The 288,358-nt window shown below is 38.0% G+C and overlaps 2 protein-coding genes and 1 pseudogene across 2 annotated transcripts; all 3 read right to left on the bottom strand.

Moving 5' to 3' along the window:
- Window positions 1-66,362: 66,362 nt before the first annotated feature.
- CRPPA (CDP-L-ribitol pyrophosphorylase A) lies at window positions 66,363-229,097 on the bottom strand. Its single transcript, XM_008148501.3, has 10 exons — window positions 228,877-229,097; window positions 216,190-216,466; window positions 208,939-209,088; window positions 192,156-192,260; window positions 185,354-185,399; window positions 170,508-170,605; window positions 155,889-155,981; window positions 155,316-155,408; window positions 140,512-140,643; window positions 66,363-66,467 (listed from the first exon to the last, which is right to left on the bottom strand). Exons 1-10 carry the CDS (start codon window positions 229,095-229,097, stop codon window positions 66,363-66,365), a joined length of 1,320 nt encoding a protein of 439 aa, XP_008146723.2.
- On the bottom strand, window positions 137,718-138,365 carry LOC103294027 (60S ribosomal protein L10a-like; annotated as a pseudogene).
- Window positions 229,098-270,585: 41,488 nt separating the features above from the next.
- SOSTDC1 (sclerostin domain containing 1) lies at window positions 270,586-274,730 on the bottom strand. The gene is made up of 2 exons (XM_008148489.3): window positions 274,479-274,730; window positions 270,586-272,008 (listed from the first exon to the last, which is right to left on the bottom strand). Exons 1-2 carry the CDS (start codon window positions 274,681-274,683, stop codon window positions 271,593-271,595), a joined length of 621 nt encoding a protein of 206 aa, XP_008146711.1. The 5' UTR covers window positions 274,684-274,730; the 3' UTR covers window positions 270,586-271,592.
- Window positions 274,731-288,358: the final 13,628 nt, after the last annotated feature.

Here is a 288,358-nt window from a genome sequence, read left to right as displayed (position 1 = left end):
CAACTGATTAAATAACACAGCGATTTCATTTAGATTCAATATTCTCAGTTTCCAAAATAAGGCCAAAAAAAAAAAAAAGAAAGAAAACAATTCAAAAATTTGAAATGGGCAAAAATACTGAACAGTTTACAAAGGAAGATAATCAAATGGTTGGTAATCATATTTAAAATTTATTCAATATCATGAATCATCAGAAAAATGCAAATTCAAACCACAATGAGATATAAACCAGAAAACCTAACATTTAAAAGATGGAAAACACCAAATGTTGGCAAGCTTGTGCAGCCACCAAAATATTCATTGATTGTTCATGAGGATGCAAAATGGTGCCAACACTTTGAAAAAAGATCTGGTGACCTGGCAGTTCCTTTGTAAAATTAAAGAAGCACCTATGCTGTAATCCAGCAGTCTACTCTTAGGTATTTACCCAAGGAAAATGAAAACCTGTATACACCAAAAATATTTGTACAAGAATATTCAGACCTGCTTTCTTGCTAAAAGCCTAAACTGAAAATCATCCCCTGTTTTCATCAATAGAAGAATGGATAAACTATGGCATGTTCATACACTGGGATATTACCCAGAAATGAAGAGTAACACATCATTACAACAACATGAGATAAATCACAGCATTATTATACTAAGTGAATGAAGCCTTACCCAAATCAGTAGATACTATGTGATTCATTTGAATGATTATGATGTCTAAAAAGGGTAAAATTAATCTGTGTAAAAAGTCGGACAAAGATTGTCTCTGTGGGCAATGGAATAGGTAAGGATTATGTTGAATTTGACATAGTAATATCTTATACTGTGAAAGTGGTTTTAGTTACACAGATGTATATACTCATCAGATATCATCAAATTATACACAAGATTTGTGCATTCGCCTTACATAAAATTTAACTTAACAAAAAAACTCAATATTGAACTTGGTTTGATGGTACGTATACTAAAGGTATGGAAGTGAAGAATACTGATCTCTGCAATTAACTTTAAAATGCATCAGAAAAATAGATTGGTGGATTGAGAGGTTGATGGATACATAGGTAAAGCCAGCAAAATTATAAAATCTAGGTGCGAAGTATATGGGTATTCACTGTGTAAAACTTTTAAACTTTCTGCATGTTTGGAAATTGCAATCATAGGATATTGGGAAATAAAATCAGGCAGATGATTTCTCCTTTCCTTTTTCCCTTTAATTATTCCTGAAAACTAAAAGTGAAAAATGAAAATGCAAGAGAAATAGTGAATTTAAATAAGGTTTTGGTGTTTTGCTTGCTATTCTGTTTAACCAGCATCTTTGTGGTTATTTAATGTGGAAGTAAATGAGCTCCTCACTCAGAAGGACTCTCTTCTTACAATGAAGAGAATAGAAACCAATGAAGAATGTGTGTTGGCCAGGAATGGGGGATGAGCCTGCTATGTGGGATGAGCATGATATGAGCTTACACTGTACCAATAGGCAAATGGCAGAAATTCTTCTTCTATGCAACGGGTCAGAGAGACACAGTTATTAATCTCAAGGCTTTGAAGTCAGGAGCATCTAAGTTTAAATTTGGGCTCTTTGCCCCCCACTAGCTTTGTTTCCCTGTAAACATTATTGAATCTTCTGACTCTTGGTTTCATCATTTTCCAAAATGGGCAAAATACTGGCATGTACCCTTGAGGGTCATTCTGAGGAATAATGGAGTACTGTGGGTATTCACAATTATTATCACACACCCAAACACATACACACACACACACACACAACTGGAGCGGTGAAACAGAAAATAAGAAATTAAGTTTGAGGAAATTAAAGGAAAGGTTTTTGAACATAGGAAATAATGATAAAACAAGGAGCTAGAGAGAAGTGAAAGTAAAAACTCGGATTTTCTTTATTGTGTTTTTCTTCTTTCTTTGCACCATGTGGGTCGCAGAAGTAACCCCCACCCCCCACCCGGACATTGAAGCAGTGACAGCAATGATTATTCCTAAGCACAGGTCTGAATGAAAAGCCACACAATGGAATATTTTACTTTCCCTGCAAATCTTCTCACAACCTTCCCATAAATAAATGGGGCTATAGTAAAGGAAACTGGGCTAAATCCCTCCCTTATTGCTTGGACGGTTCCCAAATCATTCATCACCGACACAGGAGGATGGGAGCATCTCTTTGGCATATATCTTAGGGAGGTCTGGCAAGGTTAAGGGGAAGAGACAAAGGAGTCTTAAACATCCAGGGTATTTTTTGCCAATCTACAGGTTTAAAATAAAATAAATGCCCAGCATGCTTTTGTCAATAAACCCTCTATATGCTTACACTGAGGTGTTGAAAATTGCATGGTAATTCAAAATTGTATCTGAAGCTTGTTGCAGAACAGTGTCTGATAGAAACCATGATAATTTCTATCTGTGGATCCTAAAATCAATGATGTCTAAGAATTGCCAATGGTTTTTGTTGGGTTAGAATAGACTCTTCTGATTTGAGTGCTATCTATCTCAGCTATACCACTATTTCTGGGTAAGGAGCACAGTGCAGGGGCAGTGGGCTAGTTTGAGGGCAGAACTATCCTAGTCTTAGGGAAATTATGCACGGTGTGTAAGAGAGTCTCAAAATCTATGATAGATGGCTCTGCGCGATTGCTCTTAAGTCTGCCTAGGATTCCATATCCTATTTTAAATCTTTGAAATGAAATTTCATGTCATAGGGTTTTCAATGAGAGGAAAGGGTAAAGGGGAAAAAAATAAAGAATAAAGCTGAATCAAGACAGAAACCTTTTATGGTATAAATGGCTCTTAAATTATTTTTTCCTTTCACTGAAAAAAAAGTCTTATTGTTAACTGTTTCATTTGGGGGATATAAAATTATTTATGGGGCTTAGAGTAGAAAGCCACCATGCCTTATCTTTTCCTGACTCCTATACTTGAAAAAAAAAATGCTTAATTGTGGTTGTGGAAGATGACTTTAAGTGAAAGTGCATTTTATAATTTCTTTAATTAAACATGATCAAAGGTGGCCTTAGAACATTTAAACAAGCATTTTCCTAGTTATATGGCACTAACTCTTTTAACTTGGTCATTGGCTCAATGTCCTTGTTGTTGGTTGAATAGTCCCTTCTACTATAGAAGACCAAAATTTTCCATTCTTTGAAACCTAGTGTTTTACTATACACAGATGAAATACACCTGTTTCTGATAAACAACCACTTTCAATTCTTGTTAACTGTGAAAAATCCATGCAATGGAAAAAATATGTGTTTCCTATTCTTGTGTAAATGTAATCTGGAGCTTCAAATGGTTGCTTAAAAAGCATTAGTGAGCACCTACTATGTGCAAGGAAGGCACCAAGGAATTAAGTAAATCTGAAAATGTTTATTGAGCACCCAGTCTGAGCCAGGCTATCTTGCACATTCAAAAAGTAGGCTATGGGGGGAAAAACAAACAAACAAACAAACAAAACAAACAGAAGCATACCAGTATCAGGTAGGGAAGGAAGGAGGGATTCACTTTTACATAAAATGATCAGGGACATTTGTATATTTGGGGAAACAATGGGGAAATCTGAAGAAAGATGGAAGGAAGTGAAGGTGCAAGCAATGTAGGCCTTTGGGTGAAGATCTTTCCCATCAGCGGTAGCAATGGAGGCCTGAGTTGAGAAGTAGTAGGAGAGGAGTTCACAGAGGTAATGGGGCCATATTATGTAGGGCCTTGTAAGCCAATACAAGGACTTTGGATTTTACTATGAGTGAGATAGGAGCTTTTAGAGGGGTGACAGTATCTGATTGGACAAGGGTGACAGTATCTGATTTAGGTTTTAATATAATACCTAAGTCAGTCTGGTTGCTCTATTGAATACATATACACTGTAGGATGTGAGTATAGGAACAGAAAAACCAGTGGGCAGGCCATTGAGTACTCCAGATGAGAGATAAGTATGGCTTGGATCCGGGTCATAGATACAGAATGTTAAAAAGTGGTCCAATTCTGAATACATTTTGAAGATAGTAGCAGCAGGATTTGTTGATAGATTGGATGAACATATTAAAAGAAAGACATGAATCAATGATGACCCTAAGATATTAATTACCATTTACTAAATAAAAGGAAAATAGGAGATAATGTGGAAGGAAATTGGTTTTTCTGTTTTGGATACATTTCATTTGAGATGCCCAGTGAAGATGCAAGTGAATTTGACTCAGCAAGTGGAGATAACCATCTGGAGTTGTAGGTAGAGATGCAGGCTGGACATATATTTTTGAAAGAGAAATCAACAGCATGTAGATGAGATTGAAAGCCATAAAATACTGTGAGATTACTTAGGAATGAGAGGATATCAATCAAGCACAAATATTTAACTTTACTACATAGTAAAGAGTCCAGACTGATGAGACAATAAAGGAGGAGAAGGAGGAGGAGGAGGAGGAGGAGGAGGAGGAGGAGGAGGAGGAGGAGGGGGAGGGAAGGGAAGGGAGGGGAAGGGGAGACCAAATAGAAATGGCCAATGAAGGAAGAGAAAAGTTGAGACAGCATTATGTCCTGGATGCCAAGGGAAAAAAAGTTAAATAAATAAAATAAAGTTTATACTTTATGGTCTATAGAAACAAATATTTACTTTATAAAGAAGATAAGATGATATAAAAATATTCCTAATTGTGTACAGTGAGTGGTAAGTGCTACAAAAGATCTGTTATGCAACTGCTGCAGTCACACACAGAAGGGACTTCCTGATACTCGGTCATAAGAGGGCTGAATGAAGTAGGTAGTATTTAAACCCAGTGTTGAGCGATGGGCAGACACTTGTCTATTAGAAGGGAAGGAAGGGAGATCAATTAACTCAGAGGGAACATCTTACAAAGTTCAGAGAAGGGAGAGCACAAGGTATATTTGAAGAACAGCGAATAGTTCAAGTTAGCCTGGTGTATAGAATGCCTCACCCTCTTTCTGCAAACCTCTAAGGCAGGTGTCTGGGGCTTAAAGATGTCCAGATTTAGCTTCTGTTTGTTTGTTTGCTTGTTTTACCAAATCTCCAGAAGCAATGTGTATGATAAGTCTTAACACAATATTTCCTTTTAATCCTTTTCCATTAATCTAACTCTCACCTTCCAAATATTGTATTTTCATCTGTAAAAATAGTAATAGCTACGTAAAACACCTATCTTTATTTGCTTAGCATCTACAGAGTTCTTGTTCTATGCAAACTCTGGTAAAATGAAAAAAAGGACTGACATAAATATGCAAAAATATTCATTGTAATGCAAGCCCCTAATGTATGACAGTTCTGGAGTTGGGAAGAAGCAAAAAGGGAAATATGAATAAGATACGGTTTTAGGACAGTAAGCCTTAATCATTGAAATATAGACAATCCATGCGGTAGATTTGGAGTTTGGCCCAGCATAATCTGACCTATGCTTCAGTTCCATGGAGATAGGAAAAGCTATTTTGCTTACAACCATACACAAAATCCCTTCTGAGTAACAGTCATCATCTCTGGGGTCTGAGCAACTCATGGCATTGAAGAGAGAAAGAGATAGGACCACAAGGAAGCACAGGAAATTTGTTTTTCAGGAATAGACAGGAAATATCTACATAGGTTCCTGCCCTCAAAAAATAAACATAGTAAATTTCTTAGACATTTTTAACATGAATTTTAACTTTAGGGCCAATTTCACAGGTTTTTCTCCCCATCTTTGTATTCCTAATGGCATGGTAAAATGAACTGAGTCAAGTGAGGGAATCTATTATCCACTTCAAATTCAGACACCACTTTAGCCCCTGAGCCTCTTTGCACCTCATGGGTCTCATTTGCAAAATTAAGAGCAAGGACATGGGTGGGAAAATAAGTGGGAATGGCTCCATGCTTGGGCGTCATATACACTTAGTAGCTATATGATATTGGACAAGCTACTGAGTGTCTGAATTTGAGTTGTTAAACTGTGAATTAGAGAAAATAACAGGTCTCACACAGTGTTATGAGTATTAAAAGAAATCACATAGAGAAAATTTCTGGCACATATTAGACATTCAATAAATGTTCATTTCCTTCCTTCTTCTCACTTGAAAATTTCAGTTCCAATATAACATCAAGCCTTAATTTAGAGGGGGAAAGTTAGGAAAGAAATTATAGAGTCTTAACACTACTGGCTCTTTTGAGATATATGTATTTTAAATTGGCATCCAGTCAGGTTAGAGCATAAGACAGCCTCTATCTTTAAGGGTAAAAATAAAACTTGCAGGGAGCATGGACCACAGGAACAGTGAGTCGTCCTCTTGAGAGAAATGTTAAGATTATTTGGGTGCAGCGGGAGGAAAGAAGGAAGGAGGTCAGTTGATAAATAGTTTCAAAGCCTATACATTTAAAATTAGCAAGAAGGAGAGAGGTATTTACTCATTGTTCTCTCCATTAAGATGGGTTAGCCATTATGACTGGCATGACACAATCAACTGCTTTTTCCTAAATTGGAAAACAAATACCTATACTAATAAAAGCATAATATGCTAATTAGACCAGATGTTCCTATGGACGTCCTTCCCTACAGCCTTCCTGATGAAGCCAAGGCTGGGAGGGAAGCCCAGGTCCCAATGCCAGAGGCGAGCCAATGCTGGCAGCCAGGGGAAGGAAGGCCTACACTTGCACGAATTTCGTGCATTGGGCCTCTAGTTTGTTCATAAAAGTTGAGTGAGTTTATGGCAGGAATGTCAGATCAGTGAATGCATCCATGTTCTACATGAAAGGAAATGCAGACTTTAATACTTTGACTTTTCTATATTTTTTATATTTCGCCTGGCTACCTATTGTAACCATTTCTTTCAGTTACCAAAATCTAATTTGCAGCTGCCTGTATAAAACCAAAACTTCACTCCTAGAAATAAAAATGTTCAAGTCCTCTTGTTTAATCTCTACTATCATTCAGTTCAGTAGTTGAGACATCTAAAATGCCCCAACTATGAAGAAAACATGATAGTCACCATCCCTAAGCACCATCCATTACTCAGTGTTTCGGTTTGTCATACAGTATAAAATATAATTTTTTAAAAAAAGAGGAAGGGAGAGGTAGCAGTAATTTATGTCTGTCTAGAAAGTTTGGCATTGCAGCTCCAAGTATAGGGAGCCATTTACAGGAGAAAAAATATAACCAGAGACTATATAAGTATGGAAGATGAGATCATCCACCAGCAGCAATCTTTCAAATTCATAGACACTTGTGGATTCAGGAAGTGAGAGGGAACAGTGCAGAGGACTGTAAAATTCATTCAATGTTTTAATTTGTTAACACGCATTCTCAAAACTGTCTTCCTTATAAGATAGTACTCACATTGTAAGTGAAAAGAATCAGTATGTAAAATGTCCCTATTAATTGGAACCATAATAGTCTTAAAGTTAGAAAGTTAGGATAAGGCAAAGGATAATATGTAACTCAAGTGTTATTTAAAAGAGAAAAATAGGTAAGTTTAAGGGAAACTTTCAATCACCTTTTTTTTTTTGGAAATTTTTACCTAACTATTCTTTTAAATGATTAATTTAAATTAATTAATTCCAGTTTATTTAAATGCATTTGTCTTCTACTAAGCATGGTCAAAATTTGCCTTGTGTTGTATTTGTGTGCACATGTGTGGGGTTTTTTGTACTAAACTTTTTTTACTGCAGAATTAAATTTGTCAATGATTTCATAGAGACAAAAGAAAAATAATTTACAGAATTGTGCATTGACCCATGACTCTTTTCTTACATTTCTCTCATAAAACCCAATATAGATATTATTTCAGCTTCAAGATCAGAAAGGGAAAATGTGAAATCTGTTTTGGTTGTTTCTCTAGAAACAGGAAAATCAAAATCTAGGAATCAAATGAGAATAGAAAAATGTTTCAAAGTGAGAGAGGGAAGAAGAGATGGTATCAATATTGGCTTCTTTAGTCCTAATATATGTTAGATAACATTAAAATAATATGCATCAGTAAAGAATCTCTTATTCTGAAGGGCTTGTATATAGCAATCCAGAAATTAAAAAGCCAGTATTTGGGCTAACAAAAATGAATTGGTATGATAAACAATATTAAAGGAGAGGGTAAGATCAGGGAAACCTGAAAACGATGTAAGGGCCTTGGCTGTATAGACCAGGGATCTATACAACCACCTGGGATCTCATTAAAATATAGAGTATATTTGGGGTGGGACCCTTGATTCTGCATGTCTCACAGGCCTATGCTGCTGGTCTGCCAACCACATTTTGAGTAGCAAAACCCCAGATCACGACAAAGATAAAAAGGTTTATCCTCAACCTTTCATTTAGGGAAGCCTGCATGTCAAATGATCATTCTCACAACCCCTCCCCCCCACTCTTACTTTCAATGAGTCCACTCTAGGAAACATAAATGAAAGTGACTAATCTTTTCAGATATTCACAGTGGGGCATTTTTCTAAAGTAAATAAATGAATTATTTAACTTAGCCCTCAAAAGTGTCTGTGAAGTAAATACTTTTATCTTCACTTTACAGCAACAGAACAGGCTTGGGGGATTAAATTAGCTAGGTCAACGCCACACGTGCAGGATTTAGAAACAGAATTCTGAACCTGAGCACATCTAACCTCAGAACTTAGACATTCCAGTCAGTGTTATTACAGTTACCAAGATTGCATTGTTAGTTCTATTGCAAACCAAGAATAAGACACAAGATTCAGTAGTATGAACTTTGGGGCATACTTCCATTCATTGTTAGCTCCTGGAACAGGAGTCACTCAAGAGTAACTACTCCTGATATTAGAGATCTTAAATGCCTGGAGAAAAGCAGCCTTGGTGCACTCAGTAATCACTTTCAAGAGCCAGAATGAATAAAAGATGAGAATGAAATACTGGATTCAGCACCTTAGACTACAGAAAGGACAAATAGACTCTGGATAAGGACATACTGGATGCTCCACAGCCATGAACATGTGAGATAACCCTGGAAGTGCCACGTCTGACAAAATAGTCCTTCGAGTTTAGAATCCCCGAAGGACTTTTGCTATTGAAGGGTACACTATTAAAGATTGTACTTATTCTATTAATTTTAAAGGGTGTAAGCCCTCTTAAAGTGTGTTGGCCCCTGGGTCTTTGAACCAGTCTAGACCAGAATTAACTAGGAGCCATCATTTTCTCTGTAAGCATGTTATAGTTATGTTTGCTTATTTCACACTGTTTAATATACTCCCTCCTGTTAAACTACATCGCAGGGCCTTCAGTACCTGTTGCTTATTTCTGTCAGACTGAAAACATTTCTTTCTCTTTATTATTTGTGTTCAAGGATAAGATGAACTTGCCAAGAGTTGTCATTCTTAAATGCACCTGCCAAGTGTCAGATATTTTAATAGTTGAAATGCTTATAGCATATGCTGTGGTTGCTGCTGCAGCTACCAACTTACAGTGCCCAGTATTTCACAAGAGATTGGATATATTCAGGATGACAGATTCATCCCTTGTTATATGCATATGTGACCATATGCCCATGGGTATGAACCATGCATATGTAAGACATCCCCAGGTTAGCTTTGATTGAGAATATATCTTACATGCTACCTTACATTATCACTTTTTAAATCAAGAATAAATCTCTTGGACTATACTTTCTGATTTGTTGGCAGTTGTTTACATGAAAGATGGCATCAGGCCATGTACTAAAATAAAATAATAATAATTGCTTTATGGCTATAAGATAGAACACTTTTTCCTGTTTTGATAGGTTCTTCACTTCCCTTTCTAAGGATGCCTTATAAATTTTCCACTCTTCTGTTAGGTCTTCAATCCAGATTAAAGGGAGAACTGCTAAACCACAGTAATCATAGTTGAGCTAAACTCAGATTAAATAGCCAGGGTGAAACTACCTAGCTGCTGGGGCCTGGCCAATGGGTTCTAAGACTCTAAGACACTGGCCCATTTCTTATAAAGAACAGCAGTCAACATCTAGAGATAGGCTTTCCCTTAGATGTAAGTGAAAAATAGGGCCTAGAATAGAGGTATCCTTCAATCCTAGCACGGTACCCACCAGGGCAAAAATAGAAAGGACCAGGGGTCCTTTTCCCATGATTTATTCAACTTTATCCTGCCAATCTTGTCAGATCTCATCAGAGGTGTGGAATGGGGCTGAAGAGGTTAGAGAAGGTTTTCTAGAATGCTGACGATGACTAAAGCCAAGAAAGGCGGAGCAGTAGAGATGTTTCATGCTTTTCCATGTTCCCAAGAACAAGTGGAGCCTTCCCAGTTTTGCTCAGTTCCCTGGATCCCATGTGTTTCAGCATGTTTACCTTGCCTGCCTGTGAGAATGTAGAGTTGGCAGAACATTAATCCCACATTCTTGACAGAGTTCATGCAAAACTTTCCTGCACTCCCCAGTGAAGTCGACCTCTGCTGCAGTCCCCTTTCAAGAGCGCCATGCTTCAGGTGACCTCAGGAGATAGGACAATGAATTTTCCCTTTTGAAACAGTACAGCAGAATATTCCTAGATCTCTCTCCTTCTCTCTAATTCTCTTTAGCTTGCTCTTTCTCTCTTCTTCTCCCTCTCATGTGTGCAAAACCACACTACTTGAACATTAAAGAATACATTACATATCTTAAGACCTTTACTATTAGAAGATACATGAGTTTAGTTAATTAATACCAAGCTTTCATGAACCAAGTGGTCAAGAACCTTTTTAGTGTAGTTCTGGAATGGCTTTTCCCAGAAAAAGAATTTCCAATTGTGTTAATTTTAATAAGTCTACTAACCTCTATGCTGATAGTCATTATACCTCCTGAAATGGGAAGTCTTGCTCTAGCACTACAGTCAAACTCGGTTTCCCTTATCCTGAGCTCTGGTGCCTCAGTAACTGAATCTGTTTGGATGTACTTCAGTTGCAGGGAAGATTTCCTGAGAAGTTCTTGGCATACCTAATTTCTAACCAATGCTACCGATGACATAAAACCAGAATTGGGATATACATGAAGATACAAAGCATCTTCAGGTACATACCCCAAATTAGCTCCTTTTACCCACAAGGGAACCGAGCATCTGCAGGTAAGTGCACTTTGCTCTTATGGCCTACAAGTCTACTCCTTGCTGGCAGCATTTATAGGATAGCTGCTTAGCAAAACGACACTAGAAAAAAGTCAGATCTGGTGGTTTTCAACAGACTCAGAAAAACACACAGAGGGGACAGAGCTGGAACTCTTTCTTTTAGAGTCTAGGCCACTAATCAAAGAATTCCAAAGAGAATTCTGCACACAGCCACCATTAAAATTTAAAAGGAGATTAGAGACCTATTTCCAGCCAGAATAATTTGAAAGCCCTGACATGCACCATTATATTGTTTGATGAACATTTCCAGAAGAATGGGATGTCTGTTTTGACCTCTGCAGTGTGAGTAACACATGTCGAAAAGGAGGACAGAAGGCTTATTTTTATACAGATAGCGGAAAGCGGCTCTCCTTGTTAGGAAAGTATGGCAGGCTGATTTTTGCCTTTCTTTTTCCTTTGTAATTTGAAAGTCCTCCCAGATAAACCTTGTGGTACACAACTTGGTTTTGACATCCTGGCTTTATGCCTGTAACTGTTTATAAGTCATGTGAGGAAGTCATCTATCTTGACCAATATGGCTCAGACATATTTTCCATGTTAATTACACATGTTTGGACTGACATTGCAGTGATACAATTTCATTTGTTTGAAACAACAGAATGGATGGCTCTTTTACTCAACAAATGTAGGTAAAAATTCTTCTCAGGGTAAATGTAACAAGTCTGGAAAGTATAAGGCACAAACACTAGTGGCTGAAGCCCCAGAGACTAAGAAGCTGATATTCTGCAAGGATCTCTCATTTAGATGAAAAGCAAGTTGGAAAAGTACAACATAATTATCAAAAAATAATATGTGTTAGACCCTGTGACAAGGTTGATGTCCTAAAATGAATCGCCAGTCTTACAAAGAAGCAGAGGCACATATTACTTTGACCCAATGGAAATGTTCAAGTTTTTGTCTGGGTTTTTGAGCAGGACCTCAACATTTTTTAACACTTACCAGAACACCAGCAGTTAACCCCGTAATGGCCAACTGCTAGTTATTATCCTACATTTGGTCCCCAGCTGCAAGGTTCTGCTCACTTTATTGTCGTCTAGGCCTCAACCTATTAGCTGCCTGGTGACCGCTTGCATGCAGAAGGGCCTTTGGTTGACTAAATCCCCATCAGGATCGCAGCTGTTGTAAATATGCAGTGACAAAAATATCCATGTGCAATGAATTGTAGATAAATCTGTAAGCCAATTTAAGGAAAACTTGACAAACAAATGAGAGGACTAGTTGAATTCTCTGGCTTCTGAACATTACAAACTACATTCCCTTTATTTTTTAGAATATCCTTTGTAAAATTCAAGTATTCCTCTTTTTGTTCATTGCAAGATTAGGGCTAAATTTCAAAATGATAGGCTCAGTTCAGCAAAAAAAAATATTCTTTTATGCCTTCCTCCACTCAGCAGTAATGCCATGTTCAATAATTCAAACAGATCCCTGCGTTGGCACAATACTAATATCAGCATGGTATTTATTCACAACGTGCTGCAATTCAAACATCAACCCTTATCTGTTTCTTCCAGCCAGCAGGCTTAACTCAGTGGTTATATACATGCAAATATATCACATCACAACCATTTATAACAGCCAAAGCTGCCAGGTCTGGTTCATTTCATAGACTGCCCTGGAAGCGCACTTGATGAGTAACTGTGGTTGGTGTTTTGGTGGTTAAGCCTATGTCCAGTCATTACCTTGAGAGACCTTGCTGACTGCATTGCTTCTTGCTACCTGGAAACATTCAAAAACAAGGACAAAGACAAGGAAATAAATGATCTATACCAAAAAGATAAAAGGGAGGGATCCTTCCCTCGATTGTATCACTGAATACCACTCCAAGATCCAACATCAATTAACAGATGTGATCTGAAACTCCCTTAGATCTAACTAAATTTAAACCCACAAGGGGGTGTTGTTTCTGGTTCTAACTAATCGAAAACTGGGCCTGTTCCTGCCTGTGTTGACTGATTTGAATTCCTACTCCAGAGTCTGTTCTTTTAATTAAATTGTTGAGATTTTCCTGAACAGTCAGTGACCTAGATTTTTCTCCTTAATTCATTCATTCAAATATGTGTGAAGCACCTACTATGTGCCAGACACTGTGGATAAAACATTAATGAGTCACAGTCCTTGCATTAAGGGACTTAGGGTTTAGAGGCATATAATCTCCGAAATGTAGGAGAGGAAATATTTTTTCCTTCCATTCATCTTCCAGGTCCATGGTAGCAGAAGTTATGCAATGATAGAGAAATTGCTATTAGCTCTTTATAGTGTTTCTCTGCCCTAGCCAGTTTGGCTCAGGATAGAGCTTCGGCCTGAGGACTGAAGGGCGCCGGGTTCAATTCCGGTCAAGGGCACGTATCTCGGTTGCAGGCTCCTCCCCAGCCAGAGCCCTGGTTGGGGCTCGTGCAGGAGGCAACCAATCAATGTGTCTCTCTTACATCGATGTTTCTCTCTGTCTTTCCCTCTCTCTTCCATTCTCCCTAAAAATTAATGGAAAAATATCCTCGGGTGAGGATTAACCAAAAAAAAAATCTATATATCTATCTATATCTATATCTATATCTATATCTATATCTATATCTATATCTATATCTATATCTATATCTATATCTATATCTATATAGTGTTCCCCCAACTTGGTGAGGTAAGAGAGAATTCTGAGATGTGTATGTTACTGATGGCTTATTGACTTCAATGATGTCCACTGAGAAAAAGTTTTAAATTATCAGGTAGATATTTGGAGCATAACCAATATATTACATGCATGGAATTTAAAATATATATATATGTTATACCCTTCACTTTAAAGGAAATTACAATTAAATCAGGAAAAACAAGATTATACAAATAATTAAAAAACAATACAATGAATTGCAATTTGTATATGTAATAATTTATGTGAAAAGTAGAATTATGCGTCTCATGTATAGATGTGCTCTTGGGTAGAATTGTTAGGGCAACCTTCATTACTTCAGATCCTCATCATCTCATATCATGTTGCTCTATTTTATACTTCATACTTTTAATGGAGGGTCCACTCCATTCACAACCTAAAGCACTGAAGGGCTGAGTGGAATAGAAGGGTGGAGTGCAGCTCCAATCTGAAACATGGAGCCTGCAAAATTATTGAATACTAGAGGCCTGGTGCACAAATTTCATGCATGGGGGGATGTCCCTCAGCCCGGCCCACACCCTCTTGCAATTTGGGACCCCCTCGGGTAGGGTCCCTAGACCTGGCCAGCAATTAGGGCCTATCTGGGCTTTCCTTCCCCTGACTGCTGGCAGATGGCCCCACCCCCATTGCTGCCACTGCTTGCCATTTGTGTGGCGCTGTCTCCCCTCCCCTGCCACTTGTCACCTCCCTCTGTAGGTGTCAGGCATGGGGTATGATCGCTTGGCTGACTTGGGCCTCCTCTGCGGGGCAATCACTGACTGGCCCTGCACACCCGCCACAGCATCGCTGGCCAGTGGCCTGGGCTTCCCTCTGTGGGCGATCGATCGCAGGGCCCCCAGATCGATTGCCCCACAGAGGAAGGCCATGCCACCAGCCGGGTGGCCCAGGCCTCCCTCTGCAGGGTGCCCACCTCACATGGCTCCATGATCTATCACCTAGCAGAGGGAGGCCCCACCCACCCACCTGGGGCTTTGTGATCAATTGCCATGTAGAGGGTGGGCTGGGCATCCCTCTTTGGGGTGATCGTGGAGCCCCCCCACCCCCCGCAATTGATTGCCCTGCTGGCCAGTGGCCTGGGCCTCCCTCTGCAGGGTGATCATGGGGCAATGGTGGGGCTCCCCGACCAATCGCATCGCACCCGCCTTGACTGGCCTGGCACCAGAGCGTGTCATAGCATGGTCATCTGGAAGGTCATCCGAATGGTCGTTCTGCTGTTCAGTCGTTTGGTCGATTTGCATATTACGCTTTTATTATTATAGACTAGTAGCCCGTTTGCACGAAAATTCGTGCAATAGACCTTCATTCACCTAGCTGCCTGCACCAGTTTTCTGCCGGCACCGGGGACCCAGGCATTGGCTGTGGCCACCGCCTTCTGCCTTCTTTCAGGGTCGGGGCTTGGCCCCGGGTGGTGGCCTTGGGCTCGGCCGCACCCAACATCCCTGCTAAGGATTGCAGGAGCCGACCCCCAGTGGTTTCCTTCGATCCGTGCAGGCTCCCCGCTGGTGCCCAAGGCCTGGAAAGCCTCGGGTGGCTTTCCTGGCATTGGGCTCGGCCGCACCCAGCATCCCTGCTAAGGATCACAGGAGCCGACCCCCAGTGGTTTCCTGCAATCCGTGCAGGCTCCCCACTGGTGGCTGGTGCCCAAGGCCGGGAAAGCCTCCGCCCAAGGTTTTCCCGGCCTTGGGCTCCGCTACACCCCAAAGTCCCTGCAACGGTTTCCTGGTGGGCGTGGTTGGTGGGCGTGGCTTGGTTGGTGGGCATGGCTTGGGCGTAGCGAAGGTGCGGTCAATTTGCATATTTGTCTATTATAAGGTAAGATTTGACCACAAATAGTGAATTTCAAAGCCTACTTTCATCTGTCTGTGTCTGTTTTGGTTTCCCATTTTTTTCCCCATGTTTTAGCTTTTCCTCCTTTCTCCTCCTCAGAATTGGTTAATGCTGTGCTGCTATTTGAAGACAGGCCATGATTGATAAAATAGAGGTTTCCTATAAAGTTAACAAAGATTCAAGCCAAAATAAAAGAAATTTCTTTCTTGAATATGAATTTGTATCTGACCCAGGAAGCCTATACGATACAGGTCTTTACATCTAATATATAAACCTGGAGCTAACTAAGGATTTCCCTCTCCTCTACTGTAATAGGGAAGTAGAATAGTAAAAGTTTCTTAAAATTTTTAATTAAAATTTAAAAATACAGCAGTAGGTTCAATTGATGAGAAAAATAGATATACCTGACATTCAATGCAGTTCAAAAATCATTTATTGAGCACCAAAAAAAAAAAATGTATTGTGATCACAGAGATAAGACAGCCTCATATATCAAGTTGGAGAAGTATAAAAGGAACCAAGAGCTTAATCATGGTATAAATCAATTATTAAAAAAGGAAAAATATCATAAAACATACAGATAATGAAGATCAAGGGGGTGGGGCAGGGTGGATGGGGTCAATGGGGAGGAAAGGGGGACATCTCTAATACTTTCAACAATAAAGATAATTTTTTTTTAAAATAAAGAGAATGAGCACCTAGCTCATATCAGACAATCCCTCAAAAGGAGGGTAAACTAACTCTTAAGAGAAAAGCAAAATTAAGGACACCAGTCCTATTGGATTGGGGACCTTTATGACCTCATTTCTGTTACTTATTTCTGTAAAGACCCTATCTCTAAATATGTTCATATTGGGGGTTAGGATTTCAACATATAAATTTTTGTGGGGACACAATTCAGTCCTTAACACCAACTAAAATAAACTTGATTAACTAAAATTAAATTAAACAAATTCCCATACATTGGATATCAAAATAATGATACATACAGATGGTATAGCAGTACTAATGTATTATTTATAATATAATATTTATATATATATATATTATAACTGTATTAACTAAGGAGCATAATTAATTCTAATTGCTTTTGTTCAAAAATGGAAAATGGAAAGGATCTGAATATTTTTTATTTTTAATGTAACTGTGCCATTATGAGGTATCACATATACAACTGTGATAACAGATACAATCATCTAGACTATGTAGCAGTAAAGGAAATGGTATACTCCAATGACTGCCTTAAAAATAAGGAGGCCTACATCATTAGTTTTTCTTTGTTTCCTACTTTGGATTACATCAAACTGACCAAAACTTATATTATAATTAATCCATTAAAACAAAAGCAAAGTTTAGACAGAGAACATTAATCAATTCAGATTTCAATAAGTACATAGGCCAATAAATCATGCAACCAGCTGTGTCTTTTTTAAGGCATTGGTAAATAATCAGTTGGACTAAAATTAATTACATCTTTTATTTCCCCCAATCCCTCACACACATAGCAGTGTGAAAGTATCTGGAGATGAAGAATAAGCTGAGATTCAGTCATAAATAAGATTACCAATTTAGCATACACACCAAGTAGTACAGGGCAGGATCATAGAGTTCTTAAGTACAGGGTCAAAGCAAACCAAAGTGCTAAAAAATTAGATCATAGATTTTTTTCCCAGGGACATAAATATATATTTTTTAATGTGTGAGATTTCATCCACAGATAAGGACATTTAAAAATTCCATTTGTGGCATGTCCATCAATAATACTTTAATTTACCAATTATGTTTTTAAACTTTCGAATAATTTGATTCATTTATTACTGATTTTAACACTTTATAATACCTCATATCCAGGGGCTTCAACTTTATTCAGTTTACAGATCAACATAGCAAAAATCCATGACCTGAAACTTCCTAAAAAATAAGTATTTCCTCTTTAGAGTGTAAGTGAGAGATGATTGGGAATACTTACATTAAGTATCAAAAACAATTCCTTACTGCTGATTCTTCTTCTTCCTCTAGGGACCAAATGAGGACTAATTCTATCCAGCCTCACACTCATGTTGGCTTTGCTCAACACTAAGTCTTGTCTCCCAAAGCATTATCTCTAGGATTACTGAGTGGCATCCTAGCTGGGCAAAAAGGAACACAGATATAGAAACAAACAGTCTACCACTTCCTAGGACCTTGGGAAAAGCCCTTAATTTTCCAGTGCTCAGGTTTCTCATCTGTAAAACTGGGGAAATAATGCCTACCTAACATGTCAGGAGGATTAAATGATAATATTGGGTAAGGTATAGAACAATGGCTGTCACGTAGTAGATCCAAACAAAAAATTAGTACAGTATATTCCCTAATCTGACCAAATGCTGCCCTCCCTCCCACATCTTTTTCCTATGCCTGTGAAACACCAGAATAGATAGTGCTGGCTTCATGGGCATGTGACCCATGCACTCACAAGGGATCCAGGACTTGGACCCACACTTGATGAAATCTTTATCTGCTGCCATTTTGAAATTCTTAATAATTTTTAACATAATGTCCTTCATTTCCATTTTGCTCTGGGCACTGCAAATTATATACTTAATCCTAACAATATGTCATTATGAGATTCCCTTGTCACTTCAAACTCTTCTCTAAATATTCTCAATATCTTGTCTTAAGTCCATTTTCCTTGCAACAGTCTGAAATGGAAGATTTTTATCAGAAGGTAACGAGTCGGGTGTGTCTCACTCCCTCCCATTTGAAGACTGCACCATCAGTCTATTTATCCACTACATCTCTCACTCTCATATACTGATCCAGTCACTCATGAAGTTTATTCTTGACTCCTTCTCTTCCTCTTCTTCATCTCTATTTGTGCATTAATTCTTGGTGATTTCAGAATTTATACGATGAACCCTTTGAAGCCCATCTGTCAGATCCTTCCTCTCACTTCCAATCACCTGTTCCTCCATCCCTTCCCAGCCAGTGATGCTGACATTGCATCTCCACTACCTCACCAAACCTGAAATCATAAAGTCCAATCACCCCTTCTCTGGTTGCCATCTGCTGTTCTTCCAGCTTGCATTCTCAAGTACTCATTTTGTAAGAATTCTTCAACCTCAATGAAACATCAAAACCACTGACTTCACTTTTCACTCTCCTTCTACCTACTTCCTTTTCCTATTTCCCCTTTAACTTGGCTTTTAGTCCATGTTTCCTAATTGAAATAATTCTCTTTTAATTATTTTAACTTGCTTCTACTTTGCTTTAGCACCCCTCCTCTCCCCAAAAAACCCAAACAGTCGTTGAAACAATTTTAAAACTTTTTCATCCAACACCTGAGAGGCTTAATGTAATTATAGAAAATTACCAACTAATCGTAAAACCACTGAAAGGTATGCTAAAATGTTCATATGGATTCTCAACACTTCCTTGTGAGCCTACTGCACTTCCAAAGTAGTTTCACTCCCCAAAATAGAGTCGTACACAACCCTTTTACTAGTATACTTCCTCCAGTCTCTTCAAACTATCCATTTCTTGGCTCCCCCTCATTGCAAAGCTTCTGGATGACTTTTTAGTACTTGCTAATCCTATTTCCTTCTCTTCACTCTTCAATTTACATTATAGTCCCCCCCACCCGTGCCATCACTCCAAATATCTTTTCTTGCTCATGTCACTTGTGGCCAACATCTTGCCAAATCTGCTTTTCTATTCTTACTGTCTCTTCCCTTGGTTTCCAAATATTTGACACTTTTCTGTCTTCCTCACTGGTTATCCCTTCTAAGATTATCTTTCATCTTAGTATTTGCCTGACTTACTCTTATCCAATCCCATGGTGTAAACACCATCTACATAGGGTGAACAAGTTCCTCATTTTGTCAAAGACTAAAAGGGTTCCCAGAACTTGGGAGCTTCCCTGCTAAAACCAGGACTGTCCTGGGTAAACAGGACAGTCAGTTACCCTACATGTATGTATTAATGACTCCCAAAACCATGTCCCTAGTCCAGACCTCTCTGATGAGCTTTAATTACACTTTGGTTTGTAATATATAGACCAAACTTAAATTTGTCCAAGCCAGAACTCTTGATTTTTGCCTGCATACTCTTCTTTCATTAGCCCTTATCTTCATAGATGTCATCATAATGTACTAGTTCCTGTGGCGAAGAAAACTAGAAATCATTTATGGTTTCTCAAACATCTTTTCCATCCCCCAGTACAGCTGCCACCACCTGGTCCAAGCCACCATCATGGTCTACCTACATCACCATAGTAGCCTCCTAGCTACTCTCCTTCTTTTAACCCTTGAGTTTTTTCCAATCAGTTTGGCTCAATGAAATCTGGGATAACTCTAGTTGTAAAAGAGAGAATTCTTTTGTAAAATATATTAAGTCATTTCTTTGTAAACCATTTCAGTGGTTTCCCACTGCTCTAAGAAAAGCAACAGTGCTTCTCTACCAACCTGTGGAGAGGATGAGTTTGTTTTAGTTTTCATTTTTTTGGTTTGTGTGTTTTTTTCCGAATCCACCATGTACTGAAGCAATTTGCAACATAAGATACAGCACTCAATATGTATCCGCTGAACTGAGATGAGTCCAGTGACCAAGTGCTGGAGTCTGAGGAATGTGAAGTTGCTATAAAGTTTTTACATTTATGTACTTATCTTGTTTGTTCACCATCAGTGGTAACAACTCAAAAATTTTATAGCAGTGACCTTCAAGGCCCTGCCTCTCTAACTTACCTGACACAACCTGTCATGTGCTCCTGACATAGCAGGCACCCTGACTTCCTTTCCGCCTTTCAAACAAGCTCTCAGTCCTATGGTCTCAGCTTAGAATGTTCTGTCCAGCTCTCCACAATATTGTTACCTTTCAAGTCTCAGCTCAGCTACTCTCCTCAGAGAGGCTATCTCTAACCATCCCTCTCTCAATTGAGAGACTCTAATGATTCTCTGAATTATAATATAGCTAACCCCATTTAAAATGCCTTCTAGGATGCGCATATATTTTTGTTTTTAATGTTTTAAATTTCAAAATTAATTAGGATTAGTAGAATAATAACACCTTTTGCTTTCTAATACTACCCTTTCTAAGAAAACTAGTATTAGACTAGTGTGCAGCATGTCATTCTTGCTGGTACAAATACAAACACACACACGTGATGTTTTTTAAATATGTTTTTATTTGATTATAGAGAAGAAGGGAGAGGGAGAGAGCGATAGAAACCTCAGTGATGAGAGAGAATCATTGAACAGCTGCTTCCTGCACACCCCACACTGGGGATTGAGCCCGCAACTTGGGCATGTACCCTGACCAGGAATCAAACCATGACCTCCTGGTTCATAGGTTGACTCTCAACGACTGAACCATGGAGGCTGGGCACACTTGTGTGTGCTTTTTTAAATGAGGTCATTCTTTACATATTATTATGTAAAATAATTGTTCACCTAATAAAATATTTTAGACATTCATTTTTTTTTTTAATTTAGAGACTTAGATTTAACTCCTTTATAGTTTCTCTTGAAGCAGGTATACATAATGCATGTAAGTAGTTTTACATAAAGGAAATATTTAAATATGGTTTGAATTTGCAACTCTTGTTTTCTGTCTGTTTCACCAATTCTCTGTTCTTCTCTGCCTGCACCAATTCACCCTCTCTCACACCCACAACGCATGTGATTTTTATTAAAAACTTAATGTCTTCAGTTTCTTATACTGTGTTTTGTGCATTGTTCTATTTGTTTCTCTGCATCTTTTTTCTCATTCAGCAACTGTCAAAAATCACTGTAAAACAAATGACATAGATCTTACTCATTGTTTGTAATTGTCTTTTAATAGCCTATACTGTGAATGTATCATTTTTTTTCAGCAGAAGACCATTCACTCTTTAAGCCTTTTGCCTCTACAAAGAAAGTACAATAAGCATCCTTGTTTGTATATTTTTATATAGTGATGGTTTTACTTATAAGGTTCTCGTTATTTTTTATTTTATTGACATTTTAAATTTCATTCTAAAAAGGTGGGAAATTTTTATAAATCTCATAGCAAAGAATATGCCATTTCCTTCACAGTCCACCAGCAGGTTTATTGAAATTTTTAAATTTTGTCAATCTGCTTTGGTAAAGTGATATCTGTTTATATTAAGTATAGGAAATTTGAGTTTACTTTTCTGTGAATTTCCTATTCATATCATTGATGTATTTTTCCATAGGTAGTTTCTCTTTTCTTTACAAATTGTAGGGACTCTTTCTGTGTTATAGACATTAAACATTCGTCTTCATCTGGGTTACAATTCTTTTAATATTTCCCTCTATTTCTATTATTTGTCAGCTGACTTTATTTAAGACAAGTGTAGTGGACATTTGTCATGCTTATTGCTATTTCAGGAATTATTGAACACCTTTTCTATATGTTTAAAATTTCACACTTATGAGTCCTGTAGAAACTTGCTTTTCCAGGCTCTCTTGCAGCTAGGACACAAGAGCCTCTTCCTATCAGATTCACCTGCCCAATGGAAATGATCAAGGCAAGACAGGGTCCTACAGAGGCAGTAGTGGCATCTTCTCAAAAATAGTCCCCCATACAAGTCCTTTGGGTGATCTCTGCCCCATACCTCCACCCTCCCCTACCTTCCCTCTGAGGTTTGATGGTCTGAGGTCTGATCGATGCTTCTCTGTCTCTGGATCTGTTTTTGTTCATCCGTAAGCATAACCAATGGACACAGACACCAGGGGGATGAGGGCATGAGTGGGGGGTGGGGGGGCGCTAAGGGAGGGATAAGGACACATCTGTAATACCTTAATCAATAAAGAAAAAAAAAATAGTCCCCCAGTGTAGTTTAGTTATTCTCCCTTCCAAATTGCTTTTCTGCAACATACCCCATGGGCACACAGCAGGAGGCTGCAAGATCACCACTGCCCCTAAGGGAAGCACATAGCTGGATCCCTCACCCCCTTTGTCAATAACTTCCAAACAAAAGCTGTTTAACCTGAATGTCAGTCATTTTAAAACAAAAACTGGTTAATAGTTGTGTCCCATTGGAGAGGGACAAACTGCAGTATGTGGGCAGGTGAGTGAGAATGTCTATATAGTTTTTTAAACTTTAGTATGATGCCATAGAGTCTGCTTATTTGCATATCTGTGTTTGTTTGTTTTTTAAGAGAACTGATATTTTCATTACTTACATATAAATGTAGTTGTAATATGATCTAACAGCCATTTACTAGTGCTTTTCAAGTGTAATCTCTTCTGCTTACAGTGCATGCAGACAAAAAAAAAAAAAAGACAAAAAAACCTCACTTAAATGGACGCTTTTGTTTTCAAGAATCCTAACTGATGCTGGTATCTATACAAATATAAAAGTTATAATTTTTATATCAGCTATATCTATTTTTGTTTGTTTTGTGTTTCTGATAATGTTATGAAGTTCCCCCCTCTACTCTTATATATGTAACCTTGATAATTTTCTTCTAAATGTTTTACATTTAAATTTTAAATCAATTGGGAACAATTAAATGTACATATACATATATGTATATATACTTATATATTATTAGGTTATATTTCTAAAAACACTTCTAAATAATATGTGTAAATATTATATATATATTAGAGAGAGAGAGAGAGAGAGATCTTGTTGCTAAAAGAACATTTGTTAAAGTTGGAAATCTTCTATAATCTTCACTAATAAACACTAGCCACACCTTAAAACATGGCTATTGCAGCTAAAGAACATAATTTTAAATTTTATTTTTAATTAATTTAAAATTTAAGTTTAATAGCACTTGTGGCTAGTGGCTACACTATTGAACAGCACATATACTGAGGATGGACCCAACTTAGTTTTCTTTGGATAACTTGCTAATTGTCAGCTGCACTTATAAAATGTCATTCTTTCCCCACTGGATAGAGATACTAACATTGCCATATATGAAATTTTCATATATAGATACTTGTTTACTAGATTCTCTGTTTTTCATGAATCCATATGGCTAATACCATATTGACTTGATTATAGTGACTTTATAGTCTGATGAATAATGTGTGAAGCAAATTTCGCAGTTACTTCTTCTTCCAAACCAAACTTTTCTTGGCTTTTCTCAGACATATATTTTTCTAAGTAAACTTTTATGTCATTGTATCCAATTCTAAAATCAACCTTAATTAAGTTCTATTTAGAAATGCCACAATATATCGAACAATTTTGAGGAATTGGCATTTTTACCTTATTAATTTTTCCTGTCCAAGATCAGAGTGTTATTCCATAGTTCAAATATTATTATATGCCCTTTCAATAAGATTCACAGATATTTTCACATAGATTCTGTTTTTTTAAATTACCATAAAAATATAGATATCTTTCCATTTTTATTGCTATTTGTTTACAGATAACAAACAAAAGTTGGTGATCAATACGTATTTGTTTTTATATTTATCCATTCTCTTATTTAAGGATTTTTATTGATTTTGATTTTAATTGGAATCTTGGGATTTCTAGATATACAATATTGTCATGAGAAGAAAACTCCTTATTTTCCAATGTTTATACTGACTTCCATTTTTTTAATTGACTATTCCAAAGCAATGTTAGCTGAAGTCCTTATCTCATTTTCATTTTAATTGCAATGAAAGTTTTGTAATTTAGAATAATAATTAGTTTTAATTCGCAATAAGTTATTTTGTCATATTGTGTAGCTTACTTTTTTTTCTTTATTAAGGTATTACATATGTGTCCCTACCCCCCCCCATAGCCCCCCCACCCATCCCCCATTTGTGCCCTCACTTGCTTAGTGTCTTGTCCATTGGTTATGCTTATATGCATGCATACAAGTCCTTTGGTTGGTCTGTCCCACTTACCCCCACCTCCTCTGCCTTCAAACCTCAGAGGTTTGACGGTCTGACTGATGCTTCTCTGTCTCTGGATCTGTTTTTGTTCATCAGTTTATGTTGTTCATTATATTCCACAAATGAGTGAGATCATCTGATATTTATCTTTCTCTGACTGACTTATTTTGCTTGGCATAATGCTCTCAAGGTCCATCCATGCTGTTGCAAATGGTAGGAGTTCCTTCCTTTTTACAGCAGCGTAGTATTCCATTGTGTAGATGTACCACAGTTTTCTAACCCACTCATCTGCTGATGGGCACTTAGGCTGTTTCCAAATCTTAGCTATTGTAAATTGTGCTGCTATGAACATAGGGGTGCATATATCCTTTCTGATTGGTGTTTCTGATATCTTGGGCTATATTCCTAGAAGTGGGATCACTGGGTCAAATGGGAGTTCCATTTTTAGTTTTTTGAGGAAACTGTTCTCCACAGTGGCTGCACCAGTCTGCATTCCCACCAGCAGTGCACAAGGTTATTCCTATTAAAAACTTCAGAATGTATTGATATTTCCATATGATTTTATTTTTTAAATAGATCGGTGCAAATAATTATATTGGTAGGTTCCTGGATATTAAAAATCTCTCTTTTTTTTTACAAAGATCTTTGCATCTGCATTTACATATGAGGTTGGGCTATACTTTTTTTTCAATGCTGACTTCATAAGTTTTTATGTTAAGAATTTTTTTCCAGTGACTATAGGAGCTTAAATAACATGGCAATTATCTGTTTTTTAAACGGTTTGATAGAAGCTGTGAAAATCTGTGGTTTACATGGGTTTTATTAATGGCAGATTTTTAAACTTCTCAATCACTTTTATGATTTTTGGCTTCAGTTTTTTTACCTTCCCTTGGGGTAATTTTAGAAGTTTAAATTATGTTAGAGAAGCACTTATGTCAATATGTCTAATGTTTTCACATCTGTTGCCATAGGATTATCTGTAGAAATATTTTTTTTATTTAGTACTAAAGGACCAGTGCATGAATTTTGTGCACTGGTGGTGGGGGGCAGTCCCTCAGCCCTGCCTGTGCCTTCTTGCAGTCCAGGACCCCTCGCTCCTTATCTTCCGCCTGTTCACTGCTCCTTACCTCTTGGCTCACTGCTCCTTAGCACTGTCGTGGAGGCAGGAGAGGCTCCCACCACCGCTGCTACGCTTGCCAGCCATGAGCCCAGCTTCTGGCTGAGCAGCACTCCCCCTGTGGGAGCATGCTGACCACCAGGGGGAAGCTCCTGTGTTGAGCATCTGCCCCCTGGTGGTCAGTGTGCATCATAGGGTCATTCCGCCATTTGGTCAATTTGCATATTAGGACTAGAGGCCCAGTGCACAAAATTCATGCACAGGAGGGGGGTACCCTTTGCCCAGCCTGCACCCTCTCCAATCTGGGACCCCTCGGGGGATGTCCAACTGCCCGTTTAGACCTGATCCCACAGGGACCACTGGCTCATAATTGCTCACCTGCCTGGCTGCCTGATCACTCCTAACTGCCTCCCCTGATTGCCTGGTCACTCCCAACTGCCCCTCCTGCTGACCTGGTCATCCCTTACTGCCCCCCTGCCGGCCTGTTTGCCCCACGCAGTCTGCTGCTCAGTCGTTTGGTCAGTCCTCACTAACCCCCCTGCTGTCATGGTCGCCCCACACAGCCTGTTCAGTCGTCCTTTGGTTGTTTTGGTTGCAACAGTTGCTTAGGCTTTTATATATAGATATAGATATATATATATATATATATATATATATATATATATATAGATATATATATATAGATATATATATATATATTATTTGAATCACATCTCTACTTATGTCTCATATCTCATTCCCATTCTTGCATATCTTCCTCTTTTTTATTCTCTTAATCAGGCTTCTTTTTCTTTTCAAATCTCACTTGACTTTCAATATGGTTAGTTATTGAACAATTGATCTCTAAGACCTGAAGTTATAATTTTATGGCAAGCTTTTTATATAATATTTGTAATTCAATTTTTATTATACATTTGTCATTTATAAATGACACAATTTTTATTGTTACCTTGAGTCTCCAAATATATTTCAATCAGAAGGTGTATTCTCACTCAGTAATCAAAACTGTCCCCCCAGTTAGGGCCTACTATGGGGAATCAGGGAGATACAGGGCAGAAACTGTATCTGGTAAAGAAGGTGATGCCAACTCTTTGTTGTGGGTGGTCAGGTGTGAAAGGATGTGAAGAGAACAAGAAAATTCTTGTTTGACTGACATTGTTATGAGCTGGAGTGGTAATCTTTGAGTTCTGCATATGTAAGCTGACTCTTTCAGAATATTTCTTAGATTCCTCACAAACCCTCCAGCTATAGAGAAGTGACTCCTTTTTGGCTGGTTGATTATTCCTTCCATGTTCTTTAAGAATCCTTCAGGGACTCTTCCTTAGCTCTCCCCTGAGATCCCATTGCCCTTCAGAGAGTCCTGAAATTGACAGAAACTGAGATGCTTCCGTGCAGGCCTTCTCTCATGCATGGGCCAGGCATGGTGTGTTCAGAATCACACAGGTATCCTTTGCTTGTGCTCGTCTCAGCTTAATTTCATTCTCAGTATTCTCTTTAAAGCCCTTTCCTTTAGATTTGAAGTAAAGGACGAAGCAATCCCCATCTTCTGCCTTTATAGTGTGGACTCACAGCACAGTTATTTCCAAACAACTCCTTTCTCTACTTTATACAATAGTTCAGCCTCGGAAAAATTATCTTAAGCAATTTTAAGCCGAAAAGCGTTTAATTTAATTAATGTGGGCCGAATGGCTCCAAGTGAGCCTGCTGGACAGACTCCCAAAACCACTGCCTGATGGAACATGGCCACAATCAGGAAACTTCAACCAACACTCTATACCAGTAGTTCCTGAGGTTGCGAAAGGGAAGAACTCAGACAATGAATTCGACAGTGATGCAGTTTTACATTTTGGCCTATGGTAGGGATGGGAGACAGAGAGTAAACAGGGTTAACATATAAAATATATATTATGCTAGAGGCTAATTATTGCTATGGAGACACACAGAGAAAAAGAGTGTTGGTTCTTGCACTGAAGCATCAAAGGTTAGATTCCTGTCAAGGGCACGTACTTGGGTGGCAGGTTCAATCCAGGCCCTGGTGGGGGCACATGGGGGAGGCAACCATTGGATGTGTCTCTCTCACAAAGATGTCTCTCTTTCTCTCTTTTCCTCCCTCCCACTCTCTCTAAAAATCAATGGAAAAAAATATCCTCCAGTGAGGATTAAACCAAAGAAAAAACAAAAGGAGGGAAGGGAGTCTGGCATATTACTATTGGGGGGAAGAAAATTCCAGAAAGAAGAAGAAGAATACCTACTATGTTTAAGAAACAAGGAGGCCAATGGGGTTAAAGCAGAGTGAGAAAGGGTTGAGTCATAATAAAGTAAGGTCACAAAGTTATTGGCAGTGGGAGAGGGTGAAGATACAAAGTATGGGCAGATCATGTAGGCCTTAGGAGTCATTGTCAGGAATGTGATTCTTACTGTGAGATGGAGAGCTATTGAAGGGTTTATTCAGTGGAGTGACAGGAACTAACTTTTTTTAACAGGATTCCTCTGGTTTTTGAGAATAGGGAAAGAGATTTATTGGTCTGCTACTGAAATCATATGAGTGAGATATGATGGTGATTTTGATGAGGACGCCGGCAGTGGATGTGTTAGATATGATCAAATTCAGCATAACTTTAGCTTAAAAATGTGTTAATGAATCAGATATGGAGTGTGAAAGAAAAGTCAAAGACAATTCAAGATTTTTTTATTTGAGCAGCTTGAAGGATAGTTTCCATTAACTAAGATATGGAAGGCTATGACAGGAAGTTTGGGTGAGGAAAGAAGTTCAGTTTTAGATATATTAAATTTGAAATGATTGTTAGACACTCAAGCTGAGAAAAGAATGTGACATGTGCGTCTGGACATCCATGGACATTTCCTACTGAGATGTGAAAACAAGGTGCCACCTAGTTTCCCTCGGAAGACCCTTTCCTTTGTTTCCATCACTTACTTTTTTGTTCCTCTCATATTTTCATTTATTTATATTTTTGCTCTGTGCTTTAAGATAGTTCTTCCCCTTGATGTTTCATATCTTAGCAAGGATTTTCCTCTCTTCATTTGCTGATATCAAATTTAAAATAATATTCGTAATTCAAGGGAAAAAATGCTATATATACACAGACACTGCCCGTGAAGGTCCTGAAATGGTCTTGTTCTTATTGTGTTAAATCAAGCAGCCCCCGCCCCTCCAGAAGCTCTGTATCAGAGGGGCCTGTTCTGTGTCCTCTATGTAGAGCGCTCTTTGTGTACTGGCCCCCTGAGAAGGGGTTTTATCCTGTGTGCCGCTAACTGGAGCTCAGGAGCAAATTTCTATGGTATCAATATCCTAAATGATGAAAAGCTTGATGGTTTGTCCTCTTGGACCTGAAGAAAGGCAGCTGGAAGGTAGTCAAATTGTTATCAAGGTACCAGCAAAAGACAGTGGGTTCCCAGGTTTCTGCTGAGGACTCAGTCCCTGGGGGTTGTAAAAATCAAGAACCCTCACTGGGGCCTATATGGGCTATGGCGCAAGATATGCACAGAAGTTCAGATCTTCTGTTTCCTATCCTTGCCCTGGACTTCTATATTCTGGACTCCATGCCAATGACAGAAAGCCTCCATTTGTTCTTTCTTGGTGTGAAAGAAAAAAAAAAAAAACACAAAAGAATTACAGAATATCCAAACCTGAGCTTCATCCATTCAATATTTTATTGCCAACAGAGGACCCAAATAGCTATGGGAAGCCATAATGTGGGGAATCAAAGGAATATGAGATGGCATTGATTTATCATGTAGGTACTTTATATCTTATCTAGTCCTTAGAACTATTCCACAAGGTAGATATTATTGACTTCATTTGTATATGAAGAACCCTGCTTTAGAGAGAGGTAAGAAAATGCCCACAGTCACTCAGTGTCACCCCAAATCTTTCTGGCCCCTAACCCCATGGCTTAGCCACTGAACTGTTTTACTCTTGAAATATTGTTACTTTTGTTAAAAGATTGATACATATAAATATGTCTGAACACTTTTTCAATATTTTTTGATAGTTCTGCATGTACTACCTCTTGGGATAATACCCTAAGTGTCTCAGCCAGTCTCTCTGCCAGTAAATGGTGGAGTGGCTATTTGAACCCAGGAATGGCTGTCTCCAAAGCACATGCTCTTTCCACTACACATTTTTTTTTAATAGTAAAATACACATGATTTCTATATTAGCCTCAGTTCCCTTTTATTAATTTATACTAATAAAAGGGTAATATGCAAATTGGTCATGATGCCCTCACAGTAACAACCAAACAGCAGGCTGCATGGGGCGACAAGGCCAGCAGGGGGGTTAGCGAGGGGCGACCAAACGACTGACCAGCAGGCTGCATGGGGCGACCAGGCTGGCAGGGAGGTTAGCGAGGGATGACCAAACGACTGACCTACAGGCTGCATGGGGTGACTAGGCCAGCAGGGGGGGCAGTGAGGGGCAACCAGGCCTGCAGAGGAGGACAGTGAGGGGCAACCAGGCCAGCAGGGAGGGGCAGTTTGGGGTGACCAGGCTGGTGGGGGGGCAGTTGGGGGCATCCAGGTTGTCAGGTGGGGCAGTTAGGGGTGACCAGACTGGCAGGTGGGGCAGTTAGGGGTGTCCAGGCCGGCAGGGGGGGGCAGTTGGAGTGACCAGGCCAGCAGGTGGGGCAGTTGGGGTGACCAGGCCAGCAGGGGGAGCAGTTGGGGGTGACCAGGCTGGTGGGGGGCAGTTGGGGTGACCAGGCTGGCAGGGGGGCACTAAGAGGTGACCAGGCTGGCATGGGGGGCAGTTAGGGGCGACCAGGCCAGCAGGGGGGGAGTTAGGGGTGATCAGGCTGGCAGGCAGAGGCAGTTAGGGGTGATCAGACTGGGAGGGGGGCAGTTAGGGGTGATCAGGCAGGCAAGCAGATGAACAGTTAGGAGCCAGCAGTCCCAGATTGTGAGAGGGATGTTCAACTGCCTAGGATCGGGCCCAAACTGGCAACTGGACATCCCCCGAGGGGTCCCAGATTGGAGAGGGTCCAGTCTGGGCTGAGGAGACCCCCCCCATGCACGAATTTCATGCACCGGGCCTCTAGTATATATAAAAAAGAAAAAAAAGAAATATATAAATATATATATATATGTGTGTGTGTGTGTGTGTGTGTGTGTGTGTGTGTGTGTGTGTGTATACTTTTTTTTCTTTTGTTTCATGGTTAATACTATTTCGAGAAATCACAAGCCTTAAGTAGATAAAAGCAAATTTCTCTGTGTTTTCTTAGCCATAAAGAAATTCCTAGAAAGTTCTGATTACCTGGCTTGATACATCTCAAGTATTGCTCAATCTGAACACATCATGCCTCAGTTGGGCCTGGGAATATGCTAAACCAACTTGGCAGCAGAGCTGGTGAGGTGTGTTTGGCATAATCTGTACATCCTCCTAGAACTACCTTAGTCCTTCTAATTTATCATATTGATAGTGTCTGGAGGAATCATCATTATTAATAGACTGGATCTTGTCCAGGCCCATATTTTTGGACTTCTCTCAATCTCTTCTCGTGGCCCCAGATCATGCTCTATTAACTAAGGACCACCCAGGAAAAGCATTTAAATTGGATGTAGCCATATCAAATTTCCCAGAGCTCCTTGGTCACCCAGGACCACACAGAGAGAGCACAGAAGATCTAGCGAAGTTTTGGTTCAGACTCAACTTCCAAAGAGTGTGATATCTTCTCCCGCATTGAGAAAGCAATTGGCTTGGATGCAGTATATCATCCCACCACTTGGCTTCAGTGATGTGTATGAGCATCAGCTGTCTTCATTTGAGGATCACAGCCTGTGAATACTAAACTGCATCTTCCAAGAATGTTGCAAAAGCCATCTCTCCAATATAGCCTACCCAATAGATTGAAGAAAGCTTTACCTTTTTTCCTTTGATTGTCTTTGATTCTTGGTAAGTTCACAACATTTTACTATCTATAGTGCATTGTGATTGTTTAGGTATATTGTATCAGATTCATGAAGGATATTGACATTTTCATTCAGCTTATTTCTTCCCATGAGTTTGGGGAACAACACAATATGAAATATATAATGTAAAGATAATATCAGGGTGAATCCTGTGAATTGTCAGGAGTAGGTAGGTGCTTTTTTGTAAGTCTGATTGTGCGGTATAGTAGTGCAATGTATTTGTATGTCTTTGTTTTACAAGAGCAGAAGTGGGATATAATGAATGAGCATATTGAATCATTCTCTAGCTAAAAATTTGACCTTCTGAGTATATATTAGCACTGGCATATTCCAAACCTTTCTATTAAATCCCTTGAGCAACCCCAAATTTATATTATTTAAAAGAAATTTTTCTTGTGTAAAGAGATACTAGTATAGTTACACTGCAAGTCACCATATAATCTGACCTAAACATAGGCATGCCTTTTAAAAACCCAGGATGCTGCTTTTCCTGCAACCATCCATCAACCTAATGACCGGGAATGTAAGAAAATTCTATTTATGATATTCCACTTTCCCCCAAAACCAAAGACAGAAGGTTTCATCAGTTTGTAAAATATTTAAAATTTCATCTAAGATAGATAAATTGAAGCCCAAGTGATAGATCTAGTGGAAAAAGGTAAAATTCTGCTAGATTTATTTGTCTATTTCTTGAATAAGAGGAGGGGTTAACCCAAGAGTCATTTGTCAACCACCATGTGGAATCACTTATGCTACACTGAGCCATCAATTAAATTGGAAAGCATTTCCCTTTACTTTCTAGATTATAGAAAAAAAAACAATGCTTATACAAATGAGAAAGAGGGAGCAGCAAGACTATGCCTGGTTGATCCAATCCCCTGAGTTCCTCCAATTCTATTACCATAGATTGTCTTTCATCACCTCCTGGATTTTCACCTACAACTGCACTGCAATACTAGCATCCAGTTACACATCCACACCACTGGTTAGCAGACAGACTAAGAAATCTCTCCAATTTAGTCATTTATGTGTCAGCAAGCAAGGAGACCAGCTTCCCTCATTGCCAGAAAGCTTACTTCTGCAGCACTGAAGTGATGGCCAGACATTTACAAGCCATTTTCTTTGGCTGACAATTTTGTTTTTAAACCCTTAATGGAGCATCTGCAACTACTGTTTTATTGAACTAATTTCAAATGCAGTCGTGTTTTAGTAATCTATGACAGTTTTAAAAGTTTGAAGAGACCACTAGTTGGAGACAAGAGTAGAGTAGATGTATTTTATTGGGATTTGTTAACATCTTACTAAACTATGCTATACAGATTTTGACTTTAGGTCAAGCAACAAGATCCCTCTTTAAACCTAAAAAATTCCATGTCAAGTGATAAAATTGAGAACACACAAGCCAACAAATTCCTATTCCAATATACAACTATCACAGACATATATAAAAATATAAGGTGAATAATTTAAAAGTCCCGGAAAATGTCACAACAGATTAATTTTAAAGAATATATACTCATTTATTAAAAAAAAGAAACGTTTAGCACCTATTATATTGTATGCTGGACACTGTCTTAGATTTATGGGACTCATCAGTGACTACGGTGTCTGCATTCAAGTGCTGAGTTCTGGGGGTTGTGAAAGCTGACCAAAAAAAAAAAAAAAAAGGTAATATGTGAATTACAGATCTTGCTAGAATGTGATAAGTGCAATGAAAAGGAGTGGGGTAAGGGAGCTCCTAAGTACAGGAATTGGGAAGGGGTGTCAGGTCATAGAATTTAGGTATATGATTTTAGTCAGGATCCAATAACGGATACAATGGAAAGTCTATGGCTTGAGTGAATAGATGGGTACACAAAGTGTAGTGTTCTGTTATACTTAGAGAGAAGTCTATCAGTCATTTTAACAAATTAAACTACACTCTTCATACAGTATTTACACAGGCTGTGTACTTGTCATATCATTCCTGCTTTTATATATGTTAATATTATTTTAGGTTTTATAAGTTATTTGGTAAGATTTGGTAGGTTCTTATTTGGGTCTGGGAATGCTCAAATTTTTCCCATATATGTTAATCATAATTGCTTCTTCACTTATGTCATTTCAGCTTACGAAAGCTTGCATAGGAGTACCCTACTTTCAGACAGCATGCAAAACCTGTATGATCAGTAAAAGTTTAAGAAGGTACGAAGGTATAGAAAATCTCCCATTGGAAATAAGAAATGTGTATTACATTACACTCAACAATGAGGTCACATCCCAAAACTATAATAATCAATAATCAATTATTGCAATTAATACAAAGCCATTCTCGGAAGCTGAACAACTGGCAGAAATTTTGAGTGACCTCCTTTGCCTGAATCATATGTTTACCGTTGAGAATTGTATGAAGCAAGGTACAGGATGTCATTGCAATGTCTATTTGAATCAGAGGGGTTATGCTTCTAGATTTACAGGACATTTGGCTTGTAGTCTTTGTTTCTCTATCCCATTAAATATTTCTCAGGAGACCTATATTGCCCATTCTTATAAAATGGTCCATGTAGTTAGCAAAGGATAAAGGTTGGTGGAAAATATCCAGTTCTTCCAGTTCCTACTTAATTTTAGCTCCATCTGTAGCCATGAGAGTCAGCCTAGCACAACTACAAAAATAAGCACACCCAGAGCCTGAAGAAATAAAAAGAAACGTTGAATGTGAGAGTGTAAGTAGTTGCAAGCTTAAAAATCAGGTATACGTATGTTTTCTCTTGACTATTTTTGTTTTACTTAGCGATTTTATGGGAGAGGAGTATTCTAAGTTTATACATAAGAGTAAAAATGTTAAACCTTCTCTGAAATTCTGAGAGACTGTGCGATAAGTTTGAGGGATATGATGTGAACGAGGCAAGTATGGTCTTGCATTCTTAAAGCTTACAGTATGATGAAAGTGAACAAACGTAAAGATACAAATTATGTTAAACACCATAACTGCAACAATAGTGAGGATATAGGATTCTGTGAGAGAATTTAGAATAGACATTCCCATGGGCATATTTAAGATTAAATACAATCCATTGTTATATAAATTTTAACTCAACTCAAACTTTCTCCTGCTCTTAAGAACGTATGTGGAGATAAAAATTAAAGACAATAGCTCTTTTATAATAATAATACTCAAAATATATATTATTTTATGCTAAGATATGTTCCATATCTTAAATTGGGTGCATATAGAGTATAATTCTATGGGAAAATAAAGCAAACCAAAATCTATTAGTATGGTTGGAGATGAACAGCTATAGCTAATGTCCATTTACATTAAAAGTAATAAAGAAATATTATTCTATAAGGTGGTCACTGCTTTAGTGTGGTCATCAAATAGACATTACATTTTCAAATTGCTCACCTAAATTCATTGTTAAAAAGTTAGACATAATAATGGCCTGATACTGATTTTAATACTCAAAAATAATAATGAAATGGAGCACATTACAAATTACTTTCACAAGTCACCAAATATAAATACCTTTTTAAAAATACATATATATATATTTTTTTTATTTCAGAGAGGAAGGAAAAGGGAGAGAGAGATTAAAACATCAATGATGAGAATCATTGGTCGGCTGCCTCTTGCACGCCCCGCACTGGGAACCGAGCCCACAACCCAGGCATGTGCCTTTGACTAGAATCGAACCCGGGACCCTTCACTTCCCAGGCCTACACTCACTGAGCAAAACCAGCCAGGGCTAAATATCTTTTTTATGAGAAATAACCAAAAGATCTTTGGAAAGAGTTCATATTGATTTCAAAATGTCATTTTAAAAATATAACTTCTTGTAGTAGAATCCTTTAACTTCTACTGTAAAAATACTTATCATTGAGTTTATGTCTTAAAAAACAACAATCAAATTGAATGGTCAGAAATATTTCATTCTGTTTATGGATATGTACTGCTATCAGGTGTTTAAAAAATTTTTTCCACAGGAAATTTATTGTAGTCATTCAGATAGCCAACAACTGGGACAGATGATAAAAGGTGCTCAATGATTAGCCAGCTGGATTTTCAAGGTTTTTCATAATTTAAGATGCCTTTCAATTTCTACAGTACAAGTCAAGTCCACGGAATTTTAGTCTTGAGTCAGACCAGAGTTACTGTGGTATGAATTGAATAAAGGAACACTTTTTAAAAGACTTATTTCTTCCCTATCTTTCTAACAGAATAAATGCCCACTCAATCACTGATGCAAATTTTACTGTAGGAAAGTAACAGAGATCACAGTCCCCCAAATCATAGAATCTGAGCAAATGTTTGTTAAGCTCAGGTTTATATCAGTCCAAAATAAACATCCTCTAATTCCTCCATCTAGTCTTATCCCCTAAAAGATAACTTCTACAACTATAGCTGAGCTCATTCTAGAGCAGATAGTACCAGCAAAATAAAAGTTAGTACCAAAAAATAAAAATAAAATAAATACATTTTTTCACTGTTCATAATCCCCAAGATAGTAGTTGTCAACTGGCCAGGGAATGTGTCTATGTGGGCCAAACCACGGATAAATATTTTATCAAGTGTATATTTATTTTACTATTTGGCATATCATAAATATGATCCAAATTTCCCTTTCTTTGCGAAATGTTAATATATGTGTTCTGATCTAAGGCCAGAAATCTCTGCCATATCAGTGATTTTATAAGAATAGCAAAATAAAAATTTTCATATTATATCCAGATATTTGACTTCATGTATTTAAAAACCTAGATTTATATAACTAGCCTCAATAATATTTAAACTATGCATAATATTCAAAAATAGAATATTCTTATTCTTTAAATACATTTCTAAAGAAAATATTTGAATTCCTAAATTAAGTAATGTACTTTCTGTGAATATTTTTGTGTGGCATATGGTATTACAGTACATGCTCAAAAAAGACTGTAGGATTTATTGAAAGATCAACTTAAGTATATAATGTCATAAAAATATCTAATCACATTAGCATGTTAACTGCGATATTATAAACTTTCATGTATCAGGTCAATGTAAAACCCTTTTTCACTAATGCATTAAAAAATTCACTTTCTATATATAGGGGAAAAAGGATATCAAATTTCTTTTTAAAATGTTTTGCAGTATTCTATTTTAAAAATTAACTTTTTCAGAGTAATTAAAATGTGACTATAATTTGTAACTTAAGGAATTTGACTAAACACACATATTTGCTTTCCTTTCCTGTGGCAGCCCACTTAAATTGACAGTAACAACACAAAAATAAAGAATACATTCATAATAGGGAAAGGAAAGGAAGGATTAGTAGTATACTAGAGAATTCAAGAGCAACAAAATGTAGATGAGTATCCTTTTCCCGGCAGTCAGGCAGCCTAGATACCCTAACATACCCTGCCCTAAAAAGAACTAAGAAGGCTGGATACAATGTACATAGAGCATCAGTTCCATTTGTGGATATGCTATAAAAGGGTAAGGATTATTTGAGGCCAAAAAATAAAGTGAGAGAAACTAAGCAAAAATTTTGTTTTTACCTTGAAGATATTTGCCAAACTCAGGAAGTCTTGAGACATAGTTTTCAAGGTTTAAAAGATCACAGGAAACAGAAATAAATCCTAGAGCCAAACCAATGTGGAAAGTCTTATAGATGATTTTCCCACATAGACTTGAGAAGACCTGATGCCACATTCTCAATTCATATACAGCCAGTGTAGTTGGTATAATCTGGGAGTTCTAGCCAGTACAATAGGCATACATACATAAATTTGTATATATATACATAGAAAAAATGCATACACATTGAAAAGGAGGAAATAAATGTATCTTTATTTACAGATCATATGGTCATCTATGTAGAAAACCCTGCCCTAGCCGGCTTGGCTCAGTGGATAGAGTGTTAGCCTGCAGACTGAAGGGTCCCAGGTTCGATTCCTGCCAAGGGCACATGCCTGGGTTGCGGGCTCGATCCCCAGTGGGGGGCGTGCAGGAGGCAGCTAATCAATGAGTCCCTCTCATCATTGATGTTTCTATCTCTCCTTCTCCCTTCCTCTCTGAAATCAATAAAGAAATATATTTTAAAAAAAGAAAGAAAAAAAGAAAACCCCAAGGAATCTACCATATCAAAAAAAAAAAAAAAAAAATCCTACCAGAACTTACCCCTCTAAAAAAAACACAACCTATAAGCTAATAAAAATAGGAAACTTACAGTATATAAGTTCAATATACAAAAATCCACTGTGTTTATACATTAACAACAAATAATTGGATACTGAAATTTAAAAACCAGCAGCATTTACCACATCCTACCTAATAAAATAGTAATATGCAAATTGACCACACCTTCGCTACGCCCAAGCCATGCCCACCAGCCAAAGCCACGCCCACCAGCCAATCAGGGTGAGTATGCAAATTACCCAACAAAGATGGCAGTTAATTTGCATATGCTGAGGGAGGGAAGGCAACTTAGAAGGAAGAGGGAGGAAAAGCGGAAAGCAAGGTGGCTGCCAGAGGGAAAGCCCAAGCGGGGCAGGGCGGGGCAGAGCAGGGTGGGGCAGAGCAGGACAGAGCGGGGCGGGCAGCAGCGGAGCGGAGCGGGTGCAGGCACGGAGCGGGTGCAGGCATGGAGCGGGTGCAGGCGTGGAGGCCGCAACGGCAGTGGCAGCGCACACGGCCACTTGCAGGATTCTTCCTGCAAATGGGCAACTAGTTATTGAATAAAATGAAATACTTACAAATAAATTTACCAAAATATGTATAAGACCTGTGTATTGAAAACTATGAATTGTTGCATAAATAAATAAAGAGCTAAATATATGACAAGATATTCCATTAGAAAATTCAATATTGTTAATGCCAGTTCTTCCCAGTTTGATTTTTAAATCCAACCAAAAAATTAAATTCTAGTAGATCTTTTTAAAATAAAAAGAGTACTATGCTAAGTGAAATAAGCCCATCAGAGAAAGATAAATATCACATGATCTCACTCATTTGTGGAATATAATGAACAACATAAACTGATGAACAAAAATAGATCCAGAGACATGGAAGCGTCGAATGGTCTGTCAAACCTCAGAGGGACGGTAGGGCAGGGTGGGAGGTGGGAATAAGAGATCAACCAAAGGACTTGTATGCATGCATATAAGTATAACCAGTGGACACAGACATTAGGGGGGTGAGGGCATGTAGCTGGAGGGGTAGGAGCAGCTGGGGAGAGGTCAATGGGGGGAAAAGGAGACATATGTAATACTTAAAGAATTTAAATTTAAAAATAAAATAAAAATTAGCAAGATTCTAAAATGTATATGCAAATTCAAAGGATATAATAATCTACTGTATTGGTCCACTATTTTAAAATAAAAAACAAATTGAATGACTTACAGTACATGAGTTCAAGACTTGTTTTAATGCTACAATAATTACAGGATTTTTATAAGATCAATGGAAGAGAAGAGTCTAAAAATGGAATCATATATATAGTTAATTGACGTTTAACAAATATATCAAGGCAATTAAATAGAGAAAGGGTGGTCTAACAATACAACCATTTTTTAACCACTTGGAAAGAAAATTAACAGGCAAGTGAAACCCTCAATGTGAATCCATTAAAATGATAAAAATTAAGAAATCTTTAATACCAACCATTGGAGGATATGGTAATGAATACAATCTTTTGTACATTACTGTTGAAAACATCTTTTGGCTCACCACACTGCAAAACATGTTTGCATTCTTTTGAAACTGAATAATCACATACCATGTAGTCTCGCAATTTCACCATATGAGTATATTTAACTCTCATATGTATGAACCATGAAAGATGTACAAAAGTATTCATTTTAGCACTCTTTGTAATATGAAATAAGTAAAATACTAAACATATATATCACCAAGATGACAAATTATAGTATATTAACACAAGGAAGAATTATATGGTAGTAAAAATAAGTTAACCAAGTCCACATGTGCCAACATAGAATGAATCTTAGAAGCATAATGTTAAGAAAACTATCTAGTCTCAAAAGATTACATATAGTATGGTAGCCTGCTTATAAAATTCATAACCAAATAATACTTACTATTAGTCATTTAGTTCTTGGTTATTGTTGTGAGAGGGCAGTATAATGTAAATACATACATTAGCATGTGGACCAATGATAATGAAGTATAAACCAAGAATTATGACTTAGTTCTTAGAGGTCCATTTCAAATAAATATGTAAATATATAAATAGAAAGGAAAACAAATAAGCAGATGAAAGATATTAACAATATTCATTAAAATATGTTTGTCTCTCAACAGGAAAAAGAGAAATATTAGTAGACTCCTTAGGTAAAATAAAAAATAAAAAAAAACAATGCAGAAAAGCAAGGGACTAATGAAAGTGAAGCCATTGAGCTATTCATTGAGCACAATTCATGAAAGATAAGATGGACTTTATTAAAATTAAAAACGTATCTCTGCAAAAGACAATAGTAAGAGGTTAAGAAAGTAAACGACAGATTGAAAGAAAACATTTACAAATAACACGTCTAATAAAGGACTGTTATTAAAAATATACAATGAATTCTTCAAAGTCAATAAAGAAAAGCAACCTGATTTTAAAAATGGACCAAACACCTTAAGAGACACCTCACCAAAGAAGGTATATAGGTGGCAAATAATTATATGAAGAGATGCTCCACATCATATGCCAATGAGATACCATTACAAATTATTAGAATGGCAGGAAGGGCCCAAATGCTGGTAAGGATGTGAAGCAACAGAAATTCTCACTTATTGTTGGTGGGAATGCAAATTTTTACAGCCACTTTGGAGAGCAGTTTGGCAGTCTCTTAAAAAATTAAACATATTCTTACCATATAATACAGTAAACACCCTCCTTGGTATTTACCCAAAGAAAATGAAAACATATCCACACAAAAACCCACACAAATATATGTATAGCAGCTTATTCATAATTGCAAAAACTTGGAAGCAACCAAGATGTCCTTAAGTAAGTAAATGGATACATAAGTTGTGGCACATCCAGACAATGGAATATTATTCAGCAATAAAGATAAATGAGCTATCAAGCCATGAAAAGATTTGGAAGAATTTTCAATCTTAGTATATTACTAAGTCTAAGAAGCCAATCTGGAAAAAAAGCTACATATTATATGATTCTAACGATATTACATTGTGGAAAAGGCAAAAACTATGGAGACAGCAAAAATATCAGTGGTTGCCCCGGGCTGGGGGTGGGAAGAAATGAATAGAGCACAAAGGATTTTAGGGTACTAAAAATATTCTGTATGATAATATAATGATGGGTATGTTATATACATTTGTCTGAACTCATAGAATAGACAACATCAGGAGTGAACTCTAATGTAAACTATAGATTTTGGGTGATTATGATGGTCAGTATTGGTTTATCATTTGTAACAAGGGTACCACTCTGGTGGGATATGTTGATAAAGGGGAAGTTACGCATGTATGGAAGCAGGGGGTATATGGTAAATCTCTGTAACTTCCCCTCTATTTTGCTGTGAACCTAAAATTGCTCTAAAAATGTTTTTTAAGATAAGGCTTAGGGAAATACATGTTTTAGATTAAGAAAAAACAAACAGCAGAACACAAAATTAAAAATTACAAGTGGCTGCCTCTTTGAAACAGGAGTTAGGTAGAAAGATGTGTGAGTCAGAGAACTGCTGTTTTTCATTATAAGTCCTCCTGTACTAGGTGCACTTTTACCCGTTAAAAGAAGCACTTCTGTCTAAATCAATAAATGGATAAATAAATAACACAGAACAAAATGATTCTTGCTCAGAATTTTTATCATTCCGGTAAATAGTGGCTGCCACACGTTACCTTATATCCTCCACCCAATACTGTTTTTAATCCTGTGTGGAGATATGCTATTTCATATCATAAAGTAGAATCTTTATCTTTTTTTTTATGAGAAAACCTAAATAAACTGAGCTGAATTGTAGGAAATTTCTGCAATAACTTGTAAAATATTTTATCATCATCACTATAAGAGAGCTACTAGTAAGTGTCAGTGTCAATCATGGAGGAGGAAAATAAAAAAGCACGTGAGAGTCCCTTGGAATCATGCAAAGTAATTTATAGGCAGGGCACAGCTGGAACTTAGAGATGCCTCAGGGCTGCAGGGACAACGGCTCAGCCCTCCAAACAGCACTGCCCCCTAAATGGAACACACCCAAAGAGAGACAGAGATGCTCTAGGTCTGAGGTTCACTCAGTGACTTAGGGTCCTGGGACCAACCAGCAGAGAATCAGAGACACCGCTGAGTCAGCCCCGTGCTCTGTTCCTGGTTAACTTTACACAAAGTTCATGTGGTTTGTCTTCTTTGATTTTTTTTCAGGTTTACAACTGAATAACATCTTGAAGGCCAAACACTTTTTTTTCTGCCCTTTCTTCAGGTCGGAACAGGGATGACAAGTTGTGAACCTGCCCTCTAGTGAAGTGACTGATGCCTCACTGGGTGGTTGACTATCTCTGCTATCAAAAGGACACAACCTCTAGAGGTTGTCAAAGAGCATATCTAAATCCCATCAGGGAGCCAAATGCCTTCTCTTCCTTCTACATTTAAAAGAGATTAAAGGAGAGTTCCAGTCTTGTCTTCCTATTGCTAGTTGAAATTTAGTCTTCCTTCCAATTTCCTTTTCAAGAGATTAATCCCAATACATAGCAACCCAAGTTCATGGAAACCCAAAATCACACCTTTCTAAAATTATCCCATGTTGTTTAGCAAGTGTGTAGTGTAGTTGGGGGTTGTACCAAGTGGGTGATTAAGATTCAATTGGTTTTCCTGTATCTTGTTTACTAATTCACCACATACTTTGCTATCCTATCTTTACTACATATCCTCTAAAGCTTTACTTTTTCAGAACTGAATGTATCTTGTGTTTTTGTATCATCTTCAAATTTAAAAAGGAATGAGGAGATAATTTCACAGACTAGGTTTCCCAAAAAAGAAATGATTAGTAAGAAATCATTGCAAGTCTCCTGATGAAATATGTTTATAGTTCAGAGCACTTAATATACTATAAAACATTAGCATAATATATTTCCTCAGGTGATGAAATACAAACATATCAGTGTCATCTTTCACTTCACTTTACTGGCTGATCCTTTCTCTTCTCACACAGAGAAATTTTCAAAGAACACTTTACCTACAAGTGAATTGTGAATAGTACACCTTCGTGTTCAGTGAGAAAGCTGTTATTGAAAGGTGGATTCGTTCCAAATCTCTCAAGCAGCTTTTTATTTTTAATATATTTTTATTGATTTCAGTGAGGAGGGGAGAGGTAGAGAGAGACAGAAACATCAATGATGAGAGATATTGATCTGCTGCCTCCTGCACGCTCTATACTGGGGATCGGATCGAGCCCACAACCTGGGCATGTGCCCTGACCAGGAATCAAACCATAGACCTCCTTGTTCATGGATCGATGCTCACCCACTGAACCATACCAACTGGGCCAAATCTCTCAAGCATCTTAAAGTATCTGCATATATGAAGGGCGGGAGTAAATTTGCACACATGTGCAGATGAAATTGTGCCCACAAACATACACACCACACACACTGGCCATCATGCTGTTCCTCCAAGACACCACATGGCCCCTTGGCCTAAGGCTTCACATTTACTCTTGTTCCTATGCCTGAAGATAGCAATATGGTTCACTCCTTCCATAACTTTATGCTCTGTTCAAATGTCACTTCCTTGGGTGTCCCCGAATTACCAAATTTAAATGTACAACTCGCCCATCCTAGCACTCCATATCCTCCTTCCCTGTTTCATTCTTTTCCATAGCACCTCATGCCTTCTACTATATCTATACCTATTTATTTTGTTTTCTAACACCAATAGGCCTAGCACATCAAGATGCTCAGAAAACATTATTTGAATAAATCAACTTAAAGATGATGCAAATAATGTCAGCTTGGTATCCTGATAAACTTTTTAGTGTCAGTTCTTCACTATAAATATGCATTTGCTTTTATATTTCAGGAAAAGCACATGCTCTTCCCAATATTCAACTGTTGTTTTATATTTTTCTCTCAAGAGACTTTTTAGCTTCCCTCCTTTTCAATGGCTAACATCTCTCTGCCCTTCTAGGCTGTCTTTATCCAGTGTTTATTTGATATTTCCTAATTCACTGAGGGCTACCTCAACAAAGGGGTTTTCCAAGTGAAAAAATCCCACAAAGAAAAAAATAAATCAACCCTTCTGCAGGAGATCACATAGGCAAAGTAAAAAAAAAAAATGGAATTATAGGCAGTGGTCTACCCAGAGAGAGAATGAAATTGAACTTCCCAAGGAATCCCTTGCTTCCCTTCCTCAAATGAGATGTGTCTGGCAGGGGTCCCAGCTACCCCCACTCAAAGGGCAATCTGGACACGTGGCTACTTTCCAGTCACTAGAGATGTTCTCCAGCAACTGTGTCCGGAGAAGATGCCTACAGTGTAGGTATGATTTCAGAAGATGGATCTGCCTGCGTGACTTCTTGCCTGGACTTGGCTGGGACTTTTTCCATCTATTCTAATTTTTTTCAGTCTAGATTTTTATGAGTATTGAATAATAAGTGTATTTTAGATGTCTCTAGTAGCTGAGATAGAGTCTGAGACAAAAGACCTCTGAGACTGAAATATAAATAGAGAAGAGTTCAGGATGACATCATGTTGTATGCACACCAGAAGTGACCACAAATAACCTACAATAACCTTTAAAATTAGTTTTTTCCTGACTTCATAAAACAATATTTTATTTGGCAGGCATGTATTGGCAAGCTCTTTCAAAAATTCTATTTGTTTTCTGTATCCAGGAAGACACAACCAGTGTTTTCACATAGGTTTCCTTCTATGCTGTGGTTTTGCCATTTTCTGCTTCTTTATGAGTGGCTGCTGCAGAATATTTTTCTTTGCGACATTTATTAAGAGTAACAAGGATATGAATGATAAACCATCCTCATAACAATACAGGGTGGGTTTCTGCTTCCATATGTAATGCTGACAAATCTAAAGGACAGAAGTAGAATTTGTCAGCAGTGATATGGTTGCTTTATTCTGAGGTTATATAATAACATGCAGCTGGATAAAAAAATATATTACAGTACATTGAAGGAAATCAGTCCATGTGTCCTTAGATGCATTCATTAAACCTAAGCTTAGAAAAAGAATGCAAAATCACAACATAGCTTTGAAAAAGGTATAGGATCCTCCAAGCCAAATGAAGGTAAGAGCAGACAGTAGTAAAACATAATCTCAAAGTTACTGCATAGCATAGCCAATTGTTCTAGGGTGTTTTTTTAAGTTCCCACTATAAAATAAAAGTAATCTATTTATTTCTATATATTTTAACATATAATCCTTTCTAAATCTGGTTCATTTCATATCCCTCAGGTTTTTAAGCTTCTACTTTGTTCTAAAAGACAAAGATGAGTAATAAAATAATTTTTAAATATAATAAAAACAAAATAAATATTTCCCCAATAAGCAGCATTTCTAGAAGAAGGCACTCTGTTTCATTTTCCTTTGGTTACTGGTAATCTTTGACTCTCACACAGGCAAACGAAGAAGGTTCCAATAATTAACCTTGTGCTGTTGACCTAACCAAAATTAACTGGCTATGCAACAATTTCGTTGTCCATATAAAAACAGGAAGAGAGATTTCCCCAAGTAACCCTTATTCACCATGAGAAAAACAGCTGGCCCTTTCTCCATGTACGCCTGTGGGGCACGGATGAAAGGATGTATATTTCTGATATCCTCTCTTGTAAATGGGTGGGTGTGTTTTTTTTCCAGTGGAAATGTGCCAGCACTCAGTTCCTGAGAGGCGGGGACCCAAGAAAGTCTGGTCAAAATATTTAGAATTGTATCTTTATAAGATGAGGTCTGTGAAAATGAACAAAGTTTCCTTACCAGTGTCACAGGGATAATCACTGCAGAACCACAGTGGAAACCTATACCTTTTCTTCTGACGAGAGGAGGGAACGATTAATAAGAAACACTGCCCTTCCAACAACCAAAATCAAAGTTTTAGTACCAGACTTCTTTGTGTCCTGTTTTCCAGTAGTTCTGCTACATTTCCCACAGTACACTGCTGGGATTTTTTATTTTTTATTTTCGCTACGCATGCTCACACATCTGTTGCACATGTGTGATCAACCGACGAGATGTTTTGAGCCAAATGTCCTGTTAAATGGACAGAGTGGGCATAGCATTCCTTTGAGAGTTAGATTTGGCCTCTGGTGGATTGCCTCTAAATGCAATGGTGTAATAAAGAAAAGAAATCTGCTCATTTGAATTGCATTGAAATGAACTGTGTCCTCCCCTAAAATACCATATGGTAATGATCCCTGGAGGTATGGCCCATAACACCTAGGCCTGGCAGACTCCACTGGAAGGCTGTAAACGTCCCTGTGTAGTGAGACTGTGAAAGGCAAGATAGTTGACAAGAAGCATGCAGGGTAAAACAAGAATCCTATCTGCTGTCCTTCAATCAACCCGAAATGAAAGAAAGTAGATTGAACAAAGAAATCCTAGCAAGTGGGCTTGGAGAAATCCTCCTTCTCTCATTAAAAAGCCGTTCTTGGATCTCACCTCCAGTAAAGTGAAACCGTATGGAAACAGAGCTGTTTCACCTGAGCAGTAGCCAGAGTTTCTTTGCAGCAAATTATCTCAATAAGACTCAAGTGCATGTCTGCAAAGCAAAATGCAGCCTTCATAATCAAACCTCCACCAGAGCCGAGAGCAGATGGAACCAGTAACCGGAGACGCTGAGAGTCCTGCCTCTGCTTTGGCTAGCATTCAGCGAACCTGATCCTGCCGCAGGTAGTAGCTAGCGGCCTGCATGCCATTCTCTGAAGTCTCTCAAGAGACACAGGCGTGCACACACACACACAGACACACACACACGGACACACGCACGCACACATGCACACACGTGCACACACACGCCAGTCTCTTTGAGCGAAGAGAAATTATTCAGGTGAAATTGGTGGTGAGATACTGAGGTGCCTGTGTGCCAAATAATAGAAAAAAAAATAGGCTATTTTATCCCTTACAGCATTGAGGCACTGCTATAGAAATTAGAGTATTATATGTAACTGCAATAAAACCCCACTAGCCATTAGTAGTTGTAAAATTTTCACTTATATCAACAGTTCAATTCTGGTCTTTATTTTATCTTTCTTGTAAAGGTACAAATTTTCCACTGATTAGTCTATAATCAAATATATTTATAGAAATAATATGGGAAAATTACCCCAAGACATAAAGTTATTCCTACCTGATTTGTTTCTATTTTGATAAATTCAGCATAAATGGTATATGTCTGTTCATGGGTAAAAGAATTCCTAAAAATATAGTTTTCCTCAATCCTCACTTTTCCTATTCTAGAAGCTTTGACAAATAAATGAAAGCCTATCTACTTACCCAACTTTAAATACTGGATTTATGTACTTATTGTTCTTTATTTCCTGAAAATTTAAGTGTTCTTTTTCATGTCAAATGTGACTTTGCACTTTGATTTTTATAATTCCTTTGTGATTTTGAGATATTCAGTTATATATAAAACATAGACATTGTATAATGAAACTAGTAGCCCTACGCACGAATCCGTGCACCAGTAGCTCTCTGCAGGGCCTGGCCACTCCACGCCCGCTGCCCAGAGAATCTCCACGGCCCAGAGGCCCATCCGCGGCCAGGCGTGGAACACTTGCTTCATCACTATGGCATTCCACCAAGCCACTCATGCTGCCCGCTCTCAGCACACCCCACCCCCCCAGCCCCCCTAGGACTGGGGGACTCCGGTGGGGCTGAGAGGACTGGGCACCACCATCTTTGTGACAGATTGATGGTTAATTTGCATATTACCCTTTGATTAGATAGGATAATAGCAGCTAGCACATATTGGGCAGTTTTATCTTAAATTAGTTAAAAGTAACTCATTTAATCTTAACCATAATCTAGTAAAACTGGTATTATTATTGGCCCCATATTTTACAGGTGAGGAAATTGAGATTTACTGGGATTTTGTAAAATGCCTAAGGTTGTAAGTAGACGATGCAGCTGAGGTATAACCCATCTTGTTTCTGGAATCAGAGTTCTGAAAGGTCTGTTACAGCATCATGTCAGAAGGGTTTTGTGTTTTGTTTGGTTTGGTTTGGTTTGGTTTTTGAAATTCAGGCTCTAGAATGGTCATTTCAAACATGTCTTCCCTAAATTCTAAAACCATTGAAGGGGGAAATTCTCTTAACCTCAATCATTTCATAGTACTTTTCAAAACCAATCTGTAACAATATTTTTCCTCCTTCAATTCTTTTTTTTTAAATATATTTTATTGATTTTTTTACAGAGAGGAAGAGAGAGAGATAGAGAGTTAGAAACATCGATGAGAGAGAAACATCGATCAGCTGCCTCCTGCACACCCCCTACAGGGGATGTGCCCGCAACCGTGGTACATGCCCTTGACCGGAATCGAACCCGGGACCCTTGAGTCCGCAGGCCAACGCTCTATCCACTGAGCCAAACCGGTTTCAGCCCTCCTTCAATTCTGAAGATTTGCCCTGACTAAAGTATTCATCCCTTGTCTTTAAATTCTGCCTCTCATAATATTATGAAACTTAACTTTTTCTTCAACCTTTTATTTCATAGCGGGGAAAAACAACAACACACAAGTTTCTTTAATCTTACCACAAAAATCACCTTTTTCTCTTACTTTCTAAACCAAGCTATTTTGACAAAAGTAGACATCTCTGAGTAAAAATACATAAATATATTTTGTTTTGAAATATTTTGAAAGAAATATGCTTTAATTGAAGTATTCATATTGATAAGGTCTCTTCCTCTCCTTGTTTGTGTCACTTTTATTTGAGGACCTCTGTGAATTTGGGAATCAAAATATGTCTCTTGGAAATCATGTAGCAGGCAACTGACAAGTTCAGTGATATCTATATTTCAGAATAACCCTCATGGTATTAAGACAGGTGTTTCTTTTTTTATTTATGATAAGATCTTCAAATTTGATGCTGAAACACCAAATAAATGTCAGCCTCTCTTTGCCGCTGATAAAGAGGACACTGGAACCTGAAGCAGTCCTCAAATCTATACATTACAAACCTGTTTATCATTTGAACAGAGGAACCCAAGCGCAAACTGTGTGGGAAGAATATTTATCTTATTTTTACAGATCAGAAAGCTAAGGCATAGAGATTAAACTATATTTATGAGGTCAATAAAAGATCAGCAGGGCTGTGATGAGCCAAATCTGCATTCCACAATAAGTCTGAAAATAAATTGGATTTCCAAGTCATATATTACCAGCATTTTAAAATATCTTATAAAATTAATATATTCATATATTCATGCCTTTCACTTCAGCTCTAATCTAGGCTATCAACAATTTATCAGCTTCACAGGAAATTCCCAGCACAGTGTGCCAACTGATTTAAAAGCATAATGTCCAAAGGAGTCACATCCAGATATATATATATGCATTTTTTAAATTTGCAGGACATATATTTATAAAATGCTCAGTATTATCTGTGATAAGTAAACCTAAAAGTACTAAATTTGCTTTTAGATGGGGACAAGACTAGGGAAATACAAATTCTCACACTTCTTAGCTCATTTCTATAGCTGTTATCTGTTAATAATGCTACAAATTGCCCTGAATATAATTTGGGTGTAGTTGTATTTCTTTTTGGATCTTTGGTGTCTTCTAATCATTTTGAATCTTAATTATTCTAATAGAGGCTTGATTTATTCTTTTGGGCACCAATATCAATAATTCCTATCTCTTGCTGAATTTAGTAAAATTGTTAAATATGTTTTAATAAAAGCAAATAGCATTTTCTACTCATTAGGATCTCCAAGACTAGAAGTAAGCTCTAAGAATATTTTAAAAATATATTTTTTATTTATTTTAAAGAGGAGAGGAAGAGAGATAGAGAAACATAAATGACGAGAGAGAATCGTTGATTAGCTGCTTCCTGCACACCCCTTACAAGAGACTGAGCCCACAACCTGGGCACATGCTCTTGACTGGTAATCAAAGCATAATTTCCTGGTTCATAGGTTGATGCTCAATCACTGAGCCACGCTGGCCTGGTACTAAGAATGTTCTTAATAATTCTTCCAGATATTTCATTTTTGAATTAACATTAAGAAATTAACATTTATAGATTCTCTTTGTCTCTCACATGCAGAAATAAGCAAATAAACAAAAAATAAAGGTTTTGCACACCAGCCTCAGAGGGGTACCTCAGAGACTTTTTGTTCAGTTTGCTCCCAAGCAAGCAAGGATGTGCTGTGTGTTAAAACACTCCTGTCTGTATAGCCAGGACTCTGAGCCCAGCAACACCTCTGCTTGCTTTCCCTTCCTCCCCCCTCCCTTCCCAATGTCCTTTTACTTCCTAATCTGCTAAATCAAATACCAAATCAGGAGCAATAGCCTACAATTAGCCCTTTCAATTAAAATGCAGAGTTCAAAGTTGACTCCAGAATGAGTAATGGCTTTTGAAAACCACAGCCAGCAGGCAGCTGCCAGATTATTACAACAGTTTATTTAACCTCAAAACATCTGATCAATTTTATTATCTCAGCAGAAGGGAGCCATCCTGGAGAGCGGGTTTAAGATATACTGCTCATCCTAAATGCCTGAGAGAAAATAAAAGTTCTTCAATGCTATGCATGTCCTTCTGCCATCACTTTGCTGAGAAAACAAACTGGAATCACACTTTCTTCACTTGAAAGTCAACAGAATTAAAGACACTGAATGCAAAAGCATCATGACATCAGCTGGGGCAGGAGTGCAAGGAAGGGGGCCAGGAACAGACAATTTACAAAATTACAAGGTTTAGAAACATTCAAACATCCGGCTCATGATGTTTGGGGTTTTTATTCATCCAGAAAGGAGACACAGAGAGGGCCGCCAGCCTCACCAAAACAAAAAAATATCACGTTTCCAGAATCCTGACTTGGCCGTCTCCACAGCGCTGAATTTACTCTTCTCAGATCTGCTGTAAGGATTGAGGGATGCAGGGGGGTGAAATCTCGTTGTACAAGTGGGCTGAAGGACCCTCAGAGCCCTGTCTCCCCGTAGGCGGGCCAGGGCACACAACCCTCTGGCCTCCACAAAACGCCTGGGGATTTCTCCCAACTCCTACTTCCTGACCCTTCCCCCATCCTGTGGGCCTCCCCTGCAGATCTTGGGATTCAGTCTCCCCTAGGGCCTCTGGGAGCCCAGTGCAACCTACCCCATAAACAGGCTGTGCTTATTTCACCTTCCCTACCCTCTTCTACGAGGCGCCAGTGGGTAAGAACCCAGATCTTCAGCTGGAGTTCTTTTGTTGTTGTTGTTAAATATATTTTTATTGATTTCAGAGAGGAAAGGAGAGGGAGAGGGAGAGATAGAAACAATGGTAAGAAAGAATCGTGGATCAGCTGCCTCCTGCACACCCTACACTGGGGATTGAGTCCACAACTGGAGTATATGTCCTGACCAAGAACTGAACTGTAACCTCCTGGTTCACAATCACTGTGCCACACCTGCTGGGTGGCCTTGCTGGGTTTCAATCCCAGTTCCATTGTTCACTAACAGAAAATACTTGGGCGAGTTACTTTATTTCTCTGTGGCTCCGTTTTCTCACCTGTAACGTAATCTCTTTGCTGTGAAGATCGTGCGTCCAGTGCTGAGAACCGGGCCTGGTGCGTAGGAGGTGCCGTGGAAGTTTTAGCTGTTTGTGTTATCGTTCACTCGGGGAGGGGGTGCACTCTCTCGTTCCCTTTGGCTCTGGGCCTTGCCTGTTGGACTGTCCTGCCCACTCTCAGGCCCGGCTCCCAGCTCGTGGAACATCTCAAATAGTCTGGAAGGAGAGGTCAAACAGCTAGCTACCTGGACTATTCTTGTGTCCTGACGTTGGGGTCATGTTATAAGAAAGCTTTATGTACCTCTCATCTTTCCAGCAATTTAACCACCTTGAGTATGTCCCAGGTAGACCCAAAATACAGGTAATCCCCAATTATGGTGTCCAAAATCTACCATCAGCCACAGCCACACAAATACAGCTAGATACTAAATCCCATCACTGCATTTAGTATTGCATGAGCATTATATCTAGTATGCTCGTTTCAGCAACTGTCGACTTGAAAGAAAGAAGAAAAAAAACATTCAAAGAACAAATCAATTTAGAAAGTGTTCATGAGAAATAACCCATTTTTACAAAAGACATCAGTATCCCCCCCAAAATAAATAAAGATATAAAAATCATGGAAACAATGTTTAAAATATATTCTTTCTTTGTGTTTTATTTTCTGTCTTTTATGTCTATTCCTCAATCCCATTTCACTCTTCCTTCTAGAACTATGCTAACATATTTGATAGCCTTGAATTCCCAGGAATTTTATATAAAATACAATGTTCTATGTATATTTTAACGTAGAGTACATTGATTTATACCCTGGTAGTCAATAAAGGTTATTCATTTATAAAGATTTTGAATCCTGTGGTACTTCTAATCTTCCAAAAGTGTTCTTACAATATATATATGTTATTTTGTGTACATCTAGTTTGTTGCTTTTAATTACTACAGAACATCCTAGAGTGTGTGCCCATGACATTTTTACCTAATCTCTCAATGCATGCTATTTAATTAACAACAACATAAATATTAGCATCCGATAGTCAATCTCATATTTGACCAACCTGGTCTAAACTCACAGTGATTCTGGTAATTCACTGACGGGATTTTTTTCTTCCAATATTTTGCATAAGAGTTTACCACCTGAAATATCCAGACAAATGATTCTCTCTTTCACTTTCCAGTAAAGATACCACTCAGAAGCATTAGCATTTTTTTGTTTTGAAATCTGATTGTTGGCAACCAACAATGTTTTGTTGGTAAAAGTAAATATCTTGCAGAGACACAGACCAACATAAAACACAGACATCTTAAAAGCTTTGTGGAACTAGGCCATGAATAAAAAGTAAATAATAAGCCAGCCATGTTTCCAGCATCTACAGCATTTTAATTATAAAAATGTAGGATATGCATGAGATCCCAAAGATGTTTATTCTCCTGCCCTGCAGCACTATTTGACATAATGCAATACTGAAAACAATTTAAATGCCTTTCAATAAGAACCTGGAGTCAAAATAAAATATGGGATTTTATGCAACTCCAAAAAATGAAGTAATTCTGTAAGTACTAACACAGAAACATCATAAAAACACATTGTTAGTGGAAAAAGCAAGCCATAGAAGAGTATTATTCAGATGATCCCATTTTTGTAAAAAAAAAAAAAAAAGGAAAGGAAATATACATGTTTAATAATGTGAATATATAAAAGATCGTGCAGAAAATATCCGGGAAGATTCAAATTGCACAGAGGGATAGCAAAGCCTAAGAGAAGGGGGGGAAACATTTTACCTTTTAATTTTCGCCTGCTAGCACCGTTTATATATTTCAGGTTGTTTATAGCAAATATTAATTTTATACTAAACTTTTCCCAACATAAATAAAATAAAAATATAACAAATAGGCCTGGCTTTTGAGAAAGGTTAGAAATTGGTTTTATTTACAAATTGGGTAAAGGACGATCCGACCCACTGACAGCATCCTTCAGAGAAGCAGAGGCAGATGTAAGAAGGAACCAGACCAGATAGCTCCCTCACCCCAAATCTCTTACTAAAAGGCAATATAAAACCAAAATAGCATAGCTGTTTCCACATGGACATATCACTTGAAAAGATGTGTGTGTTTTTTATTGTAATGAACTGAGAGGTTAGGGAAAAAACTATTTTGTAGCCATTGATGCTGACAGTAGGGTAACTTAAAAAAAATTAAAAGTTTTTAAAATAGTTAAGATGCTAAGAAATTAACTGATTAAAATATATTTGAAATAGCACACCTGCACTGTTTTATGGATGAAAATTATGTAAATACAGTTTAAAATGTATTTTGCCAATAAAAAGGTAATATCTCAATTTTTCATAAATATTTTACTTTTGAACTTTAAAAATGATGTTTTAATGTTCAGTGTTTCAAACTAGGTTATAAATTACTCCAAGTTTTTTCTCCAAATATTCAAACATAAAAAGTTCTATCCAAAACAGAACTTGGAGACTTACATCAAAATTTGACTTATTTACAGAAACGGGGAAAACTTAAGAAGTTTTTAATGGAAATATGAAAATAAAAAAGAGGAAAATGCAGAACCATGAATCCTATAATGACTAAGGAGTGCATTTATCCCTGAGAAATACCCATTTTGAATTTTCCTAAAGACAAGTAACAAGTTGTTGCTTTTTTTAACTTAAGAATTAAAAATTGATTTTGTTATTTTATAATCAAACCAGTTCTCTAGCAACGTAGTTATCTTAAATGTATGGGAAAGCTATAACAGAAAGTGGTAAACTAACAGATAAGTATTGGAACGGCAAATAAAGCAATAACAACAACCGACCTAACTAAATTTGGTAAAAATTACTCAGTGTAAAACATCTTATTGACCTAGATCCATTTCCACACAATGATTTTAAATTCTGGCCTCTTCACATACATATTACTGTTACATAGTATGTACTACACGAGTTTCTTTGCAAAATTTTTATCAGCACATTTCATATTTTAAAGAGAAAAATGTTAGAATATGAAATAAACTAGGTACTTTGCAGTTGAATCTTGCTTTCTTGCTAGCTTACCAAAAGCAAGGCAATATTTATGATGTTATACTCCCTCTAGTGCCTGTTTTTAAAATAGAAAGTTAAGTAACCTCCCTACACACTTCAATGTATTTTGAGCCTCAAGACTAGCATGATCCTGAATGGCAAGGCTTGTCTAGTGCAGATTGTCTAGTCAATCATTCCTATGATGCAGGAACTTCAGAGGTAGTCGGCTTGTGCTCAATCCAAGTTTCATTCCTTCAAGGAAGCTACTGTTTCTACCTTGGGATAACTGTTGCTAGCAGGTCATGTTTTGCCCATCCTTACCGCATATTTAGAAAGATCTCATCATAAGAGTAGCCACTAAACAAATGAAAAAATTGCATTAAGTATGTATTTTAATTAAGTATTGTTTCAAGCAGGAGTAACAAAATAAGAATATACCATTAATAATCCATGCAATTACAAACATAAAAAATTGTCATTATCCGTTACCGAGCATATCCCAAACTGAGTGTTGTACCTAATAGCAAAAGTTTATGCAGACAAATATGCCCCCAAAATGTTTGTTAATTTGCATTTTTAAAATGTTCCATTCACTTTGCATAAAACTACACAATGCATTGCTATTGTAAGGAACACCTAGTGCAACTGATGATTTTTACTAGCCCACAGTGGCAGAGGCACTCTGCATGGAACTAAAAGACCTCGAGGGACCTACAGCCCAAAGGGTAAAACAAAAATATCTGTGCAAAGGGCCAGAAATTATTCATAGTAAAGAAACTCAAAGAGAACCTATCCTACATATGCTCCATTTCATCTCCCCAATTAAAGGAATTCATACTGACTCCACTATTGTGCTATACACCCCTTGAGCCACTAGACTTAGAGCAGGTCTCAGGGTGTGTCGTGGTGGGGAAAACCTTGGCAGTTAGGGCACCAGCGATGTAGGATGGAAGAGAGGTATTTAAAGGACAAGGTAGGAACACCAAAGACACATACTTGTCTAAAGCCGCCCAGATCCACTATCCCACTAAAAAGGAAGCTCAGCCTTTATCAAAAGCAAAGTGCCCCCTACCCCAGAGGACAATAACAGGACTTTTTCTATAAATAATAATTTTATCAACCCTAGGTCTCCTGAGAAGCACAATTACATGATTTCTGGGGTAAGGCAGGTATAAGGCAGAAGAGAGATACTGGGGTATGGGCAACTGGATAGATTTCTTTGTAGATTAGATTGCTTGGGCATGCATTGATGTTTGTACAACTAAATTACTTATATGGGGTGGGGGATGCAGAAGAGATGGGAGTGGGGGGAGGTAGGCTCTAAAACAGGGCTGGGGAACATCCAGCTTAAGAGCCGTATAAGGCCTGATAAATTATTTGGTCTGGCTCTGCCAGGGCATTATGGGTGAGTTAATTAAATGTTTGATCAAATATAGCAGGCTAATTTTTAAGGTGATAATTTTTATGGCCAAAAAATAATGTTATAAATATCCAAATGGCCCTCAGCAAAAAAAAAAAAAAAAAAAAAAAAAAAAGATTCCTTACCCCTGCTCTGAAATAACAACTACCATCCTCTATAATAAAAGGCTAATACACAAATCGACCAAACAGTGGAACAACCGGTCGCTATGACATGCACTGACCACCAGGGGGCAGACGCTCAACCCGGGAGCTGCCCCCTGGTGATCAGTGCACTCCCACAGGGGGGGCGCCGCTCAGCCAAAAGCCCTGAGCCAGGTTCACGGCTGATGAGCTCAGAGGCAGTGGTGGGAGCCTCTCTTGCCTCTGCGGCAGCGCTAAGAGTGTCCGACTGATGGCTTAGGGTTGCTCCCCCTAAGCCGTCAGTTGGACATCCCCCAAGGGCTCCCAGACTGCGGGAGGGCACAGGCCAGGCTGAGGGAACCCCCTGAGTGCACAAATTTCATGCACCAGGTCTCTAGTGGGGAAAATAATACATAAACTTGTAAAAATCTCTTTGAAACTGCCATTTAGAGACCAACATGCCCTCAATGAGATTTCCCTTCTCTGTGGGAAAGGAATTGGTTTTCTTTGAATAAGCACTAGATTATATACTTGTCCAGCATTTTGAGGCCATGTTGAAAAATATTTAACTTTAAATTCTAGAACTACCTTGAGCTTGGAGACTTACATTCTGAGAAGCCCTGGGTGAAACTGAGACCATCTGAAGAGGCAGAAGATTTAAATCCTTGTTTTGTCTAAAGCAGAGAAAGTGCTAATAAATTGAAGAGAAAGATATATTGATTTATTACTTCATCCATTCATATTTAATGATTTTAATATCAAGACAGTGAATGAAATTAATGTGATCCTGAGAGTTTGTTGTATGTCCAGAAATAGCATTATGAAAAATTATAAATATAATGTGAGAGACTTTCCCATTGATCTTTTACTTTTAGGTTGATACTATAAAATGTATGAAGGATTCTAGTTAAATGGAAGAAAACCATAAGGATAACTAGGTGGAGCTAAAGGGATGACTTTTAATTACTCACAGGTGATAACAGAAGGAAAGTAAACACGACATTTTTTTATAGGAATGGGATCTATTTCAATATTCACTTTAAAGTGTCATGGTTTATTGGCCCATTTAGTTGATGTGATTATTTAAATATATTATAGTTGATATCCTCAACCTCCTCCTTATAAACCTGGTATATGACTCTGCAAATTAGTGTACTGTGAGATCTTAAATGAATATTTAGTTCTGGGGCTTGACTTTCTCCTATGCCCCTTGAATATGTGCAACCATATATATCCGACAGCCAATACCATATAGAATACACAAGGTTCTTCTTCCTGTGCCATAATCTCGTGGAAAATTTTATAAAGCATCACTCTCTTAGTGGGTTGCAAAGTATCAGCAGTTTTCTGGTTCAAAAGCAATGGCGGGGGCCAGGGGGGGCCAGGGGGGAGGGAATCTTTCTAACACACATCACACATCTGGGAAGGAACATCAACAGTATGGCGAAGGTAATCATAATTAAAAACATACTCTGTGTCCAGGTCAACGGCGGGGGTACGAAAGGGCTATGTGAATTTATGCTTTTATTTTCTAAGCACTATTTCAATCATAAACCTAGAAGAGTATTGATGCAGAGTTCCTTTTGGCTAAAAGTGCATTTCCCAATTGGAAAGTATATTTACATAAAGTGTTTGATGTGTGCTCAAATCCATTCTATTGATAGATTCTCATTATTCTGATGGCTAAGCTGTAACATTTAACTCCCAATTCTCCAATACAGGTAGACTGTACTTCCTTCTCAATGCCTTCCATTTACTTCATTGTCAAAAATCCACAAGCTATGAACTTGAACAAGAGACCTTACGTCTGTAGTAACACTGGCTGTGGTCTTTCCACACATTAGATAAACTGTAGCAAAATCACCTTTGTTACCTTGAGATTTCTCCACATGTTATGTTCAAATCTAAATAATCTATTCAGAGACTATAGGAATCTTGGGACAAATTAAAGAAAGCCTATCTTTAGAATCATATGATTTTTATATGAATCATAAAAGCCTTTACATTCTTCCTTTACTATCAAGGCATAAGTCAAGTCCTTTCAGAAAGAAATTTTGACATAGATAGGGGTGAGAGGAAAGATGTGGTTTGTGATTATCATACTAAGATTATGCTGGTCATTGCTGAGAACCCCAATATAATGAAACATTTGGAATAATCAAATGCTGAATGTTGTGTTTTGAATGTCAACGTCAGTAAAATAAATAACAAGTACATTTCACAGTTTTGTGACAGAGCAAAGCTTGCAACACACACACACACACACACACACACACACACACACACACACGTAATATGTATGGGTGCGTAGATAGAGATGTACACAGATTTTGTTTCACTGCTAAATTGATCTCAGTGCATAAGCTGAAGTTCAAACAAGAGAAGAAAATTCTACCACCAGGTGGAGCTTAGCTTCCATTAATGCAGCAAAAGCATAAAAAAGATGATCAACCAAAGGACCTGTATGCATGCATATAAACATAACCAATGGACGCAGACAACAGGGGGTGAGGGCGAGGGCAGGATTGGGGGGAGTGGGGGAGGCAATGGGGGGATAAGCACACATTTGTAATACCTTAATCAATTAAGGGGGGGGAAATCAAGGGATTATTTTAATTCTTTGTATATCTTAGGAAAAGATTGAAGTAAAAGGTAAACAACAAAGGAGCATGAGTATTTTAAAGGTGGCCAGTTATAAAGAACTGTAAGCATCCTAACGAGAGAGTACTCAACGGATGCATGCTAGGTGGCCACTCCCAAGTGATTTGACAGCTGCCTTCCTTCCTGTTCTTTTCCATTTCCTTGTGTGAGGATATTGTTAAATTCCTATACATTTAGGCACTTGCTAGAAGAGGGCCTGCGAAGTAAAATGATCAAAAGAGGTAGCATACATTACGAAGAGATTGTACAATTTATGTTTCACATTAGATGAAATGAAATTCGATGCCTAACCCTCTAATGCAGGGCCTGCCGATAAAGGTGATAAGAAAAGTAACTTCTGCCCTGTTCACAGGGAGACAAACATTTCCTATGAATCATGATTCAGCCCCACCTAATCAATGTCTCAGGTGTCTACAAAATGCTCACTGTGAGTTCAGAGTGTTTCTAGGCCTTGAAGAACAGCCGGTGTAAACTGAGATTCTGTGTTTGTCCTTCAACCGAAGAGAAAAGATGATAGAGAAATTAGCATGTAAACTAGGTCTTAAGGTGTGAATTTATACCTCCTACTTCCTATCCAAATAAAGAGAGGTCAGGAAAGGTATCCCAGTCCAGCAGAAACAGGAATGGATATTATAGGAAGAATGGGGATTGAACCAACAGAAGACAGGTGACATATTCTGGGTGAGAGCAAGAAAATGAGTCCCAGTGCAGAGCAGGTGTGTGGTCTGCATTGCCAATGAAGATTATTATGTATAATTATTATGTATGAATATGTATTTATTACATGCAAATATGTACAATATATTTTCTTCAATTCCCTTATTTTAAAATACACTTTGATAAATCAGTGATACTTAATCTCTATAAGTTCTTGTAGTTGCATATAAAACAACAAGCTTGCAATGCAATCGTTTTAGAATAAGTATTTCAAGAAAATGTTGACATGAAAAATATATTTTTTTCTTTCTCTACATTTTCTTTCTACACACATGCACACACACACACATACACACACAACATCAAGAGGAATTAATAAAGATGTCATAATAGTGAAATTAAACTTATGGGTTGTCTTTCTCAAGAGGAAGTTTTACATTTAAATTTTAACTTTGGGTCAAAGGCAATAAAAAGACCCCAATTTTCAACTCATAAGCTGAAATAGTTGCAAGAACAGATTCCTATCAAAAAAGATCTAGAACAAAATCCTCAATGTATCAAAATGTCCCCCATCTTATTCACAGATTTATATAAATATGCAAAGAGAGTCACTAATTTGTCATTAATGATAAGAATGAGTAAATTATATATATATATATATTTAGTGTACTAAAAGGATATAAAACAGTGTTTTCAGAGTTTAAGGGTTGTTTGATATTAAGCATAAATTAAAAGTTAGTAAAATAAAAATAAAATTCCATTTAGGCAACATATAGAGGTTTGGGGAAAAGTAGTGTTATGTATAACCCCATAATTAACCCAAATCTTTTAATATCCATTAAGATTCCCAAACCAGAGCCAAGAATATTTGGTCTATAGTTCCTTCTCCTTGCTATCTTATTAAAGCATCTTGCACTTATCTGAAGTTCCTGATTTATGGTGGAACTTGTGGATATTCCCACTGGGATTCTCAAAACTCCTAATTTGTTTACATATTTTGGCTTCTTTCCAGATTTATGTGAACAGTAACTGATCCAAGACACAAACAGGCGGAAATGTCTTTGAATAGCATTCTTTTACTATCAGGTCATACATACCTCCATTCAGTAAAACAGGCAACTGAATTCCTGAACTGGGCAGTTCAATAATACATTTTAAAAACTCAGGGGGAGATTAAAGAGAATTATTTTCTATTCAAACAAGGAAAGAAAAAGGAACTATGAACTTAACAGGGTCTTAAAAACACACACAGGATGAGAAAGAAATTCCTCCAAACTATTGAAAAAAAATTAGTAACATACAGATTTTATCATCTATTTCCTCCTCCTCAAAGGGATGTTTTGTTATCCACTTAGACTGAAGAGCTTGCTTTCAACCAAATTAAGGGCTCAGATGTAACGAATGGGAAATAATAAAAGAAAAAACCTGAAATACCTACAAACCAACCAATTTCACTAGTCCATTTTATAATGAGGCAGAACAAAGAACAAAATGGCTAGCTCCAAAATGGCAACGTTCCAGAAACCTCATTCAGTTAATCTACTAGATGCTTTGCCAAACCTTATCCAAATAACCCAATTATTACAGTCTACAGACGAGGGGAAATTCTTAAAAAATTGGCCTCCATGTGGAATCTCAAATCATGTCTCCACTTGGGTCAAAAGGATCAGTAGGATTGCCTTGTGGAAGCTTTTGCCTCTGGGCTTCACTGCAATTTTGCAAAATGGAAAATGATGGAATGCATCCAGGTAAAATTCTGGATGTAGATTTAAATCAGATTAAAAAAAAAAAAACCTTAAGTAAAGAACAGTCCCTCCTCATTGGAATCTAATTCTCTGAAAAACTGTCCAAAATAGAGGCAGAAATTCTGGTCTGGGTGATCATGAGCCCTTACTCTCTGCATCTGCCATTTTTCAATCATCGTATCACAAGGTTGATAAAGACCTACCTCACAGAGACCATGCTAGGATTAATTAAGGTTAAACTGGAAGGGAAAAAAAATTGCACTAGACAAGCCAGGGTTTATCCATGCTGCTAAACAGCCCCAGATGTTTTAACAACTGTTCAGATTATGTGGTAGCATCCTCACTAAGTAGAGAATACATTTGCATAATGCATTTCAGCTGTGAAGACATTTTTAAAAATCAAAGATTCCAATATTTCAGATGGGAACAGAAAAACAATCTGGCTCCAGTCAGGTGGAACTCATACTGAGTACCATTCACCCCAAAGTTTTCCCACTGAGTAAGCATTGTGAACATATGTGCTGAGGGAAGTCTCGAGGCAAGGGAAGACTTCACACTTTATGCCTGAACATCTTCTAGACCTTCCTTTCTATCATAAAGACGGTGATGGAGTTGAACTTCTCTTTGCATGTCTTTCTGTGTTGCTGAGGCACAAATGGCTATATGCAACTGCAATGCAATCTTTTTCTTCTTACACTTTCATTATCCTAGCGTCTGATCACACATTGCCTGAGGACATCCCCACAACTATAGAGCTCACAGAGATGGTATTAATATTACTTGTATGTGGGCATCAGTCTTTGAAGATTTTCTTGGCACATGCAGATCCAACGATGTTCCAAAATGTTTGTGTGTTGCGGGTGGTGATGGGCAAGGAAAGGAAGAGAAACACTGAGGGTATAGAAACCATTTTCTTTCTCTTGCTATTCAAGGGTGGGGGAAAGAAACTTCTAGCACTTTGGGATCATTGCCCTGACCAACATTTCTCAGAAGTATTTTGCTTTACATCCTAGACTTGTGAGGGCAAACATACCAAACACTGCCACACTTGGTTACCAACTGGTGTACAACAAAAAGATTCAAAACTCATTATTATTTTTTTAAATATATTTTTATTGATTTCAGAGAGGAAAGGAGACAGAGAGAGATATATAAACATCAATGATGAGAGATAATCTGGTTGGCTGCCTCCTGCATGCCCCTTACAGGGAATTGAGGCTGCAACCCAGGCATGTGACCTTGACCGGAATTGAACCCAGGACCCTCAGTCCACTGGCCGATGTTCTATCCACTAAGCCAAACTGGCTAGGGCAAAACTCGTTATTATTTTTTAAAAATGAGCATTTATAGAACTCACCTGTCTGTTGGAAGTAGACTGAACAGCTGGGCTTGTTCATCCATTTGTCAGTTCATCTCCTGGTGGTGGCAGAAGTGGGAGAGAACAAGCAGCAACATAACAGTCTCTCACCTCTAGTCTAGATTTAATATCCAGACCTATCAAGGGTGCAGTGCCATTTTGACTCACTCTAGTGGTGAAAGCAGGTCGCATGATGAGCCCCAAAGTCAAGAGGTAGAAATATATTCCTCCCAGGGAAGCTAAATGGAGGGAAGGAATATTTCTGAACATAATTCAACCCAGCACACTCAAGTCGACATTGTTAAGTGATCACAGTATTCTTTTCCATTGTGTCTGAGTACAGGTTTTAAATCCTTACCAGCCACTATATTGCTAGGAAAGCTGCTAAATATGAGGGAAAAGAGAAAAAAATCTAGTTGAGACTTCTGGTTTTGCAAATATTTAATGTATTTTATAGGCTAATAGATCTGGATACAAAATTCTATCTTTATAACAAATAAAACATCACATTTTTATATTTTCAGAATAAATGTTATATTGTTATTAAATTGTGACTAAGTTAGTGTGAAAATGTGCAGATATACAATAAATATCAATGAAAATTGCCATTTGATTTTAAAATATAAGTGGTTTATTTAGTTATTAATTACCTATGTTGTTTGGTAAAGAGAATATATTGAGAATCTTTAATAGTAGTTTGATACTTTTCATTTAAAAAATACCCATACAGTTTTCTCAATTTTGAAACTAAAAACTAAAAATGTATAAGAACATATATAAATGTTATAATATCAAAACCACCAACACAACCACTTCTAGTCCACTTATTTTAGACCATTCTGATAAATACTAAAAGGATATGTATGTTTCATTTATTTATTTTTGAATTAATCTTTTAAAATATCTCCAATTTTTCTTCTTCCAAATGATTTTCTTTACATTTTAATGCTTCCTTGACATAATTCATTTAAACATTAAAAGGAAGTAAAATTTGCAGATTCAGTGTAAAAATATCCTACTGCAACTTGATTTTTATAACATAAGCATTGTGTTAATATATATAAAGTAAAATTTGCTTATAATAAACTAGCATGAGAAAGAAAGGTTTCCTGTTAAACAAATGCAAAATGACCACAGAAAGAATGGGTCTGGATAGAATATGCAGGTCTGGATTTTATCTGTAAATGAGTATATATGCAACAAATTATCTCTCAAATTGAGCACTTTAATAAAAAACAACAACTACTACTACTACCTCCTACCAATATGTCATTAATCTAAACAGTGATGACACTGTTAAATTCCTAAAAAGGCTTTCTTTAAATTGCATTTATTAATTAGCATACATTTAGGTGGGTGGGGGGAGAGTCTTTTTACAAAATTATCCATAGGTAGAAAGCAATTCGGCCACCTTGAGGCATAACTACTATCATTTCTAAGAAATTTGGGAAAATAAAGTGAAAACAGACAGTTCTCATGAAAGTAATTAGGTTTGCAGAAGCTGGGATGAAAATGTAACTGTCAAGTGGCCTCTGGATCTCCTAAGCCAGTGGTCGGCAAACTCATTAGTCAGCAGAGCCAAATATCAACAGTACAACGATTGGAATTTCTTTTGAGAGTCAAATTTTTTAAACTTAAACTTCTTCTAACGCCAGTTCTTCAAAATAGACTCGCCCAGGCCGTGGTATCTTGTGGAAGAGCCACACGCAAGGGGCCAAAGAGCCGCATGTGGCTCGCGAGCCGCAGTTTGCCGACCACGGTCCTAAACAATAGAAATAACTAATTAATCTTTCTCTCCTGGTCATTCATTGTCTCCACTCCCTTCATCCTTGGCTGTTTGTATGTTGGAAAGATGGCTGGAAAGTCAAGAGCTTCAGGAGTTCCCTCCGGTAATTGGGCAGAGTGACCCCCCTGGTCTGGCTCGTTTCCCAGGGCCTCTCTGTGAGGTGCCCTCTGCAGCGATCCTGGTTATACAGGGAGATGCGCTTAAAACATCTCCAGTGGTCCTGAGTCTAAGCCCTGCCGTTCGTTACTAGGCAGCCACAGGGCTCTGGGCAAGGTCATTGAGACCTCTGAGCATAACTTCCCACCTTAGCAGTGAAAGATGTGGGGGGCTTTCTTTAAGTGATTTCAATGTTGTGAACCACTTGTAAACTATAAAGAAAAAGGAAATCTGATGATGATGGTAGTGATTAGTTTAGAGACAATTTCATATTTTATTAACTAAAAACCTCATTATACTAATTGCTTCCAATTACCTTAGGGCAAAGTCATACCACTTACTCCCAGATAAAGTCTTGTCTGGTATAGCATTCCATTATCAGGCTAAACTTTAAAACGCTCACCCTCTCTTTTAAGCCTTGGTAACCTTTCCCCGTGGGCCTGTATAAGCAATTTCAAATTCTTAAAATCATTTTCACGTGAAGACTTCCACAGGCTTCCGAAGGGGAGAACCTTCCACAACACAACTAGTTCACCACCTTCACAACATAGACATTCTAACCAAAATTCACACATTTCCCATGGATGTTCAAGATTTTAATTAAATGATTTATTTTGTATTTCTTAACATCCAGAGAGAGAAAGTAGCAAGCCCAGGAACTCAGATCCAAACTACATTGAAACAGTGCACTTTATGTAGGGGAATGAACTGTAATATTTACTCCATGTCCATTATTTTCTACTGACTATCACTTAAATATGTAACATATACACTCTCCTACTAAGAGAGATACTTGAGAAATATAGGAAAACTCATCCAACACGTTAAGAAGAAATTCCACAAGGTAGATATGTTATAGAAAACATCTCATGCAACTTTTATAGTTTCCACGTGTAGCCTAAACCCTCGAATAATCTGATCTATTGTGTTTTTAGAAAGTCAATGTAGCCAGTCCCAGCCTTGTGGCCCAATGGTTGAGCATCGACCTATGAACCAGGAACTCACAGTTCCATTCCCGGTCAGGGCACATGCCTGGGTTGCAGACTCCATCCTCAGGAGGGGGCGTGCAGGAGGCAGCTGATCATGTTTCTCTCTCATCATTGATGTTTCTATCTCTCTCTCCTTCTCCCCTCCTCGCTAAAATCAATAAAAATATACTTAAAAAATAAAAGTAAGAAAGTCAGTGTAAATATGGAGTAAGAGGCATCTCTAATGACTGCATGCACATAATTATACAATGTAATTAATATAGGGGAAATCATCAATATTTAAGATGTACATACCAGCCGAAACCGGTTTGGCTCAGTGGATAGAGCATCAGCAAGCGGACTGAAAGGTCCCAGGTTCGATTCCGGTCAAGGGCATGTACCTTGGTTGCGGGCACATCCCCAGTAGGGGTTGTGCAAGAGGCAGCTGATCGATGTTTCTCTATCATCGATGTTTCTAACTCTCTATCCCTCTCTCTTCCTCTCTGTGAAAAATCAATAATATATATATATATATATATATATATATATATATATATATATATATAAAGACATTTTAAGATGTACATACCAGTGGAAATTTGAAAGAATAGAAACTTGATTTAAAAAACAGTGTATGTATCAAAAGAATAATTAAATTCTTGCAATGACTCCCTGTCTTTTTGAAGACTAACTTGGGCTTCACAAAAATAACTTCACTTTTATGAAGCTTTCCAGTCTTCTCTTAAATGCATTCAGAAAGATCAGAGACCTTTTAAAATGAGTAAAAATTACGTAATCCAAGGAGTATATTACATCTCATTTAGGGATCGTGAGTAATGTTGAGGGCCAATAGTGAATATATTTAAGGAATTCCTACAATCTCCTGTTGTTGTTTTCTGTTTGTTTTTATGTTTTGTTTTTTTAAGGCATGGAAAATTAGAACACAAGTCAATATATAATGCTGAGAGGACAATTTTGAAGTAAAGAAATATAATTCTGAACCTTATCTATTAGTTTCATTACAGTGTGATTTGCTAATTAACACAGAGAGAATAGTTCAAGATTTCTAAGTTCTCATTCCTTGGAGGATTAGCTCATACATGATTGTTTCTATTGATCTTTCATGCTTTTGTAAAAAGATTATATGAAGGCTATTATTTTCCACTTACCTATCCTTTTCTATTTGGGCAATTTATATATGACATGCATAAAAGTAAATTTTTATTTCACAAATATAAAACATTAATCCACTTTTATAACCCAAGCATCATATCCTACAAATTATGAGACATAAAAGACAACTTAAATATGCTACCACACACAACAAGGAGGGGAAGCAGGAAAGAGGGACTTAGATAAACGTTTCTATAAACTCAGAGGCAATTTTCTCTGTGTCCTTCAGGCTACCAGTAGCTGACCAATGAATGCAGAATTTCTCTCTTTGATGAGTGTGGCAATTATTGTGGCCCCTTGCCTTAAACTGTCCTGGAGCTTCTGCTCATCCTGAAAAGAAAGGGTAAAACAATATTTTGGAAAGATGTCACACACTAAATTTAGTAAAGAGTTACTTTAAAAATATATATTCATTTATTTAAATGTTTTTCCCAGCTTCATAGAGATATAACTGACACATACCATTGTATAAGTTTAAGAGACACAACTCAATTATAAACACACACACACCACACTAGGGGCCCAGTGCACGAATTTGTGCACCTTGAAAGGAACTGTGGGCCTCAAGGCTGCAGTGGACACAGGGGTGGGTCTTGGCCCATCCTCTGCACCCCGACCAGCCCTTCCCACCGCAGCCCCGCTCCCACCGTCACTGATCCCATGTGCTGACAGCGCCAGCCCTGCTCGCACCTGTGGATGGCGTGGAGCAATTGGGGTCACTGCCAGCAGCAGGTGCGAGAGGCGGCTGCCGGCTCCGATCACCCCTCAGGAGCAGGGGGAGGTGGAGAAGCCCTGAAGGATGAGCAGGGCCAGCACCAGCAGCAGGTGTGAGTGCCAGGCAGGACCGTGGTGCGCGGGAGCAAAGAATTTTCAGTAACCACCAAAGGCTCGCCCCAATTACAGCGACTGGTGCCCTGCCTTGGTCTGGTGCCCCCGCTCACCTGCTCTACCATCCTGCGATGGCCGATGCCTGCCATGTGCCACGCATGCCTCATGGTGGTCAGTGCACATCAGAGTAACCAGTAGTTCCACCGTTCAGTATATTTGCATATTAGGGTTTTATATATATAGATACTAGAGGCCCAGTGCACGAACTGGTGAATGGGTAGAGTCCCTCGGCCTGGCCAGTGATTGGGGCCCATCAGGGGCGGGGCCAGGCCAGCCAGGGAGGGAGGGAACGTGGGAGATTGGCCGGCGGGGGGGAGGGGCCAATTGGGTTGGCCAGCTGGTGGGGAGGGACCGCAGCTGGGGCCAGCCTGAGGGAGAGGCCGTGGGAGGTTAGCCAGCCAGCTCTGCCCCCGATCAGGGCCCACTGGGGCCAGGACAGCCGGGGCGGGGCGGGGGGAGCTGCGGGAGGTTGGCCAGCTGGGGGAAGGACCTCAGGAGGTTGGCCGGCTGCGGGGAGAGACCAGAGGATGTTGGTTGGCTGCAGGAGGTTGGCCGTGGGAGCGCACTGACCACCGGGGGGCAGCTCCTGCGTTGAGCGTCTGCCCCTTGATGGTCAGTATGCATCATAGCGACTGGTTGACTGGTCATTCATGTCATAAAGGTCGCTGAGGATTTTATAATAAAGACTAGAGGCCCGGTGCACGAAATTCGTGCACTCAGGGTGGGGGGAGGTCCCTCAGCCTGGCCTGTGCCCTATCACAGTGTGGGAACCCCACAATCGATCGCCCCAAAGACATAGGCCCCACCCACCCATCTGGAGCTCCTCGATGCATTGCCCCAAAGATATAAGCCGGAGCTAGGGGTCTCACCTCCACGCTGCATGGAGCCAGGAGGCGGGACCCCCAGGACCCCTAGGCAGGCCTCACCGTGCGGAGCCGGGGGACACCCAGGCAAGCCTCACTGTGCAGAGGTAGGAGAAGGCGGGACCCCAGGCAGGCCTCACCTCGCGGAGCCAGGACCCCCAGGCAGGCTCCATGCCGCGCATGCAGTGTCAAGCCCAGCCCTGCCCACCTGAATGCACTCACTGTGTGCACAGCCATCTTGTGATGGTGTGAGGGCATCCCGGCATGATGACTACGTAGGCCTTTATTAGTAAGGATATTATCAAATGATGAAGAGAACAGTTACCACATCTATCACTTCATAGTTACCATTTGATGGGGGGAGGGGTCTTAAACATTTCAGGACTATTCTCTTAGCAACTTTCAATTATACAATACAATTTTGTTAACTATAATCACCATGCTATACAATTCTCAGAATTTATTCACCTTGTAACTGGAACTTCGTACCCTTTGGCCACCATCTCCTCATTTCCTCCACCCCAGCTCCTGATAAAGAACATTCTACTCTGTTTCTATGAGTTCAAGGAGCCATTGTTTAGGTTGGCTACTCTCTGGCCTTGGAATTCTATGAAGCTCAGACCATAGCCACAGGCAGGGACTCGGTTCCCCAAATAAAGGAGAAATGCTTTTGCAAACATCTTTCATTAAAGACAAAAATTATCTGCTGAAGACCACTAGAAAAAAACTGATGCAATTTCAAATGCTAACACTATGAAACAAAAGATTATCCTATATAATAAAACCCTAATATGCAAATTGACCGAATAGCGCAATAACTGGTCACTATGACACGCACTAACCACCATGGGGCAGATGCTCAATGCAGGAGCTGCCCCCTGGTGGTCAGTGCCCTCCCACAGGGGGAGTGCCGCTCAGCCAGAAGCCGGGCTCACGGCTGGCAAGCGCAGCAGCAGTGGCGGGAGCCTCCACAGCAGCACTAAGGACCCCTCGAAGATGTCCGACTGGGAGAGGGCACAGGCCGGGCTGAGGGACCCCTCCCCAGTGCAAGAATGTCGCGCACTGGGCCTCTAGTTTTCTTTTAATCCAATATCTGACCAACTTTGGCTCTTCACTGAAATGTGAATATTTCATTGATGATACAAGCCTTTTCTTCATCTTGCTCCTGGATGTCCTCCAACAGACGTACAAGCTGTGATTACTAGTGTGGGAGAAGGGAGGGAAACTGGCTCTTTTGTAAAGTAATGAACGGAGTTTTAGGGATAAAATAAGCAGGTTTAGGGAATTTTAGGAATAAAGAGGGTCCATGGGGGAGGAATGCATTAGGTGAGGGCTTGGAGCCACCAGAAGGCATACATTCAGAGACTAAAAAGGTTCCACAGGATAACGGGAGAGGAAGACATACAATGACAGAAGATAATGAAAAGCCACAGAGTATGGGGAAAAGGAAACAAACTTTCACAGAGGATAGAGAAATGCCAACAAATGGCAGAAAGAGGAAAACAGATTTTCACAGGAGATAGAGAAATGTTATAAGATATGGGGTAGAAAGAGAGGGGGTACCACATGGGCTTTGGCCTTTGAAACTGATACTATGTAACAAAATAACCAATGAGGAGAGCATGGGGCCCCAAATTAATGAAAGGTCCAATTAGAAAGGGTCAGGTTCAAATAAAGAACTACAGTATGTATAAACCGGAGACAAAGGGACACAAGGCAGGATTTTTTATTTTATTTTGCCCATTAGATAGAGAGAGAGAGAGAGAGAGAGAGAGAGCGAGCGAGCAGGCATTTCCCATTTTGGGGTCTCTTCCCAGGAGATCCCCTTTGGGGACACCTCTGCCCAGATGGAATTTGTATATGCTTCCAATAAACATCTACATTTTTATTAAAGAAATATGTTAGTCCACAAATTTATTCTTTATCTTTGTGGGACAAGAACCCACGAGAAGAAGTCTGTACCCTGAACCCCATGTTTCAGTAAGATCAGGCAAATTTGTGAAATGAGTTAACTCACAAGTTGTTAAATGTTGTTTTGCCTTTGAAATCGTATTGCCTATTAACCCTTTGCACTCTCTTGCTTTTTTCTCGATTCCTTTATTCTAATGCTAACCGTGTCGAGTCACACTTGACATCCGAGTGCAAAAGGTTAAAATATATTTATTCTAATCATTTGGGCTTCTTGACACTATAAAGAAGTGATACTATGAGGGGAAATGAAAAGTGGAAACAGCTAACATCTTTAAGGAGTCTGGGTGAAGAATTGTGTTATGTTCCAAAAGTGGGATCTGGTAATCAGTCTCTGAACTTGGCATCAACCTTAGTGCCTTACAACGAAGTGTCACCAGCACCTATTGCTTCTGCTTCCTTCATGTTTCTTGAATTAATATTCTCCCCTCAAACTGTCCCTGCCAGCATAATGTCTTTGCCCTGAATTACTGGAACAATCCCATAAACAATCTCTCTAAAGTCTTATACTATTTTACCCTGTTTCTCACACAGCAGTCAAAATACTTATTTTAAAATATCAATCTGACCCCACCCCTATCCTGCCTAAAATCCTCTGAAGACTCCTTCAAACTTCAGGATCAAGTCTGAACCATTTACCTGGTAAAGACAAGAGTCGTTTATCCTTCCAGCCTCTCCGTAAAAAAACACTCAAATCTCCAGGCCACACACAACTGGTGAAGATTGCCCAAGCAAGCCTTTTCCCCAAGCTTCATCCCTTTGCACCATGCTCATCCCTTTGCCAGAAAAGCTTTCCCACTCCCTTCCCAGCTTAGCTGACCCGAGTTTCTCTTTGTGGTTCCACCCACAAATCAGTGACTCTTGAAATTGACCCTAACTCCTAGCCTCCGGCCAAATTTGGGTGAGACGAATCTGTTTCCACAGCTGTGAATTCCTCTAGCACACTGAATTCTAAATAGTCTTTTTAGTTGACCATTTATTTCACCACATGGATGTTTCTTGATGTAAAGAATTTTTCATTTTATCTTTGAATATGAAACACTTAGCTCAATGCCTAACACATGGTTACACTCCATAAATTATAAGGAATTCAAAGCAGAGGAGGCTCTATGATAGAGATATCATCACTCTTCCAGTTTAACTCATTTGTTAACAATCACCACTAGTTGGTTACTTTGTTTACTTCCATTTGCATGTTTAGCCAGAAGCCTTGGCCTTAGTACAAAGGAGAATATTCTCTAAGCTTTACCACTGCCACCATGCCTGGCCCTCAGTTTCCCATCTATGAGGATGGTGGTGAGAGACCACCTCTGTTAAGCTACTCTTTTCATCAACTTCCCAGATCCAGTTCTAAGGGGTGAAGCTGGGAAAGACACACACAAGGGGCTGAATGGTGGCTACTTGGCTTCCTGCATGTGGGTTTTAAGGACATTTCAATATTGGATTTCAAATGCTGGACTGGCTTCCAAATATCACAAGACCTAAATCACAGAAAAAAATAAATAATCCTAAAGCCAAATATGTTTGGGCTTAAAATGTGATTCACTTATCTGCCACATCACCCATGAACAAAGCAGTGAGTGGTCTCAAACTGAAAACGATACAAACCAACTATAGATATGTGTTTGTCACTCTTGGTTAATTACAACGTCACAGGGTTCACAATGCACATCTACTCCAAAATCTCATTTATTAAATTAAAACATAAAACAGATGATGCTAGTTAAAATTTCCCCTTCGAAAATAAACAGAAAAAGGCTGTCTGTGTAGCCTCCTTGAAACCAGCTTACACTTGTCAAAGTGAAAGCAGCACAGTAACGAAGGAGGAGGAAAAATCTATTTCAGATTGTAGGGCTAGAAAAATAACATTTCCATATCTTGAAAAAAATTTTCTATGCTCACTTTCATAGCCCCAAAACTTACATATCTTTAGCTAATTAAGAATTTAAGTAGGAATATTCCTTAAAATTCATTTACTTCTGCATATTTTATAGGCACCATTTGGAAAGATTAGAATTCAGTGAGAAGAACCTGTTATTCCACTGAATATTTGTTTTCCTTGTTTGCCTCATCTCTATTGATCATTTCATCCTTAAAAAATATGGAAATTTAAAAACTGATTAAATAAAATAATGTGATACACAAAATTCTAGTGGATACAAAGATCAGATAGTCAAGCAATCTATGGATTGCAAACTCATCTCACAAGTCCATATGTCTATAAAAGTACTGATGACACAGGTTGAAAAAAATGCACAAATAGGTCTTTTAAAAAAGCATTTCTTGATGCCTGTGGGTATCCAAAACTGTCATTAACCCTTAACCAGGATGCAGAGTGGAAAGGCATTACAGGTGGTCATTTTATTATCATTCACACATATGTATTAATAAGTATATATACGTGCATGTCTTTGTGTGTTCCAAATATCATGTAATATAAATGTTTCATGTTAGCATCAAGTAAGCAAGGTAAACCTGAACACTGAAAAATCATGTTGATGATGTGCACTCTTGATATGATGGGATGAAAATGGCATTCACCTTTGTGGTCTTCCTCCCCAAAACCCGTAACCCCAGTCTAACTCATGAGAAAACCATCAGATGAATTCCAATAGAGGGGCCTCCCACAATATCTCTGTCCAGTACTTCTCAAAGCTGTCCAGATCATCAAAAACAAGGGAATTCTGGGAAACTGTCACAGCCAAGAGGAACCTAAGAAGACCTGACAACGAAAGTCATATGGTATCCTGGAATTAAAAAAAAAAAAAAAGAAGAAGAAGAAAGAAAAAAAGAAACAACATTAGGTAAAACTAAGGAAATCTGAACAAACTCTGGACTGTAGCTGTTAATAGGGGAAATGGGTAAAGGCCAGATATGAACTCGGTATGATCGTCTCAATATTTCTGTAAATCTAAAGAACAAAGTGCATTATTTTTCAAAAAAGGTAAGTATGTGTTTAATTGCAGAGTCCAGAATAAACAAGAAATATTTTGGGAACAAGAAATTATGATTAATTTTTATTGTGGCATGGAAGCTAGACCTTCCAAAGGTATTGCAGGAAAAGTGGGCATCGTAACTCCCATAGTAAGAAATAAAGAAAAAATTACCTAAATTAAATTTATCATCACTTTATTTACAATCTGTAACTCTAGCAATTTCCAGTCTTCAGATTTACCTTGATTTCTACTCACCAGCCATAAAGAGCACAAGCTATAAACATGGCACAATAATGTTTACACACCCATACATAAAAATCCTACATATGTTGAATTTAAAGGAAAACAGAAATATCTTTAATGATATTTGTTAAAGTCTGCATTAGCCATTTAATTATTTATTTTATATTATCACTAGAGGCCTGGTGCACAAATTTGTGCACATTGAAAGGAAATTAGAAATATTTTAATATCGCTATTCGCCCTTCCTCTATAATAGAAGTGTCAATTCATGATGGACAATGACAGATAGAAACACATGTATGCGATTGGTGCCAGCGAGAGCTTTGTATATATAGATAAACCTGCTTAATTAGACCTGCTTTCTGATTTAGCTAAACTTTTTCCATCCCAGTGAAGCACCTCAACTTCTCTTTCAGGTAACTGTCAACAACACAGCAGTAAATATCAACACGAAACAGATTATTATTGTAGATCACACAGGGAGAACAAAGGGTGAAATGTTTAACTATAGCAGTGTTTGAGTATAGTCTGTGCAGTGAGAAAACCTGAAGTAATTTTCAAGTTCCACCATTTCTTACTTCTTTTCAGTCGGGTCAAGTTTCTAAGCTTTCTAAATCTCCGTTTTTCGGCTAATGAAAAGAAAATAGGATTCTACCGAGTCTCCTATCTACCTACTCCAGGACTTCTGTGACGATCAAATGAGATGAGGCACTTGAAAATGCTTCACAGACATTTGGTTAAAGTTTGTTTGAATTTTATAGTCTTCAATAAAAGGCCCAAGAAAGAATGATATGAACAATTCACAAGGTCTCAGCTTTCTGCTGACAGAGGATGGAGAATGACAGCAGCACCTCCACCATTCAGAGCAGCTCCTCCTTTCTCTCCTCCCCACCACCCACCTCACCATTTGGACAAGGAAAGTCTGCAGTTCCAGAAGCAAATGACTAAGAAGTTGTACCTTGCAAGTGTGTACAAATAGTCACTTTCCTATAATGCCCATATCTTCTTCAGAATTCTTACTGTCCCTTTCAATGCTCTCAAATGACACCTTTGGCAAAAAACTGTTACCAGTATACATAAACTCGAAAAACTCTTTAAAAGTATATTTTAAAACATTAAATGCTATCATTGTACCACACAGGTCTCAGTACTTGAATGAAAGAGGTGTAAACAAATGATGGTATTATTTTACGTATGAGTTTATACGATAACAAATCAAATTTAGTTCTCTGAGTACAAATGATGGTATGCTGTTAGAATCACATTTATGTGGATTTTTGTAGAACACTACCTCAAAGAATAGCAGGAAAAGCTATGACATCATTGTTGTCCAAATCTTTATAGACACCGGAAAGGAAATCTTAGAGATAATCATCCTCCATACATATCATACCTAAAGAACACAATGAACTTCAATTGTGACTCAGTTAAAAGGAAAACTATAAAGGAAAATATATGTATATATATTTAGGCTTTAGATGTCTCAAGGGATTACACAGCCCTTCTTGAAGAGTAAACTTTAGGATGTCTCAGCAAATTCCATGCCAAAAGCCTAATTAAAATCTTATGAGTTACAAAGCTGTCCTGAAATTCAGATGCTTATATTTTGATATAAATATTCTTCTTCCTTCCATTCTTGTTTTGGTGTACTCATGCAAAAATCACCTCAGTGCCACAAAATTTCAAACACTCCATATAAACAAATAAAAGTATATATAGAGAGATCTACAAATATCTATATCTATCTACTCATAATATACAATTACAAAAACCCTTAATTGTAGACTTTATAAGCATTTTAAAAGTTTTGTTACATTTATAAAATAATTAATTTCAAATTTTAAAAAATCTATACATTTTGCTGATTTGGAAGGGAAAAAAAAAATCTAATGGTAACACACTGTCCCCTAGTGGAGATGAAAATAAATGTTTGGTGTTTGCAAATTTCCCAAACTTCAGGAAAATGCAGTCAGTCTACCTGTTGATAGAATTTGCAGTTTTCTCCAAATGAAAGTATTTTCCTCTTGCTCATTTGAAATAACTATGACCTAAAATCTCAATAATAAAGTACTCAATAATAAAAATAACTATGACCTAAAATCTCAATAATAAATTGTACTCGTGAAAATGCACTTGGGTTTACCTATGAACACATGGGAGTTCTCATCTCCTTTATTCTCTGTGCTTAGCACAATGCCTTGCCCATACTGTAGGTGCTCAATCAGTATGTGTGGAATGAGGGAATTAAGAAAAAATCACTGGTCAATAAAACTCTGGGGGGCAGCACTGTGACTTTGCTAAATAGGAAAGACCTGAACTGATGCAGTGTTAAGAGCCAGAGTGCAGTGGGGTAAAACACGGGCAGCCAAAAGCACCAGACGTCCGGCCTGAGAAACAAGCAGTTCATTATTGTGTCAATTATTTCTAGATCTGGGACTTGTCACACTGTCATGCTTTATTTTCTTACAACATCATTCATAATATAAATTCCACAACTTAATGAAGTTGAAAGAGCGATCTCATACACAATGTCCCTTTTAATTAGCAAAACTGTTTTGATCTTACACAACTCACCCAACAGTTACCACGTCCTGTGAGTTTCCTACTGTGCCATCCTTCACCAGTCAGACCCTGCCCACTCTAAGTCGACAGCCACACCATCCTGGAACTGGATTCCCCCAGGATGTGCTCACTGACTACTTCTCTTTGCCTTTGGCTACTGCTCTAACCCCATTACAACAACCATTTTCATTATATCAAATCCACATTACTTTCAGCACAAACTTTATCTTAGCATTCAAGGCCATCCACAAACAACCTAATCAACTCCTCTAACCACAGATATCACTTTAGGATTATGCCATCCTGGTATAATCCCTGTTATTCCTTTTCCAGTCAAAATGTTTCTCAATAACTTGCTTTCTATTCACATTGATTTTCAAACACTTACCTGTGACAACTTCCTTGTACGAAATCATCTATTTTACTGAACATCAGATATTTTCACTGTCATGGTCTCACAATTCCTTAGTAATATTTTCCTTAGGTTCACATATTTTCTTGGCTAAATTGTAGATAGCAAAAGACAACTCTTTTGACTTCAATTGTAACTCAAATAAAGTACTATGCCCATAGTAGGTACTCAATAAATATTCACTAACTGGATTGATTTGCTAATCAATTCTATAAAGATCTGACTTTATATATAACTATTAAGACATCTTTGAAACATTAAAGTTTTTAGATAAAGGATATATCATTATAAAATAAAGAAAAAAAAGTATCTATACTTGGAAACCAGAACGATGTCAAAAGCTAGAATTTTGTGCTACATGATTCCCTCTTCTGTGAAAGAATGCCTGGTCTGCAAGATAGGTGTAAAAGACACCGGTAAATTTACACTAATATACCCAAGTATGGGAGATAAAGGCAGACGATGAGGTGGCGTTCTCTTAGATGAGGTGTCTGCACAAGAAGAAAAACTACATACTACGCATTGGTGGGTAACGGGTACTGTTTTTGTAATGCAGGAGAAATGATAATAAGGGCAGAAAGATTACTCAGAAAAGTTTCTTTTTGAGTGGATGGCCCAGATGTTAGTAGAGAAACTTGATAATTTCTCCTGAAGCAGAAAGACTGGTTAATATAGTTTCAATTTTTTAATTACAAACTTAATGCAAAGAATTAAATTGAGTGATTCAAACATATCTTCCTGGTAGCAACATGTGTGTGTGAGAGAAAGAGCAGAGGAAGGGAGGGAGAGAGGAAAGGAAGGAGGGAGGGAGGGAGGGATAGGGAGAGAGAGAGAGAGAGAGAGAGAGAGAGAGAGAGAGAGAGAGAGAGAGGAAGTTCCTGTTAGAATAATTTTAAGCAGTGAAAAAAAGAAAAAGATGACTGGTTAACTACCATTAAACTCTTATGTGTTGGTTAAATGGGTGAGTAGCTAGTATTCAAAGTCTTAATCTCAGAATCCCACTGAAAAGTGTTTACCATTAAATTAAAAGTTTACTTCCTGATAGTGCCCTTGGCGATCTGGATCTTATCTTTGCTTCAACAATGTTTGGAAGGAACAGACCTAGGGACACCTCCTCTTCCAGCCTCACACCGCTCTCCTGTGTCTTATCCAGTCACCACTTTCAGAACCATCTCCGAGACCAGCCAACACACCGTTTTTTTCCTACTTTAACTCCTTATTGCCGAACAGCCATGGGCTCCCAAATTCGTCAGCATTATTGCACCGAGGTGGAGGCTGCGGTCAACCGCCTGCCCGGCCTCCATCTGCGGGCCTCCCACACCTACCTCTCTCTGGGCTTCTATTTCGACCATGATGATGTGGCTCTCGAGGGCGTGGGCCACTGCTCCCAAGAGTTGGCCTAGGACCGTGGTCGGCAAACTGCGGCTCGCGAGCCACATGCGGCTCTTTGGCCCCTTGAGTATGGCTCTTCCACAAAATACCACGGCCTGGGCGAGTCTATTTTGAAGAAGTCGCGTTAGAAGAAGTTTAAGTTTAAAAAATGTGGCTCTCAAAAGAAATTTCCATCGTTGTACTGTTGACATTTGGCTCTGTTGACTAATGAGTTTGCCGACCACTGGCCTAGGAGAAAGCCCAGGAGAAGTGCAAGGGCGCTGAGCATCTCTTAAAGCTGCAAAACCAGCGCGGTGGCCGCATTCTCTTCCAGGACATGCTGAAGCCTCCCCACAGTGAGTGGGCAAAACTCAGGAGGCCAGGGAAGCCAACCTGGCCTTGGAGAGGAACCTGAACCAGGCCCTCTTGGAGCTGCAGGCCCTGGGTTCCACCCTCGCAGAGCTCAACTCCCTGACTTCCGAGAGATCCACTTCCTGGGTGAGGAGGTGAAACTCATCAGGAAGATGGGCAACACCTGACTCACCTCCTCAGGCAGCGGGCCCCCAGGCTGGGCTGGACAAGTATCTCTTAGAAAGGTTCACCCTTTGAGGGGCCGTCTACATTTCCCTGGTGTCTGGCTTTTACCTGAGCTTCTCCCCAAAATTACTAGCCATTCCTTTAACCAACCTTAAGCCCTCTTCCATGCATTGGACCAAATAAAACAAAATTTTTTTCAGAAAAAAAAAGTTCATTTCCTTCCAAAAAGGAGGCTTTTATTGCAACCTACAAAAAAATAAAATAAAATAAAAAGAGTTCTATTCTGACCAGACTGGTGCTGGTCAGTCTTAACTAGCAAAAGACTAGTCTGGCAATACTTCCTCCCAGAATTGAGGCAGAAACAGGTTCTTTTCATGAAGAAGGCCACAGATGGTAGATTACCTGTAGTGCTTTTTCCCAATAAGGAGTAAAAAAAATATCAGCAGATATGTGAAACAACTTTCTAAGTGGAAAGAACTTTCTAGAATCTTCAGAATTAAATATCTTCTCTGAAATGAGACTACAAAGTGAAGACAACATATTAGAGGTTTTCTGATTTTTAGTCTCAGAAAGATTCAAGAGAATGATTCAATCATAGAAGTATGCACAAAGTAGGAATAATTTTATGTCACAAAATATTTCATGTAGATATTAAATAAAAGTATTTGAATTAAAAACCTCATTTGAGGTGGTGTAAACCTGCTTTGTCTGCATAAAGATGAATTAGATAAATAGAAGATAGACTTGAAAATGTCTAGAACTCAGAAGAATAAAGAAGTGAAAGTAGTAGGAGAAAGTTCAAGGTGTTAATTAAAAAACTAAATTATACAAGGGAAACCTGGGGAGAAATTACAATAGATATTACAGAAGTCATTACAAATAAAATGCAGAAGGAAATTCCCTGATGAGAGTAAAGATGAGTCTGCAGATAAACAGGTGTCATTTAGTGCTTTACAAAATTACTAATAGAAACTCAAAAAGAAACCATATACAGATGATACATTCAAACTTAAAGATGAAAATTCAACAGCTTCTAGCAGACAATACAGATTACTTTGATTAAATAAGAATAGCTGATGTGTAACTTTTCTAGAATGCTAAATACCACCAAAAAATGAGATTTAAGAAAAAGATTATCTAAGAATCTAGGCTAACTGACAGAACAAAAGAGAAAATATTGTGGAATATGCAAGGGAGCATATGAGTGAAATATGCAATGAGTGCATACCCATTAGTGGAGCATTTCTTTAAAAAAAAGTATTTAAATGTTTACTTTATCTAGCAGTGAAATAAATGAGAGAAAAAGTGGGGACTACTTTCAATGATTTTATTTCAGGAACTCAGCTAATACCAGGCAATAAACTATATATTAAGATGTAAATAAACAGACATAAGAGTTTTATTCCCTTATGAAACATGTAGTCAGCCATTCAGATAAATGCATAACTGCATTCATAATTACAAGTTAATATGGTAACAGCAAACCAATTTAACATAAAAAATAAATCCAGCATTAGAATTTTCACGCACAAAATATTTTTAAAACTATCTAAAAGACATCTAATAAGTAAACATAAAATCACAAAAGTGATGAAGCTAGACTTTAAAAATAAATACGGTCATGCCGGCATGGCTCAGTGGTTGAGCATCGACCTATGAACCAGGAGGTCATGGTTCGATTCCTGGTTAGGGCATATGCCTGGTTTGTGGGCTCGATCCCCAGTGTGGGGTGTGCAAGAGGCAGCCAATCAATGATTCTCTTTCATCATTGATGTTTCTATCTCTCTCTCCCTCTCCCTTCCTCTCTGAAATCAATAAAAAATATATTTTAAAAATAAATAAATAAATACAGATTTTACAAAAAATTTTACAAATGAAAAACATTGCTGAATTTAAGCCAAAAAAAAAAATCCTCAAAATATGTGTCAAACAAAATTAGACAAAGCTGAAAAGAGAATTATTAAAACTGAAGACAGAATTGAAGAAATTACATAGAATTCATATTAGAGGAAACAAGGAATAGAAAACATAAATAAAAGTTATGGCAGATATGATAAGAATTTCTATACGTATTTAATTAAAATCCCAGAAATATAGAATGGACAAATAATAAAGAAGTTATTGCTAAAAAATATCCAGAATAAGTTATCAAATACATGAATTCATTCATAAAGGAAACCCAATGAATTCCATGATGGAAAAAACAACAACAACTCAACAAGTAGACAAACTAGGAAAACTGATACAAATAGACAATATTAATGCAGCTAGAGAGAAGAGACCAATAGAGGACTAACAATTAGACTTACAACAGTCTTTCTCATAGCAACAATGACAGTAAGAACACAATGACAATTTGCAAAGTGCTAAACACAGAAACTAACTCTCTGTTATATATATATATATATATATATATATATATATATATATATACACATATATATATATATACAGGGGTGGGCAGAAGTGGACTTACAGTTATCTTCTCTAATAATAGACAAATATGCAAATTGACCATACCTCCGACACACCCACAAGCCACACCCACAAGCCACGCCCACCATCCAATCAGATCGAGTATGCAAATTAACCCAAACCAAGATGGTTTCACAGAGAGCAAGGTTTCCTAGGTAACAGAGGAAGCCAAGCTTTCCGCCTGCCCTAGCCAGGCCTAAGCCTCCACTCAAGCTACAAAGTTTCAATTATAGAAGGTAAACAAATTCAAACAAATGGCGGCAGAATGGAGCTTGAGAGAGCAGGCCAGGGTTGCCGCCGGCAACAGGGGAAGCAAAGCTTTCCACACACCCTGGCTGGGCCCAACTGCTTAAGGCAACAAAGTTTCAATTATAACCCCAACACAAATGGCTGCCGGCCGGCCTCGGAGGGAGCCCCAGGCTTGGCTCTGCTCCAGGCTACAAAGTTTCAATTGTAGAAGGAAAATAAATTCCAGATACCAGGGCCTCTGCTTGGGTCGCTAGGAGGCGTGGCCAGCCTGCAAACCACCACAGGCCCCTCGCTCAGGCCGCCCCACACCCTAAGGGAAACCCCACCTGATCCGGGACGCCCTTCAGGGCAAACCAGCTGGCCCCAACCCCTGTACCAGGCCTCTATCCTATCTAATAAAAAAGTAATATGCAGATTGATCATCGCAACACACAATATAGCTGCCCTCATGTGGTCAAAGATCCTGCCCCCATTTGGACACAAGATGGCCACCACAAGATGGCCAGTAGGAGAGGGCAGTTGGGAGGCACCTGGCCTGCAAGGGAGGGCAGTTGAGAGGGACCAAGCCTGCAAGGGAGGGCAGTTGGAGGTGATCAACCCTGCAGGAGAGGGCAGTTAGGGGTGACCAGGCCGGCAGAGGAGGGAAGTTGGGGGCAAACAGGCTGGCAGCAGAGTGGTTTAGGGGGTAATCAGGCTGGCAGGCAGAAGCGGTTAGGGGCAATCAGGAAGGCAGGCAGGCAAGCAGTTGGAAGTCAGCAGTCCTGGATTGGGATCGGGCCTAAACGGGCAGTCGGACATCCCTCAAGGGGTCCCATATTGGAGAGGGTACAGGCTGGGCTGAGGGACAACCCCCCTTCGTGCACGAATTTCGTGCACTGGGCCTCTAGTAATATAAATAATACAATAATTAATTAATAAATAACAATACAAGAATAAACTGTTCCACATGCTCACAACTATAAACCTACTTTTGCCCCACCCTTTATGTATCAACCTCAAATGCTTACACCCTTCTACAAACACTATGAAGAATGAAGATAGAATATGGGCTTTCTCAGATAAACAAAACATGAAAGTATTCCTAAAAATACTCTCACACTAAAGGAGATACTCAAGTGCACAAGAAAAATAATTTTTAGATGGAAGGTCTAATAGGGTCAAATAAAGAAGTGCATTATAATAAATACATACATCTAAAAAAAGCAACATTTCCAAAAATAATCAAACTAATATTTAAATACAAGGATATTTAATATAACAATAGAAAAATATTTGATAAGAACAGCAGCATAAAATGTGAAAGGTGAATAATCAAACAAAATGTTCCAAAACCCATGAAATTGTTGAGAATGTAATTAAATGTTAATTTTAGATTTTTTGCATAAATATGCAGTCATATTTCAAAACACATATAAATATCTAACAATAGAAAAAAAATAGAGTAAAAAACACACACACACAATTGAGGCTTCTGGGAGGTTAAAGCCAATGGCAGTTCCCTCACTACTTTCTCCAAAAGTTGTATCAAACAAGAGGAGCAAGCAAAACTACATAGACACACACACAGAAAACCACCAAATTTCAATGAGCAATTTCTCATGCCTGTCACAAAAGGCAACATAAGGCAGGCTGAGAAGAACTTGGGAAGAAGGAAGAGGGGGACTACTGATGAGTGTAAAGTCAATCTAAAACCATCATCAAAAAGAGTAAGCCTGCCTTACGAGTGAAAACATCAGTGTGGATGTATAACTAGAATGACCATTGGAGAGTGACTTTAGGTGGCAGTCTACTCCTGGCAGAGAAAAACACAAAAAGGAAGAGAGATGCAATCTCTGGCAATTTAGTGGTAAAGGGGAAAAGAAGAAAAAGAAAAAAGAAAAAGCATAGAGTCCCAAAATGCAAAGGCAAACTATAAAGTTGGAGGACACACAAATCCTTCCATCACCATTGAAAAAGAAAAATTAACTAAAGAAGCTGGGTTTTGCTACATTGACAGAAGAGGGCGGCATTGAATTAGGTATCCTGTAAACTAGCCAAATACACACACAGAAAAATAGGTGAGAACTTAGTACAACTATACAGAGAATTACACAAATGAAAAAAAAAAAAATCAACCACCTCCATTAATGAACTACCCTCCATATCCCTCCCCCCAAAAAAGAAACAAACAAACAAAAAAAAAATAATCAATAAAATAAAGCAGACAAAAACTTCAAACTGAATAGAATTTTTGCATAGTTTTGACTTCCAGACCAATGTTAAAATTTCAGACATTCCAAAAAATGAAACAACCAAAATGGAGGGATAATCCAAAATTGATTACTTACAACATCAAATAAACACAAATACATTATAAATAACCAAACAGAAGTGGGTGGAAAAGGAAATAACCTAATTAACTTTGTAAAATAGTATTTTGATTCTATACTTTAGAACATAAATCTATATACAACTATCATAATCTAATAAGTAAATTTGTTATTCCAGAGATATGGATCAGCAATTCTGAAATTACATTTATGTGTATTCTAGGATTGAACAAGTAAATACACTGTTGATAATGAAAGCCAGATTCCACACTGTTGGAAAAAGGGGTTACATATAAGGAAAAGGAGAGCCTAGAAATGTTGAATTGGAAACAGAGATTCCAGTACAAACTTGTGGTTTATTTTAGATAAATGGTATGTTATACATAAACACAAACATATAGAAAGAGAAATAAATATATACAAATACATCTTTTCCCTAGCAATATCTGCTGAAAGGGCTAACAAACAAAGATACTCTGGGAGCAATGAGCACCCTTATTGCCCAGCTCTTGGTTTCTAAATACCATTATCTAATAAAAGAAATTTGGGTTCCTTGGAGAAATTGCTGATTACAAGGCTGGGAGATAAAAAAAGAACAAGATGAGCCTAAAACATCTTTAGGTGCCACAAAGTAAGGAGGTGCTCAAAATCTGTCGAGAACATTTTGAAATACAATAGAAGGTAACATGAAGGGGCTTCCAATGACCAAATCTGACACAATTTGAGCAACAAAAATAATGAAATTTTAAGCAGAACCTATGAAATAAAATTAATACCTATACGTCCATCCATATATATAAAAGCCTCAGCGACTGTTACGACTGGACAACCAGATGACCGGCTGGTAGCTATGACGCGCACTGACTACTGACTACCGGGGGCAGACGCTCAATGCAGGAGCTGCTCCCTGGTGGTCAGTGTGCTCCCACAGCCAACCTCCCACGACCAGCCAACCTCCTGCAGTCCCTCCCCCCCGCCCCCGCCGGCCAGCCCCGATTGGCCCTGATCGACGGGCCTGGCCGAAGGACCCCACCCATGCACAGATTTGTGCACTGGGCCTCTAGTAGATGGATAAAAGAGAAAGAAAGAGAGACTGAAAGTATGAGTGTTAGGAGGAAATAGCTCTCCTTATTGTAGAATTCCAGTTAATAAATTTTGAAAGAAGGGTGGAAACAGAAAATCACCATTTGACAAGCACTACCATATAATTATTTCTAGCAAGAACCATCAATACATACTAAAATTAACTTGTAAAATTAACTATGTTAATTACTGGTATATTTACATAGTCTTAAGGTAACCCCCACTAGATATTTATTATTTATAAAAGCAAAAATAATAAGTTTTCAGTGAGTACACCTGGCAGGCACCACCTTAACTAAGGTATCATAATTAACACCGACAGTCATGAGACACATGGGCATCATGTAAGCCCTGATATAATGCACTGAGAAGAATACATTACTTCTGTAGTGATCTTGCCAAGATGCATAGTCTGGATTTATTCATCAGAAAACATCAATCAAACTTAAATTGAGAGACATTATATAATATTACAGGCCAATATTTATCAAAAGTGCAAGGCCATCAAGACAAAGACGGATGATGTGTCCCTGATTAAAGAGATGACAACAAAATGCAACATGTGTTCCAGGATTGGATCCTGGACCAGAAAAAAGGTAACAGTGGGGAAAATTGACAAAATGTAGTAAGATTTGTAGACGAGATAATAGTGTCTCATCAATGTTAATTTCCAGATTTTGATACTGTAATGGCATAGGATTTAATATTGGGGATTCTGGATCAAGGCTATACAGGAATTCTTTGTAATATTTTTGAATTTCACATTTTATACAAAGTCAACATAATATACATTGATTAAATCATAATTGATTTGAGGTTAATAAGAAAGGAAAAAGTAAATATGCATGTGAAATTCAAGAAACAATCAGCAGTAGTATGAAAAAGAATTATACCTTACAAAATCACTAAGGGGGAAAAGTAAAGAAAATATAACATACACTATGAGGTAAATTCTATTACTTAGAAACTTAAACTAAGGGAGATTGAATAACTTGTCCAAAGCCATATAGACAGTGAATGAAAAAATCAGACTTGAAACCAAAATCAGAATCCAAAGAGTCCAAGCACTTAACAACATTAGGGACATTCTTATCCAAGAAAACATGCTTCTAAATGACTATATCCAGTAATTGTCTTGCTTAGTTTAATATCAAATTAAAAAATATAATTCTTGTTGGGATATTTAAGACTCAGCAGCAAAAAAAAAAAAAATTTACTAATTTATGTTTAATGACATAAGTACAAAGATGAGAGAACTCAATCTCTTGGGTCAAGAATAATAAAATCTCTATTTGTAAGTAATTGGGACATTGATTCCAGAATTAGTAACATTCAGATAAAAGGTAAAGACAAGCATTTTTCAGTGACTACATTTTTAAAAAGGAGTTCTGTGAAACAGATGTACGGAACATAAAGCAAAAAATGTATCGAGTAGAAATGTCATTTTCCTTTATAGTTTATACGGCCAGACATGCACATTGCAGAGGTGAGCAGGAAGCCTGTCAGTTTCAGGAACTGTCCCGCCCTAAAATAAGAAGTCACAGGGAACAACAAATACCAGAGTCAAGTTGCTGAAGCGAAGGCAAAAATACAAACTCAAACCAAAACATACATTGATTTGACTGTCATGGTTGGTTGGGTTTGGCATGATCCCTGGCAGGCTCTGCTTTACATTGAGAAAGGATGAACGCTGGCTTTCTCTGCCGACATGTTTGCAGTGAGGTGTAGAACATAGGAAAGGCTAAGCAACATTTTAATGATTGCTCCAGCATTATAATAAACTGGAAAAGATCTGGGAGAGCACAAACAAGCAGCCCATTAGAAATCTCCTGTGGCACCCTGGAAACCTTACAAAGGAAACGCTGACATGTTTTCCATTCACTCAGCCTAAAGCACAATTCTCCAGTTTCCTGGATATACTAATTTCATAAAGAATAATTGAAGTGTCATATAGAACACACACAATCAAAAAGAAAAGAAGGGCTACAAAAATCTTTCTTCCTGTTAATTGTTGATTCATTCTGATTGGGATTGGATGGCTTTTCCAAGACAAATGAATGCCTGATGGCTATTAAATAATTAAAATGCTTAGCAAAGAGGGGTAATAATTACCAAAAAAAATGTAAATGAAAAGAGAGATATTAGTGAATATTGAACACTGAGTCGTAAAAGCAAGAAAAAAAAATTGGTAATCTTTATAGGAATGCATTAAAGATAAGACATTTAGAAGTAAACCCAATTTCAGCAACAGAAAGGCCTTACAAGTAATTGCATACATCATTCTTGTGAAAAAAAAATAGACTCCTGTCATAGAATAAAATGTTTATTTCTATGAATTGAAATATGAAAAGAAAACATATAGCTGGCTTAGATTTGTTTTGCTTGGATTTAAGTACTTTACTTGGAAATAAGTTCTCATCATTTCAGCACAAAAACATATACTCACAGAGACTACCTATAAAGACTAGAGCTTACAGTGGCATTCTTCTAGATCCGTGGTCGGCAAACCGCGGCTCTCGAGCCACATGCAGCTCTTTGGCCCCTTGAGTGTGGCTCTTCCACAAAATACCACGGCCTGGGCAAGTCTATTTTGAAGAAGTGGCATTAGAAGAAGTTTAAGTTTTAAAAATTTGGCTCTCAAAAGAAATTTCAATCATTGTGCTGTTGATATTTGGCTCTGTTGACTAATGAGTTTGCCGACCACTGATCTAGATCATTTTTAGAACTAAGCCTTGTGAAGTTTAGGAAAAGAAAGGTAGGGCAGGTTTGCCTAATCATCATGGAAGAAGCCTCTGGGTTTGTTCATGTTCTTGATAATCAATAGTGGAGGAACATCCTGATTTACAATAATTATTTTCATTTTGAGTTAACAATGTCTTGACAATCCCTTTATAGCATGTTACCTTTCTGCCTTTAATTATGTGGTGGATAGAAGAAATAAAGTGGTTGTTTTACAAGGGAAGCAAAATAGGTTTGTTTAGTCAAACAGTAAAAGTTCCTTGTTCTTAACTAGACACATTTTAGGCATAGGATTTTTAGAGAACTCATGACATTGGAAAGAGTTTTTTATATCTCATAACATTAGTTTGGTTGCTTATAATAAGCTTATTAATCCAAAAAAGGAAGTTATGGGAAGGTTGTAAATATAATTGATAAATGCCATATTTAAATATGCTTAACATTTAAACACTCTAAAGAATGACACTAAGCTTTTAAGTATTTATTCTTCTTCCCTTAATAACAAAATAATTAGTTGTCATTTCCTGCAGTCTGATATGTTACTAATTTCTAAGGCACATAGTTTGCTATACAACAGCAAAAAATAAGCTTAAGTTATAGAGGATGAATATCGAATATAGATGAACCCTATGAAACTCAAATTTCAGATAAACCCAAAGGCAAACTATGTTAGATTCAGGAACAGTTATCTTGTTTGACAAAAAATGAGATTAAAAAAACCCAGTAACTTAGGGCTCTGTCTAGCAACACCCATTTTTACCTGGATCACAAGAGGCCAAGGATATTTTTTTTAAATAACTGTTTTATAAATTTTAGCAGAGAATCACCCAATATGTTAGGCCACCAATAAAGATCACGTGATGATGATGATGAACTCTAAAATATCAACTGAGTGCCAAATTGTGTGCTGGAGAGACACGGGAAGAAGTCATAATGAAGTCCTGAAAATGTCAGGTAAACCACTGACATTTTCAAATTAAAATAGGTAAAGAGAGTAATTATTTTTAAATATAAAGTGAGGGAGACCTTGACTAAAGTAATGAGGATAAGACCTATTGTCTCAAATACATAATAAAGAAAGCTTATACAGAATTCCCTTATTGATTCATTTCTAGTCTTAGTTATGGAAAAATACTACTCAAAAAAAGGGTGTTAGAGGAGAAAATATATGTTTTGATAAGGTGAGGGGAGGTGTGAAAAAGAGAGGTTGAGAGGATGATTTCTTCAAATGAAACCTATGTCTACAGAGAACAACAGTCAATAACTTCAAGTATATTTTCTTATGTCTTAACAGATAGGTAAAAATAAAAATAGAAGTGACACAGAAATGGTCTGAGAATGTGACCAATTCTGACATTCCTAAATTTGCTTTTGTAAATTATGAATGAACTAGAGCCCAATGCACAAAATTCGTGCAAGAGTAGGCCTTCCTTTCCCTGGGTGCCAGCATCCAGCTTTCCTCTGGCTGCCGGCAGGCACCTGGGACCCCAGCTTCCCTCGCAGCCCAGGCTTTGTCCGGGAGGTCGACTGGACTAATTAGCATATTACGCTTTTATTATTATAGACAAGACGCCCGATGCACAAAGATTCATGCAGAATGGGCCTTCCTTAGCCTGGCTGCCAGCACAGCCTTTGCTCAGGCCTGGAGCCGCCTTTCTGCCTTTGTTCCGCCTGGAGCCGCCTTTCCTCCTTCCCACGCTGCCCAGAGGCCGGAAGAAGCTGGGGCAGTGCAAAATGCCTGGTCATTGCCAAGGTGATGATGCAAACATCCTGCCCCTGGCCCCTGGGCGTCTGTGTATGCAAATTAACCCACCCTCTTTGTTGGATTATTTTGCATACTCACTCCTGATTGGCTGGTGGGCATTGCAAAGGTATGGCCAATTTGCATCTTTCTCTTTTATTAGTGTAGGTTGCAGCCAGACCAAACATAATTTACCAGTCAAAAGATTAGTGATGTCCCAAAAATGTTGTGCAAAATTAAATCTAATCATAAAGCAAAGGTATCGATGAGAGATTCCATATTTAAGTGAATACTACATCAAACTTTTCTGATAAGAAAAGGATAATTTTGTAATATGATTACTGACTAATATGACTGCTTTAGAGTCTGGATTTTTATATTGCATTTCCCTAAAATGGAACAGATGATTAAAATGATAAATAAGTACCAATAAGTGTCCCTGGTCAAACTCTCAAAACCATTTCATTCCAAGCAAAGAGGGAGAATTTTCTGCCTTTTGGTGATCATGTTTTTATCATTATGGTTGGGTGTTCTTGGAAATGTTCGCAACAAAACAGAAAATCTGTAAAAGGATGTTTTAAATAGGCATAATTTCAAATGCACGACCAGAAGGTTTTAATAAATTTAAACAAGTATAGTGTCAAGCAAAAGGTTAACATATACCTCTGTGAAGACCTCTGTTTGACGGGTCCTTGAATAGTTTGTGGTTAGGTAAGACTTTGTTACATAAACTATATATTGAGCTTTATGCCTTGTAATTATGTTAAGTGTTATTTGTGAAAGTGCCTTCAATGTATTTGAAATTGCGCTTCCTCAGCTGGCAGCAATTACAGATTCAGAGACCACCAGAAATAATTCTTCAGTCCCTTTTGGGATCCACAAGCTTGTTTGAACACTGGAGCAAGGGTACGGGAACATTCCACTCAGATAATAAATAAGGCCAGAGGGAAGGTTATTCTTTTCCATGAAGAAGAAAACACCGCTCATAAATGATTCAAAAGCCAAAAGAGAAATGATCATTCTACCAACGTATACAACTTTGTCTGAAATCAGAGCCATCCTATGCAGGATTTTGAACTTTGAAAGTAACAGCTCACACAAGTTACTGACTACTTCTTGCCCAGTCAGTACATTCATCTAACAAAGCAATTTCCATATGAGCAACCACAAACATTTCTGGCTTTGGTTGTTAATCTCCCATGAAAAACTATTTCCATACTATTTTTAACTTATATATGGTAGTGATTATCTGTTTATCTCTGAAGCATGAAAACTCTTACAGTGCCCTTTATAATGTATTTATACCATTTTCCCTCCCATGTCCTTGGCAGATGGAAGTATTCACATCTTCCTCCCAGGAACAAAAGTTGAGAAGCACATTGCTTTTCTTTCTTTTTTTTTTTTTTTTTTTTTTTAATATATTTTATTGATTCTCTACAGAGAGGAAGAGAGAGGGACAGAGAGTTAGAAACATCGATGAGAGAGAAACATCGATCAGCTGCCCCCCGCACACCCCCCACCGGGGATGTGCCCACAACCAAGGCACACGCCCCTGACCGGAATCGAACCCGGGACCCTTCAGTCCACAGGCCGACGCTCTATCCACTGAGCCAAACCGGTTTCGGCAACATTGCTTTTCTTTCAAAACTGGTTCCTCTTTGTCTCCCAGATTCTCACACTAATAGGTCCACTTCTCACTAGCTTTTCAATTTCACCCTCTGAGATAAACAATGAAATTGTGTAATACTTGAAGCCAATTAATATTGAAAAGTAGGTTAAATAGCAAATGTAATTCATAATTCACCTTGACCATATGTTTATAAAATTAAGTATTAAATATTTTACTAGAAATTAGGACTTGAATTTAAAAAGCATAGGAATCCTTTCAAGGTATTTAAATAGAGATATAAATTAGGATTTCTTACACACATTTTAACAAATGTTTTAAATTAACTCCTTGAGTACACTTAATATACATATAACATAAATATTCTTTTATCTTTACAGATGAGAAAAATACTTTAGAAAAATTACATATCTCATCCTAGTTTAGAGGCCAAATAAATGATGGTTGTGGGTATTGAATCTAGTTCCATCTAAATTTAAAAAATAACTTCTTCTATGACTCTGTGCTTTATCCTTTCTGAAGTTCAAGAAGGACTGAATTACCAGCTTGATAGACTTCAAATATGTGAAACCTAAAACAGAGTTACAAATTAATGCTATCAATTGCAAAACTATACATGGACTTTATTCTTAAAGAACTCATAGTTGAGTGCTGGAGACAAACATTTTAATTTCCATGTTGTCTTTTAGAGCTGTGTCCATTGCATCAAATACATGGAACATCAACATGACACAGAAAAGCTTTCATGGAAAAAAATGAATACCCATTGTCTATGTGTGTAGAGTGAGAGAAAAGTAGTGGGAAGATATATAACATATGTAATTATATTAATATTGTATATAATATAAAATAGAATTATATTATATTATAGGATTATAGTAATTATATTGTATTAAATATAAAATAATGTAATTATATTAATTAATATTAATCATATTCTTAATAATGTAAAGCAATATATTATACACACATATGTATATAGAAATAGATATAGATATAGATATAGATAGATATCTTCCCACTACCCTACTTTCACTTCATCTCAATAAACAATGTATACCTAATTTCTTCCATGAAAACTTCTCTGTGAAGTGCTAATAATCCATGTATTTTATAACACACATATATACATTTACACATATGTTTAAATGGTATATCTATATATTATATATGTGTGTACATACATTATTTTAATATTGATACATGTATGTACATACATTATTTTAATATTGATGTATGTATGTACATACATTATTTTAAAAATATATTTTATTGATTTTTTACAGAGAGGAAGGGAGAAGGATAGAGAGTTAGAAACATCGATGAGAGAGAAACATCAATCAGCTGCCTCCTGCACATACTGGGGATGTGCCTGCAACCAAGGTACATGCCCTCGACCAGAATCGAACCTGGGACCCTTCAGTCCATAGGCCAATGCTCTATCCACTGAGCCAAACCGGTTAGGGCTACATACATTATTTTAATATTTATGTCTAGATTAAAATCTCTAAATGTATTCCCTCTATCTGAGAGCTCTGAGTTCTATACTTTGGGTCAAGTTTGAATTCGCCAAGATTATCTCTTGAAACACTCTATTACAGAAAATAAGATTAAAATACACTTTATAAAGGAGAACTGAGATGCTCAACTATAATATAACCTTTTTGATATAGATAACCATGAATGGAAAATAGTTGGAATCAATGAATGAAAAGGGACTTTTGCTCTTTATTATATATACTTTTTTTTCTAAAAAAAAAAAAAATGGGTTCATGTATTGATTTTTGTAATGATGACAAATCCAAAGGCATATTGGCATTCAAAATTAAATACTAAAAGGAAATTTGACTTTAGACAAAACCATATAAAATCTCTTTTATTGGCATATGATTGAGAACACTATTTAATATTTAAATTTTATTTTCTATCATCTTAATCCAACAAGAGGTTAATTTCCCCTTCAACCTTGATTGACACTATACATGAGTTTTTCATTAGGATATCCACTGCTTTAGAGGATCTATTTTTTCCATAAGCTTTTCATAAGGAAAAAAAACTTCAGAGCAAACCTAATAAATATTTCAAAGCCAGATTATAAATATTTCAGAGCTTTTTCATTACCATATCACATACAGTATGCATGCTTGCAATTATTATATTGCAAAAATATGAATATTTTGTGCTAGTTAAACAATTAATGCTTAATTGAAACTTTACAAAAATATCCTGTAGGAAAAATATTTTACTATGTAAGCTTTATTTATTATTGAAGTGACAAAAAATAGATAACATAAATATTAAAACAACAATAAAACCAACATGCTTATAAATAAGCAAAGTTAATAGAACATAAAGTATGTCAATTATTTATATATATCTGACATATTACTCTAACTGAACCCTTTACAGCTGAAGATAGATATATGAAAACAAGATGATCACTTCTAGAGAATGTCTGCTGTTTACTTATCACCTACCATAATAATTCAAGTAGGACAAATCATTTACAGCCTAAATACTTGTAATTCCCCAAGAAAAGGATTTGGCTATTGAAAGGTATAACCGAATAAGGTACTATATCTTGAGGGGGGGTGGGGAAGGTTTAAACTATTCTTGAGTGTATCCTGAAAAATATAAAAGCCAATTTGAAGTATTTAAAAAAGTATTATTCAAGATTGTTTTCAAATCATTCAAGAACTTTTACAATGGTATCCAAATTATACTGCAAGTTCACATTCACCTGTATTTCAGGTTTTACCTTACATCAATGAGATGTATATGCTTATTACAATTACTATCCTACATACGCTCCAAAACATAAGTATGAGGAGGAGGATGAGCAGTAGAAGCTGAAGATCGACACTGTAAGAACATTGTTACCTTGGGTATCTCAGTAAGCTTCTAGAATTCTAATTTTCTTTTTCATCTGCAACACTAAGAGAAGAAAACCTGACATGTCCACCCCTGAACCTGCCCTATCACCAAAATATTTTTCTAAGGTTTAAATGTGAGTTCTGAAAAAGTCCTGATCAAATATAACATTTTATGAAGTCACCACAATTTTTATCACTGGTTCCCTATATGCTACTGGGGCGGGGGGGGGGGGGGGGAGGAAATGTTAAATTAAAATAGTTTAAATCATTAGTGGGGTTTTTTCTGAAAAGAAAAAAAAACAGTATTAATACTAAAATAATATAAAATAGAAATGTGATAACGGATATCAGATGCTTTTTGTAACTAGCCTACACCTGCCTTCAGATGTCCCTGGTGCCTGGCAGATAGTGGTAGTTCACAAAAATTGATAAATAAAAGAAAGAATGAAAAATTTATCTCTTGTGTTACCCAGACTGAAATCTGCTATATGGCTTAACCCTTTGCACTCGCTTGCTTTTTTCTCGATTCCTTTATTCTAATGCTAACCGTGTCGAGTCACACTCGATATCCGAGTGCAAAAGATTAAGAGTTAATGTAGCTTAAATAGTCCCAGCTCAGATACTCAGCATAATTTTCCACCTTGGAATTCCATCTATAGTTGTACTGCTCTTACAGAGCAGAAAATCTGTTTCAAAATACAGGGCAGTGCCATGGCTAACAAGCTCAGTTTGGTCGGCCACACTTCCCACAGACATAATTAAATCTAAGGTTATTATTATTTTGCCCTCATTAAAATTATTTGTAAATTAAAAATATCAAATAGAATTATTGCTCTTGAAAAAATACACCCGAAAGCATACTATACAGACTAAAAGAAAATATAAATACCATAGTTGTTATTCATCAGTTCATTATAGGACTGGTTTTTATGTAACTTTCCTTTACTCATATAAATTACTATGCAGAAACATAAACAATTAACTACAGAGTTGAATGGCCTCAGTTGAAGAACGAGGATTGGGGGAGCAGTAAAACCTTCCTTCTCTGGCCCCTCACTCTCCACCCACAGAAACCCCATGAGGGCTCTGACAAATATCTTTGTAGAGCACAGTTCAAAAACCACAGCCTTATATAATCCTTTCTACCTCCATCTTGTAAGAACACCCTTTCTAATTCACAGGGAAACTTTTATGAGATTAGATTATTTCCCAGCATCTCTTGTATATGTTTCAATAATCCAGGACACATCTATAATAATAAAAGCGTAATACGCTAATTAGGCCAGACAGCCAAACAACCTTCTGGACATCCTTCTGGAAGAAGCTGCGGCAGTGGGGGCCGAGACAGAGGTGGTGAGCAGGCAGAGTGGTTAGGTGTGATTAGGCAGGCAGGCGAGCAGTTAGGGGCGATCAGGCAGGCAGGCAGAAGCGGTTAGGGGTGATCAGACAAGCAGGCGAACAATTAGAGGTGATCAGGCAGGCAGGCAGGCAGGCAAATGGTTAGGGGTGATCAGGCAGGCAGGCTGGTGAGCAGTTAGGAGCCAGTGGTCCCGGATTGTGAGAGGGATGTCCAAATGCCGGTTTAGGCCCGAACTCAGATGGGGCCTAAACCGGCAGACAGACATCCCCCAAAGGGTCCCAGATTGTGAGAGGGTGCAGGCCGGGCTGAGAACCCCTCCCCCAATCCCGTGGAGAATTTTGTGCACCAGGCTTCTTGTCTATAATAATAAAAGCATAATATGCTAATTAGACCAGACAGCCGAATGAACTTCTGGATGAAGCCAGAGCTGCGAGGGCCAAGCCCCTTTCACAAATTTCGTGCATTGGGCCTCTAGTTTATTTATAAATTTTAGTCATTTTTAGCAAATAGAATGTATTGTTATTACATTTGGGGGTCATGGACTGCTGAGAACATTATTGTTTTTTAGAAACTATTTTTGAGCACCTAGCATGCCTCAGACACTAAAGGCAGGCATGAAACATTTTACTAGAAAGAGGAACCAATGCACATTTTGCATGTTAATACCCAACACTGGTGACAAACCCAATCACAAGAACTTTTCCTTAGTCGGTCCTCCCCATGTGCTTCTTTAATGCCCTATTCCCTGCATCTTCCACTGCTAGGTCATTGGGATCCCAGCAGAAATCAGAACAAATCAAGGCTACCTCCTGTTTTTGCAACAAATGTGCCACTGGAATAAAGTTATCCACCCATTTACTATTTGTCTGGGCTGCCTTTGCACTACAAGGGCAGAGTTTCTTCTTTCACCTTTTATAAGAAAAAGAAAACTATTTTATAACAACTGACAAAAAATAATTTGTACATGTAGGCTTAAATTATACAATTGCTTAAATATTTAATCAACGCTCGACACCTGAATTTTATGCAAAACACTGAGAAACCAATGTTACTATATTTTTCTTCTCTAATTTATGTAAATGATTTAAAAAATAGACCGTAAATGAGCTAACAGCTGCACAGAACTTTTGATTTAACTTTCTACAAAGACTAATAAATCTAAAATATTAAACAAGAGATTTACGTGAGCTATGTAAATATGAATATTAATACATTTCATTTTAAATGCATACTAAAAAGGTACCATATATATTCTAGCATTCACTATAACTCTTTTCCTTCCCAGACTAGTAATTATTATTACCAGAGGGTTAGGAAGATTATTTATTTAACTGCATTTAAAATTGCTTGATAAGAGTTTTCTTAAGTATGGCAAAGCAGTGGTATGAGTAATTTCAGGCAAGCCTGGATTTCACTGAGTACAAAATATGCACATGTTCATCTACCAAGTTCAGTTTCTATAGTAATTTCAATACAGGACCATACTTAAGGGAAAAAGGTTCTAATTTAAAGAATAAAGTTCCATATTATATTATAGAGATTGTATAAGGAAAGACTTTACACATTGAGATGCTTGGTAATTTAAACATAAATACTGATGAAACTGTTGAATTTTAAGTTAGTCATGGGCAAACAATGGTTCCAAAATAGTTCCCATTTCCTAAAGGAAAGTAAAATTCGTGACAAGTTTCCCTAGGTTTGTCTACACACACTAATATTTTCAATTTAGTTGGCTACGTTCCTAGCTTATTCAAAATGCAATGTCTACCTTATAAGATCTGTAATAAATCTACTCTTGAGAATAATGCATAATTCAAAAACCAATCCTGCGTTAAATTCTAATGTGGTTTTAAACACTTTTAGATTTTAGCACATTAATGCTTTATAAATCACTAGAGCAAACAGAGTTAACGAGTTTCAACTCTAGTTCTTAGATGCTTCCTGCTCAGACAGACTTGTAATAAGAGCTCATCAAGATGATTTAAAGATGAATTATAAATGCCTGAAATATATAAATAGAAAACTATAGTAAACATTTATACCTGGGTAGCTGGTAGTCTTATACTGTATTTGAAGCCCATGGTTAAAAAATGTGTGAAAAAATAAAAGCTATTCCTTACCTTGTAACTGGCTAAGTTTATGAGTGCAAAGCACTCATAAGCTGTATACAGAGTCCACATCAAGATCATTACCATTACAGCCAAAACCATCATCCCATCTTAGAAATAAAGCAACACAAACAAGCCAAAAACACACCCCCAAAACTCATCTACAGACAATTTTCCTCTCGGGGGGTGAAGTCCTTGAAAGTACACGTGATAGAAATTTATGCTTCTGGGTGTTCAGAAGGTGAAAATTTTCACTCTTAAGGAACGATTTTACCATATGACACACAGGGAATTCAACACTTCTCAATAATTTTGAGACTAAAGTTCATAGAAATACAAGGTCCCTAGTAGGGGGTGTGCAGGAGGCAGGATTTACCTAATAGTTTATTTCCCCTCAATTTAAACTTCTTCTATACTTTAGAAATTTTAAAATGCATTTTAACTATTAAAAACTTTCATCTTTTTAAGCAAAAAGTTGTTAAAATGAATAGAATGGCTATTCAGGGGCGATGCTGCAGTGATTCCATTCATCACAAAATCACCGCTGATACCCTGGTGGGGTGGCTCAGTTGGCTGGAGCATCATTCTGTACACCGAAATGTTGTTGCAGGTTTGGTCCCTGATTGGGGCACATATGGAAGGCAACCCATCTCTCTCTCTCTCTCTCTCTCTCTCTCTCTCTCTCTCTCTCTCTCTCTCTCTCTCTCTCTCTCTCTTCCCCCTTCCTTACTCTCTCCATCTCAAAAAATCAATAAACATATCCTTGGGTGAGGATTAAAAATAAATAAATAAATCACCACTGTTAAGGATGCAAAATGTTAGGGTTGAACCTGAACAAATCCTTTGACACACATTGCAAGTATGAACCAGGGCCTTTGAGTAACTTTGCATCTCACATTAAAAATCTGCTATAGAAAAGGAAGTGCATTCTATTTTGTTATTTTTAGAATTAAAATAAATAATTAAAAGATCAAGACCACCACAAAGGAAAAACCACAAAGGAAAAAAAGTTGAAAGTTAAGGCTGTCAGTCAGCAACATTTCCTCAGCAAGCACCATATGCTGTAAGAAAATACTAGGGGTGCTATTTTCTAATCACTAATAAAAAACAAATAGTTGTGTTCTTAGAATTTCGTCAGAGACCCAGCAGGACTTCAGAGTGGTAAAAAGGACAATGTCAGTGAGGTGGGTGTTGTGTCTCTTAATGCCTAAAAGAACCAAAGGTAGTAAATCAGATTATTTGTTAATTTGTTGCCTCTTCCAAGGCAGGGAATACTTGGGTTCCTAACAAATATGACAAAGGAGTTTCAAAAAACTAGAAAACATTGCCTGAAATCATCAGTGTACCAAAGCCCAAATTGGAGGAACTCAGTTTTCTTTTTCTTTGCTTAATACTCTACATAAGTTATATGTAGATTTTGAAGTAATATGTAAAAATTCATGTTTTAAATTACACATACATACACACACACACACACACATACACACACACACTCTGCAGTGGGGGGCATGGAAAAAATAACCACTATCTTGACCTCAAAGAGTTTGATTTTTATTTGTGCAGCAGCAATATTACTTACTCAATAAAAATACTGTTACATATAACAATATATATATATTTTTTTCTTTAAAATATCTGCAGAAATATGACTTGGGTTTACTTTCTATCTTAAAGGAGCTTTTAGTTTTAACTAATATATGCTTCCTAAGTTCAATGCATTTTTCAGAAATAAACAAAACCAATGTTGCACATTAATCAGCATATATTCTGGTGTGATTAATTGTGATCACCGTGATTATCAAAATTATTGACATTTTGAATTTTACATATTTAGAATTCCGGCTTCTAGGACAAATGAGAACTTGGTAGATTGTTTACCTGACTTTTATTTATGCTTAGCTTGAAGTAAAACTAACAATGCAAATTTGAGTTTATCCAATAGAATACAAGTTAAAGATCTAGTCACCTATCAGAAAGATTCATTGCCATTTTCTTATAATAATTTCCTCATATATAAATTACTTGTGAGGTATTTAAACTATATTTATAATCTATTTATATAAAAGTGTAAGCAACCAAACAACCAAATGACCAACCAACCAAAAAACTGGTCGCTATGATGCACACTGACCACCAAGGGGCAGACACTCAATGCAGGAGCTGCCCCCTGGTGGTCAGTGCACTCCCATAGCAGGAGCACTGCTCAACTGACTGATGGGTGCCAGATACCAGGCTCACGGCTGGCGAGCAGAGCTGTGGTGGTGGCACGCCTCTGCTTCAGCATGCTACCAAGCAGCAGTGGCAGGTGCAATGGGGCCAGGATGAACAGGAGGGGCGTGGTGCACGGCCCCACTACTACATCCCTCAGGGAATGTCAGACTTCCCGTTTTGGGGATCAGGGATCCCAGCCTGCGGGTATCGGGCCAAAACCAGCAGTCCAACATCCCCCAAGGGGTCCCAGATTGTGAGAGGGAGCAGGCCAGGCTGAGGGACCCCACCAGTGTACGAATTTGTGCACCAGGCTTCTAGTATTAATATAAGACAAGGGTCAGAAAATTGCAGTGATTTGAATCTTGCTCTCTGGCCTGTTTTTGTTGAATTCATAACCTAAGAATGTTTCTTATATTTTTAAAGGGTTGTAAATAATGAAAACTAAAAAAATATGGGACAGAGACTATATGTAGCCTGTGAAATCTAAACTTTTTGCAATATGATCCTTTACAGAAAAAAAGTTTGCTGACTCCTGCTATAAGTAATTTACCATCATTTATTTAATTCAAAAACTTGATTTAGCCATCTTTCAGAATATATTTAATATATGAAGTAAAGCAAAACTTCATAAATAGAATGCACAGACATATATATTATCAAGTCATATTTCTTAAACTTTTATCACACAGAGGAAGCTAATTTGTTCACTATAGCACAGATAGCCAGCAAGTATTATACAATAGGCTTTAAAACTTAGTTATATCTAAATTAGTCTCATGTCCTTGAAATTATAAGGTCCATTATAGAGGAAGAACCTAAACCTTTACAAGACTAAGTAATTTTTCTTTTAAAAAAAGAATTTTTGATAAATTCACTATGTAATAATATTTTTATTTTAAGTAACAGTATAACTCCCTCATTTTAGATTTTCCAACTTCCCTCATTGTGATTAAGAAAAACGATAAAAATGGAACAATTTCAAAATGGAGTCCAAGCCGCCATCCCACAAGAAAGGCCTCGCACATCTTGTCCCTTGAACCTTTGGACTATTTGAACTGGGCAAAAAGCCTTTGGACTGTGCCAAACCAACACTGTCTTCCAAATAACTATTTGTAAAGCTAATAGGAAAGCAGACATCCTGACTACAAGGACTGAAAACGAAGGACATTGTTTAAAATTGGCACCACCATGTATAGCTAAAGAATAACTTAGCTTATTAGCACCAATAGAAATTCCTTTCTTAGTTTATTAGCACCAATAGAAATTTTTTCCTTCTATTTTCATGTAATTATTTCCCTTCCGTTCCTCATAAAACCCTCTTGCCTTCACCCCATAACTGAACACTCTTTGATTTCTGCCTGAATCAGTGCTGCCTAATTGCCATTCTTGATCACAAGTAAATGCTTGTTGTGTCTCACTTTGACTGTTTGACTTTTAGGTTAACGTGCTAAACTGCTCGTCAGGCAGACCTGAGGAGCAACTACTAGAATTAAATATCAAGCATAAACAATATCTTCCAATATTATATTTTTAACTTTTATCAAAATAATGCCAATTCGATTTTTGTTGTATGTAGCGGAGCTAGACATTTAACCATGCAACTCAAAATTATAATTATAGATTAGCATTTGAAACAATTGCATCTAGAAAGCCTTTTATTGGGTAAATTGTTTGAAGTTTAATGGTAAGTGGCTCTCAGGTGCTAAAGGAATCCAACAAATAAGCAGTGGTAAATAACTTCTCAGTGGGTAGTGGGAGGGAGGCCCACTTGTAATGGGGTGAGCCCAAACCAAACAAAAACAGAACTCAAGATTTCTATTTCTATTTCCTGGAATTTAATATACACATTTACTGAGCACTGGTTAAGTTTACGGGCTTGATTCCCAACATAAATTATATGTTCAGTGGGAAAGGATGCTCATTAAGAGTATATCATATCGCCCTAACCAGTTTGGCTCAGTTGATAGAGTGTCGGCCTGCGGACTGAAAGGTCCCAGGTTCGATTCTGGTCAAGGGCATGTACCTTGGTTGCGGGCACATTCCCAGTAGGAGGTGTGCAGGAGGCAGCTGATTTATGTTTCTCTCTCATCAATGTTTCTAACTCTATCCTTCTCCCTTCCTCTCTGTAAAAAATCAACAAAATATATTTAAAAAAAGAGTATATCATGTCTAACTACTTATAGATAGTAACAAGATCAAACTTCCGTTACAAATGTAAGAGTGAAAATGCATGCCTGAATTTTAAATACATAAATAATCACTGATCAATTTATTTCTTCTTAGACTTAGTATCCAGATTCAAACTGGAGAACACATGTGAGATTTTATTGTTTTTAAGACTTTATTATAAACCATGAAAGTCTTTTTAATATAGTTTTCTTTGATTAATACTTTTGTATGTTACTAGAGGCCTGGTGCATGAAATTCGTGCACGGGGGGGGGGGGGGGAGGGTGTCCCTCAGCCCAGCCTGCACCCTCTGCAATCTGGGACCCCTTGAGGGATGTCTGACTGCCTGTTTCTGATCCCTACCGGGATTGGGCCTAAATGGGCAGTTGGACATCCTTCTCACAATCCAGGACTGCTGGCTCCCTACTGCTCACCTGCCTCTGCCTGATTGCCCCTAAACGCTTCTGCCTGTCAGCCTGATCACCCCCTAACCACTCCCCTGCCAGCCTGATCGATGCCTAATTGCTCCCCGGGCAGCCCGATTGCCCCTAACTGCCCTCCCCTGCTGTCCTGGTCACCCCCAACTGCCCTCCCCTGCTGGCCCGGTCACCCCTAACTGCCCTCCCCTGATGGCCTGGTCACTCCTAACTGCCCTCCCTTGCAGGCCTGCCCCCCCCAACTGCCCTCCTCTGAAGGCCTGGTCCCCCCCAACTGGCCTCCCTTGCTGGCCTAGTCTCCCCCAACTGCCCTCCCTTGTAGGTCTGGTCCCCCCCAACTGCCCTCCCTTGCTGGCTTGGTCACCTCTAACTGCCCACAACTGCCCTCCCCTGAAGGCCATCTTGTGGTGGCTATCTTGTGTCCACACGGGGCAGCCATCTTTGACCACATGGGGGCGGCCATCTTGTGACTTGGAGTGATGGTCAATTTGCATATTACTCTTTTATTAGATAGGATTATTTTACTAGTAATTCTTAAACTATTTTTTTAAATATATTTTATTGATTTTTTTACAGAGAGGAAGGGAGAGGGATAGAGAGTCAGAAACATTGATGAGAGAGAAACATCGATCAGCTGCCTCCTGCACACCTCCCACTGGGGATGTGCCCGCAACCAAGGTACATGCCCTTGACCGGAATCGAACCTGGGACCCTTCAGTCTGCAGGCCGATGCTCTATCCACTGAGCCAAACCAGTTTCGGCTAGTAATTCTTATTTCAAAAGTTTGAAAAATAACGTTATTGCACTTGAATTCTAACATACTGCTGTTTTGTGTGCATTGCTTTATTTATCATTACTATTAAACCATGGGCCAGCTATCACTGACATACATCAACATCCTCTTGTTTTAATAGTGCAAAAATTCCTACAAATCATATTTCTGCAATATCCAGGGAAAGTTATAAGTGGACTTACCTCACTGCACAAGCTACAGACCAATCAGATATTGCTGAATTTAATGTGGTGGGACATGCGACTAGACATATAGAGGAGGAACATAATGATAGACTAAAGAAAATGAAAATTTAATAAAACAAACAAAAATGAGTTCTTTAAAGTCAAATAGTTTGAGAATCAATGATTTCCAGGATATAAGGAGAAGTCAAGGTGAGGCAATAGCATAAATATGATTCAGGTCAATGTAGATACTATATAAATTTCTTAAAGACTAAACCATGTTTATAAATTAGCTAAGCAAACACCAGTGAAGCTAAACTCTGTATATTCTTACTGAGTTATTTAGCAGCAAGAAGTAATTTTGCTACCTGAAATTTAAGAGATTTGTTGGGGTTAGTTTATTGAAGCATTAGCTAAGGATCAGATTTAAAAATAGCTCGAGGGTCAACATTCATTCTCATTTTATCTCATTTGCTTTATCTCCGTAACTGTCACTCGTCTGTCTGAGTTAGAAAAGCTCTTGGCCAGTTTTGCCCACACTTGTACTTTGCAGCCAATTTCTGTGTCGAGGACAGACATTGGCAGTTGTTTCAAAAGGCTGTGCCAAGGTTTAACATTCTTTCTTGTGGTTTGCATGAGTGAAGGGAAGAAATTCTAAATATGCCCCTGGTCTGGAGAGTCAGGTGGCAGAAGTTTGACCACACACAGAATGCTCCCTTTGGTGACCTAACTTCACTTGATGTTTCCTACTCTTTTCTCTCCCTCAGTGACCAGATGCTGGGATTTTATGGATGGCACCTTAGAAGACCACAGAGGCACTAAAAGCCTTATGAATGAACTTATAATATGATAAGCCTACTCTAAAAAAATTCCATATCACATTATGTGGAATATTTTCACTGCCATCAAAAACTGGAGTTTTATGGCAAGAAATCCAGTCCTCAAGTCAAATGATCATAACTGTGTTGTTTTGTGTTTTTTTTTTAACTTTTTGGGGGCTCCCAGAACCTAAGAATCTGATGAAAGCTGTGGATCTTGTAGAAAAGTGCATCATACATCACCTGAAATGAGGCCAATAGCCCTAATTTAAGAAACCCTGATCTAATCCAACCCTTTCATTTTACAATTAGCAGAATGAAAAAATAGCTCCAAAGAGGTGACATCTGTTGCCTAACACAACACAGCAAAGTCAGCAGCAAAAACATACAAGTTTTTTTCACTCCAAGTCTAATGCCCTGAAGAGACTCTTAAATTAATTTGTCTGATAACAAAGACTTCAAAGCAAGTTATAGAAAGCTCCTGAGAAAAAGAAGAAGTACTTCTCGTGTTTTTGGAGATGTGGGGAAATCTTTCAGAGCTACTGTGTGTGGTGGTGGTGTTGTTTTTTTCCTAAAGAGACAAGAAATGAAATTCATAAGCTTATTCTTGTTGAAGAAGATAAGCAACTGGAGTTAAATAAAGTACCTGGAAGAACATCTAAGAGTTGGTCTACATCTAAGATGATTCTACAACAAGTCTGTAGTCATTAGGATAAAACCAAGTCATCTTGAACATTATCGTAATTCACTTAATAAAAGAATATTCATTAAATGTATAAAACAAAACATGTCTCTACCCTCCACCCCCTTGTTGCTGCCCTCTCTCTTCCAGTTTGGACTCCAGGGCTCACTACCACCATCTACTCTGACTGCAAACAAGAAACCCAAGCCATCGTAGGCCCCTCCTTCTCCTTTGTTCCTCTCACTCTCTAAACCTATTAATTCTACCCGAGTGGTAGCTCTCGAATCCACGTTCTGCTCCCCTCCCCATCACCCCTGCAAGTCTCAAACTCAAGCACCTCTCATCGGGCCTTGCTTGCTTTCTACTCCCATCTCTTTCTACCTTTCTTCCTTTCCCCTTCATCTGCCACACTGCTCTGAAAGGGTCTTTGTATAAAGCAAATCTAATCACATTCCTCTTTGGCTCAACCTCCTTCAGTGGCTACCCATTACCTACAAACTTCCTTTGAAACTTTATTGAATTTATGAAATATCTTCAAAATATTATATGATAATCACTTTATCACCTTGCATGTTTTAAAGTAGTTCTCATTTCAGATCACTGTATTAGCAAAGATTATGTAATAAGAGTTATCCCTTATCCTTTTTAAACTCACTTTATATGTAAAAAGGAAACTTTTGTTCCTCTCATTGAAAAAGGATAGATATTTTTATTGATGTATATTTATTATTATTTTTTTAAAATATATTTTATTGATTTTTTACAGAGAGGAAGGGAGAGGGATAGAGAGTTAGAAACATCGATGAGAGAGAAACATCGATCAGCTGCCTCCTGCACACTCCCTACTGGGTATGTGCCCGCAACCAAGTCACATGCCCGTGACCGGAATCGAACCTGGGACCCTTGAGTCCGCAGGCCGACGCTCTATCCACTGAGCCAAACCGGTTAGGGCGTATATTTATTATTTAGGAAAAAAAGATTTACTGCATATTGCATATTAAAATGTAGACTGAACTATTATTCTGTTACATAATGAAAAACAGATAAAAATACTATTATATCCTGAGATTTGAATTTCATTTTTTGAGCTTAATAAATCAGATTATTTATTTTTTATAATAATATGTCATACTTAAAAGCTAAGATAAAAGAGTAAATATTCTAGAGTATCATTCGCAAGGACTTCGTCACAGTGACATAAATCCCAGGAAAATATTCACCTACTCCACAGGATTCAGAATCACCAAAGAGCTCATGAAGACTTACCAGCATTTCACCCAAGGACCTTCTGAATACTCTGCCTCATCATGGGGCCCTTTACTCCACTTACATCAACTAAGATGGAGTTCCCTAGACCCATCCCCTGGAAAATGCCAATTTTTTCTTAGTGTTCCTTTGATTTCCCTTTTCTAAATATAGACATTTCTATTCACTCTTTACACCCAAAGTAGAAATCACCTATTCTCTGAGGCCTTCCTTCTCCAACACACTTCTTCCTCTTTGCCACTTTTTTATGTATTACAGATCATTTCTGGGTAGTAGCAAACCCAGTGCCAAACATAATATGAGGCAATACATATTTATGAATAAACTTATAAATGAAACCTATAGTTAACTTAGGAAAATAACTCTAACAGGTATAGGTGAAATCTTTCTAAAGACAACATGGCTTTTTATCTGATGTTATGCTGTTATTCTCTCATTTAAGAAACTTTTCTTTTCATATCTAGCATATTATATGAGCTTCATGCATTTTACTCAGTCTACAATGGCACAGAGTAATCTGGCATAATATTAATGACAACACAAATTTTTACCTGTCAAGACCACTTAATGAGTAAGATAATGCTCTTAAAACAGTAGTTTTCCTTACATATTCAATTGTATCTGTGTCAGATATTATTAGTTGTCCTCTAAAGACCTTCTCCTCTGTCCTCCAGATAGTAAAGCATGGCTAAGACATGGCTTCTGGCTGGGGATTGCATTTCCAAGCTCCCTTTGCTACATGTATGCTCATGTGATTAACTGCTCATTGGTAATGGAGTACACACTGGAATGATGGGAACAACTTCTATCTGACTTGCTTAACACGTTAAGCACCCAGCCTGTTTTGTCTTCCGGATAGAAAGTATAGTGTCAGTCACCAGTGACTGACTGGGCGCTTAACGTGGTAAGCCATTGCATTTTGGGATCACTTTGTTAGAGCAGTTTAGCCAGAAACATGGGTATCATCTTGGATTTCTCCTTTGGACAATTTCCAAATGCTGTTATTTTGATTGTAGTAGCCCTGTGAGACTGTGTTATCCTCATTTTATAAAGGAAGATATTTGTGCTCAAAGCAGGTAAGTGCTTTGCCCAAAGGCATAAAACTAATAATTACGATGGTGTTTTGTTTTGTTGTTGTTTTTGTGGTGCCTCACTTAGTTAATTCATTTATGCACATTATCTCATTTAATCATTAGAACATTCCTGTGACCAAACTCTTTTATTCTCAAACTAGAGGCCCAGTGCACGGATTTGTGCACAGATGGGGTCCCTCAGCCTGGCCTGTGCCCTCTCACAATACAGGATACCTCGGGGGATGTTGGATAGCTGGTTTCAGCTCAATCCCCGCAGGCCTTAACCAGACAGGAGGGAGCCCGATCCTGTGCGTTGAACATCTGAAACCTGGTGGTCAGTGCACGTCACAGCGACCGGTCGTTAGATCGCTCAGTTGTTCCGTCGCTTAAGCTTTTAGATAGATAGATAGATAGATAGATAGATAGATAGATAGATAGATAGATAGATAGATAAGGTAACTAAGCACATGCCAAGATTAATCCAGTCATTTGAGGATTTGAACTTGAGTTTGTCATGCTTAAAATCTCCTCTTAATTACTCCTGCCCTTAGTAAATTTCAGAGTAGAGATCTAAATCCAATTTATTTTCCTGGTAGGCAATCTTTCCATTGACCAGATATACCAGTGATGAGATATTTATGGCTTAATTTTGGGACTAAAAGCTCTATAAGAAACTTTTACTTTACACAGTTAAAAAAATAATTTTAAAGACATTCAATATGCTCTTAGTTTTGCAAAGTCTAATAAACCTAGCTGTTATTTAATGATTGAGGAATTTATAATGCTTTTTAAAGTTATCATTATTAAAAACAACTTCTATAATAGTGCTGGAGTTTTATTGATAGAAAACATGGCAGAACATATAGAAAACCTAACACAGAACAGACCCTGCTTAGAGTGATTTTTATAAGTCTATTTTCTTCCTGACTTAAAATTAAAATGCATAACTCTTCTCTATGCATCTTCCCTAACCCTCTCCAAGAAAAATCCAATCCTTCTGGATAGTTTTAACTAATAAAGACTGTAAGTTTTGTTTATAATTACATACGATAAAAGAGAAACACTGAGAGATTAACTTATCTAAGTCATATAAATAAACTAGCAATAGTACTAGGTATATAATCTATTTACATCTGTCTTATAAACTAAACCCAAGTACTTGATTTTTGACATCTGGGGAATAGAGTCCCATTTCTCAAATATGTTCAGCCTTCATCAGTTCCAGGAACTAGATCAATGCCATAAACATATTCTTGCCATTGAAGAGCAACATAAGACCATATATGCTATAGCTGCAATCTATGTATAGGACCACCCCACAGGAGGAAAACTCACCCATTAACTAGCTTCCTATGTGCCTTTTGTCAGATGGAACCCACATGTACATGTACAATCAAAAATAGTCTTTTCATTAGAAAATACTTTAGAGGTTTTGAAAATGCCATAATTGCTTTCTTCTATATCACTCTCTTCTTTCCCCCCTACCCCCAGTTTGACTGCTATGAAAATCATAAGCACCCCAAAATTATTGAAATATATAGCTCATATAGCAAACTTGGTCAGGTCCATTTCTATACAGGCCCTACCCTCTGTAGACTGAAGGATCAGACTCAGTTTATCGTCCTATTATAAAACCTTGGGGTTGAAAAAAGCCATTAGTTACTTTATCCTCACTCTTTTTTCATTTGAAAAGCTCCAAAAGCCCACATTAAATTTTTCTTAATTGAAAGAAAGTGCAAAATTCCCCTCATCACATTCTGTCTAAACATGAATGTTTTTATGGTCTCCCTTTCATTTACTGCCGCTTAAAGGTCATAATAACCTTGTTTGTACACAAAATTAAATTTCTGTTCAACAGGCTTTGTTAATTACAATAGTTTTGCCTGTTTACATTTGTCAAGTCTTAGAAGAAAGGAGATGTACTAATAAATAATTCTCTATTTAATTTTTTTTTTTAATAACACTGGAGTAGACAGTTACATGAATATCTCTAATACTGTTGTTATAGCCTAAAGGATTTTTAACTGACCATCGGAAAGAAGATTCTACAACTTCTGTTATCAATTGGTGAAAAACGCATGGGCCTAGCGAGAGCCTCCAGTGTCCATTACTATCAACTGTGCCAAATTTAACGTCTTGGGGCTATTTTTCAAGACTTACAGAATATGGCCTCACTGGGCCTCTCCTGGTCTTGGATACCAACCCAGAACCTCTCTGCTGTAAGTATCTTGCTCCTTTCCATCTTGCCACCTTTGCCAATGCCCTTCTATTTGCTTTTTCCAACATAACAAGACAATCCTAAGATTGTTCATAAACTCGAGGGAAAAAGCCGTCTCCTTTTTTCCAACTTACTTTCATCACCAACTTCTCCAATTTTTTTTTTTCTCAACATGGTGAAAACAATTCATGCCTTTTCTTTGCATATGACAATTTCCCTCTGAATCTTAGGCAGTATTTATTTTTTTTATTTTTTGCATTGACATCTTACTTACCTTTTAACTTTATTCTTCAATCACAGCTTGCATTCAACACTATTTTGTATTAGTTTCAAGTATATAGCATAGTGGCCAGATAATCAAATACTTTACACAGTGATCACCCAATATTTTAAGTACCCCCCGGCACCATACATAGTTATTACAATGCTAGAGGCCCAGTGCGCGTGCATGGGTAGGGTCCCTAGGCCTGGCTGGCGATCAGGGCCAATCAGGGCCTTCCTTCCCTGGGCTGCTGGCTGCCGGCCAGGGCCTTCCTTCATTCTGCACCGCCCCCTGGTGGTCAGTGCACGTCATAGTGGGTAGTTAAACTCCCTATTGGTCAAACTCCTCCCAGTCTGTTGATCTCCCAAGGGGACAATTTGCATATTAGCCTTTTATTGTACAGGATTATTGAACATACTCCCCATGCTGTACTCCACATCCCTGTGACTATCCCATAATTTCCAATTTGTAATTCCTAACCCCTTCACCTTTTTCACCCAGTCCCCCCCCCCCCCCCCCACATTCCCACCCCTCTGGCAACCATCAGTCTGTTCTCTGTATCTATGCGTCTGTTTCTATCTTGTTTCCAGCTTCTCTAAATTTGTAGAAAATTTGTTAGGCCATAACACAAACTGACATTTATTTATATGCTGCCTCCTAGCTGATTACACTGAATCAATGCAATCTTATCATCTGATTTCTAAACTCCATAAGTACAGGAAATATGTCTTATACTTTCTTTGGGCATTACCTACCAGATGCTTCCTATAAAGAGGAAGATCAATACTATATCCAAATGTACCAACAGATTAAAACATCGCCTGCTCCAGGTTTTCCAAGACAGGCAATCCAGTCTGGAATAAAGGTACAGAGACCAAGTTGCCAGTCTAGCATTCATCAATGTATCTCCTTCACCTTGCTTAGTGTGGTACTTTGGAAAGGGAATGGGCTTGTGGATACTTCAGCTTTCTCCTTCTTAGTTGTCTTATTTAGGCAAGCACTCTCATCTTTGAGCCACTGAAGCCTGTGTATAAAGTTAAAAATAAGAAAACTTACATTTCACAACTTCTTTGCTTTCCTTGAATACACTTGCATGTCCTGCCTCAGGGATCTTCCTTCTGCCCTTTTCTTCTGGGAAAATATTTCTTCCCTATCTATTTATCTATTTAAATCCTATCTACTCTTAAACATAATATTCATATAGAAGCTTTCCTTCTTACTCCTTTCTCACCTCTATTTATTCAATGACCATCTTCCCCGGGAAGCTGTACCTTGCTAGAAAGCATGGACACATGGTGTTATTCTGCACTGTGTATTCAGTGCTCTGAGTAAATATGTGAAGATTAGTTACTGAATATTTCTTTCCCTTAACTTTTTCCTCTTAGTTTATTTTTATGATTTATTTCTCATAAGTGACTTTTTCTTATTCTTCGATGTGTTGGCATTTGAGGATAGTCACCAACAACCATGCCATAATTTGAGTTGGAAAAATACAAACATTATTTTGTTTACATAAGGAAACTAACAAGATCAGGCAAAAATGGGCTACATCCCCTTTGCATGAACTGGCTAAAGAGAGGATTCATGGTAAATGCTAAACTAGCTGCTCATTTTGACACCTATAATTACTTCTTACAACCTGACTCACTGAAGACAATATGGTTCTTTTTTTTAACCAATTAATGTGAAACAATTTCATATTAATTGAACAGAAAGAAAGAACTACAAGATGGAACATGAAAAGCTAAATCTGGAAATACCTCTTTGAACACAAACCATTATTAATATGTACTTCACTGAAATATTCCTGTGACAGAGAATATGAAAATATTAAATTTACAAGCATTAATTTTTCATACCTGGCATCAGTGTGTTCGATCTCATTAAACCTGAAGAAGATTCCAGACTGACAGAAGTGAAGTAAAATACACACACACACACGATTGACATACACTGAAATAAAAATTGACATAGACATTCTCATTGAAATGAGAAGACACTTGTTATCAAAACAAGAGAGTTCTAACAGTATTTAATCACAAATGGTAGTGTGTTTATATAAAATTCTAAAAATACGCAGTCTATACAAATGAAGTATCTTGTTAATTTAGAGTGAACTTAAGGTTAATCAGTACACCCAAAAGGGGAAAAAAAGAAATATGTATTACTTGGTTTTATTTACACACTGTGAATGAAAATAAAGTTGCTCAACAAACAGGTAATGAGAACTACCCAAGCAATTACAACTAGATTTGGCTGACGGTACCTGGCAAAGGAATGGTCCCTAAGGGGGCTTCTCCTATATAATCACAACCACATACAGTTAAGGATTTGTAGGCAATGCCAACATCTATGGCAACTTTTGTTAGGGAAGTTTCAGGCCTGTAGGATGTAAGAAATTAAAATCAAACTCCCAGAAACATGACTTTCTATACTCCTTAGCAGAATTGCACAATTTATTACACAAATTTAAAAAAAAAATCTTATTTCCACATTAATATCTAATTTATATCTTCCTTAACTTATAAAAGAAAGACTTCATTCAAATGGATATAAATACTATCAGGAAACACTAAAAAGTACATGTACTGCATTAGTAAAAAATGAAATAAAGCAAGGACAGAAAATTATAAGGTAGAAAAATTCAATCCTTTCCTATTTTAAGAAATAGAAATTTTGTTGAAAGATAAAGCATGCTTCAGCGGTACATTTGCCTAACCCTATAATTTATCTAATGCATTTGTATGATTGAATATGGCTAATCATAATCTAAAACTGAGATCCAGGAAGGTGAATTATACAGAAATGGAATACTTCTCATAAAATGGTAAAATTATCGCCAGTAAACATTCACAGGGAAGCATGCCTACTCAGACAATAAGAATGTAGAGAGCTTTAGGATGAAATACTAAATCTTTAAAATTCAAGAAAACAAGAATTCAATGACATTTAATTCAATGTCCAGCTAACTCACAGTGTGACTCAGCCACCTCATAACTGGTCCTACACCAGAGATCATTATAGGATCAGCACTGCAGTAGTGGCACCCTCAAAGACTTTTCCGTAAAAGAAAACTATACTATTCCTATACTTCTTCTAAACAATTGGCAAAATGAGGTTATTTCCAACAATCGTCCTTTTGTCTGCTTAGATCATGGGAAAACAACTCTCCATGGATCCAGAAAAATGAGGAGCACTTAGGAAAAATAAAGACAAACACAAATACTAATATTAAATTATAAGCAAATGATTTTGACTTTCCTGGTAGACATGATAATATTCTGGTTTTAGGAAGCTCTAAATTTCTGACTAGCAGCTAGCATTTCAAATTAGCCCATTTATTAAAGGGAACCTTTAATCCCTAAATATATTAAAACAGGATATTATAAGCAAATAAAATATGTAAGTACACATCACAAGTATCCCATAAAGTAAGATGTCATTACTTCTGTTGTCTAATCTCTTTGAGAGCACTATTCACCCATATCCTCCTATTTCTTTTGCATGGGCAGAAAGCAATTAAAACAATTAATTAACAAATAAACAATAAATGAAAAGCCAGAAGAGAAATATTGGAACCCAAGAACTTTCAAAAATTTTTATAGAATATATTTTTTGCTGAAACACATTATTTTTAAATCTCTCACTCTTGCATATCAGGAGGCACCTGACCAGCATCAACAAACATTTTAAATGTTACTTCCACGCTTTATGTAACAGAACTGACTGCCCATTCCTTTATAATCAAAAAGTTCATTTAGATAGAAATTTAAATAATAAAATATAAAATTCTCATATATTTTTAAAAAATATATTTTATTGATTTTTTACAGAGAGGAAGGGAGAGGGATAGAAAGTTAGAAACATCGATGAGAGAGAAACCCCGATCAGCTGCCTCTTGCACACCCCCTACTGGGGATGTGCCTGCAACCAAGATACATGCCCTTGACCGGAATCAAACCTGGGACCTTTCAGTCCGCAGGCCGACACTCTATAAACTGAGCCAAACCGGTTTTGGCAAAATGCTCATATATTTTTATATTACTTGTTTCTTTTACATAACCTTTCTTTAAAGTCTATCATTAATTTTTAACCTCAAAGGTATTTTTTGCCCAGGCTGGGTGTCTCAGTTGGTTGGAGCGTTGTCCAGTACACCAAAAGGTTGCAGGTTCAATACCTGGTCAGAGCACACACCTAGGTTGGGAGTTCGGTCCTGTCTGTTGCATATGGGAGGCAACTGATGGATGTTCCTTTCTCACATCTATCTATGTTTCTCTCTCTCTCCCTTCCCCTGTCTCCAGAAATCAATAAAAACACATTGTCAGGTGAGGATTTGAAAAAAATATTTTTCAAGAAAACCTAACTAAAAAAAGGATAGATTTCCCCTTAGAAGTAAAGGTTTCTGCCAGTGGTTCTGCGTATTTTTCCCTTGCCAACATTTGCGATCTATTACACATTCTTAACAGGTACACTTGCTCATTGGCATCTCCTCGTACTAACTCTTTTGACAACCATGGTACAATTTTTTCAATAAGTTTATTTAAATAGATAAAGGTAAACTATGTTACAAACAGTACAGCTTTCTTCCTTTCCTATTAAATATGCCATTTCAGTACCATATATTTTCTTCGCCTCCTTCCCCAAACTGGCAGAGTATGGCTGATATTCTACCTCCTAAACAATCTTAATTTGATCATTAAGATCCCCTCCCCAGGTCCTCCCTGTACTATTGTTTGTCCCTGGGCTATACATATATGCATATACATTCTTTGGTTAATCTCTACTTGCCCCTCTTTTTCCTCTGAAATACCTCAGTCTGTTCCATGTTTCAATGTCTCTGGATCTGTTTTGTTTATCAGATTTAACATATGCGTGAGATCATGTGATACTTGTCTTTCGCTAACTGGTTTTTTTCGCTTAGCAGAATACTCTCCAAGTCCCTCCATCCTGTCTTTTTTATAACTGCATAGTATTCCATTGTGTAAATAAATGTACTTTTTTTTAAATCCATTCATCAATTGATGGGCACATGGGCTGTTTCCAGATCTTAGCTATTGTAAATAACGCTGCTATGAACATAGGGGTGCATATATTTTTCTGATTGGCGTTTCGGGCTTCTTAGGTTATATTCCTAGAAGTGGAATCTGGTTCAAATGGCAGTTCCATTTTCCTTTGAAGAAACTCCACAGTTTTCCATAGTGGTTGTACTACATTTCCACCAGCAGTGTAGTAGGGTTCCCTTTTCTCCACATCCTTGCCAGCACTTGTTTGTTGATTTAATGAGGGTAGCCATTCGGACCAGTGTGAGGTGATATCTCATTGTCGTTTTAATTTGCATTTCTCTGATGATTAGTGACATTGAACATTTTTCCATATGACTCTTGGCTATTTGTATGCCCTCTTTGGAAAAGTGTCTATTTAGGTCCTCTGCCTCATTTTTTAATTGGGTTGTTTGTCTTCCTTTTGTTGAGTTGTTTGAGTACTTTATATATTTTGGAAATTAACCTCTTATCAGATGTGTTGGGAAAATTAGACAGATACATGCCAAAAAAATGAAACTAGATCACCAACTTACATCATATACAAAAATAAACTCAAAATTAATAAAAGATTATGTGTAAGTCATGAAACCATAAAAAATCCTAGAAGGAAACATAGGCAGCAAAATATCAAACATCTCATGAAGCAGAATTTTCAGATACATCACCTAGGGCAAGAGAGACAAAGGAAAAAATAAACAAATGGGACCACATAAAAATAAAAAGCTTCTGCACAGAAAAAGAAACCAGCATCAAATTGAAAAGGGAACCCACTGCATGGAAGAGCACATTTGCCAATGATATATCTGATAAGGGGTTAATTTCCAATTATATAAAGTATTCATTCAACATTTCATGAAAGCAACTCTGAAATAAAAAATAACCTCAAGTTTCCCCACACACTTACAGTGATTTTCAATTTATTACCCATTTCCCCAATAAAATGTCATAGATAGCTTGCCAAAAGAATATACAATATACAATCTTTCAATTTAGCTATAAGCATAAAATCTACACTCATGCACTGTTTCATTCCATATTCATTTCATATTTGTTGTGTAGAACAATTCTGTTTTTCACTTAACATTTTCTTGATCTCCCACCTATGAGAGAGGTATCAAAAATGGTAAAAAGGTAAAAGACCTCATATGAACTCAAAATCTAATATATATCCAACAACCGTATTATTCTTAATCCATCAGAAGATATTGTCTGGGAAACAATTTTTTTACTGCTTCTCAATGGCAAAGACACCCTGGGATATACAATTAAAATACACATGCTAGTTTTTCATTGATTGTTTTTAAAGTAAAGCAAATACAGTTTTGAGGGAAAATACATTAAGTAAAGACAAAGTCCCCCAATCTAGTCACTATTAGTAACTGCATTTACTTTCTTTGTTTTTTTTTCCTAATGCTTACATGAGTTGAGGTGTTTTTGTTTTCATTTGTCCATTCCTTTATTGTAGATTATTTATAAACAGAATAATATCTTCTCATATAATTTTGATTATTAGGCATAACAAATAGTTCTCATAACTGTTAATAACAATTTTAATAAATTCATAAACTACAATTAATGTTATATATCAGTTTAATAACCATTCCTATGGAGTCTTTTAAGTAATTTCCAACGTTTGGGACATTTTTATGCTTATACTTTTCTACAGTTCTAATAAATGGAATAAAATGTCAAAAGTAAAATTCTGGGTAAGGTAATATAGACAATTTAAAACATATATATTTTGAAGGTTCATTTTACTCTACACTTTCTTATAGTTCTCTAGTCATGGGTGGTGGTAGTAGGAATAGAAAGAAATGCTCAGTGATTTTGTATGTGGCCCCTCTTTATACTAGTAGCCTTGCACACAAATCCGTGTGTCAGTAGCTCGCTGCTGCCCTCCTATAGCTCTCTGCCTGCTGTCCCACCCTCCTGTAGCTCCCCCCGCCCCCCCTTCATAGCTAGCTGCCCTGTCCCCTCCCCCATCCTGTAGCTCTCCACCTCACACTTGCTTGCTGCCCTGCCCCCTCCTGTAGCTCCCCCTGCCCCCCTACCCTCCCATAGCTTGCTGCCCTGCCCCCTCCTGTAGCTCTCTGCTGCCCACTTGTAGTTCGCTGCCCCACCCTCCTGCAGATCTGTGATCTGGTCATTACGAGGTTGGTCGTTATGCCTCACAGTGTAACAGATAATTAGCATATTCCTCTCTTATTATATAGGATATGCAAAACATACACGTTAGATGATCATTTATTTAGTTTTGTCTCAAGGCCAAATGATGATTAGGAGAGTAACAGTACCATATTTTCCGGCATATAAGACGACTGGGCATTTAGAAGATTTTCTTGGGTTAAAAAGTCGTCTTATACGCCAGAAAATACGGTAATTGCAAAATGAGAACCACTGGAAATATATGTTTTATGTTTCACAGGGGATTGAAAATCCTCCAGGTGTCAAGTTATATAGGAAATGCCATTTATGGCTAGTGGTATGGTCCCAAGGCATTGGCACAGTGAACAAGGGAAAGCAGTGGCAGTGACAATAATGAGCTACCTGTAGTACCAATGACTAACGAGGCCATTGTAAAAGGATGCACATGTTACTGAACCTAAGAATTCCACCTCCAAGATTCAACTATTGCTCTTTTACAGGAATAAACACACATGAGCATGATAGCACATACTTACACACCTTAGTCATCTCCACAGCATCAGTAGGTTATGAAAGACCTTACAGCAATTAAAACAAATGATAGACTTAAGTATATTAGCGTAGAAAGTCCTCCAGGATGTAAAAATCCTTATGTATACATATCTACATAAATATACTAGTAGACAGTTTTAATGATGCATAGAAGTATATCTAGGTTAGTACCACTAAAATGTAAGCAGTCGTTTTCTTTGGAGAAAGGGTGAGATTCACAGGAATTCATTGGTTGACGTATGATGCATTTATTATTTTTCAACAAATATATATGTTTGAAATGATAGTCTACTTAGTCAAACATAATAATGACTATCAAAGAAGTCATAGCTTCAGGATATGATCCCTCACAATTCATGATTATCAAACACCTTGACTCCTGGTTTTCCAATAATAACAAGGACAAGAACAAAATGTATGTCTGGGTTTCCCATATATACTCGGAGGACACTGTTGGACATGCAGAGCCAGTGACAGACTCAGCAGAGGTACATATCAAAGAGGGGACTCAGTCCCATCTTCAAAGGTTGCAATGAATTAAGTAATATCTGTTAACTTATATTGTAAATTTGCTGAAGCATCCATCAGAAGAGATCTAAGAAAGATTTTTAATTTTCTAAATTAAGCCTATAATTTTAATTTTTCTCATGTGCAAAAACATTGAAAATGAAGTGTTTAAGTGAAAGTAAAAGCTCCTTGTTCATACTGTCATAATTGCCACTTTTCAGAAAAGGTTTTAGAGTAATAATTTACAGGAGATGAGGTAAGCAGTCAATAAAATGAGACTCTTCCTTTTTGCAACTTCATGATATCAGAGTTAAAAACAAAATCTGAATTTTAATTTGTGTCATGAAATAATATGAAGTGATTTATAGACCAAATAGTAAAAACAAGGTTTTCTTTCCTCAGGTATTATTACCATCATGCTACCTAGCTTATAATTATAGGCCCCTTAAGCATATGGACTATGTGGTTTCCTTTCTATTCTATTTCTGCGTGTTTAATTAGTCACGGTATAGTGTAAACACACAGTCTTTAGGCAAACTTCTAGGGGATTTTCTGTTCCTAAAACTTGAACCTCATAATAATATTTCTGGATTATGGCCCAAAAAATGCATTTACCATTTTTATTTAGTTTAGACAGAAGTATTTTTATTAGCATTTTAATAACCCATGCTAGCATAAGCACTGTAACAGAGAAAAATATATGGAATGGCATTCCAAGCCTACCAATATTTAAAATATTCTAGCTATTTCATTTTTTTCTGTTAACCTTAAAAGATCCAAAGAAACTCATTCAACAAAGAGCAAGTATCTCCAGTATTCGGTAAAATTATAGATGCCATGAAGGAAGCAGATACATAAAACACGAGAAAACATGTAAGGCTTCATATAAACAGAAATATGGCCCCAATTTGATAGATGTATACACATTTCAGTAGTTGTGAGGGAATGTGGGATGGAAAGAAATTAAATAATTCCTTAAGAAGTGGGAGTTTCTGAAGAGGATACATGAACTTGATGGGAAGATAGAGAGGCAAAACTTCATAGAAGCAAAAATAGGCAAAGCCTGAAGGAGAATCTGAAGATTTCTCCGGCCGAGGCAGACAGATGCTTACAGTTGATAAGACATATGTAGAAGCTGGGGGAGTGCAAATACCCAGGATGAGTGTTTCATGCCACAATGTGGTCTAGTTTATGGCTTACAGATAAATGAGAAATTGCCTCGATGCCAGAAGATATATGGATTGGGGTTAAGTCATTATTTCCTTCTGTGTAAGTAATCTTTGTTTTGTTCTATTTTACAGTGAGGACAACAAGAACAAATGTGTGGTGGTGAGGCAAAGAGATGACAAGCCTCCTTACAAGTTTCAAGATTTAAAGGAACACCATTTCAGCTCTTCTAGCCATAATAATTGAAAAGAAAATTAAACAAAAAAGGCAAAGAAATGCAGACGGAATGACTGATTCCCATGCAAACATCTAAGTATGTTTATTATGTTGCAACCTCATTCAGTATCTCCTGGCCGCCGGTGGACAGACACACAGCAAGCTTACATAGACTTCAGTGTTGGCCTTTCATCTCTTTGGCTGATATAGGTCCTTGGGACTGAAGTTCATCTCAACAAGAGTGTGGCTGAGCCTATCTCATTAAGTCCCAGTATCAACCAGTATAATAACAAAGGAACATATCCCCTAATGGTGAATAAAGCCACTGCAAATGTAGGAAGCTGAGGACTCACAGAACCTGGTTAGGCAAAGGAGAGCCATTTCGCTGTGACCAGATCTCACTTACTATTCCCTGAGATAAAAGGTACACGTGAAAAACTCAGGATCTAGACTGATTTCTATCCAGAGAGCAATATTGTCTGGAAAAGCGTGGCTGCATATTTACCATCTGTCGAGTGGGAAGCATTAGCGATCGAACATCTAGATGTTTGAGCGAGAGCTACCACATACCTACATGCGTGGAAACTCTGAATCAGCAGCAAAGCCAGAAGCATGCATCCTGGCAAAGAATGAATATTCATAGGGTTGCCAGTACCACACAGGTTGAAGTGAATATAAATGCAGACAACTGTTACCATTTCGTATTGATATTCTGCCTGACAGCAACATCAAAGATCAAAATACAGCACAAGGTAATCAAGGACGTGTATATAGTGTGAAGAAATGACCTGGAGACTAGCAGTGATCATAGAGGCACGGCTTTCCCGAGTGGGAAAGAATGCTACCCAGGAATAAAATATAAAACACAAGGAGAATCCCAAGTGAAAATATCCAAGACAAATAGCAGGCTTTGGGAGTCCTTTACAAAGAGAGCATTGCTTTAGCCTGTCAAATCTGTGTATGTTGATTTCCATCTGTCTCAAGTCTCGGAAAATGTATTTATCACTACTCAAACCATTCAATAGTAAATATCAGCAGAGGGACCTTTACTGACATTACATATATATATATTTCCAAGTCTCTCATATAATAATTCTTTGGTTCACCACAGTTTATCAAGATCAAGAAAATAAGTTCAAACTATGAAGGCTAGACTTTCAAACATGAGGCTAATATGGAAGTTCACCCAACCATATAAATGTCAAATCAGCTTGCAGACACATAAACCAGATATCCATCTGCTAGCATGTGCACAGACCCTCACAAGGGTTTGTTTTCACTGCTTCCAATGTTTCACTTTAAGTTGTCCAGCCAAGGCTAAGCTACAACACTGCTTTCCATTGTTGACTTTTAATAGAAGACAACTCTTTCTTGGAAATACTAATTCACATAATGCATAATGCAAAGACATCGGGATTTGAATCTCTTCTAAAGCATTAGGAACAAAACATTAAGTACAGTGCCGTTTGGATCACTGTGTTACAGAATGAATCAAGTAACTATAATTAAATAATATGCATTCCTCAATAGATTTATTCCATTTGGCTTCCTCTGTATAACTGACAATAAAAAGAAATCTTCCAAAAACACAGGTCTGATCATGTTATTCCTCCAGTTAAAACTTTCAAAGGCCTCCCTTGTCTTTAAAAACAGCAAATTTTTTAGTGTGGCTTTTGGAGCCAACTTCAAGCTGGCAACCTCATAGCAAAGAGCAGAAGTTTTTCCAGAAGGAGGACCCATTTCAACTTTAGAATTGCTCACACACAGTATACCACCTAGCATGATCATAGCAGAATTTTGATTATCAGGTGAATAATGCATACTGATAAGCTAGCAATGTCATAAAATTAACTTTACCAATAACACCTATATATCTTTGAAAAGAACATATTTATTGTTTAGAGAAAATTCTGAGAGCAAAACAGATTTAAAGACTTTGTGGACCATGGTTAAGGAACCTCTCCTATGGTGAAAAGAATAAGGAATTAGCAATCACTTGGGCACAATATGTATTTGTACTGTTGATGCTCTGTTGCCTAGAACTACACTTTCAGAAGAGTGTGCTCAGCAGCCTGGCTGATATGGCTCAGTGGCTGAGTGCTGATCCAGGAACTCAGAGGTCACTGGTTCAATTCCCAGTCAGGGCACATGCCCTGGTTGCACTCTCGATCCCCAGTAAGGAGGTGAGCAGGAAGCAGCCGATTGATGAAGTTTCTCTCATTGACCCTTCTATCTCTCTATCTCTCTCCCTTCCTCTCTCTCTAAAAGTCAATAAAGACTTAAAAAAAACCAAGTGTGCTTAATACTTACTTGTAAAAAGAATGAACTACTTAAGCCCAGAGCTCTAGTCTTAGTGGCCAGGCTGTGGGGCTTTGTAGTATTGCTTCCTCTAGTGCAGTGGTGGGCAAACTCATTAGTCAACAGAGCTAAATATCAACAGTACAACGACTGAAATTTCTTTTGAGAGCCGAAAACCGACTTCTGCGCATGGGCCACGAAGTTTCAATCGCACTGTGCGTGCGCGCCCGCACGTGGTATTTTGTGGAAGAGCCACACTCAAGGGGCCAAAGAGCCGCGTGTGGCTCGCAAGCCACAGTTTGCTGACCAGGGCTCTAGTGGCCTGGCTTTCCTGCAGTCTCCACAGGGCTCCTTCCCTTGGCTGTCCCTGCTAGTCGCCGCTTAACTGCTGCGGTCTTAATGAGGCAACCAGCTGTGTGAGGTTATCACCACCCACTAACTTACTCCACTTAGGTTTTTCTTCCAGCACATATCATCTTCTATCATCTAGCTCACTCACTAGAGAATTTTCTTTTGTATTATTTTTACTCTGTCTACCACCCACTGGAATGCAAGCTCTGCAAATGCAGAGACTTTCTGTGGTTTGCTCATGGGCACATTCCAAGCTTCTAAAACAATGCCTGGCAGAGTGAACTTCTTTTAAATGATTAAATCTTTGACAAACCATGCCATCTCCTTGATTCTGATCCTTCATCTGTGTAAAAAAAAAAAAAAAAGGATGAAACCTCTCCTATTCAATTTACAGAGTGGTTTGAGGATCCAGTGAAGGTGATCCAATCATTGTTTTAAAACTTATGTGATTAAATTTGTAATTCTTCCTAAACAGATGGTGAGGAAGAAGGTGGGAGAAGGGAGCCTTCCCCTCTTGCCTAGTGGACTACAAATTGGAAATAATAATTCAGCTCCTCAGCCAACTGTAGTTGAATTCACGAACCTGATCTTATACCTTTCATAGACATGACTAGTTTGACAATAAAGATAGCCTACATGTTTTATTTACAAATTATAAGCCATCCTGTTTCAATTTGGAATGTGTTCTTTTCCCTAAAATGCCTTCAGCTTGCCAAAGGTGACCAGATTAAACAGTAGTCAAGAGTCTGATCCACCTTCATACTCTGAAACTTGTACAATCTTTTGAAATTATGCTATGTGAGTTTAAAACCTTTGTTTTTTGTTCTTGGTGGGTTTTTTGTTCTTTTTGTGTGTTTTTTTGGGGGGGAGGGGTGATCTGAAGATGCCTAAAAAATATGGCACATTTCCCAGGAATGTTCCTAGGGAGGTGGCACTTGGCAATAGGCAAAGTGGAGAATTGCTTGCCTGAGAAACTCCCCAGGTCATTCTGATAGATTCCTGCACCAACACTGCTATCACCCCACCCCATAAAGATTTGTGGAGACAAAGCTTAAGTAAATAAATAAGGCATGAAAAAACACCGTTTAGAATGCTCTTTATAATATACAATTAGGAGCCCAACCCAAAGCAAAGTAAGCTACACAATGATCACTGGAAGCAAAGATAATTAAGATAAGCAGATAATTAAGGTGAGCACTATTAGAAAAACAGTGTTATGGCTCCCTAGTACTCACTGGAACGTATCCCACCTAGCCGATTCTGGCAGGGAAAGGGAGCAAGCATCTAAGAACAATTCCTCCTGGAACCGAGTAGTTCCACAGAGATCTTGCTTTAAGAAAACAAAACAGGTTTGATTTTTTAAACTGACTTGAGATTTTGCTCTACTTCTCTACAAAATTAAAACTGTTTTTCTAATACAACCCCACCTCCAGCTGATCGAGGCAGCCCAGGTCAGGAAACAATCCATCCGGGTCCCCATAATGACACAGCCAGTGTCATGTCTAACTACACGGAGAGGGGCACTTCCCAGAAGAGCAAAGACAGGCCTCAGCCTCCCACATTCAACTGATGCAGAACAAGTCCTGGAAGTCCTCTGCTTCCCTCTGGTCAGGAGTAGGGTCTGAGAAAGTACAGTGATACCTGACCAAGCAAGTGAACATCCTCTTCCTACCTTTGGGACCAGGCTGTGGGTGGCCTGTTATCAAAAACCTCTTCTCCTCGATCTAACCTTTTCTTGGGAATGTCTTCAGGCTGTGCTCCCCAAGGCCCCTCCCGTCCCTGCTCATCCATTCTTGTAGCTGCACAGGAATAACCACTTGTTTCAGCTCCATTTCTCGTTCTTTGTGCCTCTGTAAAAACTGATGACAAAGACTGCTTCTGGGTTTCCAAGTACACCCAGGCAGGATTCCTTTGGTTGCTCTCTGCTCCATATCCCATAGTTAAAGAAAGACCTTCCCAAGCTGCATGCCCAGCAGCATCCATCTGCACATAGCCAACTGGAGATTGGATCACAACATAAACAATATAAAGAGCAATGTAAACTAGTTTGATTTTTAGGATAAAGGAAAAGCCCACAAAATGTTAATAAGTAACATGTAACATGACTTTCATTTCTCTCTCTCTCTCTCTCTCTCTCTCTCTCTCTCTCTCTCTCTCTCTCGTGTGTGTGTATTTTAAAGAAGCTCTTCTATTAATGCCTCAGTGAGCAGGTGAGCACTGTGATCCAAATCCAGTTCAACCACTTATTAGCTCATGTATAGAGTATTACAGTTTCTAGGCCTGGGATCCCTAACCAGTATGTGGTAGAGCTATTAATACCTATATCACAGGACTATTCTGAAGTTTTAATGAGAGTGTATAGGAAAGTACCTGGTACACACAGTGCTCAAAAATGTTAGTTGTTTTCCCACACACAACTCTGCTTCTTAGGATTCATATTTGGGGTGAGGTAGATGGACAATAAGCATATTTTACATACGTATGAAACACTGGGCACCAGATTGTGTTAAACTGCGATGGAGAAAAGGGATGAAAGGTTATGGGGATTACTTGAGTGGAGGAAGGGCAGGATCAATACACCCTCATATAATTATATCTGGAAAGAAACCAATATGATAAAGGAAACCAAAGCCAAGCATTACGATAAGCAGTACAAATATATGAAAGCTCTAATTATGTTCTTCTGGAAAGAAGACAGTATGGCAAGGCTGACAGATATGGTAGAAGAATAGTTCTCAATCTATTCCTTCCACTCTAACAAAAATAAGAATGATGTTCAAGGTGTGAACTAGCTTCTCCTTTCTCTCTCCATGCAGCATGTTTGAATAGAAAGAAAACTAATGGGTATTACTATTATCATAGCTGATTATTTTTATTAAAATAAATATTTTCCAAACTTTGGAACTATTTTTAACAAATAATTTATAGGGCATTTCATAAGTGATTAAAAATAACTGTGACTGGCTATATTTCAAGAAGAGTTTTAAAGTCCCCTAAAAATATGATACTCTGTAATTCCATAGGTAATTAGTATACAAGCACCCAAATTTATACCATGTGGCCACAGCTATTGAGTGTATTTATCTTACACATGTACTAAGATGGAAAAATGCCCTAAATAATAAATTGTCTTAGACAATTCAGGAAGTTATAATAAATCACCATTGACTGATCAGATTAAAAACAAATATTTTCTTATCACAGTTCTGTAAGGCGGGAAGTCCAAGATCAAGATGCACACAGATCTAGTGTCTGGTGCAAGCCCATTTCCTGATTTGCAGATTGCTGTCTTCTAGTATCCTCACATAGCAGAGGTTAAGGGCACTAACCCATTCACTGGGCTCCACCTTCATGAATGAATTATTTCCCAAAGGCCTCTCACCTCCTATACTTTCAGAGTTGGGTTAGGATTTCAACATATGAATTTGGGATAAACATACATTCAGTCCATGACATAAACAGATAATCTGTTGTTTGGGTCTGTCCATCATGTGTCCCCCATGCTATGGAATGGTACCATAATTTTCTTTTGGGAATGCACCCAATCCTTTCACTCATCCACGAACTATGGGTAAGTTGGCCTGGCTCCAGAGATAGGAATATTAACTAGGCCTGGTTAAGAAGATGAACACCCACATTGGTCATAGTGGGTGTTCGGGGGGAGGAGGGGACTTTGTAATGTATTTGATTGTCTAAGTACTTTGCTTACACCTGTAAAAAAATTATATTAAATATAATTTAAAAATAAATTAAAAAATGAAAATAAATAAAATGGTACATTAAAAAAAAGTAAAGATACAAGTTGTTGGGTATAGGCAGGGTAGAGAGACAGATAACAGGGGGAAAAGGCAATTACCCTTTCAGTATATGGGTCCAGCAAAGTCTAAAGTCATAGGTTTTTAATTCTATTATTAAATCAATTTGTGGTGTGTTTCTGACATTTGCAATTAAAAATTCCTGACTGATGAGCCAATTAGTTCACCAAATTAATTCCACTGGCTTAAAAAGCCATTCTGCCTTGATTTTCCTCCAATAAATTTAGCTGAAATTGAAAAAAAATGCTGCATTTTTTAAAGTTGTGAAGTAATAAAATTTTGTTCACAAAGTATAATATTGAAATCTATATTCTAACATAAAGCTACATAAATATGTATACACATTTATTAATATATATGTTGAAAACCAAAAAAAATCACATCACTGCTTTTCAAAATATTAAGGTAACCAGTTGAAAATTTTAAAATGAAATTAAAATTGACATGTCTATGTTAAGTAACTAGTGTTTATTTCATAGCTCATTAAAAATTATTATCTTTACCTAAGTTACAGTTTTACAATTTTCAAACAATACATAGTCTTCATTTTTCTTTTTTAAAAAAAATTTTTAATAAATGTGGTATTTTGGCGAAACAATTTTTACATTTCCCATTTAAACTCTCATAAGCATTAGTAAATACATGGAATTTAATATCCAAATATTATAAATCAATTAAAACACTGACTGAGAAGGCTAGAAATTAGCAGTAATTTAGTCATGATACGCAAGACAAACTGAATACTTGATGAGGCAATTACACAATTCTAAAATTTCCATTTAAGTTTAGCATGTAAATGTAAATTAATGGTCATGAGAGAAAAACTCCCTTCCTTCATAAACCTTGTTAAAGTCTGGGGTACTATAACACTAGACACACATTTAGTAATTTCTGTAACTTTCCTAAGATGTTTTAGAAATCATAATTTGGCAAGTGTTTTGGATTTTACTATTTTTGTTTACTGTATATTTTAGTCAGGAAAAGCACAGATGAGACAGCTCTCTGTTATTTTGCCTTAGCACATATGCTTTCTTATTACATGAGCTCCCAAAGATACACTAGCGGAAAAGGTCTCAAGATGGAGGCTTCGCAGAACCAGCCACACAGGCAAAGAAACTATTTCCCATTACTTATTTTCACAAATTTACCACAAGGGTCGCATTTGCCAACCTCTGGGATACACATATTTGTGAAAATAAAATCCAACATACAAACAGCCAATGAATGTTAACACCCAATGAATCTGATACAGTTCCTTCAGTGAAACCTCTCTCACTAAGGGCAAGGGTCAGAGCTCAGCCATCACGTGACTTCCTCCTGATGCCTGGCAAAGGGCCTTTCTTGCACAGACTTGGAAAAAATAAAAAATAAAAAAAACAACCTTGTTTCTCTCCAAGGCCTAAAACAATCAGCAAAAATTTGAGGAAAGGTAAGAAGCATTCACTGGTGATTTACTTGAGAAAGTATATTTGAGAAGAAAACCATGTTCTGAAGACATTGCTGGCAAAACCTTCTGTTCTTTTAGTTTATGAAAAAAATGCAAACCACAAAACAGAAGGCACAACTTGAGAAAATATGACTGAGGCTTTCTGAAATCATAGCGGCTGGTTCATTTTTTGAAAATTATTAAGCTCCTCTGCAATTGTGTTTATGTAGTTCTTTGATTGGTAGTTTTTAGGCTAAATGCAATGCCTTTACTATTGAATTGCTATCAAGGTCTAGAAATGTGTCATTGCATGTTTCAATCTTTGCTCTATGAATAGCATATTTCAGGAAAATTATATAGCATCTTCATCTTAAATATTAGATTATGCCTATTCTCTTCATGAGCCATAAAGGAGAACTCAGAAACTGTATTTTTAGCAACTTCTTAACCTAGGTTTTTAGCCTGTTTCTCCTCATGAGGGTCAGAAAAACAATCTGTGCGAACACTGCGCTTTCTTAAATTAAAAAGAGAGAGACCACCCTCCCTGAAGAGCCTAAATCCTTTAATTGCATCAAAACATCTTAATTATGAAGTCAGAAGTTTAATAAAGGGATGAGAGATTAAGATGGTGAAGACTATGGCATAATTATGTTAAACTCTGGTATACATATTTAGCAAAACTTATTATTCCTATTCAAAATTCAAAACTAAATAGAGTCAGACTTGAAGGCATCTCCCTAGTAGACAAGCAAGAAATGACCTGACGTTTCACTAGAAAGGAATTAGAAATATAGAGTATAATGTAGATGCTTCAGAATACTGTAAATGCATACATGCATACACTAAAAAGAAGTTTATATGTAGCTTGGTATTTAGTAGTTGGTACCTTTTCACAGCAGCATACCCTCAAAATGCTCTTTTGTTATCTTGCTTTATAAGAACAGAGCATAAGGTTGGCTCAAACCTGAAAACTGAATGTAAGGACATACCAGTAAGTAGCATATAGATTAGTTTAATGGTCCCTATTTTAATATATTGCACATGACCCTAATTTTAACTTGAAAAACTATAAACAAAAATCAAACTTCCTTTTTTTCAGTACTTCCACCAAAAAATCTTTGTGGCAAACAATTTAAAAAAAAACACACACACAAATAAAGCTTGTCCTAGAGTAAACAATTTATTGTGTTCCTGATACCTCTTTTTAAAAATCTGTCCATGGAGCAGGAGATCTATGGCCTAGTTATAAAATTTATTACGATTTAGAAGCATTTAGGCCATAAAGATACAATGAGAATCACTTTTTTAAATCCTCACCTGAGGATAGTTTTCCATTGATTTTTAGAAAGAGTGGAAGTGAGAGGGAAAGACAGAAAGAAATATCGATGTGAGAGAAACACGTCGATTGGATGCCCCCATGCACAAGCCCCGACCAGGGCTGAGGCCGGGGAGAAGCCTGCAACTAAGGTACGTGCCCTTGATGGAATCGAAGCCGGGACCCTTCAGTCCACAGGCCAATACTCTACCCACTGAGCCAAACTGGCTAGGGTCAGAATCACATTTTTCAAAAGGAAATAGAGTAAAAACTCAAAAGATTAATATATATATATATATATATTATAAATATATATATATATAAATTTAGCTGAAAAATGTGGTAAATTATATCTGCTTCTCTTTAAACACGACTTCCTTATATTCTTTCTGATACAGGGTTTCAGCATAATATGGTGATTAAAAATATACAAAATATAAACACTGACCAAAGCATAATAATAATAATCATGAATAGTGTCTTTGTGAAACATTTGTGTTTTTTCTGTCCATTAAAATCCAGATTCTAAAAGAGTTGCTGTAGATATGTTTGTTATTAAACCAACTCATTTCCTAATAGCATTAGTATATAATTGCCATGATGCATTCAGTAAGAGGAAGTTGAAGCTTAATTAAAATATATTTCTTTACCAACTGTCAAAAGTGAGTAATGAGATGAACTGAAAACTAATAAACCTCACCATTTTCCAAACACAAATCTATATGCCAAACATTACTCATATCTCCCTGATTCTCAGTGGAGACAGTCAACTCTGTATTTCCATTGTGATCATAATCAGAAATGCTGATAGGATTTTCAGAGAAAATAAACACATGTTCTAATTTTTACAAACTATTCTCTTTTCTAAATATGGACTGTTTGGGGCAGGAAATAAAAAATTTACATAAAACCATCTCTTATTGCCGGAAAACCGTTCTTAGTCATGATTTTGGAAATGTTACCCTTAATCTAAATTACATGGAATATCTAACAGTCAATAGGCCACGAATATTTCAAAGTACTCAGACTCATTGACATAGGATGTCAAACCTCAAAATAATTATTTTGGCTTCACATTTCTCCTGTTTAGTTTTACTTCTCAATCTACTTGAGATTTTCAAGTCTCTAGCATGCACATCATGTGCTCTGCCTGATCCAGTTAAACACTGCAATTTTAGCATTCTTTGTACAGCTGCTTCTGCAGTCCGGATAATTAGTGTCCATAAAATGAAAATAAACAGTAAAGTTATCTCCCTCTTTCTAATGTTATTTAAGGAAAGTCTGCATAAAATTGCTATGAGAGGATATATACAACACATTTTATTGCAAAGGGTTGAAATAATGCCACATACATTAGAAAACTCTCCATTTTCCAGGGACTAATTATTCAATTTGTTATTTCAACCTATTTGTCATGCCTATTTTTTTTCTATTTTACTAGTCCAAATCTCAGAAATTAAATTGCATGTTATTTTCAACTTTTTAATCACAATGATAATACAGCAGGAGTTTTACTGGGGGACAATATGACCCCCAATGAAGTTTCTCAGTATTTTCTACAAGAGCACAAACACGTCTTCCCTGAAGATTACCAGCTGGATTCCAGTTATCAGATTCATTGTCTTCTTTTTGTCACTAGTCCTTCTCACTTACTACCTCAAGTCTGTTTCCTGGAAACTTTTCCAAGACTCTAAGACAAAAGTCTTATATGCTCTTAAGGTAATGGGTCAATTTTCTCAAATGCAACACCAAAAAGTCATTTTATAGCAATGATGGTTTTTATTACATGGCTTCACTAACCTGAATTGAAATAATATAGACTATTTTCAAATATATGCCCTCAATGCATTTGATATGTATCTGACCTGAATCAAGCTCTTTAAAAACAACTATAGAGAAAACATAAAAACAAGTTTCCATGTCTTTGGCTCTCCACCTCCCTGCTAAACCTGCTCTGGCTGTGACTACTCTATTAATATGTCAAGAGAAAAATATATGTATGTGGCAAACAATTAAAAAATGTAAATAAAGCAGGTCCTATAGTGAGCAATTTCATATATACTAGTATACTAGAGGCCTGGTGCACAAAATTTGTGAACAGGGGCAGAAGGGTCTCTCAGCCCAGCCTGCACCCTCTCGCAATCCGGGACCCCTTGGGGGATGTCCGACTGCCAGTTTAGGCCCGGTCCCTGTAGGCCTAAACCGGCAGTCAGACATCCCTCTTGCAATCTGGGACTACTGGCTCCTAACCACTCACCTTCCTGCCTGCCTCATCTCCCCTAACCACTCTGCTGCCTGCTTCATCACTCCTACCCCCTCTGCCTGCCTGCCTGATCACCCCTAACTGCTTGCCTGCCTGTTTGATCACCCCTAACCACCTCTGCCTCAGCCCCTGTCGTTACGGCTTCATCTGGAAGGATGTCTGGAATGACGTCCAGAAGGTCATTTGGCTATTCCATCTAATTAGCATATTACACTTTTATTATTATATATAAACATACACACACTATGTATATGGTTGTTGTTTTTTAAATTTAAACATTTCTATATTCATGAGAGAAACCAAGATGGTGGCATAGGTAAACACCTAAACTTGCTGCCTCGCACAACCATTTCAAAACTACAAGTAAAAGACAAAACGGACATCATCCAGAACCACAGGGAAGGCTGGCTGAGTGGAAATTCTACAAGTAGAAGGAAAGAGAAAAGCACACTGAGACTCAGAGGAGCTGCGGAAGTAAAGGCAGAGGTACAGAGGTGTGCGTGCGCGGAGAGGGCTGGCAACTGAGTACGCAGTTGTCTTTTTCAATCGGGAGGGATACACAAGCTCCCGAATGCTCTGAACTCCAGTTTCAGGCAAGACTCTGGGGACCCAGACTCATACGGGGAGAAACTGGACTGTCTGGCATCAGGCAGAACTCGAGGACGGCTTTCTCTCAGAGGTGCCTGCAGCAATTACCGAGGGACAGTGAGACCCGCGGGCCTCTTAGGGGAGGGCTGACGGGAAACCATTGCTATTTGCTCCGCCCTAAGACCCGCCCACCCAAGCTGTGCACAGAAGCTTTTGCATATGAATGGCCTGGTTCTTTGAAATATAAAATTACCTAACAAACTGCAGCTGAGTCAGAGAGACCCAGAACACCCAAAAGAAGGCCCAAGGCCCCACAGCAGCTTGCACTGCTTCACACTGGGCCTCATCTGGGCACCTCCAAAACCCAAACAAAGAAGAGGAATCTGCAGATCTCTCTGTAGCTCCTGCTGGGTGGCCTCAGGCAGAGGCTAAATTAGCTCCTCCTTGGAGATCCAAGAACAAGTGTACCCAATGGTCAGAGTGGGACCATCCAGATTACAACTCCTCAGATCCATAAGGGACACACGCAGGGGGAAGACTCAGTGAGCACCAAAGCCCCACTGAAGCAAGTCTTGCCTCATAAGGGTGTCTCCAGCACAGAAGTTCTCCCATCATAGACACAGCTGATCCTCACAGCCAATTGGCCTGGAGGTCAATTCCTCCTAGTGATACCAACAACAGTCAAGGTTTAACTACAACAAGACTGTGAACACAGCCCACAAAGGGGTGCACCAAGAGTGTCCACCTCAGGTAACTGGGGAGGCTGAGCCACTGGGCCCTATAGGACACCTAGTACACAAAGCCACTCTATCAACAAAGGGAAGCAGCCAAAATGAGGAGACAAAGAAACAGGTCACAAATGAAAGAAATGGAGGAAAGCAAACTACTAGATATAGAGTTCAAAACCACAGTTATAAGGTTTTTCAAGAAGTTTCTAGAAACCGCTGATAAATTTAGTGAGACCCTCAAGGATATGAAAAAGGACCAACTAGAAATTAAGCATACACTGACTGAAATAAAGAATAATATTCAGAGATCCAAAGTAGACTAGAGGATCGCAAGAATCAAGTCAAAGATTTAAAATACAAAGAAGCAAAACACACCCAACTGGAAAAGCAAAAAGAAAAAAGAATCCAAAAATATGAAGATAGTGTAAGGAGCCTCTGGGACAACTTCAAGCGTACCAACATCCGAATTATGGGGGTGCCTGAAGAAGAGAGAGAGCAAGATATTGAAAACCTATTTGAAGAAATAATGACAGAAAACTTCCCCCTCCTGGTGAAAGAAATAGACTTACAAGTCCAGGAGGCTCAGAGAACCCCAAACAAAAGGAATCCAAAGAGGACCACACCAAGACACATCATAATTAAAATACCAAGAGCAAAAGACAAAGAGAGAATCTTAAAAGCAGCAAGAGAAAAACAGTTAGTTACCTACAAGGGAGTACCCATACGACTGTCAGCTGATTTCTCAACAGAAACTATGCAGGAGAGACGGGAGTGGCAAGAAATATTCAAAGTGATGAATAGGAAGAACCTACAACCAAGATTACTCTACCCAGCAAAGCTATCATTCAGAATTGAAGGTCAGATAAAGAGCTTCACAGATAAGAAAAAGCTAAAGGAGTTCATCACTGCCAAACCAGTATTATATGAAATGCTGAAAGATATTCTTTAAGAAGAGGAAGAAGAAGAAAAAGGTAAAGATAAAAATTATGAACAACAAATACATATCTATCAACAAGTGAATCTAAAAATCAAGTGAATAAAAAATCTGATGAACAGAATAAACTGGTGAACATAATAGAATCAGGGGCATAGAAAGGGAGTGGACTGACAATCCTTGGAGGGAAAAGGGTGTGGGGGGATGCGGGAAGAGACTGGACAAAAATCGTACACCTATGGATGAGGACAGTGGGGGGGGGTGGTAAGGAAATGGGGTGAGGTGGGAACCGGGTGGAGGGGAGCTATGGGGGGAAAAAGAGGAACAACTGTTACAATCTGAAGAATAAAGATTTATTAAAAAATAAAATAAAATAAATTTAAACATGTCTAGCCCTATTTTGGTTATAAACCCCTTAATTTGCATGGGTACAAATAAATACAATTTTTAGTCTGCAATATTAGCACTCTGGTATTACTGTGGTAGGCAGCATCCAATATGGCTCCAAGTGGTCACCAGCTGCTGGTATCCAGGCCTGTGTAATTGCCTCCCTTGAAAGTGGGTGGAACCTAGTACTTTGCTTTGGATGAACAGAATGTAATAAGGATGACAGGGGTGTCACCTGGTGATTATGTTACAGAAGACTGTGACCTCCATCTTAGTTCTCTCTTTTGCTGGGACTGATGTGAATGCTCTAAGGACCGGCCGCGATGGCAAGGAATACAGGCAGGACCCCATCCTCAAGCTTGTGGAGAACTGAGGCCTCGTGAAATAGCCCAGAGGAACTGAGTCCTTTCAATCCACCTAAGTGAGCTAAAAAGCACATCGTTCCTAGTGGATCCTGGAGATGACCATACCCTTGAGAACTGCCCAGAGCCAGAGAACCCACAGAGACTGGGAGATAATCATGTTTTTAAGCCACCAAGTTTTGGAGTAATTTGTTATGCAATAATAGCTAACAAATACACTGTTCAAAGGAATTAGTTCATTAAGAAATTTCCATGGCATTTTCATTCATAAAAGTTGATTCTTTTACTTTAAAAAAAATTAAGGGGAGATCTGTAGCAGAGGTTTGTATCTAATATCCCATGTCATTTAGATGTATCTAAGTATAATAGCTAACTGCCACCCTCTCTAGTAGGGCTTCCAAGTAAGCTAACCAAACTCCATAAGGCAGTTTTGTTTCTCAAACTTACTCAGTTTTCAAAAGGCATTATGTTTTATGACCTTCACATTTTCCCAAAGAATGACTAAGTCTAACAATAAAAGCCAAAACAATATTGAAAGTGAAAAATATTCAGTCTCGTAAACAATCCCACATCAAAAGAGCATGATTACTCTGCACAGGGTATTATGGGTTTCTGTAAACAGATTTGGTGCTGCCTGTTTGGTGTGCATGCTCTGTGAGTCAGTGCAATGGAAAGTACTGTGTGTTTAGTAAATAATCCCCAATTGAATTCCAAGTAATTGCTCATTGTAGGAAGTAGAGTTTTAAGTCTAGCTACCCCAAGATTATCTTTTTTTTTTTTAAATCTGTGTTCTGCTACTTGACAACATATGCCTATTTGTTCTGCAAAGGATCACATACTTGCAGGATAGCTCATGTCTAGAAGACAAAAAGCAAATGGAGTGCATATGAGAGGAAAATATTGGTGCTAATTGTATTCTACAAATGCAGGTCTTTGGGCACAAAGGTATCCTAGAGTAGGGTAATTACAAAGAGATGCATAGTCAAGGCTGTTTTCTGAGTACCCTTACAGTACATACTTCAAAACCCAGACAATCAAGGACAACAGTATTTAAATCATCAAATAGAGAGATCTCATTTATACTTTGTGACAGATGAATTCACACAGCTTTATCTAATTGAATGTTGTTACCAAAAAATCTTCATTTCATTGTTCCATGTCCTAGTTTGGAGTTGTATAGAAGGATTTTTATAAATCTTTTATAAATAGTTATTTTTTTTTTAAGTACAGAGCTGTTTTGGCAATGCTCTCCCTTTTTTGTATGCCTCCTGGTACTATAGTTGTAGGAGCAGAAGTAAACGTGGCATTCAGGAGCAGGGAGAGGTAATAGAGCTCCTCTGGTTTATCCCCTGACCTCTTCAGGGCTTGGTTCTCGTAGTTCCGCTGATTGGTGCACCCTTTCCAATAACCCCTTCTTGTGAAAACACTCGTTGAACCAAACATTGTTTGCGAAAGTGCTATATCCCACTATATCCAACCCAGTGGAATGACAATTCAAAGGAGAAGGAAGGGGAAAAGGGAAAGGGATAGACAACAGTGGTGCACACTCCCTGCTAACGTTTCTTTTCTCTAACCTTTCTCTGATGGACACAATTCCTAGTCATGGACTGACTGTTCGTGTCCCCAACCCCCCGCCCCAATTCATTTGTTGAAATTCTAACCCTCAATGGGATGGTAGCAGAAAGTGAGGCCTTAGGTTGGTGATTAGGTCATGAAAGTGGAGCCCTCACAAATAGGATCAGTGTTTCAATGAAGAGAGACCCCAACCAGGCCGAACCCTATCCCCACCCTGTGAGGATAAAATGAGAAAATGGGGTTCTGCAACCAGCAAGAGAGCCTTCACCACGCCAGCCCCTGACCTCAGCCCCCAGCCTGCAGAACTGTGAGAAGTAAATGTCTGTTGTTTATGAGCCACCCAGTCTCTAGAATGATGTTACAGCAGCAGAACAAAGACTCCCCCTTGTTGTCTTCTACTTTGGGGTGTCGGGGGGAGGGGGGAGGGGGGAGGAACAATTCCCTCTGTGAACTATAATAAAAGATTTGAACTATAATGAATAAGGAATAAATAAAATAAGGAAATAACAGTATAGTAAGTTTCATGGTCACATATGAAGAGAAAAGAAAACCCAGGCTCAGCTCCAGAATTTCCCGTGGCTGAGGGAGACGGAGGATGGTGTCACCTGGTACAGCCTGCACACCTCCTGTGTCTTCACCTTCTCATTCAACAGAGACTTTATATAGTTCTGACTTCTGCATTTCACATGAAAAACTGGAGGCCTAGAAAACGTGTACCACTTTATCAAGATCATAGAGGTAGCTTTTCAATCACAAGGGAAGACAATGATTCAGTGCAATAAATAAGAAGTTATAATAATTTTGGGAAGCTCTTTAACCATGAACCTGTTCACTTTTATCTTTAAAGCCCTGAGCATGTAAAATGCACAAGTTACATAGAAAACTGCTATATAACTTTCTAAATTTTATAGACTTTATAAATTTTATTATTATAAAAGTTCATATGCAAATTTGTTTTTCAAAATGTACAGTCCATAAAAAAAGGCATCATAAAAATATTTTAGAATTCAATTAAATTAGTACTGTGAACTCAAGGTATGGGCTTGAATAGTTCATTCCAGAAATACCAAATTTCTATGAGTTCACTGCTATATGATCAAACATAGATTTTCAAATAATTAGAACATGTGCCCCAAACCCATAATTTTATATCTTGGACCTCAACGATGACTTGCCTAACAAAGTTAAAATAATAGGATGAATGAAGAGTAATATTTTATGTGTAGAAATATTAAAGAGGAACTATATATGGATTAAACTATAAGATCTGGTTTTAATACTATTAATAGTTGTGTCTGTATGGTTATTTCAGAAAGAAGGATAATACCTGATTTAAATCCATTTAACAAATTGTCAAGGTAAACTTTATGCTGCATTCCTTGTCTAGAGCATAAATTTCTATTATTTTCTGATTTATTAACAATTTGAGTAACTGAGCACTGAACAACAGAGTCAGAAAACTTTATACTATATATATATAAATGGTCAAGCCAGCCATTTGATCCTTAAGTCTAAGATACTCACAAAGAACTTATTTTAAACTTTTAATTTTTTGAGTCACTAGAATATATTAAACTGAGTTTTAGGGAAAAGGTTATTTAGTGCTTTATTATACTGATATGGCTAATGAACTAACATATTCAATAAATTAAAAAGTAATATCTTTATGATTAGAAAAATGCATATATATGGAGCACAACTAGAGTTAAGCAAAGCATTTGTTAGTTTCTTGTGTCAGTAGAGAAAATATAAAGAAATTGAGTTGAAATAGTAAGCAATTAGATGCATTTTTCAGTTATTGAATTATCAAAGAATCATCATTAACTGATCACAAACATTATAGTAGAACATTTAGAGGTACTAAAAAAATGAATCTATTTTAGCCTTTTCCAAATGAATGTTTCCCTAAAGGTGTTCACAAATACAGACATCTAATTTGTAAATTATATGAAGAAATAAACTATAGCTAATTAATCATATACTATATTTCACACCAAGAAAAGGTAGTAAGACTGAAATACTAGAAAAAAACTAAGTTTAAATTCACCAAACACAGAAAGTCTTATTATACATGTGTGTGTATAAAAGAATTCTACACAAACAAAAGCTTAACAGCATCATGTGTTTAAATAATAGACTTACATAATTCTATTTAACTATAAACATCATATACATCAACACAGTGAAAGTGCAGCCAAAAAATCAAGTCCATCTACATTATCAGAAAAATCATGTCATAACAAGGCAGGTCTTCTTTAAGCCAGAAAGACCATATGTGTAGCACAGATATTGAAGTCAATTCACTATATTCTCTCTTCCAAGAAGGGAGTATCATTAACTGAAAACCTATCCAAAGAAGCACTTGATGTTATGCCTTATGAAAAGTGGCTAAAAATCTAGAAAAGCTTCATTAATCAGAGACTTAAAAGAACACACAGTAACTATGTAAACAACTTAATGGTTACCACAGAGATGGATTAGATTCAGGGAAAAGTCTAATGTAGGGACACTACAAGAAGTTGTATCTTACACCACCATGGAAAGAACAAACCAACACTCTTTTCACTAAACAGTAAACAGAAGATTCACCATATATCTTTTCATATCCTTAGTGTTAAATGAATGCCTGTTAAGTAAGCACTCAATATTAGAGATACTGATATAACTAAATGGAAAAATTAGTATAACTAAATGGAAGTATACTAGTAAAAAGAGTGTGGCTGGAGGTAGAGGTTTCTTTACGTAGGGCATATACGTGAGGAGTGTTTCCCAAAGTTTGTTTTATGGAACATTAATCCCATGAATTATCCACAGTTAAAGGGTTACAGGAGAACATGGAAAATGGCACACCCCTTGTCCCCAATTTGAATAGATCAGTGGTCGGCAAACTGCGGCTCGCGAGTCACATGCGGCTCTTTGGCCCCTTGAGTGTGGCTCTTCCACAAAATACCACGTGCGGACGCACACGTACCGCGTGATTAAAACTTCGTGGCCCATGCGCAGAAGTCGGTTTTCGGCTCTCAAAAGAAATTTCAATCGTTGTACTGTTGATATTGGGCTCCGTTGACTAATGAGTTTGCCGACAGCTTGAATAGATGAATCACTCATTTGTATGTAATGAATTTGTGAGAAGGCCTTCATTAAAGAAGTCTGTTTAACTCTATTCCTTGATGCTTCCCATTTTTTTAACCATAGCCCCTTTTTAATGGCATAGCTACTAAACATCAGGGGATCTTTGGCAAATACTCTTTAAGGTGGAATTATGCACAGGACAGCTTATTGGGCTAATAAGAGTCAACCTGGATCTTTGAGGACAAACATATATTAAACTTTCTCACATATCTGAAACATCTTCATCATTGTTCTTTTAAGAAGGGGTAAGCTGCACCTAAGTATGCTATCTTTGCTTCCTAAAATTATGAGACGCATATATCTTTTTTTAAATGACAGCAATATGGTTTACTCAGCTGTGCTTTAGTACAGGCATGGGGGCTTGCCCATGGTGCTCTTGATGTATAAGGCCTGACGTTCTGCCAGTTCTTTTTTAGCAAAGACACCAGGAAATGGACAGCTATGAGGATGTTGTACACAAGCTCATCATCTGTCATCTTCACTTGGCCAACAGCCACTGGCAGACAAAGCAACCTCTTCACCTGGAACTGGATCATAGATTTCACTTCGTGGACTTTGGCCACCATGTCCTCACTGGGGGTCAACGGGAAGGGAACGTGCCAGCCTTATTCAGGCCCGGGCCCGGGTTTACTGGGATCTGCTTGATGAGAGACTCTGAAGCCAAAAAGGCATCATGCTTCTTAGCCAGCTTCTTGACCAGTTTCTTATTCTTGTTGAGTTTCTTCAGCACCTGGGTGTCCATGGGAGGTTATTCACAGCCTTGGCCTCATCACAGTGCTGCTGGTCCCCAGAACAACATGGAGAACTTGAGGTTGGAGTGGATTTAAGCCTGACAGTGCCCGAGAAGTGTTTGTCCTTCTGAGGGTCATATTTCTTCAAGCTGATCTGCAGCTCCACTGTCTCCAAAAACTTCTGGTGCTTGCGCTGGTTCCCATGCAGAACTTCACGCATCGCCTCCTTCAGAGTGTCCTGGGAGACTTTGCTGCTCATGGCTCCTCAAGTGGCAAAAAACAGAAAAGACAAAGGCATATCTTGAAGTCCTTGCAGGATCATCTTCTCCCCACTTTTGGACGCATAGCAGAGAGCTGGCTTAGCAGATCCAACTTTGCTCAAAACAATGAAGCAGATACCAAGCAGTAGATAGCAAAGGTTCCTCCTTTCCATCAAGGCCACCTCTCCAAACAGGTAGCCTTCACAGGTACAGAGTCACATATATACTCACCTGACTCCATTCCACAAATGTGGGAACATGCCAGGGGTGGGAAAATGAATAGTTTTATTGCAAATAAAAATTCTACAAGGATTACTAGGTTTAGCAAATAAAAACACAAGATGTCCAGTTATATTTAAATTGCAGAGTAACAATTATATATATAAATAAAAGCCCAGCTACCAGAACAGCAGAACGGTTGGACACTGTAGTGGCCAACCGGCCCGATCCAGGCCCCAAACAGCCCCCACACACACCTCCCGCAGCCCCTCCCCCCAGCTGGCCCACCCCCGATCTGCCTCCCTCACCCCCATCAGGGGCAGGGCCAGCCGGCCAGCCTCCTGCATCTTCTCCCCCACACCTGCCCAACCTCGATGGCCCCCATCGGGGCGGGCCCACCAGACCCCAACCATGCACAAATTCATGCACCGGACCTCTAGTAGTGATACTAAAATTTATAGACTGTCTGAAATTCAAATTCAACTGGGAATGCTATAGTTATCTGGCAACCATACTCACCACTGGAATGCCAGCTATAATGCATCATGGTCCCTTTTGCTTAGCCTAAATCATAGAATGAAGGAAATCGCAGGGATTGTGTGTACTCTACCATTTCTCAGCTTTTGAGATTTCCCTCAGTGAACTCTATTTTATGTCTGTATAGTGTGGCACAGGTGTACATCTATGACCCTTGCATGGCACAAAAGAAGGAATTGATTTATTTTTACCACTGTAACAATCTACAGTACAATCAAAGACAATCTAATGAACAGAAAATATCCCTGAACTCTTGACAGTTATATGTCCCTGGACAAGTTTATGTATCCTCTAGGCTTTGGTTGTCCTAACTCCAATAGCTCCTACAGCACTCACAGTTTACAGTTCCATGATTCTAAGCAAAGTTTGCCTTGTTCTTGATGACTAACCGGAGGTCATGCTTTCATATTTTGGAAGCAGAGGAAACAAACTCAAAAGTAAAAGAAAACCGAGGGACTCACTAAAAGATAATCCTTATATTTATGAAAATTCTCTTGCTTCAAAAGAAATGTTACCTTCAGGCTAAAAAAGGCACCTTAAATATTTCAGCAACAATAGCTGTTATTCATCATCCATATAACTTTAAATACCTGTCATTTCCTGGGCAGTCAGTACCAAATAATTTTTATTTCAAACCATTATAAAAGCAGTTGACTATTTCATTTCTTTGACTACTGTGTGGTACTTCTAAGAAACTCTAGAGCATTCTTCAAATTCCATGAAAGGTATCTATGTAAATGGAAAAATCCACCTTCTCTAATAGGTTCTCCAAATAGTTTGATTTATATAACATTCCTCTGCACAAAGAATTTATAATGCTAATTTCTTTTACCTTCTCCTTAACTAACTTGCTGCTATTAAAAGACAGTGATGATAAGAGTTTTCTGTAATTAAATAGCATGTCCTCTTGTAATCTGAATGCCAAGCACTGCTTTCAAGTGATTAAAAACATGTTCACCAACATCTTCAGCTTAACATAAAATAAATTATTCCAAATCATACAAATGGCTAAGAATTATGACATTAGGGTTACCAATTAAATTTAAAAAGTCCAGTTAAATATGGATTGCAAATTTCAAATTCCAAATTTGGAATATACTTAAAATTATTTATCTGAAATTCAAATTTAACTGGGCATTCTGTATTTTTATTTGCATGTCTGACAATTCTATGTGGGTTACCTAGTGTAAGACATTTGCTAATTTTCATGTTTTCTTTTTCCTAATCAAAACACTTGTTTTGATTTTTCCCCTCGAATAGAGAGAAGTAATTTTCCAGCCAATATTTTCCTTATTAACACATCTCTTTGCTTTTAACAAAGTCAGGTTCTCACTACTAAATCTGTAGTCTATAGGACATACAATCTGAAGAGAACAACATTTTACCTACCTGTGGGTAATATATGAGAAGTCCACATAGTAAAATATTTCTTTCTTTCACTTCCTTTGCTAGTTCCCTAATCTGCATTAGGTTTTCCATTTTATGATCAAAATGTACTGATTTATAATCAAGAAAATGCACCTGCAAAATAATATAAAAGTCAATAATTAGAATACTTTTTATTCACTTTTCTTTGAACATGTAACATTAAAGAAACTAAAATTATAATATTATAATTATTTTTATCAATTTGTGTTAATTTGTAGTTAAGCATTCTAAGCCATAAATATTTAGTATGATCAATGAATAATCTTTTATAAATACAGATGCAGTAAACACTCATAGAGAATAAAATGCTAAAAAACATAAAGTGCTAATATAATATAATGTATAAAAATATGATTATACCAATTCACTCAACTTAAATCATAATTTGTAATTTGAAACTAGGCAGGAGGTAAATATTTATAAATACTAGTATATGTTAAATGAACAATATCAATAAAATTTAAGCATGCTTACTTAAGCACATGAAGTTCTTTAGAAGAATCCAATTCAAAGTAATTAATTGGATATCTATCAAATAATTAACTATTTCTTAAATTTAAAAGAAACTTACACAGAATTATTTTTAGCAGTGTTAAAATAATGTTTTCTTGAAATTATTCCAACAACTTTTTTAAACATTATTTTTAATTTAAAATTTAAGGACAGGGTGATCTTTCATCATTTCTCTAAATTATTGTGGTTTTACAGTACTATTTTTCTTTTATGGAATATAAAAGACATGCAGCCTTAAAATAAATAATTTAAAATGCAAATGCACATATAGAATGAACATTCAGTAATATGTATATTCTTTCACAATACCAAATTATAAAAACTTTCAAGGATTGCAATTTGTTCATTTATGTACATTTATTAACTAGAAGAATTTTAAAGTATACTCCACCCTCTCTCCTACTAGTCCCTTCCCTTTGTCTCTGCTCATTTATATGAATATACACTGTTTTAGAAAAATGAAACAACAAAACATCTTATCATGCTCTTTCTGTAACACAGAGAATAATTTTTTAGCAATGATAAACATACAAATGATTGAATTATAAAAACACAATTTCCAAATCCATAAACATAAACATAGAAGGATGTTTTACGAAATTTCTCTGAGAAACTAATATATCAATCAAACAAAACTGAATGGTATAAAGCTGTGGTTCTCAACCTTTCTAATGCCGCGACCCTTTAATACAGTTCCTCATGTTGTGGTGACCCCCAACCATAAAATTATTTTCGTTGCTACTTCAGCGGCCCACAGGTTGAGAACTGCTGCTGTAGAGCCTAAGACCATCGGAAAACACAGATATTTACATTACAATTCATTAACAGTAGCAAAATTACAGTGATGAAGTAGCAACGAAAATAATTTTATGGTTGGGGGTCACCACAACATGAGGAACTGTATTAAAGGGTCGCGGCATTAGAAAGGTATAAAGGCTTTTTGCGTCCAGTGCAGCAACTGAGTGGAGGGTTTTTTACGTTTCCTCCCAAGGTTTAAATTCTATTGCTGTTTTTCTGGCTGTTCTTATCTAGGAAAAGCTGCATATGAGCTGATGCCACTTCCACATTATATGGACCCAACTCCTTTCTTTATCAATCACATATAAATGAATTTTTCTTACTAAGATTTGTGCTGTAGCAAAAACATATAGGTTGAACTGAAGGACATGGTACCATGTTTTTTTGACATTTTTTAAAGGAATTTTGATTGATTGTTTGAGAGGAAGGAAGAGAGAGAGAGTGAAAAAAACAAACAAACATCGATATGAGAGGGAAACGTCCACTGGCTGCTTCTTGCATGCTCCCAACTGGGGATGGAGCTGGAAACCTGGCATGTGCCCTGATAGGGAATCGAGCCCACAACCCTTCAGCGCAGGGCACAACACTCCAACCAACTGAGCCACACCAGACAGGGTATTGTACCATAGTTTTTAAAAGTTGTCTCCAAATCATGAGATGTCTAAACAGGGACCGGAAGACTTTCACTCCAGCTATAGAGGGTAAGAAACAACAAGCACTAGCTCCTTGGAAAGAAAAAAATGTAACAACGCTTTTTTAAAAATCAGTAGGCCATTGCTGTTCACCACACAGTCCATGAATTCCATTAAGGAAATGGTGCGTGAAAGTGAGTTCCAGGCAAGCTATGTATGCATCTACAAACGGCCTATGTTATCCCATCAAGCCAAGAATGTACTTAAATTATAGGGAAACTCAAGACATGAAGTAGTAGGACACAGAAGATGAATGCAGATCCTATACTTGAGTAATTACTCTATGCTGAACATTGTGCTAGTTGACATAATTAAGTTTTAAAGAAACAGATATGGATATTGACTTATAAAATGTATAATCAGGTTGAAGAAGTAGGATGCATCTCCAAGTTCTCTTTTGCCAGAAGGGGAGGCCTAATGACATGAGAAGCGTAAGATAATTTCCAGCAGGTGTACTTCCTACCACCAAAACCATGAAACCTGAGCATATACTTTTCATTGCGCTACTAACTTTGAACCTCTAAAACATAGCAGCTACTTATCAGTTCCAGGAAAACTTCCAGTTGATACAACACAATCAATTTTAATTTAAAAAACCGGGCAGGTTTATAGGACTACAGCAGAGGGTTGCGAAATGATCATAATAACTCAAGAGAAATGTAAATGTTTTTGCCTTAATAAAACAAACTTACAGCTGGACAGGCTTACATCCATTGAAATAGAGCAAAACATTTCATTGGGTTGAGATCTTTGATCTCTTTCTGCACTATTCACTAATTGGCTACATGTAAATTACTGTAAAAACAATTGTTCCCATTTAGTATGCCATTCCTAACAGTCCTTTTTCATGCATACATAAATAAAGATAAGGATCTCTTCCTATCCCCCTCCCAAATGTATATTTTTTTTTAAAGGTAGCAAATTCACTCCTATAAACTAGTAAATTGCTTAAACATAGAACATGTGGGTAGCTTCATAGCTTTGTGGGTGGGCCAGGTTTCCACTCACAAAGTTTGGAAAAGGATTCTGTGGGCCTCCTATCTTCTCCATTCAGTTGTACACATGCTTTCTATTTCTAGCAACCATTTAGTATGTCCCTGGTCCCAGAGGAATTCCCACTGATTTTTTATACTTTAAAATGTGATTTTTTTATCTTGTCTCTGAGAACAGGTACATTAAATAAAGATAATAATTAACATCACATACATATTCTTTAAAACATTAGGAATGTTCCATCACCCCACATGTAATACTTCTCTCATTCCAGAGTCCATGTTCACGTGAAGGCCTGAGAATGGGGTCAGGATTCTCCATTAGGAGGAAAAAGAGACTCTTTGTTTATTTGACAAAGAAGAAAGTAAATTTGTGAGCCATAAATGTGTATTCAAATAATGCACTGTTTAATGCCCACCAAAGTGGAAGGACAGTCAAAATTAAAGTTCTGGTAATTATCAAATAATTGAATTAGAATGAATCAGTAGATAGAACAGAAGTTCTCTGAATCCAGACAATAGATACTGCAAAATTATCTACATATGTGTACAGAAAAGTAAATTGTATGAATTGGGCCCAACATCTTCAAAACAGCCGTTTTCAAAAGAAATAGGAGGGAAATCTAATAACCGATGAAACTGGCCAATACTAAGCAGATCAAAGAGTTCATCTTAAGGATTAGAAAACATTAGAAAAACTTTCATCTCACTTCAACTATTTATAAATTACATGGGTTCTATTAATGAAAATTGCTTTAATTTAATGAATTGTGCTTTTAAAAAGAAAAAAAGAACAAGCTTTCAATATTGAATCACTGCATTTTGGAACAAATTTAAATTAATGCCGTCATGAAATTCAACTCATACTTCTGATGAATAGAAACTAATTAAGTTATAAGCTATCATGGAAACTCAGAGCAAATGCTTAACAACCCATTTGTAAATCTTAACAGAATAAAATGCCACCAAAACTAGTAGACTGAAAAATAATGACATGTAACAAAAGGTAGGAAATAAAATAAATGTAGTTTGCATAAAATTATTAACCACACAAAAGATTTAGATGTTTCTATTTATCCAAAGAATTAAAAATAAATGAGTTTTGTATCAGTACAAATGTTACATTTGTGTACACTTTTTTCAAATCTTATTTAAAAGATCAAAGAAGTAATGGACCCAGAACTTCACATTTTAAACAGTCAATGGAAAAACTAACATTACTTTAAAACATGTTTTAAAAAATCAAAATGAACATTTTTTTTCAGTTACTCCACATAGTGATTTCTCCTATAAGAAGATAACTTTGTCACTGCTATATTATGTCACAATTAGCTGAAGCATTACATACTATACAATTAACGTCTGTATTCTCCATAAAATTTTTCAGAATAAAAAGTTAAAAGCAATCCAGTGATTAATATGAAGCCTGGATTTGTTTAGCTAACCTTATTTTTAAGATATAACTATACTTATTTACTAATGTTTCTCTGAACAAACATCAATCAATCAAAACCAACTTAAAAGTGAAAAATATATTAAAATTAATAGAAAATGACATTAAGATCATTAACAACTGTATTCCATGTATTCAAAAATCTACAAGAAAGAATGAGCATGTTATGTAGAGAAAAGAAAATGTAAATAGTCTTAAACCTAACTTGTAAAGTGAAAAAAACAGGATCTGAGATTAAAAAATTAATAACACCGGAGGGATTAACAGCATATTAGACATGGCAGAAAATATTAGTGAACTTGAAAATATAGCAACAGAAATAATTTAAAATGAAACTGAGAAAAAGGAAATAAAGACTACGACTCAAATCAAAGAATAAAAGAAAAAAATAAACAGAGCCCCAGTGAAATATGGATCAACTTCAAACAGCCTAATATACAGGTAATCAAAGTCTTCAGGTAAGGAGAAGGACAGAAAAAATAATGAAAAAATAATGGCGGAAAATTTCCAAGTTGAATGAAAAATTTTTTTAATTTATTTTTTTATTGTTTGAAGTATTACAAATAGTAGTACATATGTCTCCTTTTTTTCCCCCATTGACCTCCCCCCGGCCTCCCCTACCCCCCAGTACATGCCCTCACCTGCCCCCCCCCCCCCGGAATGTCTTGTATCCATTGGTTATGCTTATATGCATGCGTACAAGTCCTTCGGTTGATCTTAAAACCACCTAACACACCTTAAATAGACACAGACAAAAAAAAAAAAAAAATCCCAGGCTTATAAAGAAGCAGAAAATAGGGTCCACAAGAAGGAAATAAATACATCACTTATAACTGACTCAAAACTGAAAAAAGATATTCAAATTAAAAAATATATTAAAATTATAATGGTATCCCATAGATTCCAAAGTTGAGCACAGAAAAAAAAAAAAAGGACCCAAATCAAACTTGTAGAGAAGAAAACTACAATGCCTAAGATGGAAAATGCACTGTATTTTATTTTTAATTCAGGCCTAGGCATGTCTGCCCACAGAGAATCGAACAATGAGATACACTTTCATGGCATATGAGCGCTGAGCTCAACTGAATGGCCAGCATGGTTAGGAAACATCTGTTTAGCACATGCGTTCATGATGGTGTAAGAGTAAGCTGCGGAACACAGATCACTGAGTGAAACATCACATTCTGTTGATATATTGTAATCATAGCATATAAGTTTGAAGATAACTTTGTTTCATAGTATATTTATGACAAGGCCACATCTACTTACTGGATCCAGGCTTCTGGATCCATTTAATTGAAGAGGATAGATTGCAAGAAAAAAAAAAAAAAAACCTTCAACTATTAATATTTTTAGTATCTAATGGGGCAATCAGTATATTTCACAATCCAAATAAAATGCAGAAATAGTCTAGGAAAAGAAACCTCCAACTGTCTTCCATAATCTTTGATTCAAACTTTTGTCTTGGTCAAAATAACCTAGTATTTCTTATTAATTAAATATATAAGTAAATGCTACCACATGAACTAAAAGATAAAATTAATATTCCTAAATACAAGTTTTTTACTTGCTTAATATGATACTGCAAAATTAATATGGTAGTGATCCATTTAAAGTTTATTATTTTGAAATTTAAAAAAATGCCTCCTCCAAAAATGTTGGAAAGTCACCCCCTAAATTCAGTTTACAAGAGAAAAATTGTCCCACTTAGGAATGAGAAACATTTAAAGTTTAATCCTATATTTAAGAGTAAAAACAGAAAATGAATTTAAAGAACACAGTAGTCATTTATTGGCACAATAAGGTATACTTTCTAACATGAACAGTGAAGGTAAGATTTACAAAAACTAAAAACAGATCATCTGTAAATTAGACAACTATAATTGTTGAATGAAACAAAATTTCTTTTTCTGAAAGGCAAAATGGGGGGAAAAAGTGAACTACCAAAAAGTAAGGAGGATAACATAAATCAAAATAGTGAAATTTATAATATTAAAATTTATACAGAGCAAATAATGTCCTAAAACCTCAGGTAGCACAGTAATATCCTCCTTAATAGAATATAGCTATTACTTGAGAAGTAATTTCTATTTAGTTCCTCATTTCCATCCTCCTTCGTTTCTGCAAGTTGCCACAAAGCATCTATTTGTGGTAGGCAGCCCTGAAACAGGGTGAAATAGGAATGTCAAGGCAAGTTCAAGTCCATAGTCATTTGTGAATGCCTTCTCACACTGTCGGGAAAGGGGGAAAGAGTCTGAGCACAGGGGTATGAAGGGAGGACGCCAAGAAGAAATACTTTGGCACTGTAACACTCACATTTTAAGGATAACAAAAATCAGGCAAGCAAATACTAGAAAAAATGGTGTTTCAGGTAGAAAAACTCACCAGAGGAAACACAGATATGTCAGGTAACGGGGGACATGTGGGACCCACATCAGATGAGAGCCACCAGAGGGCAAAGTGTTCAGCGAGAGTAAGGACTGTGACATTAGCAAGAGCCGCCCAGGCCCGGCCTTTATGATCTGACTGAGCTTTGTCCTGTAGATTTTAATAAGGAGCGTGGCTTGATCAATTTGCAATTAGCAAAAGTTGTAATGGTGTCTAGGATGAGGTCAAAATTGAAACACAGAGACTTGGGGAAAGGGAGAGTTCCTGAGGGAAGAAGATGAATTCAAAAATTTTAAACTTCAAGCACTTGAACATTCCTGTAAAGCCTTAGAGAAATGATGAAAACTAGAGATAAAAACACAGAAACTGGTATATGAGCAATACTTTAAATCATGAGACTTGATGACTCAGGAAGTATATGTCCATTAAAGAAATATCTAACAGATATGTTAGGTGACGGTACTAATTAGCTGTAGCAGATAGGTCATTTAGGAATAAGAAATCTAAACCAAAGTTTAGGAAACAACGGTTCATGGGTGCAATCCAGCCTCCTGTCTTTTTGTAAATAAACTTTCATTGGAACACAACCACACCAGTTTTTAAAAATCTTATCCATGACTGCTTTTGCATGCTAACAGCAGAGTAGAATAGTTGCACCAAAGACATATGGTCCACAAAGCCTAAAATATGTCCTACCTGGGCCTTCATAAGAAAAATGCACCAACCCTTAGTATAAAGAAGTTATCTCAGATCCGGGCAAAGAAAACGGCCCGGGTTACCTCTGGCAAAATGAGAGCACACTACTAAATGACTTTTAAAATCCTCTTCTCCTCCAACAATGTGGTTTCTATTACTTGAAAAGGGCAAGTATTGACATCCCTAATGAACGTCATGTGGTAAAGTGAAATGAGCATGAGGCATAGTCTTACAGTGAGATAATGGCATCTGTGATAACCAACTCTCAGGATTGCTCTGAAGATTAAATGGGATCATGGATTTTAAAGAAAAGAACGGTGATTCATTATTTCAAGTATTCAGTAAGTGTCTGTTGTTATTAACACTAACAAAATTATACTAATAATATGCATTAGCAGGCCACATTTGTTGGGGAAGGGCTGAGATTTATAAATGTAGTGTGAGTTCCATCTCCTACAAACGGGAAGAGCTCAACACACAAGATTACAGTTGGGAGTCTTGCTGGTTTAGCAAAAATCTCAGTACTCTGTCATTTCCATAATCATAGGAAACTTTAAAAAAATAGAAATGGATGCTTCTCCCTAAAAAGACCTAGAAATGGGAATAACACTCAAAGTATTCAGAAGAGACATGCAGGTGCCTTGAACCTGGCCTGTCATTCCCACATAAGAATTTCCAATGCTGCCCTAGCTGGTTTGGCTCAGTAGATAGAGCATCGGCCTGCAGACTGAAGGGTCCCAGGTTTGATTCCAGCCAAAGGCACATGCCTGGGTTGCGGGCTCGATCCCCAGTAAGGGGCATGCAAGGGGCAGCCAATCAATGATTCTCTCTCATCATTGATGTTTCTATCTCTCTCTCCCTCTCCCCTCCTCTCTGAAATCAATAAAAATATATTTTAAAAAAACAGAATTTCCAATGCTGACACTAACATCTCACAACACTTGCTGCATCCCACCCTGGAAGGTACCAGTGAATCAAATACCCCAGCATTTAAGTAGAATAAGTTAAGCTTCAAAAGACCATAAAATAAAACCTCTCACGCCAGGAAAACTTCATCATACTATACTTTTCAAAAGTATCACACGTACATTTATTATAAACGGGGTTCAAGCCAAAGCATGTTTGGAGCAAAGAGCTTTTTGCACTGGTTCCATCACCTTTCTATGCTTTCAATAAAGAACAGTTCAGGCTTCCCAGAAAACTGTGAAAGCATATTTGTATTAGCATATGTTTTACATGAATGTATTATTATAGACATATAACACTTAATTTTAAAACGTTAATGATGTTAAAAAATATATGGTTCTATCTTTTTAAAGAAATAGCATAACATATTGAGCTAAAGAATGTTCCCATTATTTAAAATACAAAATCCAGTACACACACAAAAACCTAACAGAATTCCCAGGCATATTTTTTGAAAAACTGAGTGACCAAACCAGTTGTTCAATTTCTTTTCTAGGGCTAAAATTAATGTAAGCTCACTGACAAAGAAGGCTAGTTTCATTTATTTTGCCTCCTGTGCATTTCATGTTAAATTTTACGCACTGATTTACTAGGACAGCCCTGGCAAATAAATTCACAAATAATTCTGCTCATCTGACTAAGCTTGATAAACTATTTAAAATATGAAAATGAATAGTGATCCCAAGCCTGGTGCTTAATGGAGAAAGATAATTATTCATAAAACAGAGGAAAAGTCTTCTGCAATTCATTTATTTGCACATCCCATAAGAACATAATTCTATCTGAAAATGAACAACCTATATTCACTAACAGAGAGAATACTAGAAGTGTGTGTCCTGTGAAAATCATGTCTTTACACATCATCAGTTGCATAAGCTTCACAATTATTCTTAGAAGATTTCTATATCCCACAACACAAACTTCCCAGTGACTATTGAGTCATAAGCAAAGATCTCCAAACTTAAAATAACAGTCAATTCTTTCTATTCAACACCTTCTACAAGAATGACTTCATTCCTCATCTTTGTGTTAGATATGAATCCTTTCATAACTGAAATTGTTAAAAGGCATTTTAAAGCACAATTCTTTAGATTTTATTATTGATTTAGGCAGGAAATACCTGAGACTTATAATATTAGCAGAAAACAAATGAAAACATTTGTAGAATTTGTGGAAGTGATTGCATTTCTGCCACTGTAGCTGCGTACAACCATGAAAGAGTAAACTGCAATGTATCTTAAGTAAAAACATCCTAAGATTTCAACATACAATAAAGTTATACTTTTCTGAAGGACAAAATCAAGGTAGCCATAAAGGTACAGTAGTAACATGACTGAGATGGAAGTAGAAGAGGTATTTGGACTTACTCCATGAGTCATTCATTGCCTATTAAATACACATAAAATATCCATTCAAAAATACATACAAATAAACTAGGGCTCTGTAATATATATATATGTATAAATGTATCATTAATTATAGAAATATAATATAAAAGCATATAGATATAAATAAATCCAATATGGAGGCAGTAAGAATTATAACAGCTCTCTTTTGTTTTTTTATAAGAACTTGTGCCATAATAACACATTTTCTTAGCCTAGTGGTGATAGGGTTAACAGGAGGACACATACATAACAAAGAGTTAAGTAAAAGTTGACAAAGATACATGTCCAAATCACATGGTTTAAAAATTAAATTTAATAAAGGCTCAATACCCTGTGAAGCTAAAGTAAGAACTCGTTAGCACTTAAAAGAAGGAATGTATATGTTTTTTCAATTGTCATTTGTTCTTTATTAGGAAGAAATATTAAATACATATATGTGTGTATATGTATATTTTTAATCTTGTTCCATCTTATTATTTAACACATAAAAGTAACAAGTGCATTTGATACACTGCATATTGGATTGATTCTGTTCCTGGCTTTGCCATTGGTGAGTTGTAGAACCTTCTGGAAACAATTTACATCTCTGTGACAGTTCCCCCAGATGTGAAAAGTATCAAGTGTCAATGGATGATGGTTTTCTATTTTCTATTTTTTTTATTTGCTGACATGTTCAAATAGTAAACATTTTGAAATATTTTAATATCATATATTCTGATCTGTTATGTCAATAAACTATTTTCCAGTAACTAGAACTAAATTAGGCACTTTTGAAGGTTTATTTAAGTTTTTCAAAGCATTAAAATCCCATATGATAATTTATGTTTTGCTGAAGTGAATTCATGAAGAGATTCTTATCTCTCATAAAGCGCCAATAAAGTTGTCTAAATTGTCAAAGGAAAGAACTCTTGTGTAACTGTTCAAATAGTTATTGTAAAATTATTTTGCTGTAGAAGAGTGGTAAACTACTTTATGAAGTAAAATTAAAGAGTTTGCTTCAATTTTGAACTTCTATTTAGATTTGTTTCCAATTACTTTGGGCTATGTTCGTTGAGAAAAAATAAGCTTTAAATAAGAATATACTGCTCATTATCTCAACTGACAGTAGTACCAAGGGATATTTTGTAAAAATCCTACCAGATCCAAATAAATTAGAATCCCTATTTTACTTTCTAAACCTGTGGAGGTATTTTCATAATCTTGACTAGAAAACAGATGTAGTTAGTTTTGTCTCCTGAAACTCTCTTATCCATTGTCACACACAAAATAACAGATCATTCTAAGCCAAGAATTCAGCCTATAATTCACTCTTGGCACTTTTGAGTTTTGTTTAATTTAGACAAAAGCCTATGTTCTTTGGAGTGATTTTTATATCAGAAATTTTATGAAATTACCTTATACTATGTTGATACATTCAATATATTATTTTTTCTAAATATCTGTTCATCATTATTTAATTAGTGAACAAAACACATGACAGGAGTAGAAAACAGAAAACTGAGCATGTCCCAGGTTGATGGCTATTGTAGCAGGTGATTTCAAAAAGAGCTTCCAGATAATACCCTTGAGAGTTGCCAACTGAAAGGTGTTAGCAATACTATATACCCCCTGGTAACCACAAAGAAGAGAAGGCTAAGAGTAACTTCAGTCAACTCAGGATAAAGACTTTGGCTCCATGATAACTTAACAGGACAGACTAAACAGCTTCAGAAATCACATCTGAACAGGACTCTCAAACATAATTGCTGCACTATTTAGCTGTACAAAAGAAAGTATTGTTTTTCAATGTTTATAAGGTGTTCTTGTTAAAAGACATAGAGAGGATTCTAAATTTTTAAAATTCCTTTATGCCAATCAGTCTCGAATTTAAAAAGTGTTGTTTTTCTTTCAAGTAGGGTGTATTCTCTTAGTACAAGGTGTGCTTGTTATCTGAGTATGTATTTCCAAAGGCCTGAAGTTAAAAGACTGCATAGGATACAAAATAGACACTCATAGATTCTCTGAGAAACAGAGCACTTATAAAGTGACCCCATCAAACTATGTCTGCCCACTTTAATGCTGGCATGGATTTTAGCCAAAATCGTCAACAGTCCTATCAGTCAATCTCGAGCTGATTGCAGAAATTTGGAAAATTCTGATAATTCAATATAATTACAGTGAAATTAAGTTACATCTACCAAGACATAGGATGTCATTAAGTTGATCAAATTAACATTTGGTAAATTCCTTCAATCATACTCAACACCATCAACAAATGAGAACTGGGCAAAATTACACAACTTAAAATATATAAAAAGAAAATAAGACTAGAAGTCCAAAAGAGCATGTTGAACATCGAAGTATTAATAAAGGAAATGTTTATATAACTACATATGTCCAAAATATTTTTTCAGAAATGATCACTTGAATAAAATCACATTATCATATAATGCCTACAAGATTATGCAAAAAAATTTTCATTTTTGCAAACATAACCTAATTCTCTTAAATAGAAGATAAAATAGAATAATTTAAATAAATATACTTGTTCTTTTAGGATAAAGTCCCAATTATTTTTTTCTACTCTTCAAGTAGTTTTGTTCCTTTCTTTAAGTAGTTCTTAAAGCAGTAGCCTCTACCTACACCAGTTTATCTTAGATATGAAAAACCTTCTACACTGTTTCCTAACCCAATTCACGTCCATAAAAGCCAGAGAGAATTTGACATTGTAACAATCAAAACCCATACAGAACCTGAAATGAAATCTAATTATAGTAAATGTCCATTCTTTACTTTCCCAGTGATTTGCTCCATCCTAAGGATATAGATTCTAGATACATTCCAGTGACATTTTCCTGTTGATTTTAATAATAACCTTAATATCAGCACACTGAGTCTACCTATGCAATAAGAAAATAACGGGTGAACAAATATTAATTATAATAATTGGAGTGACAACTCTCCAATTTAACGTAAATCTTTTATAGTGTTTATAGTATGCAGATTTACAGTATACAGACTTATATTCACACTAGTTCTGAAAGAAATTTCCTCTCTAAATAGAGGATTGTCCATCTTTTCCCTTAGTTTGATACAGAAGACCAGGTAGTCACACAAATTCTTGCATTTACTGGGATACATAAAATGGAACTCAACAGAAGCCAACAGAAAATTAAATTCAAATATTTACAGAAGCAATACAAAGGACTGAGGTTGAGATACAACAGTAGAGAGGAAACAGAAGAACTAACAGTTTAAGAACTGTCTGGGCGTGTGTGTTTGACAAAGAGAGGCAGAGGAAAAAGGTGGAACAAAATTTCAGAAGTGACACAGATTCCCACCCACCTGGGTGCCTGCCACAAGGGCATTGCCACTAAGAAAGGCAACTGGATGGGAGATAGATCTGATATGCCAGGTGTGAGAAGACAGCGAAGGAAGTACTTAATAGAATGTTGAAAAATGTATGACTGAAGCTGGGGAATCAGATTAAAGCAATGCAAGCACACTTTGAGTCATCTCATCCAAACTGGAAATAAAAGGAGCTAGACTATTAAATGAAGCTAACATTGTGTGCCAGCCACGGGCCCAGGACTGTGATGTCAACTAAACTTTGCATGCACTCATTTTAATCCTTAAAGATTTAAGAGGTAGAGTTATTAGCCTCATTTCTCAAGTGAAGAAAGTAAGCCTCATAAAAGTTAAGGAACTTAATGAGGGAACTGAGGTATTCTGAGATCCAGGCCTTGCCCTTGTCACAGCACTGGACTGCCTCTTCAGAATAATATCTGGGAACATGGACCAAATGAAATTTCTAAGCAAGTTATAATGTGGAGAAAAGAACAGAGAGCCAAACACAGAATTCTGAACTTACCACTATCCTACAGAGCCTTGGAGCCTTCCAGCACTGGGTACATTTTCATAATGTTCTTAAAAAACTTCAATTAAAACATCTATTAAAATCAGTCAAGTGGAACTTGGGTTTCCATAATCAGCAGGACCCAAGCAACTTATCCTTGGGGCAAATAACCAAATACAACAAACAGGGCAGTGAACTAAACCTCCTTCAATTGCTAATTTGTTTCTACTTGCACAGCTTAGTCTAGAGTTACGTCTTTATAGTGCGAATTATCTTTATTCTGTATTAATGATCTTACCAACAAGAATTAAATTTCCACACTATGGAACAGGCCTAACCTTTAGGAACTTGGCAATTGCTAAGCACTTGTTTGGAGAATTTCATGTTGGGAACCCCCTCCCACATCAAAATGCTACAGACCAGATTTGGCTCCTCATCCAGTGTGGCGGGCCCGGCTCTAGTTTTCTTTCTTCTTGGTTTTGCTCTCTGATATCCCCCTCTGCTACACAAGTAAATTCTTTTAGTCTTCCACAGAAAGATCTCTCCAAAAATTATAAGGGCTATTCTTCTAGGAATTCTCTTTGATCTGTTGCTCACTCTACTTTTGCTGTCCATGTAACAGAGAAGATGAAACAACCTAAGAGTAAATTTTCTTTCATCTGGTTTTTTCTCTCATTTTTTTTTTTTAACTTTAGGATCTCTTCTCTAATGGTAATATGCTAAATAAAGCTCTTTCACGTTATCCAAACAGCTAGTCAATGCAGCAATACATTATGAGACTTTAATAAAGAAAAAGAAATGAAATTGGTTGCTTGCTAGGTTGAATTACATTGTTTTCCAAACCTGTCAGTTCAACCAAATAAGGAGAAGCAGTTGATAGAATTCATAGTAAGAGAGTAAGTTCAAGAATCCACAAAGAAGAGTTTCTTCTATGGGGTTTGAATGGATTTCCTCAGTTTGATGGAATTGTGTTAGACAAAAAGTTGAATTCCAAAAAAAAAGAAGCACATGTTTGAAGAGAAAAATCTGCATTAATTCACTTACTGAAATAACAACAACAGGATACAAAACGGAAAGATGACTCTCTTTAATCATATTCAGTAGTTTCTGGGTTTCTTCAAATTCAGAGGTCATAACCTGAAAGACCAGAAAAGTAAAAGGAGGTGAAAAGAAATTCTTAAATTATTTAAAAGTTAATTCAAGGAGAAAACATGGAGAACTTCTATACAATCACTCAAAATATTTATAAAGTTCAATTTTTAATTTTTAATCAGTTTTAAAGAGCACCCGTAAGTTTATACCTATTAAATGAGTATTAGTTATTAATTTGAACCTGTGTTGTCTTATCTGTTTTATACCAAGTACAAAACAGAAAACTGAAAATACTGTCCAAGGAAATATCAACATCTTCTCATGATGAGGATTAGCTTGTTAGAAAATGTTCTTCTCCTATTTCAAAAGATAAAAAAATAAAACTTCCAAGTACATATTAAATGACACAACTCACCTATCAAAACCTTAAAATCAAATATTTACTGATCAAGAAACACAGGTTCTCGTCCCCATTACATGTGTAAGATCCCCAAGTGCTTTCAGTCATTTGTATTTACTACTTACATTCACGCAAACAAAACTGTAGCATTGCTCTAAGATGATTTGCTGGAGATCTCTGCCAGCATGACACAGAGGCCCAGATGTGACTTTCACATGCTAGGAGAGAAAAAATAGAGGGGGGAAACAGAGTTTACAAATTAGATAGAAAGACCAAACATGAACATAAACAACTTTGTTATAAATGAATACAAATTTGCTGTAGACACATAGAGCCAAGGACCATATGTAAAAACAAATAATTCAGGCTAAAGTTTATGGGGTTATCAAGAGAAAAAGCATTTGAACTAGTCCATAAATAATGATTATTATTTTAGCAAACAAGAATATTGGGAAATTATTTCAGATAAGAAAAATAGGTTAAAAAGGCACAGGATATATTCCCATACAGGCAAGTAGCTGGGGGTTTTTCTTACACAAAGAATGTATTGCAGAGAATGTTGGAATAAAATTGAAAGGTTGGTTAGCTTGTTGGAGGATTCTGGAAGCATGTTAAATTACTACAGTTACAAAGAACAGGTTTAACAAAACCTGGAGTGACTAGAAGCCAGGAAAGCAATAAGAAATTATTATATGTGATAGAGAAAAGAGTTGAACTAGGGCAATGACAGTAAGATAAAAGAAGAGGCAAAGAGATAATTACAAGTGGTAGTCCCAGACTAGATTTAGAAGGAATGGTACATATATTACAAACACTTACCTAATAAGATTTTTATTCCATATAGCTCAATATTCTAATTAATTTATATTACAACTTAATTACAAAACAAGGGATCTGTTTAGCAATATATATATTCCTTTTAATCTAAAAGGAATTACATACACATTCATGTGTGTGTGTGTGTGTGTGTGTGTGTGTGTGTGTGTGTGTGTGTAGATAGATAGATAGATAGATATAACATGAATGTGTAATTCCTTTTAGATTAAATCTAAAATTGTGAATTTGTCATTAAAGTACTCCAGATCTACATATATTCTATTCAAATCTTAACCATCCAACTTCACTCTTTAACACAAATATTCTTAAACTCTAAGGTCACAAACACTGGGCTCATTCTTGCCTATGATGGCCATCCCATGTTGACTTCAATATATACTGTTTCCTTATTAAAACTATTATATAAATATATATTTCTTAAACTTGATTATGAACAGTTAATAAATATAATATAAGCTCTTAGAAAACAGGATATAGATAGAAAGCACAGTACCCAGCATAAGTTTTAGTTGTTCTTCTTATTATTAAAATGTATTTGCTCTACTATTATGTGATAAATTAAAAGCTTCATGAAATGCACATACAATGTTTTTACAAATGGTATTAAATATATTATCATTTTGTACCCCCTTTAAAAAAACACAAAACAAAATTATAATTTTTTCCTTCTTGAAATTGAGACTCTTTTAATAATTGTTTCCAGTTAAGTGTAATTATTTTATTTGGTTATATTGCTTTCCTTCCAAGCAGAAACAAACAGTACTTTCCATGCTTGAGTAAAGAAATTTAGAGATTACCTAAATATAGCAAAGGAGTCTTTGACACCTTTAATAAACAAAAGGCTGCATTAGACAATGCTATTAGGTTGTTTATGAAAAGGCTCTACAGCATCATCTTATGCTGTCATTCCTAATGTTTCCACACTCACACACAACAAATGGAACAATCTGCTGGCTAGAAGAACTCCTTGTTCTGTAAATATTTTGGTTCAAAGAACATTTAAACAAAATTTAAAACAACCTTCCAATGTGTTCAGTAAAATTGAAGTATACAAAAAATAAAATGAAATACTTTCCTTACATCATAACAAATAAGAATTTAGAAAAAATTTAGTGTTAACTAAATGCAAACATCTGCATATTCAGAACATTATTTAAAGCATGAATTTTAGGAAAGAAGATAGGCTGTCAACAAATGTTTTCCATTTCAAGAAGAGTTAAGGCTTAACTGAGGCTAAGAGGCTTTGGTTCATGTCCCATGAGTCAGAGGTTCAAAAATCTTTTTTACAGACAGAATATGTTGGTTAGATCATCTCTGATTCTGAATCTCTCAATTTTCACCCCACTCCTGTTTAAACAATGGCACAAATGTGAGTATAAAGAAGGGAATTGGAGAGAGATGCACTTTCATTCTACCCTGTAAACAACACTAAGAATTAAAAGGCGTATGGTGTCTGGGGGTGGGGTGTGGGAGAAATGGGGAGATGTTGGTCTAAGGGTACAGAGTTTCAGCCCCACTTCTAGGAATATATCCTAAGAAACCTGAAACACCAATCAAAAAGAATGTATGCACTCCTATGTTCATAGCAGCACAATTTACAATAGCTAAGATCTGGAAACAATCCAGTGCCCACTAGTAGATGAACGTATAAAAAAGCTGTGGTACACTTACACCATGGAATACTATGCAGTGCTAAAAAAGAAGGATCGCTGACACTTTGAGACAGCATGGAGGAACTTGAAGAATATTATGCCAAGCGAAATAAGCCAGTCATGGAAAGGCAAGTATCACATGATCTCACTTATACGTGGAATCTAAAGAACAAAATAAACTGTTGAACAAAATAGATCCAGAGACACAGAGACATGGAATAGACTGTCGAATCTCAGAGGGAAGGTGGGGGTGGGTGGAGGGGAAAGAGATCAACCAAAAAACTTGTATGCATATATGCATAACCCATGGGCACAGACAATAGGATGGTGGAGACCTGGGGCCGGGGTCATTGGAAAAAAATAGGGGACACATGTAATACTTATAACAATAATTTTTTTTTAAGTTTCAGTTATGCAAGATGAATATATTCTGGAGTTCTATTGTGTAGCATGTTGACTGCAACTAACAATACTGTATGTGTATTTGAAATTTACTCAGAAAGTAAAGCTTAAGTGTTTTTATCAAATAAAAGAGGAAGAAAATGGTAACTATATGAGGTGATGGTTAAATTCATTAGCTTGACTGTGGTGATCATTTCAAAGTGCATAGCAAAATATCAAGTTGTATATCTTAAATATACACAACTTTTATTTGTCAAATATACCTTCATAAAGCTGGGAGGGAAAGACTTTCTATAATGCAAACCCAGGTTTTTGAAGGGACCCTTCTGTAGCTATGACTGCTGCCCACTGAAGGCTGAGCCTGGCCGTCAGCTCATCAGTCACTGCCTTGATCAGACTGTCTCTAGCCTGTGGGTGCTGCATCTGGGCCTCCAGCCAGAGGATAACAGCCAGGGCCTCCCCACCTTTACTCTTAGAAATCTTCACCTGAGATACTCCTTTAAGTAGTACTCACTATTTTCAAATTTTGAGTTGCCAAGTAAACTTTTCTTCATGGTTATTTTTAGACTTCTGTGGAGGTTTTTCCCACCTAGGATTCAGCATTTTCTGTACTGCTTTTATTTTTATTTTTGAGATAGCTGTAAAGCATCGTTTTGTAGTTACGAGCACGGCCTCTGAAGCCAAGCTCCCTGGGTGTGAATCGAGCTCTGCAACGAACCTGCAGTATACTCATTAGGAAAAGCAATACTTCAAGATGGTTCGGAAGATTGGTTAAATTAATAGGTGAGATTTAAGGATTAATTTTTACAGGAATTCATCCCTATAGGTTAGCCTCCTGGAAAGCTTCAGAGAAAACAGCTTTCAGGCAATGAATCTCGGTAGAGTTTTGAGGTAGCAAATGAACCAGGTTCCTATTGCGCCATGTTAAATGGATCTCCAACCACAAACACTGAGCTGCTGGATCATACCAGTGGCCACCACAAGACTCATACCCTAGCCTGTTGGATAGACCAGAGAACGTGTTGGTATTCTCCCAATTCTAAACGCTGGACAGGCAGAACAGCTCTAGAACCAAGGGGCTGCCATGGTACTCGGGGGTTGAATCCCAGTCTCTTACCACACCCGGGAAGGGCTGGTGCTTCCCTAGTAATTCAGCTTCAAAGCCACACTACACCAAGGTTGGAGTCTACCATTCAGCATGGAAGGTCCATTTGCAATGCCACATAATGCACTGGATGCTGTCTCCATTCCTGAGACCATAGACTTTTCCTCGATACCACTGTTCTAAAAAGTCTAAAGTCTAGTGTGAACGCTGCCATGTCAGCCAACCTTGTACATATAGCTATATTAAATGTTTGCTATTATCATTCTACTCACTTTCATTTAATCTCCACTTCTGAAAATTCCCTTGGAAGGCCAAGTATTGTTCTATGCAAAAGTACAGGAATGTACAATGGGAAAATAGCCTTCATACTAACAAACCTGAGCACACAAAAATTCAAGGTTCCCGTTTTATCATACAGATTATATGTCCAAATCTAGATAATGTCTAAACAAAAAAACAAAGCTGCCAAATGCACATTGACTAAAGTTTATTTTTTCCATTAAATTTTACCACAGATGTTAAGCTACATATAACTAATGGGCAATATTGCAGCAAATGAAAAATGACTGGGGGTAGCTCATATAAATTGTGTTTGGCAGGCATATTTTGTAAATATCATCCTTTTTTCCAGGATGATAGGTTAAAAAGTTATGTGCAGCAATATAACCTCTTTGTGTTTTGTAGTAATGCATAAAACATTTGCAAGCTGAGAATTGGCAAGCTGACATAAACAAATCTTATCTGTCTTAATTTAACAAAAAGTCATGAAGAGTAGAGTATCCTATCCAGTGATAGATGAGTTTCATTCATTCAACCAATAAATATTTATTGAAAGCTCTGAGCCAGACACTGGCAATAAACTAAATAATGCTTCTGTGGTCATAAAGCTTACATCATATTGGGAAGAGGAAATAAAGTTTACACCTGTGTCTCTCCAATTTCAATATGTATAAGAATCTCTGGGAATTTATTAAAAATACAAATTCTTATTACATTAGATATGCTGTGGAGTCTAAGCATCTGAATATATATACATAAAAGCCTAAGCGACTGAACAACCAAACAACCGGTCAACAAGTGCTATGAAGCGCACTGACCACCAGGGGACAGACTCTCAATGCACAGGATCGGGCTCCCTCCTGTCTGGATCGGGCCTGCGGAGCCTGGACTGAAACCAGCTATCCAACATCCCCTGAGGGGTGCAGGATTGCAAAAGGTCACAGGCCAGGCCAAGGGACCCCACGGGTGCACAAATCTGTGCACCAGGCCTCTAGTTTATAATAAGATACCAGCTGATGTTGTTATAACTGGTCCATAACCACACTTTGAAGTAGCAAGACATATACCAGCTGATGTTGTTATAACTGGTCCATAACCACACTTTGAAGTAATTAGATCATTTGAACTCACCTTACCATAAAAGTCCTCTTTCATTTTCAGTAGACACATTTACTGAGGAGTGTGTTTCCAAGAAGCAATCAGAAGATAACTTTGACCTTGACTACCACAGCTAATGCTTTCTGTAGCCCCTAAAATAAATCACCTATATCTTTATTAAATCTATCAGTATGACAAACGTAAGTGACTAAATTAAAAAAATAATTACTTCAACTGTTTTTCCCCTCAAATTCTTGCCAAATTTATAGCACAATCTAATTTACATTTATGAAAGTTTAACTTTTTCTAAGTAATACAGACACTACCCAGATGCATACAGCAGTATAATTAGAGCCTGTTTTCCATATAAATATGCCCTAATAAAGTATGTACAAGTAAATTATATTCTAGTCAAAATGTCATTAATTTGAAATTACTAATTAGAATCCATGCCAACAAATATTGTTTCCAATCAGTTTTATAGATGATTTAATTTGTCTACTAAAGATTATATTTTATTTCATTTAGCTATGTATTTATTTTAAATTATAAATATGATATATATAGTTTTATCCCCTAGCCAATCTAAAATTGAGTGTTCATTAAATGAAATAGGTTATATTAGCAGTTCAGTGTGGGCGACTTTGTCCTTAGGGGAAATTGAGCAGTCAGGAAATATTTTCAGTTGTCACAGTGGATTGGAAGTAGTACCAGGGCCTGGTGGGTGGAGAAGACAGGGATGCTATTAAATATTCTATGAGCATGCACAGGGCAGCCTTCAGTGCAAAGAATTAACTGTATCAAATGCCAATAGCATAGCTATTGCAAAATTCAGAGTAAAAGAATTCTAGTTTTTGGTCTTTAGCACTTATTCATGAACCAATAACTGACACAAACAGCAGTAATATTCTAGTGACTTGAAGACTTTAGTATAGTAGCCATTCTTTTTACATGGGAAATACCAACACTGCATTTTACCAGACAAATGTTTAATGTAATTTTATTTATTTTTGTTTTAATGTAATTTTATTTTTTTCATTTTTAGTGTTATTTTAAAATGACAAATCACAAATGTAACAAGTATGTTCAAAATGGCTGGATGAGGTATATAATAAAAACAGATTCTGGGCTAAATAAACTTCATCTACTATCTAGTTTTCATACTATCTCCAATTTTAAATTAGGTAGGAAATAAACAAGAAAACTAAAATCAGCTATAAACATGTATGAGCAGCTCACTGAAGAGTTCCGTCACATAGAATCACAAAGACACTATGCACTAGATTCGTTTTTAAAGAATATTTAATGCCACCCCCATAGATGTACAATCCATATACTACCACTATAATTCTTTAAGTACTACAGAGCAAGCAAACCATTTTTCACTAATGTATTTTCCACTCAAGTAAGAACTATAATTGCTATATTTACATTAAAAAAATAAATTTTTTATCTCACACAACTTTCCATTATGAGTGGCATATTAGTAGCCTTCTGGATATATATTGTTTAGCCTATAGGTCAAAAATATTTTTAAACTGTAAGAATAAATTACATCTTGAGCAAAAATAACAAAAACATAATCACGTGTCTTATTTCAGAAGTATGTGAACATGTGTACACCTCGGGATGTTTTTCACGTAGTACATTTCTAGATAAAGCAAGGCAGATTCCTATCTTGATAGAGAATCTTATCACAGATTCTAAAGAATAAATCTTGAAGTGTTGTTTATGGGCCTAGCTCCCCACCCACTGTGACACCGCTGGGAGTTCATTTCCCCCTCGGTCTCCTCTCCTTTCTGACAGAAGGCTGCTGCCCACCAGCCGACCACTGTTGCTAACTGCAGTCCGCCTGACCTCTGCAACATCTGCTATTTCCCCTTCTCTTCCCTCCCTGTGTGAAAACAGTTTTCTTAGGGTTGGGAAATCAATTAGGACTTCACGGGTGTACTTTGTGTTCTAAGCTTCTCAACTGTTCACATGATTGATGGACGCCTGGCGGCTACCTCTTTATCTCCAGAAACGTGTTTGGCTGATGTCCAGGTGCAGAGGTATTCCAGAAGCTTTCTTATTCGTTACCGCATCCCCATTAACCACAACTATTTGTCTGGCTCCCACCATATGTGCAAGGGATCAGCACTGTGCACGGGATCAGTGATAAAAGAGATAGTGAGAGAAATGTACATAATTATGATTAAGAGCAGGATGTGCAGAATCACACCATTGCTGGTGAGTAGGAAGTCCAAGGACCAGAAAACTGGGGACCACGTCATGGAAAGAGTAATGTGAAACTAAGCTTTAAATAAAACATGAAATGGACAAATGGAGGGGCATTCAATGAAGCAGAATGCTGGAGCTATTATTTAGCGAAAGCCACCAGAACAAAAGAAAAAAAATCTACTTTTTTGGTGTTATAGAGTTATACTGCATGCAAATAGTTGAAATGACATACATCTTCCAACTTAATTATTAGAGTAAATATATTAATTAATAAGTATAAAATAATATTTTAAAAACATGGTTTCCTATATTTGGGACAAAAAAATCAATAAAACAAGATCACTGTGAATAAGCTCTAAAACTGTATATCTCAATCTCAATAGCATAAGAAAATTAGTAAATGGATATATCCATCAAAATCAACTTTTGAAGGTTAAAAACTATAATTTATATGCCAGAAAGCAATTTTTTCAGGTTTTTATAAGGATTTTCCTTCAAAACATATACTTACCATGTGTGTAAAGTAAATTAATTTCCTGAATTAGAAGACTTTATTTTTATAAGTATATGCCCAAAGCTAGATGTTGGCTATTCTTTTGGTTTATTTGTTTGTTTTTAACTCAGTATAATAGCTGTCTAAAACTTGTGAACAAAGATCTCTTTCCTAAATGGACAAAGATATAGAATATCATACACACACACACACAAATATACACACACAAAGACACACACATATATATATATTAATTATTGTCTAAAGTTTTACATATGCCTCCTTTTTATCCCAATTGATCAATATCATTTTTAAAAGTTAACCATCTGGTTCCTTTAGGAAGAGTAGTATTTCAATATGTCACTGTTTCTGAAAGATATAGACAGATATAAAAGGTGAAGCTATGTTAGGTATATAAAAAAATAGAGGAAGTAATATTTAGGGAGAATTATCCCTATTCCCTCATTAATAATCATATTCTAAAATCATGACAACCAATTAGAATTATGAACTCTTAATATTATTAAATACAGCACGAACATAATTAATACCATCCCAAGCAACTAGGTGGTCCAATAATTTTGAACCTTCTTTTTTACCTCTGGAAAACTGATCAGGAAATCTGGCTAACATCCCAAATAAACTGAATGGATTTAATTGGATGGTCTTCAGCTAATTTCTGTAGTCTTGTACATACACCAAAACCACATACCCTAACTGAATTAACTTTGTTGGAATTGTTCAGAGTCAGAGGCCCAATGGGAGAGTTTACAATGTTATTTCACTGTTATTACACTGTTTTACAGTGTTCAGCTTCGAAAAATAAAAAATCTTACATCTCTAAACTAAAATATTGTTATAATACGTGTCAAAATAAGCATACAAGAGCCCTATTTCGAATGGGCCTCACAATGCTGCAATGGCTTAATTTGTTCTGTTTCTTTTATTTCTGCCTTTCTTCATTGGCTATTTTTGATGTTTTGTTTGATAAATATGTCATACACCAAATTCAGTTAGGTCTATAAGAAAAAGCAGAGACCCATACACTGGACACAACCTTGAGGGCATTAGGAAAAATAAACTAGGTCCCACAGTCAGCCTCAAAAACCAAAGCATGCCTGACACCCAGGAAAACACACGATTTTCAGACATTTCCTGCTTGTCATTTGTGGTTACACAAAACAATAATCAAATCATGTGCTCCAGGAAACAGGAAGGGGTGGATAAGCAAAATACACCAAAAGTTCCTGTAGTCCCTGTTTGGACAAAATAGAGATCAGCATTCATTTATTTTATTATACAAAAGAAAATTAGGTTGAAGTAACATGTGTTTTTAGAGGTAATGTTATATCTGAAATGTTATATTTAAGTCCTACATGTCTTCTTCTATACAATTTTACTTTTTTTTTCTATGAAATTTTATTTTTATTGAATTTATTGGGATGACATTGGTTAATGAAATTATATAGGTTTCAGGTGTACAATTCCATAATATATCATCTATATCACACAATGTTACTTTTAAGGAATAGCACCCAACATAATCATTTTATAGAAGTAAATTGGATCATGCCTTCATTGTAGCTTACGTTTTCTATCACTTCATTTTGTTCTTTGGACAAAATGTAAGCACAGTATTATTGACAATGGTGGTAGTAGCCTTAATTCACTTAATAGGCTGCGTTTAGGCATGATCCCATCTCTATCCTTGTCTCCCATCCCTCTACCTCCATTCAGATCAAAGCATTCCAACCAAAAAAATCTTATTTAAGCCATCATGAATGAAAGTCCTTACATGCCTTTCACACGCCATTCCAACGGAATTTCTCTTTAGACAGCTATTCCTGATTACCCTTTCAGACTTAACCAAATGGCACACCTGCCAAGAGATTCAAACTCACTACCCTCCACTCCCAACTTTAAATGATTTTCCAAAGCTCTCTTACATAGGCAGTTTACTCTTTCTTAAGAATAATTACCACCATTTGTAATTTAAAATATTTTTGTATTTTACTGTTTTATCCCCAACTTAACAGTATGTTCCTTGAAGACACAGAACCATATTTGCTCCCTATTTCCAATGACTAAATCTTAATGTGCATTTATTATTTGATAAATAAATTAGTGAATTAATGAACTAAAAAATATGATCACCATCTTTCTACTTATGAATTCCTTACTACTCTCAGCACCATGTATAGCATGAAGTCTTCTTCTTAGGAAGAAGTGAGAGCCTTTTCTTCATGATGTATCTCTGAGACCTCTATCTCCAAAGTAGGTAGGTTCTGTGAAGTACTTCAAATTCCTTAAGAATGCAAAGAAGGAATATAACAAGCCTGATAATAACGCCTTGAAATTTAAATATGAGCTTGAAATTTAAGAGATGTGCATGTGTATGAAGGGTGGAGGGGTGTCCCTTACCCAGTTAGTTCCTTGTTTCACTTTTTAACAACTTCTTCCATGTAGTTTGTGTGTATCACTACATGAGAGTTCAGATATTCAGTTCACCTCTGAGGTATAATCTCGAAATCGAGCAAAGCAAGCCCAGTTTCAATGAGAAACGTCTTTCTTTTCGTGCCAATAAAACAATCCTCCCATCGTGTGCTGAGCAGCTCCGCCCACACTGATCTTCCCCACAGGTGCCTGGATTTCCACTGTGGTGACTTCAGCCTTTTTGTATGTTCTTTTCAGTGAGACAAAAGCTCTGGGAGGTTAAAATGTTTGAAGAGGCATTTGATGTCTGTCTGTACGTTATGGGCTGAACAATGCCAGAAGATAAAGCTGCCCTTATCAGGAGAGAGAAAATTTAAATAAAACGAGAAATTTCTTTCCTGAAGGGACTTCTTTCTAGACGTAGGTATAATGTCAAAAAAGAAAAATCTAACTTTCTTTTATATCACCATTGCTTAGAAGAGTATTAAGTAGTAGAAAATATAAGGAATCAACTAGTACCAACATTCATTAGTGATGGGATCTTAGGCAAATCATTAAACCACAAAAATTCCCTATTTCTATTTGTAAAATGAGAGGGAAGGGCATAACTTATTCTAAAGGACTGAGGCATGTGGCACTGTCTCTGGCACACAGAAGATACTCTATGAGTGTTAGAGTTGCTGACTGCAAGAAAACATTCTGGTAAGTCCTGCATTGTTTAACAAGTTTCAGGAAATCTAGAAGCTAGGGCATATTTAAAAGAAATGGATGGTATCTCCTTCCAAGGTCAACCAAGATCATCTAATTAACAGGAAACACAAAATTCATTTTTACAAGTTCTACACTATCTCCTAGTTTAAAAAAGAATCTAATCTATCCCTTCAAAGGCTGGTATTGCAACTAAGCAGTACTTGAGAAACAGCGGTATTCCTTTCTTTTGAGAATCTGTATACATCTTGGCTTTGTTTGTTATATAAATAAAATCTCTAAGTTCACGTCAAGCCTAACTTTGAAAAATAGCTGTTATCTGTAGTTAGAGATAAATTAGATACTTGAAGTTAAGGAAGAAAGAAATTTAAGTGCTTAATAATTAAAAGTACTAAGCACAGTATAGACCCTGAATGAAGGGGAAGAAGATTCTGGAAATACAGTTTTTAGTCTTAAAATCTTTGCAGATTCCACCATAAAAATAGTGCAAGGAGGACTATGATAAAGACAATGGAGAGGTATACTTAAGAAGTTCAAAAATAATTTTTTGAAGCCAGAATGTTTTTTCATCTAGCCAAAATGAATGTGTAGATTTTCAGCCACAGAAAAATTCTATACATATGCAGTAACTTGGGAATGCTGTATCCCAGAGCCCTCCTGAGGAAATCTATGGGAGGATTAGTTTTGGAGAACCAAAATGGTTTGCAAGATATCAACATAAGGCTTCATGGTGAGCATTAAATATATATTTACTTATGGATCTAAAAATAAATAATGGTTTTGAGAGATACGGTATAGTATATAATCACATATAAATGGGAGAGTATATAAAATGTGATAAAAGTTTGCTATTGTTTTACAGGTATTAACTGGGAGTTTAAAAACATCAATTCAAATTAGTTACTGAAAGGGAGGAGGTAGGAGAAAGAAGAAACTATTTAATGTCAGTGTTGCCCAGACAGAGAACCAGTAAACAGTAGCCAAAATGTTAAGGTTAATAAATAAGAGACAATGGTATTTCATAACAATATTAATATAAAGGTAGTCATCAAGGAGGAGGGAGAAAGAAAACCTTAATAAATGCCAATAATTTTGTCTCTAGCATTATAGGCCATGGCATTTCTGGGGTAGAAGACCAGGGATGCTGCTAAACAGGACAGGGCCTCACAATAAAATCATCTAACCCGGATGCCAATAGTGCTGAGGTTAACAAACTCTGAGTTAGCATTCGAGGCAGTTTAAAATATTCACTGAGGAGAATGGGGAGCTGACTATGAATCATGGTTGCTTTAAAATAGTCAGTGCCCACTAAAGAATGGTGACCAGTGCTTTTTAATGGCAACAACCTGCACTGTTGTATGATTCTCCCAAACGTCATTAAGTGTAAAAGTGTAGAGAATTGAAAAGTTTGACTTAATACCTGGATGGGATTTTACCAAATGGGTGCATTCAAAGGATAAGGTAAATGAAGATATTGGTAAGAGAGCCATGGTCCACAAAAGTGAGGGAGCATGGAATCTAAGCTAAATTAGGACAGGATAGAAAAAAAAAAAAAAAGGTAGAGGAAAGAAAGAAAAAAGGCAACCTGGAGTTCCCTATAAATTTGAAATATTTGCAGTAGGATAATTTAGTAAATGATATGAAATGAAGGCATGTGATGGTCAGAAGTTGAGAAATAGCCTTAGTATTAATTTTTTAGTACAGTTAAGATGATGGCAATATTCAGACGGGGCCCAATGGGTAGGTAGGTGAAGTGCACTGAAATAAAGGTCACTGGAAGGGAGAAGGAAAAGGACAGGGTAATGAATACATCACAGAAGGCCAGCAAGGTACAGGGTGTACCCCTAAATCCCATGTCATTTTGTCACTAAACACACACAGGAGAAGTAGCAACAAAAAGTGAATATTTATAATAATTCTAACCAAAGGATTCCTTGCAGAGTCTAATACTAGAAAGACCAATCGAGGAAAGTGTGGCACAGAACCCACCAGCTATATAACTGTCAAAAACCCAGCTCTTTAGCACTGGCTGGTGTGGCTCAGTTGGTTTGGCATCGTCCCGTGAACCAAAAGGTTGCTGGTTGGATTCCTGGTCAGGGCACACACCCAGGTTGCAGCCTTCACCCCAAGTGGGGAGTATGCAGGAGGCAGCTGATCAATGTCTCACTCTCACATCAAATGTTTCTCTCTCCCTTTCTCACTCTAAAAATCAATTAAAAAAAAAAAAACTTAAAACACACACAAGCAAAAACAACTCTCGAAATTTAGGGTTGGTTGATAAATTTAGGGTTGGTTGATAGCCAGAGTCCCAATAATATTCTTTCAGGGCCCCATGCTGCTGGTTGTTGCATTAATTTGATAAAGAATGAATGAGATTATTCAAGAGTAATAGACCATTTTTTGAGGCAAAAGGGTGCTTCAGTGGGTCAGGCAGTGGTGGCCGGTTATCTACCGTTAAATATTCTGCAAGGTTCAGCAGTGAAACTGGGGCACCGAACTTAGAACAGATTCTTAACAGGTAGAGCTGAGACAGAAAGCAGAGAACAGGTGCTCAAATTTTCAAGGATGAAGGGAAATTCCCAGAAAGTCATCAGATAAAAGCAACATGGGAGACTGTAGTATGACCCTTATGCCTAAGAGACAGCTAAGATGGCTATTATCTTCTCAGCTTGGGGTTGTCACTCTCAATGCTACTGGTAGAATCTGGCACTGCTTACTATCAAACCACCTGAGGGAGCTTGTTAAAAACTTAAGATTCCAGAGCTTATCCCAGACTGCGGTTTATTAAATTTTTCTATATTCCAGGAATCTTCATTTCTAACAGTTCATGCATCTAGTACAGGATGGAAGCTTGGGAATCAGTAGTATCTGCTACTTAATACTGCCACGCCTCTTTTCACCTCATCTGAGAAAGCTGAAGTATTACAGTTCACATTCATTGGAAACTCACCATAAGCCAGAGGCATTTGTAAGCACTTTAAATCTGTTTATTTTATTTAATGCTTCTGACAAGTTTACCATGTAGATATTATTAACATTTTCTACTTAAGACAAAGAAATTAGGTAATAAAGCTGACATCTGAGCACAGGCAGTCTGATCAGAGAGCCCGTTCTCTTTCCAACTGTGCCATCAGGACAAAGGAAAAGTGAACTTTTTCCTTCAGCTCTTAACTGCAATTCTATCCTAGACGTTGTTAAAAAGTCATCATATGTTCATCATAAGCTCTGATTGCTGGTGATACATTTTAATGAAAACAGGGAAATTAAAATTGAATAATTTCAGTTTGGCAAACAAAACATTTTACACACAATGTTGTCATAAAAATATATATAATGGAAGCCCTTTCTGGTACAAGTTGCAAATAATCCTATAGACTGCCTCATACTTACTACTACTTCTCCCATTTTCTTAGTTGTAGTATTAGATATGAGCTTAACTAGGAAATTAATCATTTCAAAAAACAAAAAAATGTACATTCACCTCTTTAATCATTAAATTCGATACCTGAATACTTACATTTAATTCATTTTTTAGCATTTCTTCAAGATGACGACCTACATGCTCTTCATCTTCTTTGATGTCCATAACTATGCAAATGTGTTGTGAAATTCTTTCTGAGATACAAAATTTAAAAGAGAAATAAGTTTCAAATATAATATGGAACAAAGTCCTAGTATACTGAAACCTATGCTTGCCTGCTGGTCATAGATACTGAACAAGAAGAGGAAGGTGCTAGCTTTGGGCTAAGTGGAGTGACTTGGACTACACACTGAGATGTCCTTGACTCTTAACCCCCAAATCAATAAGTGTATCTATTTTACACTTTGTGGGTAGCTAACCAGGACATGTATAAGCAACAGAAATAAGAAATTCTAGAATACATTTGAATGGGAGTAACTGGATGTAAAAGCCATTCGACTCGTCGTTTCAATCTTTCCACGTTTATAAGGAGTCTTACAGATTCTGATAAAATCCCATCTCCCAGGCAGATCTTCTCTAGGCTCTATTTCCTGTGTGTAGCTCACTGTGCCACCTAGTGTCCTGGTTAAGTACAGCATTCCCCTTGGCATTCCTCTTAATTTAACTTAATACAAATAAGTTCCTACCACTTAACCATTACCACAAGTGAAAATGCCGAATGGATTCTCTTCAAATTTGGAAGGCTTATTCGACATGATCTGACTTTTAAAACATAAGCTATATGATATAGTGATATTCACTGCTGTAAACCCTCAATGCACTCTCCCAAAAGATGTGCAGTCTTGCTCTACAGTAGACAGGTCTGACACACTAAGAAATAGCCAAATTGCTGCCAGTCAAGGAGACAGTGCATGGTATTATGTCATGGATGGAGGGGAAAATTGTAATTTTAAACAGAAGTCCCAAATCAAAGTTAGTTTGATTAACATTTGACCCAGCTGCTTCTCACATGGGCAACTTTAAACAACATGCCTTAAAAAATCATTGATCTGGAAATAGTTAATGATTCTTCCAAGCATAGTTGGGGAGGACAGACCATTTAAAATAATATCATCATAAGTTAGTAATACTCTTATTACTAACTACCTCCCACCTATCAAGAATATTATAGTAAATGTTTAGAGAAATTTGGACTGTGTCATGTCCTAGCAAAAATTCAGACAGATTTTCAAATGCCTCTCACACACAAAAAAAATTTATGATTAATTTTTTTATCATATGGGAATAGTAAAGACGGGATTTTGATTATTAAATGAGTTAGTATGTATAAAGTTATGTAGAGTGCCTCGTTATAAGTAAATCCCAATAAATCACAGGGTAACTATTTTTGTTGTCATGGTGACATATATTCAGTGATAACTGTATAAGATTCCTTTTGTCTACACAAAACATAACCCAACTCTAACTTCAAACTGTCCCTTGTGGTTTAATATTTCAGAGTTGGATAAATAATCACTCTCAACTTTGTCCCACTAAAGCTTCTTTTCAAATTTCAAAGTTTTACCAAATATGCAGTAGTTATGTGTAATAATGGAATATTCATCTTGAGAAATAAATAATCCTATTTCTATCCCTGAATTCCTTTTAAAATTAACATGGATACCTTCTACTTAGGACTATTCACATCTTGGTTTGTTCATTAGATATAGGTTGAAGCATCCTATGTGAATTTTATTAATAGTTCCACAAACACACCCTGACAATCTAAACGGGGAATGTTAATGTACTTAAAGTCTTCATCAAAAAAAAAAAAGATAACAGCAATGACTATACATGTGCCATACATCTGCAAGGCCAAAATGAAAAAGAATGTAGCTATAGGAACAAGGTTCAAATAAACTGAACCTCTTCAATTTATTGCCCAACTAATAGAGAAAAAATTCATATAACACTTAAAAAAATTTTTTTTCAAGAAGCACAAAACTCTTTCCAAACATAACATGATTAATCCTCATTGTTTCTCAAAGCAACGTCTTTAACATCCTCCTTGAGGTTAATGATGAAATCAAAACAAAAAATAGACGCCTTTAGAATTCTTAATCTGTGATTCTACTAATACGGCACGTCTTAGAAATTTTTAGAGGTTAAGATAAAACAAAAGCACTGGTGAGAACTATAAAATCATGTTACTTCCCAGAATCATAAAAACTCTAACACAAGAATCTAGTCTTTGTTCTCTCCCCTGAAAAGACCTAAGGATAAATTAGAAAAATATTGGAATTAACATTAAATCCTACCTGACCTGTCAACTTGATGACTAATGTTAAACCCTAAGTTTTCATTTTCACACTACTTTCTAGCTTTTAAAAATCTTCCTACAAAGACACTTGTGGCACATGATAAAATATTTTGATAATGAAACCATTAAGATACATCTCCCCCAAAAGAAAAATATTTTAAACATGTACTCTCTAATTGAAACTGTATAACTCTTCATTTATATACACCATCTGAGTGTCACATAGCTCAGTGTGACTTAACATAGAGAAACCTCAAACTGGAACAGGCCTTGAAGTCTACAGGTTGGTATTAAAATCTGTAAGTATTAACTAATAAGTCCACATTTTTCAGTTAATATCTTATCCCCATGCATGATAACTTTTAAGTGGTAAAGGTATCGTGCACAACTGCCAATGCAGTCTTCTCCCCTGCCCCATATCTGCTGGGTATACGTTCCAAGACGTCCAGTGGATGCCTTAAACTATAGATATACCAAACCCTATATATACTGTTTCTTGGTATATATACATACCATTGATAAAGTTTCATTTATAAATTAGGCACAGCAAGAGATTAACAGCAACAATAATAAAATATAACAAAATCTATATTTATAAAAGCCTAAGTGACCAAATGACCGAAAAACCAACTGATCGATCAGTCGCTATGATGCACACTGATCACCAGGGGACAGACACTCAATGCACAGGATCGGGCTCCCTCCTGTCTGGATCGGGCCTGCAGGGATTGGGCTGAAACCGGCTATCCGACATCTCCCGAGGGGTCCTAGATTGCGAGAGGGCGCAGACCAGGCCAAGGGACCCCGCCAGTGCACAGATTCATGCACCAGGCCTCTAGTACTGTAATAAAAGTTACATGAATGTGTTCTCTACTTTCTTCTGTCTCCATGTTTCTGATGAGAAATATATAGTCATTCAAATGATTGCTCCCCTACAATCAATGCATCATTTCTGATGACTTTCAAGATTTGTCTTTATTTTTTAGCAGTTTGATTATGAAGTATCTGGTGTGGATTTGTATGAGGTTATCATGTTGGAGTTAACTGAGCTTCTTGAGTCTGCAGATTTATGTCTTTAACCAAATTTGGGAATTTTTTCATCTAGAATTTCTTCAGAATTTTTTCCCTATACTGCACTTTCTCCTCTCCTTCCAGGATTGAGATGATCTGTTACTTTCCCACATATGATGAGCTCTATTCATTTCTATCCCCCAATCTCTTTTAATTCTGCAGTTCAGACTGAAAAAATCCTGATGATCGAATTAACTTCACTGGCCCTTTCTCTGTCAACAACAGTCTGTTGTTGTTGTTTTTATTTTGGTTACTGTATTTTTTTTTTCAGTTCTAAATTTACATTAACTCTCCTGTATGTTTTTTATGACTTTGCTGAGACTTTCCATCTTTCATTCCAAAAGCATTCCCATAATTGTCTAACTACTATGCTGTACAACTGAAACTAATACTAAATAATATTGAATGTAACCTGTAATTGAAAAAAAAATATTTTTAATTTTTAAAAAAAGCATTTCTGCTTATTTATTGTAGCATTTTTATAATCAGTGCTTTAAAGTATATGTCAGATAATTTCAACATCTATGTCATCCCAGCATGGGTATCTATTGGTTGACCTTTCCCATGTGAGTTTAGGATTTCCTGGTGGTTCGCATGTCAAGTGATATTGGATTATATCCTGTATGCTTGGATAATATCCTCCCTTACCAGAGTCTCTCTTGTACATTAATTTCTCTAATGCAGCCCTTTTCAGCACTCCATGATGTTTTTTCATAAGTGTTTAATTCCAGTATTATTTTAACTAAAGTCTGTCTACATCTAATAGTTTATAAATGAGACCAAAATTTTATTTGTAATATACTCATTTATTAAGTTCCTCTTGGTATACATAAAGTATTCTGTCTTTGTTCAAGGGTTAGAAAATAATGCAATTGGGGTCTTTTCATTGAACTTCACAAAACAACATATACAATTTCTAAAATACCATATGACAGACACACTGACTCATTAACATGGAGAAAAAAATATCTAGACATTTGCCTCCATTAATTAATCATCAATAGAAACTCATGAGTGCTCAGGATGGTGTTGCATTTTATAAGAAATTTTCAAATAGCATGGAGGAGAGACAAATTTAAATACTGTTAGTTCTACAAGCAAGTGAGAAAAAATCCAGAAGTTGGCCTGCTATTTTCTTAAAATCATTGAACACCATATCATCCATAAGACCTCATTATCCACTATATGAGCCTCTTTTTTTTTTTTTTTTTTGGCCTTGAAGCTAGAACTTACTTATTTATTAATTTATTATTTTGATTAATCCTCATCTGAGAATATCTTTCTTTTTTTCTTCTTCTTCTTTTATTTATTTTATTTATTTTTTTGTAGTCACAGAGGCCTCTGGAGCCAAAATTTTAGTGTCCTTAGGCAAATAAACAACTATACCAAATCAACCATAATCCTTTCCAAAAGATGTTTCAAGCCTGATCCTTTCAAAGTAAGGACAGCTATGTTCTATTCTCCTGTTGAGTTCCTTGAATCAAAAGCCAATCTTTTTAAAAATATTTTTATTGATTTTTTAGAGAAAGAGGAAGGAAGAGAGAGACATCCACATGAGAGCAAAACATTGCCCTGCCTGGGAATCTAATGGGTAACCTTTCAGTGCATAGGACAACGCCCAACCAACTGAGCCACACCAGCCAGAGCTCAAAAGCCAATCTTAGGAGTCTATTTTCTGTCTCATGTAAAAATTTTTAAAGTAGTATTATTAAACAGAACCACCACTATTGAAGTCCCTGACTCAGTCTCACCTGTAAGTAGATGCCTAAGGTTTCTCTGAACACCTTGATAGAGGGAGCTATTAGAACAGGAAGGGGGGCAGCAAGGAGTCAATAAACGAAAAGCAGCCAATAAGCCTGACTACAGGACACGTGGACAATAGGGTCGGTAAACAGACTCACAAGAAAACCATAGATCCCACAGTGAAAAGTCAAAGTGGTCTTCTGAAAGTTAGCTCTACTGTTGACAATAGAGGGCAATGGTACATAGTCAGATATTTTGAAAAGATGTTTTATATCAGATCTTAACTAAATTTTGAAATGAGTCACTAAATATAGGATGAAGTTTCCTACCTTAGAACTAATAAGGATACATGTGTGACATCTTGTTTCCTGCACATGTTTTTACATGTAAGAACATTATAGTTGTCCAAATAAATGATGCAGTCAGTACTTTCTTTTTTTCCTTTTCAAAGTATATATGGATTCTCAGTTAAAAGAGAAGTAAATTTGAAGGAAATGCTAAGGAATCTTCAGTAGATTTACAAAATGTGTAATTGCTTTGAGCATAAAAGTCATGTTTGCAGTTTTTGTTGTTGTTTTTTCCAACCTACATCAGAGTAAAATGTAACTGGCTGGCTTTTGATTGTTATCAAGTCTTATTAAGCTAGTTGCTAAGTAGTCACAGTGACCTTAGAAGTTTTTGAACATGACAGATTTACTAGTATTTGACTGTGTTTGAATTAGCACCTCACTAATGACATATTTTTAAAAATTATAAAATTAAACAAAAAAGTGAACTATACTTTCTCTAATCTTGACCCAAATATTTAACTTTCTAATTCAAAAAAAATTTTTTTTTTACAATAAGATTCCAAGGAAACCAAACAGCTATTAAATCATATTGCAGTCTTCCTGTTCTTATTAATTAAAGCTTGACGCAAATGTTCTTACGGATCCGCGTAAGATACAGTGCTAATACAATTATTTTCAAGAGAGTGAAGAACAAAAACTATATTATGTACAAAGAAATTATGGTATTAATGTGAAAATTTGGAAAATGAAGTATCATAGTAAAAAACCAGACATCAAAAATTACAATTTCCATGTAAGTCTTAGCTGTCACTTTGCATAGCCCAAAAAGCATAGTTAATAACATAAATGGCACCATGGCTGGGTATCTAACAAGAAAAACCTGAGAAGGACATACCACAGATGCAAAACACTGTCCAGTTACAGATGTAGAAAACCTGATCTCAAGGTTCTCATCTTTTCAATTTGATTGAAAATCAAGAATATTTAAAATACCATGATTTTAAGTGAAAATATTAATGTAACACAATAAAATTAAGGCATTAGTTTATTCATATGTATATAATATGCACTATAACACAATGAGTTTTCTTAGTTCTCAGTAACACTAAATCAATTTTATTCACATGTGATTTTATTTTATTCCTTTCAGACAGAGCCAATTTAAAAGTACATTCAGCTACTTTCAATGCATAAGCACAAAAGAATCCAACTGCTTCCCTATAGAATATTTTTTAACTGTATGAAATATTAAAATGCAGGTTTTTCTGGATTTAGAGCTTGACTTCATAAATATTTATCATTAAAAGAAATCACATGTATCACTGTGTTGAAGATAAAAGCGTATTTTCAGAATATAGTCTAAATTTCTGAACCAACAGGCAATGTTCTATGTCTGAGAAATTTAATTCAATTAATTTCCTTTAAAATGAAATGCTTATCAAATAAAAATATTACATATGACTGGGAAAAGACATGAATTTTTCAATGAACATTAATATTAACCATTTGAAACTAATATTAACTAATGCCAGTTAAAATTAATAATTTTGAATTTTAACTATTTTATTTTTCCATTTTTATATAAACCACTAGAGGCCCGGTACACGAAATTCATGCACGGAGGGGGGGGGGGTGTCCCTCAGCCCAGCCTGCACCCTCTCCAATCTGGACTGCTGGCTCCCAACCGCTCACCTGCCTTCCTTCCTGATTTCCCCTAACCGCTTCTGTCTGCCAGCCTGATCACCCCTTAACCACTCCGCTGCCAGCCTGATTGATGCCTAACTGCTCCCCTGCCAGCCTGTTTGCCCCCAACTTCCCTCCTCTGCCGGCCTGGTCACCCCTAATTGTTCTCCCCTGCAGGGTTGATCTCCTCCAACTGCCCTCCCTTGCAGGCCTGGTCCCTCTCAACTGTCCTCCCTTGCAGGCCTGGTGCCTCCCAACTGCCCTCCCCTGCTGGCCATCTTGTGGTGGCTATCTTGTGTCCACATGGGGGCAGGATCTTTGACCACATGGGGGCAGCCATATTGTGTGTTGGAGTGATGGTCAATCTGCATATTACTCTTTTATTAGATAGGATAGAGGCCTGGTGCATGGGTGGGGGCCAGCTGGTTTGCCCTGAAGGGTGTCCCAGATCAGGGTGGGGGTTCCCTTGGGGCATGGGTTGGCCTGAGCGAGGGGCCTGTGGTGGCTTGCAGGCCAGCCATGCCCCCTGGCGACCCAAGAGGAGGCCCTGGTATCTGGAATTTATTTACCTTCTACAATTGAAACTTTGTAGCCTGGAGCAGAGCCAAGACTCCGGCTCGCTCCATGGCCAGTAGCCATTTCTTTTGGGGTTTGTGTACCTTCTATAATTGAAACTTTATAGCCTTAAGCAGAGGCCTGGGCCGGCCAGGGTGTGCGGAAAGCTTTGCTTCTTCCATTGCCCGAGGAAACCCTTGCCTCCTGCTCTTTCCAGCACTGTAGCTGTCGCCATTTCTGTTTGGATTTGTTTACCTTCTATAATTGAAACTTTGTAGCCTTGAGTGGAGGCTTAGGCCGGCAAGCTTGGCTTCCTCTGTTGCCTGGGAAACCCAGCCTCCCTCCCACTCTCTGTGGCTGTAGCCATCTTGGTTGGGTTTATTTGCATATTTGCTCCTGATTGGCTGGTGGGCGTGGCTTGTGGGTGTGGCTTGTGGGTGTAGCAGAGTTAGGGTCAATTTGCATATTACTCTTTTATTAGGTAGGATTATATGAAAAGAGGTTTTTTTTATATCACAAGTTTACTTCGGTTTGTACAATCATAACCTGAAAATAATAAAATCTAGTGAGTTTTAAAATACTCTTAAGCCACAAAATTACATATATTGAAACATTTAAGAAGAATGATGGTGGAAAACAAGTACAATCATTTATTTAGGAGTTCCATAGGGAATTTTCCTCTGAGAAGGTTTTAGAATATTGATCCTCCTGCCAGAATATGGTCAGCATATTAAATATGGGTTGGGACTGTTTGTATGGCATATGTGAGTCTAGATAAAATATGTTACTGCTGGCATCTGTCATCACTTTAATAGTTTGAGTAGGTTTGAGCATACAGAGCAGGCTTGGGTGGGCTCAACCAGCTTGGGTGACAAAAGTACAAAACCTCTTTGTTAAGTGGCTGTTTACACCCTTACCAGTCAGTCCAGTGTCTTGTCCCAATGAATCACATTACTCCTGAGAAAAGTGTATGTTTCAAATTTCACTCATAATAGAAGCCTAAAAAGAATAAAAACTAAAGAAAAATTACCAAGTCCATTTCTCTTCCTTAAAAAAAAAAAGAATATTAAGAATGTTGTGTTACATAACAGTAAATTTGTGATTAACTGTACATTTTTCAATGCAGATGACTGTGTAAAGGACAAATATGGGAGTACTACTTTATATACATGTTTCCTGCTATTGAATAGTTTACTACAAATAAAAATCCAGCTAAATATATTGGTGCTAAAATAAACGTAAAAATAAAGCTTATCTAACAACATGAAATAAAAGTTTAAAATTTGAGACTTGCTATAAACCACAATTTAGGGATCTTAGTCAAAAGTTTATCTGAAGTTAGTTACATCAAAACTCCCATATTTGCCCAGCTGGTGTGGCTCAGTGATTGAGCATCAACCCATGAACCAAGAGGTCGTAGGTTTGCTTCCCAGTCAGGGCACATGCCCAGGTTGAGGGCTTGATCCCCAGTAGGGGGCATGTAGGAGGCAGCAGATATATGTTTTTCTCTAAACAATGCTTCTATCTCCCTACCCTTTTCCCTTCCTCTCTTGCTCTCAAATCAATATAAACATATTTTTTTAAAAACTCCCATACTAAACTAAAGATATAGACTTGCACATAAATTAAGATGGACCAAAATATACATGCTGTTCCAGTTGACAATTACATTTGAGAGTATAAAATGCTCGTGCAAGACATGACGCTTAACAAAGAAATATTTTATCCAGTCTGTAAAAACTAAACTGAAAATAGTTACACCAAAATACAATTTTCCCCAGCTAGTATGGTTCAGTGGCTGAGCATCAACCCATGAACCAGGACCCAGACTCGTACGGGGAGAAATTGGACTGTCCAGCATCTGGTCGGAAAGCAAGTGTGGCTTTCTCGCAGAGGTGCTCCCAGGAATCATTGTTACTGTGCGGGGGTGCAGGGCCCGGGGACATGGAGATGCAGAGAAGGCTGACTGGCAGCCATTGCTGTTTGCTACGTGATTCCCTGGTGATTCCCTGAGACCCTGCCCCACCCAATTTACAACCCCACCCAAACTGTGCCCAGCAGCTTTTGCATATGAATGGCCTGTCCTTTTGCAGCCTAACCTAACAAACTGCAGGTGGGTCAGAGAGCTCCAAAACTTCCAAACCCCAAACAAAGAGGAGAAATCTGCAGATCTCGCTGTAGCTCCTGCTGGGTGGCCTCAGGCAGTAGCTAACTTTGTACCTCCTTGGAGATACAGGAGCCAGTGTACCTAGTGGTCAGTGTGAGGCCATACCATATTTCAACTCCTCACATCCATAAGTGACACAATCAAGAGGCAGACTCAATGAGCACCAAAGCCCCACTGAAGCAAGTCCTGCCTCATAAGGGTGTCTCCAACACAGAAGTTCTTCCATTATAGACACAGCAGGTACTCACAGCCAATTGGCCTGGAGGTCAATTCCTCCCAGTGATACCAACAGCAATCAAGGCTTAACTACAACAAGACTGTGCACCCAGCCCACAAAGGGGTGCACCAAGAGTATCCACCTCAGGTGATTTTGGGGAGGCTGAGCCACTGGGCCCTATAGGACACCTACCACACAAAGCCACTCATTCAACACAGGGAAGCAGCCAAAATGCGGAGACAAAGAAACATGTCACGAATGAAAGAAATGAAGGAAAGCAAACTACTGGATATAGAGTTCAAAACCACGGTTATAAGGTTACTCAAGAATCTTCTAGAAACCTCCGAGAAACTTTGTGAGACCTCCGAGGAACTTAGTGAGACCTTCAAGGATCTTAATGAAAATGCTAAAAAAATGGAAAAGGACCAGTCAGAAATTAAGCATACACTGTCTGAAATAAAGAATAATATACAGAAATTCAACAGTAGACTAGAGGATCCCAAGAATCAAATCAAAGATTTGAAATATGTGGAAGCAAAAAATACCCAATCAGAAAAAAAAAAAAGAAAAAATAATCCAAAAATATAAAGATAGTGTAAGGAGCCTCTGGGACAACTTCAAGCATACCAATATCCAAATTATGGGGGTGCCAGAAGAAGAGAGAGAGAAAGATATTGAAAACCTATATGAAGAAATAATGACAGAAAACTTACCCTACCTGGTGAAAGAAATAGACTTACAAGTCTAGGAAGCACAGAGAGTCCCAAACAAGAGGAATCCAAAGAGGACCACACCAAGACACATCATAATTAAAATGTCAAGGGCAAAAGACAAAGTGAGAATATTAAAAGCAGCAAGAGAAAAACAGTTAGTTACCTACAAGGGAGCACCCATACGACTGTCAGCTGATTTCTCAACAGAAACTATGCAGGCCAGAAGGGAATGGCAAGAAATACTCAAAGTGATGAACAGCAAGAACCTACAACCAAGATTACTCTACACAGCAAAGCTATCATTCAGAATTGAAGATCAGATAAAGAGCTTCACAGACAAGAAAAAGCTAAAGGAGTTCATAACCACCAAACCAGGATTATATGAAATGCTGCAGGGTATTCTTTAAGAAGAGGAAGAAGAAGAAAAAGGTAAAGATAAAAATTATGAACAACAAAGTGACAACAAATACATATCTATCAACAAGTGAATCTAAAAATCAAGTGAATAAAAAATCTGATGAACAGAATAAACTGGTGAATATAATAGAATCAGGGGCATAGAAAGGGAGTAGACTGACAATTCTCAGGGGGAAGGGGACGTGAGGGGTGCGGGAAGAGATTGGACAAAAATCTTACACCTATGAATGAGGACAGTGGCGGGGGTTAAGGGCATGGCGTGGGGGAGAGGGGGAACCGGGTGGAGGGGAGTCATGGGGGGGCGGGGGCGGGGAAGAGGAACATCTGTAATAATCTGAACAATAAAGATTTATTTAAAAAATAAATAAAACAATACTTTAAAAATATATATGATTTTGGGATAGATTCACTGGACCTCAACATGCATCTGTTGGAAGCAGGTAGAGAAGAAAGGTGAGAGGGAATGGACACCTACCTATTCCCACAATTTAAGGTCCCGGATTCAAAGGGAAAACACATGTGTAGCGGCATCCTTGGACATATCGCTCAATTCAATTCAACTCAATGTTAGAAGATGCAAAAGAAAAAAAGACTAGACATTGTTCCCACCTTCACTGATTCACAAACTCAAAGAGGTTCACATTAAGTTATGGGCAATGTTGAAATTCAAAAAAGTTCTTAAAATAAATTTTTAAACTGTTTCAATATATAAGTTAGGTGCCAAGTCAGTCCTAAGCTTAAAGTGGCTAGAGCCGTGGTCAGCAAACTGCGGCCTGCGAGCCACATGCGGCTCTTTGGCCCCTTGAGTGTGGCTTGTCCACAAAATACCACGGCCTGGGCGAGTCTATTTTGAAGAAGTGGCGTTAGAAGAAGTTTAAGTTTTAAAAATTTGGCTCTCAAAAGAAATTTCAATCGTTGTACTGTTGATATTTGGCTCTGTTGACTAATGCGTTTGCCGACCACTGGTAGAGGATCAATAGCCATTACCCTTGCATTGAATGTAAACATTTATGTATTACAAGTCTTGCTATGTGGTGTGGTCCCAAATCCCACTGATGATGTGACATAATATGTGGTGTAATGCAGTAGCTTTGGAGAATATAATGTATTCCAAGTTCCAAAACACATGTAGCCCAAGGATTTCAGACAAGGGAATCTGAACAATATCTACTTAAGGAATAAAAGGGAGAGTAATATCATAAAGAGGTAAACTGCCTAAGGTGGAAACCTGGATTGAAGAATGTATTTTCTATCCCTTTTAAGTTAGAATTGGCTTAGAAACCTTGGATATTGTGTAATATGGAAACAATAACACTACTTACACCACTGAGTTCCTGGAGAAGCAAGAAATAATCCATACAAAATGCTATAAACAATTCCTGGCACAAAGTAAATACCAATAAATACTATGTCAAGAAAGTGCCTAGAAAAATACTTTGAACACTTACTAGGAAAAGGCAAACAGGTGAATATAGAGTTCAGACAGTTAGCCAGCACTATACCATATCATATTTTGGAATTTTATTTTTAAAAATCCAAGAGTTTTCTTTTTCCTCTGCCCAGAGCAGTGGTCTGCAAACTGCGGCTTGCAAGCCGAGCCACAGTTTGCCGCTCTGTTGACTAATGAGTTTGCCGACCACTGGCCCAGAGGTATTTCTACCATCAGGCCTCAGAGGTAGTAGTATTACTGCAAGTCCTGGAGGCAGGTAGCAATCTCAGCGGAGCGAACAAGCATGTGGAGCTGATGGAACGTACTAAGATGCCAAGCTCATAATGCACAGATAATTATTTGGAAAGAAATGAACAATGAAGAGCAACCTAGAGGACTGTTTCTTGAACTTAATGTACAAACTAATCAGCCAGAGTTTTTGTTAAAATGCAGATTCTAACTTAATGTGATGGGGCCAGAATTCTGCATTCTAGTTCTCAGGGAGTCAGAAGGCTGCTGGCCCACCCGGGGAGTAGGAAGGCCCCAGAGCAGTGGTCCTCACCGTGAAGAGGCAACATCAGAATCTCTTGGGGATTATTAGAAAAGCAAACCCTGGGGCATAAGGAAACGTTGGGAAATTGTTGATCTAAATCAGCTGTTTACATCCAGTCAGACTTTTCCTGGGAATAAAAGTAGAATACTTTTTAAATACATTAAAAATAAAAGGAGTCTAGGAGACTATGTTACCTAAATAAGAAAACTGACTTCTCTCTGCAAGCAATTACCAAAACTACAGCCCCTGCAATTACACTTAAAATGTAGGCTTTGACATGCTAAGCAGCCTGCTCTGATGATATAGAGGCAGAAGTGTACAGAACCACTTACCAACTAGTCACAAAATAGATCATTTCCATTTCACCTAGTTAACAGAGATAGGACTTTGTAAAGAAACCAAAGAGAGTTTTATCTTTCCTTGTGTTGAGAATGTAACCCAACCACATCATGGTTTAGCCAACTTCTCCAAAGTAATGTTTACACATCCCCTGGCTCATATGTAAATACATGTCAACAGTTTGATTTATAGCTATAGGTGATCTGTTTATATACACAGATACACAGACACAAATTACAGTACATTAATGGTTTGAAACACAATATTCCTAAAGGACGAAAAACCTGGAGGGTAAACTATAAATAAAGAATGTCATGACCAGAAAAAATATTTCAGTTTTTTTGATTGTTCAATAGGTGGTTTTCCCAAAACTTCATAATAAACTGATGCATTCAGAATTCAGATTTGGTTTTCTTTTCCAACTTCCAAGTTTGAATTCACAAGTTCACCTTTCAAACAAGTTTACAAGTTCACCTCTCAGAAACGGAGCACACAGTTCCGTCCTCAATCTCTTTTTAAAGAAATCAGTTACTGACCTTGAGAGGCACTGCACTTGCTTCAGGACTGGGGGGTGGACCCCCTTGATTTCTGCCAGGACCATGCCTTTCACACAGTGCTGCCCCCAAAACACACCTCTGGTGTTCCCGCCATGGGAGGGGAGGGAGGGAGGAGTGCTTCTGTGTGTAGTGAGCACAGAGGCCAGGCTTGCTGCTCAACACCCAATGCAGGAAACAGTGCCCTCAACAAAGAATTACCCAGCCTCAAATGCCAAGGCCAGGAAACCTTGATTTACGCAACTGGGGCTGCAAACACACAGAACGAATGTCCTGTATAGGCATCATTATTATATTCCTAGCACAGCGTGAAGCACAGTGATAAATATTTGTTGATTATTAAATAAATTACCTCTGTGTAGCTGGGACCTTAGAGTCATAGAGATGAAAAAGAATGAGAAAGGGGTTATTTTACATGTGATGTCTAAAACTACCAAACAAAATTAGTCATTGTCAGAACCAGAAAAAAATTTTAAAAGTCAGTCAGCCCAATCTCCGTGTTTTGGGAATAATATTTTCATATGAAAGATGCTTTCTAATGCACTGATATTATAGTGATGGGGGATCAGTCCTCTTAACAGTAACAGTAAAATATAAAATCTTTATAAATTTACTAAAATATCGGTTTCTACTTTGAATAGTGCCAATGTCCCATACTTTCTTCAAATTAATAAAGCATTTCCTCTATAAAAAGTAAGACCAATATGACATAAATCACACATAATAAGTGATATTTCACAAGCGGGAAACAAAGCAACATGTAATTATTTTTCAAAAAAGCAAATCACAGACTTCCATGGCCTACGGGCATTTATACTTCTGAGAATTCTGAGATCTAAAATGTCATGAGAAATTCTGAACTGGCTTACATTTCTGAAACACAGGAACTGAGAGTCACAAGGCCAAACATACCCTTAATAATCGATTCAGCTGCATACAAATCTCGTTTGTAGGTCACCTAAAGGACAGATAAACCTCATTAGACTTAACAGAGCAGGAAGGAATGTGAGAGCAATAAAATTATGCCCCCAAGGAAATTCTTGATTTGGGAGAAACTAAAAACACATAATACAGACAATTTCTAAATTACATCAACATCAGCAAATTCTGAATAATGTATTCTATTTCTACAAATGGTTAAATATTTGTTTATTGAATTCTTGTCAGTGTGACAGAAGTTTATCAAAGAATATGTGGTAGTATTTATACGAAAGTATTAGAATTATCGTTTAATAGTGAGGTTTTACTTAGGAAGGAAGAAAAGGTAAGTATAACAAAAATCACCAAATCATATTTTTAGCTGAAATGAGGAAATTCTCAAAGGTCAACTCACATTAAGAAGAGAGTTTCTTCTGAATGGAGTATGTCTGTATGTACCCACAAGGTTCACCTTATGAGGATTTTTGGCTCTGATAAAAAGAGCATAGAAGGCACCACCATGTACGTAAGAATAATCACAATTTTTCCTTAAAAACACACAGCCTCCTTGCAATTGTAACGGGCTCTGTGTAATGTAAGCTGACATGGTCCTATGGCAGATACGTCCCAGGCCACATCACTGAGCTCAGATATAGAACATGTCAGGTGTACTGCATCACAGAATAGTTCTCCTATACCATAGAACTGAAAATGTACTAAGTAATAAACTAACTAATCTATACTAATAAAAGGGTAATATGCTAATTAGACTGGAAGACCTTCCAGGAGACCTTCCAGATGTTCTGGACAAAGCCATGGTGGCGGGACCGAGGTAGAGGTGGTTAGATGCCAAGAGGGGAGGGCAGTTGTGAGTGATCAGGCCATTGGGGGTAAGCAGACCAGCAGGGGGGCCAGTTGGAGGCAAGCAGGCCATCAGTGGGGGTCAGTTGGAGGTGATTAGGGCAGTGGGGGGCACAGTTTGGAGTGAGCAGGACAACAGGGGGGAAGTTGGGGGCAAGCAGGCCAGTGGGGAGGGGAGGTGGGGGCGAGCAGGCCAGCAGGGGGGGCAGTTGGGGTGAGCAGGATGGCAGGGGAGGCAGTTGGGGGCGAGCACACTGGCACGAGGGGCAATTGGGGGTGATCAGGTTGGCAGGGGGGCATTTGGGGGCGAGCAGGCCGGCGACGGGGGCAGTTGGGGGAGAGCAGGCCAGCATGCATAGTGGTTAGGGGCAATCAGGCAGGCAGGCAGGAAGGTGAGCGGTTAGGAGCCAGCAGTCCCGGATTGCGAGAGGGATGTCCGACTGCCGGTTTAGGCCCGGTCCCTATAAACCAGCAGTACGACATCCTTCAAGGGGTCCCATATTGGAGAGGGTACAGGCCAGGCTGAGGAACACCCCCACCCCCATGCACGAATTTTGTGCACCAGGCCACTAGTAAATACTATACGGTCTTAGGAGCTCATCATTCAAGTGCCCAGATGATTAGGATGCAAATGGTCTAAAAACCCACTTTGAGAAGTACTCACCAAATTAGTACCTTTCTATGCCTACAATTTAAACTTTTTTTTCCCCTCCAAATTATCTCATAACTACACTTGTACAGAAACTTTGCTCAGCTCAAGTGGCCCAGGGCACTTCTACCCAAAATAGATTCCTGCGTTATGCCTTTATCCTGGCTGATAAATCCTAGCCCAAAACTACAATCCAGAATTAAAGTAGCGGTCAATTTGTAAGATAGATGAGAAATTGCTCAAGCATTCAACTAATCTATTTAAATTAAATGTGACATTGCTACATTATCTCTAAATCAAGTACATGCCAACCAAAACTAGTACTATAGTTACTGATCTATTATCTGGAAAAAAATAGAAAACAGACATTTAAAAGTTCATGCTGTGCATTTTACCAAATTAAAGGATGTACTAGTATTGATCTCATTCATTCATTCATTTAACAAATACTTATCATATAACTAGTGTGTTCTAGGTCCTATTCAAGGTCCTGTTCTAAGTGCGGGCAATAGAGGATTCAAAAGGATGGGCAAAACTCCTTCACTTGAGTGGACTACATTTTAATGGAGAGATTTTTCTTATAAGAATTAAATGTTTTTCTTTTGTTTGCTTGAAAAATCAAAGTTAGCTACAAATCTGAAATGAAGATTCAATGTTTGCAATTTAAATGAGAAAATGCCTTTTTTCTATATTTGTCCGCTGTGTAGGGTAAACTCAGAAATTAATGGGAAGGTGGTTAATTACCTTAATTACCATTATTCATCTCTATCCCCTCCTGCTTTTGTTGAGGGATAAGACTGCATTACAACTTAAAATAGAACTGTGCAAGTCCCCTTTTTTTCAAATGAATCTTAATGATGGTTTTAATTAAAAGAAAACTTGGTTTCAAATACTAAAATGTTTTTCTAGCATACTTCCAAGACAACATTTTTGCATTGGAATCCGTTTTATGAATAAAATACATGTCTTTATTACCCAAAGGTCCTCTCTCCACTATCTATACTAATAAAAGGGTATATGCTAATTAGACCAGGAAACCTTCCAGGAGACCTTCCAGATGTCCTTCCAGACAAAGCCATGGTGGCAGGGCCAAGGCAGAGTGGTTAGGGGCAATCAGGCCAGGAGGGGAGGACAGTTGGGGGCAAGCAGGCTGGCAAAGGGGAGCAGTGGGGGGCAAGAAGGCCAGCGAGGGGGCAGTTTGGGGCGAGCAGGCCGGCAGGCAGGTGAGCGGTTAGGAGCCAGTGGTCCTGGATTGCAAGAGGGATGTCCCAGATTGGAGAGGGTGCAGGCCAGGCTGAGGGACACACACCCCCGGTGCACGAATTTCGTGCACCAGTGGTGTCCCTCGGCCTGGCCTGCATCCTCTCGCAATCCGGGACCCCTCAGGGGATATTGGAGAGCCAGTTTTGGCCCAATCCCTGCAGGCCCAATCCAGACAGGAGGGAGTCTGAACCCCACAGGCCCAATCCAGACAGGAGGGAACCCGATCCTGTGCATTGAGTGTCTGTCCCCTGGTGGTCAGTGTGCATCATAGTGACTGGTCGACCAGTCATTTGGTCACTTAGGCTTTTATATATAGAGATTAATTGTGCAAACAAGAAAGAGTCCTAAATTTCCTTTTTTTGTCTACTTTTTTCCTATAGGCTGTGGATACCAACCGTGTGCTGATTAAAGGGTTTGTATTTTATTAATATCTTCAACATAAAGCCATATTGAATACCTCAGCTATACTTCTCAAACACTGATGTAATGAAAATAAATAACAAAATATTTCTGTTAAACTTGTTAAGTACTGAGTCTAAAACAGCCCTTTTTTCTAATATATATCAAAGGGAAAAGTACTGGGAAATGTAATTCTGAATTAATGACTTACTCCTTTTCTGTCAGACTCTTATAGTAATATAGGTTGCCCTTTCCTTATTTTTAATTTCAAAAACAGTTTAATGATCAGTTTTGAAGTTGATTTTCTTCTGTCAGCATGATCTATAGTTTTTCTTTGTCTTTACATGACACATTATGACAGTTATTTTTTTTAAAAATGAACCTTGTAATGATGGGAGGGAGCCTTGGTCCTCTGATTTACTTGTTTTCACACTGGGGCTTTAGAGCCTCAGGGGCCACCTGCACTCCAGGGGAGGGGCTCTGTGTAGCTGAGACTCTGAGCCCCACACCTGCCACTCACCTAGTGAAGCTCAAGTTCTGTCTGTGTAGTTCGACTGTGCTTCTGTGCAATATTTCATCTAGGTAAAGTGTTTAGATAAAATATATATATGAAATATACTTACATATATACACATGTGTGTATATATATATATGTACATATATGTATACATGTGTATATATACATATATGTATATTTTTTTCAATGGAAAAAAAACTTAAAACTGAGAGCCACAGAGATAGTTTTCTTTCAAATACTAGGCCAGGGCTCTCTCAGCTACTTCCAGGTGAGCACCAAAAATACAAACACTGTCACACCTACTTTGTGTTCTTCCATCTGCATTAACACTCAATATCGTAAATGAGACTTTTCAGGGCCAAGTCCCGTTGGCTATCACCTTACATGAGTTAAGTTATACTACACTTAATGTTATCCCACCTTTCACTGCATGAGAAAATGAATATTTAACTCCAATAATTAGAATCCAGAAAATCTTAAAATTTAAAGATATAGAATGTTTACCAGATACAAATGTAGACTGGGGGATATTTATTATATTTATTTCTATTTCATCAATTACATCTATGTTGAAAATATTCTTTCCTCTAGACTGAATAACTAGATGAAAACCTCCAAAAAATAAATTATGCCACCACAGTGTATTTTTCAGATTTAAAAAAAGGCAAAGAGTGAGACTTTTGTTTCTTTAGTTCTTAACAAGGATGCTACTTGGCTCTTTAAAAATAAGTTCACATCAAAAGGAATCCTCCAAAGTCAGCCATTCCAGTAATACTGTGATGACTCATACACTTCAGAAACTCCTCCTAAAGGAGCCTTTTCAGACAACGGGACACAGCTGAATTTCTTAAATAGCTGGTTATAAATCTCCTATAAATCTTTCAAGCCTTGAGGATGGTTTTACATTTAGAAACAGGAAGTCTGTTCAATTAGATCTGTACAGTGTAGTATTTGATCAAATATTTAACTATATTCAGACAAAAACACGACACACCTATACATTAAAGAGATGGAAGTCCTGTAGGTGAGACGGAATTCCACTGAGGCCAGTAGGGGTTCACTGAGCCTGACAAGGCACCAGCACTCAGAAAGCATGAGCGCTAACACCTGTTTCTGGAGTCAGTCCTGGTCTCTTCTGTGGTTGGTCACTCTTTGGGGAGGGGGTGGCTCATTTATGGGGATGGCCTCTACTCTGCAGGGTGATTTGAAAAAAACTGATGTTTCCTCCATGCTCCAGGGTACCTGCTGCAAGAAAGTTGACATCAACTCTGAATTTTACCTTTTACATTTATTTCTACCAAAAAAAAATGTATGTAAAATACAGAAATAACAACCCTCCTGGGATTTCTGGTATAGAGTAACAGTCCTAGTCATTCCTCACACCACTGAGAGGGTGAACAGCCTGACTTCAGAGAGACAGGGGAAGGTGTCCTGGCTCTGCTGTTTTCTGGTAGTGCCATGCCTCCTGAGATGTGTTTGTCACTGTGTCAGATTTCTGAATCATGCTCCAGGTACTGGGCACAGCCACCCGAGTCCAGTACTAATTTTAGCGTAATTATACTAAATCTTTTCTCAAATCTGAGTTTTAGCCAATGGTAGAAACATTGGAATTATTATAGAATTAGAGCACTAATATCAAAGTGTAGATTCCATTGTTTTGGTTTAAAAGCAACTGAAATAATCTTTATTCATACAAAATGGTAACACCATAAAATTAATTAAATTAGAAGCCTATACTAAAGACATCTCATACAATGTCATTAATAGAGGCTAAATAGGGCTAAATAAACAGCTGGGAACTTATAAAAAAAAAACTAGGGGCCCAGTGCACAAATTCGTGCACCTTGAAAGGAACTGTGAGGCTGCAGTGGACACAAGGGCTGGTCTTGGCCCATCCTCCATGCCTCCACCTGGCCCCTCCCACCGTGGCCCCTGGTCCCGTCTGCCGGCAGCTCCACTCCTGCTCCCGCTCCCACCACTCCCATGTGCCTACAGCACTGGCCCCACTCGCACCTGCTGATGGCATGGAGCGATTGGGGCTGGCGCCAGCAGCGGGTGAGAGTGGAGCCCAGTGCCATCAGCAGGTGCGAGTGGCTGCTGCCCCGATTGCCTCTCAGGAGCAGGGGGAGGTGGAGAAGCCCTCAGGGGCGATTGGGGCCAGCAGGTGCAAGCAGGGCCGGCACTGGCAGCAGGTGTGAGCACCAGGTGGGACCGCAGCACGGGGGAGCAAAGAATTTTCAGTAATCACCAGAGGCTCGCCCTGATGACAGTGACTGGCACTCCGCCTTGGTCTGGTGCCCCCAGTCACCTGCTCCACTATCCCACCTCAGCCAACGCCTGCCATGTTCCGCGTGCGCCCCCTGGTGGTCAGCGCACGTCATAGTGACTGGTTGTTCAGTTGTTCTGCTGCTCGGTCTATTTGCATATTGGGGTTTTATATAGAGAGATATAATGATGGAAGATAATGAATGACAGGAGGCAGAAGAAGGAAACAGGGAACCAGAAACAACTACAATATTTATACTCTAAGTAATGTCACCTCACTTAAGAGAAGAAATGTGATATCTATAAAAGGCCTCACACTGTCATATGAAATACTTTTTGCCCAATCCATTGCATTACATACCCCTTTAGAATTCAAGATCCTATTAAAGCACATCATTATTCCAAAAAAACTGGCACTCCCACCCCAGGACTATTGTGGAAAGCAGAGTTCCATCCTCAAATCCAGTTGAGTGTATGGCAATAGAGTAAAAGGACACACAGAGAGAACAAGAAAAAAAATATGTGGATAAAGCAGTCTTACTGGCTAACTAGATTTTTAAAAATAAATTGTGTCAAAGTAAATTTTCTTAAAACCAAATAATAGAAGCGATACCATACTTTGATGGCTCAAAAAACCCAGTGAAACTCTTTTAAATACCTTAATGTATGCACGCACACACACACCTTTTCTTCCAGAAATAGTGTTTCAGCATGAAACCAAGTCTTTTTATACTATTTCCCCATTTTCTAAAGCACCTGTAAGGTGTTTGTACTTGCAACATGTGTCTTCAGGAATGACATAAGCGCAGACAATTCCCAGAACAAAGTACCAATTCCATTACCTTCCAGAGATCAGGTGATCCTTCCACAAGTTTGGCTTTGACGTGACAGTATTTTAGAGCCAGTTGCAAACACTCAGTTCCAAATTCCAGGTCATAGTCACTACACTTGGAAGGGGGAAACAGAGTTAACAAGTTAAAATAAAATTTTAAGGAAAACTTAATCAATCATTGTATAATCAATTACATAGAGGAAAGGAAGAGCCTAGAGAATTTCCAAGCTCTTTGGTTAACTACTGATTATTCAAGTTATAGAATAATTTTCCCTATGCCCTAACAGCCAGTAGAAAATAGGAATGTTGCAATGGTAAGTCTCAAACTTCCTCAGTCATTTCAGGTGTCAGAATATTTAATTTATTTTGTTCATAAGCTACCTTTCCAAACATGTTTCTAAAATGCCTGAGGATTTCCATATCATAATTTGATTTAACAAATATATGTATTCATAAAACTCCAAATCCCCTACCTTATATGTATATCAATTTATAGTTGTAGGTCATAGGTCTCTCATTCACCTTAATAGTTTAAATATCAATACATCCTTTTAAAATGAGTTATATTTTTATTCCAAAACTGGACACAGTTTTACAAAGGTCTTTTATACATTTAGGAAAATATAAACAACAACATTTTAAAGCATATTAAGTGGAATCATTAAAATGACCAACATAATATAATTCAGCTGAATAATACTGAGTGCCTATTATATGCTTTATATTAAGTGACACCATATAAATATAAAGGAGACATTTATTGTGTCCTCAAGGACTAAAGTCTAGAAGGGGAGACTGGTTTATAACTAACATTTTGCTACCAAATGTGACAGGTATAGCCCTAGAAGAGAATCTAGAAGTAGGTCAGGAGATAAAATACTTAATGCTATGTGGGGGCTTCAGGGAAGGCCTAGCAGAGGAAAACCTCTATTTTGTACTTCCAGCATCTGCACAATCTCATCTATTAGTATGTGAGGGAGATGTATGTACACTACAGTGAACAGTATTCTCTCTAACCTGTGGTTAAATCCCAAAGATGACAAGCAATGATGCTTCTCCTGGCTCTTCCCAGAGGCCGGATACTGAGCACACCTGGGGACAGCCCTCAACGTGCTCACAAAGTGAATACTGAGAGGAGCCCATAGCAACAGCGACTCCTGCCATCCCAGCTGGTGGGGTAAGAGTATTACTTGATGCTGTGCCCGGCCAGCCATGTGATGTACTAGACAAGATGCCAACAGCCTATAAATTGCATAAAGTCTCTAGGATTCCAGTCACCAGGGTCACTGGGAATCATGAAAAATTATGGGTCAGGTATAAATATATATCAGAAATAGAGGCTAAGTATTTTGACAGAAAGACTAAACTTTCCATTCATTGGATGGAATGATATTACAACTATTCACGGAGTTTTTAGTAATTTTTGGCATTAAAACCTTGCTTTCACAATGAGTTCAAACAATGCATGCTTCATGACAAGTTGCATTTGAACTTCTGTGTCATAAGAACACTGACAATGACTTCCACTTTTCCCTAGGATATGGGAAGTTGGAAAAAATGATGCTCATTTCTGAAGAAAAGAAACAGCAGGTAAACTATACAAGCACAACTTTTTCTTGAACCCAGAAATGAGGCCACAGATAATCACTAAACAGACATTTTTAAGTTATGAGTAAGAAATCAATAGTGATAACATGAAATTATAAAAAATAAGATAATAATAGAAAGGCAGACAGAAAAAGAACAGATGGAACTAATAGAAAATACCCAGCAAAATGGTATTTAACCAAGAAAGATAATGAATGTGTAATTACACAAAATGTCAACGTTTATTATCCAGCATGGGAGTCATAGTGATATCACTTATCACATGAAACACACACACACACACACACACACACACACACACACACACACGCAGATGCTGAGAACTCCATGCCTCCCTAAACTTGGAGCCCAAGTTAGTGGGGAACAATGTTCTCCTCAGACAGAAGTCCTGAGGACACTGTTTTCAGAGGTCCCCAAATTCACAGCCCATCCCAGTCACGTTACAGTAAAGGTCACAGTCAACAAGTTTCATCCTCAAACCCACCAACCGATCTCTAGCATGCAAACATGAGCAGAAAGCCCTGATTTAACTGAAACCCAAGGAAAAACTCCAACATAAAAGTTAAAAAGGCAAAAAGTAAAAACTTTTGGAGGAACTAGAAATTATGCAGTTAAAAAAAATAAGCCCAGAATGAAAAAGTATATATACTCATAAAACAAGACAGGATAATATTTAAATGGGTGGAAAACTGAAAAACAGGGGAGAAAAGAATAATTGATGATAACCACAAAGTCCAATATGTCTTTTGAAAGAAAGAAAGAAAGAAAGAAAGAAAGAAAGAAAGAAAGAAAGAAAGAAAACAGAAGGAAAGAACAGAAAAGGGTAGGACAAGGAAACGACCTAATAAATTTTTTAAACTGCAGTAATGAAGAACATGAGTCTCCAAATTAAAAATCCTTATGAAATAAAGAAGCTAATAGATGAAAGCACAATTAGCAGCTACAACAAAAGGTCTTATAAAGAAGCAGAAATCCAACTTAGTTGAGACTTCTTAATAGCAACAATAAAAATCAGAAAAACAATGGAATAGTTTATTCATAATTTCGAAGGTAATGATTGTCAACGTAAAACTATACTCCCAGAAAAGCTATATATCATTTTTGAGGACAGAATATGGAGTTTTACAAATATTGGAGGTCTCAACAGAATTTAAATTTCTGTGGGCTCATTTCTGAGCTTTTTAATAGACTTTGGGGAGCAGTTTTAGATTCATAGCATAATGGGGCCGAAGGTACAGATATTTCCAATATACCCCCGACTGACACATATTCACAGCCTCCCCCACTATAAAAACCCTACACCAGAGTGGTACATTAATTAAAATCAATGAACCTACACCACTAAATCATTATCACCCAAAGCCCAGAGTTTACATTAGAGTTCACTCTTAGTGTTTCATATCATATAGTTTGATACAAATGTATAATAATCTCTCTATATAAAAGCCTAAGCAACCGTTCGACCGTTCAACCGGTAGCTATTATGGATGTTACTGCACATCCTCACCAGGGGGGAGATACTCAACGCACAGGCATGGAAACATGGAACAGACTGACAAATCTCAGAGGGAAAGGGGGACAGGGAAGGGCGGGAAGAGATTAACCAAAGATCTTACACGCATACTAGAGGCCCGGTGCGCGGATTCGTGCACCAGTGGGGTCCCTTTGCCTGGCCTGTGGGGATCGGGCCAAATCCATGCACCAGGCCTTCGACATCCCCTGAGGGGTCCTGTATTGCAAGAGAGTGCAGGCTAGGCCAAGGGACTCCATCAGTGCACGAATCCATGCACTAGGCCTCTAGTAAAATAATATAAATCCTCTGTGCACCTCCTCCACCCTGCACCCAACCCTCATTGAACTTTTTCCATTTTCCTAGTTTTACCTCTTCCAGAAGTAATATACTTCAAATCAGACAATAGCCTGTTCAGAGTGGCTTCTTTGACTTAATATAATGCAACTATGGTTTCCTGAATGTCTTTTGTGTCTTGATAGATCATTTTTTAGCACTAGATAATATCCCATTGTTTGAATGTACCACAGCTCATGTATGCATTCATATACTGAGGGACATTTTGGTTGCTTCCAAGTTTTAGAAATAATGAAAACACTAGTATGAGCATTCATGTGTGAAGTTTGTTATAGTCTTTTAAACTTATTTGAGAGCAAATACGAAGGAGGGCAACTGCTGGACCATATACTAAAAGTATGTTTACTTTTGTAAAAAAATTGTCCAATTTTATTCCCAAGTAGATGTACCATCTTGCTTTTCCACCAGCATGAATGAGAGTTCTTGTTACTGCACATCCTCACCAACATTAAGTGTTGACGTTCTAGATTTTGGCCATTCTAATAGAAGTGTAGTGATAGCTCATTTTTGTTATAAGTTGTATTTCCCTGATGATATATGATGTGGAGCATCTTTTCAAATGTTTATTTGCCATCTGTATATCTCCTTTGGTATGGTGTCTGCTCAGGTCTTTTATCATTTTATTAAAATTGAGCTGTTCATTTTCTTATTTTTGAGTTCTTTGTATATTTTGGATAATAGTCCTTAATCACAAATGTCTTTTGGAAACATATTCTTCTAATTTGTGTTTCTTATTCTCATTCTTTTAAAAGATTATTTTGCAGAGCAGGTTTTAGTTTTAATGAAGTTTAGCTTATCAATCCTTCCATAAATCGTGCCTTTGGTGTTATATCTAAAACAAAATATTGCCCTACCAATGGTCATCTAGGTTTTCTACTGTGTTATCTTCTAAGAGTTTTATGTTTTACATTTAAGTTACATTTTGAGTTAATTTTTGTGAAGGGTGTAAAGTCTGTGTCTAAATTCTTTTTTTGCATGTGGATGTCCAGTGTTTCAACACCATTTATTAAAAAAATGATCTCTGCACTGTTGTATTGCTTTTGCTCCTTTGACAAAAATCAGTTAACTACTTGTGCTGGTCTATTTCTCAGTTCCCTCTTATGTTCCATTAATTGATATCTATTCTTTCACTAATACCACAGTCTTGATTGGTATGGCTTTATAGTAAGTCTTCAAGTGGAGTAGTCTCAGGGTTCCAACTGTGTTTTCCTCATCCAGTATTGCATTGGCTGTTCTGGTTCTTCTATCTCTCCATATAAACTTTTGAATTAGTTTACCTAAAGCTGTAAGAATTGACATCTTGATATTATTCAGTCTTCCTATCCATGAACATAGAATATCTCTCCATTTATATAGTCTTCTTTGATTTTGCTCATCAGAGATTTGTAGTTTTCTTCATAAAGCTTTTATATACATTTTGTTAGATTTATAACTAAGTATATAATTTTTGGGGTGCTAATGTAAATGGTGTTGTATGTTTTTTTAATGCCACCTATTCATTGCTAGTCTATAGGAAAGCAATGTAGTATTGCATACAAACTTGAATCCTGCAACATTTCTACAATCACTTACTAGTTCCAGAAGTTTTTTGTCCCTTATTCCAGATTCTCTACATAGACAATTATGTCATCTGCAAAGAATGTTTATATCCTTCCCAAACAGAATGCTTATTTCCTTTTCTTGTCTTATTCATTAGCTAGGGATTACAGTTTAAATATAATATAGCTACATATAGTTTATCTGGCACTTATCCTGCTTGGTGTTCTCTGTGGTTCCTGGATCAGTGGATTTGGAGTCTGACATTAATTTGGGAAAATTCTCAGTCATTATTGCTTCAAATATGGTCTACTTTTCTCTTTTTCTTCTCCGTCCCATTATGTGCATGTTATACTTTTTGTAGTTGCTCCACAGTTCTTGGGTATTTTTTCCTGGGTTTTTCTTTTCCAGGCTTTTTTTTTTTCTCTTTGCCTTTTAGTTTTGAAAATTTCTACTGAGACATCCTCAAGCGTACAGATTCTTTCCTCAGCTGTGTCCAGAATACAAATAAACTTAAATGTAATCTTCATTTCTGTTAGTAGTTCTAACAGTTCTTTTTTATTTCTTCTTGAAATTTCCATCTCTTTGATTACACTGCCCAACTATTGACATTATACTGGCTGAATTCAAGGTCCACGTGCACAAAGTTTCAAATGTACTCTAGCAGCTTCCTTGACTTTTACCTTCACTTGAACAACTAATATCTGTAATAAAACCTGGAAACTTGGTTTCAGCTCTATCTGTGGCTCCTCTGAGATTTTTTATTTCTATAACTCGGTCTCTGACCAGTGGCTTCATCCTCTTACTCTCCCCTTGCATTAAAGTTGACCTCAAAGTTATCACATGGAGGCATTCAATCCTGTAAAACTTCCATTTAATCTTGGCTAGAAACCCTCCCTTTTCTTATACTGTCCTTATCAATCAGGAGACTGCAGTTGAAGACATGAAAAATTTTATTACAAACACCCCAACTGCCTGATCTCTTGTCCGACCACTAGGTCTCCTTTATAAACTCTATCTACCAATCAATAATGTAACCTGTTTTCTTATTTTATAAATTTTAGTTCATATTTTATCAGTTATAAATGTACAGTTTCAAAAGCAAATATACAAACACGATTAATTAAGAAAAAGTTTGCCCTACTCCCTTCACCCTACTTTGTCTTCCCAGAGACAATCATTTTTCCTTAAACATGCATACAATCACAGTGGCATACAACAATAAACTTTTCTCACTCATACAACTGTGTGCTGGCTGAGATGACTCCGCTTCCAAGCTGCAGGGCCGTGGGCTAGCTGTGGCAGTTCTGATCTAGGGACTGCACTCTGTAGGCCAAACTAGAGAGCTGCAGCCACCCAGAATAAGCCTTCCTTATGGCAAGAGTAAGAACACAAGGGGACAAGCTCAAAACACAAGCACATTTAAGCCTTTGCCTATATCACTTCTATTAAAATACCAAAGCAAGTAGGAGGCCAAACTCAGAATCGAGGAGGAAGAAAATACATTTCACTCGCCAGGAAGCCATGGCAAGGGTACAAAAGTAGAACACTGTGGCAGAGAATGAAGAATTGGATCAAATACTTTGCCTGTCACACCATAGCACATCATAATATACTTGTGATGCTGCCTCTTGATTTTCAGAATTGGCCATCATCTTCTAACCTTTTTCAACATGGACTAGTTATTTCTCTGCCAGCCACAAAGATATCATCCAAAAAAACTCCCTATATCATCATCCAGAGGATACTCTCCATCTCTCCCCTGTCATGGATCTCCTATCTCCTGTATCCCATATAACTTTTCTTGATTTGACTCCCTAACTTTTTTGGAACAAATCATCTAGTAGCTTTCACAGAAAGGGAGCATAAGAGGGTAAGTTTTTTAAAACTCTTTTTGGTACATTATTTCTTTGATACTTCTTTCCCTCCATTTTTTTCTTTTTGGAAACTTTTGTTATAGAGTATTGGCTCTTTTGTCTGGACTTCAATTTTATTTCCTTTCCTATGTATTTTTTGCCCTTTGGGGGAAGGTTCCTCAGATTTATTTTTAACCCTAAGATTTTCTTTTTCTCTAAATCTTTATTTTTCTAGCATTTTTATCTTGTTTTATGTTTCAAATAACTTTTCTCTCTGAAATGATACTTTTTGTTGTTAATCCTCACCCGAGAATATTTCTTTCCATTGATTTTTAAAGCGAGTGGAGGGGTGAGGGAGGAGAGAGAGAAACATCAATGTGAGAGAGACACACTGATTGATTGTCTCCCACATGCGCCACAACCAGTGCCAGATCGGACCTGCAAGCCAGGTGGGTACCCTGGACCAGAAATCAAATCCACAACCCTTTCGTGCACAGGGCCAGGTGGGTGCTCTAACCATTTGGGCACACAAGCCAGAGCTAACTTTTTTAAAGTTTTCCTTCCCCTGCTTCCTCCATATTACTCTTTTCTGTTTGTTTTGGTCTCTGTCTTCCACAGTAAGTGCATTCTTTAGATGGTATGATAATAATACTTGTCAGCTTATATTTAAGAGCAGAAGATTAAAAAGCTATAACACGATGAGTACAGAAGAGTGAGCTTTACTGTAGGGTGATGTGGTTGAGAAGTTCACTGGGGAACCTCTAAGGATGGTATTTTTAGGGCTTTCTTCTTAGACTGAACAGATTCCCCAAACTAAACTTCCAATTTCTAGCTGGAAGGGAAAGGCAAGCCTTTAGGATACTGGCTGCTGAGTAGAGAAGAGGCCACAGGCCTCCCCACTCATCAGGCACAGAGTCTGTTAGTCACTGTTTGGTCAAGACATTCATTCTCTTGACTGCACCCAATATGCTCCCCTCACATTGGGGGTGCTTCACCCCCACCTGCCTCTGTAGGTAGAACGGTGTGGTCATAAAGTAGAGAAGGTTATTTAAAGATCAGACTGCTTCTAAATAGTGTTCAGCAAACCCACCTTATTTTGTCCCCTTCCACTGAGTTCTAGAGGTAGCTTGTGCTGCAAGGTCCTGAACTTGTTGGGAATTCTACTGTAGGCAATTTCAATTTTTAGCCATCCCTACAATTTATTTTTAAATAATCCAACCTTCCAGATCTACTGCATTGATTACTACTCACTTGCCTGCTTCCCAGGTATTTGTTTCCCATTGTCCTTTTTCTTCTTCTCCTTGTCCTTGTGGGTCCATGTCATTTTTTAATCCCTTTCTAGTAGTAGCTTTAATAAGGTTTGAGTAGTTAGAAAAAGTAGATACACATTCAGTTGGTTATCTTTACCCAGAAACAGGAGTATGTGCATTCTAATTAGATAAATAATTCCAAGTTGTCTTCCATAAAGGTGGTTTCAATTTATGTTCCCATAAGCAGTGTAGGAGAATGTAGCATGGTTGTTAACATGAGGTAAATGAATAGGGCTCATAGGGACTGTAAAAACCTCTGAAAAAAAATATTTTTTGTATAATGTGGTTATTTTTCTTGGAAGATATTTCACAAGTTTCAGAGCTTTTATAACACACACAATAAAGTTAGGAACCATTGTTTTATGGTAATTATGTAATGGTCATGGCTACAAATAATCCGATTACATATCTATCCTTCCAGCTTTAACATCATTCACAGTATTATTTCTGCAAGGCAGCCTGGGAAGTTTGCCCAACAAAGAACAATATGCAGTATACATTAGAGAAAAACTAAATCAAAGGCATGCATGCACAGGTTTCTCACTCTGCAGTCACAGACCTAAGCTCAGAATGTCTCAAGTAGAAACAAAATAGGCTATCTTACAATTAGATAAACAATGAACACCTGCATTCAATTTATCACCTGAAAATCAAACTTGAAGCATTTTGCATACATTTACATTGTTTGAATTATGCAATGTATTCTTGAATGGCAGGAGAGACAGTTATCCAAGAAGCTTTGTTCTCACAATACATAGGATCACTTTATGAGTAAATAAGTAAGTCCATATGAGACTGATAATAATAGATTCAGCCCTCACTCTTCAGGAAACAATGTTCAAACGATCTGGCGAAGGACAAGATTCCTTTGGGTATAAATTTTTAAATAAGTTTCCATGGAGTTACATTCACAAGAGGCTTTTAAACACCTATCAGGTGGAAAAACAAACCTGTCAGTTTTTCACATTTTGCCAGCCTTACCCAAGCAAAATCTATTATAAACTTAGAGGCAAGCACCATCCATATCTAGCCTTACTAAACATTATCTAGAAGATGCTATTTCTTTTTCTGCACCCAGATAATTAGGGGAAGTAACATGGGAGAACAAATTTCACCAGTAATTCTAAAACTATGATTTTTAACCATTTTTATTGACTTTCACAATCAAATATTCTCAAGCACAATTAAAAACTCAGAATCTGACTGGAATATTTTATCTTGTCTCTCGTGTATCTCCTTTGGAGAAAAAAAAAAAAACTGGAGAAAAGTTAGCAATAAAATTAAAAGGAAATTAAGATACCGCCCAGAAACACACTGAATAGACATAATCTTGTCCCAACGGAAACTACTAAGGTAAAAACTGAATTCTATAGTGCTATCCAACCCCAGAGAAAAGGCAGCTTTAAATTCATGCACAGACAATGGTTATAAAGCTCTTATCATAACCTCAAAAGATCACAAGGATCTGAAATAAATCGAGGAAATATAGAGAAGGGAGGGCCCAGAACCAGAAGTTAGTTCAGCAGCCACAGGATTGGTGATGTTATTACCCAGGTTGGAAGATGTAGAAAAAAGAGCAGGTCTATTGGATAGGTTCATGATACCAGTTAGATTGAAGTTACCTGTATGACATCTAGTAAAAGTAGTCAAAGGAAATTATAAATATATGCCCAAAATTTATGAGAGAAACCTGAAAAAGAATGATCATGATCAGAAAAACTGGGGAACATATATCCATTTACTAAGCAAATAATTATGAAAACTTTGCCAGACAACACTCTAAGCACTAGATGACTAAGGCTGGAGGAAACCATACTAGCAAATGCAACACAAGGAAATGACAGCAATATTAGAGATGTATTCACAGACTAAGGAAAATGAAAAGAAAAAACAATGATTTCACAAGATCAGTTTTATTTGTTTTTGACACGTTTATAGATTGCAAAGAATTTAACCTAAGTTCAGTGCAAGCAATTAAAATTGTATCTGCTTTAACTACGAGTTAGAACATTACCTCAAGTCCTTTTACTGACCAAAAGTATAGTTGAAAAATTATCACACCTTCTACACAAACAACTTGTCCAATAGTCTCTTTCTGACCCACTCCTTATATTAATTTTAGTGCCTTAAGCCTACTGCATGAATTGAAAATTCCATGTTAATTTAACAAAGGAAGTGAATCCTAGGATAAGGCTGAAGAGAAGATTTTAATTCACAGTTTCAAGTGACCTAACAGTCTTTAAAAAAAAAAAAAACACAAAAAACAAGCAAACAGGTGTGCTCCTCCCCAATCAATCCCCACTCTATACAAACTCCCAACTCCCACAGCAAATGCCCATTCAGAGTGGAAGCTTAGACACAACAGACACCCAAATGAGAACTGCAGTCAAAGCAAAGAGCAAGTAGCTCTGACTCAAGTAATAAGGATGCATCTCTCTTAACTTATAATACATTCTACTATATAATTGCTACATATGAATTTTAAAGTAAGAAAAAAATATATAATTAAATTAAAATGTGATATGGCTAATATTTAATTGCTACATATAAATTTTAAAGTGAGAATATATATATATTATTGAATAAAAATGTGATATGGCTAATGTGTTTTAATTCCGTAAGCTGGGGCGAGCAGCTGCTGAAGTCTCTGCTCATCTCATTCAGGCTTCCAGTTCATGTTTTTCCCTTTGGAATATTGCCCCATATGAGCGCAGTTCAGTAGTCAGCACATAATCCCTGCCTGTCTCTGGGCTTCTTACATTCTGCAATATGTCCCTCAATTCCAAACTTCCCTCGCAGGCCTACATTCCATCCTTTGGATTCTCAGGATGATAATAATAACAACAATAATAATAATAGCTGTCTGCCTTGCCGCTATAGGCACTAAGAAGAGACAGAGGGGAAGAGGGGGAAGGCAGAGGAGGGAGGACCAAATGTATCATTCAGCATTCAGCCAGGAGTCATAAACTATACAATAATTTGAACAAGAAAGATTTAATTTACAGCATGATTAACTTAGTACTAAAGTTTAACTACTAAGAAAGAATAAAACAAAATTCTAAAATATGCAGTAAATCTGAGGGAGAATACCCAAGGAAGAAACAAACTTGGGAAATAGGGCAGGGGGGTGGGGGGAACTCTCTCCAAGGCTGAGCTTGGAACCTCATTGAAGATTTGGCTGTGGCCCCCTGGATGGTGGGGAAGTTTTGAAACTACTTGGCCAGTGCCAGAGATGGTGCATAGTCGGCAGGCCAAGGCTGGTGCGGTAGCCAAAAAGCGGGAGGACTGGCAAGCCGGGAGCCTCCCTCTGATGGCCAGAAGCCTGAGGCTGATGAACAGAGGGCTGCAGAGAGGGACTGACAAGCTGGCAGCCTGTCACCGGAATGCCAAGAAACCAAGGCTGGCAGGCTTGGAGCCGTAGTCCAGGACCGGCAAACGGGAAAAACTCCACCATGTCAGCAGGCAGAAGCCGGCAGGCAGAGCATGGCAGGCCAGAACTGGCATCACACGCCTGCTAAAGAGTGAAGGGCACTTAGTGCCACAGTTACATGCCCGTGGCAGCCGTGGCAGCAGGAATAAAACCAGGAGGAAAGCCCCTTCTGCCGGCAGTGTCCCTGGAGCATCCTCCACTGATGAAGCTTAAAACCTCCTGGCAAAGGAAAGATGTCCACTGGCTGCAGCAAGGCATAGTGAAGAGTGGATTTACAGCTGACTACCACACCGTGTAAATGTGGGCCTCACCCAGTGTGACTCCCTTCCTTCAACAGCTGAATCCCTTCTGATTTTTTTTCCTATTTTTGGTCACTCTTTACTGCCATCATACAAATGCAAATATATACATCTCATATCTCTGTCTGTATACCTGTCTCTGTCTCACTCAATAGAGAAGAGAGGTATCGGTCTATAACTTTTATAACTGGAAAGTTGACTGTTCAAGCTATTCTGTCATTACTAGGAGCCAATACAGTAAGTCCTCACTTAATGTCATCATAGTTCTTGGAACTGCTGCAAAACAACATATAATGAAACCAATTTCATCAGAGGCCAGATATTTTCAGCCTTTTTCATCTCATGGCACACATAAATGAATTATTAAAATTCTGTGGCAGCCCTAATCGGTTTGGCTCAGTGGATAGAGCGTCAGCCTGCGGACTGAAGGGTCCCAGGTTTGATTCTGGTCAAGGGCATGTACCTTGGTTGCGGGCACATCCCCAGGGGGAGTGTACAGGAGGCAGCTGATAGATGTTTCTCTCTCATTGATGTTTCTCTCTATTCCTCTCCCTTCCTCTCTGTAAAAAATCAATAAAATATATTTTTTAAAAATTCTGTGGCATACCAAAACATATATTTTTTTTCAATCTGACCAAAAAAAAAATAGGTATAATTTTGATTCATTCACACAGGATGGCTGTTGTTGTGTAGGCTGTTGTCATTTTTTATTTATTTACAATATAAGGGAAAAGAGGTCAGTGCCCCTAAATAAATTGCATGTTTTAAAAATTCTTGCAGCATACCAGTTGAAAATCATTGCCATAGGCTAATTGATATAAACAAGAGTTAAGTTCCACAGCATCTCATCAATGCTGTAACAAAATGATGTTATTTGAGGACCTGCTGTGCTGTAAGCAGGGAACTAGTACCTCTATTTTATGTTTCAGACTACCTACTGTGAGGTTTATGAAGTGCATGTCCACCTTGGCGCATATAAATTTCACTAACACTAACAATAAGTCTTTGTCCAAAATACTCTCTGTGAAAAAATTGATTCCCACTAGTCCTAAAAAATTTTAGAAAAAAAATTAGTTTATTCAAAAGCATATGAAAATATCTCTTTAACTGACCAGATAATGCTAAATTCCATCTCTAGATCATATTCTAAAATAACAAACTCTTGCTCAGGATATCAATGCCTGCAAATAATAATGGCCATAAAATAATGACAAACTTTGAAATCTCGTGTAGGGAAATGATTAAATTTTTATTTGTTAAAGGTCCATAATGTTTAGTACATGTTGAAAGGCACGTAGTTAGAAGGGTTGGATCCCAGAGAATGATTTCAGATCTCATTATTCTCTACAAGAAAGGTGGTTCCTACACATGCCAGCTTTAATATTAGTAGTTAATAACTTTTATGTCATTATATTGGAGTTTTTCAATATTCTAGGCAGCAGACCAACAAAAGTAAACCCTGCCAGCAAAATTTTGCTTCTGGTTCTTTCGGCAATACTTTGTACAACACCCAAAAGAAAACTATATTAAAAACTCAAACAACTTTGGCACCAAATACCATGTAAAAGTATTACCTTTTAAGAGACCTGTGTATCTTCTAAAAATGTATTCTTTCCTAAACAAGGTAAAAAAAAATTTAGTGATGGTAAAAAAAAAAATCAGAGTGGCTTGTACAAGTTACTGGACATAATATGGACACGACTCTCTGGTTGAATTAGATGATGTATCAGTCTGGGGAGCAGGGCCACTGTACACAGTGATGTCGCTGGAGAAGGTGAAGACTGGAAGGGCAAGTTGAAGGATCAGAATAGACATCCTTGACTAGTCAACCTGGCTAGATAAGCACATCCAGCCATTAAAATTAGACCTTGAGGGGAAAGCCATGAGAATAGTTATTTCTGAGTAGCCACTGTCTCGGCCAAGTATCCAGTAGTGAACTGGAGCCAGTGATACTCAATGGTTCAAGCATTCAGGAACACAACGAGATGGCAAGGACAGGTTGCAACCCATCAGGCATTTCTGTGACAGTAAAAAGAAAAGAGAAATGGATTCTGCTTACTTCAGCCTTCTAAATTTCAGACATATGGTTCTTTTGGCCAATCTAACCAAGATAAATAGTTCCCAATTTAACCAAACTGACACAGCGACACCTACCATAGATGAGTAGCACATAGTTCAGATATACACAGGAAAAACTTTCATTAATTCATCTGCTTAACACAACAGACACAGTTTGCCAAAAAAGGTATAAGTAAAGTTATATAAATTTTAAAATTCATATTCCTTCATGATAATGTATATCCTCAAAGTATCTCACTATACTCTGCCCATCATTCTGCAATTTTTCTAAAGTAAACGAGTGTCAAATAAGAGTTGAAGTTCTTAGCTCTGCCCAGGAAATCGATTTTGTTTTGTCCATGAACCGCTAAGCTACCATCCAGATGCTACTGCATACACTACACAAATTTAAGACCAAATGACAAAGTGTGGTCAAAATTTATTTTATCACCTGATTCTGGATGAACCCATACCTCATGGGATTTCCTTTAGCATTCAAGTGAACCGGAAAGTTTTTCATTTTGAAACTATTTATTCGCTCTAAATAATGGTATCTCTTTGCTAGGCACACATAGAGATCATGTGATCATGGAACTGCTTGGTAATTGAGAGCTCTGTCATCCTTGGAGGAGGATGAATTAGAACTGCCTGGGTACTAGTGTCTGTCAGCATTTGCCTCATATAAAGCCTAGAAACTGATGGTCACTTATGCGTGTCTTCAGTGTCCATCTGTGTAACTTCTCAACGTCCTTATAGCTCTTGCCCTCTCCTGCCTGCCTTCCAGAAGTCAGTACCCAGTTTGAGTTGCAAAGTCCTACAGTAAAAAAAAAAAAATCAAGAAGAGACAAATACTAGGTCTCTCAGTTCATTTCTGTTTATTTTTTAAAAGCAGATTTTCTTGCCAAAGTCTGTAACAAAGAGATCGGGGGTTTTAGAACATAAAACAAAAAGCCCTTGGCAACTCCAAGAGGCCCTCCTGCCCATGACAGAATAAGTGTTTCCATTGTATGCCTCTTCCCACACATTCCATTCCCCACCTTGAACTTTCCCACCAGAAAAGCACAAACACAGAAGAGATTTCCAGTAATCTACCAGACTGAAAAAAAATGTTTCCCAGGATTTATTCAATAACATGAACTCAGGACAAACCACCAGAAGAAAGTAACAACCCTATTGTGTTTGCTATCCTCTTTCCAGTCTGATTCTGTATCCTGTTTGCCTCATCGTTTGTCTTCTCTTTTTCTTACAGACACTTACAATTGCAAGGCTCAGAGTCCTATAGTAGAATCAGATATTTTATAAATGGCCCAAGTAATAAGTTATAATTTTCATGCTGGACAGAAAAAAACAGGGCACTGAACTAACCTCCATTGAGGAGGGGCTCAGAGGGCAGGAAAGTGAACATTTACCTAATATCTGAGGAATATGTAACAAGATAAGAAGGCAGTCAAGTTCTAGAAAGGAGGAAACTTTTATTGGGGCTCCAGCCTCACTGCATCAGGGCTTAATTCTCCAGCAAAAACTGCTAAAAACGATACTTTAATGTGAGGATTGTGAAATAATATTCAAATTTTTGTCTAAGATATAGCTATCATATCTTAATAACAAATTATTTCATTAATCTAGCTCAGCAAGATTTACTAGTAGGCTATAAAATAGAATATTTGGATAAAAGGATAAAAAAGCCAAAGAAATTTATAGTAGCATAACATTTATAGGATTAATGATGAAATACAGGCAAATTCCTATGCTTCATATTCATTATTTTAAGAAAACAACATAAACCATGGCTGATTATTCATATCATTAAGATGGATTCTAATTTACATAATCTCATTTTAAAACAGTAACAGGTAGTCAAGATCGAATGATAATTTAATGTATGTATGTGATTAAGTACCCTCTATCCAGAATATGTGGTATTTTTCTATTATAAATGTCAATATTCATATTACTATTATCTCATATTTACTGATTGTCTAACATCGACCAAGCACTGGGCTAGTCTCTCTAACTTATATTTCATTGGGAAGTTTTGGACAAGAATAATACCTGATACTCAATAACTGTATGGCAGCAAAATTTACATAGGTACAAAAATGTTTCCAAGACATGAAAAACAAAGGTAATCTAGTATAATCTAAACGTGAATAAATTATTTGACGTTTTCAAAGAACTTACCTTTTAAAATGTGATTAACAAAATGCCTACACAGCTGTGCAGAAATGTATCACAAAAAGCCTGAGATTGCTGAACTTTGAAGCACCTGTTAACGAGGTGGGCCCGCAGCCAGCACAGGGGAAACTGGTTCTTGGCATATTCCCGGTGAAGCGTTAGCTGATAAGGGTGGCTCTCTACGCCCAGAGTGTTTGCATAAACAATATGGTTTATGTTAAACCCCTGCTTTCCTCTGGGAATCTGGATTTTATTTTTATGTGGTAGGCAGGATTGTCTACATGACCAATCCCAATGAATACCTTGGACACCAAGTCTCTGATGGGCTTCCTTGGAGAGAAACATCATATACATGTTCATTTTTTTTTTTTTTTTTTTTTTGCTGGGGGGGAAGAAGGCGGGTAAGTGGTATTTGTACTACTCTTCAGGGGAGGGAGAGAGTATAAGGAATCCTGCACATGGATTCTTCCAGAATCTGACTATGTCTCTTTCTCACAGGATCCAGCTGTGAGTCCTCATTACTTCACCGTAATCAATTTAAGCCATGAGTACAACTATAGACTGAGACCCACGAGTTCTAGAGAATATCCAAATATAGGGGTGGTCTTAGGGACCCGCAACACAGAAGCTTTCTCAAAAAGCCAGAATTCTTACCTGCTGATATGCTGCATAGATCACATCATATAGAAAAGCCTGTGGCATTTCACTTGCTCTGTGTCTGGCACGTTCCAGTGAGTGGTCTAAGCAACCATCGGCAGATGGACTGATGACGGTGGATACAAGAGGGCGAATTGCCCCTGCTGCCTAAATAACAAACAGAGGCAAGCAAGACATGGTTTCACCTAGAAAATATTTTGAAGTCAAATTCTAAAGTCTGTATCTTATTTTTAAAAGCAGATGTCATTCATACCTTCAACAAACTACCTCAAGGCAAATTCTAAACTCTGTATCTTATTTTTGAAAGCAGATGTTATTCATACCTTCAACAAACTACCTCAAGAAAATATTTGAACAAATGTTCATTTGGTTCATAAATAAATCATATCATACCAAGAACCAATCTCATAATATTACAGTTCCATATATAAGAGGTAGAAAAATTTCTTCATCATAGGCTTAAAATCCTTTTTATACAGGCCATTGAAGTCAAATACTAAAAATGGATGCAATGATATAATTGGGTATTCCCTAAAGATGGAAGAAAGAGAAAGACTATATGAAAGAACTGAAATGAATTATACATGAATTTCTAATTAGTATGCTTTCAAAAGATTTAACTTCACACATTAGAAAATTAAGGAAACAGACATATTCCCTAAGATCCCCAAAATGAGACTCAACAACCCACATAACAATGAATTTATGTTTTGCTCTAATTCCTGTGAAAAATAGTTCTCTTCAAACATAGCATTAATGGAATGCTCCCTCAGGCAAAATATCCATTAATATCAATTGCTCTGATAAAAGCTCTGTTTCATTAATACAGGTATCTAAAGTTTATTAAAAAAACAGAGCTTCATATCTGACAATTTTTGCCTTTAGCTTTAATACAGTGTCTTTGTAATATAGACTTAGAGGTCATTACCAAACAGCTGTCTTGGAGAAGTAGCCTTAAAATACAGTTCCTATGGTAGGCAATTCAACCAAACCTCCTTATATTATATCCAAAATATCCTATCTCCCACGTAACTGCTACATGGGGATTGCAGCACATGAAGCTAATATACAAATACAACACATGTGGCCTGAAGACCAACATCTGAGCAAGAAAGATAGTCTATGAACTAGTTTACAGAAGCCAAGAGACTGGCTAAAAATCAAAGCTAATGTATGAGCCATGTAGACAGTTTACAAACTGTGTCACCATTTCCAGTGACGCAAGTAAAAATTTGGACCCGAGGCATAAAAATGAGACCATCCAAGGGCAACAGGGAGGAAGTAATGTCCAAGTAGGTGAAAGGTAAGTAAGGAACAAGCCCAACTGGTCAAGCCTATCAGTAGGGGTTAGAAGACAAAGCAGGAAAGAAACACATGTGCACACATGTATATACATACACTGCTTTTTAAGAAAAAAATTAAATTTCCATTGCAACTACCTATAGCTAATTTTATGCCAGGCCATGACATAAAAATTTATTTAAAAGAGAACATGAGACATACAAGTGTCAACATGAGAAGCTCCGCAGATTCTCTCCCGAGCAAATTATAAATAGTGAAAAGTATTTAAAAAAAAAACACATGGAAAAGCCACTGAAAATTGTCCTAAGGGCATTCAGCCAATTAGGAAACTTTATTCAAGAAAACCTTTTAAATCTTGGTGAGACCAGAGAGAGCCTATGGTGCTTAAGTCATATCCATTTCTTCTCTCATTCCATACCCAGTTTAGTATGGCTTAAGTTCCTCTTAGAATAGGCATGGCCAAAAAATGGGGCTCCCTCTCCCCCTAATTCCCAGTGGGAGAAGCAGAGTGCTAACATTTCCCATCTCACTCAGCTCCATGTCTCCCATAGAAGCTAAATAACAGGCAAGAGTGGCCAAGAGGTTAGAGACACCCACCTATAGGGTAAGGATCTGTAGCGGAAATGATAGGCAGAGAATACTGGGGCCTGGATGTCTCTTGCCCCAGATCACACATAATGCAGAGGTTCTATACCAGAAGAGGCAAAAAGAAATTCTGGGAGTCTCCTAATGCCCCCATGCAGCACCCTGCTCATGAAGTAGGGGTATCAGTCTGAAAGAAACAGTCATCATGCCCACCCACATCTCCAAAGTAGGGGTGCAGTGATTGTTCACAAGGCAAGAGACAGGCTCTAAGAACAGAGGGCTATGAAGCTTTCCCCAAGGGACATCACTCTGTTTGGAAGTTTAAGCCCAAGGACACTCTCAAATGAAATGAGATTGTCATGGTAAGTAATTAAGAGGAGGCCAGTAGATACAGGAGACCAAAAGGCTAAACTGTAGGCCGGCTAGTTAACCAGAGAACACCAGGGAAAGAGACAAGAGCCTCCCTGGGATAAGAACAAACCTCCAACACCGGCCTCAAAAACCACCCCTGCAAAGGGACCAGAACTTGATCAGACTGTAGAGCAATTTATGCCCAGAGCATTGTCCCTGCCCCACCCCCCCCCAAAAAAAGAGCAAAGAGTTGGCAATAAATGAAGCTTATCAATTAGGTGTGATGTCAACAGTGGCAGTCAGTGTAACAGAGACATCAGGGAAGACGGTCAGAGAGAACCCTGCTAAGACCACATGCCCAAGACGGTCCCCTCTGAGAAGTGACACCAGAGGCTTCACCCTGTAGGGGAAAAGACTTCATTAAAAAAGACCAGCAAAGTTGCAAACAAATAAGCAAACAACAGCTCCTAGGGATGTGGGAAGGAGAGAATCCATACCTAAAACTTATAAAATACATTATTTAAAATAGCCACTTTTTCAAAATATTGAGATGCAATGAAACAGAAAAGGTTTTTTTCTATAGTTATTGCTATACATAAATCAGTGATCACGAATGAATGAACTATAGCTGCAGATTCACATGCATACATTTCCCAAAATATATTGTGCAAAAAAAAAAAAAGCTGTCAAGATATATGCAAACATAAGATTTAGAATACCACACAAATGTATGTTAATTATATGTCAATTATACCTCAAAAAATAAAATATAAACACAAATCAGACAAACATAACAAATGTTCTTTAGGGATACATGCTACAAAACTGAAGAAAAAAGGAAGAGAGCAATGAAAACAAAGTTCAAGGTAGTGTTACCCGTCTGGGAGGAGTAAATAAGATGAGGGCAGGGACCCAGTTTCTAACTGACTACTAAAGTTTGATTCGTCATACCAAGTGACAGATCTGAAGGTGTCCAAAGTGTTCTGTATGTTTTCAGTATTTTTAAAAAGAAAATTTCTAAAATGTGTATTTACGGACTCATTCTTTATTATGAAAAACTAACTTCTTGAGACCAAAAATCATACATATTTGAGATGCCATGGCAGAATGGGTGAATTCCAAGAATTAGTAAGTCCTTACCTATGGAATCCAAAATATCATTTAGAAAGTAGTACAATATGAAGACAATAGAAAATACAGGCAATTACCAGCTTCCGGGATTTTACTAAACAAAAGGCCCAGAAAAAGGGCCACAAGTGAAAATAACTCCTTTGTTGACCTTTCTTTTCTCTGACTACTATTCCAGCTATCTGGTATAAACAGTATAGAAGAAAGGTGCTAATGCTAATAGACATGTACTCTATATCTAGTTCCCTGGTAAGGGACATTTGTTCAGAAATAAACATGCAATGAATCCTCAGTTATATGATCTTTTCTGAAATTCAAAGCATCAAATTATGACACAAGTATGGACAAAGATGGTTAGTTGCCTCCCAGATGCAGCGACCTGGGGAGCCTGTTATATGAAGTATGATTCCCAAGTGATCAAATACACTGTCTCCTTGGGAATTAGTTTAATAAGCCTGAATGGAAGCTTACCAGCTCAGCACCACAGTGATTACTTGCCTCTCAGGCTAATCTATCAAAGTATTTCCACATGTCAATGCATGGAAATCATCATAGATATAAATCATCCAATGTGGAAATAATGAACTCCACCTCTACTGTTCACTTTTTAAAGCAAAATTGAACAATGCTAATCATCCATCCACACAGCAGGTGCGAACAGGCATTACTCCTCAGGCATCTGCATTCAAGCTAATTATGACCATGTATATCAGAAATCCTCCGACCTTGTAATTACAATTTCAGTTAGCTGATTTGTCTTTATTGAAACACTACTTAATATTTACAGAATAAGATCTTCAAAGCTAATCATTAGCAATTATAAGATTTTGAATATTTTCTAATAGAATACTTCCAACCTCCTTTTTGACAATTAAAAGAATCTTTAATTATTTATTCAATATAGAGATATAGGTATTTTAGAAAAACCTCTGTCCAAGTTACTATATCGCTGCAAAATACCCCTAAAAGTAAATACATAGCAGAAAGGAATAAGGAATTCTCCATTTTACACACTACTGAATTTTAATTCCTGGAAGCTAAGCTAGTAACATTTACCTTAAATCTAATATGACCAGGTATGTCACACTTGGATATGTATGTAATGAGCTTTATTTCATTTTAATCCCTAGATATACTCATCTTGCCTTGATCTACCCCTTCTCCAACTTCATTTTAAGGTAATTCATTGAACAGATATGATAGGGGTTGGTAATTTCAAGTAATGTAGTAAAACAAGCTTTTTCACACAGTATCCTCTCCAACATCAGAAACAAATCAAGTTTCACTTATTCCATGGCATTTAAATCTTTATCAACGTAGTTCTAAAATTTACCACTAAATCAGAACTCACTGCTTACTCACTAATAACACTGGTTCATCACAGCTAGGACTTAAATCAACACCAAAGTGTCTCTCCAATAGTTAATGACTCACGGTCCAATGACCCTGGGGAGCTCATTACCTGAAACCCACCCAGGACTAAACTCTGCCCTTCAGTGCACTTTCTCCTCATCAACACCATCCAACAGAGATCAGAACAAGTGACGGTTAGCCTTGGTTACCTCTCCCCAATGTCAAATTTCCACCAAGTGATCTTCCATCTCTATTTTAGAACATGCCCAGAATATACTACACAAAGTTGTAAAACTGAGTGGTGGGGAAGTACATTCTTCCTGATGCATACACATAAAAATAGAATTTCCAAAGTGCTATCAATCATTGATAAATATAGTCATGCTGCAGAATCCAAACAGATCACATACGAACATGCCCACACACCACATGTCAAAGTTTCTGGTTATTATATACATTTCAGTTTCTTTTTAGAAGATGACTCAAAGACTTTCAAAGTAAAAACTAGTTAATGTTTAATGAAGAAATGTATATTCTTCCTATACAAGAAAGGATGTCTACATAAACCTTTGATTTTAAGCCCTCTGTAAGATTCTACCACTACGAAAGTCCTTTAACTGTTCAAGAAACAAAATATCCAGAGCCATTTTTAAATTGACATCATACCCAATTGCTCACTAAATTACAGAAACAACTATTTACCTTAAGAAAAGGAATAAGGTGGTGATCGCAATCTATGTTAAGTCAAGTCGTTATGCTGTATACCTTAAACTTATTTAGTGCTGTATGTTCATTATATATCAATAAAATATGGGGGGGGGGAGAAGGACAAAATCATGTGTAATATTATGATTAATTATGTTCTAACCCTGTAAATTTATTATCTACCATATAACTGGTGTGGGAGTTGGGGGTGTAAACAGGGATGCTGCTAACCACCCCACAGTGCACAGGACAGCCCCCACAATGTCAGTCATGCCAAGCTTGAGAGACCCTCTGCCACATCAATATTCAAATATAGAAAGAAATTACAATGTGGAGCCTGCTATCAGATGCAAAAACCCCTCTTGTTTTAAATATTAGAAAGCAACCCAATACAAGGGAACCTGGTTTTATGAGAATTCAGTAAAATGAACCATAAACCAGTGCTCAAAAGGTCCTAGGCAATTAGAACTCTTAGATAAATACAATAATATCCATGGGTAGGTCTGCAGGGTTGTGGCAAGCAAGGTAGTGTCTAAACTGTAATATCACAAAACCTTGGAGAGATGTTGGGGTGGGGAGATCAGAGCACAGGGATTTCAGGAGAAGACATGTTGAGGCCTACTGTCAGAGAAAGGGAGGAAAAATAAAAGCACACAAAATCCGTGTCTTTTCATAGTTAGCCGACTTCCAAAAACTGGATAAAAGCCAGGAAACATTTATCTCATCTATTTTCAAAGTATTGGGCGTTAAAAGCTGAAGCCTTAGAACTTGTATACCCAGACAAACTATATCAAGAGTAAGGATGAACAAACACTAAAAGAATTTCACTGCTGGTCCTACCGAGGTCATCAAATCCGTGGGACCCAAGAATGGTGCATACACAATGAAGACAGCGAAATTGTGTCCTTGTGATACTTTCGAGTTCCTGTATGCAGGAAACTCTAACGTCAGCCTTAATATTGGACATCTTAGTCTCTTGAGGTAATTAATACACCTACATTAATTTGTTTCGTTTTGTCCAAAATGTAATAGATTTTTTTTAAAAAACCACAGTTATCTTTAGTATGTATACCACCTCAGGGGCTGTCACACTGTGAAGCTTACTTAGAAAACGATTTATCTGAACAGGACCTTTTGGTAGAGCTTGAAAATGTGGGGCTAAGGAAAGAAGAAAATCTGTTCAGAGTCTATAGAACACAATTTATGAGAACAAAGGACAAGGAATCCATGGGAAAAAATTTGTGAAGTGTCTTTGACTGAACAGTCATCACTCTTTTCTTGCCTTGGATATTATTTGATTCAGGCCAATATTTTGCAATTTATTGGCCAGTAGTTATAAAAGATGCCAATTCTTCCCACCAACATAAGAACTTCAACTACTAGTATAAGCTTCTATTAATTGCATTTATGTTTTTTTATGATTAGAACAGTATGCGGGTTGGCAGGAAGTAGTGCCTGGATTTCCTGAAGCTATTGGATCACTATTCTAACCATTTTAAGGAAATTTAGGATATATACACACACACATTCATACATACATATTGGAATTTTGACTGACTTCTTAGACATTTTCCATACTCTGAGGACAGTATTACTACATTCTTCTCCAAATAGCTCATATTACATTATGAGAATAAATGACTATAGCAAAGATAAATCTCACAATCTATAAACTTCCTAAAACAAATTACCCTAACCGCTTCAGATCATCATGCCCATTTTAATAACTTCACATTTAAATATAATTCCATCAAAACTCAGCAAATGAACCACTCTATATAGTGTTTGCCTCTTTTATCCATTCACATAAGTATAAATACTTACCCCATGTTCCTTAGCAGCTGTGGCCACTTTAAGGAGAATATCTTCCTCCACAAAAGGTCTCACAGCATCGTGGATAATCACTACTTCTGGCTTCAAGAGCTTGGAGTCTGGCTGATCCTCGGCCAGAGCTTTTAGACCATTGAATATTGACCTGTGGCGGGTCACTCCAGCTTCGACTAGTGAGATGCGCTTATGCTGGTACTTCTGAATAATATCCTTCATTGCTTCCATGTTCTCTCTAGTTACTGACACGACAATGTCCTTTATCCAACATACTCTAAAAGGAAAGTACACACACATTTTATATAGATTGATTTGGATACAACAACCAAAGTTAAGCTAATAACAGAAAATTAATTTTAGTAAGTACTAGTATATCTTCATAGAAAGATTAAAAACTGAAAGTTAACCAGTTTATGAATTTTTATCAAGTCTAGTAAAGAGATTAAAAAAATAAAACATCAGTGACTATGTCACATTATATAGAAACAGATATAAGCATAGTATTTCACAATATATAGTGTGAAATTATCTATAGAGTGAAAGTAGATATGATATATAGATATATAGTATAGATTTCTGACTTAAAAGTTAAATTTAAATAATTACAATATTAAACAGTAGAGAAAAAAGAATATAACAAGAATATGCTTTTAAATTTATTTTCTCCAAATAATTTTTTTTCTCATAGAATAGGAACCCTTCAAAGCACTTTTAAACTCCAAAAGCTCTGTCTCTTCCTTCCAGAAAGTTCACTGAACTGACAACAAAGGTGGATAACTAACTCAAACTTTGCTGACATCAGAGTGAAATATTGTAGCTTAAATGAGGAAACTAAAATTAATATAAATATAAATCCAGCTTGAATAAAATGGGGAAAAACTCATAATTTAGTAAAATATAAAATTAAAAAAAAGAAATTAATCTGTTGAGTTCGATACAACATTTAAAACATTTTTTTTCCTGTTGTAAAACATTTTCTTAAAAAAGAGCCACTGACATACATTGAGTGATGGCTACGTTAAAGAAGTTAGGCAGACTTCTCTTGAACACCAGTGCTAACAGAGGGTAATGCCATTTTAGACACAATGTTCCACAGCCCACAGGCCTAAACCAGGAAAACGCCCTCTGAACCATGACATCAAATCTGAATGAAGGCCACTTTAAAATTTAATGGAATCCCTAGTCTATGAGAGTCTATATGTTCAAGTCAAATATAGTTTTAAAGAGATGAAGAGGGGTCTTAAAAGTACTAACTAGTGAAATTAACTCTCCACTTCATTGAAAAAAAAAATGAATGAACAACATTCAATAATTATCAATCTCCTACTGTCTGTTATTGAACAAATCCTTTTCTTAATCCAAAACTCCATTCTGCCTGGGGCTACAAGAATACTACACTGATGAACAGAACCAAGAGTTACTCAACAGGCACGCTGTCTTTTCACTTTAAGTCCATTCCCTTAACAAATATTTACTGAGCACCAAATAAATTATCAGCATTGAGTATACAATGGAAATAGTCACTGCCTTCACAGAGCTGACAGATGTAACAAATAAGAACACCAAAAAACAATTGCACGTTGTGATCAAGTGCTATGAAAGAGCAGTCCAGGCTCCAGGACTGTGTACAAGTAGAATATTTAACCAGCAGAGAAAAGTTCAAGATGAAGATGAGACAGACTAAAGTCATTTATTCATTCAACAAATAATTGAATGCCTCCTAGGTATAAAGTGTAAAACCCTTTAAGAAGAGTTTGCTCTATCATCCAAGCTGAGAGTGGCAGGAAAGCAAGCAAAGGGGTTAGGGAGGGAGAGAAGGCTGGTGTGAGCAGAGGCCACAGCAAGGCCCTGAAAAGCTGGGAAGAAATGGAGTTCTATGAGCAAGGGGGGAAAAGGCACTTGAAGTGGATGGAGGCCCAGGAAAGCACAGGGCTGAGGAGGCCATGCGGACCTCCCAGACCAAGGTAGGGGTTTAAGTCTTTAATCCTAAAAGTATTAGGAACCCATAGAAAAGCTTAATTCATAAGAAGACATTTATGCACATAAATAAACTAACAAACAAACTCATGTACACCAATGTTCTAGACACTGTTCTATGACATGATGGTAGCAGAATAATGGCCCCCGAAAGACATCCATCTCCTAGCTCCCAAAACCTGTGACTATGTAACCTTACACACCAAAGCAATGATGCAGATGTGATTAAGGGTCTTGAGATGGAAAGATCATCCTCGACTGTCTTGGTGGGTGCAGTATAATCACGAGTCCTTATACGTGAAAGAGAGAGGCAGGTGAGTCAAAGAAGGAGGTGTGATCACAGAGTGATTGAGGACCACAAGTAGAATCTAGAAAATGCCAAATAAATGGATCGTCCCTAGAGCATCCAGAAGAAACACAGCACTGTCGGTATCTTTATTTTAGCCCACGGGGACTGATTTGGGGTTTCTGACCTCCAGAAGTGTAAGATACATTTCTATTGCTTTAAGCCACTTGGTTCATGGAAATTTTTTACAGAAGCAATAGGAAACTGATTTAACAGCATAAATTTTACTCTGGCTGGAAGGTGAAAAATAGATTGAGTAGACAGAGAAAAAAATGCAGATAGACCAGGTAGGAGGCTACTGCTAAAGTATGGGCAAGACAGCGATGGTAGTCTGGCTACCAGATGAAGCTTCTAGATGGGAATTAAGAGGTAAATTAGAGGTAATCTACATTAGCCAATAACATTGGCAATATAAGTCAATTATCATATAATGTAAATAATAATAGTTAACATAAATTACGCACTACATCCTAAGCATTAGTAATATTCTAACTCTCATGTAATCCTCACAACACTATACTGTCTCTCATAATCTGGGAAACAAATCAGAGAGATATCTGATACCTAATTTTCCTACACTACCAACTTATGCCAAAAATAAAAATAAAATACTTGGATAAAAAATATGTTTTTATCATTTTTCATCAAGATAATACAACATGCCATCCTTTAGAATGTATGTTCCATGATAGCAGGAACAATCTGTTTTGTTCACTGCTTTACACTTTATACCTAGGAGGTATTCAATTATTTGTTGAATGAATAAATGACTTTAGTCTGTCTCATCTACCAGGAGCAGTGCAACATCTTACAACATTGCCTAGTTTCAAAGATTATGAGAATACAGGAACTTCTCTTCATTAACCTGGTTAGCTATAAAAATCAAGAATAAAGACAGCCTTCCCTACACAATGTCGTTTTGTGGATTGTTTTGTTTTGAGATGTTTTACTTTTTACTCTAATTCCTAGATCCTATGTCTCTGAGAGGGCCAAATTACTTACATATGTAAATAATTTGAGGGAATTAACTCACAAATACCAAAGAACAAAATATATGGCAATCTGTGCAGGCAATAAAAGGAATTTTGGAATAAGCTAAGTATGGGTGCTCTTTGTTTTTTAGCCCACCCATCCTCCACTCCTTTGATTGCAAATTTAACAACTGATATAACTTACACTATACTGACATGGTTTAGAGTTATACTGTACTTAACAAAGCTCTTAGCAAATAACAGTGACAGTTCCTCAGTGTTCCCAAAATATGGGGTTTCCCAAGACTCTGTCTGCATTGGCACAGCTCTCCCATAATGTATTACACCAACCTCTTTGCTGGTCTCCTTCTCATTTTATCTCAACAAAAACCATCCTCACCAGTTCTAGATGGTTTTCTTCAAGTGCAAACCTGAGGCCAACCCCTGCAGGTTCTTGAGCAGGGCCCTTCAATTCCTGACCTCAGCCTACTTCTCCTTCACCACTTGATCTCTCCATAGCCCTTACTCTACTGACCACAGTCTCTCTCACACTCGTGACACTACTTGTGCTGCTTCCTTTGCCTCTCAACACTATCCCCTGACCCTGTCTCCCCACTATCCCCACCCACTCGAGACTGAGTCCTACTCTCTTCAGCTGTCAGTTTGGATATGGCCTCCTCCAGGAAGATGTCTCTGTTATTCTGGGTGAAGCATTGCTTCCAGAGGGCTCTTATCACTAGAGAGTCTTATCAAGCATCATACTGTCTTCTGTTTCCTTTTCTATATCCCTGCTAACTCATAGAAAGAAAAGACTACACCCCAGGGCCTGGCACCTACTAAACTTTCAGTAATATTAATAGTAGAAACAGCAACTAAGATGTACTGATTGCCTGCTAGGTGCCAGGTACTGGAGTATTTGCCTGCAATATCCTGTAAAATCTCAATACTCATATCAGCTCTATGAGAGAAGTTACTATATAATTTCCATTTTACAGTGGATACAGATGCAGTGATCTGTCTGTGGTCACATAGTTAGGAATGAAGGGACCTGGGTGAATCCAGTTTGATTTTGGAACTCACATTGTTAGCCTCCATAAATGCATTAACACTGTCTCTGAGAAAGAGGCCATAAAATTCTAGAGAGATAATATTATGTCTGAATTATTGTGTCTCCCGCACTTCATTTATGTTATTAGTGTTGAACCATATAACATTGTTGCATTTGTGGTAAAACAAAACAAAACATCAAATTTCTTATAATTCAAGCAAAAGTAGGTATTCCTTCACCCATGTGTTCACTTAGTCACTCAACAAACGCCAAGCATCTAGCATTTGCCAGTCACTATGCTAGACCCTGGTGATACAATAGTGAAAAAACCCTGACAGAATTCCTGACCTTGCAGACCATGTCAATAAACATCTGTTCAATGAATCAAAGAATAGAGAAGAGAAAGAGTAAACAATTACAAAGGAATAAAAACTGCTCTTGAGTTTATTTATAGAAAAGAATTCTAAAAGTAAAAAATATATTTCAGTTGTTTATTAATACAACATCACACTAAGCTTCTTTTTAAGACAGAGAAATTATAAAAGCATGCCCAACTAAATCAGTGGGCAGGACTGTTTCATAAGGCAAGAGCTTAACTTGTACCCTAGTTATTCATCTCTGTTGCTTTCCATAGTATAGTCTACCAGAAAAACAGGTTAAAAGCAACTTTTAAAGACATAATAATGCTGTTTTTTATCAAAAATTAAGTTGAATTAAATGTTAATATACAGAACAATTAAGAGGGAGAAAGATGATGGGACACTGCTTGATATAGAATAGTCATTCAAATATCTGTTCATGAATTAGTGAACTCCCAAAGGTAAATCCCAATTTTACCAGAATATCTTAAAGTAGCAATAAAATAATCATCTATGGTCCATCAAACAGAAAGCAAACTAGATGGATGTAAATAGTTACCAACAGATAAACTCCTGGCTTTAGGTTATTTCATACATTTGTATGAAGTTTTAAAATAGAAAAGTGTTTTAAACCAGTGTTTCTCAAACTGCAGATTTCAGGACCCACTAGTGAGCTATAAAATCAGTTTAGTAAGAGTAGACTAATATTTCTGAGTAAATGAACTAGAAGTTAATAGAAAAATTAGAATGCATAGAAAATAGTAAGGATAGGTTGTTTTCATGAAATGCTTTCCAATGTGTGCGTGTGTATAAGTATGTGTTTGTCACAGAGTCATGAATCAAAGTGTAATTCTTATAACAGGTCACAATAAAAAAGTTTGAAAAACACCATTTTAGACCATTCTTGGAGATAATGGGCTTATTATGCTGTTTTGTTCAGCAACCCAAGCATATCCCCAGCACTTGCAAGCCTTTATAAACACTGTTTGTGTTTCAGAGGATTTATTCACATTCTTTTCTAGTTATAGAATTAAGAGCCTTTCACAGTATTAAAATTTAATAATGTAGAATCATGAAACGGAGAAAGAACCTAAGTACCTCACACAGTGCCTACTGCACAAATATTTGCTGAATAAATGGATCTGGTTGACCTCCTTAGCTGAAGGCAAGTCCACACTGAACCCCCTGTGTCTGGATTTTATCAAGATCTCCTAGGTATTTCCTTCCTAGCACATTCCATGGGAAAACTACAAACCTAACCTCAAGCTCCATTGCACCTACAGATATTTTCGGGGGAAAAAATATAATATCTCAGATGTTATTTTCTCCCAGAATAAGATATTTAGAGGAGTACTCTGCTCAGATAGTTTAATAAGATCAGCTGAAAACAGAAGATTTAAACAAATGTTTTAAAAAAGAAACAGATGGAAAATCAGGCCCTATTAACACCTCTAAAGTACTGTCATGAGGCCAAAGAGTTTGGACCCTAGGGACAGTGGCAGCTGTGACTCGTTGCCATGACAGTCTTCTACATTATACTGTTTCCCACCTTGCTATTTTAGAAGCAAAATATTGAATCTGTTTAAAAGGGCTGGCTTCTGATTGCCTTCACAAGTCAAGTCTCCTTACTACCGCCCATGAAGGCTTCCAGCGGTCAAGCCCAGTCCACCAGTCCTGATCTTTAGTGTGGAAGGAGCCTTATGAGAGCCACTGGGAACTTAACACAAATCTCTAATCATCTCATCTCTACAAAATGTAGTCTTTTTGTATTTTTTTTTTTTTGTACAAAATATAGGCCCATCCTTTCCTCTGACTCAGACTTGGCCCTTTTATTAATGAAGCATTAAGACAAAATTTTTTAAAGTCAAATTCATATATCTGAGCAATCAATCAACTAAAAGCTTCCTAAATGCCTTTCTATTTCTGAATCCCTTATCCAATTAATCACTAAAACCTGTCAATTCCTGTCTAAATATTTCTCCTGGCTTCCCTACTCCATTCCTACTTTCAGCTTAATTCAAGCAATCAACATTGCTCATTTGGATTAACATTTATGTATTTATTTCTGTTCTATCTTGTTCTAACAGAATTTGCAGTGGTTTCAGAAATATCAGAGAGAACTTTTTTTTTAAAGTGCACAGAAAGCAAAAATGAAAGACAAGGAGAAAACATAAAATCATATAATCCATAAATTAATAGACTGAAAGACATACCATGGAGTCTTAAAACACTTAGTAAAAATGGGCTCTCATTGATTTTTAAAGTGGTAAGAAAGCAACCCAATCTCAATCACAAAATAGAGTTTCCATAATAAACACATATAAAAGGATAAGACCAATTTTTTTCCCAAATTCATCGGGAGTTACCATATTCAAGACTAAGTCATATTAACCAAACTAATGAAGGATTGAAACATGAATTAGAATTTCAAGGTTTTAATATAAAATGATATACATTACTTTCACAGGATCTGGAATGCTTTTTATTAGTGGGATAGCACATTTTCCTCCTATAGAAGATTTGTATGGGAAGCCAATTTATAATAAGGTTTTGATGAGCATGGGACCATATCAAGGAACAAGTTATCTTAAGCAGTGTCCCCCACCTAAGAGAACTGGAGAAAGTTCAGGAGCTAAGGGGAAGGCTATGCCAGATATTGTTCAAATCTATTGTCAAGAATTATCACCCCACCCAGCCCACCACCACTGCCAAAAATCTCAATAAGCCAAAATTTGCATCTTTAACTTGCTTTTGTTGTGGTTGCCATTTTAATCTGTTTAGCTAGTACAGGTTGTCTAACCCTCCTTAATGATGCTTTCTTTCCTTAGATATCTAAAGCCAAAAATTAGATTACTGGCAGAAATTCTTACTTCCTCCTTCAGATCTGAAAAGACTTTTTTTAAAGTAAAATTTAGATGTATGAGTCTCTCAGTTGTGAGCCAATTTTACAATTTAACTGTCAGAGCTTTATGCCCCTGCCAATAATACCACTTTCCCATGATTTCTTTTCTTAGAGCAATATTTCCTTTTAGAAACTCAAGTCATAAAGTAATAATTATGTAAGAGATTAATACCTTTGATCTCAGTTCCTTGTTAGTAAAATGAGAAAAATCAAAGTTCTCTTCAAGTTATATAATCTGTGGTTCAATAATTTATATTGCAATTCCTTCTAAAAGGCCAAAATGAAATTTTCAAACTCCTAGAAACTTTAATCAACTTCTGAAAAGCCCTTGTTTCTAGTACAACTTAAAAATTAGTTGTTATTCTTGATTCTTTTAATCATACCCATAATGTACAGATCTGAACGACCAGTTGCATAAGATTAATATAGAAAATATATGAACATATATAAACATATACATACACTTCTACATGTCTATACATATGTACATAATGGATAATTATAATAAATGTACCTCAACACAACTGACTTAGACATACTTTAAGTCTCCATTTGTCCAGATAGAGCCTTTAGCCAAATACATCAGGTTTGTGAGGGTTCAGAGATTCTTTTGAATCTCATTTAATCTGATAAACTGGTATCTAAGAAATGACACACAAGTAGAATTTGGCTAATCTAGTAAAATGTGTATTTTTTCTAATTTCACCAGCAGGAAAACACAAAACAAACAAACAAAAACAATATAAAGTTCCAGTTGATTCAAAAGATAGATTTTTCTCTCAATATTTCTTCCAAACTTCTAAATTACATATGAACAGGTTCTTTATATGTAACACTAGAGGCCTGGTGCATGAAATTAGTGCACAGGTAGGGTCTCTAGGCCTGGCCGGCGATCAGGGCCAATTGGGGCCTTCCAGCTGCGGCATGGTCAGCACATGTCATAGCGAGGGAGCGAACTCCTGGTCTCCGGGTCAAACTCCCTAGGGGACACTTTGCATATTAGCCTTTTAAATATATCTAGAAGATATTGTTACATATACCTCTAATTCCTGAACCCTTTAAAGGTTCTATGACCAATCAACTTGCTTCTTCATGGATTTCTAGCTGAGGGCTTAAATTTCCACTTTCTTGGGTCTGTTAAATCTAATTGGTTAACATTCCTTTGTCACCTTTCTTTCTTCTAGAGTTTTATCTTTTATCTGCTCTACTTCCTCTTGCATTCACTAAAAATGGTTATACAGCCCTAACCAGTTTGGCTCAGTGGATAGAGCGTTGGCCTGTGGACTCAAGGGTCCCAGGTTCAATTCTGGTCAAGGGCATGTGCCTTGGTTGCGGGCACATACCCAGTAGGGAGTGTGCAGGAGGCAGCTGATGGATGTTTCTCTCTCATCGACGTTTCTAACTCTCTATCCCTCTCCCTTCCTCTCTGTAAAAACATCAATAAAATATTTTTTTAAAGGCTATACATTTTTAGTCACTTTGAGTGGGTAAATGAAGGAATGGAAATTAACAGGTGTAAATGGCATTTTTAAAAAGCAAGACTGTTCATGTTTCTTCACATTTTCCTATCCCAATTCAGAAATTTGGGGTCAAACTTTGAGGGTGCCCTCCTTCTCAATCCTAAACCCTAAAGAATTTGTTGGTTCAAAAGTCCAAAAAAAAGAAATCAACTCATAAGGGTTCTTTTTCAAAAAGTATCTTTAATTTCTTAGTCAAAGAGAACTAAAAAATAATGATTACTCATAAAAACATCTCAACCTTCTATAGAGAGATGGCAAAGCTTGAGCAAGGAAAATCCTAACTATGAAAGGCCAAGTCAAACTCTAGACATCACATACTCACAACTCTTAAAGGGCAAGGACAGCTGACACCTTCTTAATAGCACCTGGATGATTGACAGTGATGACACCCAATTACATCTCTTTTTATATAGAATACTAGAGGCCCAGTGCACGAAATTCGTGCATGGGGGTGGGGGTTGTCCCTCAGCCCAGCCTGCACCCTCTCCAATCTGGGACCACTCAAGGGATGTCCGACTGCCCTCTCACAATCCAGGACTGCTGACTCCAAACCACTCGCCTGCCTGCCAGCCTGATCACCCCCTAACCACTCCCCTGCCAGCCTGATCGATGCCTAACTGCTCCCCTGCAGGCCCAATTTCCCCTAACAGCCCTCCCCTGCCAGCCTGGTCGCCCCTAACTGTCCTCCCCTGCAGGCCTGGTAACCCCCAACTGCCCTCTCCTGCTGGCTCAGTCACCCCTAACTGCCCTCCCTTCCAGACTGGTCGCCCCTAACTGCCCTCCCCTGCTGGCCTGGTTGCCCCCAACTGTCCTCCCCTACAGGCCTGGTCAGCCCTAACTGTCCTCCCCTGCAAGCCTGGTCCCCCCCAAAATCCCTCCCCTGGAGGCCTGGTCCCCCCAACTGCCCTCCCCTTGCAGGCCTGGTCACTCCCAACTGCCCTCCCCTGAAGGCCTGGTCACCCCTAACTGCCCTCCCCTGCAGCCTGGTTGCCCCCAATTGCCCTCCTCTGCAGGCCTGGTTCCCCACAACTGTCCTCCCCTGCAGGCCTGGTCGCCCCAACTGTCCTCCCCTGCTGGCCCAGTCACTCCTAACTGCCCTCCCCTGCAGGCCTGATCGCCCCCAACTGCTCTCCCTTTCAGGCCTGGACCCTCCCAACTGCCCTCCCCTGTTGGCCATCTTGTGGTGGCCATCTTTGACCACATGGTGGTGGCCATCTTGTGTGTTGGAGTGATGGTCAATTTGCATATTACCTCTTTATTATATAGGATTGAGAGCTCTTATTTATATATATGCTACACTATAAATAAGTAGTAAGCTTGCATAATTTCTCCAAAGAGCAAAAACTAGGAGTTTTAAAAGACACTCTATGCTTCCATTTCCTTTCCTTATTTGAACTTGTATAATTTATCTCAGGGGATGAAATATCCTAGGCCTTTTAGCACCAGGCTATAGAAAAACTATCAGCCATGTATGGATCCCAACTTTTACCAAGAGAATAGCTTCCATTTGGCAAATAGCTTATAAGCACCAATACATACACCCCTGTAATGCAAGGTTTGCAAGGATTTCCTGAGACATATCCCAAATATAATATTCCATAATTCTTCGTGCATTGTAATAGTGAGAAAAATGAGCCCTGATGTATTTCAAAAGGAAGGTTTTGATTAGTTACCACTAGAATTTATGACTGCTGTTATCAATTAAATAAAAATGGAAAACAAATATTGCATTTTCCATAAACAAGGCCTTCCAAGAACATTATTTTACTTTAAAAGTTGGTTTTATTTTATTTGTATTATTTTTAGTACCTATCTCAGGCTGCATCAGAAGTTAAGATGCAAACCTGCAAACCAACACATAAGTTTTCATAGAAAAAAAAGTTAAATGTCAAAATACACTCCCTTACATCTAATTACTAAATAGATAAAAAATCCTGCTGGCCAAGATCCATTCTGTTCCATAAGATTACCTGCATAAATGAGCTACTGTCACAATGTCTGTCACACTAGAATATTGTAGGTTCCTGATCCATACAATGGCTTCAAAGAACCCACCCTCAACTACAGAGAGAAATGGAAGACTACAGAAGGAAGAGAGGAAGCACTTGGAACTGTTTCAATGTTTTTATGAGTTTCAGATATAACCACAGGGCAGATTACATGAATCAAGGGTGATTAGGGCTCTTTACAATTCCACTTTCCAAATGACAATATTTAAAAAGTAAAATAACAATATGCAAAGCAACTTGGGCCCTCTGGCTTCTTCGGTGTGTGAAAGCATTGCGGGGGGTGGGGGTGGGGGGATTGGGGCATAACATGCTACTATCCTTTGACTAGAATCTCACTAACTTCCTTTTCCTTAAAGATGCCAGCAAAGGCTATGCTAAACGACGCCATCTATCTTTAATTCAAACATCTCACATCAATCCAAGGTTTAAAATACTATCATAGCTCCCCACTGGCTTCAAGAAGCTTAAACACCTCAACAACACGAATGTGGACCTTTGCAATCCCCGTTTCCCCCCCTTGAGCCTCACCCCATGCAACCTCACATTCATTACTAGATGCTAAAAACAAGGCTAATAAAATAGCATACCCCTCTTTTCATCTCCTTAGCTCCACACTACAGCTCTTCTAATCCTCTTCATCCCAGCCCTCTCTCTCCTTCATTTCCCCGACTAGCTAATCAGCCCATTTTCCTAATAAAATAAGACATGTGCTGGCCTCAAAGTAGAACTCTTAAATCAGTTTCATCCATTAAAAGACGTAAATCAGCCCAATGTGGCTCAGCGCGGACCTATGAACCAGGAGGTCACGGTTCAATTCCCCGTTAGGGCACATGCCCAGGTTGCAGGCTGATCCCCAGTGTGGGGCATGCAGGAGGCAGCCCATTATGGATTCTCTCTCATCATTGATGTTTCTCTCTCACTCTCACTCCCTCTCCCTTAAAAAAAAAAGACTTGGATTACATTCTCCTCAGTCCACCTTCAGCACCTAGTAATTAGCAGTGCATCTTATATGAATTGCTCAGTTGGTGTTGGTGAACGCATGGGTAAAATGAATGAGCAAAGGCCCAGGAACCCACGCGCATGCGGGAGGGCGGGAAAGAGCACGCATGCGCCACAGGGAGAAAGCCTAAGAATGGGAAGGTGAGCATCTGCGAGGCCATAAGAGGGGCAGGCAGGGACAAGGAGACTCCCAGCCCAGCTTCTCCTCATGGGGCCACAGCGGCCACAGGTAGAACTACTGTCTCTTCGCCCCACCCCCTGTAGCCTCAGCCCAGCTTCGCTGCGAGCAGGCTTTCCCGGCCGCGTCCAAGGCCCGGGCCCCGGCCCCGCTGTTCCGGGGCAGAGCTGCCCGTCGCTGAAGTGCGGGCGGGAATGGAGCCCACGCTCCAGCGACTGCGCCCGTGCAGTGGGCCCTCCGCCGCCGGGAGAAGGCGCCCGCGCGAGGGCAGCCGCAGGGGAAGGCGTCGCGGGCGGGCCTGGGCGGAGGGCGGAGGGCGGAGGAGGAGGGAGCAGGGCGCGGAGCCAGGCCGGGCGCGCCGGCGGCGTGGGTTACCTCTCCAGGGCCTGCAGGGTGTAGCTGATGAGCGGCCGCTCCAGGACCTGGCAGAACTGCTTCGGGGTGGGGACACCCATCCTCTCCCCGCTCCCGCCCGCCGGCAGCACGGCCGCCACCGCCAGCGAGGAGGCCGAGGCCGCCGGGGCCGCGCCGCACACGCCGCGCACGCGAGGCCCCGGCTCCAAGGGCCCAGCAGCGCCTAGAGGCCCGGGCTCCATGGCGGCGGGGCCCGCTCGCTCCCGACCAAAGCGCCCGGGGCTGCTGAGGCTACCGGGCGGGGTCGCGGGGTGCAGGGCGGACACGCGCCGGGGTGCTGGTCGCGCAGACGGACAGCGCCCACCGGAGCGGAGCGCCGGGCAGTCGCGGCTCCCCAGGGAGCGAGGCGGCGGCAGACCTTCCCGCTCCGCGAGTCGGAGGCCTCTGCGCTGCGCCCAGCGCCCCCGGCAGGCCTGGGTGCCCCAGCTCATCCTTTCTCCTCGGGCTGGCCTGGCAGGAGCCGCGGGTGCAAGTGTTAGCCCTCCAATACCTAACTTACAAGTGTGGGAAGTCTGTGGAGGTCTGGACTCCCTCTTATCCCTGGAAGATATGAAAGAATTTGGACTAAAGTCACAGGATGGGAGAGAGAAATGTGCATCTCGATTATCTGACTTTCATTAAACTGCGGTAAACACAGGGAGATGGACAAATGCTATCAGGAGGCATCAATAACCCAATCTGCGAACTGAAGCCACCTGGGGAGTTCCAAAGCTGCTGCCCGCTCCGCCCCCCCATGTCCCATCCTGAGAGATCAGGGTTGTGTGGCCTAGGGTTTGAGATGTTTTTTAAAATCCCCAGGTTCCAGTAAGCAGGTACATTTTGGAACCACAGAGCAAACGCTGTAATACGAATCACTGCTGAACATTCGACGCACATCATCTCATTTAGTCTCTAGGAGAGCCCAACTGTTCCTGTCTCCCTTTTACAGAGGAGGAAACAAGGCATCATGTTGAAGTAACGTGTGTAAGATTGCACACCTAGTGGCAAAGCTGCCTTAAGGCCCTTGCACACAAGTACAGAGTTGAAGAATATCCAGCCTGAAACATACCTTCTCTTTTTTTAGTACTGTCCTTGTTGGCTGAGATTAGCATGAAAATGGAGTGAAGTGTGTCGAGTGTCTGAGCATATTATATTAGTTCCCTGGGATATAAACTCCATGAAAGCAAAGTCCTTACTTTTTGTTATTGAGAAAGGTATTACATATGTGTTCTTATCCCCCCATTGCCTCCACCCCCCCCCACCCCCCACTCCTCCCCTCCTCATACCCTCACCCCCCTGGTGTCTATGTCCATTGGTTAGGCTTATATGCATGCATTCAAGTCCTTTGGTTGATCTCTCCCCCTTACACCCACCCTCCCCTACCTTCCCTCTGAGGTTTGACAGTCTGATCGATGCTTCTCTGTCTCTGGCCTTACTTTTTTTTGTTTGTTTGTTTCAGCTTGTATTTCCACTACCTGGAATATAGCAGAGGCTTAATAAATATGTATTGAATGAACTGCTGATTAAATTAATGTGAATTGAAGTATATGTAATTAAGTATTTGCTAATTCATATTTATCCATCTTCACCCAGCAATAGTTAATATAAAGTTCATAAAAAGGGAATCTTTTAAGCACTGAAAATATCATCGGGTTATAATATTCCGATTTGTTATTTTTCCCCATTTTTCCCAATTAAGATTAAAGCATACACAGCAACGTAGCAGGATACAAAATTAATACCCAGAAATTGATGGCTTTTTTATACAACAATAATGAAATCTCAGAGAAACTAAAAAAACAATCCCATTTACCATTGCAACAAAAAAAATAAGATACTTAGGAATAAACCTAACCAACGAGTTAAAAGACCTGTGCTCCAAAAACTACAGGACATTGAAAAAGATTGAGGAAGATTTAAACAAGTGGAGGAATATACCGTGTTCATGGATTGGTAGAATCAACATCATTATAATGACAGATACATGCACACACACACACAAAAAATGAAACTAGACCACCAACTTACACCATACACAAAAGTAAACTCAAAATGGATAAAGGACTTAAACATAAGATGGGAAACCATAAAAATCTTAGAAGAATCTATAGGCAGCAAAATATCAGACATATGTCATAGCAATATGTTTACCGATACATTTCCTAGGACAATGGAAACTAAGGATAAAATAAACAAATAGGACTACATCAAAATAAAAAGCTTCTGCACAGCAAATAAACCATCAACAAAATAACAAGAGAGCCCACTGCATGGGAGGACATATTTGCCAATGATACATCTGATAAGGGGTTAATCTCTAAAATTTATAGGGAACTCATTCAACTTAACAAAAGGAAGATAACCCAGTTAAAAAATGGGCAAAGGACCTAAATAGACACTTCTCAAAAGTGGACATACAGAAAGCCAAGAGGCATATGAAAAAATGTTCAAAGTCTCTAATCATCTGAGAGATGCAAATAAAAACGACAATGAGATATCACCTCACACCTGTCAGAATGGCTATCATCAACAAAACGACAAGTGTTGACAAGGATGTGGACAAAAGGGATCCCTTGTCCACATCTGGTGGGAATGCAGACGGTGCAGCCTCTGTAGAAAACAGTATGGAGTTTCCTAAAAAAAAAAAAAAAAATTAAGAAGTCCCATTTGACCCAGTGATCCCACTTCTAGGAATATACCCTAAGAAATCAGAAACACCAATCAGAAAGAATATATGCACTCCTATGTTCATAGCAAGGCGATTTACCATAGTTAAGATTTGGAAACAGCCTAAGTGCCCATCAGCAGATGAGTGGATTTAAAAACTGTGGTACATCTACACAATGGAATACTACCAAACTGTAAAAAAGGAAGAACTTACCATTGCAACAACATGGATGGACCTGGAGAGCATTATGATAAGCGAAATAAGCCAGTCAGAGAAAGATAAGTATCACGTGATCGCACTCATGTGGAATCTAATGAACAACATAAACTGATGAACAAAAATAGACCCAAAGACATAGCAGCACCGAACAGACTTTCAAATCTCAGGGAAGGCAGAGGAGGGGGGTTGGGAAGAGATCAACCAATGAACTTGTATGCATATATGCATCACCCAGGAACACAGACAATAGGGTGGTGAGAGCCTGAGTTGGGGGATGGGGGCAGGCTTGGAGAGGTCAATGGGGAAAAACGGGGACATATGTAATACTTTCAACAATAAAGATTTTTTTAAAAAGATTACAGCATACACAATTAAAATATAAATTTTCTGCTCTTCTTTTTATTTAATCTTGTTATTGCAAGCACTCTAAGTTTCACTTGTGTTCCTGTCATAATTCACATTTAGCTCCATTCTAGTTGAAGATTGTTAGATCACTGACTCTTAACTCATAAGTAGGCATCATACTATACTTGATTCTGTAGCACCACTACCACACCTATGTCTGGCTTTTCTATGCATTCAATTAATATCTGTTGACTAACCAGATGAATAAGTGTGTCTATCTAGAGAGGCAGAAAGACAAATCAATTAATTTTTTCTATTAATATATTATCTTTATACCTCCCTTTTTAATCTAACAGGGGAGTTAAAGCTAGTGTTCATTTTCTTAGTCTTGAGGAAAAAAGAGCATAGAAATAAAGGCCTTATTATGCCAACTGCTATATAATTATTACATATCACTAAACCTTGACAATTTGTAGCCAGAATCTTATTTATTTTTTTCTTAGAGCAAATATACTAATTTTCCTCTGTTCACTATGAATCCTTATATTTTACATACTGTATACTAACATTTAGCAGATAGACTTGTATAGAAAAAAAGAGACAGACTGTTCATTTGTATATCACAGTATAAGAAGCAATATTTTTTTCTGTATCTTTTTATCTTGAATAATAAAAGGGTAATGTGCTAATTAGAACGGACATCTTCCGGACATCATTCCGGACACCCTTTCTGATGAAGCCGGGGCCAGAGGGAAGCAGCCCGGTCCCAGGTGCCTGTGGGCGGCTGGAGAGAAGCCAGTCCAGGTCCCAGGTGCCTGTGGGTGGCCCGAGGGAAGCCAGTGCAGATTTCGGATGCCTGCTGGTGGCTGGAGGAGAGAAGCCTGGGTCCCGTGTGCCAAAGGGAAGCCAGTGCTTGAGGGAAGCCAGTGCTGGCAGCCAGGGGAAGGAAGGCCTACTCTTGCATGAATTTTTGTGCATCGGGCCTCTAGTATAGATATAAAAATGAATTCCTTATAATGCATCCTTTGGGTAAAAGATGTAGTTTCCATATTACTTTATACCAAGTTATAGCAGCCACATTATGAGAATATCTTCTTTGCAACAGGCATTTGAAAGTACTGACTATGAGGAGGATACCTCACCGCTGGGCATTGCTCACCCTGAAGCTGCTGCAACAGAGAGATCCCAGAACCACTAACATGAGCCACCAAAACGATAAGAATTTTTGCCAAGCCAGACTCCCAGATATCTGTCTCCAGAGTTCAGAGGGAGCACAGTGGTAGGAGTCCTTTTTCTTCTTTACTAAATACAGATTAGCAGGATAAAATATTTGTGAAACTGGTTTCTTGGGCTTAGTGACTCTTGGTTACTTGGTATGAGTACTCCTGGATTTGGTTAATTCTCCTTTTCTCTTTGTGTCTGGTGTCTCTCCTTTCATCTTGTCATATATCCTGAGAGCTTAGCCTTTATGACCAATGAGACTATTTTCTCTCTGGCCTCCACCAGAGTGCACCTGCTGGGGTGCATCTTGCTTTCTGGTCAGCCGTTCTAAGTTTTCAGGGGAGTTTTCTTTGTCTATCTATTTCCTCCCAGAGATGGTAAAAACAGGGCACCTCATTTTTTGTTTTCTCCCCATCAAAGGATGCATATACATCTGGCAGGTAGTGGAGTAGGCTGCGGATCTGAGTTTAGAGAATCTAAACACCCCATTAAAAACAGGGGAATACATAATTCTTAGTGTTTTGGAATGGCTGTTTCTAACTCTGAGAGTTAACTATATCTTTCGAGGGTTGCAATTTTTTGCACTTTCCTTTGGGGATGCCTCTTGCATTTATGAATTCATATTAATTTGACTCACTATTAAGATCCAAATCATCTAGACAAGGCAATGGATCCTTTTAACCAGAAAAAGCTCTAAATTTCAAAGAAATTTAAAAAAATTTAAAGAACTCTCTTATTGTTACAATGGCTAGTCATTAAGATATCCTATATAATAAAGAGCTAATATGCTAATTAGACTGGATGGTGGAACGACTTTCTGGAACAACCAGTGGGCAGGGGGGTGGGGCCACAGCGGGGCCACGAGGCAACCAGGGCTGTGAGAGCCGAGTCCCTTGCATGAATTTCGTGCATCGGGCCTCTAGTCCTTAATAAGATGGAAGTACAGAAATGAGAATGAAAACCAAAGTCCATTCAGATCCCTTCCTATTTGCCTTTGGACATTGGCAGATATTATAAAAACTCAAGACATTGGAAATACAATTGTCCTATACTTATGGAAATAAAAGGAAAGGAAAAAAGGCAAAACCTTAACTAAAGACAACCTAAAAATTTTATGTCCACAAAAGTTGGCTTGGTAACTGTTAGGTTGGAAGCTCCAAAATATGGCCAGACAGCAATGTGAGTTAAACTCCATTTACTGTGGGGTCCTATGAAATTGCTGCCAGCCCTAAAGGATATTATAGCCTAAACTTACTATAGCAATTATGAGAAACATTCCAATTAGTTGAGATCATTTAAAACTGCATTTAAAAGCAAGGGCTTCCAAATCAAATATACAGAATAAGTTACCTATATTTTATTGGTATGCAAGAGCCTCCATAAGGCTTCAAAAAAATTCTAAAATAGCTTCATTGACAGATTTGTTGCAAAAGGCCAATGAAGTGTTAAAGGGAACCTAAAATAAATTCTCTTTGATAACTTAATAAGACTGATGTTACCCCTTATAGGTGATTGTCCCTCCAATAGCTTTTACTTCCTTATAAAAGGACCATCTATAATAATAAAAGGGTAATATGCTAATTAGATGGGATGTCTTCCAGACATCATTCTGGACATCCTTCCTGATGAAGCCGGGGCCCGAGGGAAGCCAGCCTGGGTCCTGGGTGCCTGCGGGCGACCAGAGGAGAGAAGCAGCCGGGTCCCAGGTGCCAGAGGGAAGCCAGTGTCAGAGGGAAGCCAGTACCGGCAGCCGAGAGAAGGAAGGCCTACTCTTGCACAAATTTTCATGCATCGGGCCTCTAGTAATTAGATAATTTATTAAACCCTGACAGGACCCTCAAAAATTTTTTTGTAAATGGATTATGTCCTAAGCCCAATGAAAGAAGGAAATAAAATTTGACATTTTCCCTTCCTTGCCAAATCCAGAACAATTAGTTATTGATCTTTTCTTTCCCAGTGATAGGTATTGCCTATGTCCTAAGATTTGTCTTGGCTTTCTGCCTGCCTTGGACATGTAGGCTGTCAGTTCCTTCTTTTGGCTATCAGAGGGAATGACTCTGGAAGTTAATTACCTTTGTGTCCTTTTGAGTCCATTTGAGTCCATGGTATTGTCTAATATTGCCAAAAATACTTACTGTCGTCCCAGCTGAAACCTGACAAAATATTTGAAAGGATTTAACAATTCTGTGATTAAAAATTTGGACAAATTGGAAGCTGAAATTCAGTACCTAATGTGAATTTGAGGAGGGGAGAGGGTATCTTTTCTGAAGCTAAAATAAAACTATGTACCCAGAGGAAAAAGAAAGAATTAGAGATGATGTAGTTGGACAGGTAGATCAACCTAAGATGTCACTTAAGTTACAACCAATTACTTGGGAAATTGAGACCAGTTGTTCTTACATATCTTTGAAAAACCAGAAATGCAGTCTAGAAGCAGTTCAAAGCCCACCTATCTTAATCAACTTCAGTTCCTAAGACTGGAGGAAAACAATAGGAAATGAGGGATTTTTTTGAAAGCACCAACTGTTGTTCTGGTTCTAAGGTTGCCTTGTTAAGGACAAATACAAATCTCAATTGTCTTCACAAATATTAATAAGAAAAAACTTATTGCATCTGTCTTTATGTTCATTTGCATTTTATGGTATTTTCAACCTTCAAATGATATTGTTAATTTGTAAACACTCTATTTAATTAGCTTAAACAAACACTTATTTTAAAAATTCTCAAAAATATAATGGAAACTAAATGCTTTTCAGGTTCATGTAATCTGAGGGAAATACTTGGTATTAAGCTAATTAAGTTTGTTGGTTTATTAAAACATGCTTATCTTTAGAGTTTCTATCATTAAGTATAATACTTTTATTCTACCTGGGCTTATTAGTCAAATAAATTCATATTATTTCATATTTATAAATTCATATTTTACATTGCAAAACTTTGCCAGCAAGACAAATAACTCACTATGATGAAATTTTTATAAGTAACCTAAACATAATCTTTAAAAACAAGTAAATCATATAGATATAAACAGAATAAAAGTATTTTTAGATGAATTAAAACAATAATTATATGTTATGTGTACTTACAAATGTTTCCTAAGTCTCTTTGGTAACTTAATAGTTTAAAGTTTTGCTAAATTAAATTAAATGATGAAAATTCATTTAATATTCAGATAAATTTCAAATAAGATAAAACAAAGAACATATTGATTACTGAACATAGATTTATCTCCTTTGGCTTCCTATTAAAGAGAAACTAAAGATACTTTGGTCTGTTAGTAAACAAGTCTTATGCCTCATTGAAAGACTATACTGTGAAAAAGCATTTGTTTCCAGAAATTATGAAATGTATTCTTAAATGTATCAATCTAAAGAATACTGCTATAAAGGGTTCATAATTGCTTACTATTTAGTTTTCACTAGAAATTAAGGGGTCTGTGGGTTAACAGTTCTAATTAATAAGGGAGGAAATAATAAAAGTCTTTGGTAATAGGAGGTATAAAGTATAAAATACATTTTTGAGGGAATTAAAAGAAAATTGTCTTAAAATAAGTTGGTTATTTCTGAATGGATAAGAGAATAAGACAAACTGCATGGAAAAAGAAAAGTTGTAGAAGGTTTGTGAAAATAAATCTTTTTTTTTTCTTTATTGTTGAGATTATTGCAGATGTCCCTCTTTTTTTCCCCCATTGCTCCCCTCCACCTGGTTCCCGCCCAACCCCAGGCCTTCACCACACTATTGTCTGTGTCCATAGGTAACGCATATACACATATAAGACCTTTGTTTACTCTTTTCCTGTCCCCCCACCCCCCTTCCTTCTGAGAATCATCAGTCTGTTCCATTTCCATGCCTCTGATTCTATTTTATTCACCAGTTTATTCTGTTCATTAGATTTCTTATTCATTTATTTTTAGATTAAATTGTTGATCGATATGTATTTGTTGCCATTTTGTTGTTCATATTTTTTATCTTTTTCTTTTTCTTCTTCGTCTTCTTAAAGAATACCTTTCAGCATTTCATATAATACTGGTTTGGCAGTGATGAACTCCTTTAGCTTTTCCTTATCTGTGAAGCTCTTTATCTGACCTTCAATTCTGAATGATAGCTTTGCTGGGTAGAATAATCTTGGTTGTAGGTCCTTGCTATTCATCACTTTGAATATTTTTTGCCACTCCCTTCTGGCCCGCATAGTTTCTTTGAGAAATCAGCTGACAGTCGTATGGGCATTCCCTTGAAGGTAACTATCTGCTTTTCTCTTGCTGCTTTTAATATTCTCTTTGTCTTTAGCCCTTGGCATTTTAATTATGATGTGTCTTGGTGTGGTCCTCTTTGGGTTCCTCTTACTTGGGACTCTCTGTGCTTCCTGGACTTGTAAGTCTATTTCTTTCACCAGGTAGGGTAAGTTTTCTGTCATTATTTCTTCAAATAGGTTTTCACTATCTTACTCTCTCTATCTTCGGCACCCCCATAATACAAATGTTGGTAAGCTTGAAGTTGTCCCAGAGATGCCTTACACTATCTTCATATTTTTGGATTCTTTTTTTTTTTTCTCTTCTCATTGAGTGGTTTTTGCTTTCTCATATTTCAAATCATTGATTTGATTCTCAGAATCCTCTACACTACTATATATACTGAATCTGTGTATATTACTCTTTATTTCAGTCAGTGTATGCTTAATTTCTGACTGGTCCTTTCCATTTATTTTGGAGGTTTCTAGAAGATTCTTGAGTAACCTTATAACCAAGGTTTGGAACTCTATATCCAGTAGTTTGCTTTCTTCTATTTCTTTCATTTGTGACATGTTTCTTTGTCTCTGCATTTTGGCTGCTTCCCTGTGTTTGTTTCTATGTAGTGGGTAGAGCTGCTATGTCTCCTTCAGTTGGTAGAGTGGCCTTGTGTAGTAGGTGTTCTATAGGGCCCAGTGGCTCAGCTTCCACAGTCACCTGAGCTGGGAGCTCTAGGTGCACCCCTGTGAGGGCTGTGAGCACATCTTGTTGTATTTGAGACTTAATTGCTGTTGGTGTCACTAGGCCAATTGGCTGTGAGGACCAGCTGTGACTACAGTGGGAGAGCTGGTGTGCAGGAGACACCCCTATGGAGTAGGAACTGCTTCAGCGGGGCTTTGGTGCTCACTGAGTCTGCCCCTTGAGTGTGTCACTTGTGGGTGTGTAGAGTTGTAATCTGGTATGGTCTGACACTGACCACTGGATATGCTGGCTCTTGGGTCTCCAGGGAGGTGCAAAGTCAGCCACTTCCTGGGGCCACCCAGCAGAAGCTACAGAGAGATCTGCAGATTCCTTCTCTTTGTATCGGGTTTAGAAGTGCCCAGATGAGGCCCAGCTATGAATCAAGGCAGGCAGGTGCTGGTGCCAGGTCTTGGGCCTTTTATTGATAGGTTTGGGGCTCCCTGACCCAGCTGCAGCTTGTTTGAGAGATTTTACGCTGAGCAAGGATCAGGCCATTCATATGCAAAAGCTGCTGCACACAGCTTGGATGGGGTTTTAAATTGGATGAGGTGGGGTCTTAGGGAATCACCAGGGAGAAACAAACAGAAATGGCTGCCAGTCAGCCCTGCAACTCAACCAGGAAGGTCCCAGCATAGGAACAATGATCCCTTCGAGCACCTCCAGTCTGAGAGAAAGCCGTCCCCGAGTTCCTGCCCTGATACCAGACAATCCAGTTCCTCCTGGTATGTGTCTGTATTCCCCAGGGTCTCGCCGTGGTGCTGGAGCTCAGAGGAAGCAGAAACTGTAAGTTCAGTTCATGGTGCCCGCCTTTTAAGAGGAACAGCTGAATCTCCAGCAGCCTCTGTGTCACTGAACCCCAATACCCACTGGTTTTTACAGCTCGTAGTTCTTACTTCTTTTCCCACCTCTGGGACCACGAGCTGGGGGCCTGGTGTGGGGATGGGACCCCTTGCTCCTCCAGGTGGGCTCCGCAAAAACGCTCTCCCTCCCAATTAAGAAAGCAGCACAAGTGGGTGCCAGACTATCCCATTCCGTGCCTCTGCACCCCCTACCAGTCTCAGTGTGCTTTTTTCTTTACTTTTCTAATTGTAAGGCCTCCATTCAGCCAGCTTTCCCATGGTTCTAGATGATAATTGTTCTGTATTTTTTAAAATATTTTATTGATTTTTTTACAGAGAGGAAGGGAGAGGGATAGAGAGTTAGAAACATCGATGAGAGAGAAACATTGATCAGCTGCCTCCTGCACACCCCCTACTGGGGATGTGCCCGCAACCAAGGTACATGCCCTTGACCGGAATCGAACCTGGGACCTTTCAGTCCGCAGGCCGACCCTCTATCTACTGAGCCAAACCAGTTTTGGCTGTTCTGTATTTTAATTGTAATTTTCATGTGGTTGCAGGAGGTGGTGAGTACAGGTGTTTACCTACACTGCCATCTTCTAAATTCTCTTATGAAAATAAATCTTGAGAAAGAAATTTTATGTGTGATCAAGCTGGATAAGATTGAATACATTTGTTAGAAGGGATTTTTAAAATAAGGTTTAATATCAATAGTGTATTAAAACTTAATATTCAAAGTTTACTTGTACTATTGGTCTGCCTCTGATAAGATAACTAAAAAGTTTTCTGTCAAGAAAGCAAAGATTCTGTGTTGTATCAAAACAGTTTTCTTGCCCTGGCCAGGTGGCTCAGTCAGTTGGAGCATTGTCCTGTGGTCTTAATTCTCAGTCAGGGCACATACCTAGGTTGTGGGTTAAATCCCCAGTAGGGATAAATATGGGAGGCAACTGATCAATGTTTCTCTCTCAAATTGATGTTTCTTTCTCTCTCTCCTCTCTCTCTCTCTCTCTCTCTCTCTCTCTCTCTCTCTCTCTCTCTCTCAAAATCAATAGAAACATATCCTCGAGTGAGGATTAAAATAATAATAAATAAAACAGTTGTTTGTGTATCAGGTCATCTTAATCTGGTCGTTGCTTACTTAAGAAACCTGAATTTTCACATTAGTAAAAGCTAACCCTCTGTATTTAAAATGCACTAGCTGGCTTTGATACAAAGGCAACAGAAAAAAAAAATTGTGGATATGTACCTGACATTATTAAAGGGAGCTGTGATTAAGTTAAAACTTTTGAGATGGGGAGAATATTCTGTGTTATCCAGGTAGGCCCAGTGTAATAAGAGGTCAGAATTAGAGAAAGATATGTGAGAATGGAAGCAGAGGTAGGAGTGATACAGGGAATCTCCTAGAAGCTGGCTAAGGCAAAGAACCAGATTTCTCCAGGAAATTCCAGAATAACATAGCCCCAATAACCTATTTTCAGACTTCTGATATCAATAACACTAAGCTAATAAACTTGTACTGTTTTAAGTCACTATATTTATGGTAAATTGTTTAAATAGGAAACTTATAAAGCTTCATGCTCAGCAATAGCTTCAAATTTACACATTGACTATGATCTGCAAGTGAAGTTATATATTGTTAGAAATACATGGATATAATTAAAGAAAGAAAACACTGTTCATTCAACTTTGTGTCCCATAACTAGGTCCTGGGTGCATGATGATTGCTTTATAAACACTTTAATTAGCTTGTGAATGACAAAATGTATTCTAGTGTACTTGGAATGTTTAAAGTGTAATTGTATTCAATGTACAACACAATTATATAACCTCAGATTGGCATGTCCTTATTTTTTAATACATGCAAAAGTGCTCTCATCTTTTTATGTAAAAGGCTTAAAGCTCCCCGTTTTGTTTCTCTGTTTCTGTATGTCAGTATACCTTGGAATATTTACCTTGGGAATTTAAAAATTATTATTAGAGAATTTTAGATCAATTTTCTATTGTTAATTCAAGCATCATTAGCACTGTCAGTCATCTCCCTCCTCTCCAACTGTACTTACTGTTTTAATAGTACTTCTAGAGGTTAGTTGGAGTGTTGCTCACAAATGCTAATGAGCAGCTTAAAGGTTTACCCTTTAACTCTTGAAATCCAAGCCAAAGAAAATAAATTATTATTCAACCATGGGCCAGCCCAGCATTTCTGTCAGCCTATGAATTCTAATTCCCACTTTGCCACTGTGTATCTTATTTGGACAGTACTGTCTATTGACCTCTGACTTTTAATCTATTTATATACATAAGAAAGGTGGCACACAAAATTGAGTTTCTTCTTTAGAGAATTCAAACTAAATAGCACATGACAACAAGATTATTATCTTTCGTTTTCTCAGTATTTCTTTTACAGTTAATTATTAACTGTCTCAACTGTCCATTTTGTTTTTCCTATATACCTAAAAAAGTGAAACAATAGTGAATATTTAGCCTTTGGACTGAATGATATATTTGACATCATTAATGCTACCAAATTTTAACTTTTCATAGGAACCACTTGGGTACAATTGTCAATATATATAGTATTTCTTATATATTTTTATAATATAATCACACATCCTGTATAATAAAACCCTAATATGCAAATCGACCGAACGGCAGAACAATTGGTCGCTATGATGCACACTCACCACCAGGGGGCAGATGCTCAATGCAGGAGCTGCCTCCTGGTGGTCAGTGCACTCCCACAGAGGGAGCACTGCTAAGCCAGAAGCCCAGGCTCACAGCTGGCAAGCACAGAGGCAGTGGCGGGATCCTCTCCAGGGAGCAGGCCTAAGCCAACAGGTGGCCATCCCCCGAGGAGTCCCAGAGGGCACAGGCCAGGCAGAGGGACCACACCCCCCCCCTAGTGTCGTGCATTGGGCCTCTAGTTATCTATAATAATAAAAGCATAATATGCTAATTAGACCAGACATTCTTCTGGACAACCTTCCAGATGAAGCCAAGGCTGCAATGGAAGCCTGGGTCCCGGGTGCTGGAGGGAAGCCAGTGCTGGCAGCTAGGGGAAGGAAGGCCTACTCTTGCATAAATTTCATGCACTGGGCCTCTAGCCACATAATAATCTTAGTAAACATATTACTGGCAGCTTCCTACAGAAATTTTGTTATGGTAGATCTTTAGATCAGAACAACAGCATCTACTCAAAAGATATAGACTCCATAGATACCTAGTCACAGCTAGGCAAATGATTCAAAGGATTTTTCATTGGCCTTTTTCCCAAGATAGGAAGAGGTCAAAGAATTAGAGGGTAATCTCTATGGTCCGATCCACTCTTTGCAAGCCTTTGTTTCTATAGGTTATTCACTATGAGTTATTAATAACTATGCCAAACCCTCTTTTTACCATCATAAAAGCTAAAACGAGGGCTGAATTATTAACAAAGTGAGTATATACCTAAGAAATTATTTCTGTTACTGAAAACCCTATAGTTATATATCTCAAGTGACAGACCAAGAACTGATTTCCAAAATGTGACAAACTTTTGGTCACTTGTAAGTAAAACTCTCCTCAGAACCATACTGTTTGGCCTACACTTTATTAAAGAGTGAAATAATGATGTGAAAGTTCTTCATTATTTGTTTGTTTTTTTCCACTTTTTTCATTATAATTGTGTTAAATATAACTTTAATCAGAGTTAAAACTATTTCACATGATGGTCTTAATTTAAAATTCAATAAAACTAAAAATATGGGGAAATTTTGCAATAACACAGATGGCTGACACAATTCCTTTGAAAGTCTATGAACAATTTAGAAGGTGGCTTCTATTACCCCAAAAATGGCCACACTTTGTTGTGGCCATTTATTTGACAGAAGAACCATGTCTTCAAAATGATATGGGTTTTGTTTTTTTCTTCACCTGCAGTGACAGACACCCAACAATGAATTTCTTGACATTAAACCTACATTATCTTGAAAAGGGAGCCAAAGGGCCCAGTATCTACTAGAGATGCACAAACTTATTTCAAATGAATGACTTTATGGTTATCAATTTTTGATAAACAATCCTCTGGTGTTAACAATAGTGGAGAAATCATGTATTTTGCCCAATTTCTTTCTTATGTTCAGGGGGTCCTGTTTCAACAACCTCGTCTGTCTAAATTACACATCACTTTTGAAATCATGTGTGCTACATTTGAACTGTGAATTGCTTCTTCATATCTTGGGAGTGGAACTGGTTTTGTTAGAGAGTAGAAATTTTTGAGCATTCTTCCTCCTAGTAGACTTAGCCTTGAATCCTAGCTGCACCTCACAAAATAGCCTTGCAAGATAGAACACTGTCAGCTTTCTGAAGAACAGGATGACCCTATAAATAACATGGTCATCAATAACATGACCCTGACATTACTTAAGAAAAACTGTTTTGTCTTAAATTGCTTGCTCTGCAAAAACAAGAGGTGGTAAATGTGCTTAAAAGCGGTCCTGCACAAAGGGTCAGGGCTGCTCTCTGGACTCCCTGAGTGGAGAAAGGCGGAGCAGTCGCCAGCCGGCTAATAAAGGCTCCCTAAATTTTAATTTTGTCTGGACTCCAGTGGTCATTCACTCGTGTTCGCTCCACAACAGTTTGAGTCCTATCTTGTGGGAAACTTCTCTCCAGTTCTAAATCCTCTGAACAACATAAGTAAATGTGTAAGACCAGAGAAACTGTCAAACAGAAGGGGAAAATCAGATGGAGTCAGGAAGGAGGGTGACTTTGACTTTTGCCATCACCTCGTATATTCTAGTTTCTAACTTCATTGCAAGTAGAACTAACAGAAACTAAGGCAAAAGCAGCTTTACCCTGAGGATCTGCATAGTTGTGATAGAAAAGGCAGGTCCAGGCCCTTCTTCGCACATAACCTAGTACATAGTTCCCAGTCAGGCTACACATCAAAATCATCTGTGAGGATTTTGCACGTACATAGTTGGAATCAGAATCTGAGGCCAGAGCTTGGAAGTGATTATTCTAATAAGCTCCTCCATTGGTAATCACTTTGCTAAGTTATATACAAAGGTGAAAAACCTGGCCTACTTTAACAACTCATAATTCATCAGGGTGAGCAGAGGGCCTTATTGCAGCATAATGGTTTGAGCACTGAATCAAGGAGTAGGTTCACTTTTACTCTGTGGTGACGTACACTTGTTGAATAATTATAGCTAATTTATTATATATATATTACATTTCAGGCACAGTATTGGGTGCTTATATTAATAACCATTCAGGTCTACAACTGCTTTTGTGAGACAAAGCTTATCACTGCTCCCCTTTTACTGATGTGGAGCCTGAAATTAGTAACTTAACTATTAGTTCTGTTTAAACTATACTGGCCTCTGAAGGAGAGTGTTTCCAATGTGTTTTCAGTACTCCTCCTGGTGAGGTTCACCTCTTTCATGCCAATAAATCTTGACAAAATGTTACAATAAACTATCCGTCAGTGAATAGTGAGCAATAGCTCCCACAGCAAACTTTTTCATATAGAATGAGATGAATTAAGTGAAGAAGGGATTGAAAACTATAATATACCTTAGGAATTAAAATTTCCTTTTATCTTAAACTAGAGGCCCAGTGCATGAAAATTCATGCACTGGAGGGGGGTGTCCCTCAGCCCGGCCTGCCCCCTCTCACAGTCCAGAAGCCTTCAGGGGCAAGAGGTGACCCAGCGATCAGGGGAAGGCAATGCCCCCATCACACCTCTGTTGCTGCCACTGCCAGCAGTGCAAGACTCGGCCAGCCCTGGTTACCTGAGCCTCGAGTGGCCCTGGGCAGCTGGGCAGCCACCATCTGAGACTTGCCTGTGCCTCGGGCCGGCCCTGGGCACCTGTGGTGCTGAGGGGACTGGGGGACTCTGGAGGCAGGCGTGTGGAGCAGCTGGACCCACCTGGGGGTGGGCCTGGCTGTGCCACATGCCTGCTGCCCCGGCAGGGTAGAGGGGACTGGGAGCCGCCATCTTTGAGGGTGTGACAGTCAATTAGCATATCCCCTCCTTATTGACTGTTGGCGCCGCCATCTTTATGAGGGTGTGATGGTCAATTAGCATATTCCCTCTTTATTAGATAGGAAGATAGGATGTAGGCTCTTAACATCATCATCATCCTATAATATAAATTAAATTTTTTCTCCACATATTGATACTTCTTCATTTTATTACCTGAATTCAACATTTTTATTATTGAATTATAATAAAAGTTTTATTTTAATGTTTTCTGACACTAGCCACCACAATTGTTCTTGAATAGAAGTGTAATATAAATAAATTGAAATTGAATCCTCTGTTCATGATGAAATATCCCCAGAAATTGCATAGTGATTCCACTTTTAATGGCTTTTGTTGTTGGATTTTGAAAAAGCTTTTTAAAAGTCTTAAATATGTTCAATTTATTTTTCAAAGATCCCTAGTATAACACTGAGGCCTCTTACAAAAATCATATTTTCATTTCCTCATTAACTTGTTCTAGCTTAACACTTAGGAACCAAGGCCACCATGTTACAAAATTCTTAAAGAAGCTTGCCCAGGAAATACAGTGTAAACTTTGCCTCCTTGAGTTGGGCAATGCAGTGGTACAGACAAAACTTTCATTCATTATTCCATTCTGTTGTTAACTAATTTTAGAATGATGAGATTTTAGTGTGTGTGTTAGGTTTGGGATTAAAAAATATAATTGCATATGCCTAAATTACATGTTTTAGATTCTTCAAAGAAAGGATGAATTAAATTTTGCTTATTTTTTTTCTAGTAAAAACTATTCATTGAGCTAAATCTTAAAAAATTGGGTTTCAATATCACCATAAAGTTGAAGTGGAAAATGTTTTTCCATGAAGGAGGAATTTGTGGAAATTGTTAAAAAGTTATTAAAATGGTTTTCAACTAAAGAGTTTACTGTGGGAGGGAAAGTGATCTCTTCTTCATGAGTGGAAACTAAATGTTTTCATAAAAGTGGTGCAGTTATTACGACAGCACAAATTATATTAATAGCTAGTTGGGAATTGAATAAAATGTTACCAAGTTTCAAAGGCTTCATTTTTAATTGAGTTTTGTGTGATTGCCACTTGAATGAAATCAAATCTAAGGATTTCTCCGTTTTGTGTTTGTGGTGCAGACATTCATTTGTTCAGGATTTTCCTGCTTATAATCATTAGCATTCAAACTTTTTGATTGCTATGTTGTCAAAAGCTGAAAAGTGCAAATGAGAAACAAACTGGTAGGGGGAAATATGAAAAACTTGCATCTCTAGTGTTTAATTGAGATATTAATGACATCAAGGGCAGATTTTTTTTTTTTTAGATTGCTGATTATTCACTCCTATAACTTAACAGACATCCAGAACTCAATGATAGTACCCCTTCCTCTGTAACACCCATTCACATTGACTGCCCTCCCCTTTTATTGCTCATTTAAATTCACTGACTGTTATTACAGTGATCTCCAAAAACGGTATGTACACCCTCAGGAGTATGCAAGATAATAATTTGGGTACAGAAACTAAATGTTAAAGCTCCAATTTGTATTTGCTTTTCTTTTTCAACCTTTTTAAAATTTAATTTTTGTGAATTTTGTAATGTGTTAATCTTAGTATAATAGCATATGTATATAATTTAATTTTATATTTTATTTAAAATATTTTATTGATTTTTTTTATTTTAGAGAGAGAGGAAGGGAGAGGGAGAGAAAGAGAAACATCAGTGTGAGAGTGAAGCATCAATGGACTTCCTCCTGCCCACACCCCCACCAGGGATAAAGCCTGCAACCTGGGCATGTGCCCCAGAATCAAACTGGTAACCTTTCAGTGCACAGGACGGCACCCAAACAACTGAGCAACACTGCCAGGGCAAAAAAATTTTTAATGTATATTGCTTCTACATGCTCAAAATTTTTTTACTGATTAAAATCCATGTCTAGCAAAATTTAGAGCCGATGTTCCATAATTCTGTATTCATTTCAACACTTAAGAAATGACTGAATCTTCCTGGGCCCCTATTATCTTTATGATCTTAGGTGAGTTATTAAATTCCTCTATGTCCAAAGTAGAACTAATAATTGCAGAGGATGCAGTGATGCTTGTATCATTTTTATGAGAAGGGTTTTGTAAGAGATAAGTGCTATTTAAACATGTGTAAACTCCTTGAGGGCAGACAGTAGTTTATATTTGTATCCCTGGAACTTTTCAGAGCGGCTGGCAAATAAATGTGTTCAAAGAATGAATGCGTGAATGAATGTCTATATATCATTAACATTCTTATGAGAGCTCTCCCAGAGTGGCTCAGTTGGTTGAGAGTCCTCCTGTGCACTGAAAGTTTGCCGGTTCGATTCCCAGTCAGGGCACATACCTGGGTTGTGGGGTCATTCCTGATTAGGACACATATGGATATGGAAAGCAGCCTATCAATGTTTCTCTCTCTCTCTCTCTCTCTCCTCCCTCTCTCTCTCTCTCTCTCTCTCTCTCTCCCCTCATCCCCTCTCTTTCACCATGTCCTAGGCTGAGGATTAAAAACAATATTCTTATGGGAAAGAGCAAGCTATGATGGAAAACATAAATTATCATAAATGAGAAGATCCAAGTTAAGTTTTGCTTCATCCCTATCTTGGCTAAGCTAGGTTTCTTCCTCTAAAAATTAAGTATAATGATATCATTTTCCTGCTCTACTTCACGGGGTTATTTTCAGAATAAAACTTATGTGAATTATTTATATAAAAGTTTTTCATGAACTCTAAAGAAAACTCTGTGCTAACATTGGTGATTCTTTATCGTGGTTCTGTCATCTTCTCCTGGTAAATTGTACTTGACTGGAAGGAAAGGTTTCTCCCTGCTTTATGCTTTAGTTACATTCTCTTCCATGTCCAATAAAATTCTTTACCCATAACAAATCCTTTAAAAAAGAAATAAAAGCTTTTAAGGAATAGTGGCCTTCTGTTTTCAAAACTGCTCATGCTTTTGAGCAAAAAGGTGGAGGTGTTTGAGGGGTTCCTACCAGTACCAACTTGTGTACCCCCAAGCACTTTTTATCAGTAAAAAGGCAAAACATGTACTGGAGAGAATGCTTGATTTATACCTGTCTAGGCAATCAACCTGCCACCCACAGAAGTGTTGGAAGTTTGGCAGTTAATCAGCAAGGCAATTTTTTGTGCTCTGTTCTCTATTGGTGATCCTTTGAGTTTGTTGCATAATGGTGCTCCCTAGTCATTTTGTCCCGTAATGAAAGCTCTGTGGATAGGGATTTGCTCTATATCTCCAGAGCATCTCCAGTGCTGGAACAGTGCCAGGTTTATCCCACGTGCTCAGTAAATACTTGGTGGATTGATGAATCAAACAATCATCATGGAAATGAAGAATATGTGTACACAATTAAAATGTTTAATTATTTGTGCAACCATTGATTTGACTTAATTCAGTAAGTTTTCCCCAATTTTTGTCTTCATAGAAGACTGAAAAAAACTAGCTTGAGCTCAGTTCTATTCAACTGTTCCTCTTTTCCCTATATTCAAATTATATTGCAGTTTCTCTTTTATGTTAATGTGTATGTATATTTCTTTTAAATGTATAAAATAATGGGCATCCTTTTCATTAAAACTCAGTTCTATCTAAGCTCCTATTTTTCTGGGTCCATAATTTCATGTTTGAAAAAAATAAAAAAAACAAGCTCCGTGTTTGAATATAAATATATCCATTCTCAAGGATATTCCTTTCTATGGACTAATTACACTTTTCCCCTCAATTTATAGCCCATTAAATTTTTACAGACAAGCCAGAGAAGTTATAGAATTTAACCATTCAAGATAGCATTATATTTACTTTCAGAAATTGAACCATGAATTTGAAGATTAAAAAATAATCACATTTTTAGGTATTATTTAAATGTGCTAAGACTCAAAATGTAGATGCATTTTTTCTCATTCTCCTAAATAACACTTTTCTAAAGCAGTTGAATAGTGTCTCTCCAAATTTGTAGAGTAACAATTCTGAGGGTCCCAGATTTGTATCCAGTTGCTCAATTGACCAATTAAGTTATTTTCTCACCATGCCCACCTTTTGGTGAATTAATTAATGAGGTGCAAGTTGGCCAAAAGTCAAGAAGTGAGGATGAGGACAGGCGAAGTCCTGGATAAAAAGAACTAGCTAATTAAATCCTGGCTAGTCAAAAGGGTCGTTAAATTGCTGTCTCCTTATCAGACTGGAGAACTCAATTTATCAACATTAGTTGATTCTCTTGCAGATGATGTAACCTGACAGAGAGCAACATGTAGGGATCTGGTGACTAAGGCAAGAAATTTGGTAGCACAGGGTAAGTGTGGAATGAATATTTTTTGAATCAATTAGGGCTACATTTCTTAGAGGTTATTTAGCCTGTTACACATTAACAGCATGTTTTTAAATACGTTTTGTGCTTTTTAAAAATTTCTATAATTATAGAAAATGAATTTTTATGCTCACATCTTAATTATAGGAAAAAATGATGATGAATTCTTAGATATTGACTCTTGTTCATATGGTAGGATGTCAGGGATATTTTATAGGCAGGTAGGCATAATTCAGCTTCCTTTGGATGGACGACTAAATTGGGTTCAACTAAAATTTAATTTAGAGTTCAACCATAAATATTCATTTACTGCAATACAATGGGGTTCTTTTTTAAGTGACAGTTTCTACTCTCATTATTATATATATGCAACAAATTTCCCAGATGCCTAAGAATATAGCCAAGAAAAAAAATGCTTTTGAAGATTGAAAAAAGATTTATATACTATCTGGATCTCAGCTAACAAAAATTAATTAATTCATAGGTCTAAATCATGTCTTTCCATAACGAAGCCAAAGTACCAGCTTCCCAGATGCGTGTAATGTCACCATCCCATATAAGTCCTCAAATGCTGACAGCACCTCCTTTGGGGCAGGGGAGATATAAAAGAGAACATATGCTGGCAGAATGGAGAGTGCAATCATGTTGGGCAGAATAATTATAGTTCTTAAAGCAAGAATATTCAAGGAATATTGCATAATCATGCATTACTGAAAAATTACAGTGATCCACTGACCAGTCTACAACATCCTCCACTCGAGACAGGGCACCGCCTGTCAACAAGTGCCCTCAGTACTGGAAGACAAATGCAGAGTCAATTGCCAAATGTTCTGCATATGTTGACTGTGATGTCAAACAAAGGATTCTTTTTCAGAGTGTTTTCCCCATTGTAGATACTTGGTTATTTCTTGTGCTCTCTTCACTTCCATCATTGCCATTGCACTTATAGCCATTTATGTATTTTCTTATTTGCATATTTGTCTCCGACTCTAAACTCCAAACTACCCATGATCATTTTTCTTAAAAAGAAAGAATATTTTTTAAAAATATACTTTTATTGATTTAAAGAGAGAGGAAAGGAGAGAAATAAAGAGAAAGAAACATCGATGAGAGAGACATATTAATTGGCTGCCCCCTGCATGCCCTTCCCTTCCCCCGCCCACCTGCTGGGGATCAGGTGCACAACCTGGGAATGTGCCCTGACTAGGAATGGAACTGGGGACCTCTTGGTTCATGGGTCAACATTCAACCTCTGAGTTGGCAAGGAGACAATTTTTTAATCAAATTATAATTTATGCAGGGAAGTACACATATCCTCATGTAGAGGTCGATGAATTTCACAAATTAAATATAACTGTATAACAAGTATCCAAATTAAGAAACAGAAGACTAGCAGAGACTAGCAGCACCCCAGAATACTCCTCTATTCTAAGTTGGTATGCTCTCTTGGTAAATATTTCCTGACTTTGAAAAGCCAACACTGCTTTGCCTATTCTTGTAATTAATATAAATAAGATTATACAGTATATACTATTTTGTGTCTGGCTTCTTTGGTTCAACATAATGTTTATGAAATTCATATTGTTGTGTATAGTTATAAATAATTCTATTTCTCTACAGTATTACTTGTGTGAAGATGCCTCTGTTCATTCTATTGCTGATTTCCCTTTGGGTAGTTTGTAGTTGAAACTATTACAAGTGATGATGTTATAAGTATATATTCACAAAAGTCTATCTGTTTTGGTGCACATATGTATATACCTCTGTGGTTGTTTATACCTTGTAGTGTAATTGTTGAGTCATAGGGTATGCATCTGTTCAGTTTTGATAGCTATGCCAGAAAGTTTTCCAAAGTGGTTAAGCCAGTTTCCACTTTTCCCATCAGTGTGTGAGTGAGGAGCCATATCTGATTTGTTCACCACTGTGTCTCCTGTACATGCCACAGTGCTTAGCACCTAGTGGGCACTAAAGAAGTCTTGGCTGAATAAATTCCATTGATATGTGTTAGAAGTGTCTAAATGACTATTGTAATTTCATTGATTTTTACCAAGTTTGTAAGAAGCCAAAACAATTACTAGCCCATTTCACAGTTTTGCCAAAAGTCATCCCTAGATAATCAGTACCTAAAAACAAACAAACAAACAAACAAAAACAAACACACAATGGGGGGAAAGGGACACTTACCTAATACTTTAAAGAATAAATAAATTATTTTTTAAGCGGAAATAACTGTGCTTAAAGGAATAATAATTTTTTAAAAAAACCCTTCATTGAATGCTGTCTTCTAGCACAAAGAATTAATTCAATGGAATAAAGAGAGTATGTATATATTAGGACAGAAAGGCATTTTAGTCTCAACTTTCCCAAATGTTCTTTATACAATTAAAGACATAAAGCCCTAAACATATCAAATTAGGTGCCCTAAAATTAAGAAAGTATTCTTGGGATTCATAAGTTAATATTTTTTTTATTTTAATCTTTAAAACTTTATGTTTAATGATTATTTTACTTGTTCAAGGTAATGAGTTTTGCTAAGAAAAGTCTGGAGTTTTTATTTTATTGGTATAACATTCATATTTTTATTTTAACCACCCCCAAAACACATTTTTATCATTACTTAAATAGAATAAATTATTTTTGTCAATATGTAAAATTGTTTAGATTTTTAGCTCTGGAATAAGATTTGCTTTATTTTTCACATCATATGGTTAGAATCAGTTCTGAGGATTAGTGGTTTTGGTTTTTGCATGCACTTTTTATTTGTTTGTTTGTTTTTACCAAAAACACCTAATGAATAAAACCATGTTGACAAATAATAATGCTCTAAGTCTTTCATCCAAAGAATTAGTACTTTATAGCGAATACAATGAAAATTGAGAGAAATTCAATTCAACATATAATATGTTCCGACTCAACAACTGCAAACTCTCCTAGGGCGCTTGAGTCATTGCAATGTTCCAAGGTCTAAAACAATGACCAGATGTGGATGAAGATGAGTGTAGTAGATTTTACTAATGAATTTAAATCTTTACCCTTCTTCAGTATCAACACCCTTTGACATGTTACTTTGCAGTTTCTTCCAATAATGAGACAGAGTACACTTCCCCACCCTTTGCCTTTAAAATCAGTTATGTGACTTCCTTTGAAAAATGGAATGCTAGTGGGGATGAGTTACCAAAACTTGAAAAGCACCTGTACTATTAAGATTTCTCTTTTGGGCCTTCCCTATAACCATGAAATACCCTCACTAGCAGGCCAGTTCCCATAGAAAGTTGAGAGACATGTGGAACAGAGTCCAACTGCTCTGGCTAAGCCTGACCTAGATCAGCTGAACTCCAGTTGATCTCCCGATGTATAAATGAGTCAAGATCAACCAGGCTAATTTTAACCCCATCAAGATCAATTGACACCACCCCAACCCACAGAATATCCTCAAATGTCTGATTTAAGTACATGCTTGTTGTTGTATGTTGTGGTGGTTGTAATGCAGTGTTAACTGATACAATATCTTTACTAAGTACAGGTTGATAATGGTCATGTTTACAGAGGATGGTAAAAAAGGCAACTTGTCCGTAGATAAGAGGCTAATCCAAGTTAGGTTTAGAGAGTCTTCAAAATAGGACTTCGGTTAGGCATATAAGGAACTTAAAAGTCACACTCTGCCCTAACAAGTAAAACCCTAAACAAACTGGAAAATCAATAATTCTCTTGAGATCTGTCAGAAAAATGAGGTTGTAGGGTAAGCTCTGGCCCACAAATGACTTTTATAATGTGTTGTAGTTCAGAGGTGGGATTGGGAATCCACCTTTGGGATCCTTTCCATTTATTTAATCTTACTAACACAGTTTATGTGTGACATTTTGTCTTTCCAGAAATATGTTAGATCTTGTGTCAGTGTAAACTGTTTAACTCATGCCATTGCTAAGGCTTATTAAATCTCAGGTCTCACCTGTAGTAGAAAAACACAATTTTAAAAAATAAAAAATGTTAGTAAGGGCTAAAGTGGTCTAAGCTATCTCAAGTTTTATCAAGTTAAAAGAACATGTCAATATTGACAATTTTTTAAAAAATGACTCAAAAACAATTTTTACTATGAGCATCCTTAAAAGGAACTTAGGACCAAGAAAGAAGAAATAAAACAATCAGAATATAACTGCCTGACTCAACTAACCCTATTTTGATAAGAAAACCATATAAAGAGAGCATGCATCAGTTAGACTTGCACAAAAACCTACTTTGTTTTATCCACATGGTTGAGATTTTTCTGGTTTATTAGACAGTGATTCTTTGTGTTCAAGTCATTGTGTACACACTGTAACTAGTCATCTGTCTGAGCTTCAAAAACCTGCTTGGGCTGCTGATTTCACTTCCATAAAGAACTGAATTACAGAATTGAGAAATACAGTAGAGAATTGGGTGTGACATGGCATTGATATAATGAGCCCTTTAAAGAGTAGGGGGGGGGGGGGGATAAGAAACATTAAGGGAAAACATTATCCACATTAAATAGACTTTCTATAAATCCCTGACAAATGCCGGATCCAGTCTTAGTGCTGAACTACTCCCCCCACCACCAGCAAACCTCACCAATACATCTCATTTCTTTATTAATTAATGTACGGCTGTCTTTTTAGCATTCATTTGTTAGAGGGGGATCCCAGACATCTGGGAAGCAGGGATTGTGCAAGGCCCACCATTAACATGGCTTGGGAGACATTTCCGCTGGTGGGAAGAATAAAAAGTGGCACTTTTTACCATCTTGCTATCTGAGGGTCTTAATAGCTTCTGCCTATCTCATAGCAAAAGTCAATCCCACCTCCCTCTAAGGGATTCTCTGGTTTGGAAGAACAAGATAAATTCCTTCTCATCAAGAGAGTACCAACCTATTATGCAAGAGCTATAAAGATGGTACAAGTCATGGCTTACCTCTCCCAGAAATTTCAGTGTAATTGAAGAAAAAAATGAGGTACACAAAACCTAGTGCAATTAAAGGGTTGATATGTGCTTCAGGTTATAGAGGCAACAGATGAGAGAGGCATCCAATAATAATGTTATTTCTATTTCCATTTCAAAGAGTTTTATTGTTATTCCAAAGTTTATGTGCTGCTGTTGTAATAGAAACATCTTACTAATCAGAACTGGTTTAACTTGTGTGTGACAGTAGTCTCACTTATGGAAAGCAGACACAAAACAGGAGAGAAAAGGGCCATTAACAGCTAACTACTATTTTAAATTTATCAAGCCATACCTTATTCCTAGTATAGAATAAGAAGAAATGAAGTTTTCTCATTTGTAGAAATGAAAATTCTAATGTTTCTAGTGTAACTTTTCAAATATAAAAAAGACACAAATGGGGAGTTAATGTCCATTCTAAATACAGACATTAATTGGGAATATAATATTTCTCAAGGGTATGAAACAGATTTGCCAAGCATATTAAAAGTATACTGGTATAAAAAGTTTTATCATTTTTTATGCCAGTAAACTATGTTGAAAGAATCTTTAGCAACTAAGCCTTTATGTATACTTTTGAATATTTTCTTATGAGGCCAAGGATAAAACATACTTCCAAATATAGCAGGATACTTTCCTGGTATTTTGCCATTGCTTTTTAGAATGGTGTTAACTACATTATTTCCATTTATGTTATTATCTTCTGGGTTCCCCGCCCCCCCCCCCAAAAAAAAACCTTCTTGACAAAGAACTTAGTAAATAAAGGAAAGGTTCATCAGGTTGTGATCTCAAAGGAAACTGTAATTTGTAATGCACAATTACTGATAACACAGAACATTTCAGGGAGTAGGAATAGAAGATTCAGAAATGCACAAGAAATGCATAGAAGTATAGTTTAAATAGTATAAAATGTATAAGTTTTCTAAAATTATTTGGTGTTTATTATTTTCAGAGAATAAAGTAAAGCCTACTTGTTCTTGTTCTTTTGTATAACCATTTTTGAAGTTTTATTAAATGATTGGAGTACAGAAAGAAAATATTTATTCAATTTTATCATTTTATTCAATTCCTGTTTTTTTAATTTTTAAAAATAAATCTTTATTGTTCAGATTATTACAGTTGTTCTTCTTTTTTCTCCCCATAGCTCCCCTCCATCCAGTTCCCACACCACCTTCTGCCCTTACCCTGCCCCCCCACACTGTCCTCATCCATAGGTGTACGAATTTTGTCCAGTCTTTTCTGGCACCCTTCATACCCCCTTCCCCCCGAGAATTGTCAGTCCACTCCCTTTCTATGCCCCTGATTCTATTATATTCACCAGTTTATTCTGTTCATCAGATTTTTTATTCACTTGATCTTTAGATTCACTTGTTGATAGATATGTATTTGTTGTCACTTTGTTGTTCATAATTTTTATCTTTACCTTTTTTTCTTCTTCCTCTTCTTAAAGAATACCCTGCAGCATTTCATATAATACTGGCTTGTCGGTGATGAACTCCTTTAGCTTTTTCTTATCTGTGAAGCTCTTTATTCGACCTTCAATTCTGAATGATAGCTTTGCTGGGTAGAGTAATCTTGGTTGTAGGTTCTTGCCGTTCATCACTTTGAATATTTCTTGCCACTCTCATCTGGCCTGCATAGTTTCTGTTGAGAAATCAGCTGACAGTCATATGTGTGCTCCCTTGTAGGTAACTAACTGCTTTTTCTCTTGCTGCTTTTAAGATTCTCTCTTTGTCTTTAGCCCTTGGCATTTTAATTATGATGTGTCTTGGTGTGGTCCTCTTTGATTCCTTTTGTTTGGGGTTCTCTGCGCTTCCTGGACTTGTAAGTCTATTTCTTTCACCAGGTAGGGTAAGTTTTCTGTCATTATTTCTTCAAATAGGTTTTCAATATCTTGCTCTCTCTCTTCTGGCACCCCGAAATTCGGATGTTGGTATGCTTGAAGTTGTCCCAGAGGCTCCTTACACTATCTTCATATTTTTGGATTCTTTTTCTTTTTGCTTTTCTGGTTGGGTGTTTTTTGCTTCTTTGTATTTCAAATCTTTGACTTGATTCTTGCGATCCTCTAGTCTGCTGTTGGATCTCTGTATATTTTTCTTTATTTTAGTCAGTGTATGCTTAATTTCTAGTTGGTCCTTCTTCATATCCTTGAGGGTCTCACTAAATTTCTCAGAGGTTTCTAGAAGATTCTTGAGTAACCTTATAACCGTGGTTTTGAACTCTATATCCAGTTGTTTGCTTTCCTCCATTTCTTTCATTTGTGACCTGTTTCTTTGTCTCTGCATTTTGACTGCTTCCTTGTGTTGATAGAGTGGCTTTGGGTGGTAGGTGTCCTATAGGGCCCAGTGGCTCAGCCTCCCCAGTTACCTGAGGTGGACACTCTTGGTGCACCCCTTTGTGGGCTGTGTGCACAGTCTTGTTGTAGTTAAGCCTTGATTACTGTTGGTATCACTGGGAGGAATTGACCTCCAAGCCAATTGGCTGTGAGGATCAGCTGTATCTACAATGGGAGAACTTCTGTGCTGGACACACCCTTATGGGACAAGACTTGCTTCAGTGGGGCTTTGGCGCTCACTGAGTCTGCCCCCTGAGTGTGTCTCTTATGGATGTGAAATGTTGTAATCTGGATGGTCTCACTCTGACCACTTGGTACACTGGCTCTTGGATCTCCAAGGAGGTGCAAAGTCAGCCACTGCCTGAGGCCACCCAACAGGAGATGTGCAGATTCCTCCTCTTTGTTTGGGGTTTGGAGGTGCCCAGATGAGGCCCAGCTGTGAAGCAATGCAAGCTGCTGTCCAGCTTTGGGCCTTCTTTTGGAGGCTCTGGGGCTCTCTGACCCAGCTGCAGCATGTTAGGTTTTAGATTGCAAAAGGCCAGGCTATTCATATGCAAAAGCCTCTGCACACAGCTTGTGTGGGGTTGTAAATTGGATGGGGTGGGGTCTCAGGGAATCACCAGGGCAGAGCAAACAGCAATGGCTGACCCTCAACCCTGCCCCGAAGAGTTTCCCGGATCTCTGTGTCCCATGGCACCATGCAGGAACAATGATCACTGCAAGCACCTCTGAGAGAAAGCCACCCTCCTGTTCTGGTCTGATGCCAGACAGTCCAGTTTCTTCCCATATGAGTCTGGGTCCCCAGAGTCTCGCCCGGAACTGGAGTTGAGAGCAATCAGGAGCTTGTATCTCCCTCCTGATTGAAAAAGACAACAGTGTACCCAGTTGTCAGCCCCTTTTGCGCGCCTCCATACCTCCACAGTTCACTTCCACACCTCCACACCTCCTCCCAGTCTCAGTGTGCTTTTCTCTTTCCTTCTAGTTGTATAAATTCCACTCAGCCAACCTTCCATGGTTCTGGATGATATCCGTTTTGTCTTTTAGTTGTAGTTTTGAAGTGGTTGTGCGAGGCAGCAAGTTCAGGTGTTTACCAATGCTGCCATCTTGGTTCCTCAATCAATTTCTGTTTCTAAATGTGTTTCATGATGTGCATAATATATTAATATAGTTATATATAATTTATAAGTAAATAAATAAATGTGCATTTGAGAAAGGTGCTCAAATTTTTTTTCTGCAGAGAACATGTTTTTAAAAATTTAGAAAATTACTTTAGAGTTATAAACCAGGAGTTAACACAAATTATAAGAAGAGAGAACAATAAAATAATATCCTGAACATTTAGGATATGAATAACATTGTATTAGAATTATGAAAAAACAAGAATGAAATAAAAAACTACTCTGTTCCATTTGTTGAAGAAATGAATGAGAGAGGGTGAGCCCTGATGTGACATATGGGTAAAATAAGCAAATAACAATAGTAGTCAATGTTAAGTATAGTGTCAAAAATGAGAATATATGTGTGAAAATGTTTTCTATATCCATTTTTTGTCATGCAAATACATGAAATAAATGGGAAATGACAACATAGCTAAGAAAAGCAAACTTTGGGTAATTCAAAAAAAAATGGATAAAGGCATTGGCACAGGAGAGAGAGAGAGATATCCTTCTTGGAAAATTACCATAATATCAAAGCTTTTTATTTTTATTTAAAATTAAATAAGATTAGTCCACAGTATCTTCCAAAGAAGCTTCTGTTTTCCATCTTGCATTCTCTTTCCTTGGTACTCTTCCTTCTTTACTCTGCTTCTTTCTGTCCTACTCCTCATTTACTTTCTGGACCAAGGGCTTGGAGAAGATGAAGTCCCTAACCAAGTCTATATTCTTCACTCAACTATCTGTTCTCAGCATAAGAAATATAATAACAATAATAATAACAGTAACAACTAACACTATGAACCCTTACATTTGTGAGCTCTTCTAAAGATAAATATAATTACCCCATTTTACAGATGAAGAAATTTCAGCATTTATTGTTTAAGGTCAAGGCCAGGATTCAAATCCAGATATTCCAGCTCCAGTACCTGCAATACTACCTAACAATATGCCAAATGAAATACAAATGAAGTCTGATGGATTCCCCCATTTAATCTTTTCTTTGTATTCCCGTTCCTAGGATGCCAATACTCTAGAATCTTTGTTTGGACCAAGTACTATTGTATGACCTATTGTATGACCTTTCAAGTGTAAAAGAGTAGAATAAGAGGAAAGGGATCTAGCCAGTGACAGATGTTACTTCTGTGTATTCAGATGTAGGTGGAGAAGGAACTGCAAAATTGGCAGTGTTTCTTATCCTTTGCACAACTAAAGACTGTTCAGCAGAGTAACCACTAAGCAGAGCCTGGCACAGCTGTGCATTCTTTCTCGTCCTCTTTTATCTATGTAGTGCTTTCCCTTAAAGTGAGTCTTTGAAATTCTGAAAGCCAAGTGCTTCGTTTCCCATCATTCCACACCTAAGCCAAGTTTCAAAATGGACTTTGATGTGTATTTAAAGTGTCTTGGCATCCTCCTGCCATCATTCCCTGGATCCGTCCCACTCTCTGAAACTGTGATATGGCATCCCTGTCCCAAGTGAAGACACCAGCTGCGTATGGAGCCATGACGATGCCCTCCTACAGCTGTGTGTAGTTCAATGGTTAGTCTGATGACTGCTGGAGGGCACAACAGTCACATGGCTTGAAATCATGTAGGAGTTATGTAGCTAACCTCCTTTTAATCCATAGACCTTGAACCTTAGGGTATTAGTTCTGAAGTTTCATTCTCACCATTAAATACAATGGCAGCCAAGCTTAAATACTGCCAGATCCAAATGCTTTCTTTTCTAAAGTTGAGAAATAAACTGAACACAGTATATGGTATTTGTATTATAGATAATGTCTTTTACTGAGTATTACTATATTTGGTGAAATGGATTAATGGAATAGTTTCTTCTTCTAAATTGCTAGTTCAAAGGTTGAATGGTTTTCATGAAACAAACTCCCAAATAGAAACTGATTTGTAGTTAAATCACCTATGAATGTATGTTCTAATGACATGGATGTTATTAAAACATGTAACAACAATAATAGCAAAAACAAATACCCAAACCCTATCTTTCACTCTATCTATAGGATATAAATAAGTGAAAATTTCTGAATCTATAGGAATCTACAGTAAATATCTCCTGTTTTTTTATGTGCTACATGAGGTACTACTGAAAAAAGAATACTGCCGAAGCTGTCTGCAGCTATTTCCTTTACTCATGCTGTCATTCTCATGTGGTTATGTCTTTTTGGCTTTAATAGGTTGATTTGTTTCTTGAGGTACATGATATCTAACCTTAAGGTAGGCCATTCAAAGTTCTCAGAATTTCTCCCAAATGTCCTTTCAGATTCTTATCTCAAGTGTAAAATAATGAAATTGGAAGATTAATGTGGAAACGGACCTTGGAGAACATCTTAAATATATACATTTTAGAAACTAAAAAAGAGAGAGATTCTATAATGATTCAGTGCCTACTGTTAGGTCTGATCAACGAATTGAATCGGTATCCCCTCCCCTGGGAAATGACCTTTAGGCCACTTCACAATGGACATTCCACTTGCTTAGACCACATTCTACTTGCTAAGACCATTATCTCTCCCCTCCGAAGTTTCCCAAAATCCAGACCTGCACAGAGAATTCTCCACCCAGAACAAGCCCGCCTAGAGTCCTTTTAAAACCTCTGACTTCCCTTTGGGAGCTGGCGCCATTTGGGGGCTCAGCCCGTCTGGGTATCCAGATGACCTAATAAATTCATAATTCTTCACTCCTTTTTGGCCTCCTTCATTTCTCCTTCAGCGACGCTAACACCTACTCAATGCAATACACTGTTCCAAATGTTGTAAAGAAAGTATGCCAAGGGAGATTGTGCCAGGCAGATTATGCTTGGCTCTCCTTATCTAGCCTCTACTCTTCACCCTGCCTTTTGCCCCGGGCTGACCAATACAAATTACACTCACCAGTTTCCAATCCAATGGCCTCTCATAGAGTTAGCCAGTAGGGATCCCTGGCACGACCTCCATCAGAAGGCGAAGGAGAGAGGAGAGTGACGAGGGTGTTATTTCCCTGGCTCTCTGGCTCTGCAGGTTCCTCTAGCCTACTCCTCCGACTGACTATTGCCACTGTTCCCCTCAGTGTGCTCCCACCTTCCAGGCTCAGAGAATCGAATCCTTCCCTATTTTCTTAGGGTCTTCCTTTGTGGCAGCACTGGTGTTGCTGGCCATGGGCTCCTGTATGCGGATAACTTGTGCTTTCCCTAAACCCCACCCAGACTTTTATAATTAGGCCACCAGTAAATAAGTCCTGCTTAACTTCTTCTGAGTGTGTTGTCTGTTTCCTTTTGGGATGCTAACTAATACCGAGATGTCAACTCAGATCTCAGGAAGTTTACAATTTAGCTGCATTTCCAAAGACTATTTAGAAGTAGCAGACTTGAAATTAGAATTCAGGTCTCCTAACTCCTGATTGAGAGATTCTTCATGTACCCCATATGACCCATAAAACAACGTAAACTGATCCAGTAAATGGACTTTCTTTCTTTCTTTCTTTATTTTATTTTATTTACTTTGTATATTTAGTCTAGTACAGGAGTTTCTAAATCTACTGCTGGTATTACAAATTAGGAAAATTCATATAAAATATTTGGATTTTTGGTGGGATTTTGCTGCTATATGTGTGAGTAGATTTGAAGCTACCCTCTTTTATGAGGGGCTTTTTCTATAGTCTCCACCATTTTCCCTTGCTTTACTCCCAACCTATTAGTCTTTGTAGGTCATAAGGTTGCAGACTTTATTTTAATGTGTTTTCTCTTCCAGAGATGTTTGTTTGTGAGAGAAATTAAAAATGTTAAAAAATGATTTTCTAATGGTGGAATATTAGGTATGGGTAGTTACAAAAAGAGCTGGAGAGGAATTCTTTTGTTTGTTTGTTTGTTTGTTTGTTTGTTGTTTTCACCCAGAAAGCAGGGCAGTAGGGCTTCTCATGCCCTGGAAATTATACAACGTTTGAAGGTTCCTATTCTGGGCAGCAGTCCCAAGAGACTGTGGCTTTTCAGAACTCATTCCAGAGCTATGCTATGGTGTTGACAGCGTGTCCTTACAAGCCTTTTCTCCCTGTCATCAGCCTTTTCCAGCTCTTCATTTCAGCTCAACATACAGCTGCCCTGGTGCTGTGGCCATCTTCCCATTGAACATGCTGATCTTCCTACTGGTAATAAAAGAGATAGTAAAACACAATAGAAAATCTTTAACCTGGAATGTCCAGGAACCATACCTGTTTCAGTTTAGTGCTATTACTCAATCATAAATGTCTTAATTCCAGAAGAACACACTGATCAAAACATAGCCTTGTTCCATCTCCAACATCTGTTGGTGGCATTCTCTTCGATTTTTCCACTATTGTATGGGTTAAGTGGGGACATAACATACACTTACACAAAGGCAATTTATGTCTTTTAAAAAAAATTATTAGCCTCAAATATATAGTAATGACAGAGAATTAAGTTATGCAATATCAGTGTGGGTTGCATGATATCACTGCAGCCATCTGGTGTAATCCATAAAATTCTCCATATTTCTGGAGGCTGCATTGCTGGAACATTACCATACACGGCCAGGCAGATCACCACTTATGTGCCCCTCTCCAAGTCAAATGAATTACAATGGCATTTTTTGGAAGTGTATCATTATTTTAAAATATCAACATAAATGTTGGGTACAAGCAATATTTATATGAACAAATTTCTACCTATCTTGTTTGCTGAAGCTGTCTGCAGTTATTTCCTTTACTCATGCTGTGATTAGCAATAAAATGTTTTCACCTAATATATGGAAACTATCAGGAAACAGGAAGATTTTGTTAAAAATCAATGTTTAGAAAAAAATGAACTGCAAAAAGCAACTTATAGATACAAGAATATTTAAATAAGTAAACTGAAAATCTATATACAATTTCTAAACAGGTTTATACAAGAAGGTAGGTTCTTTTGAAGAATTTAATGATAAAATTATATCTGCTTAACAATAAAATCTTCAGTTCATTTTGGCAGGCCTAACAATCATAAAGATCATTTTTCCAGTATATTTTTATTTAAAAAAAATTTTTTAACTAAAGTAAGTTAACATACATGATTATATTAGCTTTAGGTGTACAACATAGAGATTTAATATTTGTATACCTTATGATGTGATAACCGTGTTAAGTTTAGTAACTTTCTTTCATATTACAAAGTTATGATGATATTATTGACTATATCCCCGTGGCCTATTTATTTTACAACTGGAAGTGTATACCTTCTATTCCCCTCTATCTTTTTCACCCATTCCTCTACCCCACTTTCCTTGCTATCATTTTATTCTTTTATCTATGAGTCTGTTTTGTTTTGTTTGTTAATTTATGTGGGGTTTTTTTAGATTCCACATATAAGTGAAATTATATGGTACTAGAGGCCGGTTGCACAAAAAATCATGCACTCGGGGCGGGGGGAGGGAGGCCCCTCAGCCCGGATTGCGAGAGGGTGCAGGCCAGGCCAAGGGACCCCACTGGTGCACTATTGGGGCTGGGGAGGGACATGGGAAGTTGGCCAGTGCACTATTGGGGCTGGGGAGGGACCACAGGAGGGCTCCAAGGCATGTCCAGCCCATCTCGCTCTGTCCTGATTGGCTGGACCCCAGCAACAACCCTACTAGTTGGAGCATCTGCCCCTTGGTGGTCAGTGCACATCATAGTGAGCGATTGAGTGGCCTTAGCATATCATTAGCATATTACACTTTGACAGGACGGCCAGACACTTAGCATATTAGGCTTTTATTATATAGGCTTTGTCTTTCTGTGTCTGACTTATTTCACTTAGCATAAAACCTCTAGGTCTCTCCATGTTGTTGCAATTCCAAGATTTCATTTTTTATTGCTAAGTAGTATTCCATTGTGTATTAATAACAGAACTTCTTTACCCATTCATCTATTGATGGATACCTAGACTGCTTCCATATCTAGGTTATTATAAACTAGAGGCCCGGTGCACGAAATTCATGCATGGGGGAGGGGGGTCTCAGCCCGGCCTTCACCCTCTCCAATCTGGGACCCTCGGGGGATGTCCTATGGGATTGGGCCTAAACCAGCAGTCGGACATTCTTCTTGCAATAAGGGTCCACTGGCTCCTAACTGCTCGCCTACCTGCCCCTAACTCCCCTGCCTGCCTGATAGCCCCTAATCCCTCTACCTGCCTGCCTGATAGCCCCTATCTTTCCCCCCTGCTGGTCTGATCACCCTTATCTTGCCCCCCTGCCGGCCTGATTACCCCTACCTTGCCCTCCTGCTGGCCTGATCGCCCCTACCTTGCCCCTCTGCCAGCCTGATCGCCCCTACCTTGCCCCCTTGCCAGCCTGATTGCCCCTAACTTGCTCCCCTGCTGGCCTGATCACCCCTGACTGCCTCTGCCTCAGCCCCCAGTCTGACCTCCCTCTGCAGGAGGTGCCCTGGCAGATCAGGGGAAGGCACCACCCCCATTACCCAGCTGCTGCTGCCACTGCCGGCCTGAGACTCAGCACTTTGCAAACACCCATGGCTGCCTGAACCTCGGCCCTTGCAGCCACTGTGGCTTTGTCTGGAAGGATGTCCAGAAGATGACCACTCTAATTAGCATATTGTCCTTTTATTAGTATAGATAAGGCTGCAATGAACATAGGAGTCTATATTTCTTTTCAAATTAGTGTTTTAGATTTCTTCAGATAAATACCCAGAAGTGGAATTGCTGGATTATATTGACAGTTTTATTTTTAATTTTTTGAGGCAACTCCATACTGTTTTTCGTGGTGGCTACACCAATTTACAATCTCATTGGGTACTCAAAGGTTTTATTTTTTTCACATCCTTACCAACACTTACTGTTTATTGACTTTTTTATATTAGCCTTTCAGACAAGTGTGAGGTGATATCACATTGTGGTTTTGATTTGCATTTCTCTGATAATTAGTGATGTTGAGCATCGGTTCATATGTCTGTTGGGCACCTGTGTGTATTCTTGGGAGGAAGATTCTTAGCCCATTTCTTGATTGGATTATCTCTTGTTGTGTTTGTTTTGTTTTTTTTCTTGTGTTTTTTTTTGTTTTGTTTTTGTTTTTTCATTGTATGAGTTTCTTTTATTCTTTATATTTCAACCCTTTATTGGATATATCATTTGTGAGTACCTCCCATTCAGTAGGTTGCCTTTTTCTTTTTTGGATAGTTTCCTTTGCTGTGCAAAAGCTTTTTAGTTTGATATAAACCCATTTATTTTTGCTTTTGTTGCTTTTGCCTGGGGAGACATATCCAAAAAAGTATTGCTAAGATTAATGTTAAAGAGCTTACTGCCTATGTTTTCTTCCAGGAGTTTTATGGTTTCAGGTCTTACATTGAAGTCTGTAATCCATGGTGGCTACCCCAATTTACAATCCCACATGGCGCTCAAGGGTTTTCTTTTCTTCACATCTTTACCAACACTTATTGTTTGTTGACTTTTTTTATGAGTCATTGAGAAAAGTGTGAATTTATTTTTTTTACATTTTGTAAGAAAGTGGTTCAGTTTCATATTTTTGCATGTATCTGTCCAGTTTCCAGTATGTTTTTTTGTTTGTAATAGTCTACCTTGAACTTTTATGTCAATAATAGCATTCCCTTCTGTAATATATTTTTCCTGTTTTATGTCCACATAGTACAATTTAGTTCATGGATCATAGCAATGATGTTCTAGAGTCTTGCTCAAAAGCGAGATTATGTGTAATTGCTTTTACATTTAGCAGTAGGGCATTTATTTTCTTAATTGGATTCCCCAATGTATTAGAACCTAACAAAAACAGACCAGATTTTCAGTATTGCTAAAAAAAAATGAGTAAATTAATGAATGAATGTCAAATACCATAAAACATTTTGACTAGAAAAATCACTATCCCACTTACATGAACAGTATGTATGATTTTGATTTTAAAAATGAAAACTTTCAACAAAATCATTACACCGTTACTTTACAATAAAACACAATTCCTAGTAGAGGTCACAGGTGATTTTTCTTATTATTTTCTGCAGAAATGAGTAGGTAATAGAATAGCAATGGTATTTTCTATGGAGAAAAATTCTAACACATTTTCCTTGGTCCTTAACATCTTCCCGGTGTTTGTTCAAGTTTGGACAAAATATGGGAAATGCTCCCAAACAGCTACTGTCTCAGCCCTCCTGGAGCTGGATTTCTAATGTCACCTTACATTGTCAGCCTTAACCAGGCATTTGTATGCTGGAATCTGTCTATTCCATCATATGTCTAATCAACTTATTCTGAAATTTCACAACTGAGTGACCTAGAAACATTAGAAGTGGACAGTAGCATTAGTCATATCTGCCTGTGTTGAATGTTGGTGTGACTAAAAATATGGCCATATTGTTTGGGATAACAGAACATGAGTAATTAATCTGGAAGACACTTTAGACATTATCTAGTTCAGCTCTTACTTTATGGGTAAAGTCATTGTGCCTTAGGAAGCTTAAGAACAAGTGTAAGTTCACCCAACTAATTAATAGAAGCAAAATCTAAACCATATCTCAAGTCTTGTTTCCAAGATCACATTCCTGAAGTCATTTGTATAAAATTGCTACCTTAAAATTTTCAGATGAGTCAAATTGAAAACTCTATTACTTTTTTTAAATGTCAAACTAAGCACAAGTTAAATGTAAAACGTTTATCAATTAATATTCAAAGTGAATCAACTCTTGGGAAAGATAGTGTCAAAATTTGGGCAAAATGGCAACCCTTTATTAGGTTATTAAATGCACTTGGCAATTTTTGTCTTTGGTTTGCAATAAGGAAATTTGAGGCAAGAAGGAGTTGGGTGTTTTTAGTTGTTTTTGTTATTGTTGCTTAAACTCTCTAAGCTTAAGGAAGTACAAAAAAACACACACACACATAGGTAGTATTTTATCAACCACATGTATAAAGTAAGAGAGCAAACAAATACAGAGAAAGCTTTACTTAGTAAAAAATGTAAACCGATTAACATAAAGTATAATACTGGTTAAAGATTGTAAAAGATTGTTTAAAAAGTGCTGTTTCTGACTGTGCTGCTGGGTTCAGTGTTTTAGGCTGTTTTGAATACCTAATTTAGGTTAACACTTCGATGAATAAAAAGACTCATGATGATTTTGTGAAAATTTGCCAATATTATAATGTAAAAGAGTTTTAAATTTGTGTGAATTTCATGACAAATTTCAAAAAAGGAATTTATTGCTACTGAAAAAAGTGATGCTTGTATTTTAATAATGTTATGTTTAGGCCATGAAACTCTTGTTCAGCTTTAATAATAATGAACTTTGGCTGAGTATGGCTGTGTCACTGACTATGTCAATATAGACATTCTCTCTCAGATTTTAGAGCCTAATCCTATGCTAAAAAATGAAAGCAATAATACAAGGTAACCTTTGGTTTGCAGTTACTAATATTCAAAGGAAAATATTTAAGTTCCCTTATAAATCTCACAGACTGTTTCAGTCTTTATTTGTAACAGAAAATAAATCCTCCAGCTGGTCTGCTAATGCAGATGATAAACTATCACTCAGTCTAATTTACACTGGAAATAATTATGCAGTCAGCGTTGTATTAATTAATTTTAATCAATTCTTGAACCTGGAAGTTGAAACATCTCTCCACTGGGATTTCTGCAATAGCTGTTACCCTGTAGCTCTTCCAGACAATTTGCAAAATATGCAGGCAACAGCACCAAGTGCCATGTTAGCTCAGGAGTAGGAATGATGGAAAAACCAATAACACTGAAAATGATGCAAAGAGAATGATTTGGGGTATATCTATTATTGTGGGTCTCTCTTTGTAGCTGTAACAAAAATTTCTAGTGGCAAATGTCTTAGTTCACAAATCTAGATTCATTTCAATTTGACATAGAGCTATATTTAATAGGTTCTCATGAAACCAAACTGGGAGTCATCTCTATCTGCCCTGGAGGGAAGGAAACATTCTAAGAAGAGAGTGCACTCCAACACTGAAGATCTTAAGTCATTTCACCTTGAACTCTTTCTGGGTTTCTGTAAGGATTCTATCAAAGACTTAAAATGTATTTCATTTTTATTAGGATTATATGACTACTGGAAGCACATAATTGCTGAATTTAGAGTATGCAGTGAATTACCACTTTAGTGCTAAAAACATGTTCAAGAGTTAAATCTAATCCAATTGATGCTTTAGTCCCAAATATAATGAATTAGATTTTGATACCTAGATTTCATGGTGATTGCAAAAAAAGAATATTGCAACATATTAAATTTAAACTTTCAAAGGCTTTCATTTTAGTCAGCATTTTGGAAGTTACCTGATTTTGCTTCAGCAAAATATTTTTCTTCCTACTCATAATTATCTAATATAACCAGTCTACTGAGTGTCTATTAAAGTAAATATCATGCTAAATAGATAGATCATGTTACATAATAAATATAAATAGTTCTAATAGCATAAGGTAAATGAAACAGCTAGATCTCCTGGTAATACCTTACTAATTTCATTCAGGGCCAGAATGGATTAATATTCATTCTTAATTAAAGAGATTGAATCTTACCTAAAAAAACTAATTTTCATTGCTTTTCAAAAGTATACAGTAAAATAAACATGACTATTGCCAATTAGTGGTTATTTATAACTAGCATAAATGAATAAATATAAATTATTTATAATTAGAATATTTTTTAAAATAGATATTTATATAGGCTTCATGTCTATGCTTAGTTTATATATAGACACTATATATGTTATACTAGAGGCCCAGTGCATGATTAAATCATTCACGTGTAGGGTCCCCTAGGCCTAACCTGCCATCCAGGCCATATCCACTGCCCCGCAAAGCCTAGCACACTCCGCAGACACTGCTAGCAGCCTGCTCCCCGCTTTTGATGGCAGGGGGTCCGCTGGTGCTGGAGCGGACACACAGCTCCCCGTTTTCGATCGTGGGGGAGCAGGCTGTCTGTCCACTGGTCAGGACCCAGTGTGGCGGGCGGCTCCGAAGTCCCTGGGCCCCTAGGGCACTGCCGGGCGGGGGCATGGTCCTCCAGCGGCTGGAGCCCGGGCCGGGGTCTTGCCTTCACCTCCCGCCCAGGAAGGCTGGGGCCGCCGCCACCTCCTCTGCCTTCTGGCTCCCTCATGAGCCCTCCCTCGGCCGGCCCCGGGCTGCGTGGAAACCCGCGTCCTCTACGACTCGGAGGCCGCAGCGTGCTCAAAAGGTTGCCCATCACTGTTTTAATGTTTTATCAGTAAAAGGCAATGACATAGTCTTCTTGATTGTGAAAAATCATTGTCAGGCCAAGTCCTTTCTATGCCTCATATCTTAGGATATCTTATTGAGAAGGAATAAATGGCCAAAGTGTCTTTAGTTTTCAGTGTTATGCCTGTATTGAGCAATGATGAACAAGTAACATAGACATATGAAACAATACAGTTTTAGTATATTCAACCTATGATATAATTATCATGAATATCCCATGTATTAATATGATATAATATGAAATAGTTTAATATCTTAGTTATTAAGATTGGAAGATAAATCAGTAGTGGACTTAGTGGACTATGAATCATTATTTTATTTGATGATACAAATAGTTAGCATTATTAGAAAATCTAGAGACATTTCCTCATCTTTACATATGTTGAGACTCTCCCACCTCTCATAGGGAAGAGACAGAATGCTGTAGGAAATAAACATGTGACTTTTAGAATCATTTATTTACAAAAACAACAACCTACTACAAAAATGTATTAAGGACTCCTTCATGCTCAGGATTCAAAATGGGAAAACCCAAAAGTTCTTACCAATACATAACCAAGCCTCTTTGGTTTTCTTTATTTGGAATGATGGGACTGATCATTTGATTGAGTTGACACATGTCGTTTACCTATAAAATCTGTTTCAAGACTGTGACTATGTTGCTTAAATAGCAACATGTCAAACTTGAAAAATTAGTTTTTGTTTCCTTTGTTTTTAATATATATTTTTATGTTTTGGTTTGCAGGCCATGCAATAGTATTCAAAGTTCTCCAACATATGATAGTGATTTCTGCACCATTTATTTTTCAAACACAGCTGCACAGTGGAATCACCTGGAAAACTTAAAAAAAATAAACTGCCAATATCTGAGTTCTACCCCCAGATATTATGATGTATTTTGGATGGCAACCTGGGCATTGGGTCTCATAATATCTCCCCCAGGTGATTATAATGGGCAGCAGACTTAGCATCCCTGGGAGAATATAACTATGATATTCTTATTACAACTCATTGCTGGATCGCCACCCAACTTTTTCAATCATTCCATTTACTGAAAAGATGGCCTCCTGCTCTGGTGGTATGGCTCAGTTGGTTGGGCATCATCCCACGCACCAAGAGGTTGCTGGTTTGATTCCCAGCGCATGCCTAGGTTGAGGGTTTGATCCCCAATAGAGGGCATGCAGGAGGCAGCCAGTCGATGTTCCACTTTCACATTGATGTTTCTCTTTCTCTCTCCCTCTCCCTTCCTCTCTCTCTAAAAATCAGTAAAAATATATATTTTTAAAATGATGGTCTCCCTTTCCCTTTCTTCTTTCTCACTATAGAACTTTCTGTCAAAATTTGAATGTGCCTTATCTAGCATATCAATTACTCTGGCACATTTATTCTGTAATTTTTGTAAACACGTACATTTTTATACATGTTATAGACAAAGACAATAACTTTTAGCAGTATTTATTTTTGTTAAAAGAAACTGATGGAATTGAAGGTCAGATTGCCTTCTGATTGCACAGATTAAACAAGAAAGTATTTCATATTTTAGTTTTACAAAGCATCTTATTGATTTGAAAAGATCCATACTATTGATAAAGTTCATGATGCAACATATAGGTAATAAGAAGACTAAAATATTTATTTTACATATCTACAACATCTTTCTAAACCAACCACAAATTATACAGGAAAATATTTAGGTACATGAAAAAGCTTCATAACATAAAAAAATTACATTTTGAAAAAAAAATCACATGTAAAAGCTCATTAAATAATAACATTGACAAATAAATAGTTAATCAACTTTACTTATTAGCTGCTGCCATGCATTTCTGGCATTCCATTCCAAGCGAGGGTCAGCATGCAGGGTATAATTTCATACTATGAGACTGTAAAAAGCTTCAGGGCTTATTTTTGAAGTGAAATGTCACAAGGTCTTTCACTCTGTCAAAGGAAGATCACTCATGGCTGCTAAACTGTTCCATGAAGATTGCCAAGAAAAAGAAAAAGCACCCTTCTGAAGTATTATTATAAATACTCAAGGCAACAATTTTTTTAACTTTTCAGTTTGGGAGGGATTTGCTGGGTAGGGGGATGGGTTGGGGAGTGCAGGGTAACTAAGAAGCCCTTTTCTCTTTTAAAAAGTGATTATTCAACATATAGTACACTGTGTATATATATATATAGTATCACCGGTCTTTCAAGAATCATGGGAAATTAAAACTACAGGATGCATGGAATTTAAATACAAATTGCACTCATGGATGTGTGTACATCTTGAAAAACGCATAAAGGAAAAGCTACTCCCAGAGAAGGTCCTGATACTTAGGACAGCATGCTGGGTTTGATCAAAGCAGAAATCATATATTTTCAAGTAAGAAAATAGCAATGGCAGACTTGAGTCTTCCAAGCAATCAAATCTGTAAAGCAGATGGTTACCAGTCAGTCCAGTTTTAGAGTCTGAGTTCTAACTCATGCTGTGCTTGCTGGGCCTGCTGGCTCTCTTCCGCTCTCTGTGGTGCTGGCCTGGCTCGGCAGGCGACATGCTCTCGAAGTTATGGCTGGACTCGTTGTGCTGCCGAGTGTACCGCTTACACTTGCAGGCGGTGACCACGGTGATTTTGTAGGTGCGCGTGCTGCCATCTTGGCACTGCAGCTGGATCCTCTGGGTGCGCGTTTTGTCGTTGACACACCTCCACTCCTGGGAGCTTCTCCTGCTCCAGTACTTGGTTCCATAGCCTCCCCCGATCCAGTTGGGGAGCAGCGGCAGGGGCAGGCACTCCCCAGCGCACACCAGCTCCTTCAGGGGGCTGAGGCTGGTGCACTGGCCATCAGAGATGTATTTGGTGGAACGCAGTTCCCGGCAACCCACTTGAACCCGAGCTGCAGGAAACAGAAAAGGAAGCGTGCAGAGAGAGGTATCAGCAAATGGGCGTTTCTTAAAAGTAATCTGCAGTGACACAGATGTTATGCAAGTGATCGCGAATTGCCCAATAGAAAGAAAATAATCCATTTTATTTCCACAATGCAAAAAATCTGCCTGGATGGTGGTAGAGACACTTTCATGAAAATGATCCGTTTACATAGCTATAAAATTTTTTTGGAATAAAGTATAATAGGCCTTATTTCTGTTCATATATGACATTAGGTAATTGCTCACTCGAGTGAGTATTTAAAAATCCCATTTTCTTAGTCTCACTCCCCAGTATGGTTTAAGCAGCTCTTACATTTAAGTGTAAAAAAGAGTATATTTTAATGATCGTTTTGCTCGCAGATCATATTTGTTAATGTCTACAATTGCTTTTATTTAACTAGTTTTTTAGATTGAGAAAATGTGGAAAGTATTTAAATACGGTGTACAATGCATATGTATCTGTAATATTCTGTTTCAGTTATAAAACTTAGCTGCAAAAAATCATAAATACATATGTACAGTCTGACATTTTGCATATCAAACTTAATAACTACATTTTAAACATAAATTCCCAAGCTATCTTTTCAAAGTACAAATATTAAAATGCTTGAAATGCAAAATGTCACTACAACTCAAAATTTAAAGAATATAAAACCTTCTAAATCAGGAACGTATGGTTGCCATAACAACTTGGCTACATTTCCATGAATTTTATGGCAGAAAAATGCCTAACATGTCTGATTTACAACTGCAAAAGGAGCCACGGTGCTCATTTAGTGAACACTGGTCATGGCAAACTTTTTGTTTAGTTATTTGAGTTTAATAAGAATGTTCTTTAATTGGTTGTTTCTTGTTGCATGCTTTATGTAATTAAAGCAAAAATTAATCTTGAAATATTTGAGGTTTCCTTGCCATTGCTTTATCTAAACTTGAGGAAAATTGCCTGTAATAAGCTTGGGGTTGGGGAGGGGGGGGGGAGCAAGGCTTGTTAACCAGAAAAAGAAGTTTAAAAGTATAACTGCTGACATTTAAAACATCAAAAATTATCAAGGACATTGAAGTGGCCTTCCATAGACTAGTGAAAGCTAATTTGAAGTAAATCTTAAACTAGGAGTTTTACCTCACCTCTGTCTCCCAGTATTTCTGAGGCGAGAAATATAACCTAAAGGGATGTGGGAGTTGTGGAAAATGTCTGTATGCATACATACATACATACAGCTATCGAGTGTGGGAGTAAAATTAAAGGGTGCAACAGCTGGCCAGTCAGTGTGCTCTCCTGCCTGCCTCTGATTCCAGCTCACCTTCCGGCAGCTACCTCAGGAATGCACCTGGAAACAGCCGGAGATGATTCTGACTTGCCTGGCTTTTTGTTCCTGTGTACATAGAGATTCAGCATTTTTGCAGTGACAGTTCATTGACAATGAATACCCACCACATTGCTCAGTAATCTAATAATTATCAGACATTTCCTGTGTACGCAAAAGCAACCATCTCCATGAAAGTTAAAACACCTTGGTTATTTTTTTAGACCTTTGCATTCATATGTGCTTTGACCTTTCAAAGGTCAAAACTACTTTTCACAGTTGAATGGAGTTGAGGAGGAGGAGCAAAAAAAAATGTTGTAAGATTTCCTGTGGTCTCTCTTCAAACCTGATTATTAGCATGTGAACTCTTCTGAAGGATAGAAGTGAGGAAAAGAAATTTAAATCCCTCTAACTAGTGGTCAGTGTATCAATTAAGCACACAGAAAAAGGCAAAAATGCTCCCTGTATATTATTGCATTGTTATTATTTTAAAATTTTTAAAGGTATAAGAGTTTCCCTAGTCTTTCACAGATATATACAATAACCTGAATTTTGATCTGGTTAATAAGAAATTATCTCAGAAAAAATATGATTCTCCAACCTGTTTAGTTTTAGCCCTTATTTGCATTGATTATCATCAAAACTTTCAACTATTTCCCTAGACATGTTTTAGAAATTCATGGTGAGCAATTATTCCCCCCAGAAAGCGTCTTTTTTCCCTTGTGATTTCTTATACATACTTTGGCTAGTTACCTCTATGCACTTTACCAGAATTGCACATGTCCTGAAATAAACAGAAAACAACCTCAATTTAAACTATGTAGAACAACACTTTTTAAAAATTCTTACTGTGCATGATTTAAAGAAGCAACAGTTTAATTCCTGGAAACATTTTCTCTTTGGATGTTTGATAAAACTTACTAGTAAGTCTGTGCCTGCATTATCAAATCACTGTTTTAGTTATGCTAACTTTATAGAAACAATGCCACTCTACACATGCAGCAGATTACTCCCAGATTATTTAGCAAAATATATATGGTTCCGGTTAGAAAGCGGTGAAACACATTTACAGGAATGTGAGCTAAGTGCTACCAAAAAAGAAAAGACAAAATCCATAGAAGTAAAACATACTTACTGTTCCGATCCAGTCCAGTGTTACTGAAATGCCTGCCTCCATTTCTGGCTTGATTCATCGTGCTGTTGCTGCTGGGGTGTGCTGGAACAGGTTTAACCACATGTGAATAAAGGATTTCTGTGGCATCATTTTTAAAAGCCAAACAGCTTTTCATTAGGATGCAAGCAAGGGAAATGAGATAGAAATGAATGGCAGGAGGAAGCATGGTGAGTAGAGGATTTGCTTGGCTGGAGAGCTAGTTAATTCCTTTCCCTCTGCTTCTGCACTGTAACTGTGAAATTCCTCCTCAAGGTTCCCTTTATATATCCCTGAGGTTTGGCGTTCATTCAGGTGTAAAGTTGTGTAGAGCTTCAGAGTGAAAACACAGAGAGGGGGTGGGATCCCTACATGACCCTGGAAAGGAATTTTACCAATGGAAGAGGAGACTACAGAAAAGGAGGAGCTTGGTACACAGATTGCCTGAAATGTCAGAGTTGGACTTCATCAGTTGTCTGTGAGCGGCAGCAGCCAGGCACATTCTATAGCAACTTCAGACTCTTTCCCTCTCTCCCTGCCATTTCCTTTCCTGAATCTAGTTCCCATTCGGGTTTAATTTCAATGAAAACACACTGCTGTTCATTTAAAAAAATTTACATTTCCACAGTTGTTCTGTTCTCCCCTAAGAGTTTAGATTATTTGGAATAGGGAGGGGGTCTGTCCTAGATAATAAGAGGAATTAAAGCGTGTTTAAATATTGTAGAACTTGCCTGAAGCACCTAGTTATATTTTGTTTCTCAAGAAGCAAACCGATATATATTTTTTTCTTTAAAGTGTAAGGCACAGAGCTAGAATCTGCCCCCTGGACACACTTAAATAATGCAGCTTTGATCTGCATGAACTGCTGCGCAGCTAGGTAAATTATTGCCAGGGGTCTGTGCAAAGAATAATGAGCATAGCTCTGTCTGCATTAAAGTAATTAATATCCATTTTCATCTTAAAAATATGTCACAAGCATTAACATTCATAGCACCATTTTACATTAAAGAAAGCCCATTTCTGACAGGTTATTGTTTAGCAAATTCAAAATAATGTTTTGTAGTGTTCTACCTGTATTTATTAAGTATTCCCTTGGTTCTGCTGCCCATGTAAGAAACATTGTACTTTTATGAACTTCTTTATCACACCTGGAACAATGTTCTATTAATTAATACGAGGCCACTCTTCTCCATACTTAAAAAAAATCATAAAATTTCATCAGATTTATGGGACACTTAGATTGGAATAATTACATATTTTGAGTGGTCTTTCCAATGATAAATCCACTTTGCCTTTTGTGTGGCTACTAACAATGACCTTGTAGCATGAATATTTTGTATTGCTCTTCTTTATAAACTTTTGCCCATTTTAACTTCTATTCAAATATATCTATCTATCTATCTATCTATCTATCTATCTATCATCACCTATCTGCATTTTTCCACAGTAACACTAGACATTTTGGGATAGATAATTCTTTGTTATGGGGCACTGTGTGTTTTGCAGCATACCTGGCTTCTACCCACTAGATGCCAGTAGCAACCCCTAGTTGTAACAAAATGTCTTCAGGCCTTCACAATTGTCATGTGGGTGAATATCACCTAAAGTTGATCTTAGTAGAACTACTAATTATCTATCTATCCATCTACCTATCTCACTATAAAAAGAAAGTAGAGTTAAGAAGAAGAGACTATTTAATAATACTAAGGAATTACTGTTCTTTTATTTAGGAATAAAATGGGATTGTGGTTTTGTTGAAAAACAATAACTCATTTAAAGTTATATACTGAAATATTGCTAGATGAAATGATATGATGTCTGTAATACACTTCAAAATAACATGGGAGTGGATGGTTAGAGGTACGAGTGGGGCAAGATTGGTTATGGGCTGGATGATGGATATTCTATTCTGTTTACTCTTGGGTATGTTTAAAATTGCACATAGAAAACAATTTAAAAACTAGAACAAAAAAACTTAGTGTATACATACTGCCTAATAACAATCAGATCCCTATCTAAAGGTTGTATATAGACATTTATTCTAAAATCATTCCTGGAAAATAATACATCAGTTTATTAAGTACAAATGGAGAATATATGTCAGGCATCCTTTTAAAGTACTAATTATGAAGAATTTCTTATCCTGCTTATCAGAGAACTTGACATAAATTCCATGAAGTGTTAATATTAACCATTGAGCAGTAGATCCAATGCCTAAAGGAAGTAATAATCTAATCTCTTTCCCATAACTATTTTGTGTGTGTGTGCCAGGAGGAGATATTTTAATTTGAAGTTAATTATTAGGTTGGGGTTATCAGATTGACAAAAGTAATGCATAATTGTTCTATCCTGCATTTAGTAGTCTGCAGGCTCAGCCTTAGGATACTGCCTTAGGCAGATGACAAATTAGGAATGAAGGCAATGTGATTGGTGCATGTGGAGAGGAACAATGCTGAGTTCTTAGGCTCAATATATCTGTCAGGACCAAATTAGAAAACTACTATGATAAATTAGACATAATTGTAAATTTGATAGTTAACAGTTATCCTGATCAGTTTAAAACTACTTCATTAAGAATAATCACAAACTGTAATACTCTGATAGGATTATGGATATAGATGAATAATGTAATTGATTAAGGATGTATTCCCCTGAGCAAACCATGTTCTTTTCCATGTTCCTCCTTCTTCTTGGAACATCCTTCTCTCACCTTTTCTCATTCCCCCTTTTTTTTTTCCATTAGTCCCATTTTTGGATGACACTAGAACTGAGAAAACTTTCTTTGCCCTCTACCTCCACAGGTCTAGGTTCAGTGCCCCATCCATATGTACCAGAGTGACTAGCTTTGATAGAACTATTTTTATGAATATTGTTGAATAAGTGGATAAATTAATTTAAGAAATATAGAAAAAAATCTGTTCTTTTATATATAAAAAGATTGGTTAACATTTGTAGTGGGTAATTGTTAAGATGGCCCCTAATAATCCTCTTCTCATGGATTCACACCCTGGAAGCTATCCCGCCCCCTGGGTGTAGGTTGGACCCTAGCAACGAACTTGTAATGAATATAATATAGTAAAGTGATGAGATGTGACTTCTATGATTAGGTTACCAAAAGACGGTGACTTCAGTCTGGCTTGCCTGCTCTAGCTAACTTGCTTTGATGAAGCCAAATAATGTGCATAGGCCCACATAGCAAGGAACTGGTGTCTCTCACCAACAAAGAATTGAGGCCCTCAGCCGAACAACCCATCTGGATCTGGATTTATCAATAAGCACATGAGTGAAAGCCAAGCTCCCCACAGTCAAACCTTCAGATGGGGCTGCAGTCGTGGCTTCCACACAAACTGCAACTTATGGGAGACTTTAAGCCAGAGGCACCAAGAACTAGAATTAATAAATGTTGTTTTAACTAAGTTTGGGGGTAATTTGTTATATGGCCATAGATGATTAATATAACATTATTTGCTTAAAAGTGAATATATAGTAGTAATTATGCCATCAATTTTGTGCTAGGGCTTTGAAAGCATCAGATGTGGGACTATTAAATATAATGGCTGTGTACCTTTCATTCTTTGGACAAGACTTGAAACCTGTTTCCAGTCCTCAGCTGAGAGTCATCAATGTGTTGCCATTAACGATCAAATAATGATATTACTATTACTACTGGTCTGATATGCACAAGCTGGAAAGTTATTTAAATGCTCTAATTAGTATTGGTTACCATGTGACTCCTGGCAATGGAATCAGAAAATTTGAATTTGAATATTATTTCTACCATTTACAATCTGTATGAACTTGGATATAGTTCCTGAAACTCTCTAAGTCAGTTTCTTCATCTGTAAAACATAACCAAACTAGAGGAATAAAGAACATTAAAGTGTCTAACCCAAAACCTGGCCCAAAAGAAGTATGGAAAATATAATCATTGAATGTGAGTCTAAGAGTACTGTTTCTCATTAGAGTCTTTGAATTTAAAAATGAATTTGGAGAGATTCAAGAAATCTCAAACAAATACAATTACCCTATTTAAGGTGGACAACAAAATGTTGAGAGAAAAGAGATTGTTCAGCCTGATTAAGTATGAGATAATGTGTAGGTGTCATTTTATTTAAAAAATATATCCTGACCAATTGTTTTTTATATTTTATAGAAAAAGAATCAGAATAGGGTAAATATAAAAAAAATATATTTATTGAATGCAATGTTGAGCTATATCTGGTTCTCTATGGATTTAAACTATTTTCAGAAAGATCCAGTTAATAAGATAAAACTTGTAACTGGAAAAGTAATTCATCATCATTATATTAGACCAAAAGAAAAATACTAATCATCTTCATGCATAACACTATAGAATCTTCATGCATCAAAATTCTTAAAAAGAGGATGGACTATCATCTTTAATACATTTTATTGTTTTCATTCAATGTGTGGTAAGCCCAGTATTTGTCAGAGCTGTAGTCCAGCAACTGACAAGCTGACTGAGACATGAGCCTGTCCTCTTCCCTTTAGAATTTCACTAAAAGAACTCCCTCTAACCTGACCTCCTTTCATGATTGTCTTCTCCCTCACCACCTTTATTAGTTTTTTTTATTTTTATTTTGTTTAAATGCTTTTTAGCTTTATTTGTAGAATCAATGTTCTTTTTATTATAAGCTGTCTTAACAGATAACAGTAATTTAGATAATGCTGCTTATAATGCCCTGTGTAACCTATATAAAACCCAAGTGGAAATTCCAAACCCAGTTGATATATTTTTAGATAGACCTTCATTTTAGCACCACTGGCATTTTGGGCCAGATAATCCTTTTTGTGGGAGCTGTCCTGTCTGATGTAGAAAGTTTAGCAGCATCCATGGGCTCTACCCACTAGATGTCAATAGCAGCTCCCTCACCCAGTGATGTCCCCTGTGTGCAAAATCATCCTGGATTATAAATTACTGGTTTAGGCAAATTCTCCAGTAAATTCCTAAAAATGCCAGCAAACTGCTATTAAGGAAAACCTCACATGCAAGCTCTCAGGAGCAGGTTAGGGCAGCAGGGAAGGGGCTTTTATCTGATTGCACCAACAAGGAAGAGTAGTAAGTTGTCCTTTTCACTGACATTTGTTACCGTGTGCAGTAGGAATTGATGTCCTCACTCTGCGTATTCAGCCCACGCAAGTTCCTAAACGAAATTAGACCAAGGCTGGCAGCATATTACATATCCTATCTCCACTGGTGGGTGGGAGCTGGAGTTAGTTTTGTTCCACAAGCCTGAGAGTTGTTCTAAACCATGTTTCACTTGGGAGCTTGTTAAGGCAGCACATTCTGGGCCTGACATCAGACCTGAGTCAGAATCCCCTGATGGAACCCAGGAGCCTGAGTTTTAATAAGCTCTCCACATCACCCTTATGCTTGGTAATCTTGGAGATGCACGGTTCTAGAACACACATGTGCCCTCCTGTGGCCTGTCCCATAGTCTCCACACTAGTTGCCTAATCTATTTAACTGGGCCTCTGTTCCAGATTCTTCTAGTTTTCGCAATCAGATGAGAGCCCTAAAGCTCAGCCCAATTGGCCAAAACCCTAACCAATTTCCTTTTCCTGTATGTATTTCCCCCTAGGGACAGGATGCTCTCAGTGTCCCCCAGGGACTGATGAATGCTTTGTTCCACAGATATGGCAACAGCAATGTCATCATCACTCCCTGGAAATTTAGGCAGCCATATCTGATATCAGTGTTGACCCAGATTTAGGCAAAATACTTTTGATCCCTGTGGTTTTGGTTGTTGCCATCCTCAGGAACATCCCATAACCAAGTGAGGCTCCTAGCACTGGCAACACCCAGTCTTGCTTCATGATTTCCTGAAGAGTCTTTTACTCTAGTACCAGTGGGTTTCATCACCAAGCCTAAATTGGTTATGAGCTTATATCTCCAATAGAGACTTAACAGTTTGCAACTCCTTGGTATGTCAGAAAACTGGAGAAGATAAATAATTTAGCAGAGGATTTGGCCCAACCATGCCACAGTTTTGTCTGGTAAATAAAGTTGTTGGCGAAATTTCTAATTACACTTCTGATATTTTTAGTGAACTGATTTGCGTCTAAGTTATATGCAGAATGAAGCTGTCGTAGAAGGGGACCTGTAGCAACCATATAGCTGGAGAAAAGGAGATGTGATAGGGAACATGGGAATCAAATTTGACTACATTGATTGGATGGGTAGATTGGAGCAGATCATTGATTACAAGCTTGCTTTGTAGGTTTAGAAATTTGGACATAATTTGGTAGCGTTTGGAAAGCCATTGAAGGTTCTATATGTGTATGTGTGGGTGTTTATTTTTATTTTCCCAAAGTGAAAACACTGTGTAACTTATACCCAGGTAAAGGAATAGAAAATTTCCAGCACCCAAAAGTTTCCTTCCCGTCCTTGCTAGAAATCATTTCATTCTTCCTCCCTAAAATAAACTAGTATTCTGATTTCTGACACCAGTTGTTTTGCCTGTTTTAGAATTTGATATAAAAATGACTTTTTTGGGAGAAACCAAGATGGCGGCATAGGTGAAACACCTAACCTGCAGCCGGGCACAACAATTTCAAAGGCACAACTAGAGGTCAGAACGGACATCGTCCAGAACCACAGGAGAGCTGGCGGACTGAAATGCCCACAGCTGGGGGGAAGGAGAGGGCCACGGGGACAATCGGGGGAGCCGTAAAAGCCTGAGGTATGGAGAAACTGGCGGAGACACGAGCGCGCGCGCCTGCGGGGAGGATGGAGCCGGAGAGGAGGGGGCGGCTGACAGCCTGGCCAGCATTCACTGGCAGGAAGGAGATAAAGGCTCCGGAGTGCGCTAAGCGCCGGCTCCGACTGCACTGAGCGCCAGTTCCGGGCGAAACCCTGGGAAGCCAGGCGCAGGCTGGGGGAATGAATCTGGGCTGTGGGGCGCAGGCACAGAGGAGCGGGGGAAGGCAGAGCTCCAGAGGCGCGCACGGGAAGGGGCGCAAAGGACGGACTGTTGCCTGCGCCACTGAACTGCCCTAGCGGGAAGGAGACATAAGCTCAGGACCGTGCTGAACCCCAGTTCCGACTGCACTGAACCCCAGTTCCGGGCGAAACCCTGGGAAGCCAGGCGCACGCTGGGGGAATGAATTTGGGCTGTGGTGGCGGAGGCACAGAGAAGCGGCGGCTCCAGACGTGCGCACTGGAAGGTGCGCAGAGGACGGACTTTTGCCTGCGCCACTGGGTGGCCCTGCTGGGAAGGAGACAGGGACGCCAGACTGCGCTGAGACCCAGTTCCAACTGCACTGAAACCCAGTTCCAGGCGAGAATCTGGGAGTCCAGATTCATTAGGGGAGGGACTGGACTGTTTGGCAGTGGGCGAAATTCCAGGGCGCGTTTCTCTCAGAGGTGTTTGCAAGGAATACAGAGGGACACAGACACAGGAGCCTCATAGGGCGGGGCTGACAGGAAGCCAAGGTTGTAGGCTCCACCCTGTAGCTCCGCCCCAGCCAAGCTGAGCAGAAGCTTTTTCCTGCTGAGTGCCTCAGGTAGTGGCTGACCCACACTGCATTGGAGACCCAGAAACGAGGGCATCTAGTGGTTGGTGGGAGATGACACCAGATTTCAATCACTTGCATAAGGGAGGCATTCTAGAGGCAGACTCAGTGAGCGCCAAGGCATTGCTGCATCAAGACCCGGCCCACAAACATGTCTCCTGCACAGCAACTCTTCCTATATGGACAAAGAGGGTCCTCACGGCCAATTGGCCTGGAGGACAATTCCTCCCAGTGACACCAACAACAATCAAGACTTAACTGTACAAAGGAGGACCAAGATGGAGACATAGGGCGGCAGCCTGATCGTTGCCTACCACAACAATATTGAGACTACGACGGGAGAGCAGAGCAGACACCAGCCAGAAAGACCGGGGGGCTGGCTGAGCAGATGCTCTACAACTAGAATAAAAGAGAGAGGTACGCAGGATGATGCTGATGCTGGTGACCCAAAGTCCACACTTTAAGAACTATGGCTCAGGCGACACAATGGTGGCCTGGAACGTGCTCGGCGCAGTTTCCCCGGCGGTCTCCGGCTGAGGGGACGGCTCCACTCGCTGCCGAGCACGGACAGACGAGCCCCTGGGAGACATGGGGTGGGAGACTCCGTGCTTGCTGACCTCCGAGTCCTTCAAGAATCTCAATGCCCCGAAGTGGCCAGGTGCGCACGCTCAGCGACTGGCCACCGTTGCAGACCCAAGGGCCGACGCAGCGACACCGGACCAGCCCACCGCCGGGCACCGGGCACACCGGAGCCTTGCCGAGCCCGCCACCCAACGAGTTCTGCGGCAGCCGCCCTGGAGCTCTGAGAAAATGACCGAAGGAATTGCTGAGAGGGAATTGACAAACAGGAATTGGGATCAAGAAGACGAAACCCCGCTGAGACCCGAGTCCAGGCGAGCCTGCGAGCCTCTGGGCTCAGATGTGGTCACACGCCTCTGGGTCTAGGTGAGGCCTCACGCCCCTGGGTTTGGGTGAGGCCACACGCCCCTGGGTCCAGGTGAGGCTGGATTCCGGGTTCGGGTGAGGCCATGTGCCCCTGGGTCCGGGCGAATCTGAACCCTGGGTCCGGGTGAGGCCGTGGGCCCCTGGATCCGGGTAAGGCTGGGTCCCGAGTACGGGTGAGGCCGTGAGCCCCTGGATCCGGGTGAGACCACGCGACCAGGGGTCTGAGAGAGGTAACGCGCCCCTGGGTCCGGGTGGCTTTGTGCACCTAGGTCCAGGTGAGGCCACGTGCCCCTGGGTCTGAGAGAGGCCACGCACCCCTAGGTCCGGGCGAGACCATATGTCCCTGGATCCGGGTGGGACCTCGGGCACCTAAGCCCGGGTGGGGCCGCATGCCCCTGGGTCTGGGGGAGGCCAGGCGTCCCTGGGTCCGGGTGAGACCGTGTGTCCCTGGATCCGGGTGAGGCCGCGTGCACCTAGACCCGGGTGAGCCCAAGTGGCCCTGGCTCTGGGAGAGGCCAAGCGTCCCTGGGTCCGGGTGCGACCATGTGTCCCTGGAGCCGGGTGAGGCCTCGTGCACCTAGGCCAGGGTGAGGCCACGTGCCCCTGGGTCTGGGAGAGGCCAAGCGTCCCTGGGTCCGGGTGAGACCATGTGTCCCTGGATCCGGGTGAGGCCTCGTGCACCTAGGCCCGGGTGAGCCCAAGTGGCCCTGGTTCTGGAAGAGGCCAAGCGTCCCTGGGTCCGGGTGAGACCATGTGTCCCTGGATCCGGGTGAGGCCTCGTGCACCTAGGCCCGGGTGAGCCCAAGTGGCCCTGGGTCTGGGAGAGGCCAAGCGTCCCTGGGTCCGGGTGAGACCATGCGTCCCTGGATCCGGGTGAGGCCGCGTGCACCTAGGCCCGGGTGAGCCCACGTGGCCCTGGGTCTGGGAGAGGCCAAGCGTCCCTGGGTCCGGGTGAGACCATGCGTCCCTGGATCCGGGTGAGGCCTCGTGCACCTAGGCCCGGGTGAGCCCAAGTGGCCCTGGGTCTGGGAGAGGCCAAGCGTCCCTGGGTCCGGGTGAGACCATGCGTCCCAGGATCCGGGTGAGGCCTCAGGCACCTAGGCCCGGGTGAGCCCACGTGGCCCTGGGTCTGGGAGAGGCCAAGCGTCCCTGGATCCGGGTGAGACCATGTGTCCCTGGATCCGGGTGAGGCCTCGTGCACCTAGGCCCGGGTGAGCCCAAGTGGCCCTGGGTCTGGGAGAGGCCAAGCATCCCTGGGTCCGGGTGAGACCATGTGTCCCTGGATCCGGGTGAGGCCGCGTGCACCTAGGCCCGGGTGAGCCCAAGTGGCCCTGGGTCTGGGAGAGGCCAAGCGTCCCTGGGTCCGGGTGAGACCATGTGTCCCTGGATCCGGGTGAGGCCGCGTGCACCTAGGCCCGGGTGAGCCCAAGTGGCCCTGGGTCTGGGAGAGGCCAAGCGTCCCTGGGTCCGGGTGCGACCATGTGTCCCTGGATCCGGGTGAGGCCTCGTGCACCTAGGCCCGGGTGAGCCCAAGTGGCCCTGGGTCTGGGAGAGGCCAAGCGTCCCTCGGTCCAGGTGAGACCATGTGTCCCTGGATCCGGGTGATGCCTCGTGCACCTAGGCCCGGGTGAGCCCAAGTGGCCCTGGGTCTGGGAGAGGCCAAGCATCCCTGGGTCCGGGTGAGACCATGTGTCCCTGGATCCGGGTGAGGCCGCGTGCACCTAGGCCCGGGTGAGCCCAAGTGGCCCTGGGTCTGGGAGAGGCCAAGCGTCCCTGGGTCCGGGTGCGACCATGTGTCCCTTGATCCGGATGAGGCCTCCTGCACCTAGGCCCGGGTGAGCCCAAGTGGCCCTGGGTCTGGGAGAGGCCAAGCGTCCCTGGGTCCGGGTGAGACCATGTGTCCCTGGATCCGGGTGAGGCCTCGTGCACCTAGGCCCGGGTGAGCCCAAGTGGCCCTGGGTCTGGGAGAGGCCAAGCGTCCCTGGGTCCGGGTGAGACCATGTGTCCCTGGATCCGGGTGAGGCCGCGTGCACCTAGGCCCGGGTGAGCCCAAGTGGCCCTGGGTCTGGGAGAGGCCAAGCGTCCCTGGGTCCGGGTGCGACCATGTGTCCCTGGATCCGGATGAGGCCTCGTGCACCTAGGCCCGGGTGAAGCCACGTGCCCCTGGGTCTGGGAGAGGCCAAGCGTCCCTGGGTACGGGTGAAGCCAGATCCTGGGTCCGGGTGAGGCCGTGCGCCCCTGGATCCATCCGGGTGAGGCTGGGTCCCAGGCCCGGGTGAGACCACGTGCCCCTTGGGTATGGGTGAGGCCACGTTCCCCTTAGTCCGGGTGACGCCGTGCCCCTGGGTTCGGCCGAGACCAAACCAGAGGGAGTCGGACCTCCATTACCACCATTTGTCCACCATCCAGAACTGAGGGGTCAGTGCTGACATGTACACATAAGGAACTACTGGACATTGAAATTGGGTCTCAAAAGAACTGTTGGTCCAGGGGGAAGCTCGCTACAGATTGATTCATTTGCCTGTCAGCATACCTATTATTGCTCGTCTCACATTCAGTTCTTATTAGTATATATCTAGTGACATATGATCTCGCTCATCTAGGGGAAATGATGAACAACATAGACTGAGGAACAAGAACAGAACCAGAAGCAAGGAGGCATCGATCGGACTATCGGGCCTCAGAGGGAGGATAGGGGAGGGTAGGGGGAGGGTGGGGGGAGGGGGAGAGTTCAACCAAAGGACCTGTATGCATGCATATAAGCCTATCCAACGGTTAAGTTCAACAGGGGATTGGGGCATGCGTGGGGAGAGGGGTGGGATGGGAATGGGGGGATGAGGACAAATATGTGACACCTTAATCAATAAAGAAATTTAAAAAAAAAAAAAAATAAAAATAAAAATGACTTTTTTGTTGCTGTATACTATTGCATTGCATGGACACCCACAACTTTTTATCCAATCTAGATTAGATTGATTTCGGCTTTTGGCTATTATGAATAATGCTGCTATAAACATTCTTGTACCTGTCTCCTGATGTATATGACATACATTTTTGTTGGATATATACCTAGTTGTGAAATTAACAGGTTATAGGATGTGTATATGTTTAACTTTAGTAGATAATATCAAAGAGTTTTCCAAAGTGATTTTATTAAATGAAATTTCCACTGGCCCTGACCAATTTTGAACAGGGGAAGAACATGATCCACACTATGTTTCAGGACACTGCATCTAGCTGCATTGTATGAGATTATTTAGGTGTAGTTATACTGGAACATATTGCAAGAGCTCAGGCGAAAGATAGTAAGCACCCACTCGGCATAGCTCAGTGGTTAAGTGTCGACCTATGAACCTGGAGGTCATGGTTCGATTCCAGGTCAGTGCACATGCCTGGGTTGTGGGCTTGATCTCCAGTGTGGGGTGTGCAGCAGAAAGCCTATCAATGATTCTCTCTCATCATTGATGTTTCTATATCTCTCTCCCTCTCCCTTCCTCTCTGAAATCAATAAAAATATTTTTTTAAAGAAAAATAGTAAGATCCTGAACTTCAAGGAGAGAGATTAGACTAGGACACAGATTAGACATACTGTGGCGGTAGCTTGGCAGGTGACTGGAAATGAAGGCAAAGGTGAAAATAAAGTTATGAAGCTGGATGACTGGGGAGACTGAGGTGTCAGGACACCAGGATTGGCAGAGTTTAGAGTTCAGTAATGAGTTTAGACTGTGTTAGAATGAGGTGCTGATGGGCATCTAAGAGAACATGTCTAAGAGACAGCTGGAATCAGAACTCAAAAATTTGTCCAACAACTGGCAGCAATTTCACTAGCACGCTTTCTTATGACATTATAATGATATCACTTGTTTTAGAAACTTTTTGTCAAATAACACTAAGAGTTTCATGTATATATCCTCTTATCTACCTGTGCCCCTAGATTTTTAAAAATATAACTCCCTACTCGAAGTAATTCCCAAGTAGTATGCATGATGATTATATACACATATTTGTACAGTCTTGTAAAATGTATTTTATGTGGAACATAAATAAGCGATATCTCTCAACATCTCTTCTTTTATTATCCATATAGTCACTAGCTTAGTTCAAGTTTTCATCATTATTTGCCTGAACTGCTGTCATAACATTCTTAACTGATCTCTTGCCTTCCATTCTTATCACTCTAAAGGTCTCTCTCTGCAATTAGATACAAAATGACCTCTTTAAAATGCTTATCTAACATTTCATTTTAAAATGTCAGTTGTTCCTTTTACTTGTAGAATGAATATCTTCATGAGCAAGCTACCCTCATTTCTTGCTACTCTCTTACTTATATGACATGCTGCTATAGTAGATTTTCATGCTCACAATTTGACTTACTGCTTTTTATGCCTTTTATTCCTGTGACTGTTCTTTTCATAATACAAAGTTCTGCACTTTGAAGTCTTTCTGTAATATACAGATTTAATTAGTGAAACAGTGAGAAACAAGGAAAATGACAATGGGGCAAAGGAAGCTTTTCTGAACATGTGAGAGATGACATTTTAAAATGAGATTTTCAGATAAGCATTAAGTTATCATTCTGTATCATGTACCATGATTTAAAATAATAAAAATACATTTAGTTTAACTTCAATAAAATTATATGATTTATATTTCCAAAATATAAAACAAAATGTATTTAGGATCAGTAAAACAATTTAATATACAATAAAATGAAGTATAAAATAATAGAAGAAAGAATATATTCATATTTTCAAGATAGAATATTTACTTAATTTCTGAAGCATGAAAAAGAATACTGCTTTAAATTTTCAAATTTTTCTGAACAATATCCTTCTTAATGCTCTCATGGTATTAACAAGAAATTAACATGATTACTTAATAGTTCTTAAGTTTATTTAAAATGTATTGAACAAATACAAAACTGATATAATTATGGAATTATTATCACACAATTAGATATCTCCTTTTTTAAAAAAAACTAAGGTTGTAAAATTATGAAAATAAAATATACATGTTGTAAAAAATGTCAATAATTTTTAAATAGAAATACAAAATCCACCCTTCCCACCCCTTGAAACTTTATTCTTTAGAGGTAATCAATTAAAATTTTTTGGCATGTTTTTCAACATTGTCTGCATTTACAAGCACATTTAGATATATGTGTATGCACATACATATTTTTTAAAAATGTATACAGACTGGATCATATATATATATATATATATACACACACACACACACACACACATATATATATATATATATATATATATATATATATGATTTCTCAAATTGCACTTTATAATTAATGACCTATCTTGGACATTTTTCTATATCAAAATGTACAGATTTACCTCATTGATTTCAATGAGTTGTATGGGTGT

Source organism: Eptesicus fuscus, chromosome 14, assembly GCF_027574615.1.
Source record: "Eptesicus fuscus isolate TK198812 chromosome 14, DD_ASM_mEF_20220401, whole genome shotgun sequence".
Classification (NCBI taxonomy): Eukaryota; Metazoa; Chordata; class Mammalia; order Chiroptera; family Vespertilionidae; genus Eptesicus; species Eptesicus fuscus.
Note: the sequence above shows the minus strand (reverse complement) of the source record. Positions and strands in the feature narration are given on the sequence as shown.

What these genes read in the sequence shown, in the direction of transcription:
- CRPPA (XM_008148501.3), bottom strand. Translation starts at nt 229,097, where the DNA reads ATGGAGCCCGGGCCTCTAGGCGCTGCTGGGCCCTTGGAGCCGGGGCCT. An exon ending in ACCCTGCAGGCCCTGGAGAG is followed by an intron (nt 216,467 to 228,876) that starts GTAACCCACGCC and finishes CTTTCCTTTTAG; the next exon opens with AGTATGTTGGATAAAGGACA. An exon ending in GATCACCTGATCTCTGGAAG is followed by an intron (nt 185,400 to 192,155) that starts GTAATGGAATTG and finishes TCTGTCCTTTAG; the next exon opens with GTGACCTACAAACGAGATTT.
- SOSTDC1 (XM_008148489.3), bottom strand. Translation starts at nt 274,683, where the DNA reads ATGCTTCCTCCTGCCATTCATTTCTATCTCATTTCCCTTGCTTGCATC. An exon ending in CACTGGACTGGATCGGAACA is followed by an intron (nt 272,009 to 274,478) that starts GTAAGTATGTTT and finishes TGTTTCCTGCAG; the next exon opens with CTCGGGTTCAAGTGGGTTGC.